This window comes from Macaca mulatta, chromosome 4 (genome assembly GCF_049350105.2).
Source record: "Macaca mulatta isolate MMU2019108-1 chromosome 4, T2T-MMU8v2.0, whole genome shotgun sequence".
In the NCBI taxonomy this organism is placed as follows: Eukaryota; Metazoa; Chordata; class Mammalia; order Primates; family Cercopithecidae; genus Macaca; species Macaca mulatta.
Genome location: NC_133409.1, coordinates 79,420,142 through 79,708,499, shown reverse-complemented (window position 1 = coordinate 79,708,499; position 288,358 = coordinate 79,420,142). Strand labels below are relative to the sequence as shown.

The window sequence follows — 288,358 nt, the reverse complement described above, 5'->3', positions numbered from 1 at the left end:
TTTTTGCTTTCTATATTATGATGGTCTATTACTAGGTGTTTAAATGTTTGTAATTGTTACTTCTTATTGCTGTATTAAGACTTTTATTAATAAAATGCATCCTTCTTTGTCTCTTCTAAACTCTTGGGATTTAAATCTATTTTGGCCAGGTGTGGTGGCTCATGCCTATAATCTCAGCACTTTGGAAGACTGAGGCAGGAGAACTGCTTGAGGCCAGGAGTTCAAGACTAACCTGGACAACATAGTGAGACCCTCCTGTCTCTATAAAAACTTTAAAAATTAACTGGGTGTGGTGGCACATGCCTGTAGCCCCAGTTACTCAAGAGGCTGAGGTGGGAGGATAGCTTGAGCCTGGGAGGTCGAGGCTGCAGTGAGCTCTGATAATGCCACTGTACTCCAGCCTGGGTGACAGAGAGAGAGAGACCCTGTCTCAAAAAAATAAAAAAATAAAGACTATTTTGTCTAAAATTAGTATACCTACACTGCTTTCTTTTAATTACTATTTATCTGGGATATATATTTATATCCTTTCACTTTTGACTTATTTGTCTTTGGATCTAAAGTGAATCTTTTATAGAGAACATAAAATTGGGTCATGGGTCATGTTTTCTAATTCAGTCTGCCAGTCTTTGTCTTTTGATTGGAGAATTTAATCCATTTACATTTAAAATAATTACTGATGAGGTGTTATTTTGCTTTTTGTTTTCTTTTTTGATTTATGTTTTTTAAATAAATTTTTTAAACATAGCGACAGGGTTTCACCATGTTTCCCAGCTGGTCTTGAATTCCTGAGCTCAAGTGACCCACCTGCCTCAGCCTCCCAAAGTACTGTGATTAAAGGCATGAGACATTGTGCCTGGCCAGCTATTTGTTTTCTATATTCCTTATAGAGAAGCAATTTTTTGTCCCTAATTTCCTGCATTACTGTCTCTTTAGAATTTAGTTGATTTTTTTGTGTGTGAGACAGAGTCTAAGTCTGTCACGCAGGCTATAGCGCAGTGGCGCAATCTCAGCTTGCTGGAACCTCCCCCTCCTAAGTTCAAGGGATTCTCATGCCTCAGCCTCTCAAGTAGCTGGGATTACAGATGTGCACCACCATGCACAGCGAACTTTTGTATTTTTAGTAGAGACAGGGTTTCATCATGTTACCCAGGCTAGATTAGTTGATTTTTTGTAGTGAAACATTTTAATTCACATTTATTTGTATATTCTGTAACTAGTTTCTTTGTATTTACCATGAGATCACATTACAACACTCTAATTTGAATTTACACTAAATTAATTCAATAGCATGCTAACTTCTGTTTATGTATAGCTCCATCCTCACCTCTGTGTTATTGATGCCACAAAACTACATCTTTGTACATTGTGTGCTCAGAAACACAGTAATAATTGTGTTTCTTAGTGTAACAGTCTCTTAAATCATGTAGAAAACAAAACAGTAGAGTTAAAAACAACTTTACAGCTGGGCATGGTAGCTCACGCCTGTAATCCCAGCACTTTGGGAGGCTGAGGCCAGCAGATCACTTGAGGTCAGGAGTTTGAGACCAGCCTGGCCAACCTGGTGAAACCCTGTCTCTACTAAAAATACAAAAATCAGCCAAATACAAAAATTTAGAGATGGGGTCTTGCCCTGTTGCCAAGGCTGGAGTGCAGTGGCACAATCATACCTCACTGCAGCCTCAAATTCCTAGACTCAAGTGATTTTCCTGCCTCAGCACTCCCAAATAGGTGGGACTATAGGTATGTACCACCATTCCTGGCTCTATTTCTTCACATGGCTTCAAGTTACTGTCTAGTGTTCTTTTATTTCAACCTGCAAGCCTTCTATTGGCATTTCTTGCAGGTCAGTTCTGGTGGTAACCAATTTCCTCAACTTTTGTTCATCTGGGAATGTCTTAATTTCCCCTTACTTTTGAAGGATAGTTTTGCTTGGATATAGGATTCTTGGTTGAGGGTTTTTGTTTGTTTGCCTTCTTTGCTCCTAGTACATTGAATATACTAGCTCACTGCCTTCTTGCCCCTAAAATTCCTGATGAGAAATCAGTTGATGATCTCATTGAGGATTTCTTGTAAATGATGATTCACTTTTCTCAATCATTTGTCTTGGTGTGCATTTCTGAGTTCATTATACTTGAAGTTCACTGAGTTTCTTAGATGTTTATATTTGTATCTCTCATCAAATTTGGTCAGTTTTCAGCCACTGTTTCCTCAGATAATCTTTCTACCCTATTTCCCTCTTCTCCTGATAAGATTCCCATGATGATGAGTATGTTGGTTTACCGATGGTGTCCCACAGGTCCCTTAGGCTCTTCTCACTTTCCTTCCATCTTTTTTCTTTCTGTTTCTCAGACTCAATCATTTTCTTTGTCCTGTTTTCAAGTTTGCTGATTCTTTTCTTCTGCCTGCACAAATCTGGCCAAATACCTCTAGTGAATTTTTCATTTTTGTCCTTGTACTTTTCAGCTGTAGAGTTTCTTGGTTTCTTTTTAGGTTTTCTATCTTTTTATTGCTATTTCCATTCTGTTCATACACTGTTTTCTTGACTTTCCCCACATCTTCCTTTAGCTCTTTGAGCATATTTAAGACTGTTGTTTTATAGTCTTTGTCTAGTAGGTCTGCTATCTCATCTTTCTTAAGGACAGTTTTTGTTGGTTTATTTCTTTCTTTTGAATAGGCCATAGTTTCCTGTTTCTTTGTGTGTCTTGTGATTGTTGCTGGACGTTGGACATTTGAAACAAATAATGTGATAACTGGGAATCATACTCTCTCCCTTTCCTATGGTTTGCTATTTTTGTCTTTTTTTTTTGAGACGGGGTCTCACTCCGTCATCCAGGCTGGAGTGCAGTGGCAGAATCTCAGCTCACTGCAACTTCTGCCTCCTGGGTAGCTGGGATTATAGGCATGCGCCACCATGCCTGGGTATTTTTTCTATATTTAGTAGGCACAGAGTTTCACCATGTTGGCCAGGCTGGTTTCAAACACTGACCTCAGGTGATCCGCCCACCTTGGCCTCCCAAAGTACTAGGATTATAGGCGTGAGACACTGCACCCAGCCTGCTATTTTTGTCTTTGTCGTGTTTTGTTTTTTATTCTTGTAGGCTGTCTCTGTGCCAAGGATCAGCCTGAGGTACAAATTTAAGGTGTTCTCAGGTCTTTTCTGAGCCTGTACGTTTCACTGGGCATGTGTGGTGACTTTTAAATTTACTCCTTCTATGCATTGTTTTTGCATAGTCTATTTTTTTAACGTCTGGCTCCCAAAAGGGGAAAAGGAGAAAAATGAAGAAGAAAAGGGATGCTGGTCCTTTAAAACCTCTGGCAATTGCTTTAGCTAGAGGAGGAGGATCTTGTAATAAAAGGATGGTATGTGCAACAAAGACAGCCTGCCTCTGCGTCTGCACTTCCATGATCCAAAGCAGCAATCAGTGGTCAGGACACAGATCCTAATCTTTGGAGGATAGAGTCCCTTTTGCACACCCTGGCAAGCTGCTCCGGTAGTACATACACAGCTGCCTGCCATGGGGCTGAGAGGTGGGGAATGGATAGCTGCTGCTGAGTTAAGAGCTGAAATTGACCAAAATTAACCATAATTTGACATCCAAGCCTTCCCCTAGTGTTGCTTGCCTTCAGTATACTCCAGAGTTCCAAAATAGTTACGAGACAAATTTTGCTAGTGTGTTTGTTCTCTAGCTGAGAAGACAGGTCCCTACTCCTCCCTATTCCATCATCTTTCCAGAATCCTCTCTCCCAACTGCCATTTCACACACATTTTTATTCTCCTAGGTATATTTTTAGGAATCTTATTTTGATTTGGTTAGAACTTGTAAATTCTAATGTCCCATTGCTAGAGAATATCAAATAAGACAATATATGAGTATGTATTTTTAAAACATTTTTTAAATAAGTAAGTAATCTTCTTTCTTGTTCACACTCTTTATAATTAGACCATAAACTTAGAAAGTTCAGAAACAGCTATGTTATAGGAAGTCCCTTTGATTGCTTGTGGTCATCTTTACTATCTCAGACTGCATTGGAGGAGTCAGGAGAGGCTCAGAGCTTTCCTCAAAGGATAAGGACATGTCTTTAAAAATAGACAGAGAGCCTTTTTGTGTAGATGGATTTTATTAAATCCAAGAGTATAAAAATATATTTGGTCCGTGTATTCACAAAAGGCTGCCTTAAGTTTATTTTCGTGTAAGAAAAAAGTGACTCAATCCTGTTATGTTTGTCTAAGTCTCTGTATAATCTAACACATTGATTATTGAAAGATGAATTGTCCTCCATAGCTACTATTTTGGTTATTCATAAATGTTTTTGAAACATTGTGCCAATTTATCAAAAAAGTCTATATTCCTAAACCCACTCATTTCAGGAAACAACCACAGCTATTTTTTATTGTTTTTATTTTATACTGATCGAAATATAGGCCACCTGGAATTAGCTTCCTTCTGTCTCCCTTATTATTAAATTCAAGTGTATAATTTTACCCCTGATGTGTTCAGTGAAGCATGATTAAAATGTTACTTTAAAAGTTAAAATAAGCTAGTTTGTGAAACAATAGTACTAAATGGGTTAGTCACAAATCTATTGTCATATAATATTAGAAACAAGTATTTCTTGCTGACATCCCTGCCTTAATCAGTTCACTAGTCCATAGCGGCTTAGTGAGATTGTGTTTAGCCTATTTCCCGAATGGCAATTAAGAAATGGTTTCATTTCCTAGCAAAGGTTTGCCAGTGATATTTTTCTGGCCTGTCCACCCCTATAAATTCTCCGTCTCCATCTCTCCCTTTACAATACCCACACCTCTCTTGAAACCCTCTTACTTTCCCTGATCACTAAGACCAAGGCATTCAAAATATTCCCTGTGTGTTTGGGCACTGCCCAGTGAGGAAGAAATGATTAAGCAGCCAAATGTTTGAGACCCAGCTACATGCACTGATTATCATCTGCTTAACTGTTTCTTGAACTGTGAGGAGCTTAATGGCTGGGACCCATTGTTCTTCTCTTGACATTAATGAAGAAATCAGAGCATGCAGCTGATTTCCTAAGATGGCTGAGAGTGACATGCTGAATTGATTGATTTGTCCTCTTCTCTCCAGGACCATTCTAGCTAGACTAGAGCAATGGAGAGTGTGGGGTTGCTGGAATAAACACATGTGCACATATAAGCACACATGAATACAAGCACACCACCTCCGTCTATCTGCAGGCCAGGGTGTATTTACCTTCTAGTAAAAGGATTGAAGAGACTCTCAGATAGTCTGCTTAAGAGATATACTGTCCTCCTGGTTTCTGTTCTACTTTTTCAGTGATTAAGAATCCTGGTAGCAGCAGCCGTCTGCAGCTGTTCTCTGTAAAGCAGACTTCACAGTTCAAACCTGTATCCTGTGGGCTTAGGTGTTGTCCAGATACATACGTACTTGACTAAATTATCAGAAGGTCATCTATTTCTTGTTTGTTATAATTAAAAGAATTATTATTAATTTGCAGTTATGAATTAAGAGTAAAAGCTCCCTTTTCAATGTTAACAACATAATGTATATCCTTTATTACCTTCCTAAATGTGCATATAATTATAGAGGAACAATTAAGATATAAATATATAGTGTTATCTGTCTTTTTTAAAAATTTTTTTTCTTTTTTATTATACTTTAAGTTCTAGGGTACATGTGCACAACGTGCAGGTTTGTTACATATGTATACATGTGCCATGTTGGTGTGCTGCACCCATTAACTCATCGTTTACATTAGGTGTATCTCCTAATGCTATCCCTCCCCCACTCTCTGTCATTGTTTTTGAAAAACAGATTGTATTATTATCTTGCATTTGTCAATAAAAGGATGATGAAAGTCCTTCTACGGCCACTGTTATAGCTCTTAATTTGGCCTGGCATTCAGTGGTATGTTTGACTATAGTGTATTCCACCATTCCTACTAATGGGCCTTTAGTTCCTATTTTTTCCCACTATAAACAACATGATATTCTAGGAGAGGTAATAGTAACACTGCTTCTGAAGTTGGACCGCTTGGATTGGAATCCTGTGGCACCACATAGCAATGTTTGGAGTTCCAGCAGCATTGTTTCTTGTGTTCAGTTCTCTTTGTTCTCCCTCCTAGGTCTTTGGAGCTGGCATTACTATTACTATTACTGTATGTCTCTCTGTTACTTTTCATGGTCATTGTTCTTTTGGGAGAATCTTCTTGATAACATAAAACATCTCCCAGGCCCTACCCACAAACATTGTATTTTTCACATTGTTCAAAGGTTAGTATTTTTCCTCAGGAGCAGAATGAGCCAGTTGAGGAAGATTCTAAATTGAAAAATATCTGAGACATCTCTCTCAAATAATTATTAAGAAAAAAAGCCATTGCTTTAGGTTATTGCTGTTATGTTCTTTTAGTTTCATTACCTTAAAATAACGTTTGTTGTTTGTTTGTTTGTTTTTCCTGAAAATTCAAGCAATACCTACTAATTGTAGAGAGTTTGGAAGCTACAGAAAAGGCTAAAAATTAAATAAAACTATCAGGTGTGACTATGAAGCAATAGCATGAGATAGTTTCTTGGCATGATGGAACCATTGTGTATCCTGATAGTGGTGGTGGTTATATGAATCTACATGTGTTAAAATTCATAGAACTGAACATCCCCCCAGAAAAGTTTCACCATATAATAACTTTTAAAAAGTTATATTAAAAAATAGAATCATCCATAATTCCTCCACTTAGCATTAATCAGTATCAACATCAACATGGTAACATGGTGGCATCGTTCTTCCTAGTATTTCTTTCTTGTTTCTTTTTTTTTGAGACCGAGTCTCACTGTCACCCAGGCTGGAGTGTAATGGCACTATATTGGCTGACTGCATCCTCCACCTCCTGGGCTCAAGCAATCCTCCCACCTTAGCCTCCCAGATAGCTCGGACCACAGGTGCATGCCACCATGTGTGGCTAATTTTTCATATTTTTGTAGAGATGGGGTTTTGCCATGTTGCCCAGGCTGGTCACAAACTCCTGAGCTCAAGTGATCTGCCCACCTCAGCTGCCCAGTGCTGGGATTACAAGCATGAGCCACCATGCCCAGCCCTTTCATTATATATTTTGTAAAACATTTTTATATGTTTTGCTAATATTTCATCACCAGATATTTCTAATTCATATAACTATCTCCTATTAGAGTACATTTCCTCAGTGTTACCTTAAAAACTAAGTGTGGGGCCAGGCATGGTGGCTCACGCCTGTAATCCCAGCACTTTGGGAGGCCAAGGCGGGCAGATCACCTGAGGTTGGGAGTTCGAGACCAGCCTGACCAACATGGAGAAACCCCATCTCTACCAAAAATACAAAAATAAATTAGCTGGGCGTGGTGGCGTATGCCTGTAATCCCAGCTACTCGGGAGACTAAGGCAGGAGAATCACTTGAACCTGGGAGGCAGAGGTTGCAGTGAGCTGAGATCGCACCATTGCACTCCAGCCAGGGCAACAAGAGTGAAACTGTCTTCAAAAAAAAAAAAAAACTGTGAACAAAAATTGTTAAATTAAGAATGAACATTTAACTTCTGGTTTTTCTAGAGTTGTCCTCAGAATAAAACCTGGTCTTCAGGAGACAAATTCTTCTCTTATCACGGGCTGTGAAGTTTTGTACCTCAACTTATATACTCACCCTGCTGCAGCTGTGTTCCTGTAGATCCTAGAACTCACGGAGTTCTTCCTGATTTTGGAGTGCTAGAATGCTTCTCTTCATCCAGCGTTACTTAACTACCATACTCCCCCTCTCTCCCCATTCTACAAGGCTAACACTTTTTTGGGGGAGGATGGAGTTTCACTCTTGTCACCCAGTCCAGAATGCAATGGTGTATTCTCAGCTCACCACAACCTCCACCTCCCATGTTCAAGCGATTCTCCTGCCTCAGCCTCCTGAGTGGCTGGGATTATAGGCATGTGTCATTATGCCTGGCTAATTTTTGTATTTTTAGTAGAGACGGCGTTCCACCATGTTGGCCAGGCTGGCCTCGAACTCGTGACCTCAGCTGATCTGCCCACCTCGGCCTCCCAAAGTGCTGGGATTACAGGCATGAGCCACCGCGTCTGGCCCAAGGCTGACACTTTTACGCCTCAGCTTAAAAGTCACCTCACAGAGTGGTCTTCTCTGAACACCCGGTTTCCCTTCACTGTTATTTTCTCTCACACAACAGAAACAATTGCCATAATTGGTATTTATTTTTACATTACCTTGTTTATTGTTGGTCTCTCTCACCTAATTATAAGCTCCATGGAGGGCAAAGACTATGTCAGTTTTGCAGAATATCATATACCCACTGCTTAGCACAGTGCCTGGCATGTAGCAGGAGCTCAGTAAATAATCGTTGGCTAACTGAATGAATGTTTGGAGAGTTTATATTCAGATTTTAATTTTTTTTTTTTTTTGAGACGGAGTTTCCCTCTTGTTGCCCATGCTGGAGTGCAATGGTGCGATCTTGGCTCCCCAAGTGGTTCTTCTGCCTCAGCCTCCTGAGTCGCTGGGATTACAGCATGTGCCACCACACCCAGCGTTTTTCCATGTTGGTCGGGCTGGTCTTGAACTCACAATCTCAGGTGATCCGCCCGCCTCAGCCTCCCAAAGTGCTGGGATTACAGGCATGAGCCACCACACCTGGGCCAGATTTTAATATTTTTAATAGAATTAACTGTCATTGGTATCAAGATTGCTCAGTGACCATCAGTGTATCTTAATTTTATGAAACGGGTTGTGATCTTCTTATTCTACACAGGAGTGGATATTTTAAAAGCTAGGCAATCTTTTTCCATTTAGTTTTTTCTTACTTTAATTTCTTTTGTGTGTTAGTTTTATGCCCTACCTCCTCAACCCCACTATATGTGTGAATATGTACTTGTATATATCAGTCTATATTGTTAAAGTTACTACTGGCTGTACAATTCTCAATTTCTTTGGAAAGCAAAAGCTTTAAACTCTTTTTTTCTCCCACTAATCACTTTTTGTTCTTCCCTTTTTTTTTTCTTTCTTTCTTTCTTTCTTTTTTTTTCTGTTCCTGCTCATGACTAAATTCTGTTGCTAACATTCTATGAATCTGGCTGACAAGACTCTTAATTCCATTTCTCTTTCTTGAACTGTTTAGAAGCGTTTAAAGTTATAATTAAGTAACTAAATGGAATACTAGGTAAATTTTGGCATTAGGTTACTGTGAGTGAGTTGGCTTATTTTGTTGTTAATAAATCACTTAGTACTTTTTGCCAAGGGAAGCCAGAAGTAAATCATCATTGCAGAGGGTAAAATAGATAGTATCGAACTCAGGGCAAGCATTTGGGTATGAGAGGAGCAGCAGTACTGTTCAGTATCTGGCCTCAAATCACATCACCTCTTTCCACCCTTCAGTTTCTCCAGTCTTTTGCCAATGCTTCCTGGAAATTCTTAATTTTCTGATCCAAAGTGGATCAAAGACCTACCACTACAAGTTTAGGCTTTCATTACTTCCCATGCAGGTGGATGGATCATCACTATCCTTGTGATTGTTAAGCTCAGGTATAAGCATGGTAGTTATCAAAGACAGAATTAAGTCAGGTTCCTTCTAAAGACATCCAATCCACCTAGATAAGACCAGGGAAAGGAAGAAAGGTTCATTCTGATTTCCAGTGAGACTTAGGTGATAAGAAAAAGGCAGTGAACGTCATTTTCATTGAGTTTTTTTCCTTCAGAATGAAGAAAAGGTGAATACATAGACACTTTAGGAAAGTTCACTTTTCCTTTAAAGTGACTGGAGAAAACAAAGGGCTAGAAATATTAAATGGAAGATAACCCTTAAAGGCAAGATGACTGCCACTTGAGCCCAGGAGTTCAAGGCAGCCTGGATGACAGAGCGAGACCCAGTCTCTTAAAAAAAAAAGAGAGATGCATATGGTATTAGAATACATTTTTAAGTGATTTTTTTGAACTTTTATATTTCTGGTAAGCTACTGTGGCTAGAAAATGCGATTTCTCATCCATCTTTCCAAGGTTCTAGCTAATTCAGGAACATTACCATCATTGTTATGACATTGTTCAGGTGAGTGGGAATAACAGTGTTAATCCCCAGAGAAATAGCTATTGCACAAGTCACAGAGGGCAGACTGGGTGTCTGTAGAATGCAAAACTTGAAATAAGAGTTGCAAGTCCACACTTTTACTGCTTTCCTTGAGATATGTAGTTAAAAAAAAATTAGTTTCATATTAGACTGTTTAAAAAAGCAAACAGATTTTATTTAGTTTGGTAGATTTTCTTCCTGGTGTCTGGAACTATGCCCTCATTTATTGTGGCTTATTTAAAACAGCATATTTTAAAGCAGTAATTATAGTACAGATGATCAACAAAGCCAAATATATGTGCCATGCTAATCTTTGTACAGTATTCTGAGAAATCAATGTTGTTCTCTTTTATTAGTGGCTGAAAGTAGTTAAATGTTTTCAGTAAAAACCTTGTTGACACTCAAGGTGTTTTTATTTTAAGAAACAAATGGAGAGACAAAGGCTAAATCTCTGCTTTTCTGCGACTATCATTGATTCTCTCTAAAATGGGATTGACAAAATGATACAGAGAGGTAAGAATATCTTTGTGCTTCAGTCTGATTGTGGGTGTGGGGGAAGATTTGGAAGAGGCTGGATCTTTAAAACTCAATGTAGAGTTTTCCCTAGGCAAAAGCTAAACAAAACCAATGCCTGTGTTCTAGAGAAATGTCCTAAACAATCTCTTCTCCACCACCAAGCTTCATGAGATAGATGCAGAGCCTACTCCATATCCTCATGGGTGATATTATTATAAAACACACTCTCACACTCGGCACCTCCAAATGTCTGATTATTTACCTTCAGCAAGACAAAAATGTCACCATTGTTTGAAGAAATGAAAGTATTAGTCCTGATGCTAGCAGAGCTGCTTTAGAGAAGAAGGAAAAAAAAAAAAAAATACCACCAAAGAACCCTTGGTAGGATGCTAATCAGGCCTATTCAGAAAAGCCCTAATTAATGTAATTAAAATCTGTCAGATCAAACTGATTAGCCTGATACTCAAGCCGAGTGGAGGGAGTGGGGCTCCTAGGGGGAGGGGAGGCAGCTGCTGCTAAGGTGGGGTTAGCTTTCAGAAGAAGGAGGTGGTTGGTCTCCAAGGTGATCAAAGCAACTTGTCTTTCATTTCCATGGAGGGAGGACAGTGGGCTCCTGGCTGGAGACCTAGTTTCCTGTGTCTCTAGTTGCTCTCCTGCACCGAACCCTTCAGGTAGGAGAAGCAGGGCCTTTCTGGGCTGTGGTGGAAGGCAGCTGGGGAGGTGTCTTGTCTTCCTCTTTGACAGCTAGAATACAGATGAAGAGTTTTTCCTCCCCTGGCAGTCCCCTGTTGCAGTCATTGGTCATGACCACGGACACACCAGCAGGAAGGAGACAAAGGCTGTGTCATGTGATCTTCCTGATAGGGCTGTTGACACAGGCCTCTTGTGAAGATCCACATTCTGGGGTGGGAGAGCAGCCAGTGGCCTCTGCCCGGCGGGGCTCTGTGCTGGGGAGAGGGAGCGTTCTGCTCAGAGGCAGCCCTTTCAGAGGTCCCGAGGAGTTTCCAGGCGGCTTGAGTGGAAAAGTGAGTATTTCATCAGCAGTGCGAGAGAGTCTCAGTCTAGCCAAATGGAAGAAGGAAGGACAAGTAAATTCGGGGTTAAGAAATTCTCTGAGCTTCTAATCATGTCCTGAGATATATTCTTTCCTGGAGGGATGAAATGACATTTCTCCTAATTACAGTTATTCTGAAGTTCAGAGAAGGTCATAGCAGGTCTTTATCACTTCTTTACTGATATAGAAGTTTAAAAAGCAAGACTCACTTAAGCACCTGAAGTGATTTTATATGGTCTTTCCTTGTTTCTTAACAAACAGGACTAAGTATCCTGGGTCTTCATGATACCGTAGTCATATTGTACCCATTTTCATTTTTCTGCTAACACCAATATCAGAAATAACTAGGAAAGAAAAAGGAAGAATGAAGATACAGAAAGAATTTGGAGTTTCAGCTTTCTTCCTTAGTTGTAAATGCTACATGGAGTTGTACACAGCATTTTTAGTCACAGCCTAGCATTAAGTTTATGCAATTTTTTGAGTTTTTGACAACAGTCAGAGAAGTGATTAATTTGGGTTTCGCTAGCATGGTACACCTTAAAAATTGTCTTTGACAGTGGGGTGGGTCTTTGGTGGAAATGCCTGTAGAAAGATGAACAGGCACATGAATTGTGGGCCAAAATGTAAGTTGAGAATTGCATTGCTTCTTTTCATTGTGCATGGTTTAGCTAACAACACAGGAACAGGATGTAAAAAGATAAATCTTTGTTGTAGGAAGTTAGTAGGACCTAACAATGGGAAAATGTGTATTAGGATCACCACTGCAATGCCCTCTTCTGTCATCCTTCTCTTCCTTATCACATTTTGCTACCATCTCTTATAATGGTTGCACCAAAGGAAGAAGAATTATAAGGGTTTTCACTAAAACTTTAGTAAGAAAGTGAGAAAACCATTTCTGGTGACAAAGAGAGTAGGAACTAGGAGTTGAGAACCTTTGGTAGTTGTCAGTTTTTGCTGTGGTTAGCCAAGTGAGAGCAAATCCTATACTCCAACCCTCAGTCTCTTCAAAGGTAATGCAGGGGCTGGGCTGGAGAAGTGAACAGATCTAAACACCTGGGACATTTAAATGAATAAATTCAAAGTAGACGCATACTCCATTTTCTAGCTGTGAAACTGCAGATTTGGCACCTCTTAACCAGCTTGTGCCAGATTCTAAAATGTAGTGGTAATTAGTTAATGAGTGTATGCCTTTGTTTCTACTTTATTTGGTATGAATGACTAGAAATGGGAAAAGTTCCTTTTCCTTTTCCAGACCTCTAATAGCGTGGGCCCTGTGTCTGTCAAAAGCAACATCTTGCACTTTGGGATGCCAAGGCAGGAGGATCGCTTGAAGCTAGGAGTTCAAGACTGGCCTGGGCAACATAGGGAGACCCTATCCAAAAAAAAAAAAAAAAAATTAGCCAGACATGGTGGTGCATACGCATAGTCCTAGCTTCTCGGGAGTCTGAGGTGAGAGAATTGCTTGAGCCCAGGAGTCTGAGGCTGCAGTAAGCTGTGATCATGCTACTGCACTCCAGCCTGGGCAACAGAGACTATGTCTCAAAAAAAAAAAAAAAAAGGCAACATCTCCAGAAAAAGCAACATGAGTGTGTAGTTATGGGCAGGACTCAGGCACTCAGAACTGACCACGCTGCATTATTGCGATGTCAGCAGCTTAGTTCTGTCCACACCTGTTCTGTTCAGACCACTGAGCCTATGTTTGGCTTAGCCCCCCTTTCCTACAATTTCACAATTTTATAACTCTCCTGGTTGCACTGATATCCTTGAAAAAGACAGCTGAGTTCAGTTAGTGAACCTGCAGTAAAGTGGGGTTGCCTGGTCAGCACAGGGTCTTATCAGGAGAGAAATGTGTTTTATGGAATACTGAAGGCCAGAAAGGTAGGGGAAGGCATTTCTCTTTTTCCTTGTTACTTTTGTCCTGCTCCAGATTTAACCTTTTCCACTCCTTAGTATTTTGGAGACCTTTTCTCTAAATGTGAAGGAAAGGCCTTCCAATTTTTTTTTTTCTTTTTGAGACAGAGTCTCGCTCTGTCACCCAGGCTGGAGTGCAGTGGCACGATCTCGGCCCACTGCAATCTCTGCCCCCTGGGTTCCAGCGATTCTCCTGAGTAGCTGGGATTACAGGCATGTGCCACCACACTTAGCTAATTTTTGTACCTTTAGTAGAGATGGGGTTTTGTCATGTTGTTCAGGCTGGTCTCGAACTCCTGGCCTCAAGTGATCCACCCACGTTGGGCTCCCAAAGTGCTGGGATTACAGGCGTGAGCTGCTGTGCCTGGCCCCATTTCCAATTTTATATTAGCACTTTTGGAGGCAGCAGAGAATGTGGGCACGAGAGTATAGTCAGTATGAGAAAGAGAACAGAGAGAACAGATGCTGATACTGGAAAGCAAACTACTTGCAGCTCCCAAAGCCAATTATGTTACCTCTTCTATTTCTATAATAGGGGAGCTTGACAACAAATGTTGAAATCTGTAACTTCCTTTCACCAACAACCCTCAGGTGGCTGACCAAGTCGTGCACATTTTATGTCTATATGAATATGCTTTCCATGCATCCCCTTAGTAAACAGACACTTCCAAAGTCACTTCTCCAGCCATACTTCCCACAGTTCTGTGAGTCCTTCATTTTGGCCAGTGTGGATGGGAGGATGGCCTGAGCTCTTCCCTTCCCTCACAGCTTTGCTTGTCCAGCTGTGGCTGCTGGGATGCCATCCAAGGCTTAGCTCAGATGACACCTTCTCCACCACCTGCCTTGGTTGCCCTGTCTTCCCTTCTTGTCTTCCTTTCCTGGGCTGCTTCTGTGACATCTATCATATCCTTCCCTGAACTGCATGCACATGCACATGGCCACACACACACACACAGGCACGCTTGTACTATGCCAGACTGGAAACTTGTGCCTTCTCCATGCCTGGCACCATGTCTGTAATTAACTACCCACTGAGCAAATGAATATAGGAAAGAATTATAAATGGCTGCCTTTACCTTTAAATTCGATCGGTTCCTTGTTCTCCTGATTGTCTCTCTTTACTTCTTGTCTTTTTGGCCTTGAGAGCCTGAATTTAGGCCATCAGAATTTCATGCACACACTTTTACCCTCACTCTAACCTGCTGACCACTTCTTTAGTTTTCCTGCAAATGCAAAATAATAAATTATCTGAACTTTCAGACTATTCATATTTGGTGCAGAGTAGCGTAGGAGATGGCACTGAGTAAGCAGCTTGAATACTAGTCTGAACTCCGATGCTGGTGTGATGTGAACTTGGAAAAGTCACCTCATCTTACTGGGGCTCTGCTTCTATTTCCATGAAATGAGGGGGTTGGACTGACAGTGCTTCTCAAACATGGGCCTTGGATCCATAGGCTGCCTCCTCAACCAGATTTCTGGTTTTATCTATTCTGTTTGTTAGAGTTACTCTTTCAGTAGGCTTAATAGAAGTAAAAAAGATAATCAGTAGTAGTTCCATTACTAAGATAAAATGTTTGGATACAGTTATACACTCTATCTCTAAGATTCTTTATGGAATTCTAAACTAGCGTGATTTGAAGACATCCTGAGAAGAGCTTTACTAAAACAAATGAAAACCTAAAAGAGAATTATTACACATAGGAATTGTTTTTTGTTTAGTTTTGCAGTTATTTATGGTACTTTGGGATATAAAGTATTGAGGGCTTTTTAACATTTACTTTTTATTCTTCACAAAAACAGATGAGCTTGTTTCCAAAGAATGTATATTCCTAAGCTGTCAACTTTCTGGGCATACTAGGTTCTCTCCCTTCATCCATCTTACCCGCCAAGAGAAAACTTCCCTCACCACAGAGGGCTGTTTGGGGACTTGGTAGTTTTGTATGCTAGATGTCTTACACAGTTACACCTTCAAAAGCATATTTTATAACAGTCAGTACTTAGGTGGATTTTGGCCATTCATAATTCTTTCTCTTTTCTTCTCTGAGTTAAAAATAAAGCAAACCAATATACCCACATCTAAGAAATTGAGAGAAACACTATTCAAAAGTTACAAGTAAAGCAAAACTTCTTAAAAAGTCATATCCTTAATGAAAAAGGTGTTTACTTTTTGTATTTAAAATCTAGTGATAAATTGTGCTTAGAAATATCTAAAAATATATTGGGAAAATGTACATCCAGAAAATCTTCATGCCTGATGGGTTGGTTTTGTCACTATACCTGTAGTGTTCTATCCATTAAAAGAAAAAAGTTTTCCTAGAAAAGTCGGGTTTCACCTGTTATAAATCCACAATGTTATCCATGCAGTTTGTGTGTTTTTTTCATTCAGAGCATTGAGCCTGACTGAAGAGAAACTTAAGAAGGATCACAAAGCCAAAAAGTTTCCTTAATTGTACCTAGGAATGAAAATCATGGTAACAAGAATTATCTGACATGTAATAAGCTTCCTTGTTAATTGTTAACTCTTTGAGTTGGACCTGGCTCCTTAAGCAAACATAACCACAGTAGGCTGGGGCTTCTGTCCCCGCAGACCCAGTCTTAGGGACTAAGCTTGTGGACTAAGGAGGCCTCTTCCCCAAACTAGGAGAGTGGACTCGCAGCAGGAGGGCTTTCACTGTCTCTTCACACAGGAAGGGAAGGAATCATGTTACTTAAACTGCTATTTTCACATAAAGAAGGCAGAGAAGGGGGACTGGTTCTGTAAATGTCTTTAAGATCACAGGGTAGCTGACCTGACTTTCTCAGCTGTTATTTTGCTTGTTTAACTGACCCGGTGTCTGAGCAGGTGTGTGGTGCCGCAAAGGATTGCTTAGGATAGCTGGCATAACTTTCCTTTCTGTCTGGAAAAAAGAGGGGCAAAGAGTAGGCCACAACGAGGCTTGGTTAGGAAGATTCTGGAGTCTGAGCCCTTGAAGGGGGAAATGATGCCGAAGCCTGAATTTTCTTTATAGAAGGCAGAATTATTTTTGAAAAGGTGAGTGGGTGGTCTATGACGGTTATACTGTATTTGGGGAATGGTGTTGCCTGTATATTTTCCAGGTAACCAGTTTGTTTTCTTTATTTTTCCATGGGTAAATTGGCGAATTAGAATTTACATTAGAAAATTGTTATGCTAAGTGAAATAAACCACATTAAAAAAGACAAATATTATATGATTCCACTTGTAGGTGGTATCTGTGTCAAGTTCATAGACACAAAGTAGAATAGAGCTACCAGGGACTGGGGGTAGGGAGGAATGAATAGGGAGTTATTGTTTAATAGGTTTGGGGAGGATGAAAGTTCTGGAGATAGATACTGATGATGGTTGAACCACAGTGTGAATCTACTTAATGCCACTGAACTGTACACTTAAAAGTGATTGAAATGGTAAGTTTTATGCCATGTATATTTTACCACAATAAAGAAACATCAGTTATTATAAATATTGTTCAAAGACATATTGATCATAAGGTATACCAAAGGAAACCTGTAACAATTTGGTCCAGGGCCTAGAAGGCTAACAGGATTAAGATGTAGCAAGATTTTTTGTTTGTTTTTTCTTAAGTAGACTGAATACTTTGGCAAGATTTTTTTTACTCTATGGAAGATTTTCACATCCTTTGTTTTAAAGGTATGGTCGTCTTGAATTTCTGGTTATTGATGCCTTTAATAATAACCGAAAAATCATGTTTTTTATGCTTCATGTTTACATTTAACTAGCAATTTAAAAAATAACCATCAACTTGCTGTTAATAATGTGTATTTTACCTCATCCGATTGTGGCATAGGAAAATATCTAGCATATTAAATTCAACAATTGTTTTGATCCTTTGTTGGAAGACAGACTGTCTCCTTGATGATTAATTTAGTAGGATGGCAGATTTACACCCAAATATTTCTCAACTAGTTGAGTAAAAATACATAACTTTAAAAATTCATTGTCATGCCGGGCGTGGTGGCTCATGCCTGTAATCCCAGCACTTTGGGAGGCCGAGACAGGTGGATCACGAGGTCAGGAGATCGAGACCATCCTGGCCAACATGGTGAAACCCCATCTCTACTAAAAATACAAAAATTAACCAGGCATGGTGCGCTCCTGTAGTCCCAGTTACTCAGGAGGCTGAGGCAGGAGAATCACTTGAGCCGGGAAGGCAGAGATTGCAGTGAGCCGAGATCACGCCACTGTACTCCAGCCTGCGCAACAGAGCGAGACTCAAAAAAAAAAAAAAAAAGTTATGGTCACTATTTAGAGGTAATTAAAACCTTAAAAAAAGCTTCAAATATTGAATATTATTTTTCACAAATTTACTTCCTAATTTTTTGAGAATTTTATTTTAATTGCATTTTTATTTTAGAATGAATGGATTTTTAAATTGTATTCAGTTTAGGCAAACTGGACCCAATTTCATTTCTGGCTTTATCCAATAATTTTTATTTACACTGGCTTTAGGAGCATGGTTGGGGAGCTTTGCATATGGTGACCCTCTTCTTCTCTACTCTCTCCCTCTCCCCAAAGAAGAAAAAGCCTTGTTGCAAATAATTTAATTTGAATTTCTAATCAAATCATTTTTGAATCAGACAGAAGACCTCTTAGTGAAAATTGTAACCCAGCTGAAAATTAAAATTAAAACAAACAGACATGTTGTCATAAGTAATCTCTTGTAAGTAGCCTTCTCCCCTTTATATGTTTTTTTCCTGTTGTATTTATAGTTTTAAAAAGAAAACACAGTTGAGACCCCAGTTTAGAAATACATAAATATTCTACTGTATCCCAATTGTTTTAATTATTGAAATACACTTATTAGCACCCAAGGACTCTTAGGAAACTTTAAAATGCCAACACGCTAAGGAGGCTCACTTGTTCTCCTTGGGACCTAGTTATTAAGTAACAGGGTTGAAGCCACAACTGAGTTCCCTGGATTGGGAGGCTCCCTGAATACAAGTGTCTTGGCTAATGTCCTTTTTCGTGGTTTATTTTACCAGTAGCACAGTGCCCACCACCCCCCAGCCCTCCACCCCCGACAATGTATACAATACTCTGTTTGGGTAGAAAGTTCATGCCTTAGAGCATCCTTATCCCCTAGTTTACAGAGTGGTGAGATCTTTTGAATGAGTGTCTAGAGTACAAAGGTTATGAACCACTTGTAAAAAGTTACAGAATAAAAGCCCCTCTGGGGTTTCTTTGCAGAGCAGGATCATTGTGTTGGTCTCTTTTTTTTTCATGGAGACTAGGTTGGTGGATCATAGGTCATCTGTTTGCAGGATCAGTCTGCCTATTGCTTGGTTAAGGGGTTGACCAGAGACTGATGGTGTCATGAGGTAGCTGTCATTATTTCATTGTAGCAGGGAAATAGAAAACAAGATCATCTCAACATTTTTACAGAAACACTTATGGATAAAGAAAACTGAAGATACAAACTCAGATATTTCACAAAATGAATTTTAAATGTCTTTTGACTCTGAAGTAAATGATTTGCCTCTTAATCTTTCTTTAAAGCATTTAAAAATCTTTTGTGGGTATACCTGGTGTACTTGTATAAAACTGAAAATCAGATTGCTACTTGTTCCTTTCTGTCTCTCTCTCTCTCACTTAAAACTAATTCTGAATTGGGGCAGGGGCAGATGGTGTCTTCGGTATTTGGCTTTTTTTCCAGATTTTCTTTTAAGAATATGTCAAGTATTCTAAAGACCATTAGATGAATTAAAAAGCATGCCTCTTCTGCTAAAACAATAACTTCCATGTGTTTTCTTTTGTGCTTTACAAATGAATTTATGAAAGACTTGGATATTTCAGCCTAAGAAGATCAGTGTCAGATTAATGTATAAGCTTTAAGAAGATAAGGACCATGTGCATTTTACTTCTTCAGGTAGGACTAAGAATAGCTACAGGCAGTTTAATCAATTATTTAATGGTGATTGGAATGAACAATAGCTATACTTTTTAAGGAGAAAGAAGATGCTTAATGTAATGCTTTTCAAATTTTTCTATGCCAAAAGTTATCTGTTTCTTTGATCTTTATGAGAATAGTGTATGTATTCTTTCATAAGCAGAAACATACTACTGATACTTTGACAGAGTGGATACATATTCTGAATTCATAGTGAGAATAGGATTTTGACATTTTATACACATCATTTTACTGAAGACATCACTACCATGAATACTGGCAATTTGTTTATAATTTGGAACAAAATATATTGAAATGACCCATACTGCTATTGGACCTGTGATCTACTCAGTGTGGTCTGTCCTGGATTATCTGAGCCAAGGAAGGAAATAATTCTCACAAAGCATGGCTAGTTAAAAATCACTGCTAATTGAACCTTCCTAGCACTTTGGCTGGTAGGGTCCTTAAATGTGTATCTGATAGTACTTTGCAGTTTGATGAAGCAAAAAGAAGAGTTGGCTTTTACAGGAATTTTTTTCTTTGATTTAGTTATATTTGTGTGAACAAAATCTGATCATTACTTTGGGAGGATAATACATGTCTTGCATTATTATATACATGAGACATATTATTAATTGGATCAGGGCCTAGTGTGTGATTAGCAGCCTGGTTCACTATTATAACTAGTTGTCTTTACATCTCTTATGGTTTATTTACTTGTCAGAACACTTTAAATGGAAAATGCTTGTCATTTGAGTATCTGAATCCTTAGAGGAAAAAAGAATGGAGTATGTGTCCCCTTGAAAAGCCTGCAGATTAGATTATCAGCACAGTTAATACATAAGGGACCTTGTGTCTCTCTAACTTGCCAATATCTATTTGTTGAGTGTTGCAAGAGTTTGCTAATTAAACAATTCACAAGATGTTTTGAGCAGAACTTGTGGACATTTCACCAATTGAACATTTTATTGCTGCCGTTGAAAAAAGCTAGTTGGTGTTTATTAACTAACGTTCTTGCCATGGTTCTGGAGAATCATGGGTACAGCTCTGGTCCCCGACTCTAGATTTTTAGAGCTCAGAGCCACTATTGACACTTTGCTTGCAAACGTGCCTGTTGTTACTTCAAGGCACCACCATCACTTTACTGAACTTGCAAATATGAATTAAGTAACAAGATGCTTTTGACTGAGAGTCCAAATCAAATTAAAGCTGTGTGTGGGAGGGGATTGGGAGAAAGGCTCATTCTTAAGAACAATTTTTTTAACTCAAAGAAAAACATATTGTTTCAGATATAAAGGTAGGAACTGAGATATTCAAAATTAAAAGTAAATCCTTTCAGGTTAAGAATTTCCATCTCATAATTCCTTACAGATGAAGCTACAAAGCAGTTTTATATCATAGTGTAAGTACAAACTTCCCTTACCCAGTCTTTGTGGTACAGCCCAGCAGGACTTGGACTACTGGCCTTCCCACTCTGTTGTCCTGCAAGTGAGCCCTCAGCGGCGAAATGGGAGAAGCACAGAGAGTCTGCACTCACCCACAGATCCCTAAGAGGGTAAGGACAGTTTCTGGCCGCCTCGTCCTTCACCACCTTTGCAAGTGATTTTAGTTGAGTGAATTGGCCATTCCTAGAATGTAATTAGTAGGAATATTAATTTAGCCTTTATAAAGGTGAAAAAACTGCCCCACTCTTCAGACAGCTTATCTAATCTGCTCCAGCATGTATCAACTTGCTTGGACTTTAATGCCTTCAGACTCAAAAGCCTGTTTATCAGCCACACACAACCCACTCAGAAACAGCAAGAGAAGCTGCTACGAAGGAAGTAGGTTTGAGTCTATTTGCCCTTTGTTGTGGTCAGTAAAGGAACTACTTGTGCTTTTTAATTAGAAGGGTGGGACCAGATTTTTCTTAATTGCAGTTTGAGCTATAACACAAAACACTGAAAGAAGAAAGACTTTTTAAAATAAATTCAGTCACATTCTCTCCTGCATTCAACCCCTAACCTTTTCTTTGAACGACTTCTCATTTTCCACTCTTTCCTTAACCCTTCCTTCAGAGCATATTCAGCCTCCTCAGTTCTGAATAAGGTTTCGAAGCTGTAGCACTGCTTGTGTTTGTTATTTGGCTTGGGAAGGTGCCCAAGATGTGCAAGGCCCCGGCAGGTGAGAATGCAGGGACAATGGGTGTGGCTTTTGTTTTCAGAATGTAGATTCACAAGTGCTCAAGGAATATGACTTCAGCACTACACATTTTGAATAGCCAGAAAGCGTTCGTCAGAAATTGCAGACAGCTGCTTGTACTACGTAGGATTTATCCCTAGAACTAGACAAGGAAATTTGTATTTCCTGTTTTAATTAGAAGGGACTTTCACAACATAAGAATAAAAACCATGGTTTGCCCCAAAGACATGCATCTGCTTTATATGAAATAAATGCATTATAAGTGTGAGAAATTGCTTGAAGATGGCCATGATATTGAGAATATGCTGTGTATTTACTTTATAGTCATCTGAGGTTTTTTTTTCCAGTAAGGTTAAGAACCTCAAGAATTTTTATGAGTGGTTTAGAGAAAAGCATGTTCAAGCACTGGAGTTAAAGTTGTATTTATATAGAAATGTGAAAAGAAGCCTTTTGCTTCATCCACCTGCCAGATATATTCACATATCTGTAGCCTTGTCTTATGGACCCTGAGAAGAGGCAGTGGTCCTTAATTTTTCACTACAGTTTTTGGTTTGGAATGCATACTGAATGGCGTATAAGTGGATAGGAATATATTTGTTGGGATATTTTTTTTCTTCTAAATTTGTAAGATAATCTACTGGTTTATTACACAATATTGATTTTTTTATTCTCAGTAAATCAACCTTACATATGTCTATGCAGAGAATGCTAAATTGACTGTTTCAAAGGAAAGCATGTCAAAGAGCCATTTTTAAATCATTTGGAGTGACAGAGGATTCCTCACAGAAGCATAACTCATCTTTTAAAATGATATTGGATGTAATCATCACTTAGTCCTTGCTCTACAAGAAACTCAATTTTTATTCCTATATACCTCTTACTCCCAGAAAATGTGCCTTAAACCTTACATAATTCATTTCCCTTTTTAATTATACAAATATAGGTAAGACAGAAATAAGAAGTATATTCTGAAGATCATAACTCAACTTTTGCTGTAAAAAGTAGATAGAACTTGATGCAAGTGAATTTGTACCAGTTTCTCCTAACTTTCCCATTTGGGCAGGGGCACTGCTTGATTGTATAGGTTTAGAATTTTGAAATGCTTTGTGACTCTTCATCTCCTTGGACTATTCTTACATTATATACCACCCTGAACCAATATTTGGCAAAAGTTATTTTCAACTCTCAAGTGACTCTTGGGACAGCCTCTAAGTCAGTTTGAGCTGCTATACAAAGCACCACAGAGTGGGCAGCTTATAAACAAAATAAGTTTATTTCTCAGGGTTCTGGAGACTGAGAAGTCCAAGATCAGGGTCCAGCCAAGTTGGGTTCTGGTGAAGGCCCTCATCCAAGTTGCAGACAACTTCTCACTTGTTGTCTCCTCACCTGGATACAATCAGAGTGAGAGCGCTCTCTGGGATTTCTTTTATCAGGCACTAATCCCATACACAAGAGCTCCACCCTCATTGCCACATTGCCTTCCAAAGATCCTGCCCCCTAATCTATCATATTGAGGGCTTAGGAGTTCAGCATGTGAATTTTGGGGGGACACAAACATTCAGTCCATCGCAGCTTCAAGACAACTGATTCTGGCCTCCATTTGCTTCCACTTTGGCATTCCCACTAGCCAGCATCTTCCTTCCTTCTTTCCTTCCCTCCCTCCCTCCCTCCCTCCCTCCCTCCCTCCTTCCTCCCTCCCCTCCCCTTCCCTCCCCTACCCTCACCTCCCCTTCCCTTCCCTTCCCTTCCCTGTCCTCTCCTCTCTTAGGTGGAGTTTCACTGTTGTTGCCTAGGCTGGAGTGCAATGGTGCAATCTCGGCTCACCGCAACCTCTGCCTCCTGGGTTTAGGCGATTCTCCTGCCTCAGCCTCCTGAGTAGCTGGGATTACAGGCATACGCCACCACGCCAGGCTAATTTTGTATTTTTAGTAGAGACGGTTTCTCCATGTTGGTCAGGCTGGTCTTGAACTTCCGACCTCAGGTGATCTGCCTGCCTCAGCTTCCCAAAATGCTGGGATTATAGGCTTGATCCACTGCACCTGGCCACCAGCATATTTCTTTAACTTCATCTTCATAATGTCAGTGTCCTGTTCAAGAAATCATGGTTCATAAAGATCACTTGATGAACCAAATTTAAATTTATAGCATTCAGAGTCGCCATCTATCCAGTCAGTAATTATTTTCATCCTACAAATATTTCTTGAGTACCTACATGTATCAAGCATTGTCCTAAGTGCTGAAGATACAGTAGTAAAAACACCACAGACAAAACACCACAAGACCCCTGTTATTCTGTGACCCCAATAGGGGTTACATTCTAGAGGGAGAGACAGAATAAACAAGCACATTAATTAATTCCATTTCAGGTATGATAAAAAAGAGTGATTATGATAGTAGAAATAAAACAGTGTAAGAGAATAGAGAAACAGGCTAGGACACTATTTTAGCTAGAGCTCTGTAGACCAAAAAAGAGTCTCTGAAGAGGTGGCATTTGAGTAGAGACTAATGAAATGAATGAGTGATCTGTGTCATGTGTGGTAGAAATTCAAAGGTGGGAATATGCTTGTTTGTTAAAGAAATAGAAAAGCAAACAAACAAAACAAAAACTGTGTCTGGAACCTAGAGAACAAGTGGGAGAGTAAAAGGAGATGAAACCCAAGGGATAGGTAGAACATGGAAGGGCCTGGTTTGCATACCTTGGCAAGTAAGGAGCTTTAATTTCATTCTGAGGATGATGGAAAGCCTTTGGCAAGTTTTACCATTGGAGTGACATGATGTGATTTATGCTTTCACAGATTTCTGAATGTAGGTGAAGAATACATGGTAGACGACAAGTAGGGAAGAGGAAGATCACTTAGCAGACTCATTCTTTCAACAGTCCAGGCAAGTGATGACAGAGTCTTGGCTAAGATTGGAGTGGTAGAGATGGTGAGATATGGTTGGAGGATTTGGCATATATTTGGAAGGTAAAGCAAGTAAGACTTGCTGATGGATTGGATGTAGGTGGTGGAGACGGAGATAGGGAGAATAATAAATAACTGATGATTCCTAAGTTTGATTTTGGTGAATGGAGGTGCCATTTACTGAGATTGGAAGATATGGAGAAGAGTAGTTTTGGAAAGAGAGAAACAGTTCTGTTTTGGATTAACATTGAGATGTCCATAAAATGTCCAAATAAAGATGGCAAGTAGGAAGCTGTTTATAGGAATCTGATGCTCAGGGGAGTGTTCCAGGCTGGAAATGAAAATCAGGAGTTGTCAGCTTGTAATTAATGTATTCAATCCAGACAGTTATTTAAATTCAAGCATTAGATGAGGTAGTTGAACTCCAGGTCATGCTATCTTTTCGAAGAGGAAAATGCGGATCCAGCAAAAGACACTAGATGTAGTGGCCAGTGAGGAAGGAGGAAAACAGGACAGTAGAATAGTCCAAAGTCACATGAAGAATTTTCTCAAGGAGAGCACAATTGTGTCAAGTGCTGCTCAGAGATGAACAAGCCGAAAACAGAGAATTGCCCATTCATTTGGTAACTTGGAAGTCACTGGTGAACAACGTGAAAGATGATTTTAGTGCAATCATAGGTGAGAAAGCTTGATTGCAGAGGGTTGGGGAGAGACTGAGATGAGAGGAAGTGGAGGCTGTAAACATAGATAACTCACTCGAGTACTAGGGATTGGCATAAGTGATGAAAGAGGAGGGACTATATAATAGAAAATTATGTACAAGGGAGGATGGATCATAGACTTGAAGTTGGGTGATAAGGGAAGTGAGAACAAGTGGTAAATACTGGAGAATGGAAAAGTAGGGCAGTTGTTCATTGGATTGGAAGAGCTGATCTAATTTGAGGAATTTCTGGAGTCAGAGCAGTAAAAATGTTCTGGGAATACTAAAGAGGAGGAGGGTAGAGACAGAGGCTTTGGAGGACATGTGCTTCATGGCATGATGGCCATTAAGTGAATTGAGAGTGGGTGGCTGGGATGGGGATAAAGGGGGAGAAGACAATCAGATGATGACAGAGGTAACAAGAACTAACAGTAGGGAGGAAGACAGTGAGCCAGATGTAAAAGTCTTCCGTCATCAAGGGGGATAGACCAGGAGATCAGGGGATGATGGCAACTAGCAGAGGTGTAGCAGACACCTGATGTCATGTGCTTCAAAGGAACTGGGATTGGGATTGGAGGAAATGATCTGGAAGCAGTCAGAGAAGCAAGGAGAACCCCAACCTCAATGCCAAGTCCCCTGCTTCTCTTTCTGGCTTTTAGCCAGTGTCCCTGGATTTAGCCACAGCAGTTAGATGGCTCCACTAATCTGGACTGAGTGCCTTCCAGCAGTTCAGCTCTGCCTTGTCCTTAAACACCTGGCTAAGGAGTTACACACCAGCCAGGATGTCCCTGGTTTTCCTTCTGGCTGAATTCATCTGCAATGGCCATGATAATTATATCCCATAGCTCATTGTTATCTCAAACATATTTTCCAGTATGTGATTAGATTCTGAATTCCTCTACTTCATTTTGGCCACCTTCAACAAATTTGACTCTTGTACCCCAGCAACAAGTACTGTAGTGTAAGGACACGTGATTTCTTAATTTGAGTTGAAGGTCTTAATACGGAAATTGAAGCTTAGAGACATTGAGTGATGGGCTTAAAGCTTTCAGCTAATTAGGGGCAGAGGTCTTCATGCATTTTCAAGGCATTGGGAGACTTTAATGATATCCAACTGGCAAATTCAGCTCTGGCCCATCCATGATCATTTCTACTTTAGTTAACGGAGTTAGAATTTAGACCTGTCCAGGAGACCTAGAAGTGAAGTGACACACTTTAAAGCACCATTACAAGATATATTCAGGAGAGGATCTATTCTAAAGTTAATTGTGTTGATCTACTTCGATTATCAGATTGGCAAAGACGAAAATAGCTTAAAAATGCCAGTATAGGCAAGAGTGGGGGAAAAACAGCTATCAGTGAGGTTGTGAATGCGTTCATCAGTGTTGCAGAGCAAGTGGGAAGTGTCTATTAAACATTTTTTTAAAAATCTTTTAGCCTCCACTGTCTACATAGCTTATTTTGATAACTCTTTTAGAATATTGGATATTTTAGGATAAATTCCAAATTTCAAATTTGGAACTGCCTATAGAATCTTAAAAATACATTTTTACTATATCTATAGGAACAGATCTTTGTCATGTGCAGTATTTCTTGTTATGCTTCAAGATCTAAGTATTAAGGGTAATTTTCTATTCCTTTGTCCTATGGAAAACTGAAATTTTAATTTTTCTTCTCACAGGGAAAGAAAATGTGTAATCCTTCATGAGGCTAATCCACAACATGAAAACTCATATCTTGAAACTGATTTTCCACTGATTTATACAGAACAATTTGAGATGTATTTTCAGTGCTCCAGATGCCTCTGCACAGTTGTTGATGGGAATGTGGAGGAAGTTGGCTCTTACTGAAGTAATTTTAGTGGGATGTATACACAAAATATTGGCTGCACCTGGCCCTTTCTAAGAGTGAAGTGTCTTTTATAGCAAATTGCTCTAACAAGAGTTATTCCTGTCTAGAAAAGGTTTGGAATAGCTTTCAAAACATTTTCCAACATAACCCCTACCCTTCCTCCAACACACACACCATTTTGAATCATAGGTTTTGACTAGGCTTTGGTTTGCTGCTGCTCAGCCTGCAACAGTTGGTTACTAAACAGGAGGACTACTAATGTGTTCAGAGAATATTGATTCTCTTCTGGTAGCTGATAGGAGGGTTTGTTGGGAAGGAATGGGAGCGTAAATGAATAATCAGTGCTGGTTTCTGTTTTTAAGAGTCAAAGGAAATGGCAGTCCCCTCTCATTTCACCTCCCACCCCCCAAAAACGCCTACATGAAGATAGATGGATTCCCTTCCCAGCAGAGGGCGAAGGGGATGCCCTCTATCTGCAATAGGAATGGCGGGGTGATTCTTGGGTCCCCGCAGATTTAGTCCTTTCCTTGTGTTGTTTTCCTGGGGCTTCCTGACTGTGACCACTGCTCAGCTCTTAAAACCTCTACCTTCAGGTCACACGAAGGTCAATGTAAACTAACTCAACACCTCCTTTCCAGATCCTTCTTCAAATGGCAAGAAAGACCGGGGGAAATAATGAGCTTGGATTTTCAAAGGCTGCTTTCTACACCAAGTATGTGCACTGGGAGTCTTTTGTGCTTTGGCTATAGTGCAGATAATCTCAGCACCAAATAGTATGGTCTAACGCTGGTTTCACAAGTAGAGTTTTCTTGATCTTAATCTGTATCCTGCCTATGAATGCCTTACACCCCTCCTTCTACCAAATAATGAAAAGTCACATTTTAAAGCAAAAACATGAATTGCTGACATATCAGCTTAAGTTTTCTCCTCATTTTCAGGTATTCAAGAATTAGGTGTGACTCCCTGCCCTGTGTGATACATATTTTCTCTAGGGCATCCCTTCATGTGTAAAGAGAATGAGTCAATTTAGTAATTCTTAGTTCCTTGAAAAATAATTTCTAAAAAAATAGGAAAGAAATACATTGTGATCAATCCCCAAAATATTTATTAGTCAATTCTGGAAATTCCATGTTAAGTTTACGACATGCTGAATCAAGTTCTTGACCAAATCATTTGTTAGCTTGAGATTAAAAAGATGGGGCAAGGAGAACAGCTGACATGGAGGGTAGAAGGCAGAAATGTGTCAAGAAGCTTTTGCAATGTTATTTTTGGTTAATTTCCCCCTTGTATGCTAGCTAGTCTTATTCAAAGTAAATTATTCATCTTCATTGTGTCAGTGTGGCTTGTAGGGATTTAGCCTATATTCTGTTTACTTACATGTTTTAACAGAGTGCAGAATAGAGAATAGCTTTGAATTTAAAACTAGCTTAGAGAGCTCAAAGCTCGCTCATTCTGCAAAGGGTAATAATGCCCTAGTATTAAATTTTTACCCCAAATCCAGCATCTGGGATGGACCCGATTGTAAGAGGAAGTACATTTTTCATAGATGAAAGGGGGGAAATCACTGTCTCATCTAAAAATAGCGTTGTGTTTTCCACCAGTTTATATCAGCTGGAGGTAGGATTAAACAGTAGTTGTCTAGAAGAAAGAGACAGTAATTGAGTGTGACTGTTTCCTCTGCAAAGGCCTGGCCCAGGTGGTGAAAGTTAAGTATTGTCGTTCAGATAAGGCCCAAAAGCAGTTAGCCTCGATGTCTATTTGGCTCTTCTGTAAAATGTCCTCTCTGGGTGTTGAGCTGTGGACAGACAAAATCCAGGCCTGTTCACAGGGCAGTCACAGTGATCACTCAGGATCAGTGAGATGCTTAGCCAGCGGGGAAACTGTTGGGCAGTTTAAAACACAGGTGGATGTTTTTGCAATGAGTAAAGGAGCCTTGAAGAGGATTTGCCAAATGACTCAAACCTGATGTTTTGAGGACAAGCAGAATAATTCTACTCCTGTGTGAAAGGGGAGATAGGAAGCAGTGCTTGTCGTCTGAGGGCGTGCGGCCCAGCCTCAATTTATCTTGACCTCTAATAACAGGAAAATCCTCTCTCTGATTTTCCTGGCAGTATAGGCATAATTTGGGTCCTTATGTTTCAGATGTTTCCAGAGCTGTTTCTCCTTGGTGAGAAGGAAAGAATGCATGCTTGGCCAAAGTCCTTACAGATGCCGAATTAAAGCTAGCATTGATCAGGAGACTTTCTGGGGATAGGGTGGGAGTAGAGAACAGCAGAGAGCCTTGGAAAGAGCCTTGAGGGGCTTGCAGATTCTGGAGGGGTTTTCAGCCCAGCCAGTGAATTGCTTTTTGAATTTGGAGCAGTTGCTTAACTGAATCACCGTTTCCTCTTCTGTAGAAGAGAGTTGATGCTCTCTGCTCCTAGTCTATCTGGTCTTCAGTAGGACCTCTGCCAGCCACACTGGTTGTCCCTGTGACTAACTGTGCACAGACTGCTGGAATGGCTGAGGTCTGCCAGGGATGGGTTTATTCTGATCTCTGGGGTAGTTGGAGGCTGTCTTGATGGCTAGAGGAGGTGTGTGGCTTTAGTCTTTTTGTTGATCTTATGTATTTATTGAACAAGTGTTTCTTTTTGTCGAGTTTTTGTGTTTTAAACAGACCAGGTCTTGCTATGTTACCCAGGTGCTGGACTCAAACCCCTGGGCTCAAGCAATCCGCCTGCCTCAGCCTCCCAAGTAGCTGGTACTACAGACATGTGCCACCATGCAATCTCATGTATTACTTCTTCAACAAATATTTCTTGAGTACCTACTATGTTGAGACCTGCCCCCACACAAACCAATCCATAAGAGCCAGGCCCTAGGTGACAGTACATTTTCAGAGAGCATCCTATAATTTAGCTCTTTTATAGCATCTCGTGTTGTTAATAAGCTGAAATGTACACTGGGTAAAAGTCGGGAAGGAGGAAAGTGTAATCAACAGTTCACTTTTTCTTATGTGTATGATTAACATGTATCAGTAATGTTCAGTTTATCGTAATTATATATTAAAAGGGCTACACTTTGGGCACACAAGTATGTTTTTAATTACTGCACAAAAGGTAATACAGGACTAGGCTGCTTGCCCAATAATATATAAATATAGAAAATGATTATGTTATTTGTAGTTTGTCAGTTTATTTTAAATAAAAACTGGGTCAGCAGGCCTTCAGATAAGAGGTTAGGATAAAAGAAGATTGAGACTTCCCTGCTTCCATGGATTGAACCCATGACTTCCAAAATCAGGGGTCTGCACCATAATCCTAATGGATTGACTTCCAAAATTCCTTGGATTTGTCCTGCTGGACTTGTCTCTCTAGGGCTTAGCTGGATCCCTGCAGATAGATATTATGGTTTATATACAGTAATTCCACTTAGTCCAGCTGTAAATTTAAGTCTATTGTATTAATACAACATTGAAAGGCAGCCTTGCCCTTGCCCATGGAAGCTGAGCCTGTCTTTCAGATGTGTTTAGCAGAAAATCAAGGATTTTCAATTAGTTGGTTGGGAGGCCCTTGGAGAAACAGCCGCCCAGCCTAACCACCCATTGTCTATGGTTTCCGCTTGCTCCTTCCAAATGGGACAAATAAAGAGATTCTGTGCGTGGTCATTAATAGGCAAGCTTTGGTGGGGGCTTTGTTCTTAAATGGGGGCTTTATCTTATCCCTGCTGGTTAAGCCCCTCCATGTACTCCTCACCTGTCATAACTGTCATACATTTAATTCATCATGCTGGTGGGCAGGAGCTAGCTGATCATGTTTAAATGGAAGCGGGGTGAGCTGTGAGGAGGGCTCGGTCAAGTCAGTCTTAGAACTTTACCCTCAAAGACGATTATCAGATTTTAATAAAGATTTTTTAAATAAGATTTTAATCAAGTAGGCAGTTTCGTGAAGGAGAATTTTCTGCTTCATGATTCTCCCGCAGAGCAGGTTGGATTTTAGAATCTAGCATTTCAAAAGATAGTGCAACAAAATATGTTTAAAATTCTTGAATCCAAATTTAAAATACAAGAGACATTCAGAAAGGGCATTCTTCTGTTCCTTTCCTGTCTAACTTTTTTCCTAATTATAAAAGTAATGTTCATTCTTAAAGATTTGAAAAAATACAGAAAAGAAATCAACAGCATTTCTACCACCTGGTTCTAATTGATTCATATTTTATATATATGTTTCTAATCTTTTTTTCCTGTGGATATACATATATACACATTTTCCACTAAAAATGCTTACAGTAAGTAATGTCAGTTACTCATCCAAGTATTTTCTTCATCATTACATATCTATTGCAACACTGTTCTTTATTATAAAATTATGATATTGCTTGTGGTAAAGTGTTTGAACCATACCTATGGACATAGTGTGCCAGGCCCTTTTCCGGATGCTTCATGTGTATTAAGTGATTTAGTCTTCACAAGCTCCCAGTGAACTTAGTGCTATTGTTATCTCCATTTTGCTGATGAAGAATGAGAGATGTAGGGAAGGTAATTAACTTGGCTAAAGTCACACAGCATGTAAATAGTAGAGCCAAGATCTTAACCCAGGCGGGATGACCTCAGAGCCAATTCTCTTCACTACCATTACAAACAGCCTCATAGAATTTGCTTGCATAAATAAGACATTTAACCGAGTCTACATTGTTAATCATTTGGCTTGTTTCCAGTTTTTCAATATTATAAACAGTGCTTATAGGCAAAAACTTCATGGATAATTCTCTGGTTGCATTCAGTTACTTCCCTGGAATAAATTCCTGTAAATGTAATATCTATGTTTAAATGTATGATGTTGGGTTTCCTTAAAAAGCTAAATATAGAATTACCATATTACAGCAATTCTACTACTAGATATATACCCAAAAGAATTGACAACAAGGACTCAGATACTTATATGCCAGTGTTCATAGCAGCATTATTCACAATAGCCAAAAGGTAGAAGCAATCCATGTGTCCCTCAACAGAAGAATGGAGAATCAAGATGCAATATAAGCCATCAAAAGGACTGAAGTGCTGATACATGCTACATGTGGATGAACCCTGAAGACACTGTGCTAAGTAAAATAAGCCAGACACAAAAGTTCCAATACTGTATGATTCCACTTGTTTGAGGTACCTAGAAAGGGCAGAATCAGAGACAGAAGGTAGAATAGAGGTTACCAGGGGCCGGGGAAAGGGAGGAATGGGGAATTATTGCTTAATAGGACGGATCAGAGTTTCTGTTTTGAGTGATGAAAAAGTTTTGGGAATAGTGATGATGGCTGCATAACAGTGTGACTGCAATTACTACTACTGAGTTGTATGCTTTAAAATGATTAAAGTGGTAAATTTCTGTTTTATATATTTTTTAACCACAATAAAAAAATGTACATTTGGTAAAAATTTAGAGTATCTTCAGCAACATCTTATTATTTTTAAAAAATTCAAAGCAGTTTGTATATAATTTATCTAAATTATATTTATTTTGCATAGGTAAATATACTCACATTGTTCAGCATTCTAAAGGTGCCAACAGGTATACAGTATACAGTAAAAAGTATACACACGATCCAGCCACCTTGTTCTTTTTTTTTTTTTTTTTTTTTTTTGAGATGGAGTTTCGCTCTTGTTGCCCAGGCTGAAGTGCAGTGGTGTGATCTTGGCTCACTGCAACCTCTGCCTCCTGGGTTCAAGCGATTCTCCTGCCTCAGTCTCCTGGTAGCTGGGATTACAGGCAGATGCCACGACACCCAGCTAATTTTTGTATTTTTAGTAGAGACAGCGTTTCACCATGTTGGTCAGGCTGGTTTCAAACTCCTGACCTCAGGTGATCCACCTGCCTTGGCCTCCCAAAGTCCTGGGGTTACAGGTATAAGCCACAGTGCCTAGCCCACCCTGTTCTTCTACTCAGAGTAGCAACTGTTCTCAGCTTCTTGTGTAGCTTTCCATATGTTTATCTGTGTGCAATATGTATATTCTCCTTCCTTCCTTTTCACATAAGTTATAGTGTCTTGTAAACTATTCATTTAAATTTGTATTTGTAGAAACTTCTCCCACTTTAACTCATGCACTTTCCAAAAGCATGGTTAAATTCTCCTTCTACCATCCGCAGTCATACACAGGAACGTTGTTACCACAAGCTGTATTGAGCTGGGGTTCTGGGTCAAGAGATGGGCATCCTTGCCTGGACACACAGTGCACTCTTCGGAAGGGACCTTTTCAACTCTACAGTGACAGCATCATGTCATCTGCAAAGAAAAGAGGACATGCAGGCATTTTTCTCTCCCCACATAAGGAAATTATGTTACCCTCCCTAATTTGTTGAAAAGAGGCAACTTCTTTAGGAATTTGGGCTATGAACATTCTCTGTTTGGAGGCTGTTGTTAGGTTAGCCAGGGGCAGAGCCTTCTTCAGCTGCAGGTGACTCCCTGTCATTCACCCGTCTTTGTGCCTGATGGTCTATCTAGTGGTGTGGGGTTGCACAAAGCACACCAGGTTGTGGGGATAGACCTCGCATTGGCCATCAGCTTGACTACCACTAGCCATCACCTTTGGATGGTCACTTTGCCTCTCCTGTAAAATAAAGGGCTTCTGTAAGGACCCTTCTGGCATCTACAGTCTACGAAGTCTTTTTTTTTGAGATGGAGTTTCGCTCTTGTTGCCCAGGCTGAAGTGCAATGGTGTAATCTCGGCTCACTGCGACCTCTGCTTAAACCACTGTTTAGTAGCTTAGCACAGAGTCCAATCAATTAAAAAAACTTAAAACACATAGAGTTGAGAACAAATACTGTAACTTGATTATATATGACTCCCAATAATGTCTAGGTTTAAAATAAATAAAACATCAGTTCTTGATGAAACCATATATGAAGATGCTAAAATTGCCTGATGACACAGAGCTTTAAAAAAAAAAATCAAAGTTATCCAAATTGTTTGTAGACTTATGCAGCTCCAAAGTGGTGTTAAAAGTTAATAAATGAAAGCATCTTTAGCACCTAGGAAAGATATTATGGGCTTTTTCCTTTCAACAGCAATAGATACCTGGAAAGTCCTTTTATAGTTGTAACAATCATGGAAAGAAAGCAAACTGGAATCTGAGAAAGGTGCTGGATTTGAAGATTTAGATGACAGCATCTCCTCACTCTTCTATGGTTTGGCAGCCCTTTCCACTGCTCAGATACCATGGAGAAAGAGAGACGAGCTTCTCAGATACTCCGAATGACACGTGCCAAACACGTGGAAGGTAAATCCCCTAATACAGTCTGTTCTTCCAGCATTCCCTGGCAGTCAGCCAAGCTAAATATTTCTGCTGGATAAAAAATGCACTCTCGTGTGCTCTACTGTTAACTGGTTGCCTGACTTTAGTGGAAGAGGTTGCTTCAGTGGGGAGAATGGGAAATGAGGATGGTCTCCAATACCCTGTGTGTGCGTTTTTCACCTTAAAAAAAAGTCTCTCCATTATTTGTGGCCAGTGACTGTGTTAATTTATGCTAGAAGGAAGGGGAAAATTGGGAAATAGATTTAATGCAATTCTTCCCTCTCCCCATCCACCACTTCTCCCACAATTTGTTTTTGGTGATTATCTTTTCAGATTTCCTCAGTGGCTGTCATTTGTGTCTGTTGCATGTTTTTTAGCTAAATCAATTTTCAAAGGCTGTTACATTTGGTCAACTGAGAGACCTAACATATGGACTAGTGGGTTTGTGTCAGATGGGGATTATAGTTAATTGAAATTTATGACAAAACTGCTGACTTCATTAAGACTAATTAGAGGAATAGAATTTGGAATCAACATTTCAGATACCCCCTTCTAACTGTTTTAGATGTTTTCTTTTACATAAACGATAGCACATTTTTAGTCATTGCAAGAATTACAAATGAAATTATAGTACACTTTTGTATCTGCTTTTTTTTAATCCAGGGACTTATCTCAAGCATTCTTTCATATCTCATTTTAAACTTTTTAAATTCCTGAATAATACTTATATTATGTTGGCCTTATTACAATCTATTTGATAATTTCTATAAATTTGAATATTCAGGTTGTTTCTAGTTTGTCATAATTGTACATAACATTGTAACTAATATGCTTATATAACTTTGCTCGAATTATTTCCCTGTGGATATATTTCCATAAGTATAATCATTTGGTCAAAGGTTATAAATCTCTAAGGCTCTTGGTAGATATAGCTAAATTTCTTTTCAGAAAAGTTATACCAACAAAGTATAGTTTGTAAATATCTAGACATTTAAATTTAACCTAAAATTTCGAGAATTTCCATCTCTTTATATTTTCCTCTATGTAAATATTGGTAGTATTGTTAATATTTGAATAGTAACCCTGTGGCATACTGCTTCTATCTTTTGTGCATTTGACAAACATATTGGGCTCTGACTGTGTGCTAGGCACCATGCCATACCCCAAAGATTGGCTTTGCTACTTTCAAATATTTATTCTGGAGGCAATCTTCCAGACTGTTTCTTTGAACAACCATGATTTTTAATGACATGTTTGAACCATCTACATTAAGAATGCATCTTACTGGCCTGGTGCAGTGGCTTATGCCTGTAATCCCGGCACTTTAGGAGGCCAAGGCAGATAGATCATTTGAGGTCAGGAGTTTGAGACCAGCCTGGCCAACATGGTGAAACCCTGTCTCAGACATACATGTATCTCCAATAAAAATTAATACAGAAAGATAATAATACTGATCCACTTCCTGTTGATTTTGCAATGATTTTCTGGTATTGGATATTGCATTGCTGTACCCATCCATACATTTACTGGTGGTTTCCTTTCCAAGCCACAGTATTCACTCATAACTGGAATCAGGAGCACAATCTGTGGCCACAGACCCAAACCAGCGTAAGTGACCGCTCTGAGTACAAAACTCAGGTCCTTGGCCTCATTACCCCAGTTCTTTGTTAATCTCAGAGGCAGACTGTGTGTTATGTGGTATCAGTCCAAGCCATATATTCAGATGCCATTCCTGGGAATGTTCCAAACCACAGTATATTTTCTTTGCTTGGGAGGGAGGGTGGGTGAGAGTTAAGGAAGACAATATTTTAAGTGTAGATATCATCTAAAAGGTTGTCATCTGATTAAGGCAGTGGTTCCCAAACTTGACAGCACATTGGAACCACTTGAGGAACTTTGAAAAATAGTGGTGCCTGGCTCCCACCCCAGCATTCTCAAGGTTCATTAATTGATTTGAGATGCAACTTGGACATCAGGATATTTTAAAGTTCCCCAGGGTATTCTAGTGTGCAGCAAAGTTTGGGGACTACTGAAAGATTTCATGGGGCATATTTTAATGACCTACTATCAATGTGTTCCATTTTCTGATGCCCTTGGCTGGGCTTTTGCAGTTGTGTTTACACCAAGTCATAGACATTTATCTTCTTTACCTATGGTGAGGAAAAGATGTCCCTCATACTTAGCTGTTTCACTGGGGGCAGGAAAAGAGGAGAGAAGTAAGGAAAAAATGCACATTCTAAAAGATAGCAACAACTAATTGAATCTGGACATTGTTTTGTAGGGCTATTTTGGGGTGTAATATGTACATCTTAAGCAGAATTCCAGATCGCAAATGAGGTAGCTCTGGGAATCACGACCTTCCTTGTCCTCTCTACACTGAAGTGCAGCATGCAATTGGTTGTGCCTCACCTGAGACTAAAGTATCTCATATTCCCCAAGCACAACTCTTCTATTATCTGTTATAGAAGGGGGAGCAATAGAAGAAGGGAAGAATAGAGAGAGAAAGAATAATTCCCTCTTCCTTCCCACAATTAATTAGTGCCACAGTCTTTTCTCTATAACCCAGTCTGAATAAAACTCAAGACCCGGATATCTGGATTTCAGCGTCGCATTGGGAGGCTCTGCCTGGATGTATATGTGGCTTCGCCTGCTGTCTGTGATGCCCCCTGTGTGGGGGAGCTGCAGGGCAACCTTGTAACCATCTACATCGTGAGCCCTGGGTAAATGAGAACAGAAACACGACGTGGTGGATTGAGCTGTTCTCTGGAAAGAGGATGGTTTCAATACTCCTCATCCCACACAGCTTCCAGCGGTGCTTTGAAGGGAACCTTATGCCGGCTGGCTTTTGAGCTTCCCCGGCAGACATGGCCTATGGTGTGTACAGATTTGACTCTGGTGGGCTGAGGAAGGGGAAGTAATGATGTCACAAGGGAGTAGTAGAAGGGATGAGAACTGGCTGCTGGCCCTGCTCTTCACCATGTGGCAATTAACAGGAGACAAATGTCCAAATCCTGGTGACAAATGAATTCGTTTGCCTGTGTGCATGTATATCACTCTAAACCCAGAGTATCTCTCAATTTCCTCTTTTTTTTTTTTTTGAGACAGAGTCTCACTCTGTTGCCCAGGCTGGAGTGCAATGGTGCAATCTCGGCCCACTGCAACCTCCACCTCCTGGGTTTATTCTTCTGCTTCAGCCTCCTGAGTAGCTGGGATTATAGGTGCCCACTACCGTGCCCGGCTAATTTTTGTATTTCTAGTAGAGACAGGGTTTCATTATTTTGGCTAGGCTGGTTTCGAACTCCTGACCTCGGGCGATCCACTCACCTCGGCCTCCCAAAGTGCTAGGATTATAGGCATGAGCCACAGCACCCGGCCTCAATTTCCTTTTGATTAGGTATTAAGGGCAATGCTGTATCATCATATATCATATTATTTCTTCAATTTAAAAAATGTTCTGAATAATGATTAAGCCATTTACTGACTATGTTCTCTGGTCTGCTGGACAGCGTGAAGGAACTAGTGTATTTATTTATTGCTTTGCCTAGGTAATATGTGGCTAAGTATTTATTGTTTAAACATTATTTGTGATTTTTAAAATTTATGTGAAAAGAGAAAAGATCACAATTTAGTAACTGATTTCAACAAGTGTATTTGTTAGAATTATGATCAGTCACTGTACATGGAATCCCAGGCCCAGTGACCAATGAGGAGGGAGGCCTGGCTATAGTATTGACACAGATGCAGGTCCCACATCCTCATCTGCATTCCTCAGAGGCCAGGTGTGACTTTGGATTCAGAATTTTTCAAATGTTAGAGAGGTGATATTGAAGCATATACCCTCAGTGAGGTGTTCTTATTCAAATGTTAGGGTTTCTGCAGCAGAAAACATGATCCACATGAGTGGAGACAAAGACTACAGACAGCCTCTGGTCAGCATCCGTGGGAGCCATGCAAAATTTTGGGGGAGGGAAGGACCATGGGAAGGCTGTAATTCAGAGTGATAATTCTGGTGGCAGTGGTGATGATGAAAATTGCAAAGGAGTGAAACTGAAAATGGAGAAGGTAATTACAAGGCCACTATAGTATCTTAGTGGTTAAAGTTGGTCTATGGCAGTGGAAATAAAAAGTGAAACAACATTCCATTTCCAGAGCTTTTTGGATTTTGGAATTGCAGATGAAATGTTGTAGGCCTATAGTCATAACTGAGTGACCAAAAGAAAATTACTTTCCCTGAGAGCCAATTTCTTCCTTTATGAAATTAAGAAATACAGTTTCTAGGGATTGTAATTTCCCGTGTACCAAACACTTGTGGACTTCCCACTCAAGTTGCCAGTTGCTCACAGCATGTTGTATAATGATTTTAAAATACATTACTCATGTATGTTTGATCATTGCATTTTCTGATTTGCATGTTTCCCAAGGGTTGTTTGCATTTGTTCCCAAACTAGACAATGCTAGTTATAATTATGTAACTTAATTAAATATTATATAAATCAATGACGTATAAGTATTAAGAGTTGTTTCCATTAAAAACAAGTAGAAATCTTTGGAGACGCTTGGTAAATACAGTTGAAAAATCGTATAATTGAAATAGATGAAACAACTATAGAATATTGGGGTGGGGGACGAGAGGGGATATAAATACCAGAGAGGCCTGGTGCAGTGGCTTACACCTGTGATCCCACCACTCTGGGAGGCCGAGGCAGGCGGATCGCTTGAGGCCAGGGTTCAAGACCAGCCTGGTCAACATGGTGAAACCCCATATCTACTAAAAATACGAAATTAGCCAGGCATGTTGGCACACGCCTGTAATCCCAGCTACTCAAGAGGCGGAGGCATGAGAATCGCTTGAACCTGGGAGGCGGAGATTGCAGTGATCCGAGGCCTTGGTCCTGCATCAAAGATAGGAGAGTTGACATATTGTTTCCAATACTGTATAATGTTTAAGGTTAATAGTCATCATTTTAAAGAAGCTCTAACTTAACTGTTTGTATAATTTAAAAACTATTGGTCCCAATTGGGTTGGATAAGAAAGCATCAACCATGCTGACTATTGACCAAATTGGGGGGGAAATTTTTTTTTATTATCATAGCACAACTTGATTTGTGTTATCAATATTTCTTAACATATCAACGTACCTTATATTTTGAAATTTTCTCTAAGACCGTGTTTTTATGAATCGAGCCATATATTTTTTCTTTTTTTTTTTTGAGATGGAGTCTCGCTCTGTCTCCCAGGCTGGAGTGCAGTGGCGCGATCTTGGCTCACTGCAAGCTCTGCCTCCCAGGTTCACACCATTCTGCTGCCTCAGCCTCCCAAATAGCTGGGAATACAGGCGCCTGCCACCACGCCCGGCTAATTTTTGTATTTTTAGTAGAGACGAGGTTTCACCGTGGTCTCCATCTCCTGACCTCGTGATCTGCCTGCCTTGGCCTCCCAAAGTGCTAGGATTACAAGCGTCAGCCACTGCGCCCGGCTGAACCGTATTTAAAGTAAGGACAGTCTATTATTACCTTTAGTGGCTTTGTTTCCAAAACAAACAATTTTCAAAAATCCTCATTTTCCTATATTAAATTAGATTTCTGGGAGCTGAAGTAATATTTTAGCCATGGTTTTAGTTCTGATTCTTAACTAATTCTATATATTTTGAGACAATGGTATTTTTATTCTGGTGATCTATGGCATTCAGAATAAGAACATTAATATGTAATAGCAGTAGCTTCTTGAGAAATCCAAGACATTTTTAAAAAGCTTTACATAGCCTTGTATTAACCATAAAATGTCCCTGGTTCTGATCATCTCTTCCCTGGCCTTCAGGGGCTATTGTGTTTGTTTTCCTGTAGGATTACCCTCATTTTTTCACATACAATTTATCACCATCAGATGCTTATCAGGAATCCTAGTCGAAAGAAGACTATACTTTTAATAGAATGCAGACTTTCCCTTTTCAGGGAAAGTTGCAGCAAGCTTCTTTTTTTTTCTCTTCTTTTTTAAGAGCTGGAGTCTTGCTATGTTGCTCAGGCTGGTCTAGAATTCCTGGGCTCAAGTGATCCTCCTGCCTCGGCCTCCAGAGTAGCTGGTACTACAGGCACGCAGCACTGCACACAGCTAGTAAGATTAATTTTCATCACCATACTCTTGTTCCAAAATCAAGGAAGTTGGTATAAAACCATAATAAAAATCACTACCGGTAAAATTTAAAAAAAAAAAAAAAAATTTTTTTTTTTTTTTGAGACAGGGTCTGGCTCTGTTGCCCAGCCTGGAGTGCAATGGCACAACCTCTGCTCACTGTAACCTCCACCTCCCAGGTTCAAGCCATCCTCCAACCTCAGCCTCCCGAGTAGCTGGGACTACAAGTATGCGCCACTACACTTGGCTAATTTTTATATTTTTGTAGAGATGGGGTTTTGCCATGTCACTCAGGCTGATCTCAAACTCCTGGACTCAAGGGATCCACCCACCTTTGCCTCTCGAAATATGACATCCCAAAGTGCTGGCATTACAGGTGTGAACCACCACACCCAGCCTGGTAAAATCAAAGTATATAAAACTCTAAATACATGATTGAACTCTTAGGTGGCACTAAGATTGAAGAATCAGTAAAATAATGGAATTGTATTAAATTTTGTATACAGAAAGAATTTGGAGTGATAGTGCCTGTAAAAACTAGATTTGAAATCGTAGTATTTTGTGGAGAAGGCTTTTGGGGAATTGGATGGTGTTATGTTACATCGGTCTTTGAAAAAACATGTAAGCTGTTACTTTATTAACAGAAAAAAGAAGCCTTTTTTCTCTGAATAATTTAAAACTATGTAGCACTAGAAAAAATAATCCCGATTTAAATTTATTAGATCTGAATTAGTATTATATGAGGAAGGCATACTGCTTAGTAAAATGTAATGTAATTTTAGGCTATATTACTTAAGATGTACAACTGTTCCCTACACACAAACAAATGGATATATGCAAAATGGTTGCATAACTTATTTATCTTTGTTTTAAACTACTCTGCACATCCTAAAACAATTTTGCAATCAGAATTCTATCAGCCCACTAAGCAACAAGGAGTTTGTTTTGTTAATTGCTCTAGTTAAACCTAATTACTGTGGGTGGAGTGGCTTTCCGTGAAGGGGAGGAAGGCCCTAAGACTGGCAGGAGAAAATTTTAGGAAGAAGTCCAGTGCAGATGGCTGAGTGGACAAAAGCAGACCCCACCAGAACTGTGTAAATCACTTTCACTTGGAAAATCTATTACATTTGTTTTTAGTGGATGAACTGATTTTCAAATGCTGTTGTCAGAGATAAGTTCTTCCCATTCCCATAAACATGAACATCTTAATGTCTGTGGCTCCTGCCCTGGAACATGTTTTTCGAAGTCCCATAAACAAGGGCTGAGCGGCAGTCTTATTTTCTCTAGAAAAAGAGAAAGTACATTCAGAGCTCACTACAGTGCTCCCTTCACAGGTGGGAGCTGAGAACCATTTTAATTGATTCATTCAGCACACATCGAACACACCGCCAGGCTCTGTGCTAAGGGCTGGGTTTTCAAAGATGCCTAGGATTATGCATAGCCCGGTGGGTAGAAGACCACAGAGACAGATCATTGTCTAGGAGAATGAATCACAGTTAGAGCATGAGCAAAACAGTGGTATACATGAGGAAATGGAGCCCAAGGCTCCCTGTTTTCCATCAACACTGCCTGAACTGGAAGCCAGGTGTCTGGGGCCATGCCTAGCACTGTCACCATTACCCAGCAACTCTGTTAGCAATACATGTACTTCAATAAACCAGGACTGTATGTGGACTTCGTGGCTGTATCTTTGCTTTTTGGGACTTCTGAAATTAAAAATGTTTCCACGAATGTCTGAAGTCATATGAATGAATGTTTAATATACATAACAGTTAGAAGGATAATTTCACATGTTATGTTTTCATTCCTAATGGCATTTTGGAAAACCTATCTTCTAAAGAATGGGGGAATATCGTCACTGGAGAAACCTTTTCTTTGTCTGGCAGAACCTTTTTCTATTAATGTAAACTAGTTGTTAATGAAACAGAGGTCAATAAGGAAATAAATCTTTGATTTGTTTAAATATCTTCTGCACAGAACATCAAGACAAATGGGTGTCCCTTGTCTGAGGAGGGGAAAGCTTTGGGAGAACATTGAGTTAAGCAGTGAGGTAACTGTGATGAGATCTTTCTTGCTCGGTAAATGTGTTTACTTTTTTCACTGGTATTTATACTAGTTAATGTGTTGCTCCAGATAAATCTACTTCCTGCGTCCATCTTTCAGCTTGTTCTCCTCTCTTGGGAGTTGACAAATGGTTTGTGTTTGACACCGTTTATCAGCTGAGTCCCTGCTGGGTGCTGCCAGTGGCTTGCTCAGACTACCGTAGAGAAAAAGTGAGCACGGTAAATTTGTATTTCTAGTCTCTCTGTCTAGAGGAGGGTGCATTGCTCAGGAACAGATTCGGATGACTGCGAGTCTTACCTCCTGGAACACATAAATTTTCAGTCCAAAATAAGCTCTTAATCTTTTCCTGGTGGGATCTCTGTAAAATTGAATAAAATGACACCCAGTTTACAATTTCCTCAGAAGGGCTAAATTAAACCTACTGAGTGACTGCTGTCATATTTTTGACACCCTGAAAGTGCCTTACATTTGGGGAACACTGAAAAAACATGTCCCCCAAAATGACTGCAATCCCAGAGACAGCTTCTTTTGATGGAGCAGGATAGCAGCCAGATGCCTTCTTTGTGTTGTATCAATACTTTTGAAAACATTCATTCACATTCATGCAAAGGGAATAAACTTAAGTTAAACAGCATGGCTGGGCACAGTGGCTCACGCCTGTAATCCCAACACTGGGAGGCCGAGGCGGGCAGATCACTTGAGCCCAAGAGTTTAAGACCAGCCTGGGCGACATGGCGAAACCCTGTCTCTATCAAAAAATACAAAAATTACCTGGGCGTGGTAGTGGGTGCCTCTAGTCCTAGCTACTCAAGAGGATCACCTGAACCCGGGAGGCTATGGTGAGCCATGATTGTGCCACTGCACTCCAGCTTATGTGACAGAGTGAGACCCTGTCTCAGAAAAGAAATAAAATAAATGAAACAGCGTGAGGGCCTTGAGTAGATCATTTGGGGTCTCTGGAAGTTAAAGTTTTATTTTTAAAAAATTATTGTCATTATTATTTTGAGATGAAGTCTTACTCTGTCGCCTAGGCTAGAGTGCAGTGGTACGATATCAGCTCACTGCAACTTCCGCCTCTCGGGTTCAAGCGATTCTCGTGTCTCAGCCTCCCGAGTGGCTGGGACTACAAGAGTCTGCCACCACCCCCGGCTAATTTTCGTATTTTTAGTAGAGACAGGGTTTCACCATGTTGGCCAGGCTGGTCTCAAACTCCTGACTTCAGGTCATCCACCTGCCTCGGCCTCTGAAAGTGCTGGGATTACAGGGGTGAGCCACCATGCGTGGTCTATTATTTTTAACATTTAAAAAAACTGTTAAAACGAGGATCAGTGAGGAAAAAAAAATAACTGAAGAGAATGGTATAATGCACTCAGTACCCAGTTCAACAATTACCAACTTAAGACCTAGGTTGTTTCATCTATCCCCACCCCACCCAGTGATTTTGAGGCAAAGACCAGAAAGCATATAATTTCATTGATGAATATTGTATCTTGTATTTCTGAAACACAAGGATTTATTTTAAAAGAAAATCAACACAGCAGGGTGCAGTGACTCATACCTGTAATCCCAGCACTTTGGGAAGCTGAGGCAGGCAGATCACTTGAGGCCAGGAGTTCGAGACCAACCTGGCCAACATGGTGAAACCACATCTCTACTAAAAATACAAAAATTAGCCAGGCGTGGTGGCACATGCCTTTAATTCCAGCTACTCTGGAGGCTGAGGCACAAGAATTGCTTGAAGCCAGGAGGTGGAGGGTAGTGAGCAGGGATCGCCCCATTGCATTTCAGCCTGGGTGACAGAGCAAAACTCTCTCAAAACAAACAAACGAAAAACCCAACACGTGATTCATGATGGTTGGAATTGTTAATTCCAGTATTGTATTTTAAAAGCACAGATTATTAACCACTCTTTAGGCTATTGAGCAGGGAAGAGTAGGAAGAGATAGCTCTATAAAGACTTTTCAGCATTAAAAATACACCCAGGGGCCAAGATTGAATTACAAAGATGATTTTGCTCCTTTCATGCATTCTAGGAGATTCTGGAAGGAGAGCACATGCAGGCAGGCACCAAACTGGCATTTAAAGCTCTGTTGTTTAGATAGAATTACATCCTTTGGGGTGTTGGGTGAGAATGAATGCTTTACTCTGCCTAGCTTGTGGTGGCAGCGTAATTAGTGAGATGTCAGCTACAAATGAATCAGTGAGGCATGCACTCCCCACACATAAGCACATGCAGATTTGGCAGCTAGCAGTGATCTAGCAGTTGGAGCCTAAGTGTGCCTCGTGCCACTTGTTGAGCCTAATGCAAAGTGCAGTTTAATCACTGATGTGCCCGTGAGCATGATTAGCTGTTAACCGATTAGTGAACTGTCTGAGGCCCCAGAGTCATTGATTTGGACTCAACCTTCTGTTCCACGCTCTCCACCCAGCCCCCAGCATCCTTCCTTCTCCTCCCCTCAATCTATGAGGAAGAAGGGAGAAGGAGAAGAGGAGAAAAGGTCCAGATGGGAAGAAAAGAATGCTGAAAAGATCCTGTAGGAAGTAGGTCAGGTACTTTGGAGATTAGAGTAGCTTGCTTCATCCCTGAATGCGAGAGCCAGGCACAAGTAGCATACAATTAGAAGGAATTAGAACAGCAACAAGTAGCTTGGATTTATCAGCTTTAATTGTCTATTGTCAGGACAGAGCTCTCCTCCCAGGGATCATGGTGGCAGTACACATCCTAATACTTTTAATGGGCATCCATTGTGGGATTATCTCTCCTAAAGGCAGTGCCTGTTCTCTTAAAAGAAGCTGTGGGGATCCTGCCTGAAAAGCACCAAACCGCTCCTCCCCTGTGTTTGGTCCCATTCTAGGGTAAGGCAGGGTTGCCCTTCAGTCCCCCAGAGGTGCACCTTAAGGGAGCGGATGCCTATTGAACATTAACTCCTTTGCCCTGCTTCCCCGGGGTGCGCGCTTGGAGGAAACAATGGGCTGTAGATGGAGAACAGATAAGTCAGGGCCAATGGCTTCTGGATCTCCAGGCTATCTTCATGTTAGAAGGTTTCCCAGCTTTTCCTTAGTCAACATTAGAGAGTTATTCAAAAGATAAGGTGTCTATTAAATGAGGTTTGTTACTGTCTTACCTTTGCCTTCTCTTTCCTGTCCACCTCTCAGGTGGGTAGAGGTGAAGGACAGTCACGTCTTCTTCCAAACTCTGGCACTGAATTCGGTTTAGGCGGGTTGAATTTCTTCTGGTGTCACCACCGGTTTAACATTTAAAAGGTTCTCCAATAAGCGCAGCCCCCTCCTCCTCCTTTTCAAACCCATGTGTACCTTAGGTCCAGTAGGTGCTTAGGATCCAATATAGAACCCTGAGCTTGGCTGGAAATCTGAGAGCCAAGTTGTGGTTTTGCTCCCTGAGCTGCAGCCCTGCCTGTGGGCTGGCATTTCCCAGGTTCACAGTTGTATGTAAGATCCAATTACCAAAAAAGAGTCTGGGAGAGATGCCCTTTCTGCTTCCTGACCTCTGGTCCTCAGTTTCCTCAGCAGGAAAATGAAGTGTTGGAGGGGATATATGGTCTTCGACTTAGATTGGATACTAAATCCCCTTTGGAGCAGAATGGGAGTTGGGGGCTGGAGGTGGTCACATGATTTCACTATTAACCTTTATGATGCTGTCTCTTCTATCCTAACTCACCTTGGCATGAAAAAAATCAAGCCTCTACAGTCTTGATCTTCCCTTAAAAAGGATGAGAAGATTGTCAGTCCCATTTTAAATAAAACCACCCGCGTCCTTTGGTTAATATTCTGTGATTTCAGGGAAGCACACGGTGGCAGCTACAACCGTAGGGTCCTTTTTCCTGTTCCAAGGGGACTGCTCCTCCCTGCACTGGGTCTTCTGCTGCTGTTCTGCTCATCCTCCAGAGAAGCCTTTCACCTTCCTTTTCAAGCCAACTGGTCCTTCCTAATCTTATTCTTGGCGACATTCCCTTTATTTCCACCTTGAGTCCTCCCCTCTTCCAGAATGGCTTCTCCTCCCACTGAAAGGTGAGAGAAGCAAACATTTGACCCACAGTCTTGCTCTGTGGAAGCTACTCCTCCTGTTCTCCAAATAAAGAGAAGAGATGAGTTTCAGAGTGGACACGTTTCCTGTTGCTCTTTTTCTCCCTTGTTAACAGTTCAGGTTTTGCCTTCGGTTAGTTTAATTTTAGGATTATTCCTTTTTTCCCACCAACTGTAAGGTTAGGAAGTGCCTTCTGGGTTCTGAAATAATCTTCCTTCCCCTGTTCTTTCCCACAGACTTCTCAGAGATTAAAATTCTTCTGTCTGAATATTCACTATGATAAAAAACATAATTAGAAGGGAAAGCAAATATTGGAAACCCCAAACCTTGGTTTCCCCACAAGTCACATGGAAATAATTAGTATTGCTATTATCATTTATTAAGTTGGTAGATGCTGAAATAAAGGAATAGTTTAAAACATAATTTTAAAACCATATATAAATGATTAGATGAGAATACAACTGTCTTTCTGAAGGGAGGCTAAAAAAGATATTAATACTTAGATGTAATGAAACAGGTGGTTCTTTAAATACTCTGAGACCTAGGACATCCTGTGGGTTTTATAAAGTCCTCAGGAGAACACTTAGAGTGTCATTCCTAGGGAGGGAAGGGCGCTCTACTTGGGTTCTTGAATTTACTTAATTTTTGTTTCCCTTATGTAGGAAGTCAAAACACTGACCTCATTCCAAAACATCCAACAGCCCCCGAAGGTCACCATCCCAATATTTAGGCCCTGAATATGTTTGTCAGAAGTTTTTGGGAGGTGAGCTGTGCCATGAGAAGGAAGCTTGTGCTATTTTTAAATTGATTCAACTCATCATCGAAACATATCATACACATATCACACCAATGACACACACAGACTGCATTGTAACATAGCATGTGTCATACACATATTCTCTCTCACTCATACACACATACTCGCTCTTCTTGTCCGGCTTTTAAAAGCAAGGCAGCCAGAAGGCCAAGCCCAGTGATTTGAGTTGAAAAGGCTGTTAAAGTTTAAAAACCAAGTGTCCCTCTAGTTCTCAGCCTGGCTTTGAGACATGTGGGAGGGCTTCAAAGCCTCAGTGCCCCTCTCTCAGGCTCAGGCTTACAGTTGGTCCCCAAATGTTTACCAGCATGAAGATGCCTGACTTACAGGAAGCGGGAAATGGGTGTGGGGGGTGAGGGTGGGTGGGTGGGTAGGGAGTAGGAAGAAGAGGGTGGGGGGGGCGTTATTCTCTTGATGTGGTTAGCCCGTCATTGACCTTGTTTGGGTATGGCAGGAGTTGAATGAGAAAATGAAAACATGTTTCATCTTGGGTACATTTCATCCCATTTTTTTTTTTTTTACTTTAGGAGGAAAAAAAATCCTTTCCTTAGGAAAAAAAAACTTTTCCCCAAGTGGAGTTCAGGTCTCCAGATTCGGTACTCAATTTCCCTTCATTCTACCATAGTCCTTTCCCTATAGAGTCATCTGGCTGCCTACATTGCAATTCCCAGTACACCCAGGAACTGGGAGAGGAAAAAAACTGGCCCATAGCTGAAACCGAATTAAAATTGGCTGGTGGAACTGTTGTGATGATGCCATCCACGGGAATAGATGAGGATTTCTGAGAACAGAACTATTTGGCTCATTCATGATTTGCTGCCATTGTGAACACTTTTAATGAGAGAGCTCTGCCTCAGAAATGCTGATTAATAAAGATAACTGAGGTTCTTTTCGGTGTTCTAACTTGGGGGGAAATAATATAGTGACTAAAAACGCACCAAGTTATTACTTAGAAACAAACCCTTTGAGACATACGATTCCAGACAGTGGCAGCCTCTGATAGCTCTCTCTGCACAGCTGTACCGCTGCCAGGGTCTCCCAACTTTAGTCAGCACTAAAAAGGTACACGGCTCAGACCCTCTGGGAGGACCGAGTGAAGTTCAGAGGTCAGTCCCTTTTATTCCCCCTTAATGATTTTGTGCTGGACAATACCTAAATATTACAATATGGACATGTTTTTTTCTATTATGGAGCAAGCTTCCTTTCTTTTATTTCTTCTTCCTTTTTAGTATCTTTCATTTTAAATGATGATATTATCCATCCTTGACTACTGTAATCATAGTCAAAAAGTTGGTTTGGAGGTTCTTTTCCCCAATCACTTTGAGACAAGCAGCAAACATGTGAAGGATTTTACATTCCAACACTGTGCCTGAAAATTTACTTTCCTTAAAGTTCTACCCGTGGCCTTGTCCAGCTCAGCTGGGACACCTGGAACTAATTTTAGGGTTGCCTGGCTAAGCCCCACACTGGTATTTGAAGTCTGCGTCCTCCCTAGACTCAAGCCCATTTCACCACCTCTGAAGGTGAGTGCAGGCTGATATTAATTAACAGTGAGTTGATTCACTGGCATCTTCCAGTCATTAAAGCAAATATTTGGCTTAAAATAGCCTTCTTCCCACCTCAAATATCCAACTTTTTGCCTATTCCCTTACTCTATCTTGGTTGACTCACCAGCAGTTGCATGATGGTGCATGTGGCCTAAGAACAGAGTTTGATTCTAAAAGGGAAGTGAAATACTCTTTAACATCTGCAAGTGAGACTGTTTGAACAGCAGGCCAGCCTTCAGTATGACTACATTGTTTTTCTGTCCATTGTGGTGCTGACTCAGCATCAGTTAATAAACCCTCTTGAGCAGGCTGGATTTCTCTTGTTTAATTATCAGCTTGGAGTTTTCTGAGGACTCTTAGGAACTGTTCATTCAGTTTTCCACCCCTAGCAGATCTGCCTTCTAAAAGTCCTGCTTCCTCTTGGTGCTAGCGTCCCCTCTGGCATAACATGAAATCACAGGTGGGCCAAGCAGCGAGCAGGGAGTGTGTGCTAATCATGTCCCCTAGTGGGAATTTAATTGTTCTGTACTGAGAGAGAGATTGCAGCAAGACTTTAGACACCATTTCCTGGCAAATAATCTTGTGCTTCTGCCCCTCTCCCCTAAAAAACATTCTAGAAAAGTTTTCTAAAAGTGAGGAAAGAAATTTTAAAGATAAACAGACATTTTTAGGATTTAGTTGGGCTTTTGTTTTGCTTTGTTTCATTTCTTCCTGTAAACAAATACTCAGATGTCCATTTCATTGTATGACTAAGTTGGTATCATTAGGTTGGAACTGGGTGTGTGTATGTGGGTGTGTGTGTGTGTGTGGGTGTGTGTGCACACGTGTATTTAAAATGTTAGAAAAGACATTGCAGCCTAAGTTCGAAGGAGAGGTGATTTAAAAAAAAAAAAAAAACCTACCTATGGTAAGGCAAGCAGGAAAAATGGAAGACCTGGATTTCAATGATCTAAATAATAATTGAAATGGGGTGTTTGCTATAAACATTGTTTCTCTGAATTAAAGGATTCCTTGCTGAAGGCACAAGACCATTGAAGGAAGTAAAGCATCTGGTTTGTTTTGTAATGAGAAGCAGGAATGCAAGGTCCACGCTCTTAATAATAAACAAACAGGACATTGTATGCCATCATCACAGGATGTCCTTCCTTCAACAGAGGACTGACTGGGCTGGAGGAAAAGCTGGCCGGGGCTCAGAATAAGCCCCACTAATTACTGCCTCCAACCGCTTTCCACTTGCAGTGATCAGTTCAATATTCCTCTGAACTGTGAAACGACTAATGCTCTACATTTTACTTACACTCCTGGGAAGTCAGCCTGTGGGTTCTGGGAGGAGAGGAAAGGAAAACAAACATTAATATGTAGAATTATAACTTTTTCCTATTTCCCTATTTACTAAATAGTTAAAAGAGGAAAGTTCGTTCTGCCAAGTTTGAACGTTAGCAGGAGAAATGGAATGTTACAACTTTTGGGGCGGGGGGCGGGGAAACGTGCGTTACATACACAACAGCTTGAGGACCAGACAGCTCCACTGTATTACATTAGCTGCAAAAACAGTTTAACCTACTCTTTTGAAGTAAGAGTTGTGTCTTTTGTACCCGGGGAATTGAGCTGAGAAATTACAAAATGTGTAGTCAAATTTTAAGTTTTCTTAATTTAAGGAACGTGCGCCCCCTAATTCTGCCGCGCCAGGAAGGAGGGCGATCTGGAGTGTTTAGAATACAATAGAGCCCAAGTAAGCGTTGAGGTTAAGTGCCTTCAAAGGGAAGTAAGAAGATTCCAAGTCAATGTTGAAATACACATGCGAAGAGAGGAAGCTCTCGGCGGCTGTGCTCGCAATCTGGGGGAAAGCCCTGGGCTCGGCCAGGTGGTGTTGGCCACGTTGGCCACGCCCCCACTTCGCGCAGCCGAGTGGCTAAGGAAATCTTAAGCAGGGAGGGGAAGCCAGACGGTTAACACAGACAAAGTGCTGCCGTGACACTCGGCCCTCCAGTGTTGCGGAGAGGCAAGAGCAGCGAGCGCGGCACCTGTCCGCCCGGAGCTGGGACGCGGGCGCCCGGGCGGCCGAACGAAGCGAGGAGGGACCGCCAAGGTGCGCGTCTGTACGGCTCAGCCCGGCGGGGGACGCGGGGAGAATGTGGACTGGGTAGAGATGAGCGAGACTTTTCTCAGATGTTGGATATTTGCTTGGAAAAACGTGTGGGTACGACCTTGGTAAGGAACTTGAAATTTTTTTTTTAATTCTGAAATTGACCTGAAAACTTTCTTTTCTTTTCCTTTATTATTATTATTATTATTATTATTTTTTTTTTGCTGATGTCGCAGTAGAAACATGCTTCTGCTTTAGTGCACTTAGTGCTGTCAAACATTTGTGAGACTTTCCTTATGAATCATTAACCCTTTCAATTCTAGACATAATTGCCAATTCATTGAAATTTCAGTAGTGGTTCCAGCTCACACTCGTCAAACTATTCCGGGTTGGCTGAAGTTTTCAATTTTATTTTATTTTTAACATGTATTTGGCATCATGGCTCTACATGTTGGAACTAAATAAAAATAAGCAGGTTTGCTTAAATCATAACAGGGAAAAACAACTTTGCATCCAACTTTTTTTTTTAAGAGCATCCTATTTAGAGAAGTGGAAGAATGTAAAAACCTTCTTGAAGGACTTCCACAGAATGTTATGTTTACATTTTAACAAGTACACATTCTTACATGGAAATGATACCCATATTCCTCATTTTTATCAAACACGTCTATATGAGAAAGCCCTTACAGAAGTTGTTTACCTTTTCTGGCCTTTGGAAAACACTTTTCTGAGTGTGAGGGAGGATTTGGGGGAATATCCTCATCAATGTACAAGTGGAAGCAGAGCTTGTCCTCCAAGTCTTCTAAATTTGTTAGAACTTTAGTTACAGTAAACTGTAGTACATCAGTGACTTCTGGGAATTCATACACTTTCAGATTTAAATGGAAAGTGCTATTTGTAGCTGAGGGCTCCTAAAGGAATTCTCTCCAGGGAATTTTAGTGAACAGTTTTATGTTTTGTTTTTGCCTTTTCAATTTGGTGTGAGATGCTTGCAAGTCAGAAGACACTGCAGGCTGTTTTCCCCTTCACCCATTTTTCCTCCTCTTTTCCTGTGGTCCAAGTGATTTCTAAGAGGCCGTAGCTCAGTGATGCTGGCAGGATGCAACCCTTTTCAGTCTTCCATGTGAGAGGATGAAAGAGAGCTCGCAGCAGAGGGAGGAGGCAGTTGTTTTGAAAGTTGTTTTGCGTTGGGAGCTGGTGGGAAAGTTCAGTCTTCCCCATTTGGAAAAGGCAGGCTGGGTTCCGCTCCTGCACCACACGCGCTTTCCATTTTTAGCTTCATTCAGAGGCAGACAGAGCTCCTTCCTCTTCCTCTCCTTGTTTGTGACACTTTTCTGAGGCAGCTTTTCCACAGTGTCGAGGGTCTGGCGGCCATGACCCCAGGCATTCTGGGACACTGAACTGTGTGCCCAGAACATTTTTCTGCCGTGAGAGGTAAAGCCAGGGATTGTTCAGAGGTGATTTTTTTTTTCCTTTTCCCCACAGTGAGGTTGCCACATTCTTTTTTTTTTTTTTAGAGTAGCATTTTAAAACCTTGTTTCTTTTCAAGGCAGTTTACTTTATACGGCTTTTTGGCTCTTACTCAACTGTACCAAGCACTCTGCATCTGCTTTTAAAGTCTTCAGACTACTGTATTAGTCATAGCCTCTCAGAGGGAGCCACAGGAACGGCGGGACAATGGGGATTAAAGGCCTTTCCCTTCTCTTCCAGGCTGCCCCCAAGTGTAGCTCCAGCACTGTGAGGTTTCAGGGATTGGCAGAGGGGACCAAGGGGACCATGAAAATGGACATGGAGGATGCGGATATGACTCTGTGGACAGAGGCTGAGTTTGAAGAGAAGTGTACATACATTGTGAACGACCACCCCTGGGATTCTGGTGCTGATGGCGGGACTTCGGTTCAGGCGGAGGCATCCTTACCAAGGAATCTGCTTTTCAAGTATGCCACCAACAGCAGAGAGGTAAGCCTCTGGTTTATTGACGAAGAAGATTGGGGACCTGGCGCCAGATCTCCCTACTAACCCTTGAGGCCTTGTATTATCTCTGAAAACCTCTGAGAATCTGTAAGTATCAGTAAATAATTGATTGCTTGATTCAATTCTTGCATTGCTTTCTTTCTCTTTCCCTAAACCATTTCCTTCTTATTTCCTCCAGCCTTCAACTGTTCCATACTAATTAGTAAACAGTTAAATATTTTGGCAAATTGACACGTCTCAGAAAAGCAACTTGCAGCATAGGGTGGGTGAAATTGTCAGTGAACTTCAAGAAAGCTCTGGGCCCACTGGCCCTAGTGCCCCTGTTGTATAATATCTCTTAAGGGAGAAAACATTTTCTTAGAAAAAACAGTTTTAATGATTCTTTTGTCTGTCTTTGGTAATTAGTTGGCTTTATTCTTTTTAACGAGCCAGCTTTATTAGCTGGGTTTCTAAAATTATTCTCAAAACTTTGACGTGTTTATGAAGTGAAGTGATGGTATAAGCCGAGAAAGGGGGTCATGTAAAAGTGTCCTCTGTCCGGATGACTTCAGAGCTAACCAGTGTTTATCTGCAGCAGCTCCTTTGCTGGAGCTGGGCTGACAGGCCAATTCCTTATTGGCCTCTGAAGTGGGTACACTCTTTGTTGTTTCAAAGGGGATGAAAACCCAAACTTGGAATGAGCAACTGATGTGTGTTTACCTTTATATAAAGCTTATAGCTAGGCGTGCTGTTCAGCTGTGAAATAACTTGCAGAACCACCTCTTGTTTTCAGAATTTGGCTTACTATAGCTGTACTTACTAGTCTACTACTGGGTTGCGTTGGATGAAATGACCCCTCAGCAGGCTCCCCATACCACCATGAGCACAGAGCACTGTCAGTTCTATTACTTCCTTCAGAAAGTAGGGAAAGGGGATGATTGGCCCTAGGAATCCAGAATTTGGTACTGGGACTGTTGCTTACAGCCATGTCAGTTCACTTTCCCCCTTCCCTAAGGAATATTATTTGAAGCAATCCGGGAGACTGGGAAACTCTTTGTCTCTTTCCTGTTTGTGTGTCTGAGTGCAGTGTTTTTGGTGAGGGGGAGACACAGCTGTCTAAAATTAAATAGAGCCACGATGCTCAGTCTTTCTTTTTTCGCCCGCTGCTGGGTGAATGGAGGCAGATTTTATAAAAAATAAAATTTAAATTCTAGTTGTACGTGAATGTTACCAAAAAATTTAACCCCAGAGGTCAGCCTTAATTATACCTCTTTCTGAAAGTAATGCTCTTCTTAATAGAAAGTCTCTCAATATGTGGCCTTGGAATGAATGTAGAATTTGTTTGGGTATATAAGGTTTGACGATGGCTTTAAAAGGTGTAGTGTGTTTTTTCCCCATATCAAGTTTGACCAGATTCATTTGTGCCGTGTTGCCCTGTCCAGCCCTTTGGGACTGAAATAAAAATTTCCATTCTGTGGGTCATCTTTGCCTTTTAATTCTATAATGTTCTTATCCTTAGTTCAGCTCCTAGCTTAAGTTTTTCAATTTCCATCATTCTCCTTTAAAATCATAGCTAAGTCAAGTAATGCTCTTAGATCATTTTAGTTCAAGGTTCAGAAAGATAGTCACTTACCCAAAGGCATATAGGCAAAGCCAGCTCTGGGACTTGAAGCAAAGTTCTTCTGACTTCTCCAATGAGTGCTTCTCGATTATGCTACACTAGCCCCTCTTGGTGTCACTGTGGTTTTAGTTATCATCTTAACATATTTCAGACCAATCCTTAAGCTATTTTGTTTTTTTTTTTCTCTCTGAATGTAGAACTTCCTATTTCAATATATTAAGCAACCAAAAAACAGACAGTGCCTGTGTTCCTGAAGAGGGTCCTTTGAAACTAACCTAAGAGGTCAGGGTTCTCTTATCCTATTTCCCTATCTTGCATTTAACTGAAGCACTTGAACAGAGGATAGTATATCTTTAAAACCTAATCATAAAGTCAAGCAAGGAGTAAGCTTGTATGTAATACTGTCTTAAGCTTACTCTGGAATTTGTACCTGTTTTTCTGTTTCTCTCCTTTGTTTTTGAACTTTGGGAAAGGACAGCTCCCTTTAGAAGGTGAAAGAAGATGGTGGAGTTGAGCCATTAAGGGTAGGATAGCTGCAAACCAGTTCCGGGACAGCAACATTAAGGACTAATGAAATGTTTACATTATCTTTATTCAGTTAGTTCTTTAAGTTCCATGAGCCATTGAAATAGGAAGAGTCTTTCTATATGTACTTTTTATCTGACTTATTAATCTTGCCCTTCTTTAAATGTTTTCATTTAAATAGCAAAAGATGTTACAATATGTACTATTGTGCTGACATACTGGGGAATTTTTTTTTTTTACAAGACCATTTTTCATTATGAATTTGTACAATGTGTCAGCACCTTTTTTTTTTTTTTGGTTAAAACAAAACATACAAATCATATTTCTGATCTTGACCCTCATTTTTAGATTGGGTTTAGAATCATTCAGCACCTTTAATGAAACTGTTCTTACTTCCTATTTCCAGAACTAAAATCAAATATAGACCTACTATTCAAAACTTTGAAAATGTTTTAAACTGATGGGTTATTCTTTTATGGGGGTTTTCCCCATGTCCTCCTGAAATAATCTCTTATGACTACTTGACTACAGAAAAATCAGTTCAAGCATTTATATTTCAGAAGTGTTGCCCTGTAGAGTTTCTGCCCTCGGTTGAGACTGCTTGCACTCAAGAGGCACCGTGGCTCTTTGAGTCTAACCTCCCTGTATTGTGGCTGATAAACATCAGACAGATCGTGAGGACTCCCTTGGTGTCCATTCCGATCAAAGTCCATTATTAACTCAAGCCATCTGTAAAAAGTATCTAACCATAACATGCAATTCCCTCTTCATACTGCCTTTTATTTGAGAAATGATGTACCAAGGCATCACCGTGTTTCCTTTAATAAAAAGATAATGAAGAAGGAAACCTTCTTCAAACAACTTTGTTCACTTCACTCCTTTTAAAAATGGGGTGATTGCTGGGTGTGGTGGCTCATGCCTGTAATCCCAGCACTTTGGGAGGCTGAGGAGGGCAGATCACCTGAGGTCAGAAGTTCAAGACCAGTCTAACCAACATGGTGAAATCCAATCTCTACTAAAAATACAAAAATTAGCCGGGCATGGTGGCAGGCACCTGTAATCCCAGCTACCTGGGAGGCTGAAGTAGGAGAATCACTTGAACGTGGGAGGTGGAGTGAGCTGAGATCATGCCATTGCACTCCAGCACAGGCAACAAGAGTGAAACCCTGTTTCTAAATAAATAAAATAAAATAAAATAAAATAAAAATGTGGTGATTGCAGGCTGAAGGTCTTGGTCACTACTGAGTTCCAATCCTCTCAAGACAAACATTCATATGGTCAAAACAGAATTATAATCTAACGAGTCATTCTTACAGAGTGGGATTCGGGGAGGGAAAAGAGATAGCTAGTAATTTAAATGATCTTAATGTAATTTGGGGAGAGGATGATCAGATGACATTTAGACTTGGATACTGTTTCTGCTTCAAACCCACTGCTGTGTGTGTCTGTTTGCATACTCTAAAAAAGGAATTTGCAGGGGGGAAAAAAAAAAAAACACCTATATTGTTCTTGTTATCAGACTTCCATTAAGCACTGCAACTCAACCCATCCTAAACTGTAAAATCTCCTTCATTGTGTAAAACTAAAAAGAAGCCCTGTGTTTTGTCCGGAAGCTGTGGATGGCAGGGTGTGTTCTGTAACTGAAGCCACGGACAGAGACAAATCTGCTCAAGTGGTGGAGGGGTCTGCCCTGCACATAAAGAGCTTCTGTAGGAGCAGGTGAAACAGGGAGGTATTGAAGCCCAGTGTCCTCTCGCTGTTCGTTTATAGAAGGCACACAACGGCCCGTCCCCAGCAGTAATTCTTTAGGACCCTGGTCAGTTCCAGTGAAGTTTCCTTCCTGAGTTAGGTGAACACATTCTTTGTCTTTTTAGCACTATGAAGTTTAAGGCACACACCAGGTTCCTTCTTAATATTTGCTTGGTTCAAAGACAGACTGTTACAAACTATGGGTCAGGGAGATGGGTAGTCTAAGATGCACATTCTGGATCTTTCTAGGACCAGAGGGAGACTTAGTACTTGGTTTTTCACTTCCCTTTAAAAACAGTCCTGATTCCTATTCCCCCTCCAAAGTTACCTGGACAAGCACAATAGTCTTAGAGTTTCAGCTTTTATGGCGTCTGTGAATAATGTCTCAGACGTGCATTTGAGATGAAGATGTTTATTGTGTATTAGAACGCTAGACTTAGAATGGATATAGGTGGTTTGTAAGCACCTTCCAGTTTTGAAATTTTATGATTTTGTATCTATCTATAGCTGTGAGTTTCTATGTGCCCTATAGCACTGTATGTAATTGAAATTTAAAATATTAGGGCTCTGTCCCTTTCCTAATGATAACCTAATATTGAAGCTCTTTAATTTGTCTGGGGTTTGAGGATTATCGTAGACCTCTCTTCCACCACAGAGCCTTTTCTTTTTAATTGTTCTCCTGTCTGGCCTGTTGAATTGTGTTTGTAAGGTTAGAGATGGCAAGAGCTACTTCCGGTGCTGCTTTATAGCTCACTAGTGACGAGTCCATAATTGTGCTCAAAAAGGTATTGGGTAGCTTATGCTTTCTAGCTGACTTCTTTTTGGGCACAAGAAAATGTGTGTAAGATTGATAACTGAAAACCTAGAGGCCCATTCTGTAAAAGAATGGCAATTTGGAAGAAGAACCACGACCTCAGTGTAGTGCTCCTTGTTGGTAATCAAGCTGTGACTCCCAAGACATCATCTGTCAGAGACTATAATTTAAAACAAAGTTGATGAACCAGTTGAGTGCCTTTCTTAAAATTACTGCTGTAAAGTTGATATGTTGAAAATATCAACTGCTAATTATTGGCTCACCAACAAATGGCATGATTTGTTTTTCCTGTTTGTCATTCTAATATTACGGAATAATCACTGAAATATGAATATCAAATGATTTGCATGTCATAGAATTCAATTCCATGAATTTTCCAAATTAGATTTTATAATATGTCCAAAACAATGAGCCTCTGAATAAGTCTACTAAAGCTTTAGATATATATATATTTATATCTCAAGACTGCTCTGAGATACTCTTGTCCCCAGTAGTTTTACTGCCAACAAATACCAATAATGACAAACGGTGATTAAAAGGGCAGATAGATGTAAATGAAGGCAGAGGAGGAGGATGAAATGAACATCTGCTTTTTTCAGCTCTCTGACAGAAATTCATAAAGGACCAAAAATAACACTCTTGTTTCAACTTGTGTTAGGTGTAGGAAAATTTTCTTTTTTTCTCTTTCCAGTCTGAGTATGCTTCATTGATTTGTATATTGAATACTAAATTGTTTCAGAAAAAAAAAATCATTGGCTGATGAGACACTTAAATGAGAAAAGCTAGTCTGTCACAGGCATGTAGGTGTGCCATATCTATTTAAATAGAGGTTTAAATTATTGATGAGACTTAATGAGGAACTGGTGTATATTGTAACCAGAATAGTAGATGCCACTGTGAACAATCTGTGTGCATTGATTGAGTCACATATTTGAGTCTACCATTTCAGGTACATGAATGCACAGGAGCTACTGGGGATATAAAAACTGGAAAATAAACATTATCATCTATTACCGCTCCCTCCTCCTTGGTCCATTTTAGTAAAGAATTCAGTCAAGTGATTGGTAGGCTGTCTTGAATGAGAAGAAAATAAAAATAGGAAAGCGAGAGAATAAAAAACAAAACTGTGACTGCAAACTATTGTAAAGGACTACTCGCAGAGGAGTTCTATTGAATAGTGACGAATTGCTTCCTGATTCATGGTTGGTGATTTACCCTCTCAAAGAGAAGTGTATTATTAAGGAGGAACTGGTATAGTTAACATGTTTCTTTAGCAAGGCCCTACAAAGTTAAAATGTGTGATGCATCCAGTCTGAGGTCATTTCCTCAGATCTTAGAACCTACAGCTTTCCTCAGTATAAACTCAGTTTCAAAGGAGGGCTTTTGGCCAGGCATGGTGGCTCAGCCTGTAATCTCAGCACTTTGGGAGGCCGAGGTGGGAGTATCGCTTGAGTCCAGGAGTTTGAGACAAGGCTGGGCAACATGGTGAGACCACCCTTCTCAACAACAACAAAAATTAGCTGGGCGTGATGGTGCATGCCTGTAGTCCCAGCTACTCAGGAGGCTGAGGTGGGAGGATCGCTTGATCCTGGGAGGTCTAGGCTGCAGTGAGCTAAGATCAAGTCACTGCATTCCAGCCTGGGTGACAGAGGGAGACCTTGTCTTTAAAACACAAACACACACACGAGGGCCTATGACCACTCTTGAGTAGAAGACTCGAGAACAAAGTAGAAGACCAGAGAAGAACAAAGTTACTTGAAAGATCTCTTATTAAAGAGAATATACAAGCTATGAAAACACACATACACACACACACACACACACACACACACACCCCTCATCTGGAATGAAAAAAACATAATACATTTGGTTTCTGGTTCCTTAGGCTGTTATGGAACAACCAAAGAACACTATTTTGGTTTCTGAGGTCAAAACTATTTTATTCCCCTCAAGCACACTATGCTTATGGTTTGAGGGAGAATGAGAAATAGGAAACTAGAAACAGGCTGAAATGATCTAATCTTGACCATCTAATTCTGTAGTGTCTTATTCTCATTCTAAAAGAGAATGGCTGTCTTCTCTGTTCTAGTATAAAAAGTCATGATAAAAATAAAGGATCCTTTATTACCAGACAGTAATCCCCTAGACTGTTTTAATGCTTGGTTGAGTATTTGCTTATGATCTCAGACTTTAAAAGATGGTCTCCTATGGTGAAACTTGTTAATTATGTAGGCATTATTAATGTCTGTTCTACTTATCAAAATTTTATCATTGTTAGTTGTATTACCACTTGACAGTCCAATTTATTTAATTGAAAGATTGGTTAACATTTTACAGTTAAAGTAATTGTTTCCTGTGTTTTTTCCTGTTTAGGTTATTGGAGTGATGAGTAAAGAATACATACCAAAGGGCACACGTTTTGGACCCCTAATAGGTGAAATCTACACCAATGACACAGTTCCCAAGAACGCCAACAGGAAATATTTTTGGAGGGTAAGTAAGGGAAATTTCTTCAGATCCATTAAATGTTAGGAAAAAATGGAGCTAAAAGAGCTGGGTGGCTCACCTCCTTTCTCATCCCATGCTGAGAAATGCTGGGGCTCACCCATAAGTATCTGGCATCCCCATGGACACAGGGAATTCTGAACAAATGTGATGAAACCGATTAAATGTTTGGCCTGTAGGTGGTTAGTGATGGAGATATGGGCTATATGTGAATCTTGATTTTTGCAATTCATTAGAGCTTTGTAATGAAAAGAAACAGTTTGTTGCTTGCTTTAAGGATAGGTTCATTTGCATTTCTCTGCAAGGAAGTAGTAATGAGTCACCACACCTTAGATTTCACCCCTTTTTGATTTCTTGCTGACTTTAATTGAATGGAAGAGTTATCACAAATGAATTATCTTTTTTTTTCTTCTTTTTTTTTTTTTTGAGACGGAATCTCACTCTGTCGCCAGGCTGGAGTGCAGTGGTGCGATCTCGGCTCACTGCAACCTCTGCCTCCTGGGTTCAAGCGATTATCCTGCCTCATCCTCCCAAGTAGCTGGGACTACAGGTGCTTGCCACCATGCCCAGTTCATTTTTGTATTTTTAATAGAGATGGGGTTCCACCATGTTGGCCATGATGGTCTCGATCTCTTGACCTTGTGATCCGCCTGCCTCGGCCTCCCAAAGTGCTGGAATTACAGGTAGGAGCCACCACGCCCAGCCAGGAATGACACAAATGAATTACCTTAAAAGTAAATGCCATTAAGAAAGGATAGCTGGAAGATGGGTTGAGGGGAATGGAGGACCACAGAACTAGTCCTATTTAAATACATGTGCACCGTAAACGATTCCATTTGACAATAGGTTAATTATCTCATAGCATAAGGAAAATGCTTAACAGTCATGCAAGATGATGAGCTTTCCTATAGAATCCAACCAAAAGATCTAGCCAGTACAATTTCCTTTGCTATATTAGGGCTAGAAAGGCCCCCAGAGGTGAACTAATTAGATGGAATCCTTGAATAAAAGACTAGATTAGCAGTGAACAGAAAAAAGACAGATTGCTTTCCTTCTTCCCATAGATGTCTCAGGGATATTTCATTTCCTCAGAAGATAAAGATATGGTTATTTAAATTTAGTAAGCGTTTTTGTGCATACTTACATGAAATGTACATTATTTGAATTCTTTAAAAAGAAACAGCTGCATGATAACCAAAATTGCTATGCTTGCTTTAGCTGGTATTTTTGCCTAGAACAATTATCGTTCGGGCAAGAAGCTATTCCTAAGAAACAATATTCTTAATCCAGGAAGTTTTGCATTTTTAGAAATGTATCTTACTATCTCCCAAGCAAAAGAGGGTAGTTACATATTCACTAAGAATCATGTGCTCGCAATTTTTATTTAATAATTATTCCTGCTTAAAATACATTAATCACCTGACTTATAATGGTGGAACCATGAGTGCATTTTTGCCTTTATTGTCAATAAAGTGTTCTCAGAAGTGAGCCATAAAGGTGCATAGTTCTTGGAGTTAAAGGTCTGAATTAAGACAATCCAGCATAAGTCTCATTAATGTATGATTATTTTGAGAAAAGGCAAGAAACACCTAAAAATCTCCCCTCACTGTCCAGTTCCCTGTTTCATTTAAAGATTCACTATAAGAAACTGAAAGGCTTTCCTTGGGAGGATTTATTTGAATCAGTCTTTCACATGCAAAGGATATTGTAGAACATCCCGGTTTTGCTGGCAGGAATATGAACATCTGTTGTGAGGAAAGAAAAAGTTTCATGCAAATTACACAGCCAAAGAAGGGATGTTCAAGTTGAGAAACCAGTGACATTTCTTGTAACTGTACTATGAATCAGCACATTTTAATCTACTAGATAATATATGGAAGTTCAGGAAGGTGGTAGGAAACGGTGTTCATTTTACGTATGCCTTATTGTATTTTATTGTGTGTGAGTGGCTTCACGGCATCGACATTGCTGTTTTTAAATGAGGATACAGTAAATTGCAGTCCGAGGAAGGCTAACTGGAATCAACATACCCGTAGCTTTAGAAAGCAGTTTCCGCCCCAGCGAAGAGTGCAAGAGCGATGGAACCCCATGTTCCTGGAAGTTTGCACATCAGAGTAAACAAACTTGAAAACCCCTCTTGATAGCAGAATTCACCCAGCCTTGTTCCATTTTCTCTTAACAAAACACACCGCAAAAGCTCTCACAAGCTGCTTTGATGAAGCCACATGTATTTCCCCCTTCACAATTTACAGGAAGTTACTCTTAAAAGAAAGTGATTCTGGTGTTTACCGCCTGTGTTAAAGGGACAGAGTTCCTTTTTATTTCTGATAACGTTTGAACGAAATACAGAAACTATCTGTAGACTAGCAGAGTCGGTACGTGAGTAAGGAAAAGCAATAACCTGCTATCCGGTGAGCGCAAAATTCCTGCTACGAACAGTGCCTTACTACTGCTTGGAGACTGCAAGTCGCAGATCACACTAGGTATTGACTGATTGTATATGTATAAGGGCATTTCTTAAAGTCTAAAGTAAAGGTGGTACCTCCTAAAAAGAGGGAGAGAGAAAAAACTCTGTGTGGAAGGATAAGGAGTGTGTTGATAGTTTCAGTAAGAGTGTACATTTTAATTTTTCTTCTTCCTCTGCCTCTTTGCCAAGTATCGTGAGTGCATCTGTTAACCAGAAGTAGTATTACTCTAGGACAAACTTCGAATTCTTCATTCTGTGTTGCCTTTAAGGAACAACATACTTTCTTCCTGTTCTTTTTCCAAAAACACATGCCTATGGCCCTGTGTGTGGTGTTTTAGCCAGCCTCCTCCCAGATAAGGGGTTCCCTCTTCCCTCGTTTGAATTAAAAGGAAAGTGCAAGTCTGGACATGTTTATCAAGAGGAAAAGTGACTTCTCAGTAATAGACTGTCAGATTCTGGCTGCTGCCCCAGTATTCACTTTGTTATGGCAGGTGAAGTTCACCTTTGCCCCACCCAGTGTTTCCACAAAAAGGCAAGGTTCCAAGTATTCATATGAACAAGTGTTACTTTAGGACTTGGAGGGTTGGGGGTGGAGGATGTTTGCATAGTTGAAGCCTTGGGCGGGGGTGTAGGAAACGGCGAGTACAGAGGCCATAGAAAAAGCTGAGACTCAGTTTGACGTCGTCAGCCGGCTTGGTCTTCTACCCAGTGACTCAAAGCACTAAAAGTCAGCATAATCGGAACTGAAGTCAGTAGCATCGCCCATTTGCCATTCACTGCAATAGCAAAAGTAGTACTCTGTGGTGGGTTAATCGGTTTGAGGCAGCTCCTTAAATGAACATTTGTGTTTCATTTTTCTGTTATTTTCCCGAACATGAAAAGACGATAAAACTGAAATGGAAAAGGTAACTGACAAAGTGTGCCTTACCTGTTTCCGTCCTGATTTCTGCTGATTCAAGACGATTCTGGCTAAACTGATTTGATTCTTTTTCTAACTAGGCAGTAGGGGATCAGAAATCACACACGGTACCGGCTGTGTTTATTCTGAGAGGTGCTGGGGAGCTTTGGGGTTGACTTCCTTTTACATGCCTGTCTTCTCTTTCGGACAGATCTATTCCAGAGGGGAGCTTCACCACTTCATTGATGGCTTTAATGAAGAGAAAAGCAACTGGATGCGCTATGTGAATCCAGCGCACTCTCCCCGGGAGCAAAACCTGGCTGCGTGTCAGAACGGGATGAACATCTACTTCTACACCATTAAGCCCATCCCTGCCAACCAGGAACTTCTTGTGTGGTATTGTCGGGACTTTGCAGAAAGGCTTCACTACCCTTATCCCGGAGAGCTGACAATGATGAATCTCAGTAAGTGGATTACAGAAAAAAAAAAATTAAAAATGCCAGTAATGTCAGTTCTGCCCCTGTGAACTAATAACATGTTGTTTAATTACACTGCTTGGTCATGTGTTGGATGAAGTAGGTGGCTTAAGCTAGGGACTAGGAAGAGGAAAAACATTTTTTGAGTCTCTATTAACTATTATGAAACTTGATCATTAAACAAATATATATATATGTAGAGCTACCTTGAGTTTTGAATTCAGAATGTTACAGGAAGAAATACATGTCCAATTCTAATTTATCCAAAAGCAGCTGGGAGAATTGCAGGGATTGGTCCAGACATGCTGTGTATGCAAGGTATAGCCCTCATCTGTGGTAGTTTGTCAGGACTTAGACTACATCAGAACATTTATAGATGTACATTTGAATATACAGTTAGGATCTGATGTGGAACATTGTAAGATCATTGCTAGAAAAACTTCGTCATAATTTTTCAGTATTATTCTAAGTGAATAACCGTAAAGATTTTATATCTTAGCTTCCTTCCTTACAGTAAAAAACTATCTGATCTCTTGATCAGTATTACAGTAGCCACCTATCACCTTAACAAATTCTCAATTCCTGAGGTTTCTATGCTTTTACTTCTTTTATTGGGTTAAAATTGCTGTCATGACCTCTCTCTGCAGAGGGCTGCGTCATTTTAGTCATTCTCAAGTGGTCTCTGTGAGCAATTGAAGAATCGTCATAAGATTCTAACCTCTGCTGTAACTATGCTTGTGTGTTGTTGGTTAGACCACTAAGTCTTATTAGCAGTATTAAAAATTAGTTCCTTTTGGTTTCGAAGTTAAGACTAGATGCTGAAGTTTTTATAACTTTTTGTTTTGATATCATTTCAAACTTAAGAAAACATTTTGAGAAAAAGACAAAGAATTTCCAGTTACCTTTACCCAGGTGTACCAATTATTGATATACTGTCCGTTTGCTTTATCGGAAGGCTAAATTGTTTTAGTTCTCATTTTCACCTTTGAGACATTTGGAATAAATGTCAATGTTAACATAAATTGGAATTTTGACTTTGATTTTAGGACCAACGAGCAAACCAAGTACTTACCCTAGTCATATATAATCCAGCTGTATGGTTATTTGGTGTTCAGTCCACGCTTCATTTTACTTGATCTCCCTTAAGATTGTGTTCGCAGTTTTCTGAAAATCTGGGGCTATAAAAGCACCAGGACCTCCCCCATAGGATCCCGTTTTAAGACATGTGTTTGGGGTCCTTACACAACAGGTTACCCTTGAGCTTCAGGAAAAGAACTGGCTCGCAGTTCCCCAGTTCCAGCTTGATGGGTCTAATCAGGTACTGACCAAAAAGGTGGCAGTTCTTTTCCCTCATCTCTCTTCAGCACTCCCTGAGACTCTGGAGACTCTGTCATATATCCCTGGGGCTGAACCTCCCAGGAGCCGTTCGGTTGTTTTGGCATCTGTGTGTGCCAGGCCCAGTGCTGAGGACCTAGTAACAAAAGACAAATGCACAGGCACAGCAGCATTTTTGGGGAACTCATTTTCCAGCTGGGCATCTCAGGAGAAGCGCACAGCTCCCTCCTGGCTTTCTTAACATAGTGAGCCACTTCCTCTTAAGAGTCTCCCTACATTCCTTGAGTTTACTCATTCATGGATTCAGAGGAAAGTCTTTTGATTTTTGCTTTTCTTTAAACAGTTCATTTGAGGTTACCTACCCCAGTGACTTTGCACCAACGACCAAGAAACTTTTTTGCATGTTTCCCGCACCCTGTGCCAATCAAGGGAAGGGTTTAAAGGCCTGGAGTTTTTATTCCTCAAGGAAAGACTTTGCACAGTATTTTAAGGTTCAAGTGCTTCTCCTTTGTGTTCAGAAGCAACTCTCATATATACTGTGAAATGACACCTTTTATTTATCCCTTTTTATTTATGCAGTATGTCCCCTTTTATTGTGGCAGAATTTTTTCTAAATGGTGGTTTAGCATTTTCAAGCACATTTCATTGTCCAATATTCATAGTAAAGAATGAGAGTTAACAATAACCAGTCACATTAAAACAAGATTCCTGCTGCCAATTGTGAAACCAGTTGTCTTAGGCGTGGCAGCTGATGATTGAGACTGTGATCAGGAAAATTTCCACTATTTCATCAGGCCTAATAGGTAGATTGTGTCTCCAAATGAATTGTGTTGGTTTCTGTGCTTAAAGCACAGTAGAGGTGGTGCAAGAATCTCCATGAGGCCTTAAATGGCAGTGATGGTTCAGGCGGTAGAGTTTGGAGAAGAAGGGATTTGCAACAAACCAAAGGAAAGAAAAGCAAGTAGCCAGAAATCACAAACTGGCATTTTTCTAAAAACAAAGGAAAAGGAATAAAAGAACTAATAACTTTGAAACCCCTACCCCTCCCAAATTGGGGGGGAGTATTTTTTTTTCTGTCTATCTAACTAACCCATCTAGAAAACAGTTGACCAAATTATAGACTTCTAAATGTTCATCTGCTTTCTCAGTTTCAGTTGAAAAGAGACTTTGTTTTGCCTACTGCAGAACTTCTAGGTTCTTTCTTATAGTCTTAGGGTTCTTATTATAGATCGAAAATGTGAGTCGGCATAATTAAGCCATTCGGAGTCTTCAGAAGCAGTTCACTCTTGAAATGACTCCGTCCGCCTACAGCCATTTAAGATTTCAGAACAAAAACAGATCTTGATTTTCTTTTTCATGTTAACTCAAGCTGCTGCTGAGTGGGAGAGTCAGAAATGACACCAGCTCCACTGATTACTCAGCTGCTGAAGGATGATTTTTTAAAATGCACCTTTACTGTATATGGACTTCCTAATTTCCACCTGTAGAGCATCTTAGGGAGGCTAACATGTCACTCTGGATGTTCTTTTAGAATAAGATGCAATCTATTTTTCCGAAGGCATTAGAGATAGCAAACATTTATTGTGAGTTTACTATATACTGGGCACTGGGCTAAGCATTTTGCATAGAAAGTTTAAAATTCTGACATTTTGTTGGCCCAATCATAAGTTTCATATCAGTTCAATATTCAAATTATAGTAAGGTGCTTAAGAAGAATGCCTGGCTAAATGTGAGGGGCACTGCCACGAATGGACTGAAACTTGATGCTTATTGCAAATTTATGCTTATTATTTGTTAAATTATAGAACCAAGGGAGTATGAAAGCCACTGGAAAAAATATGAAACTTAGATACATAATTTGCCACCTAAAAATGGCTCAAAGTCATGAGGATAAAGTTTTTTGTATTTTCATTTTATTCGAGTGGCATCGTTTTTAAAAATCATTATGAATTTGACCCTATATAGATGTTTCCAAATCATTCTTTTTCACCTTCATAAAATTCCTTCCTGTGGCTGTGAGATGCCTTGCCTATCAGTTTTCAAGCTTAGTTGTCTTTCTCATCCTTTACCATTTTAGCTTTAAAAAACAAAAGTGACAATTAGAACTTCCTGCCTGCTGGGCCTCACTGAAAGACCGATATTGGCCTGATAAGGAGATATTTATTTTAGTTTAGTGGCTTCAGAAATCCCTCTCCCTCAGCAAGCTTTCCATCTCGGCCCCCCATCAGCATCTTCCCTGATAGCAGTGTTCTCTGTGTTTATTCTGGGGCTTCAGGCTCGCCCAGGAGGAACTGATAACAGCTGGCAGGAGATAACATTCTCTAAGGGGCTCTCAAATTGGAATCCCTCAAGCCAGTCAGCCTAGAGAATACATTTGAAGGGTTCAGTCCTGGAGTTTCACAGAGTTCATTTCTAGACCTATCAGATAGCAAGCCTGGAGTTTTTTCTCAACTAATCAAGCAGGGACATTTTTCAGACGATGAAGGATATTTGCACAAAGGCTTCAGCGCAATCCCCCAGACTTGCTGCCTCTGAAGGCATCTCCACACATCGACAACGGCTGATGCCTTTGGTGCGTTCCTAGGGCAGGTGTCCTGACTTGAGTGACTGCCCTCCAATAATCAGAGCTCAAACTAAACATCATATGTTTTACTTTTGGTTTCCAGGCAAGGCTGAGCAGGGAATTTTCAGTTTTCCCTGCTCAGATGGGTGTTTTCCTGAAGGCATCATTTATTGTGTGGCGAGGACACAAGGCTGGCTGTGGCAGGGAAGGTCTAGAACTGTCCTCATTGCTGCTGTTCCTAAATAGTATCTTTACCAAGTAATAACGTGCCGTCTTTGGGAATAAGTGCTTTCCTCTTAGCCTGTTCTGTTTTCTTGGGTGCGGGTGCGCTAAGTAATTGAACTGGCTCAGGAAGTACCTATTGTGGTTTGGCAGAGGTGACTGTCACGCCTTGTGACTCCAGGGGCCAGCACTGCTGGAATCCTGGCTAGACCAGACCGAGCCTTGGTGAAATGCTGTCTGCACATTGCGAGGAAGGGTGGCATTCACTTCGCTAAGCTCCTTGGCATAGGCAGTGTGAACAGGGCTTTATCAAATTCGTATTCAACAAGAGTAGAGGTGAAAATTGATGACTGTGTATTACTTGAAATGAGTCTTAATCTTTCACATTTAGTTCTCAGGGTGTGCTGATTTCCTTTAGGTAAACCATGAACATCAGAAAGACTTTTATTAACCTATGACAGGGTCCCCACCCCAGTATTTTTCCACTCCATTAAAATGGAAGCTATCTTTTTTTTTTTTTTTTTTTGAGACAGAGTTTCTCACTCTTGTTGCCCAGTCTAGAGTGCAATGGCACGATCTTGGCTCACCACAACCTCCGCCTCCTGGGTTCAAGCGATTCTTCTGCCTCAGCCTCCCAAGTAGCTGGGATTACAGGCATGCACCACCGCGCCCAGCTAATTTTGTATTTTTAGTAGAGACGGGGTTTCTCCACGTTGGTCAGTCTAGTCTCGAACTTCCAACCTCAGGTGATCCGCCTGCCTCGGCCTCCCAAAGTGCTGGGATTACAGGCGTGAGCCACCGCATCTGGCATAGGCTATTTTACTCCAGCTTAAACAGCAATTTTCTTTTTTTTCTTTTTTTTTTTTTTTTTTTTTTGAGACGGAGTCTCGCTCTGTCGCCCAGGCTGGAGTACAGTGGCGCAATCTCGGCTCACTGCAAGCTCCGCCTCCCGGGTTCACGCCATTCTCCTGCCTCAGCCTCCCGAGTAGCTGGGACTACAGGCGCCCGCCCCTGCGCCCGGCTAATTTTTTCTATTTTTGGTAGAGACGGGGTTTCACCATGGTCTCGATCTCCTGACCTTGTGATCCGCCCACCTCGGCCTCCCAAAGTGCTGGGATTACAGGCGTGAGCCACCACGCCCGGCCTAAACAGCAATTTTCTATCATAAGGTCTGTACTAATGAAAACAGAATTACCCAAGGCTGCTGTTTGTTCTGTCCGTGCTGCCATTGTCCCCATTTTGCTGAGGAGGAAATGGAACTGCACTTTTGAGTGAGTGGCCCAGAGCCCTCTAGAATGAGAGCGCGTTGGAAGCCAGATATGTGGCGATTGTGTCGCTAGCTGGTACTCAGGTTTTCTCGAGAAGGAGGAGCAACTTTGGCAATTTTGTTTCAGTTCTCTCTAGCCCGCTGTGTAATCGCCCCGTTTTCTTTACTTCAGCACAAACACAGAGCAATCTCAAGCAGCCGAGCACTGAGAAAAATGAACTCTGCCCAAAGAATGTCCCAAAGAGAGAGCACAGCGTCAAAGAAATCCTAAAACTGGACTCCAACCCCTCCAAAGGAAAGGACCTCTACCGTTCGAACATTTCACCCCTCACGTCAGAAAAGGACCTCGATGACTTTAGAAGACATGGGAGCCCCGAAATGCCCTTCTACCCTCGGGTCGTTTACCCTATCCGGGCCCCTCTGCCGGAAGACTTTTTGAAAGCTTCCCTGGCCTACGGGATGGAGAGACCCACGTACATCACTCGCTCCCCCATTCCGTCCTCCACCACTCCAAGCCCCTCTGCAAGAAGCAGCCCGGACCAAAGCCTCAAGAGCTCTAGCCCTCACAGCAGCCCCGGGAATACGGTGTCCCCTGTGGGCCCCGGCTCTCAAGAGCACCGGGACTCCTACGCTTACTTGAACGCGCCCTACGGCACGGAAGGTTTGGGCTCCTACCCTGGCTACGCACCCCTGCCCCACCTCCCGCCAGCTTTCATCCCCTCCTACAATGCTCACTACCCCAAGTTCCTCCTGCCCCCCTACGGCATGAATTGTAATGGCCTGAGCGCTGTGAGCAGCATGAATGGCATCAACAACTTCGGCCTCTTCCCGAGGCTGTGCCCTGTCTACAGCAATCTCCTCGGTGGGGGCAGCCTGCCCCACCCCATGCTCAACCCCACTTCTCTCCCGAGCTCGCTACCTTCAGATGGAGCCCGGAGGTTGCTCCAGCCGGAGCATCCCAGGGAGGTGCTTGTCCCGGCGCCCCACAGTGCCTTCTCCCTTACCGGGGCCGCCGCCAGCATGAAGGACAAGGCCTGTAGCCCCACAAGCGGGTCTCCCACGGCGGGAACAGCCGCCACGGCAGAACATGTGGTGCAGCCCAAAGCTACCTCAGCAGCTATGGCAGCCCCCAGCAGCGACGAAGCCATGAATCTCATTAAAAACAAAAGAAACATGACCGGCTACAAGACCCTTCCCTACCCGCTGAAGAAGCAGAACGGCAAGATCAAGTACGAATGCAACGTTTGCGCCAAGACTTTCGGCCAGCTCTCTAATCTGAAGGTAGGCCTTGAGAGAGAGCAGTCGGAGGGGCTGTGAGTGCATGCTTGTGTTTGTGTTTAGCTTGCTTTCCACGGGGTATCGATTGCATTTGCAGTAGTATGAGCCCCAGGTTGGGAATAGTGGGTATGGATTCTGCCTGGCTTTTGCCACTTCTAGCTCTTTGACTTTGGACAAGTGACTTCCCTTCTCCTGATTTGCTTCTGAATAATAAAAACATTAGGGGTTTGGACTAGAAGATTAGGTGAAACCCTGCTAGCCTGTGATTTTTGTGCTTTTAGTTTAAGAAAAGCACCATTCTGAAAACATGAAGATTTTTTCTCTTTGAGACTGTCTTGATGCTTTTCTTAAGATATTTGCATCATCAACACTTGAGTCTTTGAGCAGAAATGTTAGGTCTCAGAGCCAGCTTGAGAGCAGAGCTAACACATGTGGCTTCTTCCCAGGTCCACCTGAGAGTGCACAGTGGAGAACGGCCTTTCAAATGTCAGACTTGCAACAAGGGCTTTACTCAGCTCGCCCACCTACAGAAACACTACCTGGTACACACGGGAGAAAAGCCACATGAATGCCAGGTGCGCAGTATTTTCTGGGTAGACCTTCTGACCTTTGTAGAAAATGTCTGTGAGTCACCCTTCCATGTCCTATATAGCCCGTAGTTAAAGCCAATACCAGATTCTGCCTTGTCCCGGGCTGATGGCACTATGGGCCTCCCCAGTGCTCTGTATCTGCTGATGACCTGAGATGACACAGCCAGCTTCCAGTGGGTGGGAAAATGGTAGAGGAAATAAACAGCCACTCGTGTGCCATGTGCCCACATCCCCCTGTTTGCTTAATACCACACTGGAGGTGCCACAAGGAGGCTTCTCACCTCCCAGGTTGCCGGGCGTTGGCCTGTAAGCCTGCCCCTCCAATTGGCAGCTCTTAATCTTCTGGCCTTCCTGTCTCCCTTCCCTACTGTCTCTCTCCCCTACACTGTAGGTCTGCCACAAGCGATTTAGCAGCACCAGCAATCTCAAGACCCACCTGCGACTCCATTCTGGAGAGAAACCGTACCAATGCAAGGTGTGCCCTGCCAAGTTCACCCAGTTTGTGCACCTGAAACTGCACAAGCGTCTGCACACTCGAGAGCGGCCCCACAAGTGCTCCCAGTGCCACAAGAACTACATCCATCTCTGTAGCCTCAAGGTTCACCTGAAAGGGAACTGCGCTGCAGCCCCGGCGCCCGGGCTGCCCTTGGAAGATCTGACCCGAATCAATGAAGAAATCGAGAAGTTTGACATCAGCGACAATGCTGACCGGCTCGAGGACGTGGAGGATGACATTAGTGTGATCTCTGTAGTGGAGAAGGAAATTCTGGCCGTGGTCAGAAAAGAGAAAGAAGAAACTGGCCTGAAAGTGTCTTTGCAAAGAAACATGGGGAATGGACTCCTCTCCTCAGGGTGCAGCCTTTATGAGTCATCAGATCTACCCCTCATGAAGTTGCCTCCCAGCAACCCACTACCTCTGGTACCTGTAAAGGTCAAACAAGAAACAGTCGAACCAATGGATCCTTAAGATTTTCAGAAAACACTTGTTTTGTTTCTTAAGTTATGACTTGGTGAGTCAGGGTGCCTATAGGAAGTTGCTTGTACATAATTCCAGCTCTGCAAAGCTCTCTCAACAGCAAATGGTTTCCCCTCACCCCTGGAATTAAAGAAGGAACTCCAAAGTTACTGAAATCTCAGGGCATGAACAAGGCAAAGGCCATATATATATACATATATATATATACACACACACACACACACATATTATGTATACTTATTTACACCTGTGTCTATATATTTGCCCCTGTGTATTTTGAATATTTGTGTGGATACGTTTGCATAGCCTTCCATTACTAAGACTATTGCCTAGTCATAATTATTTTTTCAATGATAATACTTCATAATTTATTACACAATTTATCATTCAGAAAGCAATAATTAAAAAAGTTTACAATGACTGGAAAGATTCCTTGTAATTTGAGTATAAATGTATTTTTGTCTTGTGGCCATTCTTTGTAGATAATTTCTGCACATCTGTATAAGTACCTAAGATTTAGTTAAACAAATATATGACTTCAGTCAACCTCTCTCTCTAATAATGGTTTGAAAATGAGGTTTGGGTAATTGCCAATGTTAGACAGTTGATGTGTTCATTCCTGGGATCCTATCATTTGAACAGCATTGTCCATAACTTGAGGGTATGTGTGCAGAATTACCCAAGAATAACTTAAGTAGAAGAAACAAGAAAGGGAATCTTGTCTATTTTTGTTGATAGTTCATGTTTTTCCCCCAGCCACAATTTTACCAGAAGGGTGACGGGAAGGCTTTACCAACCTGTCTCTCTCTCCAAAAGAGCAGAATCCTCCCACCGCCCTGCCCACCCCCTGAGTCCTATGGCCATTCAGAGCAGCCATATGACTTTGACATCCATTGTATTATCAGAAAATGTGAAAAAGACAAATTGCCATGTTTTAAAACCACTGCAAAATTTTCCCCAAAGCATAGGTGGCTTTGTATGTGTGAGGTTTGGGACTTGAGTCTGGGTGGTGTTCTGTTGTTGGTTTTTGTTGCTTTTTTTTTTTTTTTAAATGTCAAAATTGCACAGACATGGTGCTCTACCAGGAAGGATTTGCGGTAGATAGGCTCAGGCCACACTTTAAAAGCAAACACACAAACAACAAAAAACGGGTATTCTAGTCATCTTGGGGTAAAAGCGGGTAATGAACATTCCTATCCCCAACACATCAATTGTATTTTTTTCTGTAAAACTCAGATTTTCCTCAGTATTTGTGTTTTTACATTTTATGGTTAATTTAATGGAAGATGAAAGGGCATTGCAAAGTTGTTCAACAACAGTTACCTCATTGAGTGTGTCCAGTAATGCAGGAAATGATGTCTTATCTAATGATTTGCTTCTCTAGAGGAGAAACCAAGTAAATGTGCTCCAGCAAGATAGACTTTGTGTCATTCTGTCTTTTATTCTGCTAAGCCCAAAGATTACATGTTGGTGTTCAAAGTGTAGCAAAAAATTATGTATATTTATAAATCTATTTATACCACTATATCATATGTATATATATTTATAACCACTTAAATTGTGAGCCAAGCCATGTAAAAGATCTACTTTTTCTAAGGGCAAAAAAAAGAAAAATCGTTTCTGAGACTTTGCTTAATAGTTGGTGGCCTCACGATCACATCAGTATGCTTGGGCACCCCTTGCCTACTGTAAGAGACCCTAAAACCTTGGTGCAGTGGTGGGGGCCGCAAAACAACCAGGGAGGAAGAGATACATCAGTTTTTAGTATTAAGGACCCTCCAAGACGGCTCTTTTTTTTTTTTTTTTGCCACGTTATGATTATGTGGTCACACCCAAGTCATAGAAATAAAAAACTGACTTTACCACTGTAACTTTTCTTTTTCCCTCCTTACGAAATACTGATACATCACTCTTCAATCTATTTTATAATTGTATTTGACATTTTGTTCACATCAACTAATGTTCACCTGCAGAAGAGAACAAATTTCGAATAATCCAGGGAAACCCAAGAGCCTTACTGGTCTTCTGTAACTAGCAAGACTGACAGTTTTTGTATGTATCAGTGTTTGATTAAACACAGTCCTTAATTGAAGGTAAACCAAAGGATCACATTGACATTAGACCAAACACTTTTGATTCCCAACTACTCGTTTGTTCTTTGTCTCCTTTTGTGCTTTCCCATAGTGAGAATTTTTATAAAGACTTCCGGCTTCTCTCACCATCCATCCTTCCTTTTTCTGCCTCTTACATGTGAATGTTGAGCCCACAATCAATGGTGGTTTTGTTTTTTTCCTCTACTCAAAGTTAAAACTGACCAAAGTTTGGCTTTTTACTTTGCTAGAACAACAAACTCTCTTATGTTTACATACTGGTTTACAATGTTATTTATGTGCAAATTGTCAAAATGTAAATTAAATATAAATGTTCATGCTTTACCAATCTTTGTCTAGTGTCTTGAGTGAAGGGTCAGTGAGCGACATCTGCATACTGTACAGATGGCACCAGACCAAATTTTGAACACAGTACAATTTGCCTCTCCCTTGCACCCACCCTGGTTCTGCTTCAGCAGCACCCTCTGGGATGCCCTGATCTCCCCCAGCTCCTTCCAGGAGTATATATCTGCGCGATCTGACAGCATCGATCGGTCTCTCATAACTAAGATTTTTCTTCATGAACTATAAAGATGTTCCCTAAAGGAGGCATCTCAAGCATCAGCCAGTAAGTGGGAGACGATTTGTTTGCTTTGTGAACTTTTACATTTTATTTTGTCAATGGACATGGAGTGGTGAGGAGATAAGGAGGACTTGGATCACTTCCAGAAAGGCCCTGCTAGCTTGTGCCAGTCTGTGTGCGTGTGTGGAGACTCAGCCCACTTACGGGTGTGGGGCCCTGGGAAGCTGGGTCGGGGAACACTGCCCATTGATGACAGCAGCTTCAGTAGCTTCCTCTGGGCAGGCCATGGGGAGTGCCCTACAGCCCATGTTTACTCCTTCACATGTAAGACATGTAAGTACATTTGCTATTTGCCACTTGGCCTTTTTTTTTTTTCGAGACAAGGTTTTGCTCTGCCACCCAGGCTGGAGTGCAGGGGAATGATGATGTCTCACTACGGCCTTTATCTCCCAGGCTTAAGCCATCCTCCCACCTCATCCTCCGAGTAACTGGGACTACAGATGCGCGCCTCCAGGCCCAGCTAATTTTGTTTGTTTTTGGTAGAGACAGTCTCACTACGTTGCCCAGGTTGGTCTCCAACTCCTGGACTTAAGCAATCCTCCTGCTTCGGCCTTCCAAATTGCTGGTATTACGTGCATGAGCCACTGCACCTGGCCTACTTGTGCATTTAAAACAAGTTTCCAGAAAGCTACTTTCCCAGAATCTGAGCATTGTTAGTGCGAGAGCCAGGGATCTCGGTGGTATGGCCATGTGGCCTCGTGTGATGAGAACAAGTCCGCGTGCTTAGTCATTCATGCTCCAGAAACTAACCTGTCTCCAGAGAAAAGGCTCACATAAATTTGGGTCTCATTTGATAGATGTAAGTAGGAGATGCTTCTAGAAAAGTGATACTGCATTCAGTGAAAAGAAAATCTAAAAGCCCTTTGCAAGTGGTTTTCATGCTTCCCATTTCATCTATTAGCAAATTGATGGTTTTATGCGCATGCTGACTTCATGTTAAGAAAATAATGCTTCTGCTTACATTTGGACACTCAAACTGCCTGATGTTTTGTTTTTAATGTTTCTTCTTTAAATTCACTTAAACATCTGTGCCAAGAATTTGAAATGCTGCCAACATGTAACTGTGGAGTTAAGAAAACCAGAACCCTATTGTCATAAACGTGCCAAATGGTGCTGGTTATACTCCTAAATTCTACAGAACCATTGTGGTAATAATTTTTCAAAACAAAGCCCAATAAGATCCTGAGTGTAACAGCTAACTACCATAAATCATAGTTCTTTACTTGGTAAATCATTTCTTTTTTTCTTGAGAGTTATATATCTTGGGAACACTTGTGGACTTAGCTGTTTAATGAAACATTACATAAAAAGATAATATTCACTAAAGAGCCCAAGTGCACCCAGCCAAAGTCTGTACTGTTGAATCAAGACTTCATCCAGCTGTTTGTAAGACAAAGTAAGACTGAAGAAGTCACCTTTTTCTGAGTTTACCTTTAACAAAATAAAAACTCTGTGCAGAAATGATGCATTTAATTCCCTACCATAAGGCAATATACAGAATATACAGCACCATGGGAGTCTACAGGCACATTTCCAGATATTTTTTCCTTGGGGGAAACGAAATCAATTCAGGACCCATAAGCTGGTATAAACGAGCTCATTCCTCTGTGTGTGTGTGTGTGTGTGTGTGTGTGTGTGTGTGTGTGTGAGAGAGAGAGAGAGAGAGAGAGAGAGGCCTTCTCTAAAAGGAGATAATGAGAAAAGGTCAGAACAGAGGAATGAAAGTAATTAGAGGCACATGGCAGAGAATGTCTAATGCAAAACCAGGCCTCCAGGATAATCCAGTCTAGAAAGGAAGGCTGTACCACAGAAGGCAGCAACTGAAAGAACTGATGAACAGAAGAGTTAAATAGAATGTGATCATTGAACCAGTCCAGAAGGCACTTCTATTTCCTTTCAGAGATCATGGAGTTCTTTGTCCATAACATGTCATTTCATTTGCAGCTTCTGGCCAGAAGAAATCAGATCGTTATGAGCAGTGGCCACCAAATCTACTTCTGGGTATGTAGTGGCTACAAGAAATGTTTCAGGATCGGTGGATAAGCTTCCCTAACATCATTTTTCAAGCTTCAAGTCCTCACAACCCAAGTTCATTTGCTCAAAGTGCTGCTGACAGCTGCTCCTTAAATAAGTGAAAAGTGATTTTAATCTCAATACGTTCTTAATCGTGTAATTCAGGCAAAAATGCAGCAAGATTCCAAAAAGTTATTTTTAACTGAATTTATGCAAATAGTCACTCTCCCTTTCCTAGTTTTACAGCGTCCTATAAACGAACAAGCCCTCTCCTAGTTTGCTCTTCCTTCCAGGTTTGGCAAGTAATGAACCGGGGTTGGCTGTATGCACTTTTCCTTCTCTCTGAATTTTCAATAGGTTTTATTCAGCATAAACATGAACGTAGTCATCTTGTGGTTTCCCCTACCCCCATCCTAAAAGAAAGGAGAAGTGACAGGTGAATAGCAATGGCTAATTTGGTAAGAAATTCTTCAATATGTTAACAAAGGGAGTTCTTATGGAATTGTGGCCAAGTTCTCCGACTTCAGGTGTCTTAAAGATTCACCTGTGGGTGATGGCAACCAGCTCTTTCCCATTGTGGGTGAGGAACAGAGCAAAGGAAATGAAATTAAAGCGTTGCAGAGGGGACTTTGGTTTAAGTCACCTAGACAAACGCCCACATTTAGGGTTTGTAACACAATGGATTCGTTCCCATGGGAGGGAGTAGTCCCCATCCTTGCAGGGCTTAGAGAGGAATCAGTGTGTTTGAAAGCACAGGATGAACAAGACGCTCTGGCAAGCTTTTCCTAGGTCTTTAATTTCATGTTCTTTAATGTTCCTGAGGCCTCCTTGGAAATGCTATGGATTTAGGCAGATCTGGAGAGCCCGTCTGATTCTGAGGAAGAGTCTATGATATCATGAAATGAGTTATGCTGTATATTCTGTGAAATATTTTAAGAGATATTCAATGTTTGAATTCCCAGGGCTTCTGGAAGGGTCTGAAATTGAAAATGAGGCATGGTGCCACTGTCACCTGCATTACGTGTGGCACTCTGTAAAAAAACCTCCGGGCTAGCAGCCTTTCAGCACAATAATCACTTAAGAAGAGAAGGGACCATCTCTGCCTTCTCTCCTCTCACCAGCACTACTTCCCTTGAGTACTGTTTCCCATCCACAGGCAAAGGAAGTGAGACACACCCCAGTCCCCTTCCACATGACCCTATCTTGCCTCTCCAGTTTTTAATACAAGCGACCTGATAGTGATTTGCTGTGAGATCAACCAACTGTGGATCATTAATGGGGTCACTTACTCTTTCTTCCATGGCTCTCAGGGCCAGAGTTTAAAAATATACCCAAGGTGGGAACTGAGTTGATGAGCTCCTACCCTCAGGGGAAAAGCAGCGTATCAGGAGTTTAGGGAGCTTGGTTCTAGTCCTGATTCAGCCCCTGGTTAAACACGTGCTCTCAAGAAAGTCCTGGAACCTCGCTGGGCCACAGTTTCCTGGTCCTTAAAAGGAAGGAGTCATTCCTGGGTTGTCTTCCTGTTCTTTGGAAGATGCTCTGACATCTCCTAATATGTTCAGATTCCACTGTTTTCTCTTATTTCCTTTTGATTTGTTTTCCTTGGAACTCCGGTTGTTGCTATAGGCAGATATTTGTAATTTAGAGACCAGATGTCGGAGAAAAGGAAAATGAGGGGCAAGTCTGCATGGAAACAACTATTGTGGCTTCTTTTGGCAAAAGCGAGTGGGCTTGCACAGGTCCTGCTAATTTGTAAGAACCATGAACTTTCCCCAGGAATTAATATGCTCATCTGAAAGGAATCAAGATTCTTTTAATGGACATAATGGCTTATGCTTAAATCGAACTTCTGCTTAAGTACCATGAATTCTAGGATGTTTGGTGGGTTTTGGTTTTTTTCCTTCGTCTTCTTTCTCTTTTACGTTTGTTTCTTAAGCAAAGGCCTACATGTAAGATGACTGAGAAAGATTTAAGCCCGCTGCTACAAAAAGGAAAGGGGGACAAAAATACGGGCAGCTAAAGAAAAGAATGGGGACCCAGTCAAGAGACCCTAAGAAGACGTTGAAAGGAAACATTTCAGTTAGCAAAGCAATCAAGGCCCCGAGACTGTTTTAACGGCTCAAAGTTTAAAAAAGGGAATAAAGAAAAATTAAACTGAGAGAGGGAGGAGAGAGGGAAAGGTTAAGCCAAGACAGAAACTGTGAGCAGATAGATGTGAAAGGGGCTGAAAATAAGTGAAAAGTGAAAAATTGCTTTATGAATAAACCGTTAAAAAATAGTGAGTGAAAAAGCAATTGTGCTTCCAGTTATTACTGAATCACAAGCTCGTGGAAGCCAGCGGCTGACCCCAGCAGCAACTCCACACTAACCTACATGGCAGCAGTTGGTGCACTGCAGTTCCTGTGGGCGGACACCGTTTTCTACTTGAGTGTTCAGTTTCATTGTGGTTACCTTCCATCACTGTCGCATGTGGGCCATTTTACCGCCTTGAACACAAAAAAACCTGACTTGGTCATCTCTCTAGCCTGCTGACACTCCAAAGCAGGTGATATCCTCCAGAGGACACACATAGACAAAGGGGTAAGGGCAAGGGGAAGGTGAGCAAGCCTGAGAGAAGGCGAAGCCTCTGCCTGCCCCTGCTTTTTCCTGAAAATGACAATGCGATTTCATACTCAGTGCCCCTGGTCATTCTCGGAGGTGCGTTCCCACAAGGACATGGACAAGTCTCTTCTGTGCTGACAGTCAACTGATCACCCTTCTTAGGAACACATCTGGGCTCAGGCTTAGCAAACGAGATGCCAACCATAGCAAGCCTCCCTCCACCCCTTGGCATACTTGGGGAATCATGGGGAGCCCTAGGAAGTGGACCGGTTCCACCAGTGTGACCGCCCTCCTCCTCCAGGAAGAGGCTGAAGAGTGGAAGTGACGGACACCTGCCATAAGAGAGGTCAGTCCTCATGAAACATGTCTGGTACCAAATGGCACACGCTGTTTCCAAAGCTGCAGGCTTGCTCTGCTTCTCATTGCAAGTGCAAAACCCATTTTTATATTAGAACTGCCCCACACAGCTAGCTTTTGGTTATATGCTTCAACGGAAAGGAGGTGGGAAATGGGTGGCCACAGACTCCAAGGTAATTTGTGTGGGAGTGCTTCCTGGGCACTTTATTGGTAAGCATTCACCCTCCCTGAGCACATCCTCATTTCGGTGACAGACGTGGGGAGGCAGGTGGTCCTCCAGGGTTCTAAGGTTGGGGAAGCTAGGCCAGGGGAACATTTGACCCAGATGACCCAGAAAGCAGTTAACTCATGCACACAGCTGGATGCATAATCAAAGAATGAGGTCCGATTTTGATGAACCTGTTTCATTTTTAATAACCAGGGTAAGACTGTAGTTCTGTACATCTGGCCAAGGGGGCTGAGGTTTTCCTCAAAGGGCCATGCAGATCTTGGTATCTTTTTTTTTTGAGATGGAATCTCGCTCTGTCACCAGGCTGGAATGCAATGGCGCGATCTCGGCTCACTGCAACCTCCGCCTCCCGGGTTCAAGCGATTCTCTTGCCTCAACCTCCCAAGTGGCTGGGACTACAGGCACCCACCACTACCTCCAGCTAATTTTTGTATTTTTAGTAAAGACGGGGTTTCACCATGTTGTCCAGGATGGTCTCGATCTCTTGATCTAGTGATCCGCCTGCCTCGGCCTCCCAAAGTGCTGGGATTACAGGCCCAAGCCACTGTGCCCAGCCAGATCTTGGTATCTTTTCTTGCTGTTGCTACAAGAGGTCCCTGGCCTTGTGCTGATGGGAAGGTTTAAGGCAATGCGCTTTCCTCCTTGAGACTGTTCATAAAGGAGGTAGACAAGATTGGTCTTTGAGTATCTCCATCCCAGAAATAAGAAAATTCAGGTATGGAAAGTCAAGGAATATGCCCAAGACACCTGACAAGTCCATGCTGGAACTGGAAACTGAATCCCAGCTTCCTGGCTCTGGGCAGATTAGACAATGCTCCTATTGCTGAGCTGGGCAGGGGCCAAGTGAGCCACTGGCATTGTTTGTGTGTAGGGCAGGCTTGCCAAAGCAGCAGAGTCTTACAGCATTACATGACTGTCTTCTGCCTTGTCGGGGGCTTGACTCTTAACTAGTTCTGCAGACATTTCAGTAAGGAAGGAGGAGATAAGGAGTCTTGGAGAATCATGGCTTACTATAGCCTACCATTACTCTGAATCCATCTCACTTCCAACTCCACAAAACCGCTCCTGTCTCTGAAGCTGAGTTCATTCCAGATACCCGCTTTACTGAAAGGTTTCCATCTCTCTGGGGGTGGCCAGTTCCCCTGTGAAGTGCCAGAGTAAGGTGACATTTCCGGTGCTTTAGCAGAAAGATGGGTGTCAGGCGTCAGCAGTTCTCCAGCAGCCTTAGGCCAACAGTGTTCCAAAGAGGAAACTGAGGCACAGAGCTAACCCGACCCCATCAGAGTGTTTCTGAGAGACCTGGCAACTGCACCTAAAGAGCGCCACGATCCTCAGGTAGGGGGCATTGCACAACTGCAAAAATTCACATGCTATTTTGGATAAACCGGCTTTAAAGTTCATTCCACTCTAGAGACATGGAGGGTTGTGTTTTCTACAAAGGAAAGGAAATGTATTAATGGACATATTTTCTGCTTCAAGTGCACACACACACAAAAATGTGTTGTTTCTGAGCTTAAGGAGGCATGTTCTTTGTTTTAAATATTGCCCATGCATAGTTAACCAGTGTACCTGGAGGCAGAGATGAAAACTGAGAAAGAACAGTCAGGTCTATCTTTGTGTTCCAAGACAATGTAATCCCACAAGGCACAATTCCTCTAAGAATTATCTGAAAACTTTCAGTATGCCCACCTGTTATACAGCTTTTGCAACCACCAGAAACCCTAGAAGATTTATAGTGGGATTGCTTCAAATTGGTCGTCTTTGTCTCCTCAAGTTTTGACCTACACGTGGATTCCAGACTGAAAATCACATTATCCAAAGCAACCCATTCAGCCCATCTTAGATAGATTACAGCTGCTTCAACCCTTCCTCCAAATGGAGGGTAATAACATAATATATTATAGCTCATGTATAGCCTGAAGAATTATGTGCTCTTAAAAGGATTGGCTGAAAAGAAAGAAAAGGAAGGAAGACAGGAATCTTCTAAAACTAACTATATAACTTAGAAATGAGAGAAGCATCCCTTAAATTCAGGTCTGAATCTTGTTCACATCAGAGATGTGAGCACTCCAAGATGATGGTATGGAGATGAACTTTGCTAGTAGGGACCCTCAACCCATCTCTCTGAGTTCAGCTGAAGGCCACTGGGCACTTGGTGGGCTTCTCCTAAAGAGAGGCATACATTTCTGCAAGACTGAAAAAAAAAAAAAAAAAAAAAGGCAGGGTAAAGTCTGTAGCTGCAGGTTGACAGACTTCCTTCCTCTCTTGGGTTTTTCTCCCTTCTAAGGGCCGTTTGAAAGTTTTTCTTGTGCTTCTAACTGAGCAGAAACCACATCATGTCTTTTGTCATCATCTTTGCTCACCACTGGAGACCCTGGTGGTTAGAGAGGGAAAGTCCCTTTGGATGGTGCATATGGGGGTAGAAGGTGTTGGGAGCCAGCAGGGGGTCTGGGTGAAGAGGGAAGAAGAGACGAGAGATTATCAAGCCTTCCTCTCTGGCCCAGGCAATATACCCACCCTGGCTGGACTTTCCAATCCTCAGCGTGGCAAAGTATATCTTTTAGGTTATCCACTATGTCCCTGGTTATGTTGAGTTGCTGAGGTAATAGTCAGGGGTATCCAATCTTTTGGCTACCCTGGGCCACATGGGAAGAAGAAGAATTGTCCTGGGCCACACATAAAATACACTGACACTAACGACAGCTGACAAGCTTAAAAAATAATCACAAAAAAATCTCATAATGTTGGCCAGGCACGGTGGCTCATGCCTGTAATGCCGGCACTTTGGGAGGCCGACGGGGTTGGATCATGAGGTCAGGAGTTTGAGATCAGCCTTGCCAAGATGGTGAAACCTCGTCTCTACTTAAGAAATACAAAAATTAGTCGGGCACGGTGGTGGGCGCTTGTAATCCCAGCTCCTCGGGAGGCTGAGGCAGGAGAATCGCTTGAACTCGGGAGGCGGAGTCTGCAGTGAGCTGAGATCAAGCCATTGCACTCTAGCCTGGGTGACAGAGCGAGACTGTTTCAAAAAAAAAAAAAAAACTCATAATGTTTTAAGAAAGTTTATGAATGTGTGTTGGGCACCTTCAAAGCCATCCTGGGCTGCGTGTGGCCCACGGGCCACAAGCTGGACAAACTTGGAATAGATCATTGAACAACAACAAAAAATTTACTTCAAGAGTTCTGTGTTTCTGGAAAGCCCAAAGAGTGGCCACAGTGGCCTCTGTGTGGCCTGAGAATAGCTTTTACCTGCCTTCCTGGCACAGAAATTACCTGGAGGTGGATTGGAAGCAGAAGTAGGGAATAGGAACACAGCTACATATTTGGTTTGAGCTCTTTTAGAGTAGACTCTATAGAGACATTCTATTCTCTTTTTTATTGTGATAAAAAAAATAGAACATACATTTACCATCTGAATCACTGTGAAGTATACTGTATGGTAGGATTAGCTATATGCACATTGTTGTGCAGCAGATCTCTAGAGCTTTTCATCTTGCAAAACTGAAACTCTATACCCATGGAACAAGAGCTCCCTGCTCCCCTCCCCCTCAGCTCCTGGGTAGTGACATTTCTTGATCGTGCTGTTAACCATGAGTACTTTTCTTCGGTTAAGTCTATAAACATGATTTCCATACCAAGACCTGTTTTGAGTTCACACACCAGCTGACCTGCTTCAGGAGTAGTTCAGATTCACTCTGCCATGAATATTCATCACTCACTATGGGTCATGACCACAAATGCATGTCCTCAGCACTCTGGCTGGGCTTCAGCAATTTATGGAGTTGTTATTTGCACCACCAAACCAGTCAGGAATGAAAATAACGATCAACTCCTCAAATGTTTACAAGCCTCCTGGGCTATTGCACATGTAATTTAGAGCTGCCATCTTGTCTCCTTCTTTCTGTCAGTGGAATGGAATGTCCTCTCCAGTAACTCGCTGGCTTTAGGAACATGGGGAATAAAAGGCTCCTCGACCTGAATGGTCTAGTCAAGGCTGGGCTGAAGTCCTCTTTGGTAGCAAGGTGTTTGGGTTCTCATTGCACTGCAATGCTTCCTTACACAAGTCACTTCAAAACAAACCTTCCCTGCAGGTTGTCCTTGGAAGCAGCGCAGGAGGCAGTTAAGTACTCTCACCCAATCAGCACAATCAATTTGTCATTCCCTGAAAATAGAGTCGTCCCTCCAGTCTGTCCAGGTCGGTGGGGACAGAGGAAGGCCCGGCTGCCTTTGAGCAATGCCACATTCCAGCAGGGAGTGGTTCCCCCACATTCACCACACTAGGGCGGGCGTGTTGTGCCTCGTGCCTGCAGCCACCCTTGAAGTGTTGTTGTTAAACAACAGTCATGAACTCTGGAATGTCTCTGGTCACTTATAGCGTGACTGTGTCACTCTGTAAATGACACTGTCAAGCTTCAAGGCCTAGAATGAAGTTGGCTTGCTTTTCAATAGACCATAGTCCCGCCCAAAACAAAGCTTCCAGGCTTTTACAATGTACTTCTTACTCTGAAACTCCTAAGAGAATCGAAATGCTAGGGAAATAAAATACACGAATAGACTACAAATCACACTCCAGTCATCTTACAGACCCTTTAAAACACACAGAACAATTTCACCATACTATCTGCAAACAAGCAGCTTTCTGGAAATTAGCTGGGTGCTTCTTAGAGCAAGTTTTGTCTTCTCTCAGTCTTGTCTTGACTTTTCCTTCTTTGGTTCATTTCCTTCATGAGATAAATGAAGAGAGCAAGAGATTGAGGTTCCAAAGAACATGTGATTCATGAGTCATGTCTATTTTTTTCTCTATAGTGTTCACTGAAAATTCATTGTTCCAGTAGAAGAAACAGAAAGTTAAAATGAACATTAAATACTGCCTTTGCTATTTCTGCAATACAGCAATAATTATGAAGATAATGCTTCTCATTTGATTTATGCTGTATAAGTTACTATTGTCTCCTTTTATCCTCACAAATACCCTCCGAGATAACTTTATTATTCCCATTTTGCATATGAGAAAACTGAGGCCCAGTGAGGTCAAATGAATTAGATAATGCAGGAAAAAACCTTAACCCAGTGCTCATATAAAATAATCCACAAACAGTTACTATCTTTAAGGAACTTCCTTGACATCACACACCTAGGAACTGTGACGAGGACTGTGACCTTCCTATGCTGTGGTCACTACTGACTCCACCTCAGCAGAGCAGCCTTAGGCCATAAAATACACAGATCTTTAAAGAGAAACATGGTTTTAAACCTATTCTGCAAACTACAGCTTATTATGTACTGGCTATGAAGGTAGAAGGTTTGTGGAGGATCCACTAAATGTAATTCCTGTAGTCTTGTGTTCTTTTGACCCATTCCCCCCAAGAAAAAAGTGCTTACAAAATCCTTCCTACTGTCCCTCTTAATTTTAAATCCCTTTCATCAGATAGGTTGAGTCAATACATGAATCCTGAGATTTTTAACAATTTTTGGTCTCAAGCTGTAGGTTTTCCATTGTATTAATGAAAGATAAGTCCTGCATTTTTACTGATTCATTCTACGAACATTTATTACCTGCCTATTATACTTCAAACATGGGCCAAGCTGGGCATGAGGGCCAGGTTCAAACATGACCAGGACCTTGACCTCAAAGAAATACTTGCTTCATGAGGGAGAGAGCAATGTACAATCTGATTAACGTTATTTGTCTCTTTTAAATAAATTAGTTCTATTAATATCGGCTAAGAGGGATTATTAAATTAGAAATACTAATACCCAGCTTTCATTTTGTAGCATTTAATTTGATGAGTGTTTGGAGATCCTTCACACATATTCACCTTTGGTTTAGTAAGGTTACTTAAGTAACAGCAGTGTATACTGACTATATATTAGAGTTCCGATGTCTGATAGAAAAGTCATATTTTACTTGTTATGTTTGTACTAGCCCCCAAGAGCATTGCTAGAATGGAGTTTCAACATCAAAAATCATTGTTGAACATGGCTGTGCCCACAATGAAAGTACGAGTTATTATAAATCAGTGAGGGCCGGGCACAGTGGCTCACGCCTGTAATCCCAGCACTTTGGGAGGCTGAGGTGGGCAGATCGCTTGAGGTCAGGAGTTCGAGACCTGCCTGGCCAACATGACAAAGCCCTGTCTTTACTGAAAATACAAAAATTAGCTGGGCGTAGTGGTGCACACCTGTAGTCCCAGCTACACAAGACACTGAGGCAGGAGACTCACCCGAACCCCGGAGACAGAGGTTGCCGTGAGCTGAGATCGCACCACTGCACTCCAGCCTGGGCAACAGAGCATGACTGTCTCAAAAAAACATCAATCAATCAATCAATCAAGGAGAGTCTAGGAATAGATGGTTTGTTCCTTGCAATAGAACTACAGTATCATTTTCAGGTACATCTTCAGAAACATGAGTTTCTGGATAAGATCGCAAACCAAAAGAAGCTCTAAGTGCTTTTTTTTTTTTTTTTTAACATTGTATGAAACACTCTCTGCTGAGATGTCGTAGGCTTTGCCTTCAACCATCCTAGCATCTCATGAGGAGGCACAAAACCATTTCAGGCTAACCATTATTTTATATCAAAAGAGTGCATTCCCAGAACAATAGTAATACTGGGGAGGCACGTGAGGGGAGCATCGGTGTCACAAAATGGAACAAGCAAGATACTCTGGGGGATACTGGTGGGACAGGTGATCAAGAGACCCAGGTTTAATCCTGGTTTGGCCGGCTGGGTGACTTTAGCAAGACATGTAACCTCCCTGCATGTTTCCACATCTGTTAAATGTAGCAGTTAACCCAAATGACCTCTTGAGTCCATTTCTACAAACCAATTAATGTAAAGCGTATTGCTCATTTTAATAAAGCTGTATGAACATTAAAAATAGTGTTGAAACGTTTGGTGGTGGCTCTCTCTTCTAGCCTCTGCCCAGCACGGATGTTTTGGTCATGGTGGCAAAGGGAAACAGGAGCATTGCCTTGTAGCTCTTGGCTCAGAACTTTGGGAGGTTTCAATGACTCAGCACTCAGGGCTCAGACAGGAGCCCTGTCGGTCAGGCCTGCAGGTGCTCAGGTGGGCCTTGTTGTGAAGGCACTGTCAGCACTTTGGCGTGAGGCAGGAACTTGAAATGTGGACCATTTCAATAGCCACTCAGATTCCAGGGCACTTGACTCAAGCTTAGGAGTGTCAACCTCCATCCCCTCATCAAACTGCCACCTTGGATAATTATGCTCCTCAAATTACTCTCTTATTTCAGTGCTGTGTGGCATCCACACTTCCCATTCCCTGGTGTTGTGGAGTTGGCTTGTTGTTTTCCAGCCCATAAACCTGATGACAAGGCTTTTACTGGTTAGGGAGTGGATAGAAGGATGAACTGGGATATTCTCTCTAGACTTAATGGGTCTGCTCCTGCAGGTCACTAAAGAGGAAAGAGAGAAAGAGCAAAGAAAACAAGCAATCCAATGCTCTTCCCCTTCCCTTCCCCTTGAGGGCAAAGGAAATATACCACCTCAGAAAACATTGGTGTCACACTACAGTCACTCTAAGTAAGGGTCTTAGAAATCTTGGAAAGGTTGTAAAGATTAATAGAACACGTATGCACATGGGAAAAAACTATTCTTGTTTTTAAGAAGTAATACGTTGCGAAATTACAAAGCTGTATGATCTTTAAGTTATGAGATGTCGACATAATTGTTTTGAGATCAACCAATCAGACCACACATTTCGTACTACCAGGTTATAATGAGTGTTCATTAAATATCATGATAACAACACCCTCCTTGTTTGTTAACAAAGGGCATTCTCTTCCTGTATCACCGGTGACAGCTGATGCAGGACAATTAAAGTCACCTACTCGTTCTCCCTTTTTCCTGATTGATTCCAGAGCTGTTGTGTGGCCAGGGTGTTTTTTTCCCTTCTTCTTCTCTTCCTTCTCCATTTTCATCTTCCTCTGAACTGCACTAGATCCCCTCATAGGAGGGACTGTCACCTTCCCGACCAGTCGAGGCCCTCTTGGTGATGCTTAACTTTTCCAGGTCACTGGGCCACTGTTTTGTGAACTGAAGTCAACACTTAACAAACGGCATTCCAATAGCTGGAGACATCTGCCTGCCTCCCAAGGTGACCGATTTTTCCAGAGGATGGTTTACTCTCCTTGCTGGGCTAGCCAATGGAGTTCTCTCTTCTAAGTGTGAACGTAAATGTTGGAAAAATATTCAACTTTTGGGAAGCATATTCTAAATATCTGCTTTTATTTTTTATCAATTTTATTTTATTTGTGTTTCCTTTGATTTGGTTCTCTGATTTAGGCAAGTCATTTAACCTTTGAAATACCATTTGCTTCTCCATACCACTGGCATGATTGAGGAGCTTTAATTCATTCACCCAATATTTGATGAAAGCCATACTGTGTGCATAATGCTGTGTTTTGTGTTTGAATGTCTGTGCCTGTTCTGTAAGCAGTTACACACTCATTGAGAAGACAGACATTTACACAGGAAAAGAAAGCTCACACTGTCAGGCAGCACATGGTAAGACAATGTTGCGTGTACAAGGATATTCACTGCAGCATTGTTGCTTAACAATGTTTTGGAAAACATCTAAATGTTTATTAACAGAAGAAGGGTTCAATAAATTATGATCATCTATATAATGGAATACTACACAGCTATTAAAGAAGAATGAGGCAGATCTACATGTACTAAAATGGAAGAGCTCTCAAATATAGCTTTAAGAGAAAAAAGGAAGTGTGTAACCGTGAGTACTGTGTCATTAGTGAAAAGAAAAAAATAGGAATATAGATACAAAGTCTTATATATACGTGGAGTATCTTTGAACAGCTACATAACAATCTGCAGAACGTGGATGCCTCTAGGGAAGAGATGGCTGGAGTATGGGTTGGGAGAGAGATTTGCTTTACCTTGACTATTCTTTCGTATCTTTTGAATTTTGTATGAGGTACATATATTATCAAATTATTAACTAATATTTAGAATGTGTCCTAATCCTCTAGTCAGCTCTCAACATTGAGGGCTGGCAAACATTAAAAGAGGGACAAGTAGAGAACTTTTTCATAGAGGTCTGAACCATGGAGTGGATTCTCTGCAAAAGGTTTAAAATAGTTCTATTGGAGGAAGGCGTGGGAGTTACTGCTCTGTCTCCTTCAAGTCAGTTCCAATCCAATGCTTCTGACATGGACAGCGGGCCAGAAGGAGGGGTTTCAGTAACTTAATACTGCATGACATGGGGTTTCAGGTCACCATCTCAACATGTTTATTCAAAAGGGAGGGGATTTGGGAAACACAGGAGAGAAAGCTGGAAGAGTCCTCCTCCTCTGAGAACCTGTGTTGTCGCACTCATGGGTGTTCTCTGTCACCTGGACACATGTGGCCAACTAGGGGACTGAGCAGCCCTGGCTCCTGTCATAAGAAGGGTTCTAAGTTCTTCCTGGCACATTCCCAGAGAGTCTGCAAGCTTATCAGAATAGCACTTCATAGACTCAAAGAATCTCATAGGGAGGAGGGACCCTGGAGATTTTCCTCAACTTCCTCATCTTACAAGCAGGCCACTGGGGACAAGTGACCTGCCCAAGGACACATCAAGCATCAGTGCAAAGCTGGGACTACACCCTAGGTCTTTTAACTCTACATCCAGTGCTCTTTCAAATCACTGCCACGTGGTCACAGTCCCCTTGGGTTTTCAGCAGAGGCAATGCTAAGGACATGACAGTTATTTTCCCCAAACCGATGGAACGCTGTGAGAGCAAGTTCAACAACTCAGGCTTGGGACTTCCCTGAGACCAGGCTGCTGAGACAGGTTTTGGGGTGGGGGTGGAGAACGAGGAGGTTCTCTCTCTTGCTCAAGAGAAGGTGGGTGATCACACAGACTTTCCAGCAAACAGCCAGGGCAGGCAGCCTTCGGGGCACCCAAACCTCCCCACCATGGGTCCAGTCCAAGCTAGACGCTTCAGCATTGACACTCGACACCAAAATGTATCTCATATCAATTTTTATCAGTGAGGGGTTATATAAAACCTACAATCTCAGATCTGGAACCATATAATAAGAGCAAAGCAGTCAGAAAAATGGATAACTTTTGCCCCTTTTTTATGTAGGAAAAAAAAAAAACACCTCAGTAATTGAACTAATTTTTAAAAATGTAACAAAGGGCCAGGCACAGTGCCTCATGCTTGTAATCCCAGCACTTTGGGAGGCTGAGGCAGGCGAATTACCTGAGATCAAGAGTTCGAGGCCAGCCTGACCAACATGGCGAAACCTCGTCTCTATTAAACTATTAAGAATACAGCAATTAGCCAGGCATGGTGGTGGGCGCCTGTAGTCCCAGCTACTCAGGAGGCTGAGGCTTGAACCAGGGAGGTGGAGGTTGCAGTGAGGTTAGATTGTGCTACCACACTCCAGCTTGGGCAACAGAGTGAGAGTCTGTCTAAAAAAAGAAAAGAAAAAAAAAGTAACAAAGGCCAAAGGCCAAAGTCCCCGCGACTTTGTCACCCCCTTTCTCTTTTCGCTATGCACATGAGTCCCCCTGAGGTGTGTGATCAAGTGAGGTCTCTGGGCACCAAGTCTGCTGGCTGTGCTGGCAGCCCTCACCTCTCCTGGGCATGCAGTCCCAGGACCTTGCTCACCTGAGTCTCACCTGTGTGTGTAGTTCCAACATGGTTTACTTTCTATTTACTGAAACCAACTTCCTCTTTCATGATGACTTTGGAAAATGGACTCTGGACCACTTGGAGTTCATAAAGACACGAATCAAGCTATCTTAGTCCTGACATGAATCACTTTCTCTCCCCACCCATTTCCACAGACACCTGGGTAATTTGGTCTCACTGAATCCCTCCTGCTGTCTTCAGGAGGATTTCCGCCACCTCGGCAGCATGAGTCAAAATGGATCATCCTCCTTGCCTCACTGCTTAACGAACTGAGGTGTGTGTTGGAGCTGAATGTTTACAACACAAAACCACCAACCATCTTGTTTCTTCATGTTTTGACAGCCCAGAAACTGAGCCGCAGGGAGAGGACCTCCCCATGCCTGTGCAGGAGACAGGGGCCTTCTTATGTCTTAACTTTTCTTGGCTACTGTTTGGCTTTCAGTGAATGCTTCGAAAGTTCTACCCTGTGTCCAGCACCCCAGGTCTCGACTGAGAAAAAATGTCAGCACTTAAGCTAATCTTCATTCCTCATTTCCAGCCACAGCTCAAGGGGTTTGCAGTCTGTCTTTGGAAATGACTCAACCAACAGTTGGGAGTAAAAAAATTAATGATGCCACATCTTCAGGCTTTGTCCTTTCATTTACCAAATCGGTATTTAATGAACAGCTTAAGATTGTACTTCCTTGAAGTGAGTTTGCATTTCATGAGACCATGAAACTAAAGAAAAAGTCAGCCAACCTCACTGCTCCCTCAAGAAGTCCTCATTTCTGAACCCAATTATTTCATTTCTTACTCCTCGGTAGGAATTCTCTATGTACATTCACGACATATCTCAGAAGGGGCAGTGGGGTCTCACTGCTGCTTAAGGCACCTTTGAAGTGCTTTCTTATTTCTATTATCTTGACATTTTCACTACCCTTTCCCTCTTTCTTTCTTTTTTCTGCATTTTTCTTGTCAGATGTTGGCAGATTACTGAGTTGCCATCAGTATTTAAGTTAGAGTTCTGTTTTAGGCAATGGTTATTTTACAAATAGACACAAATAGCTTCTAAGTATCCCCATGGCTTCTTTCCTCCTTCTCCGTGTTTGCTATACTATTATTTATTAAAATTATTAGTCATAAATTATCAGTGTTTAGTTAAAAACAAAAAAGCATTTGTCCAGGCACGGTGGCTCACACCTGTAATCCCAGCAGTTGGAGAGGCCGAGGCTGGCAGATCACTTGAGGTCAGGAATTTGAGACCAGCCTGGGCACATGGTGAAACCCTGTCTCTACTAGAAATACAAAAATTAGCCAGGCGTGGTGGCACATGCCTGTAATCCCAGCTACTTGGGAGGCTGAGGCAGGAGAATCACTTGAACCTGGGAGGTGGAGATTGCAGTGAGCTGAGATCGAGCCACTGCATTCTAGCCTGGAGGACAGAGTGAGACTCTGTCTCAAAAGAAAAAAAAAAAGCATTTTAACATAATAAAAATAGTTTTAAGTGTTTAATAAGAAAGAGATTATTATACAGTAAAATTGTCCATATTTACTATACTATTTCTTTTTTTTTCCCCTTTTCCCGAGGCAGAGAGAAAGGGTAGGGGAGATTTACTCTTGTTCTGATCCGGAACCAATCTTCAGTCCCAGTTCATTCTGCTCCCTGCCTGAAAATAAGAGTTAATGCTTCCCAAATGCTTTAGAAACACAAGCTCATATAACACCTAGCAAACATATCTTGTCTTCCTTTCACCAAGGAGATGGTCTGGCTCTTAATACTATGCTGTCCTGCCTCTCACCACCTCTACGCTACCTCATCACCTCTTGAGCAATTAAAACACACGCGCACAACCTTAAACATATTTAAAATATTTAAAAATAATTCATCTATATCATTTGGATCCGTGGACATTAACTTCCTCAATAATGTGATGTTGGCTGGGCGCTGTGGCTCACACCTGTAATTCCAGCACTTTGGGAGGCCGAGGCGGGTGGATCACCTGAGGTCAGGAGTTAGAGACAAGCCGGGCCAACATGGTGAAACCCCATCTCTACTAAAAATACAAAAGTTAGCCAGGTGTGGTGGTGGGTGCCTGTAGTCCCAGCTACTCAGGAGGCTGAGGCAGGATAATTGCTTGAACCCAGGAGGCAGAGGTTGCAGTGAGCCGAGATTGCACCATTTTACTCCAGCCTGAGTGACAAGAGAGAAACTCCATCTCAAAAAAATAAAACATGAAAAATAATAATAATAATAATGTGATGTCTTTGAATCTGGCTATTTATTGTTTGCTGTGGCGAAGTCTGGCAGGGAAAACACTATAATGTTGACAAATAAGAAAAGCAACATGGAGTTCAAAATATAACACAGAAATGTCATGCTTACCAGGATCATATAAGTTACTTTGATGATAAGACCTTGTCCTTTTAGGACACTGGCCTCTGCACGGTGGCTCACGCCTGTAATCCCAGCATTTTGGGAGGTGGCGGCGGGCAGATCACCTGAGGTCAGAAGTTTGTCACCAGCCTGGGCAACATGGTGAAACCCTGTCTCTACTAAAAATACTAAAATTAGCTGGGCGTGGTGGCACACACGTGTAATCCCAGCTACTCGGGAGGCTGAGGCAGGAGAATCTCTTGAACCTGGGAAGCAGAGGTTACAGTGAGCAAAGATTGTGCCACTACACTGCAGCCTGGGCGACCAAGCGAGACCCCATCTCAAAAATAAATAAATTAATTTAAAAAAGAACACTGGCCTCTGATCCACCAGAAAGAATTTCGTCAGATTCAATGCTAAAGCACAGCTCGTGGCTTGTTAGGTGAGCCCCTCATTCAGACTCTTTTAGAATCTATTTACTCCGACTTTATACACAAATCTGAAAGGGTAGGCGGGATCTGCTTTCCAGTCCACAGAAGATTAGAAAGACAAATCAAAAGGCAGAGCCAGGGGGACAGTGCTGGAAACCAGCACCCTGAGAGAGGGTAGCGGAGGGAACTGATATCCAAGCAGCTGGAAGAGGAGCTTTGCAGAGGCCCAAATGTCAGACTGATTCATGTCAGAGATGACAGCCCCATCCACAGCTCCCCTGACACTGAGAAACTGTGCTCATCAGCACGTCCTGAAGCCACCAAGACAAGGACAGCCCACGATCAACTGCAGCACGATGAAGAAGTTCACAGCTTTTTGAAGGAATCTGTATACATAATGGTTCAAGTTTTATTTCCTGAAGGATATCAGTAACATCGAGAGCGAAAAATGACTCATTCCCTAAGATTTCGGGATAGCCTAGTTTTGCTTTGTGTATTTGCATGCAAGTTATCCTAGAGATAAGGCACACTGTCATCTATTAAACTAGTCTCCGATGACCATAATTTTAAATCATCAAGTGACAGGTTTCTCAGATTATGAAACAATAATTAGCCTTACCTTCATGAGTCTGTAAAGCATGTATGACTATCTCAGGGGACCCTGCATGTCTCCTAGTGCAGGTTTCACCACTGACGCTGGCAAGAGCTGGAGCCAGCCCGGGACTGTGGTTATTTTGCATACACGAAAAGTCTGGTAATCTCTTTGAAGGGCCTGGACTGTGTACAAAGATCCCTCCCTTTTCGCATAATGATACTTTACTTCCTGGATTATAAAGATATTATTTTAATAGAGAGAAAGGAACTGGATTTGCGGCACATTTTTGTCCAATGATTTAAGCTAATTCCTCATGTTCAAAATGAAACTTTCAGTTATAAGCTGACCAAAGGAAGCCATATATTTCAAACTCAACAGAATCTTTTTATTCACTCTTCCAATCTACATACATCCCAAATTCCAACATAATCACCACCTCAGGTGTTGGTTAAAGAGCACTTTTTAACTTCCTATGGTGGACATTTCTGAGCATCCAAAAAGTAGACAATAGCATAATGAACTTCCAGGTACCCAACCTTCAGCTTCAGCTGTTACCAACATTTTGTCCATCAGTCTTAAACACTATGCCTTAGTGTGCCTACATGAAACTCCCTCTATTTTAATTTTCCAGAAGGCTGGAAATATTTGGGCAGCCAGGCCTCCAACCATGAGGTATGATTAGAAAGATTTCAAAGGCTCTTCACCCTACAGATGATGCGGCCACCAGGAGTGATATATTCTTGGTTCTCTCTCTCTCTCATCTAGAGAGACACAAATGCTCCTGCTGAGGGGGCACTGCTGAAATTCCTAAAACCTTGTTAAGAGTTGGTTTTTATCAAATGATTTTGTTCTAGAACAGGAGACTTTGGAGGGGCAGCCTAACATCCTTGTATCCTGGGGATGAACAGGGCCCTGGAGGGAGAAAGGGAACAGTGTGATGTGAGGTAGGAAAGCCAAATTCACAGTGTTGTTTTGGCTTAGCCCTGGTAGTAATTCCTGTAAGAGACTGTCTTAGAAAAAAAATTACATTGGGAACATTTTTATTTCAGTAATCAGGATTTGGGAGTCTTAGAAAGGATAAGGTAGAAAGCCCTTTTATCATATTTTTAAAAATAGTTTAAATCCACATTATGTTTCAGCAGTGAGAAAATATTCTGGAATTCAATTATGTAACTACAGGAAGTAGGATGGTTGGTTAGAAAGAGTTTTACTTTATTTTTTACTTTTCTTTTTTTCCTTTATTCTTTCTTTCTTTCTTTTTTTTTTTTTTTGAGACAGTCTCGCTCTTATCGCCCAGGCTGGAGTTGGCTGGCTACAACCTCGGCCTCCCAGGTTCAAGTAATTCTCCTGTCTCAGCCTCCCGTGTAGCTGGCGTTACAGGCACAGGCCATCACGCCTGGCTAATTTTTGCATTTTTAGTAGACACAGGGTTTCATCATCTTGGCCAGGCTGGTGTCGAACTCCTGACCTCAGGTGATCTGCCTGCCTTGGCCTCCCAAACTGCTGGGATTACAGGCGTGAGCCACCGCGCCCAACCTATTTTTTACTTTTCAGTTGATGTCATTCAAAAGTTGCCAGCCAACATTCTTTTAGCAGCTGTGACAAGGGTCCCTCAGCTTAGAAAGAATCATTTGAGTGGCACTCCTCACTTACATTCTGTGAGAAGAGAAGAGTATACCAGGACTTTGTTTTGTTTTTTTTTTTTTTGGCTTAACACATGTGGCTCTTCTCTGTATGTTCGGGAAGTCCCTGCAGCAGGGAGGGGGCACAGGCGCAGAGCTGCCCGAGGAAGGAGATGGAGCTGTTGTTTGCCATTCTTGAGGTCTAATATTATAAGAGCATCCTTGAGGGACTGACGTGGACCTGACTAAGATCAGCTGATAGAAAGCATTTGAGAATTTGGTGGGGCGCAGTGGCTTGCGCCTGTAATCCCAGCACTTTGGGAGGCCAAGTTGGGAGGATTGCTTGAACCCAGGAGTTTGAGACCAGCCTGGGCAACACAACGAGACACTCATCTGTACAAAAATTTAAAAAATTAGCCAAGGCTGGTGATGCACAACTATAGTCCCAGCTACTTGGAAGACTGAGGGGGGAGGATCGCTTGAGCCTGGAAGCTCAAGGCTGCAGTTAGCTGTGATTGCGCCCACTGTGCTCCAGCCTGAGCAACAGAGCAAGACCCTGTCTCAATCAATCAATCAATAAAATAAAAAAGCATTTTGTGAAAACGCACCTGACCCAGTAGGTTGGTGCATGGTCTATGGTATCAGGTCAAATTCATAGGCAGGGTCCTGCAGTGAAGGCCTCTCGTAAAGCCTGCAGGGATGGCCTGAGGCCCCACACCCCGGCACTGTCCCCCAGCCCTTCCTCACCAGGTGCTTCTGAGCCCTGAACCGCTGGGCACGAACTTGAAGAACCACCGATCACACGGCTTGGAAGAGCCCATCCACTTCTGATATTTTGTCACCAATCATCTCTGCCGAGAATTCCCTGGGCACTTTCACCGTGCTGAGTGGTGTGGTGGGTCCTCTGGGGAGGTGACAGCTCTGTCATTGAGGAGCATCACTCGAGGTGGAGAACAAGGGTTCATGGAGAGCTAAGGACAGGACTTCTCCAGCCCCCGTAAGCCTTCATCCTAGTTACCATGGCAACAGTGATTGCTTAATTATTTTCTCACCATACGGTAGACTCCTGAGTGTAGGAAAGGTGTCTGCTTGTAGCCCCAAGGCCTAGGAAAGTGCGGGACACATCCGCCTTCATTCCATGTCTGTGGAATGAACAGTGGCCCATCGGCTGGCTTGAACAATGCGTGGAATGGTGAGATAAAAGAGAAGGAAACAGGGGCCAGCCTGACGAGGGCCTGAGTTCCAGGGAGTTTGGGATCTATCCTTCAGACCACAGAGGCTCATTGAAAGTTTCTAACCAGGCCAGTCACACGGAGCCTTCCACGTTTCTGGAAGAGGAATGTGCAGTGAGGCTGAGAGATGGGAAACAGAGAACTCTGAGACAGGGTGCCCTGTGGGAAGCTACTCCAGTAGCGAAGGTCGAGACCTGGAGCTCCTGCCCCACCCTCCCAAGGAACTGTCAGGGAGCTGTGAGCTCTACAGGTGGGGGTTTGGCCACTTCAGCATTTGAAAGCGTAACCTACTGGAGCCGTTTATAACACAGTCAAAGAAATGGGGTCGCACAGACAGATTTGGAGCAATGTTTATATACATCCACGAGTGTCTATGCACGGCCACCTGGAGTTAAGGAAAACATTGTCTGGCCATATATTCCTTCCTGGTAACTCTTTCAGGACTTCAAGGCATCACTTAGCTCCTGGAAGAGCTTATTTTCCAGACACACACTCCAGCAGCACCCTGAGTTCATGGGCACCCTTCTCACTCTCCTGGAGTATTTTACTTGCCTGGCTCACCAGATGATTATCACAGTTATTACTAATGTTGGTGCTATAATAGCAGTAGTCATAAACATGCTTCTTGGGGGCCACCACATCGATAGCAACTGAAGCCTAAAAGAACATAGTCCCCAGGGACCTGTAATACAAACTAATCAAGCAGTTAGAAAGGAATTTTTTAAAACTTTCCCCCCTTAATCCCACCTTTATTGTGTGGGTAGAAATCACCACTTGAGAGATGAGCCTCAAGGCCATGATCTGGAGCGATTTCAAACAGGCTAAGGGGTGGCATTGTAGTCCCTGGAGCCCTGCTAAGTAATGGCTGGTATTTCACCCTAGACCAGCCCGTCCAATAGAAATAATGAGAACCACAGACGTAACTTCAAATTTTCCAGTAGCCACATTAAAAAAACTAGAAAGAGACTGGTGGCTCACGCCTGTAATCCCAGCATGTTGGGAGGCCGAGGTGGGTGGGTCATCTGAGGTCGAGAGTTCAAGACCAGCCTGGCCAACATGATGAGACCCCCCCGATCTCTACTAAAAATACAAAAATTAGCTGGGTGTGGTGTCCCATGCCTGTAATCCCAGCTACTCAGGAGGCTGAGGTAGGAGAATGGCTTGAACCCAGGAGGCAGAGGCTTCAGTGAGTGGAGATTGGGCCATTGCACTCCAGCCTTGACAGCAGAGCAAGACTCCAACTCATAAAAAAGAAAAAAAAAGAAAAAGAAAAAGAAAAAACAAAAAACTAAAAAGAAACAGGTGAAGTAATCTTTAAAATATATTTTATTTAAACCTATGTATTCCAAATATTATTATTTTGACATATAATTCACATACAAATTGTTAATGGGGCTGGGCAATGTGGCTCACGCCTGTAATCCCAGCACTTTGAGGGGCCGAGGTGGGTGGATCACCTGAGGTCAGCAGTTCAAGACCAGCCTGGCCAACATGGTGAAACCCCACCTCTACTAAAAATACAAAAATTAGCTGGGTGTAGTGGTACACACCTGTAATCCCAGTTACTCGGGAGGCTGAGGCAGGAGAATCGCTTGAACTCGGGAGGTAAAGGTTGCGGTGAGCTGAGATCGCACCACTGCATTCTAGCCTGGGCAATAAGAGTACAACTCTGTCTCAAAAAAAAAGAAAAAATTAAAAAAAATAAAATTGCTTATGGGATATTTGAGATTCTCTTTGTTGTCACTGTTTCAGGTTTTAGAAATCTGGCGTGTATCTTCCATCTCAGCGAGTAACTGCAGAATTGCATGTGTGGCTCTCAGCTGCCACAGCCGACAGCACAGGGTGAGCTGCTCTGGGAAGGTGCTGGTGTGTCACTCGCCACGCACACTCGCGGGCCAGCTACCCGAGGAGGCAGTGACCACAGGACTGGAGTACTGGGAAGCAAAACAAGGGAGCAAGTCCAGTCCCCGCCACTCCTGGTGCCTGCTAAGTGGGGTGAATGCCCTTCCTGTAGATGAGCGTCACAGCAGCGATGGAGGTGTTGGGACGGAGAGAGGAGAGGAAAGCATTGAAAGTCCTGTAAGGGTTCTGAGAGTCAGAGATCCTGTAAGATGTCACTCATCTAAGTCATGCTCTTAGGACTCCGGGCAGTTGCGACAAGCCCAGGCAGAACCAGGAGAGGAAGAGGAAATGAGACAGGTGAGGGGATTTGCTCCACCCGGTCTGGCCTGGTGGGGAGGGACTGACGACTGCAGGGCTTCCTCAGAGACGATCCCTTTGGCTCAACAGGCTTGCCAAGGAAGGAAGGAGCCGCCACCCGCACTGGGAGATTCATCGGGGAGATGAAAGGAATGGAATGCCACAGGACAACCCTAGGGGAGGAGCGCACGACACAAGGGGCTTCGGGGGCACGAGGATGGGACGCAAACAAGCCCACTCGCCGTCCGAGTCCCAGGGCCCTCTCTCCAGGGACCAGGCCCCCGTGGGGGGCCCAGTCCACCCTCCAGCTCTCATAAACTTTGAAATAACACAATGTAAAACAGTCTAAGTTATGTCAGACGATTCTAAGTGATTAAATGTGACAAAGAGGTATGTCACCAGGGTGGCTGCCTGATTCCCCAATTCTCTGTATCACTGAAATGAATCAACGGAGAGATTCTGAGTAATGCCGGGCACGGCCACCACACTCAGGCTGCTGTTTCTTACAGAGACCTGGGATCTTTCCCAAATGTCACCAGTTCAGCCAGGGATCCTGACACAGGTAAAGTGTCACATCACGCCCACCAACCATGAGATTTGCCTTCTGCAGCTTGAGGGTAATCTCCCTGTCAGAGGTGGTAAGTGTGGAAGGATGCTTTAGAATTATGCCTTTTAAAATGAAAGTAGAGTTCCAGGGTCAGGAGGCGTTGACCAGGGGGACAGAGAGATTGCGGGTCAAATGTCAGGCCATAAACTGTCAAGATGACACACGGTGCGGGCCTGGCAGGGCATGACTCATCAGGCTCTCCCATTGCCAGTGGGACAATTAGCACGTTCGGACAGCTGGGATGTTTGGAGAGCTGTCTGTTTTCAGGCCAATTTCTAAAGAAAGTTCTAGACGTTGGGGCTGGAAAGTGACCATGTGACCGACTTCTTCAGGACCTGATGGAGTCTCTCGAGTCATGAAGGGCTGGGGGTCTCGCACAAGGGCTCACCAGGGACATGTTAGTGACTTCCCCGGCCCAGGCCAGATTGCTTGGAAGCCACACATATGGTAAACAAACAGGAGGGAAATGTGTTCCTCCTGGCTCTGCCCCACTCGTTTCCCTCCCACAGAGGAAACAGCCCACTCCCGGAGTTCAAAGCTTCCCAAAGGCCCGGAAGCTGAGACAATATGTAGGGGCTTAGTGGGCTCTCTCTGCTCTGATTCCAAAAGCCCAAACCTGGAAGACAGGTCGCCCCTTCCAGGGGGTGGAAAATGAAGTCTGAAGCTGGCAAGGAGGAAGCAGGCTCGGGAAGTCTCGCTTCAGGGAACCTGGCTGACCCAATAATTATTTTTTATGAGCTGGCATACGTTATGTTGATGGTTTTCATTTCTGGTTATTACCTTCTATTAAAAAGCATCTTGAGTAAGATGATTATGGGGGCATCTTATTTCCACCTCGGGAATCTACTCTGAAATTTTCAGAGAACTGTTGTTTTCCCTGGACATATGATTACTATTGTTTTTGCTATGGTTGTGATTACATAAACTGCTAGTTGTTAAATAGCTCTTTTTATTAGCCATTGCTCACAATCCCATTGCTTTGAGATAAACAGATATGAGGTAGATATCCATATAGGGCACAGAGAGGTCAAGCACTCCCATAAGGGCCCTCCAAGGGCCAGGGATGCCAGAGGTGTTCCTCTCCTCCCACTCCCCAGCCATCTTACCAGGACCAGTATGGGGCACAGTGAGTGAGCAAGTGCAGAAACGACATGCCCAGAGCGAGGCCAGTGCTGCTCCCATGCGCCAGGCAGAGCTGGTGCTGAAGTTCTGCCACGGGTCCCTGGTGCTCTTAATTTTAGGGGTCTGCCGAGTGGCGAGTCTAGTGACAGGCAGGATGGCTTGGGTTAGCTGCATCCCAAAATGAAGGGTCAGCACTGGGAACCACGAAAGTGCCTGAATCTTAACTTGCAATGAAAACCCCGTGAGTCATGGTCCCGTGGCTCTGCCACCATCGCCTCACTCAACTCAGTGTCTGAGACCAAATGCATTGTCTTTACCCCCAAGCCAAAGCTTGGAATCGATTGAATTCCATCAGTGGCATCTCTCAGTCACTCAGGAGGGAAAAAACCTCCGAATTGTTTTTAAATAAATTTAATTTTAAAATTATTTATTTATTAAATTATTTAAAAATAATTATTGGAAAAAAGGCAGGAGCTTATAGTAACAAGTAAAAAGGTCTTCCCCCTCCCCGCTGCAGCTCTCCGTCTCACTCCTCAGGAGCAATCACTGTTAACAGTTTGACATGTACCGTTACAGGCTTTTTTCTATGCACTACCCAAGACACATTCTCTGTTATTATCTTTGGCCTTACTCTTGCCCTCCTTTTAATATCCAGTCATCAATTCCCATTAATTTTCCCTTTATGTTTTTCATGTCTATCCAATCTTTTTAGACCCCACCCCAAATTCTTATCACCTTACACTTAGAATATCAGTGCTGCATAGAGAAATTGCAAGGGCTTTGGAACCAATGACTTAAGTTTAACTCTTGGTTTCTCCACGTAGGCAAATGACACCTTCTTTGTGCCTCAGTTTCTTTATCTGCTCAAAGGGGATAATAATATCTACTTTTTGAGGTTGATGAAAATAAATAAAGGATTGGTCGGCATGTAGTAGGTGCTTAAATAATGTCTGCAATTACTATTTTCTTTTAAGTGGCCTCAGGAACACCCACTTCGGTTCCCTCCGAGTTACATTGCATACCATGGTCAGATTAATCTTTCTTAAAACACTTCATTGTGACAGTCTGCTCAAAATCCTAAAAGGCTTCCTAATGTTTATAGTACAATAAGAAACAGTCTTGACCTCACTCATCAACTCCAGTTGATTAGTAGTGCCTGCCTGAGAGGTGCCGCTGGGCCTGGTGGTAGAGAAGGCAAGGTTAGATTAGCAATGTCTTTACTGGAGCACAGGTAAAGTAGCAGCAACCACAGCCTATAGCACAAAGTCCAGCATTACTTCATCTCCTGTACCTCCCTAGAGGGTGCCTTTCTATTTGGTGTCTTTCTTTCCCTGTGAACTGCTTTCCTCCTGATCTGCCACATACACCACAGATCCTCTGCCAGTGGAACTCTCCCTCCAGATATTGCCACAGCTGGCTCACTTTCCAGCATCCAGCGCTCAAATGCTACCCCCGCAGAGGCCAAGCACTCTCCATCATGTTGCTGATTCTCTCCTTCCCAGCACTTCACCTCTGTCTGAAGGGATCCTGTTTATTTACTCAGTTTCATGTTCATCGTCTGTCTCTGCCACAGACAATGTCTGAGCCCCTGAAGACAGGAACTTCCTCTTGTTCAGAGCCTGTCCCTAGAGCCTAGACCATGGGCCGACACCAGCAGGAGCTCAGGGTCTTGCTTCTTAGAGTTCTCTTACATAGTGGGTGCTTCTCTGATGACTGAATCGGGACTTCCCAAGCAGACAGTGACTTGAAGCCAGGGATTGGGTTTGATTTTTCTAGGTGTCGGCCACATGTAGTCCAGACTGGCATATAGAATGTGCTCACTAAAACCTGGATTGGCTGATTGCCAAGGCCTTCAGGGGAAATTTTACAAAGGCACTTGGGCATGCGAATTGCACCTCCATAGGTGCTCAAAGGCTGTAGGCCACACCTGTGTCCAATCTGTCTCATTATAGACTACTTTGCATGCACTCCTGCTGGTGACTTCTCTCTGGACCTTCTCCTCGGTAATTGTCCTAAAATCACGTGTTCGCAAAGCCACCCTGGTATGTACTAGTTATCTGGGCCGTTCGCTTCTTGACTGCAGTATTTTGGTTGTCTACTTTCTGTCTTAGCATCATGTGTCTGCCAAAATGAAAGCCCCTAAAGGGCTTAGAATATTGAAGTCCACCCTGCAAAGGAATAACATGGCCCTCAGAGAATCCTGCAAAACAGAAGCGATCGGTGAGAAGGAGCTCGATCTTTTGTCTTTTTTGCCAATGTGGATGGATTTCCAAGGGAGAAATGATTAAAGATTATTAATTTTCTTGTGTTTGAAGATATTTTCATTAGTCTTTTTCTACTCCCATATTGTTTTCATTGAAATATTTTCTTGTTAATTTATGTCTGCGATCACATAACATCCACACTGAGGGGCACATTATGAAAGAAAAACTATTTCATATTCGATCACCCTAGAAACTATTCATTTTTTTCATGTTTCCTTCCTTTCTGTATATGTGTGTATATATATTTTTGTAAATATATTTACATTTATATATTTATATATTTACATTTTTATATATGTATATATACACACACACACGCACACTATTTTTTTCCTTTTTTTCCAAGATGGAGTGTCACTCTGTCACCCAGGCTGGAATGCAGTGGCATGATCTCGGCTCACTGCAACCTCTGCCTCCCAGGTTCAAGCGATTCTCTCCGAGTAGCTGGGATTACAGGTGCATGCCACCATGTTCGGCTAATTTTTGTAATTTTAGTAGAGACAGGGTTTCACCATGTTGACCAGGCTGGTCTTGAACTCCTGACCTCTTGATCTGCCCCCCTCAGCCTCCCTAAGTGCTGGCATTACAGGTGTGAGCCACTGTGCCCGGCCTGTATATGCATATTTTTCATGTAGTGATATTCAGGCTTGCTTAAGAAAAGCTAAGGCCAATAATAATAAATGTAAGAAAGCACCAAATATTCTTAGTTTTTATAATAATTTTTTTTTCAGATGCCTGATTTTAATTACCAGGTCTTGAGAAAAATTCAGAGGTATAAAATATCGGGGAAAAAAAAGAATAGAAATGCCTGGTAAAGGATGCCTATACCTTTTTAGAAAGACATTTACTTGTTCTCCTTTAAATAGGTTCCCATGGGTTGCAAGAATTAAAATGCTTCTCTTTGTCCCAATTCCCATAGAATTGGCTTTCATGGGCTTCGAATGCCCAAACTATATACAGTCAACCCTCATTATTAGAAGATTTTGTATTTGCAAATTTATCTACTCACTAAACTTTACTTATAACCCCCAAATCAAAACTCATGGAGTGTTTGCAGTCATCTGCAGACAAGCACATGCGCAGAGCAGCACATTCGAGTCACCTAATATGCACGTTCCCAGCTGAGGTAGAACAAGGTGACACTTTGCCTTCTTGTCACAGCTCTCATGCTGTAAACAAGTGACTTTCCGCAGTCTATTCAAAGTCATGTTTTTTGCCTCTTTATGTATTTTGTTAGTGATTTCACCAATTACAATGACCTCCGGGTGTAGTGCGGAGGTGCATCTAATGTTCCTAAGTGGAAGAAGGCTGTGATGTAGCTTGTGGAGAAAATCCACGGGCTCGATAAGTTTCCTTCAGGCATGAATGGTGCTGTTGGCTGTGAGTTCTATGTTAACAAAATCAACAATATGTATAAAATTAGGGATTTTAAAACAGAAACACACATGACACAAGGTTATATACTGATTGGTTGATGAAAATGTTGTGACCAGGGCTCTCAGGAACTTAACCGTATGTTTCCCTGGAGTGATGGTTCAGAATTTGCCAATTCAGTGTTCTGAGTGAGTTTATAGAATAACCACTGCGAATAATGAGAAGCAACAGCATAAACTTTGTGTTCGTAGGCATTTTTTGAGAGGGAGAGGGCTATAATATTTATCAAATTCTCAAGGGGGTACTGAAAAAGGTTCAACCATTACTTCAGAACTTCTATTATGAGACAAATAGAGCTGGTCCTCTCGAGAAACCATGGGAGTGGGCTCAGCTCAGTGACTGTCTGGATCAGCCCAGAGACAATGCAGGCTGCCATCTTGATCTGTGCTTTTCCCCAGGGACATGAGCAAGGGCACTTCTAGGCCAAGCAAAATCAATTGCGTATCATAGATTTGGATTTAGAGGGTGCTCTAAACCACCTCAGAGGAATGGCATGTTTTAGAATCCTAGGGAAATTGAGTTCTCCAGTCATCACTTCAGTCAACTAGAAAAGATATCCTTTTGGCCGAGTCTGTAATCCCAGCACTTTGGGAGGCTGAGGCGGGTGGATCACGAGGTTAGGAGTTCGACACCAGCCTGGCCAATATGGTGAAACCCTGTCTCTACTAAAAAATACACAAATTAGGCCGGGCACGGTGGCTCACGCCTATAATCCCAGCACTTTGGGAGGCCGAGATGGGCGGATCACGAGGTCAGGAGATCGAGACCATCCTGGCTAACACGGTGAAACCCCGTCTCTACTAAAAAATACAAAAGACTAGCCAGGCGAGTTGGTGGGCGCCTGTAGTCCCAGCTACTTAGGAGGCTGAGGCAGGAGAATGGCGTAAACCCGGGAGGCGGAGCTTGCAGTGAGCTGAGATCCGGCCACTGCACTCCAGCCTGGGTGACAGAGCAAGACTTCATCTCAAAAAAAAAAATACAAAAATTAGCCAGGCATGGTAGCACGTGCCTGTAGTCCCAGCTACTTGGGGGGCTGAGGCAGGAGAATTGCTGGAACCCAGGAGGCAGAGTTGCAGTGAGCCGAGATTATGCCACCATACTCCAGCCTGGGCAACAGAGTGAGACTCTGTCTCAAAAAAAAAAAAAAAAAGATATCCTTTTAATAAAGAAAAAACATAAAACTTAAGAGTGTAATAACAGCTGCTGTTCATTGAATGCTTACCAGGAACTAGTAATGATCATAAGGAAGTCTTACAATCACCCTGAGAGGGAGGACATGGCAAGCCCTAATTAATAGATGAAGAAACTAAGGCTCAAAGAGGTCAAGCCACTTTTCCAGGCAACATGGCTACGGTGGGAGGTGGGGCTGAGGTTGGAGCTCGGGTCTGCATGACTTCAAAGCCTCTACTCCTAACCACTAGACTAAACTTAAGCTGCACAGGCAGGGCGATGACTGGCTCTTCGCCTTGGCTCTCCAGCCAAGTCCTTTAACCATTGGGAGTGTGTTCAAGGTGATTCACTTTACTAACATGTGTTCTACGTACCCTTCTCAGAAGCCCATCGGCTAAGGCGGAGAGAGCTGACTGTACACTCCAGGGTGATGAACTCTAATTCTTTGGCTCTTATATCTTAGCAGGCGGCAAATTCTAGGAGTTCCTAAAAATAGGTTGTAAATTCTAGGAGCTTCTAAAAATAGTGCTGGGACTTCAGCTTCGCTAGAGAAGGGATTATTCTGACCTTTCGTCTCAGGGCCCCACCACCCCGCATCCTGAGGGTGACAATTTCACTGCTTTGCATGACATTTGGTTTCTCTCACATGTGGCTGGTCGGATTATACTTTACAGGAAGTCGGAGAGAACCTCTAACCTCTGCCTGGGCTATTTATTGCTTTTCATTCTCTTTCTCTTCTACTCCTCACCCTCCCTTTGACTTCTTAAGTCTTTGAGACGCTTCTTGAAACCCCCTACCAGTAGCCACATTTAGGGTGTGCTGGTGTGCTGAGGAGGGAAGGGTGGTCAGGTGACAAGGGCCTGACCTGCTCACTCAGCCTGGTGTCACTCTCTGCTCTTCCCCCGACTTCAGAAGTAGAATCACCCCCTGATGAAGTCCCAGCTCTTTGAGAGAGGTGCTGCCTTGAAGAAAGTCACTTAATAGCACCATGCCTCGCTGTCCAATCTATAAAAACGAGGCGATCACACTTTCCTACCAGGCAGAGGTGTTGTGAGGACTAATTATAGCCCTCAGGGCTTTGAGAGCCGGCCAGATGAAAGGCTTTCTATAGCTAAGTTCCATCCTGGGCATGACTCTCCAGCTCTAGGCTTCCCTGCCAGTCACACTCTTCCAAAGTCACTCCTCAGGAGAGAGGAATGGCCTCACGTTGATGAGGTCAGATGTAAAACAGGACCAATATGCAAAACTGAGTTCCAAAGCCTTAATGTGGATTACTGAGAGCTGCACTCTCTGTGAATAGGAAGTGCAAGTTCAATGCGTAGTTGGTGGGGTCCTTGGAGGCACAGCCGGGTAAAGCTGAACAAAGGCACAACTGCCCACACCAAACCTTTCCTGTGGGTGGGAAGGGTTGCAGAAAGCTTTTTGTTCCAGCATCTATGCCTTTATGCTTATAAAGTTAGAAGGACTCAAGCAGCATGTGTAAGTGGATTTGGATGGAAGTGGAAATGGTGTTGAGGAGTTCACATTACGGGCAGCTAAAGCAACTAAACCAGTCTCTCTGCCTGCTAAGAAAGCCTGGCTTTCTCCCTGCTGAGCTGGGGGTGGCAGGTAACACACAGACACGCACTTACATCCTGCCCTTCCAGCGGCAAAGCTCCTCGGGTTGCCTCCTTCCTTGCACCAAGCGGACTGTCTGTGGGAACAAATGCCCGACCAGAACTCAAAATGCACAAAAGCAGCACCAGCACTCCTGCCTTCCTAACATCTCCTAAGCAATTAGTTTAGGCTTGCAAGAGATCCCAAAATATTTTCTGCTTCCATTTGGCCCTCTGACTGACTGAGAGGGCTGATGCCATTAGAGAGATTCCAACGGGATTATGGTCCCCTAAATATCAGAGGTGGGGAGCATGAGCTTTGGAGCCAGGAAGACACGTTCAAATCCCAGGCCTATTATGCTCTAGCTGTGCATCCTTGGACAAGCCACTTAACCTCTCTGTGCCTTAGTTTGCTCTTCTGTAAAATGGAGCTCCTATGTGGGTATAAGGGTGAAATGAGAGACTGTATGTGATAGGGCCTGGCACACAAAGCACTCAATTCACATTAGCTCTGCTGAGAAAGGCGGAGAGGGAGGTAGGTGACAGGTGAGGATTCTGGTTTGGGGAGGCTAATTTTCTTTTCTTTTTGAAATCACTGAGCCATGAAGTATGCTATCCCCATGCCGGAAAACCCCAAAGAGGGTTTTGGCTGTGCTGGAGCACGCCCGGCTCACTTTCCACTCGGACCAGTGGGTCTGGTGCCTCTGGCTGGCTCTGCCTGGCCGGTGATATTTCACCCCTGGATGCTGTCTTTCCTCTGCTTTCTCCACACCCTCGAATTCTTCAGGAATAAAGGATCTCCTCACAAGGAAGTGAAAAGAATCAAATTTCCTGGCTCTGCTACCTCACCTTGCCCCTGTGAGCTGGGCGGTGGCCCCACTGTGCCAGCGCAGCAGTAGGAGCCCAAGGGGCTGCTCTGAACTGCCTGGGAGGGGTAAGAGAGGTCGGAAGGCAGGGCTGTGCCTGGGGCTGCTCTGCTGCAGGGTTCCACTCCAGGCCACTGTGGAACAGTGTGTTTGAACTTGATGTATTTTGTAGCTGCAATTTTAAAATGTAACCACACCATAAACTTACTACTTAAAAAAAGAAATCTCACAGCATCTAGGCCACAGCACTAGGCCGCAGATCTTAGTCAAAAGAATGCACATTGTGGGGTGTTAGCAGGGACACAGCAGGATTTCATGGTCACTGAGAAGCCCTTGAAATGGGTTCTGAGGCAGTGAAGGCTGTCCTCACAGCAGCACCGGTCCCCCACCAAGAGAGGCTGTTCCCCCACCCTCCCATCCCCCTGGCTGTAGGCTCAGGCCAACCATCCCTCCCACCCCCAGGCCCCACAGCTTCACTCTTAGGGGTTTAGACCTAGAACAAAATTGTAGATCTGTTGAAATATTCCTTTTTGCGGACTAAAGTGGGAGAAGACAACCAGCGATGTCTGAACCCTCAAGTGAGTCCCCAGTAAAAGACTGTCAATCCAAGAGGGAGTTTGGGGAAGAGAAATGCAGTAGCCCATACTTACATAGATGTTCACATGTTATATACACATGTGAGCTACAGACAGGCAGATTGGTAGACAGCTCTGTGTGTGTGTGTGTGTGTGTGTGTGTGTGTGTGTGTAAAAAACAATGATTTATTTTCTGAGTACTTCTTTTTTCTTTTTCTTTTTTTTTTTTTTAAAGACAGGGTCTGTTGCCCAGGCTGGAGTGCAGTGGCGTGATCTCAGCTCACTGCAACCTCTACCTCCTGGGTTCAAGTGATTCTCCTGCCTCAGCCTCCTGAGTAGCTGAGATTACAGGTGTTTGCCACCATGCCTGGCAAAGTTTTGTATTTTTAGTAGAGATGAGGTTTTGCCATGGTGGCCAGGCTGGTCTCAAGCTCCTCACCTCAGGTGATCTGCCCACCTCAGCCTCCCAAAGTGCTAGGATTATAGGCGTGAGCCACCGCACCCAGCCCTGTTTTCTGATTCCTTCTATAATTTATTTCAGAAGAAAATTTGGAAAACATTCAATGGAGAAAATTTGGAAAATACAGAACATCACAAAAGACATGAAACCCCCTGGAACCTTCCCATCCAGCAGTGGAGATCCGGAGGCTGCATGGTGGCTGGCTGTGGAGCCAGAAGCCCTGCGGGAGGGCGGGGGAAGCATGCAGCGAGCCTTGCCCCTTCACCGGCTCTGGCATCAGTGACCAGTAGTTGGACTTCTCTGGTCCACAGTTTCGTCATCTGTGGAGCGGGGATGTTAACACAGATGGATTCTAAGGTCTTCTCGGCCCAAGCATTTGAGACAGTGTCAGATTCCAGGATCACGAGCCTGAAACAGGACATGGAGAACTCCTCAGTGCTAGCCAGTGGCTAGAGGAGCTTCAGGTCAGACGTCCATGCAGAGACTACGGGGTTTCTGAAAGTGTCTGCTTTGCTAGAACATTATCGAGAAGCTGTTTAAAGTATCTTTGCACATCCTGCCAGGTGTCTGGAGTCTGTTGCAGTCACCTCATGTGTCGGAGGGCACTGTTCAGCCTGCGGCTCGGGAGAGCTGGAGTGAACTCTGGCCCTGCCACTAGATTCTAGAGCCCCTGGGGCCTTATACAAGGCTCATCATGTCCCTGACCCTTAGGTTTCCCATCTGCAAAATGGGGAAAATAACATCTGCCTTTCCCAGCTGACAGAGTTGCTCTATCAAAGGAACAAACATACACAGAGGCATCTAGAAGAAAATATCAAGCCCCCAAAACATGTAAAAGAGATCCTTGGAGAAGTGAATCCGTCCTTATGGAAATCGATTGAATATAAAGCGGGGCTTCATTTCAGGCTGCATCCTGTCCTCAGACAGAGATGGCAGTCTAATCACCATCAGTGAGCACTCAAGTAAACATCAATGAACTTACTGAACAGGTGAATGGGAAATAGAGAGGCAGTTTCAAACCCCGGCTTTCGGTAAATGTTAGCCTTACAGCCACAAAGTAGGCAGTGCTTTGACAGCAGGTGGGAGAGGAGGAGAGAAGGTTTCCTGGCCCTTCACCTTGGTCACTGACTCAGTGTGAAACAGCGTCTGCAGGGAGGAGGGGAGTTCGCATCCTGGTTCTCAAATCAGCCTGCAGCCACGGTGGGAGCAGTGAGCCGAGCTCAGGGCTGAGGATGACTAAACAGCCTCCTCATCATTAATAACAATAATACTTGGCATTTATCTGGTTCTTTATGTTTTCAAAGTGCTTTACAATCATTAATTAGTTAACTAGCACGCACCACCACCCCGACGTCTGCCTGCTGTGCTGAGCAGACAAGAGAGCCTGGGACCTGCCTGCCTGCCAGGGGGTTGCAGAGCTGGGGAAAGTGAAGGCGGGAGTGTGTGGGGGGCGGAGTCAGTATTAACAGCAAGGACCGAATTCGGAAGGAGATAGTTACAAGTCCGTGCCAATAGATGTGGGTGTGCATGTTCCTTGAGAAAGGATGTCAGGCACACAGGCAGGGACCTGGTCAACCCTTGGACAGCTGGCTTCCATTCTGAGTGGGTAAGGATGCTGCCACACAGGGGGCTTAGGATTCCCCTAAAAACTGACTCCTCTGGTCCCTGCCTAGAAAGGTAATATAGGAAATTGGTTCCACCTGTGCCCTGGACAGCTGGCTTCAAACCATGGTAGAAGATACATTCCCCTGCTCTTTGGAATGCTGGTGTATTTTTGGTGTCGTTTTTCTAAACTATAGGGTTCTGCACATGGCTGAGATCCAAACCTGTTGGAACTGTTTGTCTAACTTGCACTGGATACGTAGAGATTAACTTCACTGCAAAGGGTTAAACACACGGTGTCTCCCGGACACTCACTAGTGATGCTGATGCTGATCCTGATGAAGATGGTGATTGGTGAGCTGAGGTGAGCTTTCCCTCCTCCGCCTGTCTCCTGAGCTTTAAAAAGGCAGGATACAATACAACTAAGCAACTTGGCCTCGGTGAGGTAGCAGAACCCACAAACAAGTGTATTAAATGAAACTAGACATACCAATTGTCACTACCTAGTTACATGGAAATCTGATAACTATTGTACTTAGAGAGTAGAAACAAAGTCATAAGCCAAATAAGTGACCAGAAGAAAGCGATTAGTCATCTTTCTTCATGAGTGATCACAATGCTTCTGAAGCTTCTCCAGCTGCAACTTGCAATTTAGGGCCCTGTCTAATGACAGGGTGAGCTCCTCTTATTGATCTCCAGGCTTCTTGGTAAATTAAATGGCAAGTACACAAAGAGGTGAGGGACAGGATTGTGGCAGCAGTTTCAGAACTCTTGCTCTGTTAGCATGAGGTTCCAACAAAGCCATAGGAACCTGGGCTGCTCCACATCCCCAGAGCCAAGGCTTTGGGGCCAGTTGCCTTCTCCGGGTGAGGCACGCACTCTCTGCTGATTTCGCCTTGACGTACGACCCTCCTCATGGCTGAATCTGTCAGATCTCAGGAACTAAAAGCAAGAGGAGGGCTTGGCTCAAACTTGGCTGGAAGACCCAGGAATGATAATAATAATTAACACAGCTCAACTTCCACTTGTGCTATAAACAATAATTAATGTACACAGAGGCCCACAGAGACATTTAAGTTTGGATTATGAGTCTTGTTTTGCAGACAGGGAAACTGAGGCCAGGAGGTTAACTGACTTTTAAAGGACACACAGGGACTCAGTATTATACCTGAAATTAAAATCTGGGCTTCCCTGCCTTCTGATTTGAGACTTGGATCACATCTGTCTGTCAACAAAGACTTAAGAACAAACAAAGTTATGCACACTCAAAAAAGACATTTCTGCAGGAGTTCAGGAAAAAATGATAGGCGAGGTGTGGCGCTGGCCTCCCAGTCCAGACCAAGCCAATCACCCGCTGCTAGTGGGCAACCTCTAAACCAGACACGAATTGGCAGTGCTGTGTCTTATCTATGTGGCAAATAAAATATTCCTAATAACTGCAATTTAATGTAAATGTAAATGTAATCAGCCTGCTTCCTTCATTTCTTTGCCTCCTTCATTTTTGTGGTTTGATCTAAGGAGCTGGTAGGACTAGTTTACTGCCCAAACTATCTACACACTAAGAACTGAAGATGTTTTCCCCACGTCTCAAATACTACATAGCAATCAGCTTCCCTGTGTTTACCTTGCCCAGTTGTTGCTTGAGTATTAAGACACTTGCATTAACTTAAATCTCCAAATATTGCCTGTACATTTAAAACAGCTTCACTTGAACTATCACACTCATACTCTCATATATCTAATAGTTGATAAATTCCAGCATAAAATAAACAAAATACAATTGTCAAGTCAATTATTTTTTCCAGGAAGACAGTTTTTAGTGCAGTTCTTAAAAAGGGTAACCTTATTCTAGCCTCTTTCGGTTGTCAGTGACAGAAACTCCATTCAAACTGGATTAGATGGCGAATTCCAAGGTAGCTTCAGTATAGCCGTGAGCAAACGATGTCATTGGCACCCGAGTCTCTCCATCTCCATCTGGCATTGGCCTCAGTCAGGGCTCCTGTGTTTGGATGATGGTGGATACTTCAGTTCAGGCTGACTTCCTCCAGCAGAGCAACTCCCAGCAGGTATAGAAGCCCTTCTTTACTGATAGTGCAGGCAAGAAGTCCTGGAAGTGATGGCCTGGCCCAGTGGACCTCATGCCCCTCTGAAAAGGACGATGTATCCCTCTTGTTTTCTAGGTTTAGGTTGCATGCTGGCCAATGGAGGCAGGGTATGGGGGTGCCCCCGCCACCACTGGGATCAAGTATGGTGGAGAAATGGTTCCCCAAAAGAAAACTGGAGTGTGTTTGCAAAAGACAGGAAAGGATGAAAGGCAGGTAAAAGCAGCAGAGATCTACTACTGTAAGTGCAGGAATTTAGAAGTCAACATTTTACCATATGCATTAACAGAATACTCTGCTAAATGCTATCTTCATTCCTACTCATAAAACTCTGGTTTGGCCCTCAATACTATTGCTGAGTGACAATACCACTTTTAGGAATATAAACTAACTTGGTTCCAACAGAACAGATGAGAATTGTAGAACAGAAAAAGAAAGTTCAAGTAGATATCAGATCCCCTACAGGCTACTGCTGGTCATCCTCATCACCACTATCTTTTCCTAGCTACCCCTCACGGAAGCACTGGTTTACTGCTGTGTGGCCAGGATAGATCAACTCTCCTGGAAGGTTGTCCCGTCCCATCTAGCCTTACACCTGGTGACTTAGAAAATAAAAGAAAACTCTCATCAAAGGAGTTCTTTCCAGAATAAAAGGACAAATTAACTCCAATGGTTAATTTCCTTCTTCCCTAGAATGCCAAAATCAACCACAAGTCAAAAATGGAAGTTTCTCTGTTTCAACCATATCAGGGCGTAGACTCAACTTTCAGTAACAGGAAAACAACAACAAAGTAAAACAACTGGCAACTTTAAAAATAGGATGTATGGTTCTGACACTGCAGAATGAAGACAAAGAATGCATGCTTGTCAAGTCTGTGGATGGTCAAGCAGAGAAAGGACACCCTTTATCCTGGATGAACAAGGACCTTGACATGATTGTGAGGACGCAAGAGTCTCCATGCTGAACAAAACCAATGGTGTGGGTAGAGTTTGAGAGAGGCTGGCTTCACTTCAGTTTGGGGGTGGGGAAAGAACTATGGGGTTTAACTGATCACAGAGCTAGTGTATGATGACCATGTGATCTATCTACTGATAAATGAAACTAGTAGAAGGATGATGATGTCGTAGCAGAGGTAACAGTTGTGGTCACATCAGACCACATCCAGGGGTTCATTTGCCCTTGTCCAGAGGCAGGCATTTGGCAAGATAAGGGGTGTACAAATCTCTCATCACAAAGCTTTGGGTGCTTAATCTGGAGCAGAGAACTTGTGTTGAGGTGGTGGTGATGACACATGATAGTTCCTCAGATAGTTCAAAGACTTAAAACTTGCACTGTGTTGTTCCAGTTGGGCAGGATTTGGAGCAGTTGGTGAAAGTTAGGGGGATGCAGACCTTAGCCCAATAGCTGGCTACTGAGAACTTGCTCAGATCCCACTCCTGGGGGCAGAGATGGCAGGATTCCATGTCAAAGAGGCCTTGGTGGGATTCCTGCTCGCATGAGAGGCAGCACAAGATGATTTCAAACTCCCTTACTGCCCCAGGAGAATGAGCTGTAGAGGGAGAATAGAAGACAGTGTGTCCAGTTCCTCCCAGAGCCAATATACCTGTTATATATGTTGGCACAGTGCCTAGAGCTCATGATACTTACAGGGGCCTACACACTGTTTTAATGTTTTTCTCACATCAGAAAAAGGGCAGGGAGTGGTGGCTCATGCCTATAATCCCAGAACTTTGGGAAGCTAAGGCAGGATTGCTTGAGGCCAGGAGTTTGAAACCTCCCTGGGCAACATAACGAGGTCCCATCTCTAAAAAAAAGAAAGAAAATTTTTAGGGCCTGCAAAAATTAATTACATTTTGGTTAAGAAGAAAAAAATGTTGAAGTACTTAAAGTTACATAAAAATAATCTTTATAGTGAGATTATGGTGGTGGGAGGAACCCACGGAGGCAATAGTCATGAGTGCCATTGAAGGTCATAAGGTGGCTCTGGCCCCGCGTGAGGCCCGGCTGCACACGTGCCTCAGCTCCAGCAAGGGATCCCTCCCTCCCTCCCTCCTCCTCCTCCTCTTCCTTCTCCTCCTCCTCCCCCTCTCCCTCCTCATCCCCCTCCTCCTCCTCCTTCTCCTTCTTCTTCTTCTTCTCCTTCTTCTTCTTCTCCTTCTCCTCCTCCTCCTCCTCCCCTTCCTTCCTTCCCTCCCTCCCTCCCTGTCTCTCTCTCTCTCTCTCTCTCTCTCTCTCTTTCTCTCTCTCTCTTTCTCTCTTTCTCTCTCTCTCTTTCTCTCTTTCTCTCTTTCCTTTCTTTCTTTCTTTCTTTCTTGTCTCACTCTGTCTCCAGGGCTGGAGTGCATGGAGCAGTCTCAGCTCACTGCAACCTCCACTTCATAGGTTCAAGCGATTCTCCTGCCTCAGCTTCCCAAGTAGCTGGGATTATAGGCACTCACCAGTACGCCCAGCTAATTGTTTGTATATTTAGTAGAGATAGGGTTTCACCATGTTGACCAGGCTGGTGTCAAACTCCTGACCTTGTGATTCTCCTGCCTCGGCCTCCCAAAGTGCTGAGATTACAGGCGTGAGCCATCGCTCCCAGTTTCAAGGGATCTCTTTCTGGCCTTGGCCAGCTCCAGCTGTGCATTGCAACAACCCAAACTCCTAAACTGTCCAGTCATGATACTTCCCTCCCATCCGTTCTGTGGATCTGGGGATGTTCTTTGCCCATTTAAATAGAGACAGGATATTCTCCATGCCAGAAGCAACCCACTGGTCTAAGCAAACCAAAGAAAACAGGCCGGGCACGGTGGCTCATGACTTAATCCCAGCACTGTGGGAGGCTGAGGTGAGCGGATCTCTTGAGGTCACAAGTTGGGGATCAGCCTGGCCAACATGGCAAAACCCCTTCTCTACTAAAAATATAAAAAGTAGCTGGATGTGGTGGCCCACGCTTGCAATCTCAGCTACTTTGGAGGCTGAGGTAGGAGAAGTGCTTGAACCTGGGAGGCAGAGGCTGCAGTGAGCTGAGATCATGCCACTGTACTCCAGCCTGGGCAACAGAGGGAGATTCCGTCAACTATATATGATCTCACAATGCTATACAACTATCACGCTATACCCAAAACTTTTTCATAATGTCCAACAAAAATTCTGCACATATTCAACAATAACTCTCCCTTCCCCGTTCCACCATCCCTTGGTAACCCATTCTACTTTCTGTCTCTGTTATACTTTCTGTCTGTATGAATTTGCCTATTCCATGTACCTTGTATAAGTGAAATCACACAATATCTGTCCTTTTGTGTCTGGCTTATTTCACTAAGCATAATGCTTCCAAAATGTATCCATGTTGTAGCATACATCAGAATTCAATTCTTTTTTATAGGTGGATAATATTACACTATATGAATACACCAAATTTTGGTCTCCATTCATCTGTTAATGGTCACGTGGGTTGTGATATGGTTTGGCTGTGTCCTCACCCAAATCTCATCTTGAATTGTAGCTCCCATAATTCCCATGTGTTGTGGGAGGGACCCAGTGGGAGACAATTGAATCATGGGAGCAGTTTCCCCCATCCTGTTCTCATGGTAGTGAGTAAGTCTCAGGAGATCTGATGGGTTTTATAAGGGGAAACCCTCTCACTTGACTCTCGTTTTCCCTTATCTACCACCATGTAAGCTGTGCCTTTCGCTTTCCGCCTTCCACCATGATTGTGAGGCCTCTCCAGCCACGTGGAACTGGGAATCCATGAAGCTTCTTTTTCTTTATAAATTACCCAGTCTCAGGTATGTCTTTATTAGCAGCATAAAAACAGGCTAATACAGTAAATTGGTACTGGTAGAGTGCAGGACGGCTGCAATGATACCCGAAAATGTGGAAGCAACTTTGGAAGTGGGTAATAGGCAGTGGCATCAGTGTGACCTGGATGTGAGACATGGAGTCAAAGGTGATCATTTTGGAGCTTGAAGATTTGACTGTCCTGCTGAATTTCTGACTTGCATGGGGCCTTTAGCCCCTTTGTTTGGCCAACTTCTCCCATTTGAAATGGGTGTATTTGCCCAATGCCTGTACTCCCACTGTACTTAAGAAGTAACAATCTTGCTTTTGATTTTACAGGCTCATAGACAGAAGGGACTTGCCTTGTCTCAGGTGGGACTTTGGACTGTGGACTTTCGAGTTAATGTTGAAATGAGTTAAGACTTTGGGGGACTGTTGGGAAGGCACGACTGGTTTTGAAATGTGAGGACATGAGATTTGGGACGGGCCAGGGGCAGAATGATATGGTTTGGCTGTGTCACCACCCAAATCTCATCTTTAATTGTATTTTCCATAATTTCCACGTGTTGTGGGAGGGAGCCGGTGGGAGATAATTGAATCATGGAGGTGGTTTCCCCCATACTGTTTTCGTGGTAGTGAGTAAGTCTCATGAAATCTGATGGTTCGATAAGGGGCTTCCCCTTTCACTTGGCTCTTGTTCTCTCTTATCTGCCGCCACGTAAGACGTGTTTTTCTCCTTCCACCATGATTGTCAGCCTCCCCAGCCACGTGGAACTGTGAGTCCATTAAGCCTCTTTTTCTTTATAAATTACCAGTCTCGGGTATGTCTTTATCAGCAGCATGAAAATGGACTCATACAGGTTGCTTCCATCTTTTGGCTGTTGTGAATAGCGCTGCTATGAACAATGGTGTACAAGAATCTGTTTGAGTCTCTGCTTTCAATTCTCTTGGATATACATATGGGAGTAGAGTTGCTGGGTCACACGGTAGTTCTCTGTTTAACCTTTTAAGAAAGCACCAAACAGTTTGTAATCATGTTTTGAGGAACATGCTGAGCTGTTAGTCAACTTTCTTAGGTAGAGATGGTTGGGATGTTTGAGCTGGGAGTAGAGATAAATAATGGCTGCAGCTCGAATCAGGCCAAAGGACCAGAAAAAAAGCAATGGTTAAGACCAAAAAAAAAGCACCTCAGGCATTCTTCTGCCCATGGGGTTGACAGGCCACCCTGGACACTTTCCTTGTCACAATGATTGTTAGGTGGACAAACACCAGAAAATCATTTGACAAACAGAATTATTCACTATTACCACCTGACCAAGCCAGCATAACATAGCCATCACCCAGGACAGGGGAATAGTTTCATTAGACTGAACTCTTGCTTAATAGCATTCGCTTAATTTTTTAATTTACAGAATATATCATATAAACAAAAGAATACATAAGTATAGATTTAATAACAAAAAATTAATGCTGCCAAATCCACCACTCAGCTTAAGAAATAGACCTTGGCCGGGTGCAGTGGCTCACGCCTATAATCCCAGCACTTTGGGAGGCCGAGGCGGGTGGATCATGAGATCAGGAGATCAAGACCATCCCAGCTAACATGGTGAAACCCCATCTCTACTAAAAATACAAAACATTAGCCAGGCATGGCGGCAGACGCCTATAGTCCCAGCTGCCCAGGAGGCTGAGGCAGGAGAATGGCGTGAACCTGGGAGGCGGAGCTTGCAGTGAGCAGAGGTCTCGCTACCACACTCCAGCCTGGGTGACAGAGTGAGACTCCACCTCAAAAAAAAAAAAAAAAAAAAAGAAAGAAAGAAATAGACCTTTACAACATATTTGAAGGTGTTTACCCCTTTCTGATCACCTTCTCCTTCCCTACCTCACATGTAACCACTATCCTGAATTTAGTCTATTATACTCTTGTTTTTCTTTTCTTTTCTTCCTTTTTTTTTTTTTTTGAGACGGATTCTCACTCTGTCACCCAGGCTGGAGTGCAGTGGCATGATCTCGGCTCACTGCAACCTCCGTCTCCCGGGTTCAAGCGATTATCCTGCCTCAGCCTCCCAAGTAGCTGGGATTACAGGCACATGCCACCATGCCTGGCTAATTTTTGTATCTTTAGTAGAGATGAGTTTTCACCATGTTGGCCAGGCTGATCTCGATGACCTCCTGACCTCAGGTAGCTGCTCACCTTGGCATTCCAAAGTGCTGGGATTACAGGTGTGGGCCACCACACCCAGCCACTCTTGTTTTTCTTTATAGCTATATCGTATATATGTATGCCTAAGTAGTATGTTGTCTAGTTTTGCATGTTTTAGTAAAATCATCTGGTATGTGTTTTTCTGTGACCTGCTTTTTCATGCATCATTATACTTTGGAGATTTATTCATACTGAACTGTGTAGCTGTAACTCCTTCACGTTCACTGCTATGCTGTGGGTTCCATTTTATGCATATTCTAAATGTATTGACCTATTCTACTAAAGATGGGCCATTTCAGTATTTCCTAAGAGTTTTTTTTTTTTTTAAAAGGATCTCCTTTGGCTTTGTGATTCTAGAATCTGGCAACACTTCATTCCACAAAATAGAATGTGTTCCCCTAAGAGTTCATTGTAACCAGGGTTTTTCTCTCATAGTAATTGATGCTAAATAGTTTTAATTGCCTGTTTCCCTACATGTGTAGGTTTTGTCTCCAGATTGTGAGCAAGAGGGGAACAGGTACCAAGTATCTTTCCTTTTGTTGGGTTAACAAGCCTGGAGTGATCCTACCACATCCTCGGCCACTTGTTCTAAGCACTGCCTAGTGGACCAGGCCACCATGTCTCTGCCCCTGTCCGACTCTCCCGTCAGAGCTGACTGGACCAGAGGCAGATACTTGACTCAAGGTGGGCCAAAGAGACGTACTCTCTTGAGAATTTTAAACTCTAAAGACAGTCATCTGTGTTTGGCTCTGTAAAAGTGGAAATTTGGGCCTCTGGTTCTGCTGTGTCTCCCTTATGCTGTGTATGGAGGGGAAAGGGAGGATGGAGTTGAGGGGGTTGCTGGTATGTGAATGAGGGAACTGAATAGGATGGATAGATTAAAAAAAAAAAAAAAAAAAAAAAAAGCAGGTGTGGGGAAAGAGCCCTAAAAGCCTTCCAGGCCTCCGTCCACCCTTGGTTCCAGGAGACCCACCTGCTGGGTCTCTCATAATTGAACTTTCTGGCTTCAATTAATTTCAGTTTTTTCCATTACTTGTAATCAAAGACTCTCACTTATCTGTCCAATTTTCTTCTTCCCATTCATTCAGAAGAAATGCAGAGCTGTCCAGGGACACCTATTAACCCAAGAATGAGTTAAATTCTTTCCCTACCTGACTAGAGAGAGGAAATTCTCCATTTCCAGAGGCAGTTAGCTTCAGAGAGTTAAACAATGGAGTGGATACTTAGCTGTTTTGAGCTGCTAATGCCAGTTTTATGTCACCTGGGTATAAGGCGACTATACTTGTTTTATCTCATGGAGTTATTTTGAACAGCTCTTAGAAATAGCTGTATTTTGCTCTTAACTTCCTAACAAAATGCTAGACAAAGATAAGTCCCCATTATCCTCAGGTGACTGGGAGGGTAACCATGAATAAATGAATTTTACAGATAATCCCCAAACCTTATCTAAACTCTTATCTTCGCCAATAGCTTCCTCTTTGGCCTTTTACCAGAGCTGTTGACAAGAGGCAAATGGACTGTGACAAGCGGAGTTTTTATCTCCTTTTACTTCCCTTCCACACCTCCAGTGGAGAAGGCTAATGAGCAATGACAAGGAAGAAAAGACAGGTGGCAGGAGGGCAAAGAGAAGAGACAGAAGCCTGGATGCTTTGAGCATTAGCGAAACAGCCCCAGGAGTTGGAAGAAGTTGGAGGGCTCTGAGAACACGTATCACTGAAATATGGGGAAGAGAAATGGGATGCCCAAGTGTGACAATGCCTTGTGGTCCTGCTCCACATTTCACAACGCACTTTTCCAAAGTTCAGATCACTGCATTTAGGAGACAACGTACTCCTTCCAGGTACTTTTGGTTCCGAAGATGTGGCCGTCGGTAAGTGGAAGGGAAGTGCACTTTCCTCCGAAGTTTGGTTTTGCTCTCTTTTATCAGCACAGGCAGCCCCTCAAGGCAGTGGATTTTTTATTCTAGCCTCTGCCAAGTAGTGAAGCCAGCCCCAAATGCCCCATCACACTTTCTTGTTTGTTTGTTTGTTTGTTTGAGACAGTCTTGCTCTGTCGCCCAAGCTGGAGTGCAGTGGCATGATCTTGGCTCACTGCAACCTCTGCCTCCCGGGTTCAAGCGATTCTCCTGCCTCAGCCTCCCGAGTAGCTGGGACTACAGGTGCCCGCCACCACGCCCGGCTAATTTTTTTTTGTATTTCTAGTAGAGACGGGGTTTCGCCATGTTGGCAGGCTGGTCTCAAACTCCTGACCTCAGTTGAACCACCCACCTCGGCCTCCCAAAGTGTTGGACTTACAGGCGTGAGCCTCCATGCCTGGCCCTCATCTCACTTTAGAGAGTAGCCATTCAGCTTTGAAGTGTAACTTGTGGTTTGCTGTCTTCTGCCTCCCCTTTTTGCGTTGGGAACTACTGTATGGCAACACAAATGAGTGCAGAGGTGAGGATGACTGTCTGGCCTGCCCTCTTTGGAAGGGGGAGAAAATTCAGTTGCCTAAACTGCAGCCTACTGAATCAGATAATCCTTTGTTGAGTTCTTTCAAATTTAACATTTCGAACTTGCTCTCAGAAACTGTTAGGTATGCACTGCTGAGACCTTGGGTAATACCAGAACATAAGCTTGCAAGCAGAGGAAGACAATGGTGTCTCATTATTCATGGAAACATACTGTTACTGTGCTTCGGTTCAAGCTTTTGATGAACAGAAAATGTGCTCTGAACTTATTTTACTTTTTGTGAAATCCTGACACAGCATTTCTGATTTCAAAGGAAGCTGTATAAAAAGACCAACAGAAACCCCACCCAATGAGACCCCCTTAAAAAACAAGTTTACTGGCGAAATGGGATTAAGCTAGAGCTGTATTTGAAAAAGAAGAAACCAGAAAAAAGACAAGTCTTTGCTGCATGGTGCCCACTTCTATCTAAACCGCTCTGAAGTCCAGATGCAAAGCTGCCACTGGAGCATCTCTGGAGAGAGCGTGGGAAGTTAAAAGTCAGTGTTTTTGATTAATTAATAATCATCCTCAGCTGTGTTGGCAAATGATAAAAACAAATTGTCTGCCTTTAAAGTAAGGGTGGAAGATGTGTGCTTACCCAGAACCGAAGGGGAAGGGGGAACAGCCCTGTTGGCCCAGTCTGCCCTTGACTGGTCTGGTGGTGCTTGAACAAAGACGACGTTGTATGCCTCCTGCCCTATAAAATCCTGATTAGGAAGGAACAGCCATAGCTTGGGCAGTCAGTCAAGGAGGGAGGCAAAGGAAGCCAGTGTCTAAGGAATAGCCCAAAGGACTGTTTTATGGCTACCAAGTTGTCTTCAAGAACAACTCAACGAAGCATTTGCAGGAATAACTGTTTCTCTCTGTTTGTCATTGTGAAACTCATTTGAGCTGGAGCCAGCAGGCTGCAGCTGAGTGTGACTGTGAGTGTGAGTGTGTGTGTGTGAGAGAGAGAGAAACAGAGAGACAGAAAGAGAGAGAGAGAAAGAGAGAGAGAGTGTGTGTGTACTGGGATAAGGTGAAGTTTTACTGGTGGTTTAGAGGAGAAATGAGCAGATCCCTTTTCTTTTTAAAATTTGCCACCTGTAAACAAAACAATGTAAATATCATTCTTGCCTGAAGACCCTGCAGCTGCCGTTTAGTGCCATGTTTCTCCCTCCAGATCCTGTAGATTTTAGCCATGTATCACAGTCATTCCACCTCTGCCAATGCAGTGACTCTTGCCTTTTTGATACTACCTGGCACAGATGATTGGAGAGAGCAGACACTATACACATCTTCAATAATGGGACGCCTGGAGGGAGGCTGGACCAATGAATGGGCCTGTGCCAGATGCTGTGTTTATCCTGTTGCTCAAAATTCTGTATTCCCCAGTGACTGCAACATTTGTCTCCTTTTCTTGTCCCCACTGCCAGAGCCACGGTGCAGGTGCTGATTAATTTTTGCCTATTCTACTCTCAGGGTCTGTGAATAATCCTCTTCTTCTACCTGCCTTTACTCCATCCTATGCATTCAGTACACCCTGATTCTATCCTGTCCCAGCCTCCAGACTCTCTGGGGCCCCTCATTCCCTTGCCAAATAACCCTATTATTTAAGAGCCTTCACACCGTGGACCCAGAAGATGTTTTCACCCTAACTTATACTATCGCTTATGTACTGAATGTCTCACAGCCTGTGCAATCAAGCAGCACACTGCCTAACTTGCTCTTATTTTCCTACCTTCATCCCTCAATAAAACCCTACTCAGACTTTATATGTCAAATACCAGTTTTTGATTTCACCAGTTGGATATGATTTCCTTTCTTCTGATTTTTTTTTTTTTTTTTTTTGAGACAGGGTCTCACTTTGTCACCCAGGCTGGAGTGCTGTGGTGTGATCACAGCTCACAGCAGCCTCGGCCTCCAGGCTCAAGTGATCCTCCCACCTCAGGCTCCCAAGTAGCTGGGACTACAGGTGTGTGCCACCGTGCCCAGGTAATTTTTTTGATTTTTGTAGAGATGGAGTCTTGCTATGTTGCCCAGGCTGGTCTCAAACTCCTGGGCTCAAGCAATCTGCCCGTCTTGGCCTCGTAAAGTGTTACGATTACAGGCATGAGCCACCATGCCCAGCTACCTTCTTTTGATTTTTACTCAGCGTTCTGCTCTGCCCTTTTTATTAGACTCTTTATTGCTGGTCTAACGACGTGATTAGAAGCCCCTGAGGGCAGGAAGGTCACATTCATCTTTGCTTGCTGCTAAATTATATTCAGAGTGAACCAGGCAACCAGTGCTCATTCTGCTAGGAGTCTGAAGCTTAGCAGTCCACACTGGTGTAGCTGCAGCCCCTTATCTGAGACCCTGGTACCAGAATCGACATGGAAAAACCCAAAACGTCAACACAATTAAATACTCGCCTATGTTCATTTTCTGCAATATTGCAAATTACCAGCAATTCAGTGGCTTCATACAATACCCACTTACTAGTTCACAGTCCTCTAAGTCAGAAGTCCAGAATGGTGTGGCTGGGTCCTCTGTTTAGGGCATCACAAAGTTGAAATCCAGGTGTTGGCCTGACTGAGTTTTTATCTGGATGTGATGAGGAAATAATCCACTTGTAGCTTTTTCCTGTTGATAGAATTCAGCTCTCTGTGGTCATAAGACTGAAGTTCTCCTTATCATGGAATCAGGCCCATTGAGATCATTTTTCTTTCTGAAGGTCACCCATGTCATAAAACAGCAGCGAATCATGGGAATAAAATCCATGGTATTCTCAGTGTGTATACACAAAGGGGGATGCAGGAAATCCTGGGTCCATCTTAGAATCCTGCCTACCACATCGCCTTAAATATAAATATCAGGCACTGATGAACTGGGGACAAATCCACTTTTGGACAAATGGTAGCTGGGGAGGCCACTGTGTTTCTTTAATGAGTCTAGAAAGATGTCCAAGAGAAGAGAAAGCTTAGGAGTGCTTGGAAATTTGGGAGGGTCCTGGAGTTTCTGAAGGTAACTTGATGCTATGGATTTTCCCGGTTGAAAAATGGAGATGAGGAAAGGGGTTCAGGGAGTGCATCAGAAGTGCAGGGAGTGGGTGGGAGTGCTGACGCTGAAGGAACCAGAGACTGGCATGGGTAACAGAGCAGCGGGGAAGGAAACTCATCTGGGAGCCCTGAGTCAGGGCTGTGATTCTGATCCGCAGTGTGGGGAAGGTGCTGGCATGGCCGAGGCCCACGGCAGGGGAGACCACCTCAGTGGATGTGCTGGAGCAAATAGGGGTCCTGCTGAGATGAGTCTATGGGAGGCCATGGGGAGCTGCGTGGCCTGCAGGGAGTCCACCAGCTGGTGTGGAGGGAGACTGAGAAAGGCAGGGGCTTTGGCTGCTGGGCCACTGTGAGGGTGAGATTTCCCAGAAGAATGTCTCGCAAAGAAGTCTTGGCTATGAATAAAGGAGGAAACATTTTCCAAGAGACCACAGAGCCCAAGGCGGTGCCAAGTGCTGGCCCATGGGCCACAAAGGCTGCTGACTCACCCTGTGACTACAGGCACCTTCCTTGGCCTCTCACTGCCTTTGTTTCCTCATCTATAAAATGGAGACTAACAATAACTCTGCCACTGCTCAATCTAAGTAGCGTATAGAAAACACTTTGCAGTCAGTGGCTGCCAGCAATATGCCTCTTCCTTTTCCCGGGCTCTGCACCGTGGCTCCACCTGTAACCTGAATTAACCATTCACTGCTGGGGAAGAACACAGCACAGGTGCAGTGTAGCCGGTTGTGGCCCAGCTCTGGGTCAGGCTGGTTCAGAGACCCCTTCTCAAGCTGGGCTCTGGGCCTCAGGAGAGACACATCCAAACTGTGTGTAAATCAAACAGCAATTCTTGTTTAGGAGACCCCTTTGTGCTACATAACCTCCTGCTCTTGGGGCTTCCAGGTGAAGAAGTTTCCCCAAGTCACATGTAACTCACCCTTCACTTTCACCCCCTCATTCATTTTGTTAGGCAAAGTCCAGGTGTCACTGTTGAAAACTTACCAAATGGTGAGGCTGCTATAAAGCTTTGAAACAAGAGCCAAGCATTTGCTCGCATTCCATAGATCCCATAGCCATACTTTGGGTGATGGTCGTAAGAATCTGTAGGCAGGCCTAAGTCCATTTCCTGTCTGGGCCTAGATCAAGTCTAAAACCTCTCAAGACAATATTGGGCAGTTGTTGACATGTCCTAGAACTTTCCAGGTCCCAGCAAGGTGCTTAGAAAGAGGTGGGCTGCTTTATCAAGGACTTTAAGAAGTGAGCAGTGATTTGAACTGAGGAGAAGCTCAAAGGGAAGGGGTTTGATGTCAGTTTCTACGTCCCAGCAGAAGCCAGGACAAACCCTGGCAGAGAAGTGATGTAGCCGGCGCTGCCTTACGATGCACCAAACCTCAGAGAGCAGTCAAAACCAACCCTCGGGCTTTTGTTCCAACCTCATGAGGACACAGTGTCAAGAGCTCCTTGCATCCTGAGCAGGAAGGTCCGTCTGTGCCAGGACACGTCTTGTGGCCTGAAGGTGCTCCACTAACGGACGAGCATCGTCTAGGGACTGGATCTTCTCCATGTGGCATCCTGGAACACAGTCAGGCCTCGCAGTTTGGCAGCAGGTAGAGTGCAGTGCGGGGCTGCTATTTGTGGGCCCAGCTTGCCCCCACTCCCGGGACAGAAGCAGGCCCTGCAGAGCCATTTTAGAGGGTGGTGATGGGCTGAGGATGGGCCTTGGAGCCCTATGATCACTCTCAGGGTGGCCTGGAGCAGGTTGAGAGTCTTCTGGAGTTTCCAGGTGGACAGGCTTGTCTTCATCCAGAGCCCCAGGACTCCTGCAGTCTACAGAATTCTCCGGGTCTGGCCAGGGCACACGTTCGAAATGATCTTCCTGTGGTCTCTCTGCTCAACCTGGGAGGCTCTTTCAGCATCTTTCTAGAATTGAGCAGAGTCTGGCTATATCTTCAACCCTGGGTGGCTTTGCCCACAGTAATTCTTGGGTCCTATATTTTTGTTCCTAAACATACCATCTTAGCCTCTAGAACTCTATGATGCCCCTGCTTTGTGAGCCACAGCAATTTACCAACTTGCTTAATTCCAGGGTTGCGTTACAGGGAGGAATACTCCCACAAACTCCACCACTAAGGGGCCATGAGACTTTGGGCCAGTCACACACTGCTTGGGACCTCAATTTCCTCATCCGTATAATGAGAAAACTGGGGTAGATGATCTCTAAGGTGCATTTGGGCTCCAACATCCGCTCATCTATGATCCTACCATTCTGAGGCTTCCCTGGAGAGCTTCAGTTATTCATTCAACAAATGCTTATTCAGCAACTCCTGTGCTAGGTCCTGGGGATGCACAGTGAACGAGATGTGGCTACTGTCCTCAAGGAGTTCACAGTCTAGTGAAAATTCAAATTAAGAAAAAAAGACATATATAACTTTACTAAACAGTGTGAATTCAGTGGAGTCAGCTGGGACAGTTGTATGGCCACCTCATTGTTTCCTGATTCTAGGGATCACTTCTCTTCATTGCCTGATGTCCAGTGTCTTGGAAACTGTTTTTTCGTATATTTTGTCTGGTTTTTTTTTTGTGTGTGTGTAGGGGTTGTTTCAGGCAGGAAGGTAAATTTGGTCTCCATGACTCCATATTGACCAGCAGTAGAAGTCCCAGCAAACTTTTTTTTTTTTTTTGAGACAGGGTCTTGCTCCATTGCCCAGGCTGGAGCACAATGGCATGAGCCCAGCTCACTGAAGCCTCAATTTCCTGGGCTCAAGAGATCCTCCCACCTCAGCCTCCTATGTAGCTGGGACTACAGGCACGTGCCACCATGCCCAGTTAATTTTTTTATTTTATAGAGATGGGGTCTTGCTATGTTGCCTATCCTGGTGTCAAACTCCTGGGCTCAAGTGATCCTCCCGCCTCAGCCTCCCGAAGTGCTGGGCTTACAGGTATGAGCCACCATGCCTGGCCTCCACGAAACATTTTTGATCATACAATCTAATTTTTAAAATTAGACCTGCATCCCCATCATGTTTGTATTTACTTATAAATTTTATATGTGTACACTTGTGAACACATATAGCATTAATCATATTTATTACTACTAGTAACAGTAAAGCTTAATGTCTTTGTTTTTTCGATTGAAACACAGATAGAAGTAGAAGTTAAGATACTTTCTTCTTGCACACCAGTGGATCATCTGTATATCTAAATGTCTAAGGCCAAAGGACTCAGGAAGACCAGTTCTGTGAACTTTGAAAATTGGTTGGAAAAGGCATCTGAGATACTTGGTATGGGTAACAGTATACATTTTGTTCTCAAATCAGAAACAGGAGATTGGTACACTTGGCTGATACCAAATAGAAGCTAAGGTTCTACAAAAGGAGTCCTTTAAAAATAGTGTTTGAAAAAAGATTGCATTCCTTGGCCCTATTTGACAAAATTCCCATAATCTTCTCCCTTTACCTTGGTCATACCTTATTTAAATGTCAAAACTGTTCGTAAATCTTAAAACGCATTCTCAGTGCTGTATACTAGGCAATGTGGGAAAATGCAAAACAAAAAAACAACAACAAAAAAAAACAAAACAAACTCCTCTGAATACAAATGCCTATCCTGAGTTTAGCTATCTTTGCTTTCCTGCCTGTGTCATGAGTGCGATGCACCCAGTCCATTTTGTGCTATAATAACAGAATACCACAGACTGGGTGATTTACAATCAACAGAAATGTCTTGGCTCACGGTTCTGGAGGCTGGGAAGCCCAAGATTGAGGGGCTGGCACATGGTGGCTGCATCATCCCATGGCGAGAGAACAAGAGAGTGAGTGAGAGAGTGACAGAGAGAGAGAGAGAGAAAGTGTGTACAAAAGAGGGCCAAACTCCCTTTTTATAACCAACATACTCCTGTGATAACAGCATTAATCCATTCACTCTGCCCTCACGGCCTGATCATCTCTCATCAGGCCCCACCCCCGAACTCTGTTACAATGGGGATTAAGTTTCCAATACATGCTTTTTAGGGGACATAGTCAAATCATATCAGGGGGACTTTAACCACCTGCACTTGAAGAGAAAAGGAGAGGGCACTGAATTAGGTCTGTACTTCCTTTCTGAGACTTTAGAAGGTATCAAGAGACCTGGCTCACTCCTTTCCTCAAGCAGCCTGTTCAACGTGGCCCTTGAGCTTGACTCACGAACGGCAGCGGAAAATAAGCAAGGGGAAGAACGTGCCTGCAGAGCCCAAGTCAGCCTGCAGCGCTCAGGCCGGCAATCACTTTCACTCTGCTGCAGCAAGCACCCCGGGGCTACGGCCTAAGGGTCAACGCAGCAAACCAGCAGGAAGCCGAACGGTCAGCAGAAAGGGTAAAGGAAACCTACCCTTTGTCAGACAGGAGCCTCAAGGGCAGCTGCCTCACAGGGAGAGTGTTTGACCTAATCCGGTTTGCATGTTTGAAGTAAGAACTCCATCTCTTGCTCTCTGAAACCGAGTGCTAGAAGGCCCCATTCCCAGCACCCTTGACACCCCCCTGTCCCCTCCTCCTGTGACAGTCCAGGTTGTTCCAGCTGCCCTGGCTGATGTCTGGCCCTCCAGGAAGGGATATGTGTCCAAGAAACCCCAGACCCATCCTCCACTTGGACAATTTTGCAAACTTTCACATAAGAACAGATTGCACAAGCGGTGTGTGTGAGGGCTGACAGAAGAAAAAGGGAAGAGCTCTTTCTGCTTATGACTGGGACCCTGTTATTCATCAAGCTCTGGTGTTTCAAGTGAGTTTTGTGGATGAGGAGGCCAAGTCATGTCAGCACTAGAAACCTCCCTTGCCTCAGTCATATGTGCTACCCCACCTCTTCCCCTCAGCCTCAGCCATTCCTTTACAAGGACCCTCCCTGTTTCTTGCTTTCACAGAGTAAAGCTGCTGTGAGTGGTGCCTTGGGTCACACCCAGCTCACACTGCCTCACAGAATCTGACACGAGGTCTGGGGTGATCTCTGTGGCCCTGGCCTCCATCTTCTGCCCTGCCCTTTCTTCCTGAGGTGGGCAGGAAGCGGGACTCGCCATGAGAGCGAGGCCCCAGCATCTGGCAGTGGGGGAGCTTCTATCCTGCCCAAGGGGTTAGGGGAAGGAATGTTGGTCACATGAAATCCAGGGGCGGCTATGTAATGTGGGAGACAGCGAGCACCATGTTCCCACACTGTAAGTCATGATGACACTGTTAAAAACGACGGGTGGGTGGGGGAAAGTGAAAGAAAAAGAATAAGGGGGAACAGAAACCAAAGTGAGACATACAGAGGCATCAGGCAAGACTAACGGCCAAGCTATGAAGAGAGGCCAGGGGAAGGGGCGGCCTGGAAGGGAGTCAGGAAAAGACAGACGAATCAGACTGGGTAGGAGGAAAGGAATCAGGCCAAGGAAAACATAATGAGATGTGAAGAGAAGGCACGATCATTTGGGGAGATGGCAGGGAATCTGCCATCAAGTACATCAACACGAGGTATTGAAGGCCAGGGCCAAGAACACCTTTGGGGCATCCAGTAGAGCATGGAGCAGCGACTGACTGTGAAATCTGTGTCTCTGCTTGCTGAAGGCCTAACTAAATTCAGATGGAAAGGGTCTGTGAGACTCTTAGAAAAATAGAAAGGGGAATGGAAATAGAGAGAAAAGACCAGAGAGACCCGTCTGTGCAGTCACAGCTCTTCATGAGTTCATTCCCAAGCAGGCTCTGCCTGTGGTCTTGTGGGTGATGCAAATAATAATAATAATAATAATAATAAATAATAAAATGTAAAAATAGGATCTTTGGCTTTTGGCCTCATAATCTAGGAGAGGGAACAGACGTACATACACAAAGCACCAAGCAGCAGCAATTTTATTGAGACTGTTCAGAGGACACAGTAGTAGAATACTGGTTGAATGAAAAAATGAAGACCAAAGAAATGAAATGGAGAAAGGCTTTCTTGACCATGTCATTTGTCATTTTTAAAAACGCAGCAATTGGTCAGATGCGGTGGCTCACACCTATAATCCCAGCACTTTGGGAGGCCAAGGCAAGTGGATCACCTGAGATCAGGAGTTCCAGACCAGCCTGGCCAGCGTGGTGAAATCCAGTCCCTACAAAAAATACAAAAATTAGCCAGGCATGGTGGTGGCCATCTGTAATACCAGCTACTTGAGGCAGGAGAATCCCTTGAACCTGGGAGGTGGAGGTTGCAGTGAGCTGAGATTACACCATTTCACTCCAGCCTGGGCCACAAGCATGAAACTCTGTCTCAAAAAAAAAAAAAAAAAAAAAGCAGAAATTAAACAGTGTTGGTCAAAATGGGTGAAAATTCAAAAATGGACCAATAAGGTACAATACCCGGGCTTGACAAGAGCATAGCAGAGATTGTGAATTGAAGCAGAGAACAGGAGGCACAGCTGCCAATTCTAGTCTTCCGGGTGAGCTGAATCTGCCTAGGCATAGTATTTAACACCTTAAAAAAAAAAAAAAAATAAAGGGACCCCGTAGGAATCATAATTAGTACATAAAAGGCAACAAGGGAAGACTGGTTAGATGGCCCTATGGGAGGCCAGTTTGCTAGCATGGAAGCAAGGCTTTCCTGAGGCTGCTGGTTTGGTCAGAGACAGATGTTGGAAGACCACTGAAGAGCAAAGATCAGGTGAGTAACTGAGATTGGCAGGAGGCCAGATGCAAGAGAAGAGTGGTTGTATATGTGTGTGTCAAAGAGGGCATTCAACTTTCAATTGAGAAAAATGAATAGGGAGGCTGGGCATTGTGGCTCACGCCTGTAATCCCAGCACTTTGGGAGGCTGAGGTGGGACAATCTCTTGAGGTCAGAAGTTCAAGATGAGCCTGGGTAACATGGTGAGACCCCATCTGTAAAGATAAAAGTAAAAAATTAGCCAGGCATGGTGGCATGTGCCTGTAGTCCTAGCTGCTCTGGATGCTGAGGTGGGAGGACTGCTCATTCCCACCTATTCCCACTATCCACTCTGTCTCTAAAAAGAAAATAAAGAGAAAACTTGATGGTGAAGATGATGATTATAACAACTAACCTTTATTGAGTACAAACTGTGTGCCAGATGATGTTCTAAGCACTTTACATATATTAGTTTATGTAATCTTCACTACCATCCCAGGAAGTATTATTATTCCTATTTTGAGACACAGTCTCACTCTGCTGCCCAGACTGGAGTATAGTGGAGCAAGCATAGCTCATTGCAATCTCAACCTCCCTGACTCAAGCAAACCTCCTACCTCAGCCTCCCGACTAAAGCTGCATGCCACCATGCCCAGCCGATTTTTAAATGTTTTTGTAGAGATGGTGGTCTCACTGTGTCATCCAGGCTGGTCTTGAACTCCTGGACTCAAGCGATCCTCCTGCCTTGGCCTCCCAAAGTGCTGGGATTACAGTTGTGAGCTGCCATGCCTGGTCTATTACTATTATTCTCTTTATTATTTGTCTTTTATACAGAAAGAAATCCAAGCAGAGAGAGATCAAACAATCACCCAGAAATTAGCCCAGGACTCTAACATTAAACTGCACAACTCTCTCTGAAGTCATGAAAAATTTAATGTCTCTTTCTTTAGCTGTAAACATCTGTTCTCTAACCTGCCTACATCAGAGACATTGCTGATGATTAAACCTTTGTGAGGAGACTGCCTGAGTTGTCATTATGAGAGTGTTAGCTTTATTATAAGGCAATGCTTTTTCCAGAAATACTAAAAAGATGCTCACATTCTCATGCAACACCACAAGGCCTTTAAGAAGTTTACAGAGGCTCATCAACTAAAGCACCCTCCTGTGTGCTCAATAATGCCAAAGGAATCCTCTCTCAAAAGAAGAAAGGTCTCTTTCTGACACCCTCTTGCAATTCTTTCAAGGTTCGGGGAATGGCACACTTCCTTCTTATAAAATGGTTCCCCGCTGAGAATAATAGCTGGGCTCTTGTCCTTACAAGAGCCTCTCCCACAAGGGCCAAACCAGAGGACCAAGCCACCTCAGAAATGGGGTTTTGAATCTGGGAGGCAGCAGATAGAGAAATAGATAGCGAATACATCTGTTTTCACAAGAGCCTGTTGTTCTCTGTACTAACTGCTATAAAAACGACATGAAACTAGCCACACATTAGTTTTGGTTCTCGTGACTAAATCAAGGAATGGCATGATGGTGCTGTGTCATTAGAAATGAAACTAGTTCTTAAGCGAGAGAATAGGGCCAATATTTTAATAACCCGAACCATTTCATAGAAAAATCAAAGCTGAAACTTCAACACCCTAGCCCTGAACACCTGCTGCTTAAGTTGATTCTGAACCAGTGAAACTCCTGTCTTGTCATGAAGACATGGGATGGGCCCTGACTTGCCCAACACTCATGGTGGCTGGGGACATCTTTCCATCTGCTGCTCCTGCTAAGGTGGAAACGGGGGCTCAATCTTGGCTTCGATAGTGTTGACTGTATTTGGCAATTTAAGTATCTCATATTCAATTTTTTTTTCAAATATATAACCTTATATATTTTTATGCATGTGACATATCCTCTAATATATGAATTTGACCTTCCCTGAGGTATTATCATCCACATTTTTTCAGATGAAGAAATTGAGACTTAAAGACCTAAGTGACTTAGCCAGAAGCAGGCAGAGCTGGGCTTCTGAACAAAAGTGTTCTTATCTATATCTACCTCGAATTTGGCCTGCATCACAAAAATAACGACGTTGAAGTAGTAAACATTCATAAGTTGCCTCCTGCCACATCCACTGCACCTTTTCCTGCCTCAGCACCCAGGTTTTGCCTGGAGGGAACCCCAGGCACTGCCTCCCCCTTCTCGGGCAGGTGGATACAGCCAGCTTCTAGGGGTGGGTCCTCTTGTGCTTAGGTCAATCACAGCACCCATCATCTGGCCGGGTGATTGGCTCAGGGGTGGGCATATGGGCTGATTCAGGCCAATGAGGTTTGAGGAAACGTTCACTCGCGCTTCTGGGAAAAAGCTTCCTCAGTCCTCTGTTGTAACATGGGGGAGACAATTCCTCTTTCTGGCTGGTGTATTGGAGAACACAGAAAGCCCAAAATCCCTCAGCCATTTGTGCCACCAAGAGAAGTGCCAGCCTGCGCATGAAGTCAGCACAGGGAAGAGGCAGCCCTTATGAACAAAACAGACCCGGCGCTGGGATCTTGAAGCGGGTGTAAATTCCAGATCAAGCTATGGAGTTTTCAGGCTGTGAGCCAATGCAATCCCATGGTTGGCTTAAGCTGGCTTGCGTTTGATTTTCCATCGCGTGGAAATTCTTAACCAATGTGAACACTGCTGGTGTCGCTCCCAGTAACATCTGATTGTCGCTTTGGTTTCTCAATCAATAGCATAAAACCCATTTGACAAAAATGACTAATCCTCTAAAATTCATCAGCATTTCTGGAGCACAGCCATCTCTGATGCCCACCTGACTTTCCAGACAGGACCCTCGTTTTTCTATTCCTGAGGTCTGGCTTCTTCCGTTTTCTGCTCTGGTGTAGCTCAGTCTAGGTCATTTCTCCTCCGGGTTCCACCAGTGACAAGTGACAGCTGCACTCTGCTGAGGAAAGAAGCAGGAGCACGGGCAGCCAGCTACAGATGCCAGCATCAGCCTGACAAGAAAAGCAGGGCCAAGAAAGGGTTTGGCCACAATATATTTTTGTTTGTTTTTGATACAGGGTCTCCCTCTGCCGCCCAGGCTGGAGTGCAATGGCGCGATCATGGCTCACTGCAGCCTCGACCTTCCAAACTCCAGTGATCCTCCCCACTCAGCTTCCCAAGTAGCTGGGACTACAGGCCTGCACCACTACACCCAGCTAATTGTTGTATTTTGTGGTAGAGACAGGGTCTCACCACGTTGCCCAGGCTGGTCTCAAACTCCAGGCAAGCAATGTCTGCCTTGGCCTCCCAAAGTGCTGAGATTACAGGTGTGCACCACTGCGCCCAGCCTCACACAATATATATTTAATAGAATACATACACTATTACCTCACCAGCTCTCTATCAGAAGGCTGAATCCCAAAAGTGTTGGAACCACTCTGAAGATCCCTATTTGCTGCTGGATGACTCTCCCAAAGGTTCAGAGATTTGGCATCAAAGAGTATAAAGTCATATAGGATTGAGAATTTGTAATAAAAACTGGTTTTTGCGATTCTACTCAATCTCAGTTTCTCTAGGAAAATTCTGTTATTTCCACTTCTGGCCAATATGACTAAGCACCGAGGTGGAAACACAGCCTAAGGAGTTGAAAGAGCCCCGTTAACTACCCTCTGCAGTCCGATGTGAGAAAGAAAACATCAGTAAGTATGGCAGGGCTAGATGTGTAAAGGGGGTCCCTGTTTCCCTCTCCATTTCCCCCATACTCTATCAGTGAGGCCATTTTCCAAATGTATCTTAACTCATCCATTTCTCTCTCTGTTTACTAGAATCGTGTAACTTATTCACTCCATCAGTGTGTATGTTGAAGGTCTGCAGTGTTCCCCACATTGTTCCAGTGGCTGGGAGACCCAGACTGACAATGGGATGTGAGCTGCACATTCTAGGGACTCTTCTTGCTTGGACCAACGTAAGTGTCTTCCTACTGAATGCTCCCTGCTTCCTCTTTTCCTGTCTCCCCCATTCTCCACTTTGTAGCCTAAAAGGTCTTTTCAAACCATCACCACTTCCTTGTTAAATGGCTTCCCATCACTCCTTAAGTGAACACCCTGCATCCTCCTAGCCCTGCTGGGCAGCCGCGTGCCTCCTGTGTCTTTGGTCTCTTCTCACATCCCATGTTCATACCTCACAAGCGCCTCCTTTCAGATCCTTAAGCATGTGTAAGGTTATTTGCTTTTCAGAGCTTTCAATCTGCTTTTATTTCTGCCTAAAACAGTAGCTTTCTAACTTTTGGGGGCCATAATTCCCATTAATACATTTTATATAATGTACCAGTAAATACATCAACACATACCTATACATAAAAGGAAAAGGTGTTTTATAATACTTCTGATATTTTCTATTCCTTTTTTTAAAAAAAGCTAGTCATGACCCACTGACTGCAATTTGAGAACAGTCCTTCCTCTGTTCTTCAAATGGCTGGTTCTTTCTCATCTTTCAGCTTTCTACCGAAATGTCAGCCACTTACAGGGGCTTTCTCCAACCACCTGATCTAAACCAGGCGCCTGACTGGGGTTATTTTTATTCTCAGCCCCTTGTCCCTTCTCTTTAGTGAATGTATTAGAGCTGTAATGAAATATTTCATTGTTGAATTTGCTCTTTGTCTACCTCACATGGTTGGCTTTTGAAGGCAGGGACTTTATCAGCTTTGTTCCTCATTGTATACCCGGCATGGGTTCAATAATTAGCATCAGAGTAGGATATACATATTCACTGACTGACTGAGTTAGTGAGTGGGTATGTGATGCTGAGGCCTGGATTTAAAAAGAAGACTTCCAAGTAAAAGGAATCAGTCTCTTGGAGAAATGGCCAATTCTAAGGCTGGAGCAAGAAATATACAAGTAGTGCTAGACAGTAAGGAAGTGCTCAGAAAACAAAAGGAAGGGGGCATGTGAAAGGCACAGGAGCCAAGCTGAAAGCTCCCAATGGCCAAAGCCAGAACAATCTGAGCAACAAATAAACAACCTACAATCAGATTATAACCCCAAACATTATTCATGAAAGTTAATACTGATATAAACAAATGGTTTTCTAAATCATGGAAGAGATAAATCTTCTTTACAGAAGAATTTCAAATAATTAATGCAGATACAGATTGCATATCCCTAATCTGAAAACCCAAAATCCAAAATGCTGCCAAATCTGAAACTTTTTGAGTGCCAACATGGTATCACAAATGGAAAATTCCACACCTGACCTCGTGACAAGTCAGTCAAATGCAGTCGAAACTTTTTTTCATTCACAAAATTATGTAAAATACTGTATAAAATTACTGTCAGGCTATGTGTATAAGGTGTACATAAAACATAAATGAATTTTGGGTTTAGACTTGGGTCCCAGCCCCAACATATCTCGTCATGTATGTGCAAATATTCCAAAATCTGAACAAATCTGAAGTCTGAAGCACTTCTAGTCCTAAGCATTTTGGATAAGGGATACACAACCTTTACTACCCTCAAGGAGATATAGCTTATTCTCCTCATCCCACCCTGCCCTCTTGAGGGGAGGAAGTACTGCACTTAGCGATTCCTTCTAAACAGTGGAGTGGGGAAAGAGTGGGGAAACCTGGCAAACAGAACCTTGGCCAGGAGGTCAAGGTGGACTTCCCCAGTGATGTCATGTGATAGCATGTCCTGCCAACGTGATGTGGTGAGCAGGGCATTTCATCTCTGTGGTCTTCCTCCCAATAACCCATAAACCCAGTGTGACATGAAACAAGCATCAAACTCAAATAGAGGGGCATTCTACAAAATACCTGACAAGTACTCCTCACATCTGTCAAAGCTCCATTAAAAATAACTAGAAACTGTCACAGAACAGGGAGATTAAGAAGACATGACAACTACACACAACGTGGTGTCCTAGATGGAACTCTCGACAGAAAAAGGAAATTAGTGGAGAAACTAAGGAAATCAGAATAAAATATGGACTTTAGTTATTAATAATGTATCAGTACTAGTGCATTAATTGTGAGAAATGTACTGTTAGATTCTAGCAAAAGGGAGAGCTGGGTAAGAGGCATGTGGGAACTCTTTTACTAGCTTTGAAACTTTTCTCTGACTATAAAACTGTTTCAAAATTAAAAGTTTCACCAGGTGCAATGTCTCATGCCTGTAATCCCAGCACCACAGGGGAACAAAGTGGGAAGATCGCTTAAGCCCAGGAGTTTGAGACCAGCCTGAGCAACATGGCAAGACCCCATCTCTAAGAAAAATGGAAAAACAATTAGCCAGGCATGTTGGTGCACACCTGCAGTCTCAGCTATTCGGGAGGCTGACGTGCAAGGTTCTCCTGAGCCCAGGAGGTTGAGGCTGCAATGAGCTGTGTTTGCGCCGCTGCACTCCAGCCTGGGTGACAAAGCGAGACCCTATCTCACCAAAAAAAAAACCGAACAAACAAACAAAAAAAAACGTTCACTTAAAATAAGTTGAGCCTTGTTAACAAGAGCAGGACCTTCATTCAGTTGGTCTTACGGAACACTCACAAAGCACTACAAATCCTGCTGGGCACAAAGATACTTAAAAACACTTGGAAGATGCATAGATGAATTTAGATAAGGAATGGCATCTTGGGTGGTGAAAATCATAAGCACAGGGTTTTACACGTTGTGGGGGCAGAGGGTGGGCAGAGAGACAGAGAGAGAGAAAGGAGTATGAGAGAAAGTGATGACAAGAATGAGAAAGAGACAGACTAACTGGTTTTGTAAGGTGGAGTCTGATATTCCCCACTGAATGTAAGCTCCACGAAGGCAGGAACCTTGTCTATCTTTAATCATCATATCTCTAGTACCTAGAACTGTACCTGGAACATAGTAAATGTTTAAAAATATGTGTTGACTAGATGAGTGACTGGATAAATGGATAAGGAATGCCTCCTGGAAGCCCCACTTGAACCTCAAAGCCATTTTTTGTTATGTTAGGCCTCTCAGATGCCTGCTGGATTTGTATTTTTGTACACAGTAATTACGTTTGCATCATTAGAAAGCATGCAAATGTTAGCATTGGTTTGAATGGCCCTAATGTTCAACTACAGGTATGAAAGTCCTAGGACATAAACTTCGTTCCCTGAAGCGCTTCTTGATGGTGTTAATGGGTGGGTCTGCTGCCAAGCAGAAGTGGACGGCATCCTCTCCCAGCTCTGTCTAGTGTTTTGTGAAACCCAGCGGGACTCAGTGCCGTGGGATGGAGTTAGTAGAGGCTTCGAAGCTTTCCAGACGGTCTCTGGAAATGTAAGGAGACAGGTTAGAGGGACACTGAATTGCCCTGCAGGCATCCAGACATTCCTCCTTAATGGTCCTAAATGCTAAACATATTCACTTACATATAACTTGATGAAAAATATTCAACTGGTGGAAAAATTTTGAAGACCCATGGCCAGTTATGCAGCTATCAACAATAACAGGGTAGATTATGTGTACCAATATGAAATAATATCTAAAATACACAAAGTGAAAAAAAGAAATTCTAGGACAGTGAGTATAGTATGTCATTCTCTTGTGTGTGCACATGCGCACATGCATAAACACATGTCACAATGCCTAGCGGCTCTCTGAAAAATATACAAGACACTGGTTAACGCAAGGGAGTTCTGTGAAGAAGGGACAGGATGGAGGCAGAGAGAGAGAGACTTTCACTTTTGAATTTTGTACATGTACTACCTATTTGAAACTAAAACATAAATTAAAAAGAATGATTCCAAAGGAAGAAAACTTTGAATTTTGGCTACAAGTTACAAGAAACTCTTTCTTTTGATTTATGCTTGAATCCTCTTTGAGGCTTTTGCTTTCTGTGAGATCTAGCACATGGTTTGATGGGTAGGCCAATGAGCCTGTGAAGAGCTCGTTTTAATATTGTCTTCAAATGAGGTTTTAGATGAAGTGCCAGAAATGCGCTGATAAGACTGAAATCATGATTAATAAATTCTAAACTAGGAATTCATTAAAGAAATAAGTCCTACAGTTATGCTGTAAATAGCACACTTGCATAACACAGTCACGGGCTACATAATAACATTTGGGTCAATGAAAAACTGCATGTATGACAGCAATCCCATAAGATTAAACTACTATATTTGTACTGTACCTTTCTATGTTTAGATACAAAAATACTTACCATTGTGTTACCATTGCCTACAATATTCAGTCCAGTAAACATGCTGCACAGGTTTGTAGCCTAAGAGCCATAGGCTAAACCATGTATCTCAGGTGTGTAGTAGGCTATACCGTGTATGTTTGTGTATCTTCGTTCTATGATGCTCACACGACGAAATTCCCTCATGATGCATTTCTCAGAACATATCCTCGTTAACTGACATGTGACTATATGGTGCTTTTCTGTTAAACATTACTCTGTTTAATGTAAACATTTTAAAATCACCTCCAAACCACTAGTAATGAATCATACTAATACCCACAAAATATTTTAAGAATTTCTTTTTAAAATTCCTTTTGAATCAACAGACAATAGATCTCTCAAATAGCTGATTAGTAATTAACTACAGATAAGTATTTCATCAATATCACATTATGCGTTTAAGCAATTTTCTATTTTCTTGCATTCCAAAACAATACAGTTTCAAATTCCAAAGAAAACTCCTTCTTGCTTAGTATTGAGGGAATGAATGCTTGGGATAAACATTAAGCATTTTTAATTTTAACTTTTTAGAGACAGGGTCTTGCTACGTTGCCCAGGCTCATCTCGAACTCTTGGGCTTAAGGGATCCTCCCACCTCGGCCTCCAGAGTATCTGGGACTGCAGGCATGCACCACTGCACCTGGCTCACATAGTGTTTGTGAGATGTATTTTGATCACATTTCATCTAACTTCAGGAGAAAAGATGTTCAATTTTTCTTATAGATTTCACTACAAGGTTAAGCCAGATGTAAAACATTTATATTCAGTTGCCATTTTAAAGAGGAGGGGGAAAAAAAAAGCTTAATGGCTCACTCATAGGTGGGAATTGAACAGTGAGATCACTTGGACACAGGAAGGGGAGCATCACACACCGGGGCCTATTGTGGGGAGGGGGTGGGGGGAGGGATAGCATTAGGAGATATACCTAATGTAAATGATGAATTGATGGGTGCAGCACACCAACATGGCACATGTATATATATGTAACAAACCTGCACGCTGTGCACATGTACCCTAGAACTTAAACTATAATAAAAGAAAAAAGAAAAAAAAAAAAGCTTAATGGATGTAAGAATGAAAAAAATTGAAGACCCTCAGCTTGAGTGTTTCTACGAAATGATTTTAGGCCCTGACCCACCTAATTAATCAAAATCTTGCAAGTGCTAATTCCAATGTCTGCTAAGGCTTGAGAATCTCAGGTCAGGTGCAGTGGCTCACACCTGTAATCCCAGCACTTTGGGAGGCGGAGGCGGGGCAGATCACGAGGTCAGCAGATCGAGACCAGCCTGGGCAACATGGTGAAGCCCTGTCTCTACTAAAAATACAAAAAAAAATTAGCTGGGTGTGGTGACACACGCCTGTTAATCCCAGCTACTCAGGAGGCTGAGGCAGGAGAATTGCTTGAACCTGGGAGGCGGAGATTGCAGTGAGCTGAGAGCTGAGATCACGGACGATTATAGTGGGCTGAGATTGTGCCACTGCACTCCAGCCTGGCGACAGAGCGAGACTCCGTCTCAAAAAAAAAGTTGGAGAATCTCCAGGCTAAGAAAACTTTACTATGTTCAAATTCAGGTTATATTCTTAGTGAACCCTGTATATAATCTTTAGTAATAAGAACGGTGTGATTTTTTTGACACCAACTTATTAACAATGACTGTAATAATGATTGTTTACATCCTCCTTCTTACTTGTGAAACATTCTTCCTCTTTTCTTTTTTTTTCTTTCTTCTTGTTTTTTGAGATGGAGTTTCACTCTTATTGCCCAGGCTGGAGTGAAATGCCGTGATCTTGGCTCACTGCAACCTCTGCCTCCCAGGTTCAAGCGATTCTCCTGCCTCAGCCTCCCAAGAAGCTAGGATTACAGGCACCTGCCACCATGCCCAGCTAATTTTTTTATTTGTAGTAGAGACAAGGTTTTGCCATGTTGGCCATGCTGGTCTTGAACTCTTGACCTCAAGTGATTCACCTGCCTCAGCTTCTTTCCTTAATCCATCTTCTCTACTTCTTCCCAGACCGTCCATGACTCCTTTCCCCAGAACAATCACCCTCTCTGTCCACTGATCCCTTCCCTTTCACCAACACACTGAGGCAGGTCTCCCTTCTCTCCACCATGTTAACAGCTGGGCTACAGTCTTATCTTTTTTTGTCCCATTACTACATTTCTTAAGAGTCATCAGCAACCTGACAGCTAGCAGACTCAGAACACTTCTCTTGAAGGTCCCAAAGTGCCAAATCCAAAGACCTGGTCTATTATTTCCCTAGATTCCCTTGTAGTTTGTGAATTCTCTCTTTAGCATGATTGTCTCAAAGATCTGCCCTTCTTCCTCTTTCTGTCGCCCAAGCATAGGTGGTCCCCTCAGGTCAGCCCAAGGGCTCCTCTTCTCTTTCTACCCTATACTTTTGTTATGTGCTACCCCTCCCACTTCAAAGGTCACCTCCAGGCAGAAAACTTCCCAGACAGAATCTTCAGCCCTGGCCTTTCACTGGAATTCCGAGCCTCTCATCGTGTTCACTCATCTAATAAAGGCTTGTGACATGCCGTTGCACTGTGTTAAGTATTGGTGAACACAGCAGACCCAGTCCCTGTCCTCACAGAACGTACAGCATACCAGAAAACACAGATATGGGGCAATTAATACAAATGGGAATGAGCTAGGGGAGCGAGGTCATTCTAGCTCAAATCTGGTTCTAACCAAATCTAGCTCAGGAAGTAGGGTTTCCAGAGAAAATACAGAATACTCAGTTGAAGCTGAATTTCAGAAAAACAACAAATTCTTTTTAGTATGAATATGTACCAAATATTGCATAGGATATACTTACACTAAAAAGTTACTTCTAGTTTATCTGAAATTCAGCTTCACCTGGGTGTCTTGTATTTTTATTTGCTATGTTGTGGCAACCCTACCAGGAAGGGGCTGGCCAGTTGGAAAGTCCAGAGGAATTGAGGAAAATAATGATTAGAAATTAGTAAGCAAAAGGAAGTAGAGAGGGGAGACATTCAAGGGAGGAATCAGTAGAGGCAAAAGTTTGAAACCAGGGACAGTATTGTGTTTGACACTCTGAAAGAGGCGTAGTATGCTGGATCATGAAGAAGAGGAAGAGAATCGGAGAAAAAAACATCTAGTGGGGAGGATCCAGAGCTCACAAAGCTTTTATCGTGGTAAGGATTTTGGATTTCATCCTAAAGTCAAAAGGAATCCATCTAAAGATTTCAAACAGCAGAGAAAAGTGGACCTGGGCTGGGTGCGGTGGCTCGTGCCTGTAATCCCAGCATTTTGGAAGGCCGAGGCGGGTGGATCACAAGGTCAAGAGATCATGACCATCCTGACCAACATGGTGAAACCCCATCTCTACTAAAAATACAAAAATTAGCCGGGTGTGGTGGCGCATGCCTGTAGTCCCAGCTACTCGCGAGGCTGAGGCAGGAGAATTGCTTGAACCTGGGAGGCGGAGCTTGCAGCCAAGATAGTGCCACTGCATCCCAGCCTGATGACAGACTGAGACTCCGTCCGTCTAAAAGAAAAAAAAAAAAGAAGAAGAAGAAAAAGTGGACCTAGTTGAATTTGTAAATTATCTTTCTGGCTGCCAGAAGGAGAAAGGAAGTAAAGGGGCATAGGGACTGTAGTTCTGAGGCCACTGTAACAGGGAAGAGACGTTAGTGGCTTGAATGAATCTGCAGTGAGGATGGGGAGAGGTGGAAAGATGTGAAAGCTATTGGCAAGTGTGACTGATTCAATTCCATGCCACACTCTTGGCTCCAACCCTCCCTTCCAGGTGGGTGATGATTTCCAGCCCTGATCTCAGGAGCCGCAGCCTCACATTGACAATGCTCACTGATGATTCTATGCCCACAACGTTTTAGTAGTGCAAATCAGAATCACTAGTGAAATGTTACACAAATCTTGAGACCTGGTGCCTGCCCAAACTGATTCAACCAACTGCAGGAGAGGGGGTGGGGTACAGGAATGTGTAGTTTTGATAACAGCTCCACAGGTGATCGGGAAGGGCAGGCAACATTGAGAACCCCTGTCTGTCTTCACACCTCAAGTCTGAGTACTTAATCCTGGTTCAAAACTAAACACATCATCTGTTTTTCCCAACTAAATTCTTTTGTGGGTAATTGATCTCCCATTTCGTAAGAGTTTTCATCACCACTGACTTCTTCCCTCCAGGTCTCCCATATTGTTCAGTTGATTCTTCCTCTATTTTCTCTTCAATGTCGCTTTCAACTCTTGACACTATTGCTTTGGGTCATCAGACTTTATTATCAACAGGGCCAGGCAAGAGCTATTCAATCAGTTGTCTGAGGAGCACAGAGATCCTGAACAGGTGCCCAAAAAGCTGGCATTAATAGGGAAGGGGGTGCTGGCAGGTCAGCTTCTGGGCCAGCCACCCTGCTTCAACCAGAGAAGCTCCTCTTTGACCTACTGGACATTTGGGCAAGGTTTTATTGAAGATTTTCCTGCCGAAAAAAGGCTGGGAAACCACTGGCTCAGCAAATCACAGTAGCTTTGTCATTGTTCTCCCAGGTTTAGAACAGACTTAACCCTAAACCTCCTTGCACACTGCCACCAGAGTCAGCATCTTAAAAGGTTGCTGTGAGCACATGATCTAGCTACTAAGAATATTCAGTGGCTCTTATTGCACCTCAAATAAAATCTCATCTCCCTAGCCTGATGCTCAAGGCTTTTCATAATCCTGTCAGAATATACCTTTCCCGTTGTATCTTGCCGTCTCCTACATGTGACTTAGGTGCAGCCCAATTGTACAACCATCCCTCTGAGTTTTTGTTCCTGTGGTTCCATCTAGCTCATTACACACTTTCTTCCCGCTTTCCCCAATTTTACCCTTTCTTCAAGTTCTAACTCAAAAGCCACTTCTTCAATGAAGCTTTTCCTAATCTACTCAAATGTTATCAAAACGTATTAATTCGATAAATACTTAATAACCCCCTGTGATATGCCAGAAGTGTGGGGATAAACAGAAGTTGTTCCTGCCCTCAAACTTGTCTGTTGTGAGGTCAAAAATATGGCAAGGCAATTCAGGAAGTGGGTAAGAGTGTGGTCTCTGGACCCGTTCTGCTAGGTTTCAATCCAACTCTATCATGATGCTGAGAAAGTTCCTTGTCCTGTATCTCAGTTTCCCTGTGGGGACAATATTAGTGATGATATCACATAGCTCTGAAATTAAATGAGTTAATATTCGAAAAGCACCTAGAACAGTGTGTGGGACATTGTAAACATTCAATAACTGTTAACTATAGAGCCATGAACAAATAAATACATAATCTCAGAGTGAGATATACTATGAAGAGGAGATAGAATGTGATGAAGAAATATAAAGTGATAGAGTGAGATGGGTCTGGAAGTGGGCTTGGGGTATAATTTTAGATCAGGTGGTCAGGAAAGGCCTCTAAGAAAGGGTGACACATAAGCAGATACACAGATGGAGGAGACAAGTCAGGCAAACAAAGTTCCAGGTAGAGATGACATCAGGTGCAGAGTCCCTGGAGGGAGAATGATCTTGACATATTCAAGGGATAAGATGGGCAAGGCCAGTGTAGATATACTAAAGTAGCCAAGGCAGCGTGACAGATGTCAGATGCAGAGATCAGATGAAGCAGAACTTGGTAAGGAGCTTAGATACATTCTGGGTGGGATGGAAAGATGCTGAAATGTTTTGATCAAGGAACTGCCACGATGTCACTTGAAGAAACACACTATACTTTGAAGACTGAAGGGGAACAGAACAGAAGCAGGGAAGCCAGATAAGAGGCTACTGTAGTAGTCCAGGTGAGAGATGATGGTTGGTTGCTTAGACTTACATAGTAGCAGTGAAGGTGGTCAGTAGATAGGTTCAGAGTATATTTTAAGGTAGGTTCATCAGGACTCACTGATGGCTATGGTATACACGAGAAAAGAAGGGAAATTAAATTAGGACTCCTACATTTTGGGACCGAGTGAGTAGGTCGCATTTATTCAGATGGAAGAGAAAGGGAGAGGTATAGGTTCGGAGGAAAATCAAGAGTTCTACTTTGACCTCCCACCCCCACTCAGAAAAGGTGAACTATTACATATCTGGGATAGATGACAAGTAGATGGTTGTGTATTAAGTTTGGAGCTCAGGAGAGAGGTAAATACTGGAGTTAACACATAGATGGTGTTAAAAACCATGGGATGTGCTCATATACTGAGTGTAGCTACAGAAACGGAACCAAAGGCTGAGCCCTGAGATATTTCAATATTAGGAGTTAAAGTAGAGAAGAATCAAAGGAAACTGAGAAAGGTGCTGAGTTAGGAGGAAAACCAGAAGGGTGTGGTGCCCATTGAAGAAAGTGTTTCAAGAGTGAAACAAGGTGTGATAAAGTGTCAAATGCTGCTGAGAGGCCAAGAAAGGTATCATCTAAGTTAACTCAAAGAAAACAGGTCTGTCGGCTCTATTTCCTCACAGTGCTTTATTTGTGCCTTTCTCATTGCAATTTCCAAGTATTATGTTGTACAGTTACTTTTGTCTTCTCTAAGAAGAGAAGGTCCCTTAAGGTCAAGAGACCATGTCTTGTTCTTTCTAGAACTTCCACTACTCTATTTGCTCAACAAATGTTTGAATAAACAAATGAATCATGTGGAATTCTATAAAATCTAGGAGAATATGCCTAATATAGAATTAGCAGTTAGAGCTGGTTTTATTGAGATGTTCTAAATGTTCTGCCCATAATGAAAGATGTCCACTATATATCTGAGTTGGATTACTGACACTCGCAACTCATCTGGCATTTCTATTTTTTTCACTCCAATATCGCATGCACTATCCAGTCCACAAATTACTCAGTTTTGGCCAGGTGCCATGGTTCATGCCTGTAATCCCAGCACTTTGGGAGGTCGAGGTGGGTAGATCACAAGGTCAGGAGTTCAAGACTAGCCTGGTCAACATGGTGAAACCCTGTCTCTACCGAAAATACAAAAAAAATTAGCTGGATGTGGTGGTGGGCACCTGTAATCCCAGCTACTAGGGAGGCTGAGGCAGGAGAATCACTTGAACCAGGGAGGTGGAGATTGCAGGGAGGTGGAGATTGCAGTGAGGTGAGATTGCGTAACTGCACTCCAGGCTGGGCGACAGTGCAAGACTCTGTCTCAAAAAAAGTAAATAAATAAAAAACAAAATTTACAAAAATTACTTAGTTTTTACCTGATTTGCTCCCTCACTTTTTAAAGTTGGCTCCAAGACCTGGTGATACCTTCAGATGTCATCAATAACTTTCTCTATCATACTTCACTTAATATCAGCATCAGGATAAGTTGACATTTCGTATTACATTATAATGAATTTCAAAACAATGACAAAAGGAGTCATGGAAATACAGGTAGTGAGCATGACCAAACTCTTCAGCAAGACATGGTTGAGATGGCATATGCAGAAAAAGGCTGGTAGTCAGATGATGACAAATTTCCCTTGGCTTTTACAAAATCGTTGGGGTCAGATAGTTTCTAGGTCAATGAGTGACTGTCTTTGTAAAAGAAAGCTAAAAACTAACAGTTTTGAGTAACAAGAATATCAAAACCCACCTTACAGAAGTGAGCATTCGATAATATACCTTACTTGGAAAATATGCACCAGGCAACACAAAAAGACAAAGTCATCAAGTCCCGAACAAGTACAGCTAGAGATCAGAAATACCTTCTCTATGTGCCAGTACCACAGAAAACTACCCATCTGTGAAGCCAGTCCCTCTCTGCTTGACCTCGGCCACATTCTATCTGGCGATCTTGGTGACTGATAACAGAATACCGTATTTCAGCTCCATGGCTCTCTTGGCTAGTTTTATGGTGACTCCCTGAGAGCAAATATACCCCTTGAATTCCTACTTACTCTCATACCTACGAATTGAGGTTTTCTCCAATCCGTTGGCAATTTGCCTGAGTTTTTATATTTGGATGGATGTTTCGTAAACAGAACTTATTCCCAGCCCTTTCACTAAATCTTACTCTGGATGTGATCTGTCAGATTATGGCACAACGGAGCAGCCAGACTATACACCCAATATTGGCATTATGAAAACCTAAACTACTCCATCCCCTGCCAACAGCACATGACTTGACATGTATTACTCAGTATACAGTATATACTTGGTAGATGAATTTCAAGAGTGACACTGACAAAATGGGAGATATTTGGAGGAAGGAATGAACAGGCTAGAGCTATTTTGTTTGGAGATGAGTCAGATGCTTGAGAGCTTCTTTCAAATAGCTAAAGAGTTGTCAGAAAGGGAAAAGTAAGATTTATGCTATAAAATCTAGGTCATTAGGAGTTAATGATTTAATGCACTATTTCCCATGCTAGAGTTCAATAGGATGTTGTGATACTAGGAAAGAAAAAAAACTCTATGGTCAAGAAAGTTTGGGAAATGTTGAATTAAATAGCTCTTATTTTCAGAAGTAAAGTTCTAAGCAAAAGCAAGACACAAATCACTCATTTATGAAAAGGTCAGAATTAACAAATACCTCCAGATGCTTGGTGAGAATAGCTCCAGCTTTAGGGGCTGCTTAAATTAGAGTGATGTTGAAACAGAAGATATGTGCTGCGGTCTATACTGCAACTAAAATGAATGTGGACTGACGCAAGGGTCTGGTCCACAGTGGTTCCTACTGAAAGTAGTCGATTTGAGTAAGCAAGTCTTCATCACTAATGCCAGGCCAAACCAAGTACACTTTGTATGTATACTGATTTCTAAATGACAAGGTTCTATTTTTATGGCTGGTATTCTTACCAGAAAAATATAACACTGATTATAAAGTTATTAAGTAATCCTTCTTCTTATACACACTGGCTAAACACCAACTGTGTGCTATATACTCCACTGAGAACTGGGGGAAAAAATGGAAAATGCCTGCTTGTACTTTATTTATCCTTGAGATGTGGAGGTAAGAAAGCTACACAGGGAAAGCCAAACTAATCACTTTCATAGGAGTCAACTTATACATCAAAGTGCTCTGACATCCCTCAATCTTCAGATTTGTCTTTATCTCACTGTTTATCATTCTAATAGAGTAACATAGTTAATAAAAATGATTTTGCGCTTGAAAATCAAAAGAAGACATTTATGCAGCCAACAGACACATGAAAAAATGCTCATCAGTAGCCATCAGAGAAATGCAAATCAAAACAATGAGATACCATCTCACACCAGTTAGAATGGCGATCATTAAAAAGTCAGGAAACTACAGGTGCTGGAGAGGATATGCAGAAATAGGAACACTTTTACACTGTTGGTAGGACTGTAAACTAGTTCAACCATTGTGGAAGACAGTGTGGTGATTCCTCAAAGATCTAGAACTAGAAGTACCATTTGACCCAGCCATCCCATTACTGGGTATATACCCAAAGGATTATAAATCATGCTGCTATAAAGACACATGCACACGTATGTTTATTGCGGCACTATTCACAATAGCAAAGACTTGGAACCAACCCAAATGTCCATCAATGACAGCCTGGATTAAGAAACTGTGGCACATATACACCATGGAATACTATGCAGTCATAAAAAAAGATGAGTTCATGTCCTTTGTAGGGACATGGACGCAGCTGGAAACCATCATTCTCATCAAACTATCCCAAGAACAGAAAACCAAACACTGCATGTTCTCACTCATAGGTGGGAAGTGAACAATGAGAACACTTGGACACAGGAAGGGGAACATCACACACTGGGGCCCGTTGTGGGGTGGCGGGAGAGGGGAGGGATAGCATTAGGAGATATACCTAATATAAATGATGAGTTAATGGGTATGGCACACCAACATGGCACATGTATACATATGTAACAAACCTGCATGTTGTGCACATGTACCCTAGAACATAAAGTACAAAAAAAAAAAAAAATCTAAGTACTTAATGAGCTACCTAAAGGACCTAAAAATTGAGTCTTTCACTCCATGGTTACTATATTGTGCCTACTAGATTTTACAGTAGTACTATATCTGCTTGTAAGCATAAAGAATCAAATTTATAATTCATGTTTATGTGAAAGATGCTTTTGTCAAAGAAAGCTACATAGTAAATACATTTTTATAATGTCCAAGTCTTCACTTACTCTCAAATGATCTGAAAAGAGGCATGCCTCTCTTCTTTCCTCTCTACTGTCCCTGTAATTTTTAATATTTTCAGACCGGGAGATAAATATATTTAGGAAACAAAAGAATGACAGGACTCAGGCAAATAGGTATTTTGATGGACTCCATCCATTGACAATGAATAGGTTCAAATATTCATAAATATGGTCACACTTGATTTTCCCATCATACCCCAAGGCTTTACATTTGTATTTCAACCATGCTGGCACATGTAACAGGAAACCCAACTTACCTCAGAACTAAATATCAATAATATGATAAATAAAAGTGAGACTGTCATTCTCTGGTATAACCCACATAAACAAAATTTCTTTTTTTTTTTTTTTTTTAAGACAGTCTTCCTCTGTCACCAAGCTGGAGTGCAGTGGCAGGATCTTGGCTCACTGTAACCTCTGCCTCCCGGGTTCAAGCAATTCTCGTGGCTCAGCCTCCCGAGTAGCTGGGATTACGGGCGCCCACCACCATGCCCAGCTAATTTTTGTATTTTCAGTAGAGACGGGGTTTCACCATGTTGGCCAGGATGGTCTCGATCTCCTGACCTCGTGATCCGCCCGCCTCGGCCTCCCAAAGTGCTGGGATTACAGGCGTGAGCCACCGCGCCCAGCACACATAAACCAAATTTCTAAAAACTGAAGAAAACGTTATCTCAAGTAGTCTATTAAAAAAATACTCTAGAAAGATAACCATTAAAAACTACAGTCACACAATGTCAAAGCTTATATATTGTTTTCTCAGAAAACGATCAACTCCTAGCTTGTTTCCAGTGATAAATGTAACAAGACTAGTACACTAAACGAATTCACCTCACACTCAGATTGGAATACGGTTTATACCTCATCATCCTATAAAGACTGATAGGTCAACTTAAATTATAAACAAGTTACTTCGGGTCCCTAAATCTGTAAGAAAATCTTGGTGCTTATCAATTCAACTCTATCCATAATCAGAATTTAGGCCATCCAAATGAAAATCAACATCATTTATAAAGGACAATGATTTACTTTAATCTGAACTTATTCCTTCCTAGTTAACAATGCCAATATTTAAAAACATATTTCTATTTTCCTAGGAGGTCACTATTCACTATTAGTCAAATAAAGATATTGGGGGTCTTCTCCAATTTTCTTTTATATTCTCTTCTATATCCCTCCATCCTTTCTATTTCTCCAAGAAACTTTTATGACAGTTTGTGACTAAGGAAATTTTAATGATTTTACCAACAGGTAACTTGTTTTAAATAAAGACGGACACAACATTTATTTAATTTTTTAATAAACCATAAAATTTAACTATTCAAATAAAAAGAAACAAAAATAGATTATTTAAGCCAGCATGAATTTCTGGTTTTACTCTTCCTCTGGGGCATTATGTAGGCTTGACTTACCTGGGATTAGAGTAATAAAGTTATGATGCTGGTACAATAATGAATGAGGAAGTAAAAATGGGCAATGGCTTGATAAAATTATTTACTTTCAAATCTAGATCAGAAGGTCGCTCAAGCCTACTGCAAAGGCCTGATACTGGTCTTGTCTGTATAAAACTACTCTGGCTTTCCATTCTTACCACACTTTCTTCATCACAGCTTAGTGTTCCCTGCATTCTGATCCTTTCGCTCACTGAAGCTCACTTCAATCTGTCAAAACATCAAGGGGGAAAATCCCCAAACCGAACCGACGAATAAACACTCTTAATGTGAACAATCATATTCAGACCAGCCTCTTGTGCAAAAATACAAGTCAGTGGATTTTTTATCCTTACATAACTCAAATATTGCTATTTTTTTCCTGCCTTTACTAAAATGGCACTTTCGTTTACATCAACCAATTGTTTTCTACTTGCTTCTAATTTTCTGAGATTGTATTCGGTACTGGTTATTCTTTTTGATTAAGCTTTACAATTTCCATTCCAGAATATCTGGTCTTTGACTAACTTTATCCAATTTTGTTTAGAAATGTGCTATTAATCAGTGAAAATCACAAAAGGAAAAAGAAAAGGAAGCAATGAACAATAGTAGAATTTCGCTTCAACATTCATATAATTTTTTATAAGAAAAACATTCATTTTTATTATGGGATCTAAAACCATGATCGTGTCTGCTACTGTAAGTCTTTTAGCATACTCAAATGGGTCAACATTCAATATGGACAGCAAGCTAGCTCACAAGAAACGAAATGTAATGCACAAATATGTTTGATTGGTAAAATCCCAGAGGCTTGGTAATAAAGTGCAGCAAACTTTCCTTATATTGAATAAGAACTCCAGTAACCTCTGGATATTTTTGGTAAAAATTAAAGAAAAGGTACTGCAGTCAGGAGACAGGTAATCTTTAAACTTCAAAAGACAGACTGCCAGGGGACCACAGTTTTTCATTGGCACAGACCTGGAGCCAATGAAAAACACTAGCTTGGAAGGAATGGGTTTTTCCAAAAATGCACAATTACCATATACAGATGCTTTAGGATACTATGGTTTGACAGGCTTACAGTGATAAAACAGCAAAGATGAACAGTTACAACATTTATAAGTGTAGTGTGTAAAGAACACAGGTTTTTTAATTGGCAGCAAGAAATTCTATGACAGATCCTGAGACAAGTGATCCTATGCCCTATATCCACCCCATGCCAATGACGACCAGTCAAAATGGTAACACAGAGTAAAAAGTGATCTAGTGTATGTGAGTCAGAAAGTACTTGAAAAGTGACAAAACTGTATGTTATTAAATGACAAAACATATTTAGAGGCTTTATTTAAAAATCTCTCACTGTTCATTATCAAAGTTACAAGATTGCATACCAATAGACAGACTGTAAACATAGGAAATTTTCATTAAGGAAAGATGGGTTTACTGTAATTCAATCTTTTACAAAAAATTACTTGCAAGTTATTGATAACAGAATTTCTCTTTTACTTTCTTAATTCTCTTGAAAATTAAACCAATGTTTCCACTTTCATGAGCTAAAGTTCAACCATGGTCACCTTAGGAAATACCCCTGTTTATTTGTTAATCAGAAATACAAATCGAGTGGCACATATTTCCATTTTCTTCTTAGGCCAAAGGTTTCAGCTTCATTATATTTTACAGAAGACTTGCAGTGGTCCGGTAAGTCTTTCATGTCACAGCTGAGGTTTAATGATGGCAGTGGAGGAAAGCAGAGGTGATGCAAAGTAAGACCAGCCCAATGGCCTTATCTGACATGGAATCTTTTTCCTGTTTGGCTTGCAGCAGCGAAGTGTTTCTGGTCAGGTTGCCTCCACCAAACCTGATTGAAGCAAAAGGGTGACATGCTCTGATAAATTCCATTTAAGGATGATTCCATTCAGGCAAACAGTTGATCCTTCAATCTGTTGGCTGCGGGATGATACTAATATGAAGAAAATTATCCGGGTAGCTCAGATGTTCACTCAGCCACTGCAGAGGCGTTTCCAACATTGGCTCAATTCCATGAATCATCACTTGATTCTTTTTTTCCCCATCTATTCCAAGAAAGAAATCCAACAACAATAAAAGTCAGAACAGTTGAAGAAAAAATAATCTGTTGCCTTTTGAGAATCCTGAGTGCATTAAGTGGATTTTAAACCTGTTCTGTCCCCTGAACAGGAAATGCGGACATGGAGAAAGTTCAAATGTTGCAGTATGTATCACCCAAAACAGAAACCTGAGGGTTACAATATATTCTGATAAAAATTCTGTTGCTGTATGTGAAAGTATTACTTCTTTCTTAATTACTGTGCTTACTTAAGATTGACGTTAATGAAACTATAGTGGCAAAAACAGCCCATTGTACCAATGACCAAAATTTATTTTAGTTATACATTAAAAACTGTACTGTATGGTTATTTAAAATGACAAGTATATGAAGTAGGTCCATACATATTTTGAAAATGTAAAATAGAAATGTGACTAGAAATCAAGAATCAGATCAGTATTTGAGATGTTTAATAAGACACAGGTGAGCTTTAGTTGTTTTCAGTAAAGCTTTCATGTATGTATCAAAATATCTTAGAGATACTATTTGAATAACAGTCAAAATTTTAATGAGAAGGGATTACAAATCTGACTCAGGGATTCCTGTTTTAGAGTTACAAAGCCTGATTGCTTTTTGTTAACATCCACTTGCTAATTAAAAGGGGGCTGAAATTCACACCTTTCTTTTAAATTCAATTGTATTCCAAATTAAATTTAAGATTTTGTGTTTTTCATGATTTTGGTGTGTTGTACTGACAACTTTTAAAGTAAATAGAAATATTTTTTGTCATAGAAAAACAAAAAAAGCAAAGCCAAACTCCTTTAATGAAAAAGAAAAAAAAAAATAGAACCATCAAGAAACTCTGTGTTACTCCTCTAGCACAATTTTGGGTTTTTCTCCTTTACCATCTCTTCAAAATACAATGTCTTAACTGCTCAGCTTCCTGGTGACAGAAGACAACAAGGAAATGGGGAATCACAAACTCTATAAAGGAGAAATACCCTACGTTTTCCTTTCTGCTCTGTTCCAAATGACTTTTGAATCTCTAAGTGCTCTAATGTCTGGGCAAAATGAGCTGATGATGTATGGTGATAATGACTTGGCTGGCACCTGAAACAAGAGACCCTTTTAAAGAAATATTTAGACTTCCTGTTGGAGGCAGCACAGTCCCGGGAAGTGACAGTCAACAGAGGACACAAAACACTACAGAGTTGATAAAAGAATGTGAAAAATAAAAACTTAACATACTAACAATTCCAAAGATAACCAAATAAAATATTCCAAACAAACTCCCAAATCACTGAGCCATAGCTTAAAACAATTTTGAAAAAAGGTATCACTTCGTAATACTACTAACCTAAAAAAATGCTTTCATTATTTTTTCTTTGTTGCAACTATACATAATTTTTTACACAGTTGTGATCACAGTGTTAATACAATGATTTGTTTTCATAATAAAATATTAAGTTATATACAGAATACTATAGAAAGCACAGTATTAGTACTTTGGGAAGATTTTTTAAACATTGGTATTCAAATGGAGAAACCCTCAGCTATCTGGAATGATTCATTGCTTGTAAGTTCTAGTTTGCTACAGCTTTACTGTATTAAATCTTTCTTAGAATATTTGAAAACATTTCCGGTATAACTCTCTTCATATTCTTATATTTCTTTGAAATATTTTAATATTCTCAGAATCTTCCTCCTACTTAGCACTGAGTCAAAAAATGAAAGAATAGTGGTGTAAGAGTAAAAGTTCCTTATCTCTAAAGTTTTTCCTTAAGCCAGAGTCACCTTTGTATACTATGAAACAGCAGAAGAAACAAGTCACAACTCAATATCAAAAAATACTATGTCTAAAGCAATATTTAAATGTGGGAGCAAATACAATATGGTATACAATCCACTGATGATGCATAGTATATCTGAAAGGCAAAAGACCAATCACGTTACAACAAAAGGATTGTTAGAGGTTATGAGTTGTACAACAGAAGCTGGAGGACATAAGCACTATTCAAACACTGTAACAAGCCTAATAAATCCCCTTACCCAAACCCTGAATAGGTAGCATTGATTCTCTGGTTTAGAAGCTGGGGCCACTTTAAAGTGTCATTAACTAAATTTAAGTAACTAAGGAAAGAATCTAAGACTGTCATATCCCTCAACAGAACAGTTTTAAGGTTTTAAACATATTATTTTGTCACAGACTACATATGTCCAAATATTTCACCTGCATTTATGTATTTTGTTTATTTTTTGACTTGCCTCAATAACACAATTTTAAACAGAGGGATTTTTAGGACAGCAGTTCCCTTGAAACTTCAAATCGAAGTTTCTCTCTTATTTGTTACTCTGTCCCCAGTGCCTAGTACAGTACCTGACATATACCATAATTAGTTAATAAATATTCTCACTGCTGGGATAATGTTCTTGCTGGTAGAATTACACTGTCAAAATTAATCTTTTTGGAATGCTTTCTGATAGCTAGCCCCACCACGTAGAATAACTCTACCTGTAAAGACTGCTTTGGTTATTAAAACAACAAAGTCAAAAATGTTTCCAGATAAGTCAAATGTACATGCTATCCTTAATTCATGGTACCATACATAACAACAAAGCATGAGGAATATTTTAGCAATATCAAAACCAATAAAAGAAAACAGGCCACGTGTGGTGGCTCACATCTGTAATCCCAGCACTTGGGGAGGTCAAGGTGGGAGGACTGCTTGAGCCCAGGCGTTTGAGAACCAGCCTGGGCAATAGATCCCATCTCTACAAAAAATAAAAAAACTTAACAAACAAAGATTAGCTTAGCTGGGTATGGTGGTGCACACCTGTAGTCCTAGCTACTTGGGAGACTGAGGTGGACGAATGCCTGAGCCCAGGAGGTCGAGGCTACAGTGAGCCGTGATGGCACCACTGCACTCCAGCATGGGTAACAAGTGTAAAAACAAAAATTAATAATAAAATAAAACAGTAAAAAAAAAAAAAAAAAAAAAAAATCAGTAGGTCTCTTTTTTTCTTACAGTACAAAGGAAACACTTGATACTGCTAAAGTAAACAATATTTTTGGTAAACATGTCTTTGTGTTTCAAAATGGGAATCTAGACCTTAATACTTAGAATGAGAAATGTCACTACAAAGAAAATGACTCAGGAGAAAAACGTTACTGTACGCCTCTCCCACTCAGGTTTTTAAAAGAAGCTGGCTTGAAGCTTTAAGGTAGGCAAACATATAAGACAGTAATCAAGTGAACTAGTTCTATATGAACTTCTTTTATACAGGGCACTCTTTGGAGAGTAATTTTTGTTATGATTTCAAACTTACAGTGTACCCTTTCTAATATAAGATATTCTTTTACATAACTATAGTATAGTTATCACAATAAAAAATAATATTGATATATCATGATATATGAAATAATATATTCATGTAGTCCATATTCAAATTTATCAACTATCCCAATAATGTATTTTTCTTCAATCTAGGATTCAGTCCAGGACTGTCTTAGTCTGTTTGTGATGCTGTAATTGGATAATTTATAAAGGACAAACATTTATTTCTCACAGTTCTGGAGGCTGGGAAATCCAAGATCAAAGTGCTGGCACCTGGTATGAGCTTCTTGCTGTGTTCTCATATGGAAGAACGTGGAAGCGCACGAGACAGTGAACCCACTCTTGCAAACCCTTTTCATACCAGCATAACACCCCCTAAAAGGCCTCACCTCCCAACACTGCTGCATTGGGGATTAAGCTTCTAACACGTGAATTCTGGGGGACACATTCAGGTCATGTCAAGGATGCACATATTGCATTTAATTTTCATGTTTCTCTATTCTCTTTTAATCTGCAACCATTTTTTAGCCTTTTCTACATTTCTTTTTTTTTTTTTTTTTTTGAGACGGAGTCTCGCTCTGTCGCCCAGGCTGGAGTGCAGTGGCCTGATCTCAGCTCACTGCAAGCTCCGCCTCCCGGGTTCACGCCATTCTCCTGCCTCAGCCTCCCGAGTAGCTGGGACCACAGGCGCCCGCCAGCTCGCCCGGCTAGTTTTTTGTATTTTTTAGTAGAGACGGGGTTTCACTGTGTTAGCCAGGATGGTCTCGATCTCCTGACCTTGTGATCCACCCGTCTCGGCCTCCCAAAGTGCTGGGATTACAGGCTTGAGCCACCGCGCCCGGCCCTACATTTCTTAACTTTTACAATTTTGAAGAGTACATCTCATTATTTTGTAGAATGTCCACATAGCACTTTATAAAACCAGCATCTACTTAAAAGTGAACATTTAAAAAAATGTTACATTTTAGGAAAAATATATTCAGGTAGATTTTGGTTATATGAGTAGAATGGTAAGAATTACATATAGAAAAAACGAAGAAGAAAAAAGAAAAATCACATTAACTACACAAGTCATTAATACAAATCACAAAGTTAACTTCTTATGTATATACTAAAAAATGATGCCTACATATAGACATGTATACAATGAATGCTATCAATATACAATAATATAAATGAGACATAAAGGAGAGAGGGCCAACTGTGCACCACTAGTTAGAAAGGTAGTAATGAAAGACAAATTGGGGGTTAGGCAACTTGAATTCCAGTTCTGGCAACGAAGGGCTCTGAGCAGGTCTCGCATCACTCTGAAGCTGTTTCTTTATATATAAAATGAAAATGCCTGTATAGATGTATGGTTTGAAAATCTAGCTGACCATCACAATCATGTGGGAAATTAAAATTATATATATATATATGTGTGTGTGTGTATATATATATTGAGCTGAGCTCCTCTCCAGACTTTCTGAATCAATTTCCGGGGTAAAGTCTTTTTTAAAAATGTTCCCTAGAATGAATCTTATGATCATATCAGTGTAGAATTTTTCTGCAAACAAAATTTTATGTAGAAACCCAATATATAACACAAGTAAAGATATGGCAGCTTTTGCTAATGTGGGATTGAGACCATCTCCTAAATTCTGCTTGCTGATTTATAACCCATGATAGCTTCTCATTTAACTCTGTGAGTCAGTTTGCAAACTGGTCCAGAGTAGAGGATCACTAACATGTCTCACAGTTCTAGTATCTAGGTCTTTTATGCCTAAACAGCAAAATATTTCTTTCAGAGTGCAAGCCATCATAATTTATTAGTTTTGAATTCTCGAGGAATTCACTTAAACTTCTGAGTGTCTATTTCCTCATCTTACAGTGTGAACAGAGAATTCTCATCTCCAGTTACATGAAGGATTAAATGGGATATCCAAGCAAAGCACTCAGCAGCGACCCTAGCACAGGACTTGGACACAGGTATTCAATAACATGAGTGACTCTTCTCCACCCCTCTCTCCTGCTCACTCTCTAATAAAAAATAATGATGTCAAAAATATAATTGATAAAGTATGTGAGGAGAGAAGATCAGTTTTAAAAAGGTCATGATTTAGTAACAAAAAGTAGAGTGATTTTAATTCTCTTCCTACACACAAGTTATAAGTTCATTTTTTTTAGTACTAGATAATCAAAAGATATATAAAAACCATGGATTCACTTATGTGATTGGCATACAAAGGGCTATAAGAATTTGGCCTCATGGCAATACCTCCTGAATTATTCAGTTCCATTTTTATGCAGTATGGCATATGATTTTAATAAATGTATTTTTTAAAAGACAACAAAAACCCAGACTCGATGATTATGCAAATTAAAAGACATTAAGAAAAATTCTTAAGTATTATAAACCTTCACATTTATTTAATAGTGCTCTCAACACATATATTCAAGAGGAGCACACCACCTGTAAGTCACATGAGCCCTACTGCACTATAGATATATCATTTAATAGACTTTAGGTAAGGTTATTTTTTTAAAAAAAGATGAAAACATTCAGGTAAACAAAAACCTTTCAAAATCTTTATGTTATACATTTTAAGTATATTATTTGAGAATGCGCACTATGTGATAAATTTGAGTTCTAAAGATTTCTATTACTAATGGCTGCTATCTTTCTCATCCCAATCTGGGTTTTAGGTCTTATTTAACTAAGCCAGTTTCAACAAGGAATATGATCTATAAATGTCTTTAAAAACAGGTGACTTGAGATTCTAGTGAGGTGCTTGAGTTTCCTTCTTACCATTCATATCTAAAGGAGACTTAAAGAAATGGATGATGTATCTTTAAGGGAAATTCATACATGTTTTTAACAAGAAAATTTCAGTTTAATTTTTTAAAAGCTCATACTTATAAATACGGAGAATTCTAAGATCAAATGGTATAATCATTGTGTTCAGCTTCGTGGCTTCCTATTTATATTTTATAATTCAGCAGAAAACGAATCTTGGAAAGTGTGATACTGAAGGTAAAATTTCTGAAAAATACTTAACACTGCTGAAAAAGTTTTAAAAAATAGAGAGATGAGCTTTCTGATTGCCACTAGCCTGAACAATTTTGTTCTGTCTGACAAATTCTTTAACCTCTGATATGTTCATTAGTAAAACACCAACTAATTGAATCCATCGACATGAAAAACCACAGGCTGAAATGTGAAGTGCATACATCATGCTGAAGGATTTTGTCTCAGCCACGGAGGTAATAGTCAGCGAGGTCAGGTCAAAGAGGGTTAAACCAAGTCAGGATATAGCCAAAGAAATACATCAAACGCTGATTTTAAAAGGGCAATTAATCTTGGACAGAAATGCTTCCTGGGGAATGAGATCTCAATCTTAAGAGCACACTACATGATGTAGCAGTAAAAATGAACATATACAAGCTTACAGGGCTTTTATCCTATGATCACAAACAGAAGGAGAATGCTGTTTATCAGAAAAATACAAACCCATTTAAAAATACTTACATTAACTTCTTCCGGATCCATACTCACTTAGCAGGACAGGTCTTAATGAACATGCAATATCCCCGTATATACCAAATACTAGGTATACCAAATATCTCTTTCCTTGCATACATTTTATATCTTTATTATTTCTGTCCAAAATATTTTCAGAGCTTTGACTCTTAACATTTTAAACAATTTAAAAACGTGCCCATATTAATTATTTCATTGACTTTTACTTATAATCCTTGTATTTCTTAGTAAGGAGGACATAAACTAAAATTTAAATTATATAAAAAATCCCATATGATTAGCTGTAATTATACAAAGCAAAGTGTATTAAATTAAGTGATTGTAAGACCATTTTAAAACTGATTCAAGGCTTCCTGACAATAAGATAAAAATGTGGTAAAAGTTAAAAATTAAACCTTGTTCATTAATAAATAAATAAACTTTGAAAACAATATTATTTCATCTGCTTTCATAAAATGACCCAGTAACTCTAGTTGGGTGTAATAGGGTCCATTAATATTTGTCAAGTATAAACTACCGAATAGCTCAACTTAATTGCTTTATTTAAAATATAGACACTAATTGTACTGTTTACATATGGTCAGAATGAAGCCCCACAGTACCTGTTTCAATGAAAAGATGACTTGTTTTTAATTGTCTGCATATACCATTATTTTGGTAAGAGAATTTTGCTTTCTAGTGCTAAAAATGAAATAATTGTGCAAGTGTGTGTTTCTCATTTTGGGGACAGTCAAGTTAATTCATTTAACTTCTTGAGATTAAGATAACAGTAATTCAGAAGGAGAAACCAGAAGCATCTTCTGTCAGGTCCAGTAATCTCATCATTTCCAGTAGTGGAGAACAATCAGCACTATTTCTTTGATTTTAGAAAAAACATATGTCAATGGACTTAGTGAATTAAGAGATTCTTTATCACCAGAATTAGTCAATGTTGCCCATGTGCTAAGACAACATGCAGAGATGGAGGGAGAGGAAAGCAATCAAAGCAAAGAATTTGATTCATTTAATCTTAGAATTTAATAGTATAATGATAAATTAAGAAAATATATTGTAATTAGTAAATTTAAACTGAGCCTAACAGATTATTTAAACATGCTTATGAGGGCTACATTTGAAGAACTTTTAGAATTCCCACCATGAATGACACTGTACCATTTCTTCCATAAAATATGTACACAATAAGGAATAAAAGCAGAGAGTGTTAGGCTAAGACTGAAAGGAGAGGCTCCCATTATAGCCAAGTGACCCCATCCCATATGTTAGGCTTACAGTATCTCCACAAAGTTACAAATGGACTTTCCATGGTCACTTGTGAAGAGATTAAACACCAAATATATGTACAATTTGCTCTTTATGGTTTTTTTCAATGTGAAACTACCAGCAACTATCTATTACAGTCTAGTTTTGGACCTCTTGCCTTAAAGAGGTTTAAAATATTTTACCAAGTATATGATCATAGTCAATCTGGCTGCAGGAAATACAGTGACTATGAAGATGCCTTAGTAAAATAAGCTTATTTCTTCCATACCAGAGACACACTTCCGGCAGTTCTAATCATGTCCAGAAGTTAACTTCTAAGAAAGTAGAAATCAATGTCTCTTGCCATAACTTGAGTTATTTTATTTTTATAAGCAGTTACAATATTGATTTACATTTAGAGCATTATACATTTATAACTTCTATGTGTAGATTGAACATCGCCTACTTGTCTTTGCATAGTGGAATTAACAAACAACAAAAAGAAAAACAAAATTGCTTCTTTATCACTTTCCTTTGTAAATTTCTTTTTTTTTTTTTTTTTTGAGACGGAGTCTCACTCTGTCGCCCAGGCTGGAGTGCAGTGGCCGGATCTCAGCTCACTGCAAGCTCCACCTCCCGGGTTCACGCCATTCTCTTGCCTCAGCCTCCTGAGTAGCTGGGACTACAGGCGCCTGCCACCTTGCCCGGCTAGTTTTTTGTATTTTTTTAGTAGAGACGGGGTTTCACCGTGTTAGCCAGGATGGTCTCGATCTTCCGACCTCGTGATCAGCCCGTCTCGGCCTCCCAAAGTGCTGGGATTACAGGCTTGAGCCACCGCGCCTAGCCTCCTTTGTAAATTTCTTATGAGTACAGTTCTTTTACTTGTGAAAAATGCTAACAAAACTCTAAGAAACAAAAAAGATTCAAATATAAAGTCTCAAAAAATAAAAAAGACAATGAAGACTCACTTCAAAAAATTTCTGGTTCATTTAAACTCTGTACGCATCCCATAAGATGGTAGCGGGAAGCCTCATTATTTTATAAAATAAGAAAACTGAATATTCATTAAAAAAAACTCTAAATGATTGCCCAAACCAAACAGTGTGAAGGTATAGAGATACTAATTCCTTCTAATTCAAATTGTAAATGAGTATCTAAAGAATTACTGAAACTGTAAATCCTGCAATCTGATGAGGTTTGGGGATTGGAATTTTTTTATTCCTGTGGCATGAGTTTGCAAACTGAAGTGCCTATTCTTCTGGGGGCAGTGCCATCACACTGACAAGTGTGATTACTGCTCAAATATTATCTCAAATCACAAGATATTAACCAGCTTCAATTTTGTCCAAATACTTAAAAGTATCTGCCTTATATGGTCAGCATGAGAGTTATATGTTTCTTTTTCTAATTGCTTCATGTCTGAAAAAAATTTATCTTGTCAGCTAATTCACTTTATTAACATAATCTAATCATATAGAGCAAAGCAGAAAAAATGTGAATATACCATCTTTTCTTTCCTTTTTTCTGAGATGGAGTTTCACTCTTGGTGCCCAGGCTAGAGTGCAATGGCGCGTTCCAGGTCATTGCAACCTCCGCCTCCTGGGTTCAACCAATTCTCCTGCCTCAGCCTCCCGAGTAGCAGGGATTACAGGCATGCACCACCACACTCGGCTAATTTTGTACTTTTAGGAGAGACGGGGTTTCACCATGTTGGTCAGGCTAGTCTCTAACTCCTGACCTCAGGTGATCCACCCGCCGAGCTTACCACATTGCTATACATTACATTAGAAGACTGGGAAATGAAGTATAAGTGGGTAAAGCTTATAGGTGTTTTATATTCTCCAAGGTAAAAAATAAATATTCTTGATACGTTATTTTTAATAAACAAAGAAAAAAATATTTCACTTCAGGTCTGGTACAGAAGCTTAGATCTCTGAGTCATTTTAACTACAGCTGAAACCACAAAAACAATTTACCTGAGCTCACCTTTGGTCATTTCCTGTTACCGCCAACTTGACTAATTCCCTTAGCCATTTACAAAAAAAGAAAGGAACACACAAAAGAGCTCATCATTAGTTACTCCAGAAGCAGCAGCTCATCATTAGTTACTCCACAAGAACAACGACCTAAAGCACGTATTCATAAATACTAGTACATTCGACTTTCATATGATGAAATCAGACAAGAGTATTTCATCACTGAATCACTTGGAGGGAGCAGAAGACAAGGTGCCACATAACTTTTATGAAGTACTTTCTCTTTTCATCATGTGATGACAGCAAGTTCTTATCCATACACACCCAATCTTAAAGTCTTTCACTTTCAACTTAAGTTGAGTGCAGGTGTGTCAAAATACTTCATGTCTGACACGTCTGACAATACTACAGGTGAACTGAACGAGGAAGCCAATGGGTTTTTACTGAAATAGTGACTCGATGTTTTGGATACTCCACACAGATTTTTAAATGACAATTTTTTTTTAATACGTAATAAAAAGAAGAGGCAAAGATAAAAGTTTTTCTAAAGAAAAGATACTGGTGTTAGAGATGTGGCTTCCTCCTGCAATGAAAGATACCATCAAAAATACCTGAAAAGAATAGAAAGAATAGGCACTATCTATGTCATTTCAATGAAGTGTGTGTTCCGCAGTCAAGAGAAGCATTTGACAGTTTGCGTGGGGAGAAGTCTGTCACACAATGTACTCACCTACAGCACCTGAAATCACCTAAAAGGAAGGTTTGTGGATAAGGTTGTGTGACTGCGTTGCCTCACTGCTCCACTCTTCAAAAAAAAAAAAAAAAAACCACAAGGGAAGTCACACTGTGTATCCCCCAGAAAAGGATGTACACGTAGAGCAGCCTAGAAATTTAAGAGAACAAAGACTCTCTTTGTCTCTTTTAAAAGAACAGCTTCACAAATTTGTGTGCCTTTCTTGTGTAGGGTCACGTTAATCTTGTCTTGTAACCTGGGTCTAAGACCAGAATAAAGGTGTATTCTGAGAGTGTGTGTCAGTTCAAAGCACCTGACTGCTTTTCATTTACATGTCTGGTGTTCATAATCACCATTTAAAAAATTCAACAAGAGTGGTCAGGATTATATATAGGAACACTAAAACAACAAAGCAAACAAAATAAAAACAGTAGACACTCAGGTTTCTAAGATCGTATCAGAAATATTATTAAGAGAGAAGAGCATGTAGGCAGATTAGATACTAAACACAAACTGAAGAATAAAGATCTGTGAAAGATCTAGTTAGGAAAAAGCAAGTATTTCAGAATGTTATTTGAAACTAAATCAAAAAGTTAAAAAGAAAGAAAGAAAAAAACAAACGGCAGCATAGTAAAGAGGAAAAACCAACAGACCACCAGGAGATGGAGACCTGTGTTCTAAACCTAGTTCTGCAATTAAGTGGTTAAGACACCTTTGGCAAAATCATGCAAAAAATTAAAAGAGTAAACTTTGGGAGGGCAAGGCAGGTGAATCACTTGAGGCCAAGAGTTCAAGACCAGCCTGGCCAACATGGTGAAACCCTGTCTCTACCAAATATATAAAAATTAGCCAGGCATGGTGGCACATGCCTGTAATCCCAGCTACTTGCGTGACTGAAGCACAAGATTGCTTGAACCTGGGAGGGAGGGGTTGCAGTGAGCTGAGATGGCATCACTGCACTCCAGCCTGGGCAACAGAGTGAGAATCTGTCTCCAAAAAAAAAAAAAAGGTAACTTGAAAGTTCTACAGTTATACAATTCTTTAAAGACGTAAAATACAGTATTAACACCCAACTAATTTCTTCCTACTCTAGGCACTCCTTAATCACACCCACAAACTAGAAATTGGCAACCATGAAATAAAAATGAATTGAACTAATAAATTTGTCATTAACAAAATAAACAACAAAAAATTTCAAGTAAGCCCTCTTTCCTGGATTACAAAGCAACTGTTAACTTTAATTTTTACAGATAAAACACAAATGTATCAAGGGAGACCACCTTATATAAACTTGGGACTAGCAAATATGGATCATTTGGTGTCTGTGACAATTGTGCTGCTGTTAGGGGACAGATCATTATAGAATATATTCCTGCCAAGGTTTTGGGTTTCATTGGGATGTTCTCATTCTATAGTCAAGGATGCTATAAAAAAGTAAATTTAAAATGACATATTTTAAAAAGTAGATTGTCAAAATAACATCTAGGAAAAGTGCAATAGGGTAGTCACTTGAGGCTGGGTGCAGTAGCTCATGCCTACAATCCGAGTACTTTCTGAAGCTAAAGTGGTAGTATCACTTGAGTGAGAAATGTAAGACCAGCCTGGGCAACACAGTGAGACCTCGCCTCTTGTTTTTTAAAAAGGTAGTTATTTGAATATTAAACTCTGGCTTAAATTTCATTTACTCCTAATTGACAAAAGCATTTGTTACAGTTTCGTTGCTTGTCCCCGCCAAACCCCAGGTTGAAATTGTATCCCCAAAGTTGGAAATGGGGCCTAATGGGAGTACTTGGGTCGGGGGTGGGGGGTGGATACCTCATGAATAGATTAATGCCCTCCTTGGGTGTGGAGGAGTGAGTGAGTTCTCACTGTCTTAGTTCCCACAAGAGCTGGTTATTATAAAGAGCCTGGCACCACCCTGCTCTCTCTGGCTTCCTCTCTCACCATGTGACCACTGCACACATTTCCCTTCAGCTTCCACCATGAGTAGAAGCAGCCTGAGGATCTCATGAGATGCCCAATATCCAGGCAGCAGAGCTGTGAGTTAAATAAACCTTTTTTCTTTATAAATTACCCAGCCTCAGGTATTTCTTTATAGCAACACAAACAGACTAAGACAGCATCTAGTTTTTTTAATGTTCTTTAAAGTACTATTACAAAGTACTCAGAAAGGGAAAAAACACAATACAGAGAACTGAGTAACTGAAAGCCAACGTTGCCATGGACAGGAAAGAGGTTTATGGGGTGTATCTCTATCAGCAATAAAAACTATTAACTTTTTAATTACACTTCAAACGAAAATAACTTATCTATATTCCAAAATCCTCAAAAACACAGAAAAATAGACATTAAATAGATCAAAAACAAACCACCTTATAACACAGAGAAAATGAACTAAAAAAGTAAGCTTATTCTTGAATTTCTGGGAATTTCTCAGAAGTTATGAGTTACTTAGTCAAAATTTATGTAGCTTGAGTTCAAAAATAAAAAGTTTACTTAACTGTCTCTAAAGATATACAGGAAAATGGCAACACTGGTTGTCTCTAGAAAAGGGAACTAGGTTAGAGTTTGGTGAGCAGCAGTTAGGAAAGAGACTTTTTACTAAATTCCTTTATATATGCTTTGATGTTTAAAATATGTAAATGTATTGTCTATAAGAGAAAAAGTTTTAATTATTTAACTGAACACAATCCATTAAAAAAAAACGTGATAGGAATTCACCAAAATTAAATGCTTTTATCCTTCAAAAGAAAATGAAGACAAGGTTGGGTGTGGTGGCTCACACTTGTAATCCCAGCACTTTGGGAGGCTGAGGCGGTTGAACCCCCTGTGGTCAGGAGTTCGAGACCAGTCTGGCCAACCTAGTGAAACCCTGTCTCTACCAAAAATACAAAAATTAGCCGGGCATTGTGGCAGGCACCTGTAATCCCAGCTACTAGGGAGGCTGAGTCACAAGAATCACTTGAACTCGGAGGTAGAGGTTGCAGTTAGCCGAGATCGTACCACTGCGCTCCAGCCTGAACGACAGAGTGAGACCCTGTCTGGGGAAAAAAAAAAAAAAGAGAGAGAGAAAGAGAGAAAGAAAATGAAGGCAAGTCACAGAGTAGGAGAAAATATCTGCAAATTGTATGTCTGATAAAGAACTTGTATCCAGAATATATAAATAATGCTCAAAACTCAGTAATAAGGAAATAATCCATGAAAAAAACAAGAAAAGGATTTGAATAGACACTTCATCAAAGAGATCTACAAATTATAATAAGCACATGAAAACGTGTTCAATACCATTAGTAATTAGAAAAATGAGAATTAAAATCATCATGAGATACCACTAGGATGGTAATATATGTGAGTGAGAATGTGGAGAAACTGGAATTCTTACACACTGCTGGTAAGACTGTAAAATGGTACAGTCACTTTGGAAAAGGTTAGCAGTTTCTTTTAAAATAAAAAATAAACTTGCTATATGACCTTGTCACTCCACTCCTAGGAAGCTACCCAAGAAAAATGAAAACAAACGTCCACAAAAAGACCCATATTTGAATGTTCCTAGCAGCTCTGTTTATAAAGGTGAAAAGCTGGAAACAGTCCAAACACCCATCAGCTGGTACAGGGAGAACCAAAATGTGACGTATCTACCCAATGGAGTATTAGTCACCAATAAAAAGGAACAAACTATGGACACTTGCTTCAATATCGATGCAACTCAAATACATAATGTTAAGTGGAAAAACATAGTTGCAAAAGACTCTATGTTGTATGATCCAATATATGTGAAATATCCAAATAGGCAAGTTATAGAGATAGAAAGCAGACCAGTGGTTGTTTATAGCTGGCAGTGGAGCAGAGATTAGCTACAAGGAAGTACAAGGAGATGGAAATGTTCCAAAAACCAAATTGTGGTGATGGTTGCACAACTCTATAAATTTACTAAAAAATCATTAAATTATAAAAAAATTATTTAACTAAAACTCTTATTGAAAGCTAAAATTACACAGTAGAAAAGATGGATTTGAATTCTAAGATAGTATTATAATCAACTTAATGTTAATTGCTCCATGATTTAATGATCGTAAATAATATGTTTCATGGTAATGATAGAAAGAATTCAGTAACTGGATTGTTTAGCAAACATTTACCCCAGCACTAGAGATACATGGATATGTGTAAGACATCATCAGAAACCTTACTATAAAGGCTAGTAAAGTTCAAGGAAGACTTTATAAAATGTATTTATAACCTCTTAAACCCTGTTCAGTTTTAATAATTTTGGGTAGCAGTCAGTGGTCTCTTCCTTCAATCCCTTCTGGTATTGGTGTATTATTTTAGATGCCCTTCCCCTTCCTATTGAATCTCTGTTCATTTTTAAAGCGTTATATACATGTAGGAATGCTAGTATAGGCAAGCATACTTGACTAAGGAAAATCGCAACATTCTCAGGCTGAATGACACATATTTTGGGCTCCATATTCTTTGCTTAGTCATTTAGGCTGGAATACTACAACATTACCCCCAAACCCACTGTTTCTAATTCTACTACTTAGGCAAACGATTTCCTTAGATGCATCATTCTTCATGAACTGTGTGGTATATGTCATGCAAGTAATACTGCATTCCTCCAATTCAGAATACATTCATAAGAAGCATTATCTGTTAAAGTATTACCTTCATATATACTAATTCATTACCTCTTTCCTTCATGGCTTTAAAGTTTTAAAAAAAATTCTGTTATATAATAAATATAACTCTATGCAATTTTTATGTCAATACTGTAATATGCCACTGAAAATTTCCCCTATAGTTTAGTAAGTATTAATAGGGCTGGGATTCAAGAGCAGGACATTTTACACACGCACGCGCGCGCGCGCGCGCGCGCGCGCACACACACACACACACACACACACACACACACTGTGGTCATTTGGTATTCATGAAGGATTGGTTCAAGGATCGCTGAGGATACCAAAATCTACTGATGCTCAAGTCCCTTATACAGAATGGCATAATATTTGCATATAACCTACGCACATGTATGCTTTAAATCATTCATCTCTAGATTACTTGTAATATTTAATGCAATCTAAATCGATATAAATACTTGTACTGTATTGTTTAGGGAACAATAACAAGAAAAAAAAAAGTCTGTTTATCTTCAGTACAGACATAATCATCCATTTTCTCTCCCAAATATTTTTTATCTGCTGTGGGCATGATGTGCAGCCCATGGATATGAAGGGCCAACTGTATTAAATACATATGTATACCTCATGTATTCAAGTGTGTATGTGTGTGTGTGTGTGTCTGTCTGTCTGTCTGTCAACAGTGGTCTCTATCAGTTAATGGATTATGGGCACTGTTTTATTGTTTTCTGCATTTTCTTGGTGTTCTGTATGTTGTAATAAAGAAAAACAGATTTCAGCAATTTTAAAATTTGTCCCCTGCATGCAGGAAAACACCCTTAACCTAAGTTACAAAATTAGGGCCATGAAACAGATCAAGTTTTTGAATGAACCTGTAGATTGTCAAAGCCTAAAAGAACAAGGTTAACTAAAAAAGAAAAAGTAGAAAGTAGTAGAAAATTCAAATAAAATACTCATCAATTATTCAGTATTACCGACTTTCAAATATCAAAAATAAGAAAATTATTTTTACCATTTCTGACTTCTTTAAAGTTAATAAACAAAATGCAAGATTAAAAGTAGTATTTATCAGAACTGAATCCATAAATTAAAAACCAGAGTACCAGAGATGTGCTAAGAGGGTGATTTAAAAACTGTATTTATTCTGTTTTGCCAGAGAGTCGAGTCCTCATTTTGTTAGTCAATAATTTACAAAATAATATATTAAATATTAAGTGCTTCTGTTTGAAAAGACTTTTTACCATAAGATACGAAAATATCTTCCTGAAATAACCTGTTATTTATAAATGTGGAATGCTTATTTTACTTCAGTAACAGAAAATGAAAGAAATGTTTTAATGTTGCTCATTGTATTACCTTCAGGATCAACAGCAGAAGGACAAACTTCTTTGAGAAGATCTCCTAGTGTGTGCAACTGTCCATCTGCAGCCACAGGACGAAACAGCTTCTGAATGAAAGGTCTTTCAGTCGTTGTCTATTTGAAAAATGAAAAAATAAGTCAAGCAATTAAGTCTTTGTTGCTGCCAATTACAAATTTATATATCATAAACTTTATGTTGGCATTAGGTGCCTTTTGATACGGTGTTAGCAGAATTATACAACATCACAGATGTGATATCACTGTGAAAAATGTTTAACATGATAAATTCCGGTGAATCTAATTCTGAGGAAACAAGCAGACAAATTCAAAGTTGGGTGGGACGTTCTAAAGATAACTGGTTGGAACCCTTCAAAAACTTCAAGGGATTAAAAAGCAAACAACACAAAAAGATACCAATGAAAGCATTTCTTCTCAGCATCTCTAAAAGAGACTAACAAAGCAAAGACAAAACAGAAACCCTGGCTGAATACTGAATTGAAGAAGGAAATTTTTTAGAAATCCAACTATAAAACACAGTTTTGGGATAAATGGGGAAATACAGAATGGACAACTGATAATATTATTGAGTTAATGTCAAATTTCATAGGTATAATAAGGACAATCCTTATTTTAAAGAAATTCATGTTCAAGTGAGAGAGAGAGTGAGTTGTGGGGGGGGGTGTGTGTGTGTGTGAAGACAAAGCAAAAATAAAAAAATATTAACTAATGCTGAATCTAGGTACAGGGTGTATGATTTTAGTACTTTATTTCAACTTTTCGATAGGTTTCACGGTTTCCAAAATAGCAGATGCAGCCATTTCATCTGACAAAAACTGTTAGTAGCACTATACCATAATTTATTGCTAATAATCTCATTGTTTTACTCACTTTTAAAATTGTTTCATTTACTAAATGTCCTTAGTGATGATGGAGGCTTTATCATGACAGAGTACAGAGGCTCTGAAATCAGCCAGTGTCTATGAAGAGCGCTACTGTTTGCAAGATCTATGATCTTGTACCCAGTTTCCTTTATCTCCTAATTTGGGACATTCCATATCTCTTGAGTTTGTTGTGGAAATAAATGAGCAACTGTGCCAACCACAGAGTAAATAAATAAACGTTAAAGAGAATAAAAGCATTTTTACCTCCTCTCTCCCTCTTAACTGTTATTTCACTTTAAGATGGTAAATTTTAAGCTTTCTGAGATGAAAAATCATTAAAACTTAACAAGAACAGAGAAATGTCATATAGAGAGAGAGAGAGAGAGTTTGTCTTTTGAGACAAGGTTTCACTCTGTCACCCAGGCTGAACTGCAGTGGCGCAACCCCCATGTTGCAATTCTCCACCTAGCCTCCAGAGTAGCCGGGACTGTATGTGTGAGTCACCATGCTCAGCTAATTTTTTAATTTTCTGTTCGGGGGGGGGGGGGGGCGGGTCTCACTATGTTGCCCAGGCTGCCTCATATTTTATAAGAATATGATTTCAAACACTTAGGCATTAGAGACAAGTTTTTGTTTTTGTCTTTTAATGACAGAAATATACCTCAACATCTTTGACACAACTGTTAGAGATTTGGTTTAAAAAGAAATAGACATGGATAAAGTGGGAAACTATCATTCTCAGCAAACTAACACAGGAACAGAAAACCAAACACCTCGTGTTCTCACTCATAACTGGGAGTTGAACAATGAAACATATGGACACAGGGAGGGGAACATCACACACCAGGGCCTGTCGGGGAGTAGGGGGCTACGGGAGGGATAGCATTAGAAGAAATACCTAATGTAGATGAGGGGCTGATGGGTCCAGCAAACCACCATGGTACGTGTGTATCTATGTAACAAACCTGTACATTCTGCACACGCATCCCAGAACTTAAAGCACAATACAAAAAGAAAACATAAATAAAGAAAAATAAATAGAAAAAAATAAACATATAAGCATGTGAGCTGCCTTTCCTAGTTCTATGCTTATGTATTCACTGAATACATAGTATTTTGAAATAGTACTCCAATAATATATTTGAGTGTTTGTGACAAGTATGAAAATAAACTGTAATTTTTAAAAAATCTTGATAATATGCACTCAATATGATTCAATTCACTTCACTATTTGAACTCTACGAATTATTTTTAAAAATATGACTGATATCCTTTGATATGTGTTGGTTCTGTGTCCCCACCAAATCTCATCTCAAACTGTAATCCCCACCTGTGTAGGGAGGGACATGTAATCCATGTGTCGAGGGAAGGAGGTGACCGGGTCATGTGGGTGGTTTTCCTCATGCTGTTCTCGTGATACTAGTGAATTCTCATGAGATCTGATGGTTTTAAAAGTGGCAGTTTTTCCTGCACTCTCATCTCTCTTTCCTGCCGCCTTGTGAAGGTGCCTGCTTCCCTTTCTACCATGATTTTAAGTTTCCTGAGGCCTCCACAAGCCACACGGAAAAGTGAGTCAGTTAAACCTTTTGCCTTTATAAATGATCCAGTCTCAGATATTTCTTTATAGCAGAGTGAAAACAGACTAATACATCCCTCAATTTAAAAAGCCATACTTTCTCATACAAGTTGAAACGAAGAACAGTATCATGCATAATCAAGTGATTAACTGTGTAAAGATAATAAGGTTGGGGAGTTCAGAGAAGAAAAGAAATGAATAGGGAACTGTAGTGATAATTTAAAATAGTCATCCCTCACTCAGGGTTTTTGATCTTCAGGCCATGAAGAAGCTTTTAATGCTTTTTAGCAAAGGAAGTAATGTTGGCGAAAGGCTTTTTCTGACGATTAATGGAAAGCAGTGCTGTGTATGATGAGTTGGTTATGAAGCAAAATCAAGAATGACTGGTGAGAGGCTGACTGAATACAGCAAGCTTATGTGAAGACAACTGGAGCTGGTGCAGTGGAAAAGGAAGAGACCAGGAATATACCCACAACTTAAAGAAAAAAGTCAGAAGGTACCTCCCACAGTCCGACCTGAAAACAACAAAGTCAAAGGAATCTTTTCAACAAGTTGGAGCTCTCATTCATATCCTAATTAATGTACGAAATGCGAGGTGGCTTTGCTGTAATGAAATTACCTGGAATATTTCTAACACAAAGGAATAATAAATGCTTGAGGTGGTGAATATCCTCATTTGATCATTGCACATTGCATGCTTATAGCAAAAGATTACATGTACCCCATAAATAATTGCAACTATTATGTATCCATAAAAATTAAAACTAAAAAATTAAAAATTACCTGAAAAAAATGCTAAACAGGAAAGGCCAACTAGTCTTGGTTACATATTAAAAAACAGAAATTCTCCTCTAACCTCACTACTGGAGAAATATCCTGTTATTTTTATGTATCTCTCTTTTTTCCCACTCTTTCCCAAATCTGAGCAAGTATTATAAAGGAATATAACCTTCAATGATCTTTTATGATGAGGTATTTGCTTAGTGGGGAGAAAGCCCCAGTGCTATTACATAGGGTAGCTAAATGCTGTAGAATGGTAACCAAGAAAACGCTCAGCAACGTGTTGTTTCTCATTTAATGAAAATCTTATTTTAAAAGACAAAAACTCAATATACCCCAACCAAAAATCTGATGAACATTTTCTGTTTAATATTTATTATACAGTGCCTTTAAAAACGTAATATTCTTATTCTTAAAAATTTAGTGTGCCAGTAAATAGCAATTAAGTACCTAAGTCAATCAGGACTACAAAAAAATACTCAATTTGGGGAGTTAGTTACTTCTGTCATCTGAATGCATCCCTTCAAAATTCCTGCTGAAACCTATTCCTCACCATGGCAGTATTAAGAGGTGAAGCTTTTGAGAGGTAATTAGGTCAGGAGGGCAGAGTCCTCACGAATGGGATCAATGTACTTATAAAAGAGGCCCCAGGGAGCTTGTAAGCCCTTTGCCCCTTGTGCCATGTGGGGTGGGGACCGGGGGGGTGGGCAGTGCAGCAACCAGTGCTAACTCTGAAGCAGACAGCAGTCCTCACCAGACACTGAATCTGCTGAAGCCTTGCTCTCTGACTTCCCAGCCTCCAGAACTGTGAGAAATAATTTTCTGTTGTTTATACATTATCCAGTCTAGGCCTGGTGTGGTGGATCATCTGAGGTCAGGAGATCGAGACCAGCCTGCCCAACATGGTGAAACCCCATCTCTACTAAAAATACAGAAAATTAGCTGGGCATGGTTGTGGGCGCCTGTAATCCCAGCTACTCAGGAGGCTGAAGCAGGAGAATCACTTGAAGCCAGAAGGCAGAGGTTGCAGTGAGTCAAGATCATGCCATTGAACTCCAGCCTGGGCAACAAGAGCGAAACTGTCTCAAAAAATAATAATAATAAAAATTACTTAGTCTAAGATATTTTGTTATAGCAGCCCAAATGGACTAAGACAATTACGCTTAAAATGAAAGCTCCCACAGATCATGCATTCAAGTGCAGAGGTTCTTAAGGGCGATGGGAATGGAGGACACATTCCTGCAAACTTTTCAACAGTTCTCATTAGCCCTGTGTTAGAGCTCTGCAGAGAAGACTAAATTATACTGAGAAATATTTTTAAATCTCCACAAATAGGAATTCTGTAAACGCTGATTTAGTATATATAAAATTAGACAAGACTAACAATATTCAATGCAATCTAAATCTTAGGTTGACAGACAAGAAAGCCACTGCAAACAGGAATATACCACAATACCTGACCTTGCCACATATTTGTAAATATGCAAAGTATTTCAATAACTTCCAAGAAACAGTGTTACTCTCATGAGAAATAACATGATGTAAGTCACCTTTGAAACTGTCCTTGTTACTTTTTCAAATGTATGTTAGTCATTTCTTAACACCAAATGAAATGGAAAACTGAGGTGGTAATGGCTGGCTGCTCCCATCTCTCCTCTACTCATGTGCCTTCACCAACACATCAATCACTTTTTCTTATATGGGAAATTTACGGTGTTGATATAGCTCAGAGATATATTGAAGAAAAGCAGAAAAACGAAGCTTGTAAAAATTTTGGCAAACCTTATGTATTTTCTTAAATAGTTCAAATGTAAAACTTAAAATTCTTATAAATAATGTAGTGTTACAGCTATATTGTAAATGGTGGCTCATGCCTGTAATCTTAGCACTTCAGGAGACCAAGGTGGGAGGAGAGTTTGAGTCCATGAGTTTGAGACTCCCCTGGGCAACACAGAGAGACCTCATCTCATCAAAATGTAAAAAAAAACTCTCCAGGTGTGATGGAGTGCACCTGCAGTCCCAACTACTTGGGGGTGGGGGGGCGGGGGTAGGGGGTAGAGGCCAGAGGAATGCTTGAGACCAAGGGGTCAAGACTGCAATAAGCCCATTCACACCACTGTACAACAGAGCAAGACCCTGTTTCAAAAACAAAAAAACAAAAAAAAAGAAATGAAATGCAAAGAAAAAGTCTCTATTTCAAATATAGCCAGTAGAACCAATAGGTTAACCAATAAAATCAGACAATGTATGGACTTCAAGAGTAACAAGCACAATCATCACAAACTTAAATCAGGTTTGAGTCCTTTGAGTTATATACAGTTACGTGCTGCAACAAAACATGCCAGGCAGTTGTTAAAAAGCATTAGATTCAGTTGGGGGTGGTGGCTTATGCCTGTAATTCCAGCACTTTGGGAGGCCGAGGCAGGCAGATCACGAGGTCAGGAGTTTAAAACCAGCCCGGCCAATATGGTGAAACCTGGTCTCTACTAAAAATACAAAAATTAGTCAGGCATGGTGGCATGTGCCTGTAATCCCAGCTACTCGGGAGGCTGAGGCAGGAGAATCGCTTGAACCCAAAGGGCGGAGGTTGCAGTGAGCCAAAATTGCGCCACTGCACTCTAGCCTGGGTGACAGAGTGAGACTGTCTCAAAAAAAAGAGTATTGGATTCAAGTCCTGTTTCTGTCATTCATTATGGGACCATGGGCACAATTACCTATCTTTCCTGAACCTCAGTTTTTTCAACTGCAAAACAGGAATATATACATATGTGTAAACACACATGTATATGTATAAATGGAGATAATACCTACGTTATACAGTTTTTCAGATAATAAAATGCACAACACAATTCTGACACATAACAATTTGTAACTTAAAACATATCATCACCAGGGCCACTAGTTTTAGTACACTGTAACGCATAGTTTAATTTAATACTATCCAAACTGTGTTGACTCAAGGTTTTATTTCCTTTTAGTTTCATTCATTTACCATAAACTTGTTTGTAAGCTAAAAAGTCCAGAATCAAGAAATTCAGAAGTTTATGTTTTAATGTTTTTCTATATAGCAAGGGAAAAAAAAAAGGCAAAGTCATTTTAACACTACTTTCCAAATCAGCCTAGAATTTAACACTAAAGGCATGACCCATAAAAGGGAATACTAATAAATAGACTTAATCAAAATTAAACAGCAACAACAGCAAAGCTTTTGCTCTGCAAAAGATCCTGTGAAGAGAATGAAAACATAAGCCGCGGGCTGGGGGAAATATTTGCAAACCTGATCTCCAAGAAAGGTCTTGTGTCTATAATATATAAGAACTCCCTCCCAAAATGCAACAGTTTAAAAAAAAGCAAATAATCCAGTTAGAAAATGGGCAAAAGAAATAAACAGACATTTTACCAAAGAGAATATATAGGTGGCAAATAAGCACATGAAAATATATCTCACACATCATTAGCCATTAAGAAAATGCAAATTAAAACCACAATGTGATATCACTACACACCTACCAAAATATCCAAAATAAAAATTAGTGGTAACACCAAATGCTGGTAAGCATGTGGAAAAATAGTCCTTCACACATTGATGGTACAAATGTAAAATAGTACAGTCCCTCAGGAAAGGAGTATGGCAGTTTCTTACAAAACTAAACATGCACTTACCATATGACCAAGTAATTACACTCTTGAATAGTCCCAGAGAAATAAAAATGTCTTCTCCAAAAAACTGGTATATGAACGTTCATAGCTGTTTTATTTGTAAGAGTCAAAACCGGTAAGCAATCCCAGGGTTACCCATTAAAGCAGGTGAATGCTTATAAACTGACTGTAATACGTCTGTCCCATGGAATACTACTTAGCAATAAAAAGGAACAAACTACTGGTATATGCAATGACGTGGATAGATCTCAAGGGAATTATGTTACATGAAAAAAGTCAATCTCAAAAGGTTACACGCTGCATGACTCCACTGATATTAGTGAAATGACAAAAACTTTGGAAATGGAAAACAAATTAGTAGTTGTCAGAGAGGTTAGGGAAGAGTTCATGAAGTAAGGTAGGTGGCTGTGGCTATAAAAGGGTAGCCTAAGAGATCCCTGTGTTGAAAAGGGGCTATATTTTGAATATAGGGTGAATCTACATAAGTGCTAAGATTGCATAGAACCAAATACACACACACAGTATATGTAAAACTAAGGAAATCTGAGTAATGTTTGTGGATTATATTAATACAATTTCCTGGTTGTGATACTGTACTATAATTATGCAAGATGTTAGAATTGGGGGAAACTAGATGAAGGGTATGTAGATCTTTCTGTATTATTTCTTACAATTGCATGTGAATCTGTAATCATCTCAAAATAAAAAACTTTTTAAAAAATCCAAAACAGGCCGGGCGCGGTGGCTCAAGCCTGTAATCCCAGCACTTTGGGAGGCCGAGACGGGCGGATCACGAGGTCAGGAGATCGAGACCATCCTGGCTAACACGGTGAAACCCCGTCTCTACTAAGAAATACAAAAAAAAAAAAACTAGCCGGGCGAGGTGGCGGGCGCCTGTAGTCCCAGCTACTCAGGAGGCTGAGGCCGGAGAATGGCGTGAACCCGGGAGGCGGAGCTTGCAGTGAGCTGAGATCCGGCCACTGCACTCCAGCCTGGGCTACAGAGCGAGACTCCGTCTCAAAAAAAAAAAAAAAAAAAAAAAATCCAAAACAACTAGTCTAGAGCTTTGTTAATCCAAGTGTGCTCTAAGGACCTGTAGCTTCTTGGTTATCACCTGGATCTTATTAAAATGCAGATTCTCAGGCATATTGGAATTCCTGAATTGGAATCTGCATTTTAACAAGATTTCCAAGTGATTCATGTTTAAAGTTTGAGAAGTACGGTCTACAACACTGACTTTCAACCTTTCAACCTACTCTGACACATCTGAAGGCCATAACAAAATTTACATCAATAACAGTTGCTCAGCTGGGCAGTGACTCTCAACACAAATGAGTGAGGAAAGGTGGGGACTCAAGACTCGGGTAGCAGGAAAAGCCCCTTAGGTGATTCTGATGAAATGTTTTCTCCATCCTGGCTGAAAAATCCAGAACACAGTCAATTAAGGCTCAAAACAAAAGTAATGTTTATAATGTTGGAGATCTTTAAAAGGCAGATAATATATACTATAACACAGCAAAAGCAATTATTACAATGTATAAATCTTATAAGAAACACATCAGAATTAAAATCACCAAGTACATAACGAAAATCCTTTAAAAAGTATGAAAATGAATGTAGTCTAAGAAGCTACTAATAATGGCAGTTATAGTAAGAAACGCACTAGAGTCTTTTACTCTTGATATTTCCTAATCACAAACATCTATTTCCAAAACTGACCCTTCGTATTTCAAATAATTTATAGCCTGGTACAGTAATAAGAGCATGATATTTAAAGTCAGTCAGAAGACACATATTCTAGCTCTGATGGCACCTGATTACATTGGATTCAGCTTATGGTTCCAATCCCAGCTCTGTCAATTAGTACCTGGGTGACCCTAGGCAAATACTTAAACCTTCTTGTGTTACTTGTGTGTCAATTGTTTCATCTGTAAAATGAGGATATTAACAGTATATACCTCAAAGGATTTTTTGTGAAGGTTATACAACTAATTCATATAAAGCATTTAGAACAATATCTAGCACATACTGAATGCTCAATGAGTGTTATAATTGTTCTTTTTAAATGTGACTTGACTCTCAACAGAACTTTACTGAATTCTAATATGTATTCTGTATTGAGTTGTCAAAAAAAATAAGGATTATAATAACATACACTATTCTTGTAGTCAACCCTGTTACTATGTTATTACTAGTGCTAGTCTTGTTGTTTTGGTCATACAAATTGTATTTACATACATTAAGAATTAGAAATGTTGGTTTATTAAAAATGACCATTTATGCTAGAAGGGTATATATCTGGGTCACTGACTATGGAGTCAATGTCCATAAAGAGGAGGAAGAACACCATCAGAGTAAAAGGAGATTCTATTCACTGAAACAAAGTGATAAAAACTTATGAAAGAGAAAAACATAAAAAAAACAAAGGGGTGAAACTTAATAGATGCCCAGCAGATGCACAATGCACTGGGTTGTAAAACTTAAAATGGACTTAACTAAAAGGTAAGCAGGGATGGAGGTGCTGGGGGAGTCTCCTATGGACACAGCAGGCAGAACGTAATGATGACAAGGGGCTCAAGTTTATTTAAAAAGAGTTTGGACAGGCCGGGCGTGGTGGCTCACGCCTGTAATCCCAGCACTTTGGGAAGCTAAGGTGGATGGATCATAAGGTCGGGAGTTCGAGACCAGCCTGGCCAACATGGCGAAACCTCATCTCTACTAAAAATAAAGAAAATTAGCTGGGCGTGGTGGCGTGCACCTGTAGTCCCAGGTACACAGGAGGCTGAGGCAGGAGAATCGCTTGAACCTGGGAGGCAAAGGTTGCAGTGAGCTGAGATCATGTCACTGCACTCCAGCCTGGGCAACAGAGCAAGACTTCTCAGGATCTCCCAAAGACCCGAATCACTGTAAACTGAATGCATAATATCATTTGCCCCAGTGAGGCTTAGATGGACATTCTAGTCTTCTTGGTTGAGCTGAAGAAACAAATATTATATTGATAATTTATGTATGTTGTATTTTTCAAGGTATAGCAACAAGTTTTCATTCATGATCTACTTTGTGTGTGTGCTTTGTTTTTAAGTCTTTTGAAACAGGATGGTGATTTACTACATTTATAAGTAAAATTTATTTGATTTACAAGGGTTGCTTAAGTATATCACAGGATTTCACTTGTTATATTTGCAGGTGCTTAAAAAATCAGCTATACTAAACTATAACTGGAATTAGCAAAGTTCATTTATAGATTAATCAAGAACATAATTAGGTTTGCCCAACTATATAAGTAGTACTATGTGTTATTTAAGAATTAAATCTAGAAAAGGGATGGACTCTGAAAATATCAAGAAGTGAAAAAGACTGCTCTCATTTTGTACAACAATTACTAAATTTATAAGTAGCATTAATTGAACTGAAAAGGCATTTTAGAAAAACTAGATTTTACAATTTATAACTCTAATAAAACACAACTAACTATAAGTATGCCTGTTCATGCCCAAAAGCTACCTTCCAAAATTAAAAACCCCATTGGATGGCCGGGCACAGTGGCTCATGCCTGTAACCCCAGCACTTTGGGAGGCTGAGGCAGGCGGATCACCTGAGGTCAGGAGTTCGAGACCAGCCTGGCCAATATGGTGAAACACTGTCTCTAATAAAAATACAAAAATTAACCAGGCGCTGTGGCGGATGCCTGTAATCCCAGCTACTAGGGAGGCTGAGGCAGGAGAATCGCTTGATCATGGGAGGGGGAGGTTGCAGTGAGCTGAGACTGTGCCACTGCACTCCAGCCTGGCAACAGAGCGAGACTCCGTATATTAAAAAACAAAACAAGCAAACAAACAAAAAACAAAAAAACCCTATTGGCAACTACTAGGGCCATCAAATCAGTGTATTTTCACTTGACACACAATTTTGAAATAATGAACCAAACTTACTATTTTTGAAAATATTACATAATAAATTAAATATTAGTGAAGCTTCATTGCTGAAATGGTGACAAAGATGAATAGCAATAAAACTTTTCTTATAGATCTTTAGCAAAAACAAACCCCAAACATACTTTTGTACATTACTTTAGAGAATCAAGTAGCTGCTATTTGAGTAATAGTGGTAACAGGCACTACAATGATATAAACAAATTACGACAAATAATATTGTTTTTACTTCCTATGTTTAAAAAAAGCTTTGGTTTTACCTATGTTTAACAAAAGCATAGGTACAACAACAACAACTACTACGACTAACATATAAGTAGCTTGGATAGAATTATCTTAATAGTAGTACTCAAGTACAGGATCTCTAAGTAATGACCAGAAGGCAGGAATAAATTTTATCAGAAATCTTCATTCATTACATATTTACTATGTATTTATCAGGGTATCACTATGCTAATGGATACAAAGATAAATAACATGCAAACAAATAACTATAATACAGTGTTATGTGATAACAGAAATATGTACAAAGCACTATGAAAAAAATTATACAGCTTGAGCACAAATTTTAACTCTGGACTTACTGGCATTTAGAGCAAAACCAAAACAATCCAAACTGGTTAATTTCATTTTCTAAGAGTGGAAGCTATACCAGTAGGTACAAAGTAAAATATGCTAATTGTGGTGGAAAGTAAAATATTACAACAGTAGGGAGTTTCAAAAGAAGATAAAAATAAAGGAGGGAATATAAAAGGTCTTCAAGCTTCCAGCTTGAAATACATATATATTTTTTTAATACAGAAAGAGATAAAGTCATTTGAGTATTCAGAGGGCAGACTGAATATAATAGTACTTCTGATAAATCAGTGGATAAGGAAAGAAAAGTGGACTAAGGGCCATAGCATGTAGAGCTTGGAATGTCAAATGTAGCGGAAATAACAAAGGTTTGGTTGGAATCCCAACTCCCAACAACGTACTGTGTATCTAGAGCAAATTACCTCAACCTCTGGAAGTCTTGTTTCTGAATCTGAAAAATGAGGAAAACTTACCTTTGAACAATTGATGTAATAATTAAATAAGATGAGATACATGAAATATCTAATGTAACAGGTGCTTAACAATGACTAGTTCTTTTCATTCCTCTCTTAAACCATTGTGAAATGTAGAACCAAAGAAACGTAACAGTATTTAGTCATTACAGAACCCATTACAGAGAGAATAAAAAATAATTGGTATTCTAACTTCAGTTCCCTTTGAAGTCTTGTTAATTAGAATAAATATTATGTGGCACAAAGAAAAAGAAAACAGGGGTTTACACAGGATATGCTGCCAGACTTTACCAACAATGACACATGGTATCTGCTTCAACTGTCCCATGCATATTTGGCTTAAGATATATTCATGCATATCAAATTTTGCATCACATGGTTTTCAAAAGAAGACTCATTAAAATTAGCTTAAGAATATACACAACTATAATACCTCATTAAATAAAAAGAACAGACCATTTCCAAATGAATGCTTTTAGAGCTTTACAGTAAACACTCTTTTGGTGGTAGAAAGAGGGGGAACAGAGAGGGGAGTGGGTGGGAGTCTGTGACACTTATCAGACTACTTTTATCCTTTATGTAGGGAAATAGGAGAGTTGAAAATAAGCACTTTCTGTACTTATGCTATGAGAGTCTAAAGCCCACTTTTAATATTCTTGACAACACTAAAAAATAATAATTAACATCTGAAAAGCTGTCATCATTATAGTCAGGGGCACTTAATCTCCAAAGGAGAAGTTTCTTAATTGAGACTATGATTAAATAAAAGCATCCATCAGAATTATACCCACAATCTGGTTTGAAGTTTATGCTTTGCCTTATTTAAATTGTAATACTTACTATAATTCTGTCTAGACAGTGCCAAATGTGCTTTGTCATATAAATACTTGGGGCAAATACTCTTCAAATAAGGGCAACACTTTGTTTCCTCTTCGTATCCTTTGACTGAATAACGTGTGGTATGGAGAAATACTACTTCCCTTTCTTGGGATCGAGATCAATTTGATGCTGTTTATAAGCCCATTTACAGAACAAATTGTATTGCTTTTAAATTTTTATATCAGTAGAGGAGGCAAAAAAGAAGCTTCATATAAAAGTGCTAGGATTGACATTTTTAGTAATAATTAGGTAAATTCTCTAAAATTTTCTCCCAAAAGATTCAAAAAATCATATCAAGGGAAGTATAATTTAAATTTCATTATATATAATAGCTTTAAAATATCTTTGCTAATTTTACCCAAAGCCATACTAAAAACACTAATACAAGAAGAATATAATTAATAAACTATTTTCCTTTGAAGAATCAAAGGACACTTCTGCATATGAACACGTTTTATCCTTTTGGTGTACTTACATAAAATAATTAAGAAACACTTTTAATTAGTATAAACAAAGAAATCAAAATAGCAAGAAGAAATGTCTGAGTAAAAGCAGCTGTGCTGACCTCAAAAGTGAAATTCTGTTCCCAGTTAAGTGTCTAACCCAGGGGAAAAGTGATTCTAAACCTGGGCTAGGAGATAGCGGAGCTCTACAAAGAGCCTCACCTACACTCACTGCTCAAGGCATGGTCTACGGGTTTGGTGGTGAATGCTAAAGTTTATAACATGGGAATATTTATTATTTTGTTTCTAACACAAATAATTTTTAAAAATTTATTCTACTAAAGTAACATCAAAAGGAAATGTCATAAAAATTCTTGTGAAATTTTTAGAAGTTAGCAAATAAAGTGAGAAATATTTTACAGATTTCACCACTTATGTAATCTGATCAACAAATTTAAAAAACATAGCGCTTGAATACTATTAAAAATATACGAAAAAGGTAATATAGTAAAACTATAAAATTCTTAGAAGAAAATATAAGAGGAAACCTTCGTGACCTTGGATTAGGAAATGGTTTCTTACATACAGCAACCTAAAACACAGGCAACCAAAGAAAAAAACAGACAAACTGGACTTCATCAAAGTTAAAAGCTTTTGTTCTTCAAATGGCATCATCAAGAAAATAAATCCCACAGACTGGGAAAAAATACTTGCAAACCATATCTGATAAGAGGCTAGTATTCAGGATATGTAAAGAATCTGTAAAACTTAAAAATAAAAAGATAAGCCAATTTTAAAATGAGCAAAGGATTTGAATCTATTTCTCCTAAGAAATACGGATGGCTAGTTAAATGCATGAAAAGATGCTTAGTATCACTGGCCATTAGGAAAAAGCAAAAACCAAAATGATATACCCCCTCATACCCACTAAGATTGCTGTAATTAAAAGTACAGAAAATAAGCATTGGCAAGGATATGGACAAACTGGAACCCTCATACACTGCTGGTAGAAAAGTAAAATGGTGCAGATGCTTTCAAAAACAGTCTGACAATACCCCAAAGGGTTAAACATGAAAACATGGAATTACCATGTAACCCAGCAATTCTACTCCTATCTACCCAAGAGAAATGAAAATATATGTTCATCAAGACATCTGTACATAAATATTAACTGCAGCTTTTATTCATAATAGCCAAAAAGTGGAAACAATCTACATGTCTATCAATTGGTGAATTGAAAAACTAAATGTGGTATCTTCACACAATTGAATATTACTGGGCCATAAAAAGAATGATGTATTGATATATGCTACAAAATGAATGAACCTTAAAAACAATATGCAAGCAAAAGAAGCCAGACACAAAAGGCCATATTTATACGATGCTAATTACATAAAATGTCCAGAAGGGAGAAATAAACTAGTAGTTGCCAAGGGCTGGAGGGAGGGGGAATGATATAAGTGACTGCCAGTGGGCATGGGGTTTCTTTTTAGGGTGATGAAAATGTTCTGAAATTTTACAATGGGAATGGCTGCACAACTCTGTATAACTTAGAATTCAGTGATTCCTAAAAACCAACGAACAGCATGCTTTAAAAGGTGACCTTTGCCGAGCATAGTGGCTATAGTCCTAGCTACATGGGAAGCTGAGGCAGGAGGATCACCAGGAGTTCCAGGATGTACTGCACTATGATCATACCTATAAATAGCCATCATACACACCAGCCTGGGCAACACAGACCATGTCTCTAAAAAAAAAGAAAGAAAAAAAAAAGTTCTCATATGGGTGGCAGGGGGAATCATTCTGGGATGATGGCTAACTTCATCAGTGTTTGATTTATACCTATGCATCATACTGTATGTCTGTTTTATGCATTTTGTGGGTTTTTAAAAAATAATATTTCATAAAAACAAATTTTTAAAAAATTAAAGAGAGTCAAGAACCCCATAACAACAAAGATCAGAGATACATTTCTATCCTACCAATTCAGAAAAATTACAAGTTTTTTTCTTAAAAAGTTGTATAGCAACATGGTGATTTTAAGTTACCTGTGTGAATTTAAATAACTTTGTCTTAACTGTTCACCAAAACTGATTTAATATTCATATTCTGATACTGAAAATGAAGCTGAAAAGTTTTGAAATTACAATATGCTAGTTTAAAAAGGTTTACCAAAATACATAATTTCATTATAAGGAGTAATATGAAATAAAAGTATCAAATATGGGACCATTAAAAATGTCCTTACTAATAAACTGCTACCACATTGTGGACTCACTGTGTCCACTGTTTGTGAGCTTTTCCAGAACACTTGCCACCAGTTAGGGTAGCCAAGGAACTCCTCATCTTCACTTTCTTCCTCACTAGCTTGGAACCTCTGGATTCCTACCCACACTGCTATGACCTGAACGGGGAGGAGAAACGCCATAGTAAGAGTGAACTCTTCCTCTTACAGATTTCTGAATTAGAATCTGGCATTACAAAAGAACAATGCTATAAATTCAGGTTAGAGTTTACAGAACTCATATCATAGATCTATTTCACTATTACTTACATGGCCTGTCCTAGGAACTTAACTATTATTTACAATGTAAGTACCTATCTCCACAAAAAAATTCAAAATTTTGGAATACAATATATGAAGAGAGAACGGTGTATAGAATCCAAAGTAGGCTGACATATCCCAACAGTATTTTAGATTGAGATAATAATACCACCAATTCATCAAGTCAAATTATACGTTTATTTTCCACAATGGAAGTTTTAAAATAGTATAAACATTTTAATATATAGCAGGCTTAAGTGGTGATTATTAAACAGGGTTCTAAGAAAATAGTATACATCAAATATTAATGTGCTTCTTGTATAATTTAGGTGACAATTTATCCATCTGATAAATGCAAAAGAGACTTTGGTAAGGGGTTGAGTAAGGAGCATTCTGTTTCAAAGAATTCACTAGGAAAAGAGGGTATATTGTAATTAAAAGCTATAATCACTGTACTTATTTTAAATCCCTCTTCAGAACCAGGTCATAAAGATGATAAACATGGCCTCATGAATAACTATCAACCACACTATAGAAAAGAGTGCAAGAGTGTGGTGTTCTAACTTAAAATATGGTGCTTTATTCAAATAATTTTATTTAAGGCTCCAAAAGTAGCAGCCTCATTCCCCAGAAATCACAGTTAAATGAAATCTTCCTTACTAAAGAAAAAATGAATCACAATATTTAACGTGAACATTTTAAAAACACTCTAAAGCAACAAAACTATTCAATTGTATGTGATACGGCTTAGAAAAGCATGTAGGTAAAAAGGAATAAAAACTCTAAAATAATGTGTTGGGCGAAAAGTAAATTTGTTAGTTCTACTCCATTAAGCATTCCTCAAGCAGTGTAAAAATCAGAGTTCAAGTTACACTTTGATGTGTAGATCCTTTTGAAAGCCACTCTACCCTGTTTTATATGAAGCATCTGCAGCTAAAATGAACACCTAGTGAAGAGTATGAATGCTTCAATACATAAGCAGACGTGAGAATTGTCCCAAGCTGATTCTAAGTTACTTTAAACATGTACACAGAGTCAGAAAATGACTTACTTCTTAGAAGTAACAGATAATTACCTTCGGCATAATGAAAAAACTTTAAATGTAAGTTAATACAGGTATTTTCCCTTTAGTAAAGCTTTGCTTTTAAAAGTAAACTTCAAAACTTAAATTAAAATAGGAAATGCTCTACTATGTAGTAAAAATACTTTTTAGATTACTGAAGCAGAGAAAAGGAAGGATTCTATGAGGGAGGAAAAGTGGGAGAAAAGTGTAAAGAAAAAAGGAAGAAGGGAAAGAAAAGAGAAAAGGAAGAAAGACCACAAGGACAGAAAGGCCTACTGAAATATATCATTCCTTTCCATTTTAAACGAGCAGAATAAATTATTTTGTTTTATAACCATGAAATAATCTATGTTCGTCTTATTTATGCTTGGAAAATTTAGACAAAATGTTAAGAGTAAGTGCTACATTGGATTTGTGCGTCTTCGGCTTTGAAAACAAGCTGTTTCTTAACATTCGTCGATTTTCTACATTTCATGTCATTTCTATTTGCAAATGTTATAAAGTTCAATATGATGTAAAACATGGTTAAATGAAGTACAAAAATAAGTATAACACACATTAGTTTGACTATTCCAAATTTCATGCACATTAACAGCCACATATTTAACACAGTCAGCCCTCCCTATCCAGGGGTTCTGCGTCTGCGGATTCAACTAACCATAGGTGGAGAATGTTTCTGTACCAAACATGTACAGGCCCTTTTTCTTGCTATCATTCCCTAACTACAGTATAACAACTATTTGCACAGTGTATACATGTCCATGAACTATTGTAAGTACTCTAGAGATAATTTAAAGTATACAGGAGGGTATGCATAGGTTATATGCAAATACTACACCATTTTATATCAGACACTCAAACATCAGTAGAATTTGGTATCTGAGGGAGGTCCTGGAATTAATCCCCCACAGATTTTGACAGATGACTATATACAAATCACTCAATGAATTCAAGATTCACATTATTTCACAACTACTATAATCTTATGTTGTACACATAATTGTGTCACAACATATATATGCAGATGGGTGACTTTCATGAAAAGATTACACCCAAGATAGACATATGGTCTACTCAAATGTGGTTTCCAAATGTGTATCCAATCTTGTTTAATTTAATTATCAAACTCACCACTCCATTGATAAGCGACCTCTCCCAAACTGCTTATCCCCTCTAAGCAATACCACAATACAACAGCAGTTCTTTGAACCAATATTGACCCTCCTTTAAATTGATAGCCTTTTTTAAAAAAAGCTAACCATTGAGAAGTACATACTGTTGAAGACAGAACATATTCTGTAAAATGCTAGCAAGATATCAAAGTCAGATAATACAATTGAATGTTTATACTAGATTATACTTCTAAGTTGAGAATTACATTTTAATATACTATAATCAATCTGCAAAAGAAGCAACTTACCTAAAGATTTCAGTGGTTTCAAGTATGCATATGTCAATATCTGTATCAATATGTAATATCAATATAATCAATGCACACAACAGTATGTATCTGTACTTATATCATCTCCTTAGCACTAATTATTACAATCTGCATGGACTGCAAAGCAAAAGTATAATATAAAATCCCAAAAAACCCTGAAAATTTAATAAAACCAAAAAACAGACATCACACAAGAACTGAGGAGTATACTTCATTAATGAGTATGATATCCTGATACGAAATGTCAAATAAAATTACCCAGGCGCAGGTTAGAAATAAAGATAGGACATTAGGCTTTGTATTTTTAAATTGATTTTTTCTTCTAATATTCCTGAATGATAACCCTACATACTACCTACTTAAAATTATAAGCAAATAGTTATTTTAAAAGTATGAGTAATTAGACCAAAAGCAACTCTCATACTTACCCAAAAGAAGGAACCACTACCAAGAATCAAAGCCTAGTAATTCTGTTCTTAACAGACAGGTGTTGTGTATTCTGGCATGTTACATGAAAATCACTTATGAGAAGAACAGAAAAAAAAAATTAGAAGGTAGTTTTCACTATTGAAATAGGTAAGTGATTAAGCAGATCTTACACCATGAAATTGTCAGCAAACTGAATAATCACCCTAAGGGGCATCATTCTGGATGCCGACATTCTCCATGAAGGAAAGGGACTGAAAGAAAAACGCACTAGTGACATTAAGAAACCAGTATGGGTCTCAGAGATCTTTTTCCAATAGTAAGGTTGAAGGAATAAACATTCTCTGGACAGGAACTAAGCTGAAGTTTGCAACTACCAAGAATGTATTAGGCCAGCAGTAAATTAGGAAACTAAAGCGCATGTCAGCCAATGAAAAATGGGAGGACTGAAATCAATCATTAAAGCTGCAGCAAGGTTCTAACTGTTCCAAGGTATAGGCTACCTCTGGCATATATTATCAGAGCTGACAATTCTTCCAAGAAATTCCAACATTAACTGTAATCTGAGGTCTTTTAAAAAAATAATATAAACCAGACAGTAGACTTAAATTTTGAAATATTTTCTTCTAAGAGCTGTACATTAAGATCTTACTTGTGATATAAATACTATTAAATAATTAGCTATAGAACAGCCCTATTTTCAACAGTTATAACATTTTAAGCCATCTCACATTTAATCCAAGTTTTTAATCAAATGTCAAAACTGACGCCGGGTACGGTGGCTAACACCTGTAGTCCCAGCACTTTGGGAGGCCAAGAAGGGCAGATCACTTGAGTCCAGGAATTCGAGACCAACCTGGGCAACATGGTAAAACCCCATCTCCATAAAAACCACAAAAATTAGCTGGGCCTGGTGGTATGCGCCTATAGTCTCAGCTGTTCAAGAGGCTGAGAGAAGAGAATCACCTGAGCCTGGGAGATCAAAGCTGCAGTGAGCTGAGATCGTGCCACTGCACTCCACCCTGGGTGACGGAGTGAGACCCTGTCTCAAAAAACAAAACAAAACAAAACAAAACTGATCACTTGAGGTCCAACTTATTTTTACAATATAGATCTTACATTCCCAAAGAGGTCTTAGTAGAGATGAAATTATAAAAAGGTGAAGATGAGAAAGAAAATAGTAAGCCAGTAAGGTCAATTTTTACATATGTTAGGCCAGCGTAATAAAAAAATGAATGTCTTCTTCTTATTATTCTTCTTATTATTTTTTTGAGACAGAGTCTTGCTCTGTTGCCCAGGCTGGAGTGCAGTGGTGCAATCACGGCTTACTGCAATGTCTGCCTTCCAGGTGCAAGCAATCCTTGTGCCTCAGCCTCCTGAGTAGCTGGGATTACAGGTGTGCATCACCCTGCCCATCTAATTTTTGTATTTTCAGTAGAGACAGGGTTTCACCACGTTGGCCAGGATGGTCTCAAACTCCCAAAGTGCTAGGATTATATGCGTGAGCTACTGCGTCTGGCCCAAAGTGTCTTATTATAACCAAGAATTTATTTGTGGAGAGAGGTAAAGAAAACTCATTTTTAGTGAAATAATTAAAATTGTATCATTCATAATCTACTTTCAAAATGAGGTATTAAATATTTTGGCTTCTAAAATTGCCCCATATACTACATGCATGAACATGGGAATTTAACTTACTCTATTCCTAAGTTTGACAGTTCATGTTTTAATGTGATCACTAAAAATTTCCTAACTGATGATTAGGAAAAAACGTCCTGTAAAATTCCACAATTTTAGCCGTTTCAATCTCTTCATACTAAGGGGAGAACATTATGTTTTTACTTTCTGTTCATGCACTTCTTTTATTAGAAGGAAATGGACTGAGGGCAGTAAGCAACCAAAAAGGAAGAGTAATAAGAAGCCTGATGCGTGTGAAAACTGGAGAACAGTCTCAAATGCAAAGTTATGATAGAAGAGGCATAAAAAATAATGAACTTATGAAAGGTAATAATGATTAAGAGCATAGGCTATAAAGCCAGACTGGACTGCCTGGGTTCAAATCCTGGCTCTTCTAATTACTAGGTAGGTAACCCTGAGCAAGTTTCAATGACCAATCTTTATCTCAATTACCTCATGTATATAACGGGGACAGTAACAGCATTTAACCCAGAGGACAATAAGGCTTAAATAAATACATGTAAAATAATTTAAAACAGTACCTGGTACTCAACAAAGCGTAATAAATGTTAGTGTTATTATTATTCATCTATACTTTGCTTTCATTGCTACCAATATTTTTTAATCTTAAAAATACTGAATAAAACAATGACCTAGCTTAGTAAATAAATTAGTAATGAGAAAATGTTGATTTCATTTAATAATAACTTTAGCAGTTTGGGATGACACTTTGCATATTTTAATTTCCCCAGCTATAAATAACTCAAATAATATGCCATCAGATGATCTGTGTTATTTTGAAGTTAACAAATAAAGCAATTTTTAAAAACGTTCTAATAAATAACTTTTGCTCTCATCTTATGTTTTAAAAACAAAATGGCAAATCATCTGCATCAAATAGTTCCTACTCTTATAACATGACAATTGTTTTAAAATATATCTGCTGGAAAAAGCAACTAAAGTCCTAGAAAATAGAAATGTAATTTTAAAGTATTCCAATAAAGCTGGAGGAGGAAGGGCAAAAATATACCTGCCAAACAAGCTTATAATTAATAGTTGTTTTCAGTTTTCAAAAATCCACATAGGAAGCAATTTAAGCCTAAATTGCTTAAGTCTAGATCTCAGAGTAGTAGATAGCTTAGGGCAATCAAAACTTGCTGTGTTGGGCTGCCCCCTACAGGCCTCAATTTACCTATTTCTTTTAAAAGGTGTGTAAGTAGGAAATATGATTCAAGTTTTACATAAACAATATTAATGCTAAAGCAGATGATTATCATTCACGCACTCACTATAGGAGGAAACCATCATCTCTGTCTGTATGATGAGAACCATCTACAGAGATACAGACAGAAATGAAACAATCCTTGTTCTTAAGGAATAGTTTACTGCTTACAGAGAAACTACATACATGGTACAACATTTAAAAATAGCTCATGATATGTTGTATGATATTACGTTTGCTACAGAAAAAGAACAAGGCTGAAGATCTAAGATCCAAGTTCTACTTTTGGCTCTGCCATCAAACAATAAGCTGAACAATGTACAAGTCAGTTTTGGGGAAGCTGTCTTATTCCCAAAATGAGGAGGTTAAATTAGTTAATTCTTCCAGCCTCTATGGCTCTAATATTCCATAGTTACATTTGTCAAAACAAAAGGTAGAAGGAAGTGATTCGAAAACAGACTTTGGAGAAAGAACCTCTATATGATATGAAGCGCTGGGGCAAATGTGAAGAAATCAAGGAAGACTTCTTGAGGAAGGTGACATTTGAGGTAACTTTAGAAGCACTCTGGGAGCCAAGGCTATTCCCAGTAGTTAACAGCGTAAGATAATAAAAGATCAAAGATATTTAGGGGAATAGCATGCAGTGTTATCTGCTTGCAGTCTAGCTATATTTTAGGAAATATCAAATTAATATCAGTATAAAACTCAACAGACTGGAGGGAGAAAAAGCAGGTAGAAAAATCTAAGAACCACTAAAATAGTTCATCTAGGAGATAAAGGATCCACGAGCTAAGTCAGTGAAATGGCAAGAAGGGAATAAATGAAGACAGTTCTGGTCCATTAGAACTGCAACTCAACAAAAGTGATCAAAAGAGTTATTCCAAAGTATTGAGCCTGGTAACTTGAAGAAAAGTAAAGAAAGAGGAAATTGGACACTGAAACAGAAGAAGTAGATTATGTATTTGATAGTGAATGGAAGATTTGTGGGACCAGTTAGAACCTCATAAAGAGGAACTATGTTAAGACCAGAAACACGACTAGGTGCAGTGGCTCATGCCTGTAATCCCAGCACTTTGGGAGGCCTAGGTGGGCAGATCACCTGAGGTCGAGAGTTCGAGACCAGCCTGACCAACATGGAGAAACCCTGTCTCTACTAAGAATACAAAATTAGCCAGGTATGGTGGTGCATGCCCGTAATCCCAACTATTCAGGAGGCTGAGGTAGGAGAATCGCTTGAACCCGTGAGGCAGAGGTTGCAGTGAGCTGAGATTGCGCCATTGCACCCCAGACTGGGCAACAAGAGTGAAACTCTGTCTCCAAAAAAAAAAAAAAAGCCAGAAAAAAAAAGTGAGCTTTCACCAGATATGTTCTGCTGGTCATAAAACAAAAGAATACAGGAGGCATGACAAGCCATCATCTTTGCTGTTAAAATAACTCACAGCAAAATTATAATGATTTAAGTCAATAACATCTAATAATCCCAGCTATAATCTGCAATTTAATTTATTATGTGCCAAGCACAATAGTTTATTAAAGGTATTACATCTAATCTTTGCAATAACTCTATTTTACAGATTATAAAATAGAGGTCCAGAGATGTAAGGTGAATGAGCCAAATCACATAGCTACCTGGAATATAAACTCAGAACTGCCTAAATCAAAAGCTCTCAATCTTAACCACTTGCTATACTGATGCATGTCAAAGACTCAACTCATTCAGACTTTTCAAGGTTCTTTATTAGAAAACCTATGTAGATAAAAATTTCTAAAATAATCAAGGATATGTAACTTTTACAGAAAGCAATCATTGATCATCTATTGCAAGGCTCATGTTCTTAAGCAATATACTGAGTTGGAAGTTCTGTATTTTAGAAATAATTAGAAAGAATACATTTTTTAAAACTTAAAAAACCCTCAGTTTTTATTCTCTTTCCCAAATTTCAACAAAATCCATTTATCCAAACTTGAAGTTGAATCATTAAAGTGGTGATATCAGTAATGGCAGAGTGAGGACCTTGAATATACTCTCCTCCATAAAAGCAACAAGAACACAAAAATTCTCAAAATAAACTTTTTCTGAAGTCTTTCAAAGCCCCACTCTCAGAAAACTGTCATTATTTGATCTGCCAGTTCCTTAGAAAAATCTCCCTCATAAGACATTATTTGACTTGACTCAGAGCTCACTCAGTGCAAACAACTTTATCGCCAGAAGAGTTTGTGGAAAAAAATCAGTGGCAATTGTTAAACATCACATCTGCCATGAGACAGCAATAACAGATGAGCCAAACAAGCTAACCAAAAAATTAAAAGAAAAACCTGGGAAATAAGAAATCCAAAGGGGGTCTGAAAAGTTCTAACATATTTCTGATAATCCAGAAAGCTGTACACATGTATAGAGCTGTGTACACGGTCAAAAAACATCTATGAAGGCCCTAAACTCTCACCTACGGGAAACCCTGAGGCTCTGTTCAAGAAAAAAGTAAAATCCAGTTATAAATTGCTTGCCTTATCATTGAAGGCAATGCCCCAGCGTTCACACATAGGTCCTTAGCAAAGACTGGAAGATGTACTAGTTCTAGGCATTCAAGAAAATCTCTTCTATCATCAGATGATCACTAAATTCACCAAGCAGTAACTTCAGGGGCCAAGTGTGATAAAAAATAAAAACCTGAAAGAATTAGTTCAGGAAAGAAACTAAACAAGCAACAGCAACAACAACAAAAACAGACCTTGGGAAAGTGGGGAAGCATCTGGTTTCCAGAGGTATCCTGTTATACTACATAAAATATTCAGGTCTCAACAACAACAAAATTACAAAGACATGCAAAGAAACCAGTATAAGTCACACATTGGGGAGAAAAAGCAGCAGAAACTGGCAGTGAAAAAGACCAGATGCTGGACTTACTGGACAAAGACTTTAAGAGAGTTATTTTAAATATGCACAAAGAACTAAAAAAAAAAAAAATTATCTAAAGAACTACAGGAAAGTATCAGAACAATCTTTCTGATCCTTCAGAAGAATCACTTTTTGTCACTACAGATTAGTTTTGTCTGTTCTTGAACTTCTTAAAAACAGAATCATAGAGTATATTCTCTTTGTATCAGCTCTTTTTACTCAACATGATGTTGTGTGAGATTTATCCATGTTGTTGTATGTATCATTACCAAACAGAAATAGGAATTATAGAGATAAATAGGAGTTACAAAAAAGTACCAAACAGAAATTCTGGAGCTTGAAAAGTACAAAAATTGAATTCACTTGAGGGGCTCAACAGCTGATTTGGGCAGTCAGAAGAATGAATCAGCAAATCTAAAGATAGATCAACTGCGAGAAAGAGAGGGAGGAAGGGAGGAAGGAAGGAAGAAAGGAAGGAAAGAAGGCTCAGAGACTCAAGAGACACCATCAAGCATACCAATATACACATAATGGGAGGCCCAGAAGAAGATGGAGAAAAAGGGTCAGACAGAATATCTGAAAAAATAATGGCCCCAAACTTCCCAAACTTGACCCCCAAAATTAATCTACACATCCAAGAAGATAAAAAAACTCTAAAACAGAATAAAAGCAAAGAGATCCACACCTAGGCATATCATAATCAAATGACTGAAATATAAAGAGAGACTCTCAAAGGGGCAAGGGACTTACGTACAAAACATCTTCAGATTAATAACAAATTTCTCATCAGAAATGATGTTGTCAATAGGCAATGAGATGACATAATCAAAGCACTGAAAGAAGTAGAATGTCGGGGGCCAGGAATGCTGCTGGACACCTGTAATCTCAGTATTTTGGGTGGCCAAGGTGGGAGGATCTCTTGAGCCCAGGAGTTGAAGACCAGCCTGGGCAGCAGAAAGAGACCCTGTCTCTACAAAGAATAAAAAGATTGGCTGAACGTGGTGGTATGGACCTGTAGTCCCAGCTACTCAGGAGGCTAAGGCGGAAAGATCACTTGAGCCCAGGAGTTGAAGGTTGCAGTGAGCTATGACTGTGCCACTGCACTCTTGCAGTGCAGACCCTGTCTCTATAAAGAAAAAATGACAACCAAAAACTACATGCAGAAGAGCTGCACTTCAAAAAATGATCAGTACGTTGAAGCTCTGAAGGTACTTAAGACTGTAGATCAACACCATAGAAAATAATTTAGTATTTAGGAATATAAGAAAATAAAGACAGCCTTGTTTGATAACTACACATAATACTGTCACTGTTCTTGCACTATTCTGGTTATTGTCAAGCTATGAGCACAAACTGATGACTGAAATACAGAATAGGATATAAAATCTTATCAGGTAAAATTAGGCAAACAATTACTAGTTGTAATTCAACTTGAAGGAGAAGGAATAAGGAACCAACTCAAACCAGGCAGCAGTGAGTTGTAAAAAAGCTTAAGGTAAAACAAACAGGGAAACAAAACAACTCAGAACCTAAGCATATCATAAGAACCTAATCTAACAAGAAGGAAGAGCTTAAACCAACTATTTTACGGCTTGGGTACAATTATCCCACAAAACATTTTCAGGAGTTTCCCCAGTCCATAAACGATTTGGTTACTAGAAAATAGCTTTATTGGGCTACCCTCTTTGGGTCCCCTCCCTTTGTAAGGGAGCTGTTTTCACTCTATTATATCTTGCAACTGCACTCTTCTGGTCTGTGTTTGTTACGGCTTGAGCTAAGCTTTTGCTCACCATTCACCACTGCTGCTTGCCGCCGTCGCAGACCCCGCCGCTGACTTCCATCCCTCTGGATCCGGCAGGGTGTCCGCTGTGCTCTTGATCCAGTGAGGCACCCATTGCCCCTCCCAATTGGGCTAAAGCCATGCCATTGTTCGTGCACCGCTAAGTGTCCGGTCGTCCTAATCAAGCTCAACATTAGTCACTGGGTTCCACGGTTCTCTTCTGTGACCCACGGCTTCTAATAGAACTATAACACTCACCGCATGGCCCAAGATTCCATTCCTTGGAATCTGTGAGGCCAAGAACCCCAGGTCAGAGAACATGAGACTTGCCACCATCTTAGAAGCGGCCCGCCACCATCTTGGGAGCTCTGGGAGCAAGGACCCCCGGTAACAATTTGGCAACCACAAAGGGACCTGAACCCACAACCATGAAGGGATCTCCAAAGTGGTAATATTGGACCACTTTCACTTGTTATTCTGTCCTATCCTTTCTTAGAATTGCAGGAAAATACCGGGCACCTGTCAGCCGTTTAAAAACGATTAGTGTGGCCACCAGAAAAGTCGACTCAGGTGTGAGGCTCTCTGGGGAAGGGCTTTCTAACAACCCCCAACCCTTCTGGGTTGGGAACGTTGGTCTGCCTGAAGCCAGCTTCCACTTTCAATTTTCCTGGGGAAGCCGAGGGCCGACTAGAGGCAGAAAGCTGTCATCCCAAACTCCTGGCATTAGCCGGTTGAGATCATGGTGCAGCCAGAAGTCTCTGCTCAACAGCTGCCCATGTGCGCGCCCTACCTTTCCTTCTGACCCATACCTCCTGGGTCCCGACCACGACAATCTTGAAAGTGTAGCCCCAAAATTCTCCTTACCTCTGAATCTACTTCCTCGGATCCCTGCCTCCTAGGTACTAATGGTTCAGACTTTCATTTCCTCTAGCAAGTTGTATCTCCAAAGGGATCCAAGGAAGCTCTGTGCTGCGTCCTCAGGCATCTAGGCTATAAACCCAGGGAGTCTCGTCTCTGGTGTCCCTCCTGATTTAGGTATACAGCTCTCGACATGGGCAGTTACGTGGGACCTGTTCCCCACCACACTTGCCAGGGTCCCAAGTTTGTAAATGGCTAAGAGAGGAAAGAGAGAGAGACAGAGACAGAGACAGAGAGATAGCCAGAGGAGAGACCGACAGAGAGGAGGAGACAGACAAAGAGGAGAAACAGGCAGAGACAAAGAGGGAGTCAGAGAAAGAAAGATAGAAATAGTAAAAAAAAAAAAAAAAAAAAAAAAACACACACAACAACAGTGTGCCCTATTCCTTTAAAAGTAAGGCTAAATTTAAAACCTGTAAGTGATAATTGACGGTCTTCTCCCTGACCCTATAACACTCCAATATTACCTTGTTGTCAGTGTAAACAAGGGCATAGACTGAAAACACTGAGACCACTGACAACCCATAGCCTTCCTATCAAAAATCCTTAACCCAGTGACCCACGGATGGCCCAAATGCATTCAATCTGTAGCAGCAACTGCTTTGCTAACAGAAAAAAGTAGAAAAGTAACTTTTAGACAAAACCTCATTGTAAGCACACCTCACCACTTCAGAATTATTCTAAGTCAAAAAAGCAAAAAGGTAGCTTACTAACTCAAAAATCTTAAAGTATGGGGCTAGTCTGTTAGAAAAAGGTAATTTAACACTAACCACTGATAATTCCCTTAACCCGGCAGATTTCCTTACAGGGGATTTAAATCTTAATTACCATACAAAGGTCCGACCAGACCTAGGAGGAACTCCCTTCAGGACAGGACAATAGATGGTTCCTCCCAGATGATTGAGGTAAAAACCACAATGGGTATTCAGTAATTGATAGGGAGACTCTTGTGGAAGCAGTTAGAAAAATTGCCTAATAATTGGTCTTCTCAAATCTGTGGGCCATTTGCAGTCAGCCAAGCCTTAAAGTACTTACAGAATCAAAAAGAGACTGTAAAGTACTTACAGTCTCAATCCTGACTCAAAAGGTTACCTACACCCTCTCTGAAATGAATTTGCATAGGAACTGTTGTTTATGGAAATGCATCTTGATGGGGCAGCTGGGTTGCTATGAAATACTCAGGGACCCAGCCCAGCTCTAGGACTCACCCCTGAGCACAAAGGCAATGTTAGGAATACTGGTAAAGGACCACTAGAATCCAGCAGCCCAGACCCCTTTCTTTGTGGTCAAGAAAGGCGGGAAAGGGGGTGAGGAGTGCTACATCGGTGAGCGTAACTAATCCGATAAGCAGAGGTCGTCCTTGGGTGGTTACACACCCTGGAAAGGAATAAGCATTAGGACCGCAGAGGAAGCTGTAGGACTAATATTCATTGGAAAATGACTGGGGTGCTGGCATCCCTATGTTCTTTCTTCAGATGGGAAATGTTCCCCCCAAGGTAAAAACGCCCCTAAGATGTATTCTGGAGAACTGGGACCAATTTGACTCTCAGATGCTAAGAAAAAAATGACTTATATTCTTCTGCAGTACCGCCTGGCCACAATATCCTCTTCAAGGGGGAGAAACCTGGCCCCCTGAGGGAAGTATAAATTGTAACACCATCTTACAGCTAGACCTCTTCTGTAGAAAAGAAGTCAGATGGAGTGAAGTGCCATATGTACAAACTTTCTTTTCATTAAGAGACAACTTGCAATTATGTAAAAAGTGTGATTTATGCCCTACAGGAAGGCCTCAGAGTCCACCTCCCTACCCCAGTGTCCCCTGGACTCCTTCCCCAACTAATAAGGACCCCCTTCAACCGAAACGGTCCAAAAGGAGATAGACAAAGGGGTAAAGAATGAACCAAAGAGTGCCAATATCCCCTGATTATGCCCCCTCCAAACAGTGGGAGGAGGAGAATTCGGCCCAGTCAGAGTGCATGTACCTTTTTCTCTCTCAGACTTAAAGCAAATTAAAATAGACCTAGGTAAACTCTCAGATAACCCAGATGGCTATATTGATGTTTTACAAGGGTTAGGACAATCCTTTGATCCGACACGGACAGACATAATGTTACTGCTAAATCAGACACTAACCCTAGAAAGTCCTGCCATAACTGCAGCCCGAGTTTGGCGATCTCTGGTATCTCAGTCAGGTCAATGATAGGATGACAACAGAGGAAAGAGAACGATTCCCCACAGGCCAACAGGCAGTTCCCAGTGTAGACCCTCACTGGGACACAGCATCAGAAGATGGAGATTGGTGCCACAGACATTTGCTAACTTGAGTGGAAGGACTAAGGAAAACTAGGAGGAAGTCTATGAATTATTCAGTGATGTCCACTATAACACAGGGAAAGGAAGAAAATCCTACCACCTTTCTGGAGAGACTAAGGGAGGCATTGAGGAAGCATATGTCTCTATCGCCTGACTCTATTGAAGGCCAACTAATCTCAAAGGATAAGTTTATCACTCAGTCAGCTGCAGACATTAGAAAAAAACTTCAAAACTCTGCCTTAGGCCCAGAGCAAAACTTAGAAACCCTATTGAACTTGACAACCTTGGTTTTTTATAATAGAGATCAGGAGGAGCAGGCGGAATGGGACAAACAGGATAAAGAAAGGGCCACCGCGCGACAGAGTGAGACTCCGTCTCAAAAAAAAAAAGCCACCGCTTTACTCATGGCCCTCAGCAAGCTGACTTTGGAGGCTCTGGAAAAGGGAAAAGCTGGGCAAATTGAATGCCTAATAGGGCTTGCTTCCTGTGAGGTCTACAAGGACACTTTAAAAAGATTGTCCAAATAGAAATAAGCCACTACCTCGTCTACACCCCTTACATCAAGGGAATCACTGGAAGGCCCACTGCCCCAGGGAACGAAGGTCCTTTGAGTCAGAAAACACTAACCAGATGATCCAGCCCCAGGACTGAGGGTGCCCGGGGCAAGTGCCAGCCCATGCCATCACCTTCACGAAGCCCCACGTATGCTTGACCACTGAGGGCCAGGAGGTTAACTGTCTCCTGGACACTGGCACGGCCTTCTCCATCTTATTCTCCTGTCCCAGACAACTGCTCTCCAGATCTGTCACCATCCGAGGGGTCCTAGGACAGCCAGTCACTACATACTTCTCCCAGCCACTAAGTTGTGACTGGGGAACTTTACTCTTTTCACATGCTTTTCTAATTATGCCTGAAAGCCCCACTAAAGACATTCTAGCAAAAGCAGGGGCCATTATACACCTGAACATAGGAGAACACCCGTTTGTTGTCCCCTGCTTGAGAAAGGACTTAATCCTGAAGTCCGGGCAACAGAAGGACAATATGGATGAGCAAAGAATGCCCATCCTGTTCAAGTTAAACTAAAGGATTCCGCTGCCTTTCCCTATCAAAGGCAGTACCCCCTCAGACCCGAGGCCCAACAAGGGCTCCAAAAGATTAAGGACCTAAAAGCCCAAGGCCTAGTAAAAGCATGCAATAGCCCCTACAATACTCCAATTTTAGGAGTACAGAAACCCAATGGACAGTGGAGGTTAGTGTAAGATCTCAGGATTATCAATGAGGTCACTGTCCCTCTATACCCAGCTGTACCTAATCCTTATACTCTGCTTTCCCAAATGCCAGAGGAAGCAGAGTGCTTTACAGTCCTGGATCTTAAGGATGCCTTTTTCTGCATCCCTATACATCCTGACTCTCAATGCTTGTTTGCCTTTGAAGATCCTTCGAACCTAACGTCTCAACTCACCTGGACTGTTTTACCCCAAGGGTTCAGGGATAGCCCCCATCTATTTGGCCAGGCATTAGCCCAAGACTTGAGCCAGTTCTCATACCTGGACACTCTTGTCCTTTGGTACATGGATTATTTACTTCTAGCCGCCCATTCAGAAACCTTGTGCCATCAAGCCACCCAAGCGCTCTTAAATTTCCTGGCTACCTGTGGCTACAAGGCTTCCAAACCAAAGGCTCAGCTCTGCTCACAGCGGGTTAAATACTTAGGGCTAAAATTATCCAAAGGCACCAGGGCCCTCAGTGATGAATGTACCCAGCCTATTCTGGCTTATCCTCATCCCAAAACCCTAAAGCAACTAAGAGGATTCCTTGGCATAACAGGTTTCTGCCGAATATGGATTCCCAGGTACGGCGACATAGCCAGACTATTATATACACTAAGGAAACTCGGAAAGCCAATACCCATTTAGTAAGATGGACACCTGAAGCAGAAGCGGCTTTCCAGGCCCTAACCCAAGTCCCAGTGTTTAGCTTGCCAACGGGGTAAGACTTTATATGTCACAGAAAAAACAGGAATAGCTCTAGGAGTCCTTACACAGGTCGATAAGCTTGCAACCTGTGGCATACCTGAGTAAGGAAATTGACACAGTGGCAAAGGGTTGGCCTCGTTTAAGGGTAGTGGCGGCAGTAGCAGTCTTAGTATCTGAAGTAGTTAAAATAATACAAGGAAGAGATCTTACCGTGTGGACATCTCATGATGTGAATGGCATACTCACTGCTAAAGGAGACTTGTGGCTGTCAGACAATCATGAGGAAAGTAACTAAAATTGTAAATCCCCGTGGCCCTCCCTTACCATATTTTTCTCTCTATTGTTCTCTTACTCCCTTTCACTCCCACTGCACCCCCTCCATGCCGCTGTACGACCAGTAGCTCCCCTTACCAAGAGCTTCTATGGAGAATGTGGCTTCCCGGAAATATTAATGCCCCATCGTATAGGAGTTTATCTAAGGGAAACCCCACCTTCACTGCACACACCCATATGCCCCGCAACTGCTATGCCTCTGCCACTCCTTGCATGCATGCAAATACTCATTATTGGACAGGGAAAATGATTAATCCTAGTTGTCCTGGGGGCTTGGAGCCACTATCTGTTGGACTTACTTCACCCATACCAGTATGTCTGATGGGGGTGGAGTTCAAGATCAGGCAAGAGAAAAACACGTAAAGGAAGTAATCTCCCAACTGACCTGAGTACATGGTACCCCTAACCCCTACAAAGGACTAGATCTCTCAAAACAACATGAAACCCTCCGTACCCATACGCGCCTGGTAAGCCTATTTAATACCACCCTCACTGGGCTCGATGAGGTCTCGCCCCAAAACCCTACTAACTGTTGGATGTGCCTCCCCCTGCACTTCAGGCCTACATTTCAATTCCTGTACCTGAACAATGGAACAACTTCAGGACAGAAATAAACATCACTTCTGTTTTAGTAGGACCTCTTGTTTCCAATCTGGAAATAACCCACACCTCAAACCTCACCTGTGTAAAATTTAGCAATACAATAGACACAACCAACTCCCAATGCATCAGGTGGGTAATTCCTCCCACACAAATGGTCTGCCTACCCTCAGGGATATTTTTTGTCTGTGGTACCTTAGCCTATTGTCGTTTGAATGGCTCTTTAGAATCTATGTGCTTCCCCTCATTCTTAGTGCCCCCTAGAACCATTTACACTGAACAAGATTTATACAATTATGTTGTACCTAAGCCCCCCAACGAAAGAGTACCCATTCTTCCTTTTGTTATCGGAGCAGGAGTGCTAGGTGGACTAGGTACTGGCACTGGTGGTATCACAACCTCTACTCAGTTCTACTACAAACTACCTCAAGAACTAAATGGTGACATGGAACAAGTCACCGACTCCCTGGTCAACCTTGCAAGATCAACTTAACTTCCTAGCAGCAGTAGTCCTTCAAAATTGAAGAGCTTCAGATTTGCTAACCTCTGAAAGAGGGGGAACCTGTTTATTTGTAGGGGAAGAATGTTGTTATTATGTTAATCAATCTGGAATCTTCACCAAGAAACTTAAATTCGAGATCGAATACAATGTAGAGCAGAGGAACCTCAAAATACCAGACCCTGGGGCCTCTTCAGCCAGTGGATGCCCTGGATTCTCCCCTTCTTAGGACCTCTAGCAGTTATAATATTGTTACTCCTCTTTGGACCCTGTATCTTTAACCTCCTTGCTAAGTTTGTCTCTTCCAGAATCGAAGCTATAAAACTACAAATGTTCTTCAAATGGAGCCCCAGATGCAGTCCATGACTAAGATCTACCACGGATCCCTGGACCGGCCTGCTAGTTCATGCTCTGATGTTAATGACATCGAAGGCACCCCTCCTGAGGAAATCTCAACTGCACGACCCCTACTATGCCCCAGTTCAGCAGCAAGCAGTTAGAGCGGTTGTCGGCCAACCTCCCCAACAGCACTTGGGTTTTCCTGTTGAGAGGGGGGACTGAGAGACAGGACTAGCTGGATTTCCTAGGCCGACTAAGAATCCCTAAGCCTAGCTGGGGAGGAGACCACACCCACCTTTAAACACTGGGCTTGCAACTTAGCTCACACCGGACCAATCGGGTAGTAAAGAAGGCTCACTAAAATGCTAATTAGGCAAAAAGAGGCGGTAAAGAAATAGCCAATCATCTATTGCCTGAGAGCACAGCGGGAGGGACAATGATCGGGATATAAACTCAGGCATTCGAGCCAGTAACGGCTACCTTCTTTGGGTCCCCTCCCTTTGTATGGGAGCTGGGGAGCTGTTTTCACTCTATTAAATCTTGCAACGGCAAAAAAAAAAAAAAAAAAAAAAAAAAAAAAAAAAAAAAAAGCTTCATTGAAGAATAAATTAATACAATAAAATGAATACATTTTAAGTATATAGTTCAAACTGTAACAGTGTTACAGTTTCAAGAGGACCCCTTCAACGAGATATTGGACATTTCCATCATGCCCTAAAGTTCCTTCTTGTCCCTTACTGGTTGCGTCCATCTCTACTCCACCCTCCTGATCTGGCCCAGACCTGGGCCTCAGAAGAATCATTTTTTTGTCACTACATATTAGCTTTGTCTATTCTAGAACTTCTTAAAAACAGAATCATAGAGTATATTCTCTTTGTATTGGCTCTTTTGATTCAATGTAAAACACTGTTCTGCAACATTTATCCATATTGTTGCATGTATCGTTCCCTTTAATCCTGAATAGTATGCTGTTTTAGGAATGTAATGCAATTGTTTATTCATTTACCTGCTGACAGACATCTGAGCTATTATGATGGATATTACGAATAATTCTGCTATGAAAACTTGTGTACAATGTTCTCGCGGACATACATTTTCATTTTTCTCGAGTGGAGCTGTTGGAACTGTTGGATCAGAAACTATATGTTTAATTTTAAAAGAAACTGGTAAACTCTTGTCTAAAGTGATTTCTACCATTTTACACTCCTACTAATAATGTATGAGAGTTACATTTGCTCCATAGCCTTTTTAGTACTTTGTTAATCTTTTTAGTACCGTCAACTTTTTTAATTTATCCAATCTAGGGAATGTGAGGCAGTATCTCACTGTTATTTTCATTTTCCTAATGAGTAACAATATTGTGTATCTTTTCATGTGCTTATTAGCCATTCCTATATCTTTTGCGAAATAGTTAACTGAAATTTGTAACTAAAGATGCTTTCCTGAACTTCAGGTAGTAAGCCTATTCCCCGCAAGTGAATAAACTACAGTCTTGGAATGAAAAATTAAACACAGTGGGGACATTTTTTGTATAAGTTGCTTTACTCTGTGTATGTCTGGTTTGCTTAGTCTATTATTATAATCCACATGAAAGCAAACACAGTGCTTATTTCACTAATGAGTATCACAAGCACATAGAACTCTGCTTACCCAAAGCATGAATTCAATTAATATGTTATGTATGCATGCACATACATGTACACGCATGTACATCTACACACACATATAAACATATATTAATTTTTTGACCCACAAATCTAAGAAAACTAATCCTTGAGCCTTTGGTTTGAAGAATTCTCAAATTATTAATATATCTTTATGTTCCACTCCACATCCACTGTACCTGCAATAGTCCTACTGTTCTACTTTGGTAAATTGGGCAAATTTAATTTTTTAAATAATTAAGATTCCAACTAATTTTAAAACATAATTTGAAAGTTAATGAAATACATTACATAAAAAGAAAATTTTAAATAAAAGCAAAACTAAACCCAATAAAAGAAAAGAAAGCTGGGCTCTATTTCTTTAATCCTTTAAAATTCAAATCACACAATGCTCCAATGAAATTTTCATTAATTGAACCAACCCATGCCCATGAAATATCTCATATGCAACTGCTAAAACCTCAATAAACATATTCATCTTCTTGCAAAAAAGATATTTCTTTATAATATGCACATGCAGCATATACTATTTTGAAGCAGATTTGTACTTTAGTCCTTGTTCCACTGCTTACTGGCTGGCTATCCTTTGTCTGGTCATTGACCTCCAACTTAAAAAATAATACTTGCCTTGTCTACCCCACAGAAGTGTTATGAAAGTCAAACAAGGTAGTGTAAAGGTGTTTTACAAGATATACAGTGCTATAATACAGATTTTTAAAATTACTCTACATCCCATAATACTGTTGTACAACTTTAGAGCAATAGTAGAAAATAACAATTATTGCCTAACTGAACCAGTCCAGAATTCCACAAAAAGAATGTATGACATGAACATTACAGTACATCATATTATGAGCCCCAAATAATCACCGCTTATATAGTTGGTTAGGATTTCCTTAGTTTGTTCATATAGTTTATGTATTTATGCAGTCCCTATTTTGTGAGAGGCATTGTGAGGAGCATAAAGACAGAAGCACAGTACAGAGCCTTAGCTTCTCTACATTTACCAAAGAACACTTCTCCTTGGGTATTTAACCAATATTTAAAGTATTCTGGGAAGAAATGACATTAACTTCATATACTGACCTTAGATTACTATCATTACAAAAAGATGTATGAGTGATCTGTCTTTAACATACCAGTATTTATCTTCTTGTAACTTTTGTCTTTACTTGAATCAGAAGTGAAGTCCTTTTAGGCACTAAGCATCCATTCCATACTTTGTCTTTACATATGAGATAAAAATCATATTTTTAAAAATTTTATTTATTTTTATTTTTTATTTTTGTGACACGGAGTCTTGCTCTGTAACCCAGGCTGGAGTGCAGTGGCGTGATCTTGGCTTACCACAACCTCCACCTCCACCTCCCAGGTTCAAGTGAACAAATCATACTTTTAAGCACAGATTCTCAACATGTATCTTAGCATGCTACTGCCATAACTAGGGCGTGAATTAAGTATTAAAGATACCTTACCCCAAATATTACTGTAATATAAATCTCTAAATGAAAAAGAACATATTAACAACTATACTTGGATGGGATTCTGGGAGTTAATCCATCCGTCTCTCCCCTTTCCTCCAAATTCTATCTCCTATTAACACACCAGCTCTCCTGAGCTAAGCAGCTGCTGAGGTTGGGGAAGGGCGTACATGGAGAAAGCTAGAACCTCTGCAATCTTTTCTTCCCTGGGAGGAACTAGCAGCCATACGAAAATAAAAAGCTGAATGAAAGGCTGAATCCTTTCTATTCCTGAGGCAGACAGATAGAAGACCAGGGAACAAAGAGAATTCTACCAAGAGCCCTGCCAGATATTGATACCTTTGATACTGAGAAAATATCTGGAATATGAAATACAAATGCTAAATAAGTATCTTTGAAATGGGGGGAAACAATAAAGGCTCTTGATGAGTAACATGGGTAGTATTTTTTAATAACCTGATAATGAGTTTCAGGAAAAGGGAAGGTCAACGTTATGGAATGAAAACACAGAAGTACCAGTGGTTGGTGGGGATCCAGTAACTTCATCAAACTAGCAAATGATTTAGTATCATTTCTAATTAAAAACTCTAGAAGGAAATCACTTAGATCTGATAAAGACTACGTTATAATTCTAACTGATGAAACACGTAAACCGTATCAATTAATACCAGAAAACAAACACAGAAAAGTCTACTAGAACCATCATTATTCAGAACAGTCTTGGTAATGCAATACTATAAGAGCAATGCAATAAAGCAAGAAAAAAAAAGTTTGTAAAAAACACAGTAGGATGAGATTTTTCTTTGTTTTTCCAATGCCATAAATAACTAGAAATGGAAACAAAATAAAGAAAAACAAAATCTACATAACACCTGGAAATAAATTAAAAAGAAAAATGGTCTATTTGAAGAAAACCTTAAAATCTATGCAGAACATAAAACGAAATCTGAATAAAAAGAAATATCATGTTGTCTGGGAAGACTTTATACTATAAGAAAGTGAATTATAACAAAATTTAAATCAAAATTTAATGTATTTCCACCTCTAATCAGACAGGACACTATGGGGAACTGAATAAGTAATTTTAAAAGTCATGAAAAATTAATGACTGAGAATAACCAAGAAAAGTATGAAAAAAGGAGAAGGAATGAATTGCTCCAACAGATATCAGAATGCTAAAATTAAATAAAATATTACTGGCATAAGAAAATACATATACTGATGGAATGAATAAAGAATCCAGAATTAGATTCTAGTAGTCAAACTACTTTACTATAAAGCAGGGGTGGCATATTCATCCAGCGGGAAAAGGACAGCTTAGATCACGAGTCAGTAAACTATGGCCCACTGGCCAAATTGTGGCCTCTGGCCTATTTTTGCAAATAAAGTTTTACTGGGACAAAGCCAAGCCTATCATTTGTAAATTGTCTATAAATATTTTCATGTTACAGAATCACACAGTTTCAACAGAGACCATCTTGTCTACAAAGCTGAAAATACCTACGATCTGGCCCTTGAAGAAAGTTTGCCAACCCTTAGTGTATATAATAAATGATAAGCTGTCTTGTAGACACCTATCTCACACAATACATTGTGGGAAAGAACCTTTTTTTTTTTTTTGAGATGGGGTCTTGCTCTGTTGACCAAGTTGGAGTGTAGTGGCATGATCATGGCTCACTGCAGCCTCAACCTCCCAGGTTCAAGTAATACTCCTATCACAGAATCCTGAATAGCTGGGACTACAGGTGTGTGCCACCATGCCTGGCTAAGGGGCCTTTTTAACAAAGAAAGAAATCCATATACTTCTAAGAAAAAGAAGGGCATATTTGATATATAAAGATTTATTTTTACATAAAGATACCACAAAAATCAAGATGAATTATAGTTATGATATTTTGCAATGTGTTTGACAGTAAAAACGTAATATATATAAAAATTATTTTATAAAACAAAAAGATAACAAGAAGAAAAAATAGGCAAAACAAAATAGAATGCAATTTACAGAAAACCAAGTCCAAATGGTCAACAAAGATGAACAGATTTATAAACTTACTAAGTGTGAATTATTAGTTGAAGTAAAAATCTCTCTCTATACCCACAATATTACTAAAAATCAGAGTTATAATGCCCTATTGCTGGTGGAGATGTAAGGGGAGAAACATGCTCTCATATACTGTTGGTGAAAATTTAAACTAACACATTTTTGAAAAGTAAGCTGGCAACTGTTTTTTAAATCTCTACCTTTTGATGCAAAAACTCATTCTTGGGTATCTATTCCATACCTAAAAAAAAAAATACATATATAATGCCATTTGCTGTAGTACTGTTTATAACGGTAAAAACTAGAAAAAAAAACTTGATAGCGAATACTGAACAAATTACAGTGCATCTACAGACTAAACATAATGCAGCCATTAAAAAAGAATAAATTAGGCTGGGTGCGGTGGCTCATGCCTGTAATCCCAGCACTTTGGGAGGCCAAAGCAGGCAGATCACTTGAGGCCAGGAGTTTGAGACCAGCCTGGCCAACATGGTGAAACCCCATCTCTACTAAAAATACAAAAATCAGTCGGGCATATTGGTGGGCACCTGTAATCCCAGCTACTCAGGAGGCTGAGGCAGGAGAATCACTTGAACCCGGGAGGCAGAGGTTGCAGTGAGCCAAGATCATGCCACCGCACTCCAGCCCAGGCGACAGAACGAGACTCTGTCTCAAAAAAAGAACAAATTAAACCCTACAACTCATCAAAAAAATACCCAAACCCAATTCAAAAATGGGCAAAGGACTTGAATAGACATTTCTCCAAGGATGATAAACAAGCACATGAAAAGATGCTGAGCACTATTCATTAGTGATTACACCCCACATGCATTAGGATAGCTAGTATGAAAAACAGAAAATAATAAATATTGGCGAAAATGTGAAAAACTGAAACCCTTGTGCACTGTTGGTGGGGATGTAAAGTGGTACAGCTACTATGGAAAACAGTATGGCTGTTCCTCAATAAAATAAAAATAAAATTATCTTATGATAGGAATATCCACTTCTGGGTAAATACCCCAAAGAACTGAAAACAGGGTGTACACCCATTTCAACATTTACATGTCAACTCAACCCACGATGCCCAGATATTTGTTCAAATATTCTTCTGGATGCATATATATATATATTTTTTGGCTGAGGTTAACATTTAAATTGGTAGATTCTGAGTAAAGCAGATTACCCTCCACAATGTAGGTGAGCCTCATCTATTCAGTTGAAGGTCTTACAGAAAGAGACTTACCTCCCTTGAGCAAGAAATTCAGCCAACAGACTGCCTTTGGACTCAACTGCAACTCTTCCTTGAGTTGACAGCCCACCCAATCACCCTGGCTTGGTGAGTCCAGGGTCTGATGGGGTAGGCTGTAGACTCAAGGAAGAGCTGCCAAAACCAGGTAAGCCAATTCATTAAAATAAATCTCTCTCTAGACAACACACACACTACTACCACCACCACCACCACCACCACCACCACCACCACCACCACGATGGTTCTGTTTCTCTGGAGAATGCTAATACACCTCTGTTCATGGCAGCATTATTCACAATAGCCCAAAGGTGGAAGCAACTCCAGCAGATGAATGGATAAGCAAAATGTGGTATATATATACAATGGGATATTATTAAGCCTTTAAAAAGAGGAAATTACACACACACACACACACGCATATTTATAGAAGACAGGGTTTCACCATGTTGTCCAGGCTGGTCTCAAACTCCTGGGCTCAAGCAAACCGCCTGCCTCAGTCTTCCAAAGTGCTGAGATTACATGTGCAAGCCACCACACCCAGCCAAAAAAAGGACATTCTGACACATAATACAATATAGGTAAACAATGAGGACATCATGCTATGTGAAATAAGCCTGTCACAAAAAGGCAATTAGTGTATGATTCCTCTTGTATGAGGTACATATGGAAGTCAAATCCATAAAGTAGAATGGGGAAACAGAGAGTTGTTTAATGGGTATAGAGTTTGTTTTGCAAGAAGAAAAGGGTTTTGGAGAATGAATGTACAACAATGTGAACATAATTAACACTACTGAAAATGGTTAAGATTATAAATTTTATGTTCGGCCGGGCGCGGTGGCTCAAGCCTGTAATCCCAGCACTTTGGGAGGCCGAGACGGGCGGATCACGAGGTCAGGAGATCGAGACCATCCTGGCTAACACGGTGAAACCCCGTCTCTACTAAAAATACAAAAAATTAGCCGGGCGAGGTGGCGGGCGCCTGTAGTCCCAACTACTCAGGAGGCTGAGGCAGGAGAATGGCGTGGACCCGGGAGGCGGAGCTTGCAGTGAGCTGAGATCCGGCCATTGCACTCCAGCCTGGGCGGCAGAGCGAGACTCCGTCTCAAAAAAAAAAAAAAAATTAAAAAAAAAAAAAATAAAAAAATAAATAAATTTTATGTTATATTTATTTTACCATGATTAAAAACTAAAACAAAATAATATTAAGGAAAAATACTATAAATAATAACAACAAAAAAAAACCTTAAGCAACTTACATTCAGCTGAAAAACAGAATATGTATATTATATTATGCTAGAGATATATCTGCAGTTCAAAATGTATTACAAATTATGTTGTCTATCTTTTTGAAATGACTGAAACACTAAATTAAAAGCAATAATATTCAGTTTACTAACTGGTAAGTCTTTCTTTCATGGTTCCTGACTTTTTTGTAAGATGTTATTGCAAGATACCTACTAAAATGGAAAACAACTGAAAAAGTAGAATATAATTTCTTATCAACATCGCTAAAACCCTGGAGGGGAGGAATCCTAACAAACATGGCCATAATTTGCCACCTATTTCTATTGTCCTCACTTTTCCAAATCCATAAATCAACATTTCTGGAAACAAAACAGAGTCTAAAATTTGGCTCCTTCTTCAGTTTAGAAGGTACCAAGTTAATCCCTGACATCCTAGTTTCCATTTTGAAAAATGTACTTTTTCTCCCCCCAAAACCGGTAAGTATCTAGATTCTTAAATACTTTTAGCACATGACATAGAAGTTAAATAGATTTGCTTAACCAAAATAGCTAGTAAACCTCCCAAAAGAATTAAAATATTAATGGCGCTTTAATGATACAAATGAACAACTTTACACTGAGATAATCTATGGGAAAGGAAGCAGAATTCTGGGAATTATGAAGTAAACAAAACGAAGTTCAAATTCTACTTTATTTTACTTTTCTATAACTAATGAACAACTTCTTCCAAAGACAAGTGGGAAATACAAAAACTAGCCGGGCATGGCACATGCCTGTAGTGCCAGTTACTTGGAAGGCTGAAGTGGGTGGATCGCTTGAGCCAGGAAGGCAGAGGCTATAGTGAGCTGAGATCACATCATTGCACTCAAGCCTGGGTGACAGAGCAAGACCCTCTCTGGAAAAAAATAAAATTAAAAAAAAAAAAAAAAAGGCTGGGCGCAGTGGCTCACGCTTGTAATTCCAGCACTTTGGGAGGTGCACTGAGGCAGGTGGCTCACCTGAGGTCAGGAGTTCGAGACCAGCTGGGCAACATGGTGAAATCCCATCTCTACTAAAAATACAAAAATTAGCCGGGTATGGTGGTGGACGCTTGTAATCCTAGCTACTCGGGAGGCTGAGGCAGGAGAATCGCTTCAACCTGGGAGGTGGAAGTTTCAGTGAGCCAAGATTGCACCATTGCACTCCAGCCTGGGCGACAGAGCGAGATTCCATCTCAAAATAAATAAATTAATTAATTAGTAAAATAAAATAAAATAAAATATAAAAAGTAAAGACAAGTAGGAACCATGCTTTCTTTCTTTCTTTCTTTTTTAGATAGGGTATCTTTCTGTTGCCGAGGCTGGAGTGCAGTGGCGTGGTCAAGGCTCACTGCAACCTTGACCTCTCAAACACAAGTGATTCTCCCACCTCAGCCTCTCAAGTGGCTGGGACTACAGGTGCATACCATCCCATCCGGCTCATTAAAAAATTTTTTTTTCTAGAGTTGGGGTCTCACTGTGTTGTATCCAGGCTGGTCTCATTTTAACTTTACAGGAAAACAAGATTGTTTATCAGCTTCTCGTTTTTCTAAAACTAAAAATAACATTGCTAGGTTGTTTCTATGAAGATTCTCTAAATTTATTTATAACCTTAAGAACAACATGTAGAACAAAGTAGGAGACTGAATGATCTCTGTTGAATAAATATGAATGGATATTCAGATAATTAAAAATCTCTTAGGATCTCCCATTCTTTATAGGATACAGAGAAAACTCGTTAATATGGTCTTTCACCTTTGCAGCCTTATCCCAACTCTGTGCTCAAGACAAACAGGTTGTCCTCATACTTACAACGTCCCCTGTGCCTACAAAGGTCTTCTCATGACTCTTTGCCTATCTTAAGTTCACCTTTCCTATCTGTCAAATCTCTGGGGATGCAACATATCCTCAAGGCAGCCTTCTCTCCTCCCAAACTAGAACAAATTCTTCCTGGGGCATTAAGCTTTTATTGCACTGTGTATCTCTTCTTCACAGCAATCACAGTTCCAATGTTATATTTGTATTCTTAGTTGATTTGTTTCTTTCCACCTTTAGACTATAACCTTTCTAAGGGGTGATACATAATATTGATCATCAGTTGTATCCCTTGTGCATAGCATAGGGCATGGCAGGCAAATATGTGTGTAAATAAACTTGCTGAATGAATCAATGAGACACATTTTTCGTACCCAAAGTACAATGGCAGGATAACATTTATCAATCTATTGCTTCTTGAAAAACAGATATGATGTGCCCAATTTTCATTTTACATCTCAAATGCCAATGCCTAAGGACCTCACAGTCATTTAACAAATATTTTTGACAAATGCCTTCATTAATCACCACCTGTTTACAAGTGCTAACTAACATTTTGGTTACATTCGGTAACATTTTCTGCCGTTAATGTCATCTCTAGAATACTGGCTAATATGAAACACCTGGACTTCAGGAACACAAACCTGAAACTCACACACCAAACTAAACTGTTATGTAAATGACAGAAATGACACATTTTGGTCTGCAACATCTCTAGATGGCTTTTGGACCAATTTAACTTTTACCACTAAAATTCTGTCACCTGACTATAGACATTTTGAGCTCATGATAAATGAATTACAGATGAAAAACATACAGTTTGATGACAATCTTTACAAAAGTCAATCTTCAAAGAATACCACCAGTCACAGGTATTCTATGCTCCTATCAACTTATTTGGTCTGAGCAGACTTCACTTTTTGTGATAATTATGTTCTGAAAATTCTATAAACTTAATTATTATAAACAAGTCATACTTTGCACATAAATCAGGCCTGGGTCTGGATTCTAGTTCTTCCATTTTTCATTTATTCACTGAGGCAAGCGACTTAAAATTCCTGAGCCTCAGTTTTCTCACATGTAAAATCAGATAATGATTCCTATATCCTAAGATGGTTTTGAGGCTTCAACAAGATAAAATGGGCTTCACTCAAGCATGCTCAGTACTCTGTCTCTCTCTTCTCTGGTTATACAGAAATTCTATTAGGATTCTGCAAAGTAAAACAAATATTTCAGTAAAAATTAGCCCTTTATTAATAAATCTGGATTTTCAGATTTTCCTTAAATTTACTTAGTAACTTACGGGCTCAAATATTATAGAGATTTGTATCTAGTCTGTTAAAGAAATGAAAGGTGTAAATTGATCAAAATGCTGCACAAATAAAAGCTACATTTAACATACAGAGTATCACAACCATACAAACTAATTAGACATAAAGAAGTCAGCAACAGAAATCTGATGTTGCCTTTAGATGACACAATTAGGCAAACAAAAAGTACAGTTCCATCCTCCTTTGGTCAAGGCCATGGTTGAAGACTGAATACCAAATAGGGAAATAGGAAAAGCCAGGAAATGGCAAATCAGCAAAAACTAGGACTCCTTAATTTTTGTATTCATTTCATATTTCATTTCTAAAACTTTAATTAAATTCAAATAAAAATCAAAATGGAACTGGGATAAAGCCAAAAGGAAAGTTATGTAGGTCAAATGAGAACCTATATTGTCCTTAGGCTCTTTGTCACTTTCTATTTAAGGAAAAACTGCCCAAGTGCCTTGACACATTAAAGATCAAGCAGGAGGTTCTGCCCTAAGACAGTCCCCATCTGGCAGCCAGGTTTTGTCAAGCAAATTTTGAGAATTCTCTACCTTCCTACTTTCTATCTAATTACAGCACTTTATAAAAACCATTCTCTCTTTCTCTGTCTCTCTCTCACACACACACACACACACACTCCTTCTCTCCCCCTCTCTCTCTCAAACTTATGTGTATTATAATAACACAACACTAGGTATGGATTTATCTGACAATTTTCCCCTAAAACAGAATAAATTCAAAATGGAAAAACTTTCCTCTGTACACCTGCACTATATTCTGACATAAATTAAGTATAATACACTTTCCCTATAGGAGTTTAAAGAGGTTACAGTAAAGAATCTCTTGTATAAATATATGTGCCAGAACTTGACCCAAATAAGTGCTGAGAGGTATAAATCTCAAAAGTTTCGAGACTCTTTGAGAAATGTCTTCAGAGTCTGTGATATATTTTATTCAACTAAATTGTACAAGTAAGATATTTTGCTAGGCTGTGGGAATGCCTTATGGCATGTTACTGTGGAGCTCGTGGTAAAATACAAAGAATATAAATAATTAAAATAAAATTGACAAATGATAAATGATTCAATAAATTAGAAATTCAAATGCCGAGCATTCTTCTAGACCCTGGACACAAAGCATGAACCTAACAATAACCCTGCCTTCGTGAAAAATATGGACTACTTGAAAATTATACCTGCAACACTAAATAAATATTCTTCGTTCTTCCAGTATTTTGAGATGTTTATTTTCAATTAGACACTCTGTTTTCCTCTTTGAACCCATAGTTATGTGATGGCTCTATAAAAGATTTTAAAATAACTATAGAAGTAACTATTAGTAAAGATTGTGGGATACTGAAAACGGCTACAAAGAAAGTTATGAAAAACCTCTGAATTTGAATGGAAGTCCTACTAGATTAGAGTCTATGTCTGTGACATTATGCTTCTAATTCTTGTTCTTAACTGCTTTTCTCATGATAGTATGAAACTTACTTCCTGGAATGCCACTGATTAAAAAATTTAATATTTACTAAATGCCAATATTTATGCCAGCACTTTTAAAGTACAGAAACATGGAGTTTCTTTACCTCATGCAAATATGCTGTGAGAAAGACTTCAGAGCCTATTGCCTACTTTGTGGTACAACACTGAAGATTAATCATCCAAAACAGACAGACAGTAAATTCTTGTGATTTGCAGTAGTTCTGTTTTATAAGGGTACCACAAACATTGAAATCATCGCTCCTGGGGGAATACGTTTCTGTGAGCCCTTGGTCACAAGATGTTCATCAACTGATCAATACATAACCTTGTTCTATGTGTGCTTCTGTTTAAAAAGAGCACTTCAGTGCTACATTTGGAGTCTGTTTTAAACAGCAAAATCACTAACAAAAAGCACAAAAATGTAAAAGCATGGCACTACATACACTGCGAAAAGAAGGCTTGTTTATAGTATGACAGCTGAGACAATAAGGTAGAACCTCGCTTTGATCAACCTCAGCTGGGAAATGAGCATCAGGTGAATCAATTGTTCACCACTCTGAATGACCATAAAAGTGCTCCAAGTACTGACTTTGGGGTTACACATAAATTTTAGCAAGTATGTGAATCTGCCAATATGAAATCTACAAATAACGAGCACCAACTGCATATGAGTCAAATACTTCAGTGCAGTATCTGACTTGATTGCCACTGAAAGACAGAGTTTGGAAAACCCCTAATAAATACTGTTTAGTTACTACGCAGACAAAGAGTTCCGGACTAGAGTGCTTCAAGTAAGATGTCTGAGGCTTTCATAAATGGATGTTTTTTAAAATGTTATTTCCTACCTGATATATTCTAAAGGGGATATAACGAAATCCATTTTCTTCTGCAGGATATTCCATGAGTTTCCGATTGATGGCCCAAAACTGGTCAAATCTGTCTGTAATGATATAAATTATTTGTTATTAAAAATGAACAACATTATAATGGAATACCTCACATGAAGAGATGAAAGTTTTAAATATCCCTCTAGAAGTTGCTGAAAGGACATCATTTATATATTATTTTTTCTTATTTTTATTAAACTTATCTTTCCATAACTAAACATAAAGCAAATATAAAATTAATTTTTTTCTACATTATTGCATCCTCTCCCTAGATATTCACACAGCCATTTTTTTCTCATAAGAAAAACCATAAACATATAAACATATGACTACTTGTGTTATCAAGGCAAAAATCCCACCAGGTAGAAGATAGATGTCTTGACTCTCCCGGTACTACTTCTAATTGCTGAGCTACAAAGGTACAGCTTCAAGTAGCCTAAATGTTAACCAGAAGTTGTGTAAAGAAATAAAGTCACTGGGTGCGGTGGCTCACGTCTGTAATCTTAGTACTCTGGGAGGCCGAGGCGGGCAGATCACTTGAGATCAGGAGTTCACGACCAGCCTGACCAACATGGAGAAACCCTGCCTCTACTAAAAATACAAAATTAGCCAGGCATGGTGGTGCATGCCTATATTCCCAGCTACTCGGGAGGCTGAGGCAGGAGAATTGCTTGAACTTGGGAGGCGGAGGTTGCGGTGAGCCGAGATCATGCCACTGCACTCCAGACTGGGCAACAAGAGTGAAATTCCGTCTCAAAAAAATAAAAATAAAGTCAAAATACTGAACACAGTAAACATTAAATACCAAAGATATATATATATATCTTTGTGTGTGTGTGTGTGTGTGTGTGTGTGTGTGTGTGTGTGTGTATATATATATATATATATATATTTTTTTTTTTTTTTTTGAGATGGAGTCTCGCTCTGTCGCCCAGGCTGGAGTACAGTGGCGCGATCCCGGCTCACTGCAACCTCCACCTCCCGGGTTCACGCCATTCTCCCGCCTCAGCCTCCCGAGTAGCTGGGACTACAGGCGTCCGCCACCATGCCTGGCTAATTTTTTTGTATTTTTAGTGGAGACGGGGTTTCACTGTATTAGCCAGGATGGTCTCGATCTCCTGACCTCGTGATCTGCCCACCTCGGCCTCCCAAAGTGCCAAAGATATTTTTTTAAAAAGCTTTGAAAGAAATACGGAACTGGCACTTACGAAGTGCCAACTGCAGCTTAATCTCAGACCAATTAAGCTCTTTTTTTAAACTTTTCAGTTTCAAATTTTCTAAATAAACAACTTGAGATACAATTTGCATACTATAAAATTCTCCCCTTTTAAAGTATACAACTTAGTGGTTTTCAGTATATTCAGAGTTCAGAACATTTTCAGCATCCCAAAAAGAAACCTGTGACTATTAATAGTCACTTCCCATTCCCCCTTGCCCCGGCCCCTGAAAAATCACTACTTTCTATCTCTATAGTTTGCCTATTCCAGACATTTCACATAAATGAAGTAATTTAATACATGGTTCTTTTGCATGTGGGTTTGTTTTTTGCTTGGCATAATATTTTTGAGGTTCATTCATGTTGTGGTATGTATCAGAACTTCATTTGCTTTTATGGCTGAATAATATTCCATTACGTAGAGTTACGAGATTTTTGTTCTCTCAGTTGACTGACATTTAAGTAGTTTTTGCTTTTTATCTATTATAAATATGTTTTCAATTCTCCTGGGTATGTACCTAGGAGTAGAACTACTGGGTCATTAGGTAACTCTGTTTAACTGATACATGGTAACTATATTTTGAGGAACTGCCATACTGTTTTCCAAAGTGACTGTACTACCTTGCATTTCCACCAGCAATGTATTTGGATTCCAATTAGTCCACATCCTTGCCAATACTTGCTACTATTGGTCTTTTTAATTATAACCATTCTGGCAGGCATCAAGTAGTATCTCATTGTGGTTTTGATTTGCATTTCCTTAATGACTATGCTGAGCATCTTCTCATGTGCTCACTGGCCATTTGTACATCTTTGGAGAAATGCCTATGAAATCACTTTCCCTTTTAAACCAGCTGTCTTTTTATTATTGAGTTATAAGAGTTCTTTATATATTCTGGATATAAACCCCTTATCTGTGATTCACATATCTTCTCCCATTCTGTACACTGTTTTTTAAGCAACTCCTTTTTTCTTAAACTCACCCAGAATCCCACCTTATAAAATATTTTATACTCAGAAATTTATATCAAAATCATAATTCTATAAAGCAGGGAAATATTTCCAGAATTACGGTTCAGCTTGGTATTTCTCTATTACTAGACCTGTTTGAATCCAATCTGCTGGCAAACTATTGATTCTGCTTAAACCATCCTAACTATATATTTTTTAAAAATTAGTTATTTCTTCTTGCACCCCTGTCCTAAAAGACTGTGACAGGCTTTAGGCCTTCCTTACTCTAATCTTCAGCTCCAATCCGAGGGAAGACTCACAGTATATTAGAAACGGTGTGAGAGAAAATTTTAAATCCAGTAAGTCCAACACAATTTCACAGATAACTAAGGCCCAGATTGTTATATGTTTAAGAACCAAGACCAGAATCTTGGTCTTCCAATTCAAAGTCCCCAATTGGTTCAATAGTTGCTGCCACGAAACTTTATCTTAATGTGAAGAATACTACTTTGACACAGTCCTCTCATACATGAAGCAATTATTCTGTCAATGCTCAAAAAAGTGTCTTTTTACCATCAGGTATCAAGCAAGAATGTGACAGCTACATAAAATGATTCTTCATGCATACTTAAAATTTTACTTGCTGCCTTGTGATGAAATCCCAAGCATCTAGCATGGTGCATGCATAGCATATGCTCTTGAATCAGAGAATGGATAGAACACTATGAACATAATTTCTCATAAAAGTAAACTGGAAAAAAAAACACGATTGTGCCAGTTATCAATTGTATGACTCTCTTCTCCAAATTCACCCTTCAATATATGCATTGCTATATGGACACAAATCCTTTAAGCATCTCTACTAAGACAACTATGTTAAGATTTCTCAGCAGAAAATGCTAAAACAAGTTGTAGGACAAACAGTTCTGCCCAATGTCCAGATATACAAGTCTCTCAGCAAGGTTGCAGCCTGAGCCTGGCCAAGGGATAACCAGCCCTCTCAAGACAGAATCTAGCACTCCAAAGGCTTCCTGCTTGCATAGGCACACTAATGCGCCGTTGCCCTTATCAACATCTTAGTTTGCTTGCTCTGGAGGTCTGCACGGGCTGCCCATCTGTGGTTTCCCACCCAGCTGCCACTCTCTCTGCACAACCATGCCACATGTTGCTGATCACCTGCATTCCAGGTTGCCCTGACTGCCAACGGACTACAGACCAACTCTGGCCTGGCGATAAGAGAGAACTTTTCTACTAATTCAATGAACTGAATATACCTCCTCCAATGAAGTCTGAGCCCTAGCCCTTGCAGGTGGGGCCCCTTACAAGTTTGGTCTTCCTCCCTCAGTCCTAGGGTAAAATATATAGTTTTCTTATATCGTATAGTCACTCTTATCAGAGTTTAATAATTCTTTATATAAAACTTAGCCTGTTTAACCCACTGATTAGACCCAAATACAACTATGTTTAAAAGGAAGACACAATAAAAAAAGATCTGTATTGATATTAATTTTAATCTCCTTATAGAAATGCTGTATTCTTATATTAAGAAGGTATTTTCCCAGCAATAGCTAAAAACACCCTAATCAAAAATTAACTTTTATAGATCAAAGTTATTAACAAGAAAGATACAAATATAAGAAAGTAAAAGAAGTTCAGTGCTTCCCTAGAGTAAGACAGGGAAAGAAAGAAGAGAAAGAAGAGAAAGAAGAAGAGAAAGAAGAGAAAGAAGGAGGGAAGGAGGGAAGGAGGGAAGGAGGGAAGGAGGGAAGGAGGGAAGGAAGGGAGGGAGGGAGGGAGGGAGGGAGGGAGGGAGGGAGGGAGGGAGGGAGGGAGGGAGGGAGGGAGGGAGGGAGGGAGGAAGGGAAAATCAGTGTTGAGATTGAAAGAATTACCAAGTGTCTTTCACAATGTTTTTTTTCTTTTTAAGAGACGGAGTCTCGCTCTGTCACCCCGGCTGGAGTGCAGTGGCTTGATCTCTGCTCACTGCAACTTCCACCTCCCAGGTTCAAGAGATTCTTCCGCCTCATCCTCCCAAGTAGCTGGGATTATAGGCATGCATCATCATGCCCGGCTACTTTTGTATTTTTAGTAGAGACGGGATTTCACCATGTTGGCCAGGCTGGTCTCAGACTCCTGACCTCAAGTGATCCATCCGCCTTGGCCTCCCAAAGTGCTGGGATTACAGGCATGAGCCACCGTGCAGAGCCAAACAAAACAAACACTAAGTAGGAGAAAATTAAAACTAGCAGTTACTTAGCTTATTCACATTGGGAGAAAGGAAGATAACATATATACTTCTTGTCAGAGCTATAAGCAATATTACTGATGTAAGTTTCTTTTTATAAAACTTAACATTTAAGAATGCTATCAAATCAAAAGCATAAAACCGAAGGACTGTTCTACAGAAATATTCAATCAATTTTTTTTAAAAAAAAGATTAAAAATACCATTTCTCAAAAATCCTGATGGTCATCCATTTTTCCTCTCTCTCTCTCTGCTGAATTAAGCTTTTATATTGGTCTTGCAAATTTTTAAAACACCTGGAAAAACATTTTTTTTTTTTTTTTAATTTCGGATCTCTCTAAAATGCGTAAGATACCGAGTTTATTTGTATTCTTTGTTCCTCACATGGACAAACAGCAGGAAAAAGTGATAACTTTAAACGATTTATCTATTCTTCCACTTAAGCTTTACGGGAGGTAAAAACTCAGGGCAAAATAATTCTTAGGCCACAAATAACATGTCTAAAATCCCCCACGGGAGACATGGAGGACATATAAGGAGAGTGTAGGGATTGCTACTCAGGCTCAATTCAGCCGGCTGGGACCCTCGTGCAGGAAACTGGTGAAATGGTCTCCACATGCATACACTATTCACCTCCTGGTCTTTAACATCTATGAAGCCAAAGGACAGCAGAGTTACAGGATTCCAAATAAATGTCAGATTGTGACAGCACACAGAAGACAGACTCTAAGCTTGCCTTTGAAAGGAAAAGCAAATGGCTGAAAATGACTACAGAAAGGAACCCACTCTTCACAAAATTTTCCATCTGTCAACAGTATTATTCAAATCAGTACTACAAGTGATCATGTGATAATTGTATTGTTTTACTCAGAGGCTTTCAAGATACTTGTAACAGAAAAGACAAACACAGACCTATATAAGTTAATTTCTTCATTCGTAATATGTTAAACATCTCTGTAAGACAAAACAGGAGCAAAATAAAAATGAACAAGTAGTAATTACCGGTAGGATGCCAAAAGCAAGTGTTCAAAAAGTGACCTGTATCTTCAAACTCATCTGCCTTACGAGCCAGGTCAAATTAAGAGAATCCGCCCTTGAAAATTCATCATGAACACAGAACTAGGTGGGCCCAGTGGACTGGCCTCTGCATCAGGGCAGAGCAGTGCCAGTCCTGGAGGAAGTTCATCCTTCATCTTGTCCATAAACACACGTCTTGGCAGAAAGTTTCTACCCAGGGAAATCTGTGGTTTCAGTGAATCACAAAAGCAATAAAATCCAAATTCCTGGAAATTTTGACCTGGACGGTCACTGTCTGAAAATTAACTGAGAGAAGACATTTACTCCTTTGCCCTACAAAGTAAGTGCTACAGTCTTAGAAAACTGGCATCAAGAACAGTAATCAATATATATTTAGAGTGCAATTACTTCTCTTCGTGTTCACCACTACCACTTTCACCTCTCCGAGCCAACACAATAGCCTCCTACTTGGTCACTGTACTATGTTTATCCCCTGTGCACAGTATCCAGAATGCTCTTTTAAAGCATAATCACCATTAACGAGTAAATTTTCAAATATTTTTCTAATGGTTCACAAAACATAATGCTTTATGATGCACTTCAATGATATGGTTATTTTAAGTTATGTACTAGAATCATTTTAAAAAAAATATGCAATGCACTGCATCTCCTTATTGCCTGCATCTGGGGCAGACTGCTCCCTGCCCAAACTCTGCATGCAGGCAACCATAAATAATGTCAGTAATAAAACACCTCTTCCCCTAGAAACAGATTCCTACTAGGCCCACTCCACCCCCTTGGAATGCTATTGCTGCATTCCTCTGAGATCTCACTGTCTACCTTACTAACTTACTAAGTTACTACCTACTTTACTTACTAAGCTCTAAGTCATGCTATTTTTCTTTCCGGTCCCTAGTAAATAACCAAACTTGTTCCCATTTCAGTTTTAGCAGCCTAGAATCCCCACTTTCCTAATCTTTACATAACTGCTTCTCGTCATTCAAGTCTCAATACAGTGTTACCCCCTCAGAAAGATTTCCTTCATAATCCTAGGTAAGACAGTCCCACTTTCCAATCATTCCCTATACCATCACTCTATTTTATTCTAAATACTTACCGTTATTTCAAATTATGCAATTTACATGTCACTCTCCCTTAACTAAAATATAAGTCCCATGAGGGTAAAGACTTTATCTTCAGCTCTAGAAAGTTCTACATACTTCAGCCCTAGAAAGTTAATGTACTATGAGTATGCACATAGTACATACTCAATGAATGTTTGTTAATCACTAACAGCTAAATGAATGAGTAGGCAATGGGGACAATAAAAACAAGGAACAGCAAACATAGTGTGGGATAGTGGAAGCCACAGTCTGGAGTCTGGAGCCACACTGCCTGGGTTTGTTTCCCAGCTTTGTCACTTAATAGTTGTGTGAGTTTGAGAAAGACACTTACTGTGCCTGACACAAATTAAGTGCTACATAAGTGTTTGCTATTATCATTACCTTTTAGGCTGCCTCAGATTCAATAAGAGAAGACACTGAGCTTCTAGATTCTACCAGGTAAGAAGTGTCAGGACCAGTAGGGAAAAGTGGCCCTGCCAAAACCCCATCATTATAGAATTGCTGGACTGTTCAGTCTGGCTCAGAACCAGGGAGTCTGCATCACTCACATCAAATTCTATGTGAATGCTGCCTGCTGGAGTTACGCAATTGAGTAGCCTTTGCTAGCCATAGTTGGGACAATAAAAGCCCTAACACAGTACAGCTGCAATATTTACAACCAAATACCCTCTGACCCTTTTGCTTCCTCCAACTTTTTCAATCATCATATAAGGTTCTATCTTCTCACCCTGTGGGCACAATTTAGTTGCCATTTACCTCCCATCAATTTCACTGCATTCATCTCCAGCCATATCATGTAACAGTGGTGGGAATAAGAATGGTGGTCCAAGAACATCTAGGCCAACATCTGAGGAGTCCTCTAGTCTTGACAAGCAAGTCTGAGTTCCAACCCTACCCCTTAAGACCTAGATAACCATTCCTTTCCAACCCCTTCCTCTTCTAACATACCTTAATATAGTAGGGGAGAGGACATAAGCACGATGGGGGGAGTGGTTCTTATTAATCTGAAAAGATGAGAGGCTCACAACTGCTACACCTTATTACAGCACAGCTTTATAAAGAGTCAGTAAAAACTAGCCACCTCATGAAAACTTTGTAAATGGTTAAAAACTACTGCTGGAAATTTAAAGAAAATTAATCTCATTAAGTACTGAGAAAAGTAGATTGTAAATTCTAATTTCAACATCACCAGCCAATAAACCACGACTGCAAGTTACAACATCTTTAAACGTATTCCAAGAGTCAATTCCAGTAACTGCCTTTATTTTTAAAGAGACAGAATTCAATCATATTCTAACCAATTAAGAAGAATTTATTTCAAATGTATTTTTAAGCTGGGTAATAAAAAAATTCAAAATTCAAAAATTTCATAATGTAAAAAACAAATTATTGTTGTTCTATGTGCTTATATTAACATTTCTAATAATAATGATCTTCAACTATACTCCCATTTTCCCTTCATCCAAAAGATAATCTTTAAAGCAGCTTGTCAAAAAGAGATTTACAGAGCTACAGCACAGTGGTAGGCCAGGACTAATTATCTAAATGTATTCCTGTTACAATCATCTATAGATTTATAACCATTAACCTGCTGTTCTATTACTTTTAAAAACTACTGTATATTAAGAAAAGGTTATTTCTCTTGGCCAAAATTAGTTTATTACTTTCCTAGATGCAGAGGGCCAGAAACAAATTTAATATGCAACTGAGTTCATTTTTACTTCACTCAGAAAGCAAGCCAAAGTCATAAGAAAAAAAAAAAAATTTTTAATTTTTGAAAGACTGACAAAAAGATACCCCCATTATGTTCACTGTAATCTTTCCAACATTTATTATATAGGTAATTCTTTCTATAATACAAATCCTTTATGCTTCTGAAGAGAAAATGTAAAGTAGAAAACACTATTAATCTGTTAATGATCATCCACTGACAAATAACAAAAGCTTTCAAAACAAAGGGGCAACCAATGGTCACTGGAGATACAGTATGTAATGCAACATTTCTTAACTTTTGCTTCTCACCAGGATCACCTGAAGAGCTTTTAAAAAATACTAATGTGCAGGACCCACTCCAGACCAATTACCTGATTCCCTGGCATCTGTACTTTTGAAAGCTCTCCAGATGATTCTAATATATAGCCAGCGTTAACAACTTCCAGATGTAACAAAAAATACAGTCATGCTTCATTTAACGATGGGGATAGATTCTGAGAAATGCATCAGGCAATTTCATCATGGGAACATCATAGAACATACTTAGAAAACCTACAGAGTACAGCTTACTACACAACTAGGCTATACGGTATAACCTGTTGCTCCTAGGCTATAAACCTATATGGTATGTGCAAACCAGGTACATACAAACCAGTACTGAATACTGTAGCAACTGTAACACAATCTTAAGTATTTGTGTATCTCAACATAGAAAAGGTACAGTAAAAATGCCATATAAAAGATTTTTAAAAGGTACCCCTCTATAGTGCACGTACCATGAATGGAGCTTGCAGGGCTGACTCTGGGTGAGTCAACGAGTGAGTGGTGAGTTAATGTGAAGGCCTAGGACATTACTATACTCTACTGTAGACTATGTAAACACTGTACATTTAAGTTACATTGAATTTGTTTAAAAATTAACCTTAGCTTACTATAGCTTTTTCACTTTATAAACGTTTTCATCTTAACTTTTGAGTCTTTTGTAATAACACTTAGCTTAAAACAAACACGTACAGCCGCACAAAAACATTCTTTCTTTATATCCTTATTCTGTGAAACTTTTTTTATTTAAAATTTTTTTTTTTACTTTTTTAACTTCTTAAGACTTTTTGTTAAAAACTAAGACACAAATACACACATTAGCCTAGGCCTACAAAGGAGGAGGATCATCAATATCACTGTCTTCCACCTCCACATCTTGTCCCACTGGAAGGTCTTCAGGGGTAATAATATGAGCGAAGCTGTCATCTCCTAGGAAAACGATGCCTTCCGGAATACCTCTTGAAGGACCTTCCTGTTTTACAGCTAACTTTTTCTAATAAGTAGAAGGTGAACACTCTAAAATAATGATAAAAAGTATAGTAAATAGTAACATAGTCGTTTATCATTATCAATTAATGTACATAATTATATGTGCTAGACATTTATCCAACTGGCAGCACAATACATTTGTTGATAACAGTATCACCACAAACCTATGAGTAATGCATTGTGCTATGATGGTACAAGGGCTACCAGGATACTAGGCCATGGGAATTTTTCAGTTCCATTATAATCTTAAGGGACTACTATCATACATGCAGTCCACTGTTGACTGAAACATCACAATGCAGAGCATGACTGTACATTCACTTTAGAATCAGGCATCTAGGTTCAAATTCTGGTTCCACCTCTTGGTAGTACTGTGAACTCATTTCCTCATTTGCAAAGATGGTAATATTTATCTAATTCTTGTGAGGAATCCCTAAGATGATGCATGTAAAAGTCTCTAGGCCTGGGAAAGCACAGGAATTTAGTAAACCTAATAAGCTCCTCCATTCTGTTTCAAATCTATCTAATCTGTACATGGTAGCTACGTGGAAAATACCTCTGTAAAGAAGTTCCCAATTTGCAAACAGTTCATATTGTGAATCTGCAATTTAATTAAAACAGGAGATAGAAAAAACAGCATGCTCAAACAAGTTTTTATTTTGTAGGAACTGTGTAGAGTGAAATCTGCCAAACCCCTTGCTCCTATTATGCACTTAATTGAATAACAGGAGCTGTAGAGAATTAAAAAACAAAAAACAAAATAAAAACAAGTACAGAACAGATTCTTCCTTTCACTTAATATGTAGTTGGGGAAGCCAAATTGACACAAGTTATCACAATTTCTAATAAGTCTGACCAATCCTTTATTTTGCACTTGTAATGCTTGACGGCTCAAGTCCTTCCCACCTACCCCGACTCCCCATCTCCTCAAACGGCAGAGATGACCAAGTAATAGATATTATACTTAAATAAAAAGCATATCAGAAGTTTAGGCTGGGCTGAGCATGGTGGAGCCTGCCTGTAATGCCAGCACTTTGGGAGGGCCAGGTGGGAGGAATGCTTGAGCCCAGGAGTTTGAGACCAGCCTGGGCAACATAGGTAGATCCTGTCTCTACCAAAAAAATTTTAAAAATAAAAATTAGCCAAGCATTGGTGGTGTATGCCAGTAGTACCAGCTACTTGGGAGACTGATGTAGAAAGACTGATTGCTTGAACCCAGGAGGTCAAGGCTGCAGTGAGCCATGACCTTACCACTGCACCTCAGCCTGGGTGACAGAGCAAGGAGGCCCTGAATCAAAAAACAGCCTAGTCAAAAGTGCTATTAAAAACAAACAATACTAGAGTGAGAAATAGGGAAAAGCTGTTGGCTCTCATTACAGTGGGACCAGTGATCACTTTTATCAATAACTTATACATCTGCAAAGAATTTAGCAATTTAAAAAACCCTAGGATTTCACATTAATTTTCACACAACTTACTGATATAGCTCTCCTCATTGTAGAGAGGAGAAAATTGCGGCTCCAAGCAGCTACACGACATGCCCAAGGTCATCAGGTTAGTAGCTGCTAGTGGGTGCAACCGTGACACAGAGATTTTTAGTTACATTTCTATAAATAAAACAGCTTGTTTGCTAACAATCTATGTTCAGCCAATTCAAGATAACTTATGATTGAGATCTGGGAAACTATTAATGAATGGCATGTTCATATTATCAAAAATCCCAGGGTTCTATGCTTCAAAAATTATGGTAGCATCTGGTATAGTAATTCAACAAATCTCATCTCCTGTAGTATTTAGAGATGACAGAACAGCACAGCTAGCAGTAGCTGCTACTACAGAAATAAGTATTACTTGTTTTAACATGTTCATTAAGTCATAGTTCTTCAATGAGCACATGAAGAAAGGCATTGTGATAATCAATTGAAAATATTACTCAATTAGGAACTATTCTTTAAAGGAAGACAAGGACAATAATGAGTGAAATTGAAAAATCTCATCTTAGTTCAACTTTTAGCTACCAAGACTGATCAAGAAGTATCTTCCTCAAAACTCTTATATAACAACTAATTCATTGCAAAACAAAGTTGGTTGAAAACTACATACATTTCTCAAAAAATACGGCCCACCAAGAATTTTACAAATTATACTTTATAATGAGCTTATTGTGGACTAAATATTATTGTTTTAAATGTATCCCATAAATTTTAGGGACACATGATGTACATAATGTATCCTGTAAAGTCCAAAAATTCAATCAGGATTTCCAGGAATCCTAACAGTAAAAATAAGAATAAAGTTATTAAAATTTGAAATTATCCTCCCAGTGTTTCTGAAATTTTTTCATTTACAACTCAAGTATCTGAATTGCATTACTCTATTGAGTACTAACACCTGAAAATAAATAATGCTAAAAATACTGGGGAGAATAAGCTGTATTATAATTGTAAAGCATTTCCCCTTTCAACAAGTCCATGAAGTTGTCTTCCTTCTCTTCTCACTTCCTATATTTCCCTTCATCACCTTGTCTCTTCTGCTCCTTTCTTACATTCTAGGTGGGCAAATATTAATCCTTTTTCATCTTTCAAAACATATGTAAAAGAGACATTTATAGAGTTTTAAAATCTTACATAAAAATAATGACTTTTAAATACCTGAAAAGTACATGCAGATTAAAGTGCCTGTGGAACAAAATCGAAGCATTAACAAAAAGAAGATAGTTTAAGAAAAAATAGCTGCAAAGGCACTATTCACAATAGCAAAGACTTGGAACCAACCAAAATGTCCATCAATGATAGACTGGATTAAGAAAATGTGGTACATATAGACCATGGAATACTATGCTGCCATGAAAAAGGATGAGTTCATGTCCTTTGCAGGGACATGGATGAAGCTGGAAACCATCATTCTCAGCAAACTATCACAAGGACAGAAAACCAAATAGCGCATGTTCTCACTCATAGGTGGGAACTGAACAATGAGACACTTGGACACAGGGCGGGGAACATCACACACCCAGGCCTGTCGGGGGAGAGCATTAGGAGAAATACCTAATATAAATGTTGAGTTCATGGGTGCAGCACACCAACATGGCACAAGTATACCTATGTAACAAACCTGCACATTGTGCACATGTACCCTAGAACTTAAAGTATTAAAAAAAAATGAAGAAAAGTGGGGTTTATTTTGGAGGTAGTATTGACAGAGCCTATTGTTAGGCTGGATGTAGAAGTTGAGTTGAAAAAAACAAAACAATTATTACTGGAGGTGGGGCCTGGGGGAGGAGGCAGTGTGCTACTGGCATCTAGACTGTAGAGGCCAAAGTGCTGCTAAAGATTACACGATGCACAGGACAGCCCCAACCCTCACAGCCACATCAAAGAATTATCCAGTCCAAAAAGTCAACAGTGCAGAGGTTGAGAAACCCTTATCCACAGGACTGGTTTTCAAACTTTAGTGAGTCAAAACCTTCTGGAAGACTTGCTGAAACAGGCTGCTAGGACTTACCCAGAGTTTCTGATTCAGTTGGTCCAGGGCACATTTCTTTTTCTTTTTTTTTTTTTTTGAGACGGAGTCTCACTCTGTCGCCCAGGCTGGAGTGCAGTGGCATGATCTCGACTCACTGCAACCTCTGTCTCCCAGGTTCAAGTGATTCTCCTGCCTCAGCCTCCTGAGTAGCTAGGATTAGAGGCGTGCGCCACACCTAATTTTTATATTTTTAGTAGAGACGGGGTTTCACCATGTTGGTCAGGCTGGTCTTGAACTCCTGACCTTGTGATCTACCCACCTCGGCCTCCCAAAGTGCTGGGACTACAGGCATAAGCCACTGCACCTGACTGGCCTAGGGTACATTTCTAATCAGTTCCCAAGTAACGCTAATGCTTTTGGCATACTTTGGGAAACACTGATCTACAGAAAGGTGATAAGAAGCTAATGGACAAAACAAAAAAGGATTAGAAAAGTAAGTACATCTAAAGTTTTCCATTCTCTTAAAGAAAATCATAAAGTTCTTAAAAAGTTTTCCATTCTCGAGTTGACAAGATGGTTGAATAGGAACAGCTCCGGTCTGCAGCTCCCAGCGAGACCAACACAGAAGGCGGCAGGTGATTTCTGCATTTCCAGCTGAGGTACTCAGGTCATCTTCTTGGGACTGGTTAGGCAGTGGATCTAACCCATGGAGGGCGACCAGAAGCAGGGTGGGGCATTCCTTCACCCAGGATGTGCGAGAAGCTGGGGAGCCTCCCTCCCCAAGCCAAGGGAAGCCGTGAGGTACTATGCTACCCAGCTGGGTTACTACAGTTCTCCCATGGTTTCTGTAATCTGCAGATCAGGAGATTCCCTTGTGTAGCCTACACCACCAGGGCCCTGGGTTTCAAGCACAAAACTGGGCAGCCATTTGGGCAGACACCAAGCTAGCTGCAGGAGTCTTTTTCACACTTCAGTGCCTCCTGGAACCCCAGCAAGACAGAACCATTCACTACCCTGGAAAGGTGGCCAAAGCCAGGGAGCCAAGTGGTCTCGCTCAGCAGGTCCCACTCCTATGGAGCCCAGCAAGCTAAGAACTACTGGCTTGAAATTCTCACTGCCAGCACAGCAGTCTGAAGTTGGCCTGGGATGATCGAGCTTGGTGGGGGGAGGGGCATCTGCCATTACTGAGGCTTTAGTAGGCGGTTTTCCCCTGACAGTGCTAAGGAGTCTGGGAGGTCGGGACTGAGTGGAATTCAGCACAGTCCAGCAAAGTGGCTGTGGCAGAGTGCTTCTCCAGATTTCTCCTCATTGGGCAGGGCATCTCTGAAGGAAAGGTAATGGTCCCAGTCAGGGGCTTACAGACAAAACCCCCATCTCCCTGGGACACAGCACCTGGGGGAAGGGGTGGCTGTGGGCGCAGCTTCAGTGGATTTAATCATTCCTGCCTGCCGACTCTGAAGAGAGCAGCTGATCCTAACAAGAGGGATTCTCCCAGCACAGCACACCAGCTCTGCTAAGAACAGACTGCCTCAAGTGGGTCTCTGATCCCCATGCCTCCTGACTAGGAGAGACCTCCCAACAGGAGTCAACAGACACCTCATACAAGAGAGCTCCGGCTGGTATCAGGCCGGTGCCCCTCTGAGAGCGAGCTTCCAGAGGAAGTAGCAGGCAGCAATCTTTGCTGTTCTACAGCCTCCACTGGTGATACCCAGGTGAACAGGGTCTGGAGTGGACCTCCAGCAAACTGCAGCAGACCTGCAGAAGAGGGGCCGGACTATTAGAAGAAAAACTAACAAACAGAAAGCAACAACATCAATATAAAGGACCCCACAAAAAAAACCTCATCCAAAGGTCATTAGCCTCCAAGATCAAAGGTAGATAAATCCACGAAGATGGAAAGAAAAAAAAAAAATCAAACAGCAAAAACGCTGAAAATTTAAAAAACCAGAATGCCTCTTCTTCAAATGATCGCAACTCCTCTCCAGCAAGAGCACAAAACTGGATGGAGAATGAGGTTGATGAATTGACAGAAGAAGGCTTCAGAAGGTGGGTAATAACAAACTCCTCTGAGCTAAAGGAGCATGTTCTCACCCAATGGAAGAAAGCTAAGAACCCTGATAAAAGGTTACAGGAAATGCTAACTAGAATAACCAGTTTTCAGAGGAACATAAATGACCTGATGGAGCTGAAAAACAGCACAAGAACTTCGTGAAGCATATACAAGTATCAATAACCAAATTGATCAAGTGGAATTATCAGAGATTGAAGATCAACTTATAAAATAAGGTGTGAACACAAGATTAGAGAAAAAAGAATAAAAAGGAACGAATGAAGCCTCCAAGAAATATGGCACTATGTGAAAAGACCAAACTTAAGACTGGTGTACCTGAAAGTGATGGGGAGAATGGAACCAAGTTGGAAAACACACTTCAGGGTATTATTCAGGAGAACTTCCCCCACCTAGCAAGACAGGCCAACATTCAAATTCAGGAAATACAGAGAACAACACTAAGATACTCCTAAAGAAGAGCAACCCCAAGACACATAATCGTCAGATTCTCCGAGGCTGAAATGAATGAAAAAATGTTAAGGGCAGCCAGAGAGAAAGGTTAGGTTTCCTACAAGGGGAAGCGCATCAGACTAACAGCAGATCTCTCTGCAGAAACTCCATATGACAGAAGAGAGTGGGGACCAATATATTCAACATTCTTAAAGAAAAGAATTTTCAACTCAGAATTTCATATCCAGCCAAACTAAGCTTCATAAGAGAAGGAGACTTTAGAGACAAGCAAATGCTAAGGGATTTTGTCATCACCAGGCCTGCCTAACAAGAGCTCCTGAAGGAAGCACTAAATGTGGAAAGGAAAAACCAGTTACAGCCCCTGCAAAAAACACACCAAAATATAAAGACCAACAACACTACGAAAAAACTGCATCAACTAATGAGCAAAATAACCAGCTAGCATCATGATGGCAGGATCAAATTCACACATAACAATATTAACCTTAAATGTAAATGGGATAAATGCCCCAATTAAAAGACACAGACTGGCAAACTGGATAAACCGTTAAGACCCATCAGTGTACTATATTCAGGAGACCCATCTCACGAGGAAAGACACACATAGGTTCAAAATAAAGAGATGGAGGAATATTTACCAAGCTAATGGAAAGCAAAAAAAAAGCAGGGGTTGCAATCCTAGTCTCTGATAAACAGACTTTAAACCAACAAAGATCAAAAAAGACAAAGAAGGGCATTACATAATGGCAAAGGGATCAATGCAACAAGGAGAGCTAGCTATCCTAAATATATGTGCACCCAATACAGGAACACCCAGATTCATAAAACAAGTTCTTCAAGACCTACAAAGAGACTTGAACTCCCACACAGTAATAGTGGGGGATTTTAACGCCCACTATCAACATTAGACAGATCAACGAGACAGAAAATTAACAAGGATATTCAGGACTTGAACTCAGCTCTGAACCAAGTGGACCTAATAGACATCTACAGAACTCTCCATCCCAAATCAACAGAATACACATTCTTCTCAGCACCACATAGCACGCATATCCTAAAAATCGACCACATAATTGGAAGTAAAGCACTCCTCTGCAAATGCAAAATAATGGAAATCATAATAAACAGTCTCTAAGACCACAGTGCAATCAAATTGGAACTCAGGATTAAGAAACTCACTCAAAACCACCCAACTACACGGAACCTGAACAACCTGCTCCTGAATGACTACTGGGTAAATAACGAAACGAAGGCAGAAATCAGTAAGTGCTTTGAAAACAATGAGAAAAAAGAGACAATGTACCAGAATCTCTGGGACACACCTAAAGCAGTGTTAACAGGGAAATTTATAGCACTAAATGCCCACATCAGACAGCTGGAAAGATCTAAAATCAACACCCTAACATCACAATCAAAAGAATCAGAGAAGCAAGAGCAAACAAATTCAAAAGCTAGCAGAAGTCAAAAATAATTAACATCAGAGCAGAACTGAAGGAGATGGAGACATGAAAAACCCTAAAAAAAAATCAATGAATCCAGGAGCTGGTTTTTTGAAAAGATTAACAAAATAGACCACTAGCTAGACTAATAAAGAAGAAAAGAGAGAAGAATCAAATAGACACAATAAAAAATGATAAAGGGGATATCACCACTGATCTCACAAAAACACAAACCATCATCAGAGAATATTATAAACACCTCTATGCAAATAAGCTAGAAATTCTAGAACAAATGGATAAATTCCTGGACACATACACCCTCCCAAGACCAAACCAGAAGAAGTTGAATCCCTAAATAGAACAATAACAAGTTCTGAAATTGAGGCAGTAATTAATAGCCTACCAACCAAAAAAAGCCAGACGGATTCACAGCCGAATTCTACTAGAGGTACAAAGAGGAACTGGTACCATTCCTTCTGAAACTATTCCAAATAATAGAAATTATCCTCCCTAACTCATTTTATGGGGCCCTAACTCATTTTATGATACCAAAACCTGGCAGAGACAAAACAAAAAAAGAAAACTTCAGGCCAATATGCCTGATGAACATCGACACAAAAATCCTCAAGAAAATACTTGCAAACTGAATCCAGCAGCACATCAAAAAGCTTATCCACCACGATCATGTCGGCTTCATCCCTGGGATGCAAGGCTGATTCAACACATGCATATCAATAAACGTAATCCATCACATAAACAGAACCAATGACAAAAACCACATGATTCTCTCAATAGATGCAGAAAAGGCCTTTAATAAAGTTCAACATCCCTTCATGCTAAAAACTCTCAATAAGCTAGGTATTGATGGAACATATCTCAAAATAACAAGAGCTATTTATGACAAACCCATAGTCAATATCGTACTGAATGGGCAAAAGCTGGAAGCATTCCCTTTGAAAACTGCCACAAGGCAAGTATGCTCTCTCTCACCACTCCTATTCAACATAGTATTGGAAGTTCTGGCCAGGGCAATCAGGCAAGAGAAAAAATAAAGGGTATTCAAATAGGAAGTCAAATTGTCTCTGTTTACATATGACATGATTGTATATTTAGAAAACTCCATCGTCTCAGCCCAAAAACTCCTTAAGCTGATAAGCAACTTCAGCAAAGTCTCTGGATACAAAATCTATTTGCAAAAATCAAAAACATTCCTATACACCGCAAACAGACAAGCAGAGAGACAAATCATGAGTGAACTCCCATTCACAACTGCTACAAAGACAATGAAATACCTAGGAATCCAACTTACGAGGGACGTGAAGGACCTCTTCAAGGAAAACTGTAAACCACTGCTCAATGAAATAAGAGAGAACACAAACAAATGGAAAAACATTCCATGCTCATGGATAGGAAGAATCAATATCATGAAAATGGCCATACTGCCCAAAGTAATTTATAGATTCAACACTATTCCCATCAAGCTACCACTGACTTTCTCCACAGAATTACAAAAAAACTACTTTAAATTTCATATGGAACGAAAAAAGAGCCCATATAGCCAAGACAATGCTAAGCAAAAAGAACAAAGCTGGAGGCATCACACTACCTGACTTCAAACTACACTACAAGGCTACAGTAACCAAAACAGTATGGTACTGGTACCAAAACAGATATATAGACCAATGGAACAGAAGAGAGACCTCAGAAATAACACCACACATCTACAACCATCTGATCTTCGACAAACCAGACAAAAACAAGCAATGGGGAAAGGATTTCGTATTTAATTAATGGTTCTGGGAAAACTGGCTAGCCATATGCAGAAAACAGGAACTGGACCCATTCCTTACATCTTATACAAAAATTAACTCAAGATGGACTAAAGACTTAAATGTCAAATCCAAAGCCATAAAAACCCTAGAAGAAAACCTAGGTAATACCATTCAGGACATAGGCATGAGAAAAGACTTCATGACTAAAACACCAAAAGCAATAGCAACAAAAGCCAAAATTGACAAATGGGATCTAATCAAACTAAAGAGCTTCTGCACAGCAAAAGAAACTATCATTAGAGTGAACAGGCAGCCTAGAGAATGGGAGAAAATTTTTGCAATCTACCCATCAGACAAAGGTAGATCTAGAATCTACAAGGAACTTAAACAAATTTACAAGAAAAAAACAACCCCATCAAAAAGTGGGTGAAGGATATGAGCAGACATTTCTCAAAAGAAGACATTTATGTGGCCAATAAACATATGAAAAAAAGCTCATCATCACTGATCATTAGAGAAATGCAAATCAAAACCACAATGAGATACTATCTTACACCGTTAGAACAGCGATTATTAAAAAGTCAGGAAACAACAGATGCTGGCAAGGTTGTGGAGAAATAGGAACACTTTTACACTGCTGGTGTGAGTGTAAATTAGTTCAACCATTGTGGAAGACAGTGTGGCAATTCCTCAAGAATCTAGAGCCAGAAATACCATTTGACCCAGCAATCCCATTACTGAGTATATACCCAAAGGATTATAAATCATTCTACTATAAAGACACATGCAAACGTATGTTTACTGCAGCACTATTATAATAGCAAAGACTTGGAACCAACCCAAATGCCCATCAATGTTAGACTGGATAAAGAAAATATGGCACATATATACCATGGAATACTATGCAGCCATAAAAAAAGAATGATTCTGTGTCCTTTGCAGAGACATGAATGAAGCTAGAAGCCATTACCCTCAGCAAACTAACACAGGAACAGAAAACCAAATACCGCATGTTCTCACTCATTAGTGGGAGCTGAGTGTGAACAATAAGAACACATGGGACACAGGGAGGGGAACATCACACACTAGGGCCTGTAGATGGGTCGGGGGCAAGCAGAGGAAGAACATTAGGACAAATACCTAATGTGTGCGAGGCTTAAAACCTAGATGACAGGTTGCTAGGTGCGGCAAACCACCATGACACATGTATACCTGTGTAACAAACCTGCACCTTCTGCACATGTATCTCAGAACTTAAAGTAAAATAAAATAAAAGTTTTCTATTATCTTAAAGAGAATCTTAAAAGGTTTCAAAACAGGCCTGGTGCAGTGGCTCATGCCTACAATCCTAGCACTTTGGGAGGCCAAGATGGAAGGATCACTTGACTCCAGGAGTTTGAGACCAGCCTGGGCAACATGATGACACTTCTCTTAAAAAATAAAAAATGGGTGGCGGGGACAGGCATGGTGGCTCACGCTGCAAGGAGATCAAGACTATCCTGGCCAAGATGGTGAAATCCCATCTCTAGTAAAAATACAAAAATTAGCCAGCCGTGGTGGCACGCACCTGTAGACCTAGCTACTCAGAAGACTGAGGCAGAAGAATTGCTTGAACCTAAGAGGTGGAGATAGCAGTGAAATGAGATCATGCCACTGCACTCTAGCCTGGCAACAGAGCGAGACTCCATCTCAAAAAAAAAACAAAAACAAAAACAAAACAAAAAAGCAGCTTCAAAACAAAACAAAAAAAATCACTTGAAAAGTAAGTTTATCTATAAATACTAGTGTGTATGTATATATGTGGGTGTATCTGGTATAATTTTTTTTAAGAGAAAAGAGGAATCATGCTGTAAATTCAAATAGTAATGATAGGTCATGACTCCAAGAATGAGAATCATGGATCAGAGAGATGTCTGTCTGAATTTCCTCTACACAGTGTATCAACATTCATAAGGAAAAAATTTTTTGTGCCTTCCCAAACTTTACTTATATATTAAAAAAAGACAGTATCTTAGAAGGCACATATTTTTTAAAATTCATTAAAGCAGACCAAATATAAAATAAAAGATATGATGGTCATTTTACTCTAGATGATCTGAAATTTTAAAAGTGCATAAAATTAAGCCTTTGTATTCTTATAAAGTGTCACTAAAAATATTTGATTACTAATCAGAGTACAAACTGAAGTATCGACCTAGCCATACAGATTTATACATTTATCAACTAAATCTCATACGCAAAAATGTATTCTTTATCATGACAATCCACTGTTATTAATGGACTCACTCTCTCCAACAATGTTAGTATAATCTGCAGTGCGCTGCGGAATAACTGCCTAAATGTTTCGCCAAGTTTTATTATCCATGATACTCACTGCCAAGTCTACCCAAAGCACTGTAGGAGGCTATAATCTAAATTATTACAAAATTAATTTATTCATTTAAATCATGTAATTTCAGGAGCAATCTTTCACCAGAAGCTTAGCAAATTTTTTAATGCTTTATATTAAAATGCAAATGCACGAACTCTAAAAATCTCACCATTATTTTTAATTACAGAAAGAACACCAATAGATTGATTTAAAACACATAATATATAGTAAAATGCTTGTTCGTTCTGTAGTAAAACTTAATTGAATGCTCAAACAGGTTACAAATTTGCTTTAAGCAACTTTCTCATGAAGTTGTAGATTCTTAAATGCCACACACAGAGTTTCAGGTTGGAGTAATTCACCTTCCTGCAAAACGTACTACAGGCAAATAATTATAATAACAAAAATGACCTAATTAGCTCAGCTGTATGTACAAAAAAAGCAAACATAAATGAGGTGGCTCCCTATTTCATTGCTTTGTATCACTGTGACACATTCACTGCCATATTCTTGAAGCTAAAATTCCCATACTAATTGGGAAAGTAAACACAGTATGAAACTAGAAGCTGCGGCATTAGATTCTATTCTATTCTGCATTCTCCATCTGCTGTCCCACACTCACAATATTTAATTTTAGCAAAATCTAATTCAGTGTATCTCTACATGAATGCCTCATTAGACATCTCAAACTTCTGGCCTCCAAGATGGCCTCTCAAATAGGCTTTACTTCCCATCTCATTCTCTATCTAATATTTCATATCTCAGTATAAAGCACCACTCTCCATGCAGCTGCCCAAATCATAACCCAGGAATAATTCCTTCCTTGTTTTTAACCCATCCTCTACATCCAGCCTAACAACAGGCTCTGCCAATCTACCTCTAAAACCCCAAATTTATTGACTTTTCTCCATCTCTCCCATCATCACCCTAAATATCACCATATTCTTTTTTTTCAAGATAAATAATATTGTAATACAATGCATTATTTTACTAGAGCCACTTTCATTCTTGACTCCTATTCCATTCTACATTGAACAGCTCTTATATCATATTCTATATCTCATCACTCCCCTGCTTAAAAGTCTTCCAATGGCTTAAAATCCAAATTGTTTTCCTTGACCTACAGGCCTTAGATAATTTGGTTCTTTCTCATCTCTCCAAACTCATCTCGGGCCACACTTCCTCCTCAGTCACTACACCTAAGACATGTTTATCTTCTTTTAACTTCTCAAAACATACCCATTGTGGACTGAATGTTTACATCCCCCTATAATTCATGTTGAAACCCTAACCTCCAACATGATAGATAAGGTGGTGGGGCCTTTGGGAGCTGATTAGGTCATAAGGGTGGAGTCCTCATAAATGGAATTACTGTCTTTAGAAAACAGACCCCAGAGAAAGCTCTTGCTCTGTTTTACTCTGTGAGGATACAAAGAGAAGATAGCTATGAATCAGGAAGTAGGCCCTCGTCACACACTAAAATTGCAGGCATCTTCGTCTTGGACTCTCTAGCCACCAGACTGTGAAAAAATAATCAGAGGTCTTCCCTAATCACCTTAATGTAAACAGGTCCAATTCTAATTGGTCAATATTCTCAGCACTTTACTGCTTTCAAAACAGTATAAATGAAGCTTTGTGTAGTGGCAGTATCATAGCCAATGAGGTTTATCCAAGACATGATAATTGCTAACTGCAAACAGCATAAAACCAACTGCCAAAAAAATGCTTTGTGTCCCACAAGGCTTATGAAAATAACCAGATATAGACAAGTGCCATTTTTGCTACACAGAATGCTAAAAAAAAAAAAAAAAAAAGGGGGCAATAGAGAAGGGTATCCTTGAAGATAAACCTGTGTTTATCTACACCTTTAAAAGCTATGCATACGATTAGTTCTCTGGAAGTGCCTAAAATATTCCCACTTCAGTGACATTTAATGTCATCCAATCAGTGAGGACTTCCCTGACCCTCGTATTTAAAATAACAACGCCCTTTCCCAACAAAGTCCTTTCTCATCTTCCTTTGCTTTTTCTCTCATGGCACTCATCATCATAGGACACATAACACATACCACCATCTCTGCTTTGACCACTGGTATAGACTCCCACTTGGTCCTTTTCAATTCCCATTTGCTTCTTTCTAATTCATTAACCATACTGCAGTCAAAGGGATGTCTTAAAAAGGGAAATCTGATTCTGTTATAGGTCTGCTTAAAATGTTTCACTGGTCTCCTACCATCCCACTCTCTGTTCCTCCTGCCAGGGATTAAGTTCAATACTGTTAAAATGGCCTATAAAGCCCTGAATAGGCAGGGTCTCTGCCTGACTTCCACCTTACCACTCTCAATCTTGATCATCACACTCTAGTCACCTCTCAGAACTTAGTAGGCTCTTTGCTTCTGAGCCTAGCCCAGTTCATTCCTTCAGCCTGAAACAACTTTCACCACCACCACCACACCACTCTCTCTAGCCCTTCCTCCTTCCTGTACAACTCCAGTTATAAATGTAACAATTACATAAAAGCGATCTGTTTAATGCCTGGCTCCTCTGCTACCCTACACATTCAGAGGGAAGGAATCGTGCCTGTCACATCTACCCAGTGTCCCCTGTGCTTAGCACAGAGGCAGGCACATAGTAGGTTCTTATATTGGCTAGCTAATCCACACTACTACTGTCCGCGCATGATTCTCCCATAATGAAGATTGAATTTGCAGCCATGAAGATCAAAGACAATGAATGTTGCTGCCAAGACTTGATTAAACACAAGACCATAAAATCTGTGAGAAATATTTGTGGCAATGGAAGAACGAACAAAAATTTCCAAAAACTCACATAGACAAGGAATGAAAAATAATAGATGAAACAACACTGGCCATATACTAGTAACAGATGAGGCTGAGTGACTGATAGAGATTCATTCTACTATTTTCTTTGCTCTTATTTATACAATGTAATCTCAGTGTCCCAAAGACTGATAAAAATCTGAATTTTGCTAAAGACTTTAAAAAAGGAAGCTTATCCAATATCAATCTTTCAATGAGAAAAAAGGTACAAGGAAGAGATAGTTATGCCTCCCACAGTTCTACTTAGGAATCTACTTTTATACCACCTACAACTAGAACAGAACCTGACATTGTAACAAAAATCATAGAAATTAAAGACTCAACATAGATACACAGACAGGTAGTAGCTGCATTAAGTCTAAAAACTCTTGTTTCTGTTTTAGTAGCTTTTCTATGTTACCACAGTTACTTCTAGAAAGTTATCTATTTCCTTCTATCTAGTAAGTCCTGCTTAAAAAGAAGTCTGAGAAGGAGGGGGATGGGAGAACAATAAAAATTATTCATCCAGAAGTTCTTTTGAAATGAACTGAAAACATCTATCATCAGAATTAAAGTGCATGTGATTGTTGCTTTAAAATCCTTGAATCCGAGTCTTATGAGGTATTACCACCTTCGTATTTGTAATAAAACTCCAGCTTTACAGACATCGCCTAGGGGGAGGGAAGGGAGTTGGAGAAGGGATAGAAAAGAAAAGAAAGAAAAGTCCAGCTTAGAGAGAAAAGTGACCTGCCATGATCATACAACTGATAAGAGACACAGCAATAAGTAAATAGATCAGGTCTGGTGCTCCATCTCAGAACAACAGATTTTCAGTCCGATACTTACTCTACTATAAGCAGAAGTAGTAAAAACAAGGCAATGCAATGACAACCCACCTGTCTCTATCACACAAACCTCCAAAGAGCTGGAACCACTGCATTTAACTTTTATGTTACCTACCAAACAAAAGTATTTTCCAAATGTTGTGACTTGCTATAAAATTACCATTAGCTAATCACCATCTCCTCTTAGAAACCAGTTTTAAGTTAAAATGGCACACTATCAAATAATTAATGTGTCTAAAATATTAATTAGTTGAAAAAGCCTAACCAAATTTTAGAAACAGTGTACACTTTTAACATATTAGCAGTTAAACCTTGCCTTTATTTGCAAGTTTACAGAATGTATCTAATGCCAACCCTCCCCACCTTTTTTAGATTGTATACTCCGAAAAGCAAGAAACTAAGTTATGGCAAAAATATTTTTTATAGATTTCCTCAAATCACTGGCTTATAAGAAAAACAACTTGATATTAAATAGATAATCGCCTGCACTTGTAGTAACAACTGCTCATAAATAAAAATGCTACTTTCTTTTCTTTCTTGTGGCTGTTAACCTTATTTCACAGAGGTTAAACATTTTTGTACATAAAATGAAAACTCATAAAAAAACACTGAAAGGCACAGTATGTCCTAAATGAGTTTTCTTGGTTTCATAAGCTTTTCTTATTTCTCTTTCACAGAGTTCTGAGAAATTAAAATTAGCATTTGAAAGTATTCAAAAATTGTTTAAATTGTTGTTTAGCTGTTATAATCCACAGGTGCAGTTCTAAATGAAATAAATGTGCCATCTGTTATGTCACAATATTGAGAAATTGACAACTGCACTAACAGAAAGGTTTAATATCTCTGACTTCACAAATTAGTAAAAACTTCTTTTGGAGGAAAAAACTCTACATAAAATCCAATTCCATAAATAAATTCAAACAAGACACTTCCTTTAGTTTATTTTAATAGGAAACTATTAATGAAAAATTGTTAATATTATTTTCTGTTAGTATTAGAAAGGAATAAAATAAAGAAGTCATGCAGTTAATATTTAGTTTCTCTACACTTGCCAAAGACCACACAGTAGGTGCTGGGGATACAAAAATGTAGAACATAACCCAACTAGGCTAATTGATATGCCAGCAAAACACATAAACCATATAACTATACCAGACTGTGACAAAATACAAGAGAAAAAATTGCATAAATGGACAAAAAGTCATGATAGCTGAAAGCATTAACAGTTCTGCCTCCACTTTTCTACAAAGCTCTTTGAAGCCAGGAGCCATGTTTGTCCCATCAGTGCTGGATGATCACTAGCTGCTAGCATAATGTCAGATATACATTAGGTGCTCAATAAATGTCTGTTGACTAAAACAATAAAAGAAGGAAAGCTTCTTATAGAAAGTGACAACTGAGATGAGCATTAAAACATGATTAGGAGTTAAAGGGGGAAAAGTATTCCTGATAAAAGAAACAGAATAGAAAACATCCACCATTTACCCATTTATGTTAATTAACATTCAGCATTTTACTCCAAAATATATTTTCTACAAGCAACATTTACTGAGCTAAAGATTTCCGAAATGAATATTCTCATTCTGAATAAACAGAAAATACAGTACCAAGGACTCCAGTATCCACAGCATACCTCTCATTAGACTTTGCTGTGGAGATCTCTCACAAGACTACTCAAAGTCTTAGGAGAGGTATGTTAGCTCAATTATAGCAGTGTAAGCTTAATCATAACCATCACAAATAAAACCAAACATAATAGCTACAAAAATAATTTATAACAAAAAACAAAATGGAATAAAGTATATTTTAACCAAACATCATTTTAAGTTGGATTTAATCAAACGTCGCTTTAAAATTAATTTAATAAAATTTAATAAAGGAAACTTTACAACAGTCACGTACTCAAGAAACAATATGAGCCCAGGCAGAAATAGAAAAAAAGTAATTTTATGCCTAAAAAAATTGTAATAAATGCAGTTATTAGAGTAAGTCAGCTACATTCTGTTACACTCAGTTCTGAATGTGTAACATTTTGAGTCAGACTTCAGGTGAAAGATAAACATGAGCTGTAGCTTGGTCAACTAACCTTTTATGGGCTGACAAGCATTTTCTTAAAAGGCCAGATAATAAGTATGTTAGGCTTGTGGGCCACATAGTCTCATAATTATTTAACTCTGCTACCGAAAGTAGCCACCGACAATACATAAGTGAATGAGTGTGGATGGGTTCCAGTAAATCTTTATTTACAAAAACAGGTGGCTGGCCCATGACCATATTTGCCAACCCTGTCCTGGAATCTAAAACTGACTTCTCACTAACTTTTTTCATCAAGACCGCTTTACTCCCTTTCAAATACTTTCACATAAACTGTACTGGTGTTTCATAAGGCCTCTACAGATATCAATGAAGCAAACCTAACAGATATCCTCGTTTTATCAATTAAGAAACTGAAGCTCAAAGGAGTTGACTTGATCTAAGGACTACTAAGACCAGAGACTAAAAACCAGGCCTTTGTTCTTCTAACGCTTAATCATTATCCTCCATACCCAATCTTCCAATGCCGCAAATAAAACATTCAAATCATTTTTAGAATCCTCTGCTGAACCCTCGAGTTCTTTTTAGAAGACTCAGCCATTCACAATAGACTTTAAGAACATCTACTTAACTAATTAAATTATTAACTTCAATTGTGAAGTTAATTCAAATCCTTCTTTCTTTACATGATCCTCATCTTCTTCTATTTAGGCTACCTTCTTATTTACAAGTCTCCTAAAATATCATTTAATCTTCAAATCGCCAGCAAGAAACAAGGCAGTACACCTTCTTATGGAGGTGTAAATTATTTTAATCATTTCGTAAGAGTTTGTGAACTCAGTAATAAAAATGTGGTAAGAGGCCTAGTGCCTAACTTTGCAAAGCTTATAATCTAGTTGAGAAATGCCAGATGTATAAATATGAAAGTAAGGAGTGACTCCATGTAACCTAGGTCAAATCTAAAAAATTTAAAACAAAGAAATGAGAAATGAAAAAATGTAATTTACAGTATACAATGTCATAAAATACATGTCTTACTTGCTCTTGATACCACAGAAATGCCCTAAATTTTGTATAATGAAAGTTTAACGAATACTAAATACCTACAAACACCCATTTGATGTGGTAACAGCATAGTCCAAAAGTTAAAACTAGATCACATTTTTTAAAAATTATGGCAGGTGAAGGTTTTCTTCTGTTTTATTCTAGTCATTGCCATGACAGAACATCTACTGGACTAACTCCCTGGCCAAAAACACTGTTGAAGATAGAGGAATTACAGGACATGCCCTCACTCTGCATGGTAGGATGGGACTGGAGAAGTAATCATGCAAGTTGAAACTAAGCAAAGTGATCTTCATAACTAATGGGGACAATTACGATTGTTCCACAATCTTTAAAAAATTTTGTCAAAACATTTAAAAACTCTTACTGTTGATTATAAATATACACTAGAGGCTGAGCACAGTAGCTCATGCCTGTAATCCCAGCACTCTGGGAGGCCAAAGTGGGCAGATCACTTGAGGCCCGGAATTCGAGACCAGCCTGGACAACATGGCAAAACCCTGTTTCTACTAAAAATACAAAATCAGCTGTGCATGTTGGTACATGCTTGTAATCCCAGCTACTCAGAAGGCTGAGACATGAAAATTGCTTGAACCTGGGAGGCGGAGGATGCAGTGAGCTGCGATTGCACCACTGCACTCCAGCCTGGGTAACAGAGTGAAACTTAGTCTCAACAAAACAAAACAAACCACCACAATAAATGTATACTGAAAAATAAAAAGTTAAAAGAAATCCTAATATTTATTTAGTACAATTATAATTTAACACATTAGAAACATTGAGAACTGAAGTGTTTTATTTTTAAATTTTATTTTATTTTTTTTAGAGACAGGGTCTCACTCTGTCACTCAGGGTGGAGTGTGGTGGCACGATCATGGCTCACTGTAACCTTGAACTCCTTGGGCTCAAGCAATCCTCCTGCCTCAGCCTGCCTAGGACTGTGGGCACATGCCAGCATGCCCTGGTTAATTTTAAAATTTTTTTGTAGTGATGAGGTCTTGCTATGTTGCCCAGGCTGGTCTCCAACTCCTAGCCTCAAATAATCCTCCCAGTTGGGCCTCCTAAAGAATGCTGGGATTACAGGCATGGGCCACCACACCCAGCCAAAAGTATTTTATTTCTTTGTAAAAATTTAAGAACTTATAGTTTGAAGAGTGCTTGCTTTCTCAACATATAACTTATGGGCAAGCATCCTTCCCATGTCTTGGTGAATTGAAGTCATTTTTTCTACATTTTAATCAACTTCTAACATTTTACTATTTGTATTTCAATGTCATAAAATACCTGCGAGTTCCTTTAATAAGAAGTTTTTTATAGCATCACTTCCTTTGGGACATCTTCATCCTTTTGTCACAACTACTTTCCTTATTCATGCCAGTAAGTTCACCTTTACTGCATATAAGTTCCTCAATAAGTTCCCCTGGCTGCATAATCTAGTCTCTTGAAGGGCAGCCATGTCAACATTTTCAAAGTCAGCTATTGCTTCCATAACCCCCTTTCTTTCTATTCAAATTTCATTCCCAACATTATCAGTTTGTTTCTTTGTTGGATTTACATCTCTCTTGGCCAATTCCCTTTTTCAATTATCGATTTTTATAAAATGTTACATGGGTTTATTGCTGGAGACAAGGAGGCAACCACAACTACATGCTTTGCTATCTGTGGGTGAAATGAATAATAGACATAGAGAGGCCAATCACTGACAGATATGGAAAGAAGTGACATAATTTATCACTAATCATAAGCTCATCTGTTGTTATGTAATGATTCCTGGACTAAACTAGCAACAAAGTTCGCATTTTATGTAATTATCTGCAGTCAATATACCACTGTAATTGAAATTTGAACTATACAGTTGAGGACCTGGTGTTACTTAACTAAACCACAGTAACTGAAATTCATGCATACTGGAACCATGTAAAGGGAGGACTATCTGTACATAAAACAATCGTTTGAAAACACTAGAGGGTGATCAATGCAGGCAAGATCACAGAGTTATTTAAATTCTCCAAAACATGAGGGATACAGAGATGACCACCACATTCCACTTAGCTTTTTCCTTCGGAGTATTTTCTAAACCACACCAAGGAGAAAGGGAATTGAAGCACAAAACAAGTCTACTGTCCTGAGAAATCAGAGGTTGGAGTTCAATCCCCACACATGTGGAGGTATCTTTGTACGCACCCAGAATTTTCCATCGTGACCACAGAAGGGTCACGCCTGAGGAATCAAAGACCACATCCCTAGAGTAATGGCATTTCCTTCAGAAGCTAAACCCAAGTTTATATGACATATGCCATATGTTAGGGGCTAAGCAATCAGTCTAATGCCAGAGAATCCATGAACAGAGGGACACCAAAAGAGTAGAATGTAAGGGATGACTAAAAGTAGCCTCTGCACAAATCTGGGCACAGAGGCTACAATTTAAACTTGTACCACCAATTCTAAAATGTATCAATTACTCACAGGGTTATGGCTGTATCATATTTTATAAAGTGGTATTCTAAAATTAAACACTATTATGCTTACCATTTTGTAATCCCATCCAGAGTTGCTTGTGATCTTTTTTCTGCATTTCATTGATTACTTGACTTTTATGTTTTAAAGCATCAGCTTCTTTCATACATGACATAAAATGAGCTTCAATTGCATCCTTAGATGGACAGTGCAGAAGGTCTTTTTCTGGAAAACTCTATCAAAGGAAAAAATACACATATAAAACAGGTACACACATTACAAAATTAACCTCTTAAAAGAGAACTATATCCCCCGGTTTATCAATATTTCTAGTAAACTATCTCCTAGCACTGAAATAACCCAAAATACTTTTAAATTTAACTTAAAAATCTTTAGCTATTTGGCCCATTTTGTACTTTTCCCAAATAATTCTTATGTGTTTTATAACAACATGAGAAAAGGCATCAAAGGGTAATAATCTGAAAAATAGCTTTTCAACTGACCATACCAAGTATTGGCAAAGATGTGGAATGGAGCCCTCACACAGTACTGACAGAAATGTAAAACAGTATAACCACTTTGGAAAAGTCTGGTAGTTTCTTAAGGATAGTAAACAGACATCTACCATCTGACCCAGCCATTCCACAACTAGGCATCTACCTAAGAGAAATGAAAGTAGTATGTCTATATAAGGACTTGCTACATGAACGTTCACAATAGTTTTATTTGTAACAGCCCCAAACAGAAAACAAATCTAAACATCAACAGGTAAATGAACATATAAATTGTGGCATAAACTTACTCACTTCGAATAGGTAAAGCTTACTATAAGTCAATTAGACCTCAATAAAGCTGTTAAAAACTAGATTTTAAAGTCAAATAGCTAAATTTACATTCTGTAACTTCACTGGTTCTTTTAGGCAGCTAAAGCAATGATCATTGGACATACACAGAGTTATGTAAATGAAACGACTGAAAAAAAGATAATGAGAGCTAACAGTTACTGAACACTTACTGTGACACTGTATTAAAACTTTTTATATGGATTATCTTATTTAATCCTCACAACACTTGAGGTAAACATTACTATTATTGCTATTTTACAGATAAAAAAATTAAAGTTAGGGAATATCTAAAGTCACAAGTGTCATTTAGCTTGCTAGGGAGCTAGGATTTAAGGCTAGTTTGACTCAAGTCCTATCTTTTAACCATTATACAATATCACTTCCTCCAAAGACTTAAATATTTAAGATAATTATTACATTCAAACATGATTTTACAAAGTTATTATCCTATATGTACTTTAATACATTTAAACAGAAGTAAAAATGGCAAAAAAAATAGCATATAGCCTACTCAGGTTACCGTATTCATAAACAACATTCAATTATCCCTGTCATGGAGCTTTCATAAAAAGAATGAAATGAAAAGATAAAGAAAGAAGCTCCTGAGTGACTATGAAACACTGATGGAAAGCAGGAATTAGAAAGCGATTAAAGACACCATTCCTCATCTCTCTCAATACTTTTTTAATAAGTCAAATTTATGATTCACATGCAGTCAAATGCAGAAATCAAGAGTACAATAAAATGAGTTTTGACAATGAGTAACTGTCAGCCCAAGTACAGAGCATTACCATCACCCACAAAACGTCCTCTGTGCCCTTTGCAGTCAGTTCCCTCATTCCCTTCCCAAGAAATCACTGATAATGACATATAACACTGGATTAGTTTTGCCTGTAATAAAATCTCATATAAACAGAACTGCATTATTGTGTAACTTAGTATCTTTCACTTAGCATAATATTTTTGAGATTCATTCCTGTTACTGCACATATCAGTAATTAATTCCTTTTTGTTGCTGAGTAGCATGCCATTTAATGAATACACCACAATCTGTTTATCTAAAAACTTGTTAATAGACACTAGGATTGTTTCCACATACTGGCTATTATTTAAAAAGCTGCTATGAACATTAACACACAAGTCTTTTATAGACACATGTCTTCATCTTTCTTGGGTATACAGCTGGAAAAAGAAATGCTGGGTCACAGAGTAAGTGTATATTCTAATTTTACTTAAAAACTGCCAAACTATTTTTCAACATGATGTATGATGTTACACTCCCACTAGCAATGTATGAGTTCTGGTTACTCCATGTCCTCAAACTTGCTACTGTCAATCTTTTTCATTTAGTCATTCTAGTAAGCGTAATGTAATGTCTCTTTGTGGTTCTAATTTACATTTCCAAGATGACTAAAGATGTTGAGTGCCTTTTCATGTGTTTGTTGGTAAATTCATATATGTTCTGTGAACTAAGATTTTCACATTTGTTTAAAAGCAACTACTAGGCAAGAAGTTGAGTATAATGTGAATTTTATGGTTGCATATGTAAATATTGTTCACAAGAAATGCTAGGTGAACAGAAAATTTCACCCAGCTAAACTAATCAGCTGGGAACACATACAATGCACACATGTGCACACCTCCAAAATGGACCAGCTACTTCAATTCATGTTAGGAGTTGTATTCATCTACATCAGGTGCTACAATTTCTTGTTCGATATCAGAAAATCCTCCTTTCACTTCACCTGTCATGGCGCAAGTCTTCTATATCCGTTTCTGCAAGCAAACTTCCAGTCTTTGCAACATGAAATGCCATATTTATTGTAGTATTTATGCATTTCTCATACATTTTACCTGTTAAAACTGTGGTATGGTTTTTACTAGGTTCCTGTTTTTTTGTCAGTGTAAGTTTGTGGATGTTGTGCCCCTAACCCTTTCCCCCGTAAGTCCAGTAGTTTTCATTGCACAATTTTTAAAAGCAAAGTTAAGAACACATACAATGTATTATAGAAGTGCCTATACTGAGCAGACATCCTTGCCTTTTTCCTCATCTTAGAGTAAAACATTCAATAAACCATCATGTAGCATGACTTTAATTGTAGCCTTTTCATACTTTTCATATCTATCCTTTGTCAAATAGAGTGAATTCCCTTCTATTCCTAAGCTTGCTATAAGTTTTGATGACAAATGGGTATTAAATTCTGTCAATGAATGACTTTTTCTGTATCTATTGATTTTTCTATTTTATTCTGTGATTTACATTGATTGAGATGTTTTATTTTGAGAGGGTCTCACTGTGTCACCCAGGCTGGAGCACAGTGGCACAATCACAGCTCACTGCAGCCTCAACCTCTGGGGCCCAAGCGATCCTCCCAATTCAGTCTTCTGAGTAGCTGGAACCACAGGTGTACACCACCATGCTCAGCTAATTTTTAAATTTTTTTGTAGAGATGAGGTCTCCCTATGTTGCCCAGGCTGGTCTTGAACTTCTAGGTTCAAGTAATCCTCCTGGCACAGCCTTCCAAAGTACTGGGATTACAGGCGCGACCCACTGCACCTGGCCTACATGCGTTGAGATTTGAATGTTGAATCAATTTTGTACTCCTAGGATAAACTCAACTCAATCATGGTGTGTACTGTCTTTTTTAATTATTGCAAGATTCAATTTGATGGTACTTCATTGAAGGCTCTTGCATCCATGATCATGAAATATATTGGCTTATAATTTTCTTTTAATGTCTTTAACAGGTTTCAATATCAGGGTTATTCTGGCCTCTAACACAAGTTGGTGTCTCATTTCTGGAAAAAGTTTGTAAAGAGTAAGAAAGTTTGTAAAGTTTGTAATATTATTTCTTAAACATTTTATTTCATTTTATTTTTACCTTTAGAGACACAGTCTCACTACGTTGCCCAGGCTGGAGTGCAGTGGCTATTCACAGGCACAATCCCACTACTGATCAGCACGGGAGTTTTGACCTGCTCCATTTCTGACCTGGGCCGGTTCACCCTTCCTTAGGTAACATGGTGGTCTCTTGCTCCCAGGAGGTCACCATATTGATGCCAAACTTAGTATGGAAATCCAATTGGCATAGCACACTACAGCCCAGAACTCCTAGGCTCAAGCGATTCTCCCGCCTCAGTGTTCTGAGTAGCTGGGACGACAGGCATGTGCCACTGTACCCGACTAGTTCTTAGGTATTTTATAGAGTTCTCCAATGAAACTCTCTGTGCAAGGTGTTTTACTCTGTGAGGTTTTTAAAATTACAAATCAAATTTACTTGCAGATTAAAGAGCTATTCATTTATGTTCTTATGTCAGTTTTGGCGACTTGTGTTTTCATTGAATTTGTCCATCTGTCAGATTTATCGGCATAAAGGTATTTATTCAGTTAATATAAATGAATTATATAATGTGCAGTCATTTGTGTCTTCTTTCACTTAACATGATATTTTCAAGGTTGTAACATATTATCAGTAATTCCTTCCTTTTCACGACCAAATTATACTCCATTGTAAGGATACGTACAGTATTTTGTTTATTCATCAGCTGATGGACATTGGGTTATTTCCGCTTTGCCTATTATGAACATTCATGTATAAGTTTTTGTGTGGACACGAGTTATTTCCATATTTTGCATATTAGAATTACATATTCAGTTCTCTTGGCAATATTACTAAGAGTAGAATTGCTGGGTAACACGGTAAGTATATCATTTGATGACATAGTAAACCGCTTTCCAAAAAGGCTACACCATTTTCATTCTCATCAGCAACGTACGAAGGGTCTAATAAGCCTATACCCTCTCCATCATGTGTTACCGTTTTTTGTTGGTTTTTTTTTTTTGGAGACAGGGTTGCACTCTGTCATTCAGGCTGGGTTGCAGACACGCGATCAGGACACACCTCAGTCTTCCAAATAGCTGGGACTATAGGCACATGCCACCACACCAGGCTATTTTTTAAAAAATTATTTTAGTAGAGATGAGTTCTCGTTATGTTGATCACACTGGTCTCGAAATCCTGAGCTCAAGTGATACAGCTGCCTCATCCCCACAAAGTGCTGGGATTAAAGGCATGAGCCACCACATCCAGCCTTGTACATCATCTTTTTGATGATAACCAATCTAGAGGGTGTGAAGGGGTAATTCATTGTGTGGTTTTTTGTTTTTTTCTTTTTTTGCTTTTCCCTAAAAACTAGTTACGCTGAACATCTTTTCGTGTGTTTACTGGACATTTATATAACTTCTTCACAGAAATGTCTATTCGAATTCTTTGACTAATTTTTAATTGGGTTTCTTTTTTTTATCTTTTTATTATCAAGTTATTTCCATATTCTGTATATTAAACTATTAGATAGTATAAGATTGCAAATATTTTCTCCCATTCTGTAGGCACCCCACACACAGTCTTGATTATAGCTTTGACACTGAGTAGTGTAACCATTATTTTTTTAAAATATTTCTTCTGACCCATTCTCTCTCCTCTCCTTGAACTCCAATTACACGCAGACTGCCTGATATTATCCCAGAGGCTCTGTTTTTTCTCTATACCAATTTCCATCTCTCTGTTCACCAAACTGGTAACTTCTGTGGATCTGTCTTTGAGTTCAAAGAACCTTACTTCTGCCATCTTTAATTTGTTGTTAAGCCCATGTAGTAAATTCCTCATTTCAGATATTTTTCTACACAGTTCTACAACTTTGTGACTTTTTTTCTCTTAAGTTACTGAATTTATAATAGTTGTTTTAATTCATTTTTCTGGTAGTACCAAGATGTGGATTCTCTTAGGTCAGTTTCTATTGAGAGTAAATTTTTTTTTTATTTGATATGGACCATATTTTCTTGCTTATTTGCAAGTCGAGTAGTTGTGGATTGTATGGTGGACACTGTGAATAATATGTTGTAAGGATTCTAGATTATATTGTCTTCCTTTAAAACGCTAAGTTTTGTTCTGGCTGGCAGTTAATTTACTGGCAGCTCTCCTTAATCCTAAAAAGGCAAGTCCAGAGCAACTCTTACTCTAGGGTTAAAGACTGGCAATAGAGATTGGCAAACTTTCTGTAAAGGATTACACAGTAAATATTTAACACTGTGCAGGTCATACAGTCTCTACTGCAAATACTCAACTAGGCTGTCATAGCCGCAAAGCAACCATAGACAATACGTATATGAATTTCCATGAATGGCTGCATTTCAATGCAACTTTATTTATGGTCATCACTAAATCTATATTTCATGTAATTTTCACATGTTACAAAATATTTTTTTAAATTTTTTTCCAACCACTTAAAAATGTAAAAACTACTCTTACATCACAGGCCATGCAAAAACAGTCAGTGGGCCACATTTGCCAACTCCTGCTCTAATGTATGATCCTTACTCCAAAATCATGGTCTTTCTGGCATCTCAGGTAACTGCTCAGTATGTAGCCAAATGTCTCTCCACTTTGAATGAGCTGGAATCCAACACTTTCCAGCATCATAAGACGTTCAGTATCTTGTTCCACTCTTAACCCTACAACATTCACTCTCTACTAGACCTTGTAGAGTATCAGCTATGCATGTGCAACCCAGGCCTCAGCCAAGCACCCAGGGAGAACATACACATATACTTTGTGCTAAGGCACCCACAGTTTTCAACACGATTGTTTTTGCATATCAGTGTAAATGTTAACACAATGGGAAGGGCCAATAACATCTTGATATTATTATATCATGAAAACAGCTTTGACCTGAAGAATCCATTGAAAGGGTTTCAGGAAACTGACACATAGAAGGATCTCCACATTTGTTGAATGAATGAATGAGTGAATAAATAAACAAACAAGTAGACAGCTATGATGTATTTTAATCTAGATTTCAAAGTATTTTAGAGTTTATTTTTAACACACAAAAAAATCTAATTATTGGAATTATTTTCCAACATTAACAGAGAAGACTCATTAGGCAATATAGCACCCCTACCCTTAATATGTTTGAAGTATTTTTATCTCCACACCTCTCTAAACTTAAAAACTGTTGTATATGCAAGCATTCCTTGCTTTGCATGTAACATGGTGAGTGAAATTCATGCATACCAGCACTATGTGCTCCATCTATACTGTTCTTTGGTAACTAAGGTGTTTAATAATATGGTATTGTGCAAAGCACATTATTATAAATGTACATGGAAATAAGCTCTAATGACCCACAAACTCAAATTCAGTAAAACAGGAAGGAAAACCATCATAAGAAGAATGAGCACCCTTTGGGCAGTAACTATGAATGGACACTCCTGACGGGAAAGAAACTCAGACACGTAAATGACTTTTTCAAACTCTACATGCCTCTCTCCAATAAAATATAGGAGATCAGGTGGATCACTTGACTTGAGGTCAGGAGTTCGAGACCAGTTCAAGTACCTGAGACCGACATGGTGAAATCATTGCTATTTGAGAATGAATCACTGTTCGTGATCAACTAATGTAAGAGACCGACATGATGGAATCATTGCTATTTGAGAATGAATCACTGTTTATGATCAATTAACGTAAGCGTTTCCAATCACAAAAACCAAATGTGTTTGTGAATTGGGGGTCAGAAACAGAGCAGAAGCAAGGTGGCTAAGGGAATGAGGGACCAGCACTTCACAAACTATTGAGACAAAATTAGGTCACACTAAATTCAGTCTGGTCTTAAAAACTACAGGAATGAACATTTCTCAAAACAGAGGTAGATCAAATCTTTGGAATTCCATCTCCTAACCCTTCTCTTAATTCAATCAAAATAGCCTTAGAATTACTCAACAGTATTAGGTTGTCCCCTCTGTACTTCCATATCCACATCTACATGCAGGATTTCTCTTGTTCCTAGTTGACTTTTAAAAATTAACACCAACTTTCAAAACTTTGATAAATTTTATTTTTTATAGAGGCAGCGTCTCACTACATTGCCCAGGCTGGTCTTGAACTCCTGGGCTCAAATGATCCACCCACCTCAGCCTCCCAAAGTGCTGGGATTACAGGCGTGAGCCACTAAGCCTGGCCCAAAAACTCGTAAATTTTAAACAGTGTATTCAGCACTAATAAAGAAAATCAGTTCATACATTAAAAGTGTAAGTGTTTCTGCCAAGAGTTAGAAAAAAATTGAAAAGTATCTTATAGACAAATACTAATCAAAGTTTAGCAACTAAAAGAGTGTCATGGGAAAAGAAAGAAATAACTTCACTTCAAAAGAAAATTCTACTCGAAGTCTGTTTACTATGTATCACAAATAGGACAAAGGAGAAATGCAATTTACTATACCTTAAAATGTACTGTGATGTTCCAAGGAAGAGCTGAACTTGATGCAAGAAGATCAAATAGTAAACCAATTGGATAATGCCTAAAAATGAAACAGTATATTTTCAGAAAATAAATATGTAAAGTTATAACTACAACTCCAAAATAAATTTCCAACACATATTTTAACACCAAATGTCAGGCGCTTTAACCACAAATCACAGAAAGGCTACATTCTTTTTTACGTGCCTGGGCTAGTATGATCTACTTTCCAGGCATCAAGTGGTTTCCTTCTAAACACTTCATTCCCATAGAAACCTCAATATGCACAATGGGATTGTGGGCAAAGGCATTCTTTATCAGCCGTGTGAACTGTTATGTCACAGTACTGCTGCATCTAATTGTCATCCCAGTATTCATAAAGGACAGTTGATTTTTGTAAATTTATTTAAATATCTTTTTTACTTTTAGAACTTAAAATTTTTAAAAACTGTAAGAACCAAGATGAGCACCTAAAATGCATGCAAATCACCTATTCTGTGGTTACTATTAACATTATAGCATATAAATTTCCAGTCTTTACCTATACATACATATCTAAATATAGATCAGGACTACCCTTTAAAACTGTACTATAACCTTTTTCACATAATATAATGTCAACATTTTCCCAAGTCACTGAATATTCTTCTGAAACCTAATTCTAAATTAAAAAAAAATAAGTTCCAAAATAAGAGAACATTTCCTAATATAACCATTACTCACAGTGAAGTAAATTACTTAGCAATAAATAAACATGACTAATACAAACGTTGTAGATTTCAATGGACAAACCTTAAGCCATCCTTTTAAAAAGTCTAAAGTAAATGAGCTTACTTGGTTAATCAGAATTAAATAATACGGGTTGAGTATCCCATTTCCAAAATGCTTGGGATCAGAAGTGTTTCAGATTTCAGCTTTTTTTTTAAAATTCTGGAATATTTGCATCATATTCTTGCCATTTGAGCATCCCAAATCTGAAAATCTGAAATGCTGGAATGAGCACTTCCTTTGAGTGTCATGTCAGTGCTATGTTTACCTATGTATGTACAGGTAAATGTACTTAGATTCTGGATTTCAAATTGTGGGATGTGGGATGCTCAACCTGTACTCACAACCAAGGCAAAAATAAAACTACTTGGTGTTATACACAGTCCTGTCTTTATCTGTATCATCTATTAATGAGTTACTCCTAGATTTAAGAGCTGCAAAATTTGAAATCACATCAAATTTATCTCAAAATGAGTAACTGTGACCAAGATTCAAATGTCAGTTAATATTATTTATGCTTGTGCTACTCTGGGCACAATGCCTATGGGATAGCCCTGCTCTGCAAGGAGCAGTACATTTGCTTATATATAAAACATATATATATGTTTATATATATAATTGTATATATATAATTTATGCTTGCTTACTTGTACATAATTATGGGAAAGTCATCAGTTTCTAGAGATCATGTATTTATTTGGTAGGAACTTAGGATGGGCCAGGTACAGTAACTCAAGCCTGTAATCCCAACACTTTGGGAGGCCAAGGCGGGTGGATCACTTGACTTGAAGTCAGGAGTTGCAGACAGTTCCAGTACCTGAGACTGACATGGTGAAACTCTGTCTCTACCCAAAAATACAAAAAAAAAAAAAAAAAGAAAGAAAAAAAAAATTAGCCGGGCATGATGGCACACAGCTGTAGCCCCAGCTACTCAGGAGGCTGAGGTGGGAGAATCTCTCGAGCCCGAGAGGTAGAGGCTGCAGTGAGCCAAGACTGCGCCACCGCACTCCAGCCTGGACGACAGAGTGAGGCCTTGCCTCGAGAAAAAAAAAAAAAAAAGAATTTAGGATGAATGCCCTGTTGGTAAAAATAAAACAGTGGGGGTACTTTTAGTCTTATATACATTATATCTCTTAATAAGAACCCTTAAATTTCTCTCTAATCAATCCTTTCATATCCAGAAAATAATACTGAAGAAAACTATAGAACCAGGAAAAACTCTCACCTCAGTCAAAACCTAAAAAAAATATATATACACACACACACACACACATATATATATACATATATAGCACTATAGACAAGTCATAGATTTAATCCAATTCTGATCCTTCTCTCTGAAGTATTAAAATTGAACAAACTCTAAAATAATACCTCATACTTTTACAAAACAGACCCTTTAATGTCTTCGATTTATTTTTTTTTAGAATATCTCTCTTAGGTATCTGCAACAGGGTTAAAGACGAATGTAGGCACTTAACTGAAGTTTTATTTACTTGGATTTCATTAAAAAGACTTAAAATTTCAAAAGTGACACCATATTGCTTTCCAGATTCTAAACAGCACTGAAAATACAATTACAAAGAACTCCACTAAGCAAAATAAAGAGTCAATCTATTAGATAAGATTCACTTGAGATCACATAAAACTACTACAATCCAGTGTTTTACATATTCCCTGCCATTAACAAATATGTGAAACACTTTTGTAAATTTATAAGCAAATTCTAAACCAAATATCATATCTTAAAGTAATCTATAATATAAAATCAAGTTTTTTTTTTTTTTTTTTTGAGACAGGGTCTTACTCTGTAACCTAGGCTGGAGTGCAGTGGTGCAGTCAGAGCTCACTACAACCTTGACCTCCTGGGCTCAGGCTGGTCTCAAACTTCTGGGCTCAAGCAATACTCCCACCTTGGCCACCCAAAGTAATGAGATTATAGGCATGAGCCACTGTGTCCAGCCCAAATAACTTTTAAAGGAAATATCTGGATAAGAATACAAGTTAAACATAAGACTCAATCATCAATTATTTCTTACCCCCAATATTTAAAAAATGAGAAAACTGTAAATACACAGAATCTTGAACAAAGTCCATAATGAATAGCTGCTGAATGCATAAATCAAAGAAGTCCACAGACTAACCCTAGGTACAACATAAAGATCCAATGGAGCCAATTTTAGGTTCTGAGTTTCTTTTTTGAGCAGTTCCAACTATTTTAATGATTGATACTTCATGACTCTTATTCACTCTTAAAGGTATTCCAAAGAACAGAAAAAACTCACTTTAAAAAAAAAAGATAAAACTTACTCCATGTAGTAATTACTATATGGAGCCACTGGACCCTTTTATAAATCTAAGATATATTTTAGGGGCTTACTGATTTTATTGTTTCCTATACATTTTACTATTTCATCACTCTGGAACTTATTTCATCATTATTTGTCAATTATTCCCAATAAGAGACTAAAACAGTAAGAAATTGAAAAAATAACGTGATGCCTAGAAGGATGATAGAAGAATGTACCCTTCTTTCATTTTCTTACTGTGTTGCCTAAAGTATTGAAACATCTTTCAAGAAAGTGTAAAACAAGAATGCAGGCTAGGCTGGGTACAGTGGCTTACATCTGTAATCCCAGCACTTTGAGAGGCTGAGGCGGGTGGATCACCTGAGGTTAGGAATTCAAGACCAGGCTGACCAATATGGTGAAACCCCATCACTACTAAAAATACAAAAACTAGCTAGGCGTGGTGGCATGCACCTGTAGTTCCAGTTACTCAGGAGGCTGAGACAGGTGAATTACTTGAACCCGGGAGGTTGAGGTTGCAGTAAGCCAAGACTGCGACACTGCACTCCAGCCTAAGCAACAGAGAGAGACTCAGTCTCAGAAAAAAGAAAAAAGAAAGCAGACCCCATTCTGGAATCAGTTTTTAGCTATCATTAACACAGTTGAAAATTCCAAATTTCTCATTTTCTACCTATAATGGCAGAGAAAAAAACTTGACAGAGGAAGATGTTTCACAATTATTAGACAAATCAGGACAAAAAGGAAAGAGAAACAGCAATACTCTGGACTTTAATGACAATAGTGAAATTGATCATTTAAGTGAAATCTCAAACTCTGAGTCTTTAGACGATATCAAATTTTACATAGCTCAAGAACTAATAGAAGAACAATATATTTCTAAGGACAAAAAGGAACGTATGATAATCTTAACAGCTTAGTCATCAACAGAAAAAACTTCATTACATGATATTTTATGACAAAAACCTGGACCATTCCATTTTACTAAAAGAACGTGTGACAATATTATTTCGTCTTTTATGTTACTTATAAACTCAAATTTCTTTGATAGTGGGCAAATGCAAAAGGTCTATTTATATACAAAGAAGACTGAAGGAATTAGATCACATAGAAATGAAAAAAAGTTCTAGACTGCTCAGTCTAATTGGTGTTGATTCACATAAAAAAGAAAATATTTTGTAATGAAATCATGAGCTGGCAAAGGGTTTATAGATTTCTTCAAGTATTATTAACACTATTAGAAGCAAGAAGGGCCAGAAGTAATAAGCCAGAACCTCTCAGAGGTATATTTGTACATATAAAAATTAATGAGCAATTAGTTGCATTCAGGGGATGCTGACCATTTTAGATACCTTTAAAACTAGAAAAATATGAAATGAAAATGTAAATCTGTGTATTTAAACCTGTATTAAAATTTCTTATAAAGTTGTTATACACTATTCCTTTATTCTAGCTTCTCTAAATTATTTGGAAACTGACTTAAATACATATATTATATATTATACATAATAAAAATATTTATATATTATATATATTATATATAACAAAAATATTTTTGTATATTATGTATAACAAATATATATTACATGTAATAAAAATATATTTATTATATATAATAAAAATATATATTATATATATAATAAATATATATATATTTTTCTTAAATTCATTGAGGCTGGGCATGGTGGCTCATGCCTGTAATCCCAGAACTTTGGGAAGCTGAGGCAGGTGGATTGCTTGAGCCCAGGAGTTCGACACTAGCCTGAGCAACATGGCAAAATCCTGTCTCCACAAAAAATACAAAAAAAAAAAAATGAGCCAGGCATGATCTGTACTCAACAGCGTGAGACCCTGTCAAAATCTTTTTTTTTTTTTTTTTTGAGAGAGAGTCTCACTTCTTCTCACTCTGTTGCCCAGGATGGAATGCAGTGGTGTTATCTTGGCTCACTGCAACCTCCACCTCCCGGGTTCAAGCGATTCTCCCAAGTAGCTGGGATTACAAGCATGCACCACCACACCCGGCTAATTTCTGTATTTTTAGTACAGATGGGGTTTCTGTTGGCCAGGCTAGTCTTGAACTCCTGACCTCATGATCCACCTGCCTCGGCCTCTGAAAGTGCTGGGATTATGCAATCATCAGCCACTGTGCCTGGCCCTACCCTGTCGAAATCTTAAAACTTTTTATTTCACTGGTCCCAGATGGTAAATGATGATGACTCCTTTGTCTTGGTATATTAAGAATTAAGAGATAAATGTAAACATAGACTTCCTCTAAATTATGTTTAAATTTAAATTAGCTGGGCGTGGTGGCATGCACCTGTAGTCTCAGCTACTTGGGAGGCTGAAGTGGGAGAACTGCTTGAACTCGGGAGGTGGAGGTTGCAGTAAGCCAAGATACTGCCACTGCACTCCAGCCTGGGTGACAGAGGGAGACTCCATCTCCATAAAAAAAAATAAATAAATAAAGTACTAACATAAAAACATTCTAAATATTATAAAAATGAATAATCATCCTGTAATGATTTTTTTTTAAATAAAAATGAACCAGAAAAACTTAGGAGTAAAATAACCATTTACTTATTTCTATTGTCAAATTCTATAATTAACATGTGGTTCAATACAAATTTTTATGTTATAATTATTTTCATATAAAGATATTGATTCCAAACAAATATGCTATCTGAATTCACTGGTTCCCAGATTGCTTATTTCTGATGAATCTATTGATATTCAAGAAAATCTATAAAAGAAAACAGAACTGGCAAAAATTAAAGGTATTGAGTTTCTTTATTCTTATTTACATTAAGGATTTCAAAAGTATTAATTTGTACAACTCTTCTAAACAGATATTACATACAGTTTTGTGAGGAGGTTTCTAACCCACAACACAGAAACCACATACACCATAAGTAAATCATAATGTAACTATTGGCTATTATGTTGCTACTTCTGCCATCTAACTTAAACTTAATAGAAAAGGAAGTAATAAGGATTTGAACCTGGAATACAGTCCGCCCTTGGTATGTGTGGGGGATTAGTTCCTGGACCCAGCTGGATAGCAAAATTTGCAGATGCTTAAATCCCTTATATTAAATGGCACAGTATTTGCATATAACCTACATACATTCTCCTGCATACTTTAAATTATTGCTAGATTACTTATAATATCTGTTACAATGTAAGTGCTATGTAAATAGTTGTTAAACCATATTGGGCTTTTTGTGGTTTCATTCTTATTGTTGTATTTTAGTTATTGCTTTTTCCCCCAAATATTTTCAATCCATGGTTGGCTGAATCCATGGATGCAGAACCCATGGATACAGAACACCAACTCTTATCCAGAACTGTATTTTCTGTGTAAATAAGAGGATCCAACTAGCTAAAGGCTCAATGTATTGCCCTACAGAAAATGACTGCATGAGAATAGTATTAGGTCTATTTTTACACTTTATTTTTTTTCTTCTTTACATTGCTCTTGTCTTCCATATTCAATTCTCAAAATGAATATATTTTAATATTTCTTTGCTTTTTCTTTTTTTATTCATTACTCCATTTATATGTGTGTTATGTGTGCACGTGTGCACATTGGCACATGGTGTAGCAATAATGGATATTCTCAGAAGGAACATGATTCTAGTCTAAATATCTGTACTCAGATAGCAAACTAATACAAGTATTCTAAAATCAGCACTAAAAGAATTTTCCCTGTACTGGAGAAGTACTGCCCAAGTTCATGTCACGAAAATAAATGCCTCCTATTCGGAAAGTTGCTGCATTCTGATTCACTGGAAACAGAATTACATTTCATTGTAACTGCAAGCATGTAACTACAAATGCAAACCAAAGTAATTTGATGATTGCTGTGAATACTGACTTACACTATATATGGGACAAACATAAACAACTATAGAGTAGCAATGTGTTTCACAGCTTTTTAAGTTTATTCTTACATATGAAAAAGTTCAAAAATAATGAAGGGATACCATATATATAAAATGCTATGTAAGTCACATTTCAAAAATCTAGTTTACAGAATATTGTTAACCCCTTTATGCCTAGTGTTCCATTATTGGAACACTAAGCCTGTGGGAGTTATGTAAACTGTTCAAGGTCATTGACAAGGTCTGATTTCTCACACATAAAAAATTGTAACCTCCTGCATAAATGGGTTAAGTTCCAGAAATTCACAGCCTTAAAAAGACTGGAAATAAGACAGAAGAATCTATTAGCATTTATGATTAAAATGTTAAATGTTTTTAAAAAAATTATACACACGTTTTCACTAAAGCATTTTGCTAAAATTTACTTTTGAAATCACAAAGAGCATTAAATTCTGAGTCATTTTATCACGTCTGTGTTTAAGATCAACGTCAATACAGCCATGGGACATTTAACAACATGGATATGTTCTGAGAAATGCATTGTTAGGCAATTTCGTTCACTGTTCAAACATCACAGTGTACTTACACAAACCTAGATGCCATAGCCTACTACATACCTAGGCTATGTGGTGTAGCCTAATGTTCCTAGGCTATAAACCTGTACAACACGTTACTACACTGAATATTCTAGACAACTGTAACACAGTAAGTACGTACGCATCTAAACATAGAAAGGATACTGTAAAAATACAGAATTATCATCTTCTGGGACCACGATCCTAAATGCGGTCCATCATTGACCAAAATTATGCAGCCCGAGTATATATTTTTTTACAATTCAAAAAGTAATTTCAGCTTCTTCCTTTCACCACCTGTCCTGACAGTAAGTCAATTTGCACAGAGTAAAACTTCCCACTAAAGTTATTTATTTTATAGTTGACAAAATGAGAAGCTTTTTCTCAATTTTGTGCTTGAAGGTCTAAGATCTAAACCAAAATTAGGGTTTACTTACAAAGTATTCTTCAGAAAGACCAAGAACTGTTCTTTTAAATTAATTCTAATATAAAAGTAACAAATATAAAATGTGAACACCAGTTGTGGTAATAAGACACCTCACCCCTCAAAATGCAATGTTAGAGCACCCTCTGCTGACTAACATCTGTCTGAAGAAAGAGACTCTATTTTGAGTTAGGCCAGCACTTTCCATTTCCCATGTAATTTTTAAAAGCTAAAGATACAAAGATAAAGCTCTAATCAGACAAAACCTCCTTGTAAGCTATCTACAAATCAACAACAACAAATGTATGGAGTATTCATTATAAGTACACCACTGTTCTTAAATTTTTTAAATTCTAATTCGGACAAACTGACATAAGCAATTACAGAGAACAGACAAGATGGGAGAAAAGTTTTTAAACAAAATGTTAGCAGGTGTGGTGAAAAGAGCCCTGAACTGATACTCTCAAAATCTGGGTCCTAACTTACCTATTTGAGCAAGTTATTTTACTTATTTGAGTCTCGGTTTTCTAAATAAAAGCAAGGGGCAAATTTAAATTCATTCATTCCTTCACTGAGCAAACATTTGCTTATCCCCTCCTATGTGCTACTGGTTAAAGTACAAAGAAAGATGATCCAAAATCTGAACCTTTTCTAACACTGACACGATGCTCAAAGAAACTGCTTATTGAAGCATTTTGTATTTCCAATTTTCAGATTTGGAATACTTTAAGTATATAATACGAACATTCCAAAATCTGAAAAAATCTGAAATCTGAAACACTCTGGTCCCAACCATTTTGGATAAGGGATACTTAACCCATATTAATTCACTTAATTCTTCAAACTTACAGAAGTACAAGGTACCATTATTATTGCTGTTTTACAGATAAGAAAACTGAGATACAAAAAGGTCAAATAGGGCCAGGTACGGTGGCTCACGCCTGTAATCCCAGCACTTTGGGAGGCCGAGGTGGGTGGATCACGAGGTCAGGGGTTTGAGACCAGCCTGACCAACATGGTGAAACCCCATCTCTACTAAAAACACAAAAATTAGCTTGGTGTGGTGGGCGGGAGCCTGTAATCCCCACTACTCAGGAGGCTGAGGCCGGAGAATTGCTTGAACCCGGGAGGCGGAGGTTGCAGTGAGCCGAGATTGCGCCACTGCACTCCAGTCTGGGCAAAAGAGCGAGACTCCATCTTAAAAAAAAAAAAAAAAAAAAAAAAGGTCAAATAACTTGCCCAAGGTTATACCACTAGTAAGTGATGAAACTGGGATTTGAAATCTGGTTTCTGACTCCAGAGTCAGCATCCTTAATAACCATTATGTTACAATATACAGTTATAACATGACAAGAATATAGAAAGTACACATATAGTGTAGAGATGGCACAAAGGTAGAAATGATCACTTTGGGCTAAAAAGAACCATAAAAAAAGGTCACAGTTAAGCTAGAAGTATGAGCTAAAGGAGGGAATATATGAATGAATAATTAATTACAACCAAAACAAAGGATGCTAGAAAGAGCAAAAATGATTTATCAAAGAAGATGAGCAAAGGAACAGAAGCCCAAAACATTATCCAATATTCATTAAAACAAGTAGCTTAGTACACCTGGAAAGAAGTGGGATCATGGACAACCTTACACACACATCATGCTTTCGTGTTTGGCTTTACACTGTAGATGATAAGTCATCAGAAAAGGGTTCTTGAGGAGAATAACAACGTTAGATCTGCATTTCAGAAAGAAAATTATGGCACTGGGGAAGACAAACTAAAAGTAATAGTATTAAAAGCAGGAAGACAAATTAAGAGGTTACTAAAACAATCCATATGAGAAATCAGATGCGTCTGAATCCCAAAAAACAAAGCAGGGAGTTTAAGGCATACTTAGAAGACAGAATCAGAATCCAGAGGCTGGATGATAAGGGAATCAAGAGTGGAGATGAACATCAACAAATTTAAAAGATCCAAAATTACAGTGCACTCTTTTTTTACTACAATAGACTCAAACTAGAAATTAATTAAGGTAACAGAAAAACCACTAAATGTGGAAATTAAACACATTTCTAAAAAAAAAAAACTAAGGTTCCAAAAGAAAGCCTCAAAAGAAAATTTTAAAAACACATAGACCTGAATGAAAACAAAAACAGAACATATCAAAATTTATGAACTACACTAAAGCACGGCCGAAATAGACATCTGTAACACTAAATGCTTGTACAGCATTGTGAGTGTAATTAACACTACCATGGTTAAGATGGTAAATTTTGTTACATGCATTTTACTACAATTTAAAAAAAAATTAAGGTAAGAACTCAAAAAAATAACCTAAGTTCCTTTTCAAGAAACTAGAAAAAAATAACAAAACCAAAGCAAGCAGAAGGAATAAAATTATTAAAAACAAAAAACAGAAACCAACAAAATCGGAAATTTTTAAAAGTAGAGAAGAATCCATAAACACAACACTGGCTCTTCAAAAAAAATAAACAAAATTGGTAAACCTCTAACAAAGCTGAAAAAAATGAAGACAACACTACAGATCCTACAGTCATTCACTGATAAGGAAATATGATAAACAACTCTATGTTTATAAATTCAACAACTTAGAAAAAAACGAACCAACTCCCCAAAACCCATAAACTACCAATACTCAGTGAAGAGGAAATAGGCAAGCTGAGTAGATCTATATATATATCAAAGAAATTGAATTAGTAATTAAAATGCTCCCCAGGAAGAAACCTCCAGACCCAAGTGGTTTCACTGGAGATTTCTATCAAACACTTAAAGAATTAACAGCATTTTTACACGATCTTTTCCAGAAAATACATCAGAACAGAACACTTCCTAACTCAGTTTATAAAGCCAGTATAACCCTAATACTAAATCAGACAATCGAAAAAATAGAAAAATACAATCCCTCTCATGAACATAAGACACAAAAATCCTCAACAAAATATTATTTAGCAAACTGAATCCAACAATGTATAAAACTAATTACATTCCGTGACCAATGGGACTTATTAAAGGTATACAAGGTTGGTCCAACATCAAAAATCCACAAATGTCATCTATTATAGCAACAAGCTAAGGAAGAAAAGTGATACAATCATATAATTAGCACAGAAAAGGCATCTGACAAAAATCCAACATCCATTCATGACAATTGTGAACGACTAATATATTCCCCATAAAACTAAGAACCCACAAGATGTCCATTCTCACCACTCTTATCCAAGGAAAAAGAAGAAGAAGAAGAAAGAAGAAGAAGAAGAAGGAAGAAGGAAGAAGGAAGAAGGAAGAAGGAAGAAGGAAGAAGGAAGAAGAAGAAGAAGAAGAAGAAGAAGAAGAAGAAGAAGAAGAAGAAGAAGAAGAAAAAGAAGAGGAGGAGGAGGAAGGGGAAGAAGAAGAAGAAATAAAAGGCCTACAGATTAGAAAAATTAATTTCTATTTGCTGATGTCAAGACTGTTTACATAGAAAACCCCAAAGGATCTACCAAAAAAACTCCTAGACCTAGTGTGTGAGTCCAGCAAGGTTGCAGAACACAAAAATCAATCACATTTTCCACATACTAAAAATGAACATTCATGCTCGCTTTGGCAGCACATATACTAAAATTAGAACAATACAGAGATTAGCATGGCCCCTGCACAAGGATGACACCCAAATTTGTGAAGCACTCCATAGCAAAAATTTTTTAAATTATAAAAATAAAAAATAAAGGAACATTCGGAAAACAAAATTAAATTTTCCTCTTTTACAATATATGTGGTTTGGCAGAGAAAGACCTCTAGGTGTTTTCAGCAGCTTTTCTCAAAATAGTGCCAGAATGGAAACTACCCAATGTCCATCAGTTAATGAATAAACAATTTGTGGTACAACTATACAGTGGGATACTATTCAGCAAAAAAAAGGAAAAAACCACTAATACATGCAAAAAGGATGAGTCTCAAAAGCATTACTCGAGGTAAAATTCAGACACAAAAGGCTACATACTACATGATTCCATTTATACGGCATTCTGAAAAAGGTAAAACCACTGAGATGGGAAATTAGATCAGTAATTGCTGTGAGTTGGGGGAAGGAAGAGGTAACTGTAAAGGAGCACCAGGGAATTTTGTGAAATTAAATATCTTATCATCTTGATTTTGTTAGTAGCTATACAACGGTACACAATTGTTTAAAATCTCTTCAAACCATACTCTAAAAAAGATGAATTGGCCGGGCGTGGCGGCTTATGCCTGTAATCCCAGCACTCTGGGAGGCCCAGGCAGGTGGAGCACGTAAGCTCAGGAGTTCAACACCAGCCTGGCCAATATGGTGAAACCCTGTCTCTACTAAAAATACAAAAATTAGCTGGGTGTGGTGGCAGGAGCCTGTAATTCCAGCTACTCAGGAGGTTGAAGCAGGATAATCACTTGAACCCGGGAGGCGGAGGTTGCAGTGAGCTGAGATCATGCCACTGCACTACAGCCTGGGCGACAAGAGCAAAACTCCGTCTCAAAAAAAAAAAAAAGAAAAGATGAATTTTATTCCACATTAATTATATGCTTGGGATTATTTTTCCCTTCTCAGAGAGTCTGTTAGCCAAGTAGATGAACAAAGAATAGTAAGAAAGAATTAACAGTAAAGGAAAAATAATTTGTTTTAAGAATACTCCATTCTGCTATTATCTATAACTAATTTTACTATATGTACTATTTCTTAAAAGACTCTTTAAAACCAAGCATTTGTTTAAAAAACAAAGCCCCCATACTCTTCATCTATGTCCTACCAAAAGGAAGATAAAGTCATATTTTTAACATCTGAGTATGATGGAAGTCATGATTATCAAGGACTCTAGTTTTTTTCTTGCCATTGAGAATTGTCACCTTGTATGAAAAAGACAGACTTATTTGAATTAGGGGACAGAATCAGTGACAAGGTTATAAAGAAGAGAAGAAACATCAATTTCTGTTCTTTCTTCCCTCATTTATGAGTTGTCTTAACTGGCGACTAATTTCCTTTCCTACCTGAACCTATTTAAAACTCCAAAGAATAAATATAGGAAAGACATTATTATCCAACTCAAATAAATGCTTCTCTATCCTTAAGACGCTTGTGTGGTCTCAAAAGTCCAAGTCTTCCAACACTTCAGTGGTAGCTGCTTTCCTACACTGATGGAAATTCACAAAACCATCCTATTTTGCGAAACCCACTATTTAAATGCCAGATATTCTTATATTGATAGCCTATTTCCAGGAAGAGACTTTTTTTAACATAAGAGAAAACTGATATTACTGGAAGCAAAGAGAGAGAAGATCAAGACTAAGCCCAGAGGTCCTGGATTACATTTATGCCTCTGGAAGTTATTCACGCCTCATATATATGGAGTACTTAAAAACACTAAAGGAAAAGATGTATCAAAAGTCATTAGCTATAATGAGCTTACAGCATGACATAACTGTGGAATTGATATAACACATAAAGAGTTAACACCCCCAAAACTACCATGAAGATACTTGAATATAATTGCTTTCACATAAGCTCTCCAAAAGGGAAAAGAACTCCACTCTTTAATAAAAGACTTTCCAAAGGGATAAATACTGACAAAGAAAGAACATGGTATAATAATGTTTAAGCCAAAATCATTGTTCTGCAGTGACAAGGAGAAATGGGTCCAAACACTATTTACCCATAAACCTATAAAATATAAGCCATATAGAATACAAGAATAATCACCACAAGGGACAGAATAAAACAGCAACTGAAAGATGATGACTTAGCAATCACTTACTTTACAAGCTAAATTGAGGTTTCCCAAATTTTCCAGAGTTCTCAACTGGGGGCGGTTCTGCCTCCATTCAGGGACATCTGGCAACATTTTGGATAATCAAAACTGGAGGAAGTGCTACTGGCACTTGTAGGAAGAGGCCAGAGCTGCTGTTAAATATCCTATAATGTACAGGGTAGCCCACCACAACAAAGAATTATCAAATTCAAAATGTCAATAGTGACCCTATTGAGAAATCCTGCTTTACAATAAAACTGAAAAGCCCCGCTAGTCACACAAAATCTCGAGATAATCTGTAATACATATAATGCAATACAACGTAAATAACTGCAGATAGAAATGTCAAGTGCATACATACACCCCATTGCTACTCTCCCACACTCTTTCCCCCCCATCCTGTCATTCTACTCTTCTATTTAATAATCGTTACTCCATTTACACTTCCTTTAAGCCACCTTCCCCTTCCAAAACCTCCAATTCTCCTGAGAAATAAAAAATGGAAAACATTGCCACCTTATCTATGCTGCGTGATGTCTAGAACTACTCAAGAAGAGTCAGAGGAGACTGATACATGATCATGAAGCTCAGTATTGTTTTGACTTAAAGAAAGAATGCTGTAACAAGACAACTGTGTCATAACTTCCCAGAACCACCTCAAAGGATTAGAGACGGGACCCAAAATACAACCTTGCATGTTTGTAAGCCATTATGAAAAATTTACTCATTCTTGGGATCTCATCAGCACAAGGTGAGTTCCAAAATTTCTCTCCTTGCTAATAAAGTCCTCTGATTCACATCAGCTGCATTTATTAAACACCTAACTAGCTTCCTTTCATTTGTCCTAAAGCTCTTTCAAAAACTCATTTTAATATTCCCCAATTCAGAGAGCAAGTCCATTTTTAATCAATTTGTATTTTTCATGTTTCATTTAAATCTGTCTTAGCCTGTATCTTTTCATTCAACTGTATCCAAATGGCAGCATTTCAACATTAACATCCAGCATACCTTGAACTATTTTTTTTTTTACATTCTTCGCTCTGTAATTTCCAGTTTCATTAAATATTTTTGGAAGCACAATGAATAAAACTCCCAATAACAGAGGAAGTACAAAAAAACATCATTTGTACATAGATAAGCCCAGGTTTAGGATTTGATTTCAATACTTTTTTTTTTTTTTTTTTTGCAACAGAGTTTCACTCTTGTTGCCCAGGCTGGAGTGTAATGGCGCAATCTCAGCTCATCGCAACCTCCACCTCCCAGGTTCAAGCGATTCTCCTGCCTCAGTCTCCCGAATAGCCAGGATTACAGGCATGCGCCACCACACCCAGCTAATTTTGTATTTTTAGTAGAGATGGGGTTTTTCCATGTTGGTCAGGCTGGTCTCGGACTCCCGGCCTCAGGTGATCTGCCAGCCTCGGCCTCCCGAAGTGCTGGGATTAGTGTAGTATCTGTTCTTATCAGTTCAATGCTCTTCTTAAAAATGTAAAACATCAAACTTATTTTTCACGTAAAAAGGAAATCAGTATATTTTAAATACTCAACTAAGCCTAGTTAAGATGTGCTTCTGACATAGTGGTCAACTAAATATGGCAATCAGTATGAAGAATGCCACTTAAGGTAATCATGTATATAAAGATGTTATAAATATTTTGGTGACAGAAATAAAACTGAATAGCGTCAAGAGATGACTTTTCATAAGGGAGTTTTAAATATGTCTGAAAATAGCCCATAACCAAATATATTCTTATTGTACCATATAAAAATCTATTGCTAAAAATATATGAAGCTGTCCAGTCATCCATGCATCCAAACAGAAGGCAGAAATATTTTCAATAACGTACTCTAATAAGTCTAAACTTCATGTATTGTATGAGCTAGACTAATGACGTCTATCCTCGTAGAACTTTTTTACAATTGTTTCAGGGCACACTATACCTTTTTAAAGCTAGTATATACTTAATGCTTAATAATGCAGAAAAATTCACTCACCATTTCAGTGGTGTGCCTTCATATTCAAACCATATCTCACTAATGTCTTCTTGTCTCATAACCTTCTGAAAGTGCTTTTTCACTTTGTCAGTTACCAACGTCAAATAACTTACTCTTGGCAAAAGCAACTGAAATGAAAATTTGTAAAATCGTATTTATTTACTAGTTATTATTTTTTAAAAATACTAAGGTTTTTGAATTTTAAGGAAAAACAGCCGTGTTCTTTGCATTATTTTGAACATCCCACACAAAGTCAACTGCTTTTTATAGAAGATCAAAGCTTAAAGGTTAAGATGTTTTAATATTTCTTACGGGGCCATTACTTTAAGCACAGCTTACCACATAAATGCCCAGAATCATCAACACAAATCTATCTACAACTTTCTATAACACTAAATAAAAATGTAATTAGATGTCATACTATTTAAGATACTTATTGGTTCTATCAAATTTAACTTAAAAATTAAAATGATTCATCTGAGTCAATTAAACTGTTCTAAGAAGATAATCAACTCGAGTCTCAAAGTATACCTTGCCTTATCAATCAAATCTTCTCAACCAGTCCATCATGTTTTGAAGGATGAGAGAGAATGCTGGGCTAGGTAAAGCCTTAACAAAAACAGTATGAAGAACCTGGTCAGTGTTTTTTTCCCCACAAAAGGTACCCAAAAATAAAACAGGAAGAGTGTTTTGGAAAATCAATTATGATTTATATAAAGAACCGACAATTAGATAAAAGAAGGAGGTTGGCAAAAATGTATGGTTTTCCTCCTTTGCAGTAGACACTCTAGTCATTTCTTGCTTTCCTAAATGTCTGACTTCTTTTGCTGATAAAACTGCTTTGTTATTCTTTTGGCTGCTTTTATAACTGCATGATCTTTCATGCTCTTTATTCAAGGTGATATCTGTTGACCAATAAATCAAGTGGAACTACTAAGCTGGCAAATATATACAAAAAGAGATATTCTGGTTGAAGGAATTTCTATTTAATCATGGAAGTCCAAGATAACAGGTCCCAACTAGGTAGGAGAACATGACATTGATCCTAGGGGCTACAGAGTACAGGGGTATGGGAGCGAGACAGTTGGCATGCTCCAGCACGGAATACAAGGTACTAAATACTATGAAAAAGCTGTTGAATAGTATTATGCATTCAATAGACTATGAGTTGTTCTTTTATAAAGAGATAACTGTGATTAGTGAAGAAAGAAAAAGGAATTCTTACTATTTAATGTAAGAAAAAGCAGTTTTTTCCCCCCAGAGGAAGTATTATCACCCCTGTTTTACTTTTAAATAACTTGCCAATATCATGCTATTCTTAAATAAATGACAGAGAAAACATTCATTGTATTCTTTCAGAAATGACAAATACAGATGTGACATTAAAGTCTCTTAAAAAAAGCATAACAGCATGGCAAATTAGCTGTTTTCAAAAAATATGTAAGTATAATCTATTAGTCTAATAAGGTCTCTATTAGTAAATCCTGAACTTTAATTTAAAAGTGATTATTGGGCATTACATAGTAATCTATTCTGTAGAAAATAATATTAACTTATGGAGACAGTAGGAGGGAAGAAACACCACAGCTAATGGGTATGGATATATCAGCTCCCGATTTTGGAGAGTGTTGTACTACATGCCTTGGCTTCACTCAAAGTTGCTAAAGAACTCACAATGATTTTTATGAAATAAAATCTTCTTTACAATAAGGAAAACAGAACATTAGATTATAACCTCCATTAAGACAGGAATTTTTGTCTGTTTTGTTCAATGCTACATTTCCACTGCCCAAAATAGTGCCTGCTTTAAAGGAGGCACACAATAAATATTTGCTGAATGAGTCAGAGATGCCAAAGGTTAAGTGAGGCAGAGTCAACAACTGTAATTTTAAAAGAATACTCATTTTTAAGGCAGAATCCACATTGAAATGTAGCTGCATTTTTCTGTTCTGTTTGGCCTGTGGGAGTAATCTTTAACTAATATATCCATATTAACACTAAGAAATCACTCTAAGATTTAAGAATGACTATTCTATAGTACATATAGATACAATTTACTTAGGAAATATTTAAACAAATAAAAATGAAAACAACATGAAACGACATCATCTTCTTGCCTTTTACCTGCAGACTATATATACTACTCATTGTTTTTCTTAGGTGTATTTCATTGGTTTAAGTTCTTTGTTTTCAATGTGGTAAAATATACCTAGTATAAAATTTACCATTTAAACCATTTTTAAGTGTACAGTTTAGTAATACTAAGTACACTCAATATCCATCTCCAAAACTTTTTCATCATCCTAAATGGAAACTCTACTTATTAAACAGTAACTCCCCATTCCCTGCTTCCCCGGCTCCCGGTAACCACCATTTTACTTTCTATCTCTATGAATTTGACTATTCTAGGTACCTTATTTAAGTGGAACCATATAATATTTGTCCTTTTGTGTCTGGTTTATTTCACTTAACAAATGTTTTCAATGTTCTCTTAGTTCTTTTACTTTGAATAAGATTAACTCCATTTGGAAATACTGTCAGCTACAATGGAAACTGTCATTCTCTTATTCCTCATTTAGCCCTAGTATAAAGTATTCCATGACTCTGATACAAGTGATTCATTTTTATCTACACAGCTGAAAAGAATATATATTTTATGCAATTATATGGAATACTTATGTTTCCAAAAAAGTTGCCCATAATTTTATTTCTTTATGCCAAGTCCTATTCTGTCCAACAATTTTCAATTTTAAAATTAGAGACCTTTCTAGGACAAAAATAGAAGTAAAACATACTAGAATTCTGTTCCACTCCAATGTGTAAAGCATCATACTAGGCAATGAGGATACAGCATTGAGAGAGACAGAGGAGTCCCTCCCCTTGTACAGCAGACAGGTTAGACAGCAAAAAAGATACAAAATACAAAATTACAAATGTGATTAATGCAAGGAGGAAGTAAAGAATGTTATAAGAGCAAGTAGCAAAGGAATTTAACCTGATCTAGAGTTTCAGGGGATACCCTGACATGAAGTATATCTTAAGGCAAAGAGTCAAAAGACAAATAGGAGTGAAATGAACATGGGTGGTGTGGAAGTCTGGGTGTGTGTAGGTGTGGGAGATACCTCTGCCTTTTCCAAACAGGGGACACTGCAAGACAAAAGTCATAGAATGAATACAGAGAAACAAAGATGGGCACATTTGAGTGAAGTCTAAGAAGCTGAATATGATAGGAAGGTAGAGAGTTAAGCCAGAATAGTGCTGAAGAAGCCAGGGGCCAGATTATAGAGAACCTTGTAAACTAAATTAAAGATCCTAAAAATGAAGAAAAGCCACAAAGGTTTTAAGCAAGCAAATGACAAGATCAGATATGTGTTTCGAAAAGATCACTCCAATTGCAGACTAGAAAACGGAAAGAAGGGAAAACTAAAAGCAGGAAACTGGTTACTACCGTGCAATTTGATCTTTTTTTTTTTGAGATGGAGTTTCACTCTTCTCACCCAGGCTGGAGTACAAAGGCAAGATCTCAGCTCACTGCAACATCCACCTCCCAGGTTCAAGTGATTCTCCTGCCTCAGTCTCCCGAATAGCTGGGATTACAGGTACCCACCACCACGCCTGGCTAATTTTTTGTATTTTTAGTAGAGACGGTATTTCACCATGTTGGCCAGGCTGGTCTCAAACTCCTGACCTCAGGTGATCCACCCACCTTGGACTCCCAAAGTGCTGGGATTACAGGCGTGAGCCACTGCACCTGGCCTGATCAGTTTTTAAACAGTAGTCTGGTCTAGGCTGTAGCAGTGCGGGATGAAAGGGATCAGATAAGTCTGAGAGACACTGAGGTCTAAAATCAGCTGGAGTAAGGTACCAACTGAGTATCTGGGATAAGAGAGAAGGAAGCACCAAACGATGAGTCTCAGATTTCGAGTAAGAGTAATTCTTCTTGCTGAAATAGGAAGGGAATAAAATAACGCAGATGACCATATTTTCTTGGGGGGAAAGCTGATGAGTCCAGTTTCAAACATACATAGTTTGAGTTCCTGTAAGACATCTAAGTGAGGATCTCCAGCAGACAAATATATAGGTTTGGAGCTCAGGAGAAAAATATTGGGAACTGTCAAGATATAAATGCTTGACAAAGACATAAAAATGGATAAGAACTCCAGGGGGTAAAAAGTGAAGTGAAAAAAAAAAAAGAAAGCAGAGCCCTAAGAAATACCAATATTAAGGAATAAACAAAGGAGAAAGATGTGGCAAAAAAGGCCACACACATACACACACACATAAAAACCATAGAGGCAAAAGCAAAACCAAGGATACTGAGCACTGCAGGGCTAAACAGGACAGTGCCCCAAGATGGGAGAAACAACCAACAACATCAAACACTGCTGATAACGCAAATGAAAATTACAAAACAGACTCTGAGCTTGGCTAAAAAGATACCATTAGTGACTTTGGCAAGAACAGTTTTCTTGGAATAGTATGAAAATGTGATTACAGAAAACTCACTGGTAGGAGGTGGAAGGCAGACAATGACTATAAACAATCTTGTTAAGAAGTCTAGCCATGGAGGAAAAGCCAAAGTTGAGAGATGGGGTCAACAGAGGCTTGTTGTTTCAGGATAGGAAGGATTTATGACAACATTAAAAACGGTGAAGGAGCCAGCAGATAAGAAGTTGAAAGTAAAATAAATAGAGAAAGCAGAGGTGGAGATGGGAGAAGATCAGATACCACCAGCCTCCTGAGAAGGCAGAAGATAGATGGAGGGCTGGGCCTTGCCTAGAAGGAAGAATACTTCTTCCATTATAACAGGAGGGAAAGAGAAGTAAATGTGTGTGACTGCAGATAGGTTTTGCAGATTTGGTGGCAGAAAGTTAAGGGAGGTCCTATCACACCTATTACATCATTTCTATTTTCTTCATGAAGGAGGGAGTGAGGTCACCTGTTAAGAGTGAAGGAAGAGGTCAGGGCTCAGAGACATAGTCATAGTGGAAAAGGGTAGACACCTGACTAAGGATACATAAAAGGATCACTGCCTAATGTTAAGGGTCCATGGCATTGATGACCATGGGTCTAACCATGATTTCTTCTAGACACAAGTCACAAAATAGCAATGCAAATGAGTATATGTGTTTTTATACTGGATAATCTAAATAAAAAGCAACAGTTTAAATGAACATAACCGGAAGAATACAAACTGAAAAGTTATCCAGTTTCTACAAATTTCCTTCCCAATATTCTCTGAAAAATAAAACATACTACTCAGTGATAATATGTACAGGATACAGGTGGAAAACTTATGCACAGAGGCAACAAATCAAAATGCAGAAAAGACAGGAATATATGTAATATTAATATTAAAAATATGTTCAAGCTTAATTGACAGCCAGGGACATATCTGAACTACAGCTATATTGGCACTAAAATCCTCATCTGTAATTCTAAGACTAGTCATTGCTAATGTTTTGTTTATTGTCTTCCTTGTATGTATTAACTTACACTTATGCACGTACGTATTTAAACAGCCAAATTTGGATTGTGCCATATGGTTTTAAATTCTAGTTTTTTGTTTTATATTTATTATAAGCCTGTCACCCAACAGTCTTCAAAAACACAAATCATGACTGCATAAGAGATTTCTCTAGGTGAAGAATTAAGAAGAATTCAAGAAAAAAGCAATTACCTACAAGACAAGACAATCCTTTCTCCTACAGTTACCCTCAACACTCTTGCCATTTTCAATTTGATTAGAAACACTAGAAAACAACTTACAATCTAGTGCTCACAACAGTCTTTTCACATTTAAACAGGTCTATAAAGAAAAAATACTGTATTCTTTACATGAAATTTATTTAACTTTAGGAAGTATGTCAAACACTAGAGTTTGATTTAAAAGTAAACAGGCCTAGTGGAGTAGCTTATGCCTGTAACCCAGCATTTTGGGAGGCCAACGTGGGCAGATCACTTAAGGTCAGGAGTTTGAGACCAGCCTGGCCAACATGGCAAAATCCTGTCTCTACTAAAAATACAAAAATTAACCGGACATGATGGCGCACGCCTGTAATCCCAGCTACTTGGGAAGCTGAGGCACGAGAATCATTTGAACCCAGGAGGGGGAGGTTGCAGTAAGCCAAGATGGCGCTACTGCCCCCTCCAGCCTGGGCAACAGGGCGAGACTCTGTCTCAAAAAAAATAAATAAAAATAAACAGACTTAAATTATTTTTCAGTTGTTGTCAATTTGGCCAAATACACTCTTTGGTTTAGATACTATTACAAAGCCAATGAAAGTTAAAGTTGTAATTAAAACACCAAAAACTCGTTTGGGAAAAAAAAATGGTATCCTAACCTATGTTACAGAATAAGAACAGAAAAAATATCTCTAACAAATGAAATTCTTCTAAAAATAAAACTATGACCATACTTGGTTTTTAACTGCGGTGTTTTTCTAGACAGAAAACGGTTGATATTTCCAAAGATTATTCACATGTATATAAGCTTGAGTACCAGTAACAAGATTCCCGAACTTCTCTAAAACTATCATTTCTAGTAAGAAAACCCAAAAAGATGATTTCAAACAAAATCCCAACAGGAGCCTGGGGAAACATTCATGCACTAAGCAGTACCACTTGAAGAGCCAGTGCCAGATGCTGAGGATGCACAGAGGAAAACAAAAACAAAAACAAAACAACAGTCCTATACCCAAAAAGTGAGCGAATGGGCTCCTTAGTAAGTAGCTTCCTCCAGTAATCTGACTTCCCGTAGCGAAGGCAGGCTAAGGAACAGCGCTGCCTCTCAGAGAGATGAGTGGGAAAGCAAGGGGCAGACTTTACTAAAGTGAAACAGAAGCAGCATTTCCTCATCACAAATACAATTCTACTTTTCCACATCATCTCCAGGTAAACACTAGAATGCATACCTGAGACACAAAAAGAAAAAACAGTAACAACAATTGAGAATATCTTTGCCTATTATGGGCTATTCAGTAAACCAGGCAGGATGTCATCTCTGACAGAGGCATAAACTGGGATTATACATGCACTTAGAAAAGGGAAACAAAGCACACCAAAATCAGAAGACATTTGAAACGTGTTTGTAAAATACGTAATCCATTAACTCACACCTGCAAGTCAAGGTGCAGCAATTTATAATATATATTACATATATATTACATATTATCTCACATATAACATACAATAGCTCAGTGAACATATCGTGTGTACGTGTGCATGTTTATATGTTCATTAAGCTATTAAAACACTTTGTTAAACAGTTGCTTGGAATCTCTTAACTACAAAAGAATACAATCTGAACCTAGTATTTTCAAAATCTCTTCCTGTTAAAAAAGCACATATCTTATTATTGCATTATCATACATTTATTATATATGAATATATGCATAAGAAAAAGAAAGTCAAGAAGGCACCATAGATGATTGATTCCATTAACATACCCACATACATGTAAGGAAAACAAAGCATCATGACAACATGTTGACAGTGGTTTTGTCCTCTGAGTGGTAGCATTAGAGGTGAATATTTCCTTCTTTATGCTTATCTATGTTAATTTTTTTTCCAAAATAAGCATGAATTAGCTATATATAAAATGTTACATAATAATGGCCTCCAAGTTCTTAGAGCTTTTTTTTTTACAAAAATGGACAAGGTTAAATATCCCATTTGCCACAATCAATGTACTTACATAGTATGGTTCTGCTTCCCTTTCAGTTATCTCATCCTGATATAGCGTGAAGCAAGTTGGAATACGTCCAAACCACACATCTCGAAGCACATCTTTGTCATCTGTCATTCTTCCAGTAGTTAAAGCAGTACATACAGGCTAAATTCTTTTTTCAACCAAAGCCAAACTGAAAATAAAATAAAGAGCATTAGTCAGATCCTTGCAAGGATGAATGAACCTGCTAGAAAACAAAAGATTATTTTAAAAAATCAATGCCATAAAGATTATCCACTTCAAAAAAAAAAATGTGATCGCCAATCTTTAGTATAAATCCAAAAAAAAAGTACAACAAATTCTAAATGTAAAATTATTATTTAAAGGAATCAGAAAAGTAACTAATTCAAAATTACATATACCAGTAATATTCATTGTACATTTGAGTAATGAACCACAGTCAAAAATGAAACTATATTTGCCTCAGTCTTCCAAGCCCAGAAGAGTCTACTGCTTATCTAAAGAGAAGCTTCACCTATACCCTATGAATCCTGACAGTCCAACTCCAAAGGATCGTTCTCGCAGTTACCCCTGCAGATAGTTCTTCCTCTCTTCCTGCAAAACTACTCTCTCATCTTAGAAAATATCTCTTTCACATTGGGGAAAAAATCTTTCTATAAACCCATTCCCCATTCTAAATTTCATCCTCTCCACAATGTAATTTCATCCTCTCCACAATGTAATCCCACCAATACTTCCATTTTAATTACCGTACTTCTTTTTGTAAACCTTCTACCAAAAGTGGCCCCCTAAACACCTTTCTCTGTATCCTACTATTCCCCTACCTAATATGCTCCTCTCTCACCTATTCAAATCCCTACTCTGCAAACCAAGCTCCCAGTCCTCTGTCCCCAATGAAACAGTAAATGCTTCTGCTTGGATCTCTCAGAATATTCTCTATACCACAAATATAGCACTAGGTCTGCAAAACAGTATTCTAGGTATGGCATAAGGACATGGCTTTTGACCTCCATAATATCCAAGTGCCTTCCAATGCTAATATTCTACAATTGAATAACACAATACATGACATGAGTAAATGCTGAAATAAATACTGTTGATAATATACACTTAGAATAACTCAACAGGTGGCACCTGGATACTAAGATTCAATATACTTATCCAAATAATATTTCTCATCTTTGATAGGCAGCTAATTCATAATCTATCATAATGTATCTTATGAAAACATTCAAAATAACCTTACGAGTTTACCAAATATGAATTATTAACACTGAATTATTCAAGGAGTTTGTTTCCCTTTTTTTCACTTCCACTGACTAATGCCGAGTACACTAAGACGGTCATAAATTAATTAGTCAAAGAAAGAAAAAGTTGGAGGTCAACTGGATGCAATGTCATCTACAGGTAAGTAAACTGCAAGAGGTGGAAAAAGTATGTCCAACATAAAAGTACTAGGCAACAAGAATTCTGGTTCTTAAACTGAGTCCAGTCCAGTTAGTGTTTTAACTTTTATTAAAACATATCCATAAAAACAACTATTTTAAGCAAATGATATACATACATGCATGTAAACTTCATATCATTCCACAATGGTAGGCTACAAATTCAAACAACTATTGAGTTTCTGCATTTGGCAAAAAATTTCCAATGACACAAAATTAACTCACTGAAAACAGGAAAGACCGCACTACTTCCTGATTACATTAATAGTTTGCTCTTTTTAAAGGAAATTTACTAGTGGCAAAAAATAATGAAATCTAGGTTATCACAAATAAGTAAAACTAAAATTGAATCTGATATAAAGGTGGTATGCAGTTGTTTCTGCAGCCATGATACATCAAGTTAGTCAGCAGCTGCAACTGAGATTCACCTTTTGATGATGAAGAGAAAAATAATTTGAGACAAAGAGTTCCTTTAATAAAAATCTTTAATAAAAGTTAATTACAAGCTTAAAGCTGAAGTCACTGTATTGTCACTATTGATATTATTTTTCTTCTCAGAAGCAGCAGATAGAAAATATAATCCAAGACAATTGCTCTTCCCTCCTCTCCAAGCACTGTTCTCTCAAGGAGGGATAATAATCTGATTGGTCAGATTCCAGGACACCACTTGAGCCATGTTTATTAATAGGCAGGGATCATCATAAACCAAAATATCATGCATGTGAGTGTGGCTCCCTTCTCTCCCCTCTAGGCTGCCAGACAAGAACCCGGACCACCCTGCTCTTTCTTTCCATGACATTCTCTTCTGTTTCTCCCTTCCACATTTCACGAACAGTAAAATGAATGACCAATGCTCTCTGTTTCTAAGTCCCTTCCCAAAAGAGATACAAATATAGACTTAGGGGAAGGCAGAACACCTCAAGACTCCAACTACAGGCTTGAGTTTTAAAGTCTTATGTTCCAGCAAAGTTTACCAAAGTTCTACAGTAGGATTTTAAGTACAAAGTATGAGTGAAAGATCAATTGGTACTTTATTTCCCATATACTATTATTGCTTACATGTATATTTTTTGCAAGACCTAAAGGGAAGAACTAACTCAGCCAAGGCAGCTAAAGGTATAACGCAGTACAGCTGATACAAATTTTGCAAAACAAACAAACTCTGCAAAACAGATTTATGAAAACTGCAAACGAGGCTGCTTACTGCCTCAAAATACACAGACCCAAATTTATAGGATCTTACAATGTTAATCTTTCAATATTAATATTTACCTATAATAAATTATATAAGAAAGCATGTCTCCAGTGAATACACTTAACTTTAAAAATACGTAAGAAAAAGTAGGGATACATGAATAAAACTAAAGGATGTAAGTTTTCAATAATCCTTTTTTAAAGAGGCAATAAAACACAATTTACTCTTGAGAGGCACTATAGAGTAGGAGTCAGAAATGTAAAATGTGGAGCCAGACTGTCTGGACCCAAAACCAGCTCCACCACTTACAGTGTGACCTCAAGTAAGTCATTTAACTTCTGTTTCTGTTTCCTCATCTGTAAAATGGGAAAACAGCACCTACCACATTAGATACAAGAATTAAATGAATTAATACATGTAAAGCACTTGAACAACATCCATCATATAATATGTACTATAAAGGTTATCTACCATTATAATTTACAGAACAAGAACATGTCTCAAAAAACGTTTAAAAGTCAACATTTAAAGACTTCAAAACCTAATAATAATCAAAAGCATTATATAAGTAGGAATTATAGGTATAAAAAAGCTAAAAATTTTGCAGTAATCACTGCTAATAATATGTAATTTAGAGTCAAATATTTAATCACTTGATATGCCTAGCTGTGTGGCAGGTGCTAGAAGAACAACAACAATGGACTTTTTAAAAACCTCAGTCATTAACAAAGTATAATCTCCAAATCTACTAAACATACCATGCACTTTCTGTCCTTTCTGTGCCTTTGCCCATGCTGGTGGTACCCTTACCCTAAAGCAGCCTTCTTCACCTTGTCTTCCAACTTAACCATCCCTTAGGACCCAGCTCAAAATAACCTTTCTTCTACACATGATTCAGGCAGAACTCGCCTTGTTTTCTCTCGGCACTTCTACTTTTCCTCTACCCTTGTAAGTTTCTATCAATAGTATTTATTTGTACGTCTCCTCCAGCAGACTGTAATAGATTCCCTTAGGGAGAAGGATCATATCTCATTCATCTCTTCACCTCTGATACTTGGAATGGTATCTGGAATTCAGTAGGTGCTCAAAAAATGCTTACTGAATTTGAATGTGTTGGAAAGACAGTGTATGATATAAAATTACAGAACCAAACAGAATCCCGAAAAATGAGGTAAGCAGGTGAGATTAGATAATAAAAATTAGATAACAGTAGATTATATACTACTTTAAATATCAAGTAACTCCAGAAATACTATACATTTTATATTACCTCACACTTGATACACACAAGCCTATATGCTCCCATTTTACAAGTGATAAATTTGAGAAGAGGATGTCAGATGATTTTTCTAAAATCTTGTGGCTAATAAACGGCAGAGCCAAAATTAGAAGCCACATCCTAACTCAGGTTTCTAATCTCATATTCTTTCTATCATACTATATGGACTGCCATCATCCCTCTCAACTCCAAAACATCCATATGTCCATGGTATAATTAAATGTTACTTTGTGAGAGCTTTCATGGGGCACAGGAAAGAGGGGAGTTGGAGATATTAATACATCCTATAGTGTTCAAAGAATTTTAAAAGATGTGGAACTTGAAGAATGGGTAGAATACGGACAGGCGAAAAGATGACAAATATTCTAACAGGCCAAAATAGCATCAATAAAGGCATTACGTGGGCAGGCGCAATTTTTGTGCCAACTTTTAAGGAAATTTTGGGTTGAGAGTAGTATTAATAGATAATGAAAGAGCTGATACCAAAACATGTTTTAACATCACATGTGACCTTTAGGCAAGTCACTTTACTTCACTAAGCTTCAATTTCCTTACTTGTGAAATGGAATTAATATTACCCAAGTCACAAGGTTGTTCTGGAAAAAAAAAATCCATAAAGTGTTTGATACAATAATGGACACACGGTAAGTGCTAGGAAATGCAAGCAATTATTATTCCTCTAATGTCAAATCTGTAAATGTAAGTAAAATGAGACTAGACCATGAAACACACCAAACAGAAGACTAGGGGTGGATCTCAATTTCATCCACCAGTCCTATAGTGCCTACAGGTTTTAGAATGGTAAAATAAAAACAATTATGTGGTAGCAGTGCACAAAAGGAGAGCCTTGAGTCAGAGAGGCTAGCCAGGAAGTAATTTCAGCAACTAAGGGAAAAAGTAATGAGTGCCTGACCTATAGAGGTAGTCGTGGACTGGTGAAAAACAGATGAGTCTTTCCAAGGAAGAAAGAGAAGCTGGTGAAAAATGAGGGATAAAGAACAAGGGAAAGGAAGTTTAGATGCTGACAGCATGCAAAATACAGTAAGATAGTTAAGGGGCTTTGAAATCAGACTGACATGGGTTTAAACCCTGATTTCCACCTATTAGTTACGTGTCTTGGACAACAAACCCATCCTCTTTGACTCTCATATTTGTGAAATGAAGATAATTATAATTTTCACAGGGCTGTTAGGTGTTTAGTACATTTGGTAACCATTCAATAAACAATGTATGTTTTTAGTACACAGTTTCCTCATATTTCCATGGCCCCTCTGCTTGAACACTTTTTCCCTCCTCTTTTGGCCAACTCTTTTATCCTCTCTGGGCCAACTCTTAATCCTCTTAAGCTTAATATCAGCTCCTTGGGAAGCTTTCCCCTAAGCAGCCTCCAGTCTAATTACTTCTTTAATAGCATGCAATATCATGCAATGCAATTATCTGTTTATCTTATCTGTCTCCTGCCCCTCCCCACATTGAAATTTTCTTTGACAGCAAAATTTAGTCATATGTACCTTCTAATCACCAATATTAGTATAGTTAGCAGATAGTAGGCTTTGACATTTTTGTTAAATAATGGGGAAAAAATATATAAATATATGAATCTAGCTACTTAAGAAATTTTATTCCTAAACTCCTTTGCAAATCAGTACAGTCACGCTTTAAATTCAGCATACTCTGTTATTTTAGAAAGATTTTCTCTCTCCTACATACACTACACCATTATCACCATCCATCCAATTTCAAGGAAATATCTTGGAAATAAAGAAATTCCAACCCATGATGCAATCTACTAGAGGTAAGTTTCTTGAGGGCAGGGGCTATTCTTGACTGTTCTATTTTCTGCATCTAGTTCAGAGCCTGGGACAGAGTAGGTGCCCACCAACAACATCTGTTAACCAATCAGTCATTTAGAAAATGGCACGGTGTGATAACAATATAATGCACAACTAATAGTCTCTTTCACACTACGTACCAAGAAAGACTAACCTACTACCTGAAGTAATTTTCGTTGACAAAACTCCCAACTACCTAGAAATATCAAATACTTACTAGACTAAGTGCGTAAACATCAAAAAATAATAATATATGCTGGCTGGTCTTCCTTTAAATTCATAAACACTAACCTCAAAACCGGGCCCTTGGTACTGCCTAGTGTTCCTACTTTTCCCTAGTCCATTTATTCTCCCCCTTTCCCACATCACTATTCCATACCTTCTCCTCCCTCAAATGTTCTCTTCCTCCTCCTCTCTCTCTCTCAGCTAATGACCTTGCTTTCTATTTCCTTCTATCTGCTTACTGTGAATCAGTGATTCTCAAGAGGAATTTTACTCAACAGTCCCACCCTGGGAGGGAGGAAATTTTGTAAATCTCTCCAAACTCTAAATGTTGAAATGCCCCAGGACTCAGTCCTTGAACCACTCCCTTGGAGATCTCTCACACGGTTTTAAATACCACTTATACATTTACACTCTCACAGTTTTATCTTCTGTCCAGACTTCTCTTTTGAACTGCCTGGCTTCACATATACCACTACATATGACATTTCCATTTAGAAATGTAACATATGCAAAACGGAAAACCATTTCAGATCTTCCTTCCTCCTCTCTCCTATCACTATCATTCTGTGGTCTTTTGTGTTTTGCTAAGTGGAAAAGTCCTTTTTTTTTCTTTTAAGAGACAGGGTCTCGGTGTCACCCAGGATGGACTACAGTGAAGGATCACGGGCCACTGTAACCTTGAGCTCAAGGTGGTCAAGTGATCCTTCCCTCCCATCTCAGCTTCCCAAGTAGCTAGACATGCCACTATGCCCAGTTAATTTTTTTTTTTTTTTTTTTTGGTAGAGACAGGGTCTCGTTATGTTGCCCAGGCTGGGGATTCTCTCAAAGATGGTATTACAAGCACGAGCCACCATGCCCGACCAAGTGCTATTCTTCAGCTGCTCAGTCTGTAACCCTTGCAGTCCACCTTGACCCTTCTTCTACCTAACTGCTCTCAAAGTAAATCTGGGCATTTCGCACTACCTCCACTATTACTACCCTGATTAATCACCTTGACCTTTAACCTGGATAAATGCAGTCAATATGGCCTACTAACAACTCTTATTTCTGCACCTGCTGCATACAGTCAACACAGCAATTAGACCTTTTAAAACACAAGTTAGATCAACTTACTCCTCACTCAAAACCCATCTCATTCAAAGTACAAATTAAAGTTCTTATAAATTCCTACATGGTCCTAAAAGACTTGGCCCCATTTCCATCTAAGTATCCACTACTTCTTTCCCTCTTGTTCATTATTTTCCAGTCAAACTAGCTAGTATGCACCTGCCTCAGGACTTCAGTGGTAGCTCTTTCCAAGTGGCAACCTTCTTTATCATCTATAGGCCTCCACGTTAATATCATCTTTTCTATGGCCACCACTTCCATCTCCTGGCTTTCCCTATACCCCTGCACTGCTTTGGTTTTTTTCTCTAGCACTTTCGGCCCCTTGACATATACAGTTGGCCCTCCCTACCCATGGGTTCTTCGTCCTTGTATTCAACCAATCACGGATGGAAAAATATTCAGGGAAAAAAAAAGTCAGTACTGAACATGTATAGACTCTTTCTTGTCATTATTCCCCAAACAATACACCATACCAACTATTTATATAGCATTTCAGTTGTCTTGGGTATTATAAATAATGCACAGTTGAACTAAAGATAGGAGGATGTGCATAGGTTATCTGCAAACACTACACCACTTTATATCAGGGACTTGAGCATTTGAGGACTTTGGTATCCAAGGGAGGTCCTGGAACCAATCTCCCAGAGATGCCGAGGGATAGGAAAGACTGTACCTTAATTTTTGTATCAATGTCTTCTCACGCCATCCCCAAAGTGGAATTTCATGATGGCAGGGATTTTTATTCTTTTGTTCACTATTTTGTTTACTGTTTTGTCCAGTGCCTAACACATAGGAGGTACTCAGTTTGGGGGAAATTAATGAAATAAACACACACTTGAGGTGTGTGCACTATTCTAAAAACTCATATCCATACAGTTCCATTCCGTCCACTTTTCCCCAATTTTAAGTAGCATATCTTTGAAGATCAAAGCACAGGCTTAAATCTGGTGTAAAATACCTTTCAACTACTACCCTCAGCCCAACATCCTTATTTTCAAATTCAAAATTCAACCAGAAACTCCCTCTATGGAAATCACAATAGTTCAGTTCAGAGCCAAGTATCCAGTTTCAAGGTCTCAGAAATCTAACAAGCCAATTCTGGAAGGCTTTGGAAGTTCAGCTACTGCCTGATGGGTCTCCGGGTTCTGACTGCTCAAGACATGCTGTGCCTACTCACCCCTCAGAAAAATCTAGAACCAACAGTTTCCTAGGTTCCTCAAGTTCAGGATAACTGTAAAATAATCCAAAGTACAAATGAAATATGTAAAAGTGTCTTGCCAACAGAAAATGTCTTTGGTAGCACTAAATATAATTATTGAGACAAGAAATATCGTAAATAGATAAATTGTTTGGAGGACATACCCACCGAGTTTGGACAGACTCATACTGCACTGTGCAATAAAGGTTTAAATAACTGTGTTCCAGGAAAAATGCAGTTCCTGAACTGAACTCTAGAGCCTGTGACTAGACTCTCGCTTTCCTACCTTAGTAAGCAACAGACATGTACCCCAAGAGGGACCCCACAGGCCACACCCGCCAACCGGCCCCGGGGCTCCCGGGGCGGCGTCTCACCAACTCCACCTCTGCCCGGAGGAACCACCTTCACCCTCCATCGCCGCCGGGCGGGCGCTCCTCCAGACAGCTTCACCCCTCCTTCCTACCACACCTACCTGGCCCCTCCCCAGCCCTCCTCCTCTAGGAATTTCATCACACAAGGGGACACACACACGTACCCTACCCGAAGCGACGGCTCCTCCTTCCGGCTCCCCGCACTGGTGGTGACGCCTGGATTCCGGGCTCTGGCGGGGCGGCGGGGCAGGCTGCCCACCTAACACACTGTCCTGCGGGGACGCGGCAGCAGGACTCCAGGAAGCCCGCGCAGCCGCAAAAAGCACCGGCGCGGAGGTCGGAGCCAAACCCTGCTGCACTTCCGCCCTCTGGTATCCAGCGTATAAAACCGGCAGCGCCGCGGAGCCCTGGAAGCGCCCCACAAGTCCAGTCACCCTCGGCGCCTGGAGATGACGTCACGAGACCCCACGTGGCCCGAACTCCGCCCTCCGTGTTCTGCCCAACCCCGCGAGGAGGCCCGAGTCGCTCCTGAGCATGCGCCAAAGGAGCAGGACACTTGAACTTGGGGCCAAACCCCTCCAAGTTCATAGCTTGTACCCTCTTGTGAGAGTCTAGCGTCAAAGCGTAGTTATTGGGGCTTGGGGAGGTTAATGTAACAGTTCCACAAGAACAGTTTTTAAAATACTGAAACACTGCCTCCCTAGAGCTTGATCGCAACATCCCTTTCTTCCTGGCATCACACAACAGTATTAGTAAAACATTAGTTTACAAAGCACTTTCCCATCCATTTTCTCATTTGATCTTATTCTCTACTTTGTTGGAACCACCGCAGGCGTTCATTAATAGCCTAATTTAACAGAAGACTATATGAGTACTGAACCCTCCCATCCATCCAAGAGTACATAACTTTATCCCACTGTTTGTAAAAATAATGAGTAAACTTACTAATAAAGAATGTTTGAATTGGCTCTATCCAGAAGTCTCACCAGGAATTTAAGGTTTTTCTCTTAATTACATATGCCTTAACGCCATGCATGTTAAGTAAGTACTGTGCTGAGACTCAAAACAGGTTCTTGATAATTGGGAAGATAAGGAAAATTCTAGTAGTAGCCACGGGATTCTTTTAAAAATAAAAATCTTCTTGGAGTTGGACTAAGTACAATGATTTTAAAATGGTAAATTACAGCCCATTAGTGGGTATCTAAATCAAGTTACAGAAGCATGCCCAGCATCTTTTTAAATGAAATAAAATAGAAAATGTCAGCATGCTTCACACATGTAAAGGGTAAATATTGTTTCCTGAAATTTTTACTTCAGTATGTATGTGTGTACACTGCATAGGAAGTGAAATACATTTCTTAGTAAGGGTAGCAGTCAGAAAAGTTTGAAAGCCACAGTTCTGGTCCTCTTCACCTACTCAGTGCAGAAATCCTCACTATAGTGTCCCCAGTAAACAGCCATTAGCCTGTGTAAGAAAGCTCGTGGGATTAAGGTGCATTGCCTTCCCAGTGTCAGACAAAAGTATATAAAATTTCTTTTAAAATGTATCAAAAAATAAGATGGATTTAGGGGCACATAGATGGATAAAT

At 39.9% G+C, this 288,358-nt stretch overlaps 2 protein-coding genes, 1 long non-coding RNA gene, 1 other non-coding gene and 1 pseudogene across 16 annotated transcripts; 4 read left to right on the top strand and 1 right to left on the bottom strand.

Moving 5' to 3' along the window:
* The first annotated feature begins 50,695 nt into the window (after positions 1–50,695).
* On the top strand, positions 50,696–74,745 carry PRDM1 (PR/SET domain 1). 5 transcript variants are annotated; one of them, XM_001087708.5, is made up of 7 exons: positions 50,696–51,192; positions 52,778–53,026; positions 60,103–60,222; positions 63,811–64,063; positions 69,635–70,743; positions 71,187–71,315; positions 71,722–74,745. In XM_001087708.5, exons 1-7 carry the CDS (start codon positions 51,151–51,153, stop codon positions 72,295–72,297), a joined length of 2,478 nt encoding a protein of 825 aa, XP_001087708.1. In that variant the 5' UTR covers positions 50,696–51,150; the 3' UTR covers positions 72,298–74,745. The 5 variants fall into 5 exon arrangements, with proteins under 5 accessions (XP_001087708.1, XP_077855767.1, XP_014992507.1 ...); XM_077999641.1 differs by having other exon boundaries at positions 50,935–51,070; XM_015137021.3 differs by lacking the exons at positions 50,696–51,192; positions 52,778–53,026; positions 60,103–60,222 and adding an exon at positions 62,560–62,717 and having other exon boundaries at positions 71,722–72,726.
* Positions 74,746–119,416: 44,671 nt separating this feature from the next.
* Positions 119,417–122,827, top strand: LOC144340313 (uncharacterized). The gene is made up of 2 exons (XR_013416289.1): positions 119,417–119,782; positions 120,569–122,827. It is a non-coding gene; the product is annotated as an uncharacterized LOC144340313 (long non-coding RNA).
* A 29,395-nt stretch (positions 122,828–152,222) lies between these two features.
* On the bottom strand, positions 152,223–287,228 carry ATG5 (autophagy related 5). 9 transcript variants are annotated; one of them, XM_028847307.2, is made up of 8 exons: positions 286,773–287,228; positions 278,124–278,289; positions 270,428–270,555; positions 254,696–254,774; positions 246,643–246,805; positions 216,166–216,260; positions 169,778–169,895; positions 152,223–152,985 (listed from the first exon to the last, which is right to left on the bottom strand). In XM_028847307.2, exons 2-8 carry the CDS (start codon positions 278,229–278,231, stop codon positions 152,849–152,851), a joined length of 828 nt encoding a protein of 275 aa, XP_028703140.2. In that variant the 5' UTR covers positions 278,232–278,289; positions 286,773–287,228; the 3' UTR covers positions 152,223–152,848. The 9 variants fall into 9 exon arrangements, with proteins under 9 accessions (XP_028703140.2, XP_001088300.2, XP_014992504.2 ...); XM_001088300.4 differs by having other exon boundaries at positions 286,934–287,228; XM_015137018.3 differs by having other exon boundaries at positions 216,166–216,256; positions 286,934–287,228.
* On the top strand, positions 238,981–239,113 carry LOC144340780 (U4 spliceosomal RNA; annotated as a pseudogene).
* On the top strand, positions 266,253–266,364 carry LOC114677798 (U6 spliceosomal RNA). Its single transcript, XR_003729245.1, has one exon. It is a non-coding gene; the product is annotated as a U6 spliceosomal RNA (small nuclear RNA).
* Positions 287,229–288,358: the final 1,130 nt, after the last annotated feature.

Bases quoted from the DNA above. Each gene is read 5' to 3' on its own strand.
- PRDM1 (XM_001087708.5), top strand. From the start codon at position 51,151: ATGTTGGATATTTGCTTGGAAAAACGTGTGGGTACGACCTTG. The intron at 70,744-71,186 runs GTAGGCCTTGAG...GCTTCTTCCCAG, and splicing joins GCCAGCTCTCTAATCTGAAG to GTCCACCTGAGAGTGCACAG. The intron at 71,316-71,721 runs GTGCGCAGTATT...CCTACACTGTAG, and splicing joins AAAAGCCACATGAATGCCAG to GTCTGCCACAAGCGATTTAG.
- ATG5 (XM_028847307.2), bottom strand. From the start codon at position 278,231: ATGACAGATGACAAAGATGTGCTTCGAGATGTGTGGTTTGGACGTATT. The intron at 270,556-278,123 runs GTAAGTACATTG...TTTTCATTTCAG, and splicing joins GGGAAGCAGAACCATACTAT to TTGCTTTTGCCAAGAGTAAG. The intron at 246,806-254,695 runs GTATAGTAAATT...TTCCTTTGATAG, and splicing joins ACATCACAGTACATTTTAAG to AGTTTTCCAGAAAAAGACCT.